Below are 288358 nucleotides of genomic sequence, written 5' to 3'. Positions count from 1 at the left end.
TGAATTCTTTGGTCAGCGTGGTCTGGATGTCTTCCACTCCAGTGTTTGGGTTATCGTTAGAGTATTTAATGTACCAGGTTAGCGCACGATCCTACAAAGAACTAACCACTATTGCCTTCTTCATGTGATCATCTATAACGCCCTCATCTTCCCATACAGCTTTCACAACGAACCAAAACTGGTCCACATTTCCCAAGCCTTTAAACAAAGGCAGCTTCATTGAGTTTTCCATGCTGAACTATGGTTGAGGTGGAGGTGGTCTGGGTGAAGTTGCAGGCAATGGTGGTGAAGTTGGAGGTGGTGTGGGTGGAGGTGGTAGTCGCAGGAATCCTTGTCTTATTAACTGAATAGCACTTCACGGTGAAGCTTGCGTTATTCCCTCTTTGTCACCCAATGGAGGTGAAATAAAGGGGCTATATTCAGGACCCTTTCTTCCTTCGTTCCTGTAAGTCTTTCCGCTTCATCTATCTCTGAACATCAAGGCAGATGCATAACCTATTTTTCACACAATAATGTCCTAATCCAAGTATTCAAAGACATCAAGTACTTACCTCATGAACCTTTGAAAAAGTATCGCTCCTCCTTACTATAGCTAACTGAGGTATCGACTGCGAATTCAGTCACAAATCCTCCTATGATGCGATCGAGCCAATGATTGACAGCATGGGCAATCTTATCCTCAGAGGCTTCCAATCTCTGTACTAACTTCGGAATCTAAATAATAGGACCGTCAAGTCTCCACCTTCCTTGGTTATCCGCTTGCTTCGTGATCCACTCGTATAGCTCAACTGGAAAGGAACATAAAAAGATCTCGTGTATTTTTGTATATAGGTACCAGTCCAACCACTATTCCTTTGTCAGTCATGGATTTTTGTTCTCCTATGCCACAAATTCGTGGATCTTCCTATCCAAATATTCTTTGATATCTTTCTTACTTGGATTCCAATGATACGACATCACACACCTCTTATTCAAATAATGGTCTCGACAACGAAACCATTTTTTGTCTTGGTGGGGCCTGACCCAAGTTCAGTGTTAGTTAGCCAAACAAATCCTTACAGTACTGGCCCTTTTGGCATCAGCCCGCGAAGCGCAGACCAAAGTCTCAGACGAAGCAATATGGGGGGATGCTGGAACTAAGTTTTCACACCCTGAGATGGTTGTGATGTTAGTTTATTCCTTCTATTCCTTCTTTCATGCAAGTCATTGAGTTCTAGGGATCTATCTGTTTAACCCCTTACTCTGCCCTCTAGTACCTCTACGAAGGCGTACGATCGGCCTTCACGCAACCCTAACTTGTGGTTCAGGTACTTTCGCGTTGCTAGGACAATGTGTTGTGCAGATTTCCAAACTAGCTTAAGTATCTTACTTATCTTATTAAACAATCACAGTTAGTGCCATGTAAACAAATATTCTTACTTGCATTCAATTAACCAATGGAATTACATACATTCATGCCTCACATAAGCATTATAAATGAAATTCATACACAATTGACAAGATGCATTAACAGGAAACAAAGACACAAAAATTGTAGAATGCTTCTCTTTATTCATATCTTCAGATGATAACAGACTCTATCCGCCCTGCACACACAGTTGCAGGGGTCCATGCACTCAGCTGCGTACTTCTACCCTAGGCCTCTACGCACTCAGCTACAGAGCCTCTACCTACACTAAGACCCGAAACTTAGACTTCTCTCCTTATTGCTCAAGACTTCTTCTTCTATTTATGACTCATCTGAACTACTTAGAGCTTACTTACTTAGCTCTTTTTATACAATCCCATGGGTCGCAGACCATGGGTAGATCTTTTACAGCCAACTTTACTTTACAAAATAAAGGTGGACAACCCTTTATGACTCATGATACCTTCGCGCTCCACAACCAAAAAATGCGGAGACTTTACAACTTTATTACAAAATTCGACCCAAAACATGGGCTTTTAGCCCCAAAACTATCCTTGGGGGGATCCCGTTCGCAACATAAATGATGAAAACATTTTGAAGTAAATTATCCACCATTGTCATATCTTAAGAATTTAATTTTCAAATCAGTTTCAGTGTTAACCATTTCCTTGTATATATTTAAACATTCAAATGCTTCATACTTTTTCTTTAAAAATCTAACTGTCATCATCCTACTATAATCATCAATCATTAACATAAAACATAATTCACCATTCATTCCTTTAATCTTCATTGGTCCACATAGATCAATATGTATCAATTCCAATGTTTTTGTTGTGGAGTGTTCTTTCATCTTAAATTCAACTTTTGTCTATTTTCCATGCCTGAGGTGTTCAAATATAGTGTTGGTTGGTTTTGAAATAAGGGGAATTTCTCATACAACTTCCTTTTTCTGATTATAACAAGATTTTCAAAGTTGATATGTCCCACCTCTTCATGCCAGAGCCAACTCTCATCTTCTTTCTCTAAGAAACAACCTTTAAAAAACTCATCCAAAGTGTATATATAATTTGGAGTTCTAGTTGTAGGAACCACCAGTTGGATGAATTTTTCTCTTATTATTTCACATTTCTTTGAGTTAAATAACATCGTATGTTGTTGATCACACATTTTACTTACACTCAGCAGACTATGATTCGTATTTTCAACAAGAAGCACATCCTTTGCTAGAACATCCTTGCTTCCAAGCTTGAGAGTGCATGTTCCTATAACATTAGCAGGTATTTCCAAAACATATTGCTCCATACTTTATTTCTTTCAAATATTTAGATTTATTCCTATCTCCTTTCATATGTTTTGATCAACCACTATCAATGTACCAAACATTACTTTTTCTTTGAGCTTTTACGGCAAGAGCTCATCTTTCGTTTTTCTTCTTCCAAACTTGGTTATTTTGATTATGTTGTGATTCTCTTCGTGGAGTAGTAACCCTGTAATATTTGGTCGAATGTCTAAATTGTTGCATTTAAAGCATTCTAGTTCATCTCTTAATTAATCAAACATGTTGTAACTTTTCCTGAAATTATCTTGCGATCTTTTGGGATAACCATTCCTAAAGGATCTTCATAAGTTTCTTCTATTCCAACCACCAGTATATCAATTTATAGCTTTATATACAAACTTTCCACATGAATAACAAAATTCATCAAAGACAGGGTGATAACTCGAAGGAAACCTTCTTTGTGGAACCATTCTCCAAGAGCCTTCTTTCATATCTTGACCTTTTAGTTCTACTGGGAAGCTTGTTTGCTTGATAGATCCTTTAACAATTTTTGCATAGGTTTTCTATCCATTTTCCTTTTTTGTCATAGAGGAGCTTCGACCATTTTCAAATGTTTCTTTTTAGCCTATACTAGTATTATCACTATATGGCCTTTGATTGCTAATAAGATCATACAAGCTTCTTGAGTTGTTTGCAAAATTTTGCAAAATATTTCCCCTTTTTGCTTCCTTTGGTGGAGAAACTATTTCGTCTTCTAGTTCTTCCCTTGTCTCATTTCTTTGTTTTATCTCATCCTAAGTGATTCTTCATTCTTTTGGATTCTTCTAACTGTAGTTTGAGATTCATAATTTCTTCTTCATTCTTTTTGTTGAGGTTCCTAGCGTGCTCTTTTAATTCCTTCAATTCAACTTGTAAAGAATTGGCATTTTTCCTTTTTGATTTGAGCTATTTCATAACTCTAACAACTTTGTTTTGAAATTTTGTTTCAGTCATTTATTCTTCTTCTTCTTATTCTTCATTAGGTGCTTCCTTCTTGTTATGCTTAGTGATAAATAATACTCTTTCTTTCTTTTCTTTGTCTGAAAATTCTTCTTCTTCTTCTTCTTCTTCTTCTTCTTTGCAATTACTAGATCTTGATTTAGATACCTATTTTCCCTTCTTGGTCTTCTTGGATGTTTTGAATGTTATTTATATATTTATATGAACCATATTTCTCGCTAATCCTCACTTCATAAGCTGTAAGTAGCCCATGTAGTCCGTCCATACTCAAGTTTCTTAAATCTTATCTATCTTCTAAGACAAAAACCTTAGGATTAAATCTTATAGGAAGAGTTCTAAGGACCTTTCGAACTATGACCTCGTTAACTATTGGTTCTCCTAATCCTTCCAAGGAATTTGTTACTTAATTTACACATTGAAAGTAAGCCATAATGTTTTCATGTTCTTTCATCCTTAGTTGTTCAAATTGAGCTCTACAAATTTGAAAATTTTCTTCCTTGACCTTTGAGTCTCCTTCATATATGTTTTGAATCTTGTCCCATATTTCCTTAGCAATTTTACATCCTAATACCTCAGCGTAAACATATTGAGTGAGTCCACTTATAATAAGATCCCAGGCATTGGCATCATATACGACATTTTTCTTACTTTGTCACCTGGTGTTGCAGTAAATCCCTATTCAACTATTTCCCAAACATCATATCCTTTTGCAAGTAAATTAACCTTCATCCTCCCTCTCCATAGCTTATAATGATATCCATTAAACAAAGTAACTCTATCCCTGGTGTATTCTATGATCTCCTTCTAGTTATTAAACTGCTAGTGAAGGAACCTTCTCTGATACCAATTGTTGGAAACACTAAGTGGGGGGTGAATCAATATTTATTAACAATCACAATTTAATTAATATTCTTCTGAGAATTAGTTAATCTTCAATAGTATTATAATTATTCAGTAAAGGATTAAACAAGAATGCATAAATATAGAGATAACAGGCACAATATTTTTAGGTGGAAAAACCCTCTCTGGGTCAACAAATACCTAACGTTTTTTAAATAAATTATTTAATCTTAATCCCCAATTGAAAAGAAGGTTACAACTTCTTAGAATTATAGAAAAGAATTATTCTCTAGCTCCCAGTGGAAGGACACCCCAACGTTTTGGTTCTATCAACATTAATAGCTGAAAGGATGCCCTAACACCCTAGCGAGCCACAAATCGCCCTAGCACTACCCTATCACCTTGAAGTTTTCACAAGCCTCATCCTGAAGGTGACTTCATTCACCTTCCTAGCACCATCTTACCACCCTATAAAGACAAAAATTAAATACAAAAGTGTGGACTCTTGTACCAAGGACAATGATCAACATTACAATGATATTTCAATGAGTTTCTTTGACTAACAAATACACTTGGACTTAAACCCTTGTCCCGAAAAAACAAGAACTGTTGTGCCAAATTCAAACCAAACCCCTTAAAAAAAAATTTCCTTCTTCAACTCTAGGAAATTAAACTTATTTTTACAATTATAATGGTGTCCATGGTTTTGACTTCAAATGACAAGAAACTTTAGGACAAACTTTTTGCAATATGCACAAAAGACTGACCTTTAATGCTGATGACGAACCTTATTATTTCTTTGTTTTGATCTTGTCTTGTTGTTACTGCTTCTGCCTTCTACATCTATTTTTCCTTGATCCTTTTACTTTGTCCGTTGAGTGATGCTTCTTAAGATTATATTTCCTAAGTGTTTATTGTATCCTTCGATGTCCTGAGTCAATTTGTACCTACAATGAAGAATAATTCCAAGACAAATCCTAATCACAAAAAGAAAATGAATAGCCCTGAACCTTTGATACTTACCTTCACCTTAGATTCAAAATTTTCAAGTATATAAGAATCTTATGGATATATGTTAGTGAAAAATTATGTAACCTTTGGTGACAGTGTAAAATCTTAAAATCAAATCTACTCAAAAGCTAATAGTAGCTTTTGCAATAATTCTAAGCCTTTTGTTAACTGATTGAGTGCCATTATTTTATCCCTGTAGATAATTAGAATAACAAAATGGTTGTTCGATATTATTTTTTAGAACATAGCCTATTACTACACTCAATAAGAAACCTATGTAAATCTCATTACCCAAAGACAAATCAAAGGAAAATATCTTATGTAACATGTACCTATACTTATGATAAATGCACATTTTAAATGCAAATGAGAATTATCAATAGACTGACCTATAGATGCATCTTCACATGATCACCTCGATTTGCGGCAATAAACCCAAGATAAATCCAAAATAAAAGAATATTTATATCAATCGACACTTACCTTGACTTGTGTTAAAGGCTCAAAACTTCCACAAATCCAAGGTTTTCTGAAGTAAAGGAAATACACAGTTGACCAAGACACAAGATAGCTTTAGACTTGATCGTCCACTTCGATAAGTCTGAAACAAATTGAAATAACTTTCGGTGTGTCTTTCAATCCAATATATATACAACCAACATCCATGCCATTAGCATGCCTACACTTATTTCCTTTTTAATCTCTACATTAATCTTTCCTAGGGCTAAAAATCATAACAAAATCATGCCTGAACTTGTCATAGGATTTTTTAGTTTTCGACCTCATAGCACTTGGAATGAGAAGAGTGTTTAAAAATTACTCCATGAGAATCAGAATCACACTCACTACTTCTTGCAATATGATCCCATCCAAAATTAATCAAACACTGACCCTCAGATATTTTTGTTTTATCCTTCAAGGGACCGAAAAATTTCATAATGTTATTCTAATGATTTTTCATTCTCAAATCTCATATATTGAGTCATGGTTTATCTGTCATTTTATAGAATTTGGTTGATTCGTTAGAGGATTTAGGAGGGGGGTTCAATAGGATGGAGGTGGGGTTTGTTTAGGAGTTTAAATGATGCCTTGTATTCAAAGTAGAGAGATCCATTGGTCTTGAAATAATAATAATAAATTTCCTTTATATGAAATATACTTAAATGCACCACCTAAAATGAGAAATAATGAAAAACATTATCCTAATTTTATGATCTTATTGATATTAGTGAATATCATTTAATAATAATTAATTATTTAATGAATGGTGAACAATGACACCATCTCATGGGGTTTTAGCCCACAATGGGAGCATTCACCTTCAAACATAAATGTATCTTAAAACTGTAAAGAATTATGTGAAATGCCACATACCACTAGAAATATTTTTCTGAGGAGACACAAACTAGTGTGGTTTGCATACAAGAAATCATGAATTTCCATGCCAAATTTTCCATCAAAGATTTGGGTAGCTCCTAGTAATACTTGGGTTGACATCAATGACAACCACGTCTCAACAATAAATATTTTTAGACCTTTGGTTCATCTCTACCCATTTGTTTCGTGACATGGACAAACTGCCTCTTGTGGATCCTAACTCTGGCAATTGTACCGGAGACTAATTCCTGTGGATTTTTCTCTAACAACAATCATGATTCCAATAAACATTCTCTTCACATGTTGTTCTACTTATTGCAACTACTAGCAGGGATCCTTTCCTTGATAATCTAGTCAATAAATATATTTATTTTACCTCTATGGTAAAAGGTAGGTCATCAAACTTGAATTATTTATCAGTGGGGCCACTGTTAGGCCCTTCATTTTTTTGGATAAGAAATTTTAGAAAATTTTGATCAGGTTTTTGGTTGGAAAATAGTTATGCAAGAGATTGATGAAAAAAGGGAAATGAATGGTCGAAACACCTAGATTCCAAGAATGATTGCATAGAAGAGGAAATGGAAATAAAAATGAATTTACATTGGAATTTGAAGAAGCCACAAAAGAAGGATAGGCGCACTGGAGTTTGAAAGAATCAAAGGCGATAAGGACCAAAATAACCAGATTTTGTCAAAGTGGACCAAATCAAGCGAGGGAGATCAAGAGAAGGAAATCTATTCAATCTTAAGAAATATGGACTGAGAGAGAGATCTAAAGCATATATTGAAATGATGTTACTATGATGATTGAAGCAATTCTTGATGTTTTTGATCTCTCTCTGAATTCTATCTTGTAATTGATCCAATGGTGATCCATGCTCTCACTTCTGATGAAGAGCCTTTTATGATGTAATGATCTGGTTGCCAATGAAAGAGGATTTGTAGGAAACACTAGTGTATTTGAATGATGATGGATTGTTCATACCCTTTTAATTTCTTTTGAATTATAACTTAGAATGCTCTCCATTATTTTTGTTATGTTGTGTTTTGTTCTCTTCTAAGTCTATTATGTCTGCAAATGTGAGAACTTATAAGGTGATTACATGAAATGGGTTATTTTTTGTGCTATTCCTTGATGTCATTCTATGATCCCTTATTGTGTTAAGTCTCAACACACCTCAGTTGATACTCCTCTCTTTCCTAATAAGAGAGGTGAAAATGTTGACAAATTGTTAGAATACGAAATACTTTTTTGTTGACACCCTATGTCTGAACCCAGGGTCTACTTCTGTTGAAATTTTAGGTCAACAAATGGTTACGTTGTTGGAAACTTGAGTATTTTGAAGAGATCTATACCATGATATCGAGGATCCTTAGAGGAGATATTCAAGATTGGTTGAATGAGCAGATCGATTAATTTATTTTTTGGCAAGAACAATTACGCCAGAAAAAATAGAGTGGGTAAAGGAGGAGGTTTTGTATGCATAACCTACCTACGACTGATACGAAATATTTTGGTGTAAGGCTTTTTAGGAACTGCATAACTGGTTGCATCAACTGTAAATTAAGGCAGGAGATATAAATCTCCTTAGTTCTCCTCATACTTGGACTACTGTTGATTTAGATGAGTTACATAAGTTAGATATTGAGCTTACTAAAGTGGTTTATTTTCGAGTGCAAGAAACCCTAGAGGGTTATATTATTGAATTTGTTGTAGAATATCACTTTTCTTTCTCCAAAACTGAAGTTGTGTTCAAATATAGGTTTTGGAGGAAGATTGTTGAATGAAATACCTCTCTAGATTAAAGTTTTGATGATGGAAGAAAAATTATTTCCATTTCAAGAGAGGAATTTGAAAACTTAAAACTTTAAGTACTAGGAGTAGGAATTAGGAGAGCAATATTTCTTGGTTACAAAAGATGACTATGTTGTTGTGATGGATGCAGATGAGTTGCAGAGGGCTAAATATTTGAGGGCAAAATGGGGGGTGCAAATAGGTGATGAATGACGAGAGAAGACTTTGTGTGAGATCCAAAGACAACATAGGGAATTACACCAAATAATAGAGGTGTTGAGTAGTCCATGATTGTGGGTAGGAGGACCAAGTAGTTTGGAGTTGTGACAAATAGAGGATAGTGACAGTGTGAATCCTAGCTAAATAGGAGGTGATCAAACTATTTTCATGAGACAGATGGAAGGAAGTAGTAGAGACATCCATGTACCAGAAGGAGTAAAGATGCCAGACAGATCAGGACCTACAATTGGAATAGTGAACCAAAATACCCCTCCTAATGAAGAAATGAATTTTGTAATGAGGAAACTATTTTTTGAGGATGTTGCATCCCCTTTAGGTACTACTTCATTGGCCAACAACATAGGTATATCCTTCCCTAACCTCTTCCTGATGCCTTATCAAGATCTTTCTCATTTTATTTCAACGCTAGCTTAAGTTATAAAATCTCAAAATGTCTATAACACTTATACAAATGATACTTATAGTGGTGGTGATAATATTTCTCAATTAAGTTCTTCTGAGTTCTTACAACCTATTTCAAAAGGGTTTATACTTAGATCACCCAGTTATTCTACAATAGATGTCAGTAACATAGCAAGTTCATTCACTTAATACCCTGAATTTTCAAGACAAGGTAATGAAGATGTTGAATAACATTGGTATTTGAGTGAAGCCATATGGAGGGATTGACAAACTTATTATTCTACTAAAATTATTGAAGTTTTAATTTTAAAATACCCTGAGAGAGAGAGAGCTCTCAGTTGGTTTATTAAATGGTCCATTATGCATCCAAATCCTACTATTGATGAGGTTCAGCGAGAATTTTTTCAAGAGTTTAAACTTCCACAGACAAGTAAACAAGGATTTTCTGAATTGTGGTATATTACAAAACATGAGGGGGAGAATTCATGGGATATGATACAACAATTTAAGGATGTTATTGGTAAGTTTAGTTATCCTATTAATCCCAACCATCAATAGGACTAGTTTATTTAAGCCTTGTTGCCATTGACTCGGACACCTTTAACTTTACAAAAGATTGATAAATTTCAAAATGCACTTGAGCAAGCTACAAATATTGAAGCTATGTCAGGGTATCCTTGTGATAGTAAAGGAAGATATTCCTCTATTGATCTTGCCCTTATTGGACTGCAATGTCAGATTTGTAACTTTATAGAGAAAATAAAAGATATGCATGATGCATGACCTTTATGTCCTCAGGTATGGTGTACTAATTATCATGTTGGGGGACATCTTGCAATAGAATTCCCAAGGCTATGAGGTTTAGGACCATCATCAATGCCTATGGGACTGACTCGATTCCATGCTTTCCCAAATCAAAAATGTATGTCTCTCATTGTGTATTGTGAAATATGTCGTATATATGGACACCCCCTCGTCTTTTTCCTATTTTGCATGAATACTCAAATGTTCTAAATAATGTTTTCTATGAATTTTGAGGGTCGCTAACCCATCATATTGATTAGTGTAGATCTTTGGATGCTCTGGCTAAACAACTTGATTGTTCTGAATTTAGAGTTAATGAAACTCCTCAAGGTTGAGGAGGTGGAGGTACAAGGGGGATAAGAACTAGACGAAGAGGTCCAATCCATTGTTATAACTATGATCAAGTTGGACATGTTTACCATGAATTTCCATTACCCATAAGACCTTAGTGTTATCAGTGTAGAGTAAACATACATGAAATAAAGGATTGTCCTAAATTGATCCCCACATGGGAAGAGCATAATCAGTAGAGATGAGAAAATTTAATTAATGAATGTCCTCAAGGACCTGAACTAACTCAAATGCCAAAAATTAATATAGTTACTGGACGAGGAAAAATAACTGGAGAGACACAGATGTCTCTAAACAACCAACGGTAATTAGACCTGCATCACCTAAAATATATTATGACTCTAACAAGTAGAAGGAATATTATAAATATGTAACATACATTTTTAAATAATTAGTATCCTCCTATAGCCCTCAAGAATAACAACAAGAAAAACTAAGAATAAGATTCTATAATGCAACGGTTTAAACTATTTTTATAGATTATGAGAGATGAGCAACTATCAAGGAAGTTTCATAAGGAACTTAAGATTGTTGTTAAGCATGAGGAGCTCTTAGATAGACCTATCTCTGCAAACTTGCTTGAGAGGCATTGCAAACATGTCCAATGAAATAAGAGGAGAACATGAAGAAAATTATGTGTTGATGTTGAGATTGCAGGATTCCAAATTAAGGACTTTATGCTAGATTTGGGCTCTAATGTTAACATCTAACTATGAAAGACTTGGGAAGCTCTTAGGAAACCAAAGTTGGTGTTCTTGCTAATCCGATTTTGTATGGCCAATAAATTTTGTATTCTTTCAAGTGGATGCCTAGAGGATGTTGAAGTGGATATTGCAAGAGTAAAAACATATGCATATTTTGAAGTGATAGATATTATGGAAGATAAAAACCCATATCCAACACTGTTAGGAATAGATTGGGCATTTGATAATTATGTTTTTATTGATATTAAGTAGGAGTCCATGAATTTTGAGGTAGATGGAGTTAGAGTGATTGAACCATTGGATCCTTACCAAGGTCCCATATTTGCATAACCCGTAGATGACATAGAAGAACCTAATATTTTGGATTATATATATTAAATCATCCTATTAGCTGAAGGAGCATTCAAAGCATAGATGTTGGTTTGGATGTTCTGTGGGATGACTGGGAGTAAGGAGATAATGAGTTACATTCTAGATGGTGTGAAAGTGTTCGTTTTCCCTACTGGATTGGTACTGAGGTACAATATTTTCCTAATTTTAATGATATAAGTTCTATTATTAATTTTATTGATAGAAATGACCCAAAATTTGAAGAAACACAAAATATTCCATTGTTGGATGTTTCTCTTCAAGAAACACCAGCATGGTGGTGGGTACTTCACCATACTCATATTCAAGAGTGGGATTTAGTCAAGTATGCCTTTCTATGTCAATTTGTCACCCTAAAAAATTATACAAATAAAACTATTAAATATGAGGGATACACTAGTCCGTAGATACATATTCAGAATTAAAAAGTTTGTCGACACATCAATTTGTTCATACTCTGGGAACATTCCCACAATCCTGGTATCTAAAGGAGATATGAAAAGACAAGAAATTTCATGGGAACTAATGGTAGGCTAGTTTTCCAATGGTTTTTCCTTTTTGGATGAGGATCAAAAGATTAAAGGAGATTTGAAAGAAATTAAAAAAGTCTTGTTCCCTATAGGGAATCCTATTGAGGACTATACAGACCAAGATATTTTTGAGCATATCTATGAATCAGGGTTTCATGAATTTGTTTCCTATAGAAAGGTGAATCGAGATCCTAATGATGATGATTTAGAAGAATTCATGCACTTGACTTTCAAAGAGTCTGAAGGGGAGCGAAATATAAATGATGATCCTTTTAAAGATTCTTTGCATCTAAAGCCATTGGAGTTGTAGAAACATAATATCGACACTGAGGAGAAACCTAAACTAGCTTCTATTGGTGATTATTGGGATGAGAAGACTACAGAAGAAACTTTTGACTTGGTAAAATAATATGAAGATCTTTTTCCTCCCTCCGTTGTAGAACTCAAGGGGATTAAGGGAGACTTCAGAGAAATGAAAATTTTTCTGAAGTCAGAGGCAAGTCCAGTTAAATAATGACCTTATATATGGAATCCCTATGATGCAGATAAATTCTAAGTGTGGACACAAATAATTCCTCTAGCCCAAGAGAGCGGGTCTAGCCACAAACAAACAATCTATGGAAGATCTCCTTAAGCTAGAATCAAATAAGAGGGCCTACCTCTTAGTACGCTATTCCGCTTGGTGATGATCTTTCTTCCTCGCTCTAGCTATCTTCCAATTCCTTCCTTTGAACACCTGAAACAAGTAAACAACAACAAACAACAAACGTGATAACATACAAATTGCATTCAGCCTACTTAACAAGTCAAGAAACATTAAGCCATAAATATGTGAGATGACATTTCATGTAGGAAATCAATTGATAGTTGCATCTATATTAGTTCAAGAAGAGGTTACAACCAATGTCTTGATGTTGTTGTTCTCCTCCGACATATCCGGGTTCCCACACACTTCTACTAGCATCTCATGGATAGCCTCAACAAAGGTAGTCTCAAGGCTCTTCCCTTTAGTCTTCACACCAAACCAAACTCACAATTCTCCCTTAAACACAAACTATAAAGCTACAAACTATGGGTAGCTTTTTTACTACTCCAAAATCAAAACTTCAACCAGAACTTAATTTGGACTACATGCTAGCTTGTGCTTGGGAAAAAGAGAGGTTTGTATAGCTTGGATGGAGGGGAAATGGTTCCTCTTCTCATGGGAGAAGGCCTTATCTCTCGGATTAGTTTCATACTAATAGGGGAAAGGAGCCCAAATTGACCTCCTCAACTCCATCCAGCCTAACCATTTACCAGACTTCTATTACGAAGCTTGTAGAGCTGGAAGCTTCGGCTCCATATTTAAAAAAAATTCTGAAAGAGGATCGGCGCAACTGAGAAAGGGCTCAGTCGATCCGATCAGCGCTAGGGACAGTTGTAATCCTTTTATATTGGTGTGAGGAGGACATGGGTCATTAGCGTTGGTCTTGTAAACTGGGATAAACAGAAGATTTTTTGGAAATGATGCAAAAGGGAATTGTTCTTCTCATGAAGAGGGACACAATGGGAGTTTCTTCATGATAGGAAAGTATGTTTGGTACACTATAGAGGTCCTCCAGGATCGTAGAGGAGGAGTACAGGGACAGTGACAAAATGCTGTGTAACAATCCCAGAGTAAAGGAGAAAGTAAATAAGGAAATAGATAATATGTTAGAACTTGGTCTCATTTTTCCTGTTGATGAAGCCGAATGGAAGAGTCCCATTGTAATTCAAGATAAGAAGGATTCATATGACATTTGGGTTTGTATGCATTATCAAAGCCTTAATAATGCATGTGTTCATGATATATTCCCTACTCCCTTCAGTGATGAAGTATGTGACAATATTGCTAGAAATGAAGCCTATTCCTTTACAAATGGTTTTTCAGGTTACCACCAAGTGCACATTGCAAAAGAGGATAAGAACAAGACTACTTTTACTACTGAGTGGGTTTCTTTTGCCTATCGTGGCATGTCATTTAGTCACAATAATGCTCCAACTATTTTCTCAGGAATTGTTATTGCAACCTTCCAAGAGTATATTCATAAATTTTTGGAAGTTTATATGGATGAATGGACTATATATACTTTTTTTTTTTAAATATTCCAATCTCTTGCATGTGATGTTTGATTGTTGTCAGCAATTGAAAATCTCCTTAAATTTGAAGAAGTGTAATTTTTTGTTCCCTTTAGTAACTTGGTTGACCACATTGTTTACATGGATGGATTTTGCATAGATCCAACTAATTTTTTAGTAATTATGAATATGACGATGCCAACCAGTGTAAAGTTGTTGTGATTAGCTTTCGATCACACAGGTTATTATCATTGATTTATTCACAACTATGCCTTGATCACTGATCCTTTCGAAAAACTGTTGAAGAAAGAAGAACATTTTGTTTGGATTGTTGAATGTGATAATGAATTTGATACTTTGAAGGAAAAACTTGTCAGTGCTCCGATATTGGTTATCCAGATTGGAACAAGGAATCCCATGTACATATAGATGCTTCTAGAATTGCATGGAGTGTCATTCTAGCTCATCCAGGTGAAGGTAATTTAGATCATCCTATCTATTTTTCCAGCAAAAAACTCTTTACGGCTGAAAACAACTATACAACCCAAGAGAAAGGATCTTCCTATGGTGTATTCCTTGCAAAAATTTAGACATTATCTACTCAGAGGCCCTTTTAAATTCTTCACTGACTATTCTATATTAAAATACTTTGTGAATAAACCTGTCTTGGAAGTAAGAATATGCATGAGGCTTCTGTTATGTCAGGAATTCACATTTGAAGTTATTGTAAAACCTGGGTAGTCTAATGTGGACCCTGGCCATATTTCTCAATTAGAGTTCGGTGAAGTAGGAGGATTAGTGGATGACTAGTTTCCTAATGTAGACTTATTTCAAGTTGAAGCAGTTCCTAATTATCTAAAAGACATCATCATGTTCCTTACCATTGGTAAGTGCCTTGATGATTACACAACAACCTACAAAACATTTATGGTGGTTCGGGCTGTAGATTATTAGCTTATTGTAGGGTAACTATACAAAATGGGGCTAGATCATATTCTACGATGATGTTTTTTAGACCATTAAAAAGAAATTGTTCCATGGGAGTGTCATTCTAGTGTTGCGGGAGGTCATGTTGGGGGGGGGAGGAAACTGCTCAAAAAGTATTACAAGCTACACTTTGGTGGTCTACTATGTTTAAAGATACAAAAGGATATGCTAAAAGGTGTGACATTTGTTAGCGATTTGGTTAGTCGTCCCAATGACATGAGCTTTGTTTGCATCATGTTTGAGCCCTTAAAGCCTTTGAAAAGTGGGCCATTGATTTTTTGGGACATATAAATCCCCCGACACAGAATTATCATGCCTAATATATTATTACTACTTTTAATTATTTAACTTGTTGGGATGAAGTTGTAGTTGTCAAGGAATGTATTGATGATACTGTTGCATGGTTTGTCTTTTAGAATATCATTACTCTCTTTGGGTGTTTTAGGAGTCTTACAACTAATTAGGGATTACATTTCATTTGACACATTGTTGTAAAACTTTATGATTTAGCACCATAAGAGCAATCCATATCATCTGCAAGAAAATGGTATAGTTGAAGATTTTAATAAAATCTTGGAGAAGGGGCTTACTAAGACTTGTTATTGAAATAGGGATGATTGGGATGAACGTGTTCCATATACATTATGGGCCTATTGTACTATTATGAAGTGGTTCCGTAAGTATACTTTGTTCTAGCTTGTTTATGGTCATGAAGTTGGAATACTAACGAGTTTATTGTGCCTAATATATTTATCGTGCAAACTATTAAAATGAAAAATGATAAATCTATTACATAGAGATTATAGGAGTTATGGGAATTGGATGAAGAGATATTTTTGGAAGATTTTCATCAAACTGTTGAAAAGGAAGGAAAAAAGGCTTGGCATGATTAACGCATAAAGAATAAGTAATTTTCTATTTGCAATCAAGTCTTTCTCTATGACAACAAATATTTGAGGCATCTGGGAAAATTACAAATGCATTGGTTGGGGCATTTCCTTGTCGTGGAGATACAAAATCTAGGATTTGTCAAAATCATGCAATTGGATGAAATTCTTCTATTAGGATGGGTGAATGGTGTACACCTAAAGCCCTACTATCATTAATAAATTTTCAGGTAATTGTTGATCTCTGAAATGAGGTCATAGTTAGGTGTAGGATTAAGTCATTCATGTTAGTTGTTAGTTTATCTTTTGTAATAATAAGTGTATTTGAATCAATTTTGTCAGTTTAGTTTAGTCACGACCCACTACAACTTATTTTGGTTTGGGGGGGGGGGGGGGTGGTTGGGTGCGAGCATGTGCCAGGTGTCTTGTTTGTAAAATTCCATAATAATTAACAAGGTATTTTCAAGTTATTATTATAATATTTCCTGTAATACCATCTAAAATATTTTGATTATCCGTTTTCCATCTTTGTCATCATTCCCCATTAATTGGCTATAATTATAATCCACTTTTCGATTTGTTTATGTCATATACCCAAGGTCTACATCCTAGTCATCATTATTATCTATATTTAAATCAATTTTGGTAAGTTACAAGATTTATTAGTTAACAATCTAATCATTCCATGTCATGTCGAGGTTTTATATACAATGTGCATGTCATTCCCAGAGTTCTTCATTGTGAGTGTCTAGTTAGTCGAATTGTTCACCCTATCTCCTGTTTCAAGTCCTTATACCTCTCAACCTCATTCTCGACATTCCATTTATATTGTCTACAATAATTGAGCTTCAACCATGACTCGTCTTTCTAAGCGCTTTGTTTCTCTAGGTCTCTCAAATTCTCGCATTATGGCTATGGAGGACACCCTCGGGAATTATTAGAAAGATTTGTCGGTCAATAATGATTTGGATGATTCTTTATTCTTTCCAGTGTTAAAACCTAAATTTTTTTATGGAACCCTCAACAAATTAGGGTGGCATTGGTTCTTGATGTGTTAAAGCATATTTTCAGCTATTGGATTGGTCTACATTGATGACTCTGCAAAACTTGCGCAGTTTTGGTACCATTGGAGCAACTATGAAGTGTACAAGATTCCTTATCAATCAATTTCATGGGGGGTACTTATGGCTTGATTGGGAATACCCTATACATGTTAGTGATATTTATAGGTTGACAGGATTGTTGGCTAGTGGTGCAGATGTTTCTTTCACTTTACAAAATACTTCTATGTGGGTAAAGAAGAAAGGTGACAATTACTTTACTACCAAATATGGTACTCAGCGAGGTGGTCGAGGTGTTGATGTGCCATTACACTAGAGGCGATTTCACATTAGATGTAATTTTTGTTTCCAGAGCCTGTGATTGTGGTGAACAACTTAATTGGTGTAGCTATCTACTAAATGAGTTATTTAAATCCTGTGAGGATGTTTTCAATTGGGTTATATATTTTATCTATGCCTATTTGGTAATTGCTATCGCCATGATGAAATGGTGTACACCGGAAGGTCGAAATCCAAATCAAATATGAAATGATGAGCCTTTGGAACTTGCTTACATCCCATGGAAGACATTAGGTGATCTCAACAATAAGGAAATTAATGAATAATATTTCACCAATTGGTATACCAAGTTGGTGAACATTATAGAAAATAAACCCACGTACCAAGACTGATTTTGGATAAATATTATCGTTCAATTTGGTTTGGAATCTGACATGGCAATAATTTCATTAGGGCTAAGGTTGTTAGTGTTGAGACTTTCCATATGAAGCCACTACCTTTCTATGTCTTTGAGGATGTGTTTCACAATGAAGTTCTTTCTTGGCTAGGAATCTAGTGCTAGGTCCGGGATGGAAAAAATGTTTATTGATTTGAAGGAATGATGCAAATTTCATATTCTGAGGGGAATCCTTCATCATCTAAGAAGTGTACAATGGACCAGGTGCTCAACCCTGTCCTCAAGAAATTCTAGGAGTCCATTTTCTCTACTCGTACCACTTTACATGTCTCAGTCCAATAGTAAGATTTGCACCATCCTCTTCTAATGTCTATACCTTTTTCCTCCTAATAGTCATTTACTCAGACTTTCTTTATCCCTTTAGCTACCATGGATGCCACTCTTGTAGCCCAACTAACAGTTCCGGATACTATTAGTTTTTCCACCCCTTTTCCATCTATAGCTAAAACTAATCTGCATAATCTCAATTCCCATATTAGACCTCATGGATGAAGAACCTCAAGGTTTTGTCGTTGTAACTCGAATAATTGAATAATTCCATCATTCCCCACCTAGAAATTCTCCCCAATCCCCTGCTTCATCACCACACACAGTGTCCCCCTCTACTACTATATATGACATCCCACACATAGGAAACCCAAATATTGATGAGACTAAAATGGAAGTTGATTCTGTTATTCAAGATATTATCTAGCAAAACCCTGAAGTGCCATATGTGCATACCACTCCTATTACTACCATTTTTGTAGCTTCTCTTGATGAATTTCCTTCAACATATTGTCTAGATATTTCAATAGCTCATATTGTACAGCTTAGTTAAAACCCTGACCGGTGTCACAAAGTTTAGGTACTTGTTGCACAAACCCACAATCTAGTTCCTTTATTACCTAACCATAATATTGACCACATTTGTGCTCAATTTCATAAAGAGTAGAGCTAGGAATGCGATACTTCACCGCCCAGTCATTCTAAGAAGTTTGTGGCTAGTAGTAAACCTTTGCAGGCTCGGTTCCCTTTTCCCAATACTACGACATCTAATAATCTTCAAGCTATTCCTCTTCCTATTTGCTCACCATGTGGAAAATCAACGAAACTCTTTAGCCTCTAAATATGAAAAACAATAGCAAAAAATTCTTGCTATCATAGCTAAGAGAGATCAATTACACAGTGAAAAGGAGAAATCAGAGCACCAAGTAGAAGATATTAGTTTTAAGTTTAAGAAATTATGGCCCACCATTACTATAGTTATTATGAATTCACCATAATATTTTTCTATTTTCCCTCTTTCTGAATGTTGTGACCATATTGAAGTCAACTGTACTGAAGTTATTGTTGTCTATCGAGACTTGCAAAATACTATTGTGACTACTTGTAAGGCATTTAGAAATCCAGAAACCCAATACAATGTTGAGATTGAGTAGAAAATAGTATATGGTTATTACCTTAGAGATTCTCTCCGCCAGCTTATTGATGATGCACAAGTGGTCTTATGGAACATTAAAGATTGGGATGAATTACTTGTGAAGAAAGATAAGCCTTTTTATGAATTGCGCCAACAAATTTAACACTTCTTTAATCATACATTGGTTGTTGTTGACCTTACATAGAAATAGGAATTTTCTTCTAAATTTGATGCATTGGAAAAATAGATTCATTAGTTAGAAGAGGATTCACATGAGACCAGAGCTATGCTGAGAGATCTTTGATCACCTACCCATAATATTTTTGTGGAGTTGTGCCAACTCAATGCTAACACTAATATCCAATGGAAAATTTTACTACATGCACAACTAGAATACCCTACTATCGAGTAGACCACTTAATTTGTAGATAACGTTGGTACTCTTATGGATTCTTGGAAGTTTTCTATGGATCGCTACTATTGTTTTAAAGTTGGAGTTATGAAGATAATTTATGAATTGGATCCTTTGTTTGAAGGTGAACCCATGGCACAAGAAGGGGAAGCGTAGGAAGAAGCACTGCAACGATAAGTAGAAGCAAAAGTGCCAATAGAAGATTAACTCAAGGATGACTCAATAGACTATGGTGGGGGCTTGTTGGGTCCTCCATTTTTGGATACACAATTTTGGAAAATTTTGATAAGGATTTTGGTAAAAAAATTGTTATGCAAGAGATTTTCGTAAAAAGGGAAATGAATGGCTAAAACAACTAGACGTCGAGACATATTGGAAAGAAGTGGTAAGGAAAATAAAAAGGGAGTTACGTTGGAATTTGAAGAAGCTGCAAAAGAAGGATAGGTGCACTGGAGTTTGAAAGAATCATAGGTGATAAGGACCAAAACACACATATTTTGTCAAAGTGGACCAGATTAAGTGAGTGGGATCAAGAAAAGGAAATATATAAAATATTAAGAAAATATGGCATGAGAGAGAGATCTAGAGCATATGTCGAAATGTTATTGTTGTGATGATTGAATAAATTCTTGTTTTTTCTAATCTCTCTTTGAATTCTATCATTTAATTTGATCCAATAGTGATCCACGCTCTCACTTTTGATGAAGATCCTTTTAGTATATGTTGATATGGTTGTTAATGAAAGAGGAGTTGTAGGAAATACTTGTGTGTTTGTATGATGATGGATTGTTTAGCCCCTTAAACAGGAAAAAAATACAAATTAGAATTCTCTTTGTTATTTCTTTAATGTTATGTTTATGTTCTCTTCTGAGTCTGTTATGTCTGCAAATGTGAGAACTTGTAAGGTGACTGCATGTTATGTGTTACTTGTTGTGTTATTCCTTGATGTCATTCTATAATCCCTTATTTTGTTAAGTATCAACGCGCCTAGGGTAAGATCCCTCTTTCCTAATAAGAGAGGTTAAACTGCCATTGAATTAGTTGATCCAGGTGGATATTGGTGGCCACCTCCTTATTCCACCTAAACGTCCATTCAATTTCATATGTTTCCTTGATTATATCAACATTTACTATTTTTAGAATTTTTTCAGGTCCTGAACAATAGGAGCCTTTTTGACCCCCTAAACGACATTTTTTTAGGTTCGTAAGAGGCCCATAACTATAGGCAGGGGTGGCCTATTGCAAATACTATAGTACTTGGATAAATATTTCCAACAAGTATTCTATGCACCAAACAGAGATCATATGACCAAGTTATGACCCCGGGAAGTTGGATGTCTAACTAACCCCAATGGGGCCCACAAACTCTTGGCATTCCTTCTCTTGGGGTTATGGGTTTGGTTGTTTAGGGTTTTCCCTTATTGTTCAATAATAAAAATTCCCTTGGTCCTCATTGTAACACAGTTCAGAGGCATGTAGCTGCCACATCTCTTCTCATAGTTAAGGTTCATTGCCTGATCTAGTTTATTTCCATTCTATATGTAAGCATATTTTAGTTCTTGGATATTAATGAAATGAAGTTTTATTTCTGATATATCTATGCGTTTATGTTTGTATATGTATTCTGTTGAATTCATGTATAAGTACGAATCAGTGATATCAGATCAATCTTCTCTTTATTTGTTTTTCTTTGAATGTCCCCAACGAGGTCAGGGTAAAAGGAGTTAGGGCTCAAAATGGTTGAACATTTGCAATACCAGCCTTGCAAACCATGACAGACTCCCATGGCAGAAGAAAATAAAGATGAGGGAGTAGGGTATCCTTTCAAAATATTTCTTGAAGAATCCCCCAAGTGATAGAGGAACATGATGATGCATAACTTTTCCCAGATCTTTTGGCAGCTACACATAGGTGACACATTTTCATCTAGCAACCACTCTAGAGGCATCACTCACTTTAAGGTAGAATTCATCTTTGACATTCCCATATTTGAAGGCCAGATAGATGTAGATGTCATAGATAGATGGTTAAATCTATTGGAAGGATATTTTTCATTTCATGACTTTTCCAATTAGGAAAATATTACTTTTTCACTTCTCAAAGTCACCCCTCATGTCAAGGATTGGTGGGAAACCTACTGTGAACAAAATGACGATAGGGAACCCTAATTTATTTTAGCCGCACCCACTTGAAATTACTTCCAAGATGCCAAAGGAACAATATTACCCTATCTGGAGCTATGAAGATAATTACATAAAGTGGACCACACTACGAAAGGGAAGGGACCAAGACGTGCTGGAGTTCACACATATTTCTCATACCCTTCACATGAAATTGGGTATCAAGGATTCTGAGAAGTATTTGTTACTCAGTACTATGATTGTCTACACAAGTACATCTAGGACAAGATGGAGTTCCTAAACATCTCCTTGCTTGGTGTTTCCTATCCATATGCTGTCAAGATCAAGCAGAAATTTAAACAGAAGAAGTGAGACTTTGGATTTGTGAATATGAAGCAAGGGAAAGGCACCCCCAAACTGCAAAACAAAGGACAAAGGTAAGGTGAGGTAACCCAAGACAACCCATTGAAGCTGCAAGAAAAGAAGAGCATCATGAAGATAGAGAAGGACACAAGGAAATGGTGTGAGTTCCATAAGAGCCCCACTCACACCTCAAGTGAGAGTCAAGATAAGAAGTCATCTATGGTCAAGATGAAGGCTTCCGAATCAGATGCATTTCTAACTCTAAGTAATAACCTGACAAGGGGAATGAAAAAGGGAAGCATATTATTGACGTGTATCCTAGTGCCACCGTTTCCACCACCATCATCCAGAATATTGAGCCCAAAGATCAAGAGGAGGGGGAGCAACTCTTCCACTCATAGATGTGGGTGAAGGGTTCTCTGTTTTAGTTCTTTTTTGATAGCGAAAGCCAAAATAGCCTCATTTTAGTAGAGTTCATGAAGAATATGGGCCTACCAACCACACCACACCCATAGTCATACACCATTGGGTGGCTTCACCAAGGATAAGATCTTCGTGTTAGCCAATAGTGTCACCTTCCTTGCAACATCACACCCTTCACATATGAGGTATTGTCCATTCTATCCCTTCAGGCTATAAAATTTGAGTTGCCTTCTAAGGCATACTTGAGCCGCAAACCGTAGAACGCCATCTACCAATCATGAAGTATGCATTGCAAATTTGAATTTCACCTGTAACCCAAAACTCAAAACATCGAAATCTCCTATACTATAATGTTCTCATATACAATACCATGTAGAAAATCTTATAGATTCACAAGCTCATGCAATGTACTGAAGCACATGATAAGAATCTACTTCTACTTTCAACTAGAGGAAGCCAATAGATCGATGAAAATAATATGAACAAGAAGAAGATAAATCAATGGCTCATAACACACGACGTATCTAGGGAAAGCCACTACTCAAAACCCCGCTATCTATATTACATATATCAAAAATATGAGTGAAGATACAAATCTTGTTCTCACTAGAACAATTCTACACAAGTATGCTCAACTCTCTTAGCTCACAAGCTAGCTCAAGCCAAATCCTTATACTATTCAACAGCTCTCCAAGCCCCTAATCTCTTGCTTAATTCCTAGGATGAATAATCCATATTTAAAGGGAATTCATGCTTCCAAAACTATGCAATCCAACCATAGGATCAATCTCTAATGAATGCATGATATTTACACTCTAGTAACTAATACCGCTAATAGTACATTGTCCTTGCACTCTAGTCTCACCTGGGTGTTTCTCTAACATGCATGAGTTTCTCACGAGGGAATCTTTAATTAACTAGAGCAGCACTAGTGGATGCATTAGTGCACCAACTAATTGTTAGTCCTATATTAGTTCCAAAAACAATTGAGAACCAATTTAACTTAACTCAATAAACTGAATGATCTAATTTCCAACTCAATTTGAACTCACAATGGACCCCTAAAATTTAGGGAGAACATATACATGACTTCATAAAGACTTCAAACTTGAAATTTCTAAGCTAATTAAGTTAATTAAACTTAATTAACTATTTACAAGTTCTTATGAGAATAGAATTCGATTTTAATTCTCAGTTTAATTCAAGGACAAATTAAACTAGAATTTCTTGTTGTCATTTCTCAACACTCCCTCTCAACAAGAAAGGGATTATCAGCTACCCTAATCCTGTCTCTGTGAAACTCAAACTTACATCTTGAAAATGACTTTTTCAAAATGTCATCATCTTGCTCCTCCATGGGAATGTACTCTAACAACATAATCAACCTCAATACACAATCTTTGAGATGATGATATCAGATATCAATATGCTTGGACCAATCATGAAAAACTAGATTTTCAGAGAGTTTGATACAACTCTGATTATCGCAGTAAATCATAGCTGGATCCATCTGCTAACCAAACAAACAAACCGAGATCTTACTCATCCAAATGGGCTCACATGTTGCCTAACTCGCAGCCATGAACTTTGCCTCTGCCGAACTCAGTGCAACTGATCTTTGTTTCCCGTTGTACCAAGAAACTGTCAATGACCCAATTCTGAAGATCCCTCATGATGTGCTTTTCCAGTCGGATGGACTCCCTAACTAATTTGCATCGGTGAAGCCTTGAAGCTTCAATCCCTCTACCTTTCTATACCATAATCCATATTGAGAAGTGCCCCTGAGGTATCTCAACACATGCTTTTCTACCTTCCAGTACAACTTGATAGACCTAACCATCTCTTGACTAAGTTGGTTAACTGCATAGAACATATTCAATCATGTGTTCACCAAGTACATGAGTGAACCCACAAGTTGCCTGTAAATAGTAGCTTCCATTACTTCCCTTGAGGTAGCATCCTTCTTCCTCCAGCTACCTGCTAGAGGAGTCTCCATGGGTTTTTTGCTCTCCATGCAGAATCTCCTGAGTATCTCATTGGCATGCTGGCTCTGAGACACAAACAGCTCCCCATCTCCCTGTCATATCTCCATGCCAAGAAAGTAATGCGTGAGCCCCATGTCCTTTATCTCAAACTCTCTTGTAAGGTCCTCCTTGTAGGATTTGATCAGTTGATCATCACCTGTTAGTATAAGATCATCAACATAAAGTACAATGATCAACAACTTACCTTCCAACACTATGTGGTATACTTTTGCATATGCTTCACTCTTCATGAAGCCCAACTCGGTGAAGTAGCTATCTCTCCTAGTGTACGAAGCACGGGGTTCTTTCTTCAACCCATAGAGTGCTCTCTTGAGTCGGCACACATGCGACTCATGGTCAAAAGTTTCAAAACCTTCAGGCTGCTCTATGTACACCTCTTCCTCAATAATTCCATTAAGGAAGGTTGTCTTCACATCCATTTGATGTATCTTCCAACCCATCTGTGTTGATAGTGCTAATATAGATCTGATTGATGAGTACCTTACAACAAGAGAAAAGGTCTCATCATAGTGAATCCCCTTTACATGTGAAAAACCACGGGCCATAAATCTAGCCTTATGCTTCTTCACACTACCATTTGCATCTCGCTTTACCTTTTAAAGCCAATGGGAACTCACCACTGATTTGTCCTCGAGCCTTGGGACCACATCCCAAACACTGTTATGAACTATGGAGTCATAGTCCTCCACCATGGCATCAACCCAAAATAGTTGTTGCACATATTCCTTAAAGGAATATGGATCTATCACAACAAATTCGTCCATAAGAACCATGTATCTAGTGTACCTCTCAGGTGACCTCCTCTTCCTGCGCTGAGAAGTGGATCCTCCCACATTGTCCCATGCATCATCCAACACTCTGTTAGCCTCTTTAGTGCACTTTCTTCCCTCTCTGGAATACTTTTCCTAAGTGGATGTCTCCACTCCTGGATCCTCTGCATGTGGCTACTCCACATCAATCTGAGTCTCCTCAACCTTAGGAGCTAAGAGCTCCTCATTTGCATGTAGCTTAATTTCCCTCTCAAGGGAAACTCGCATGGACTTCTCCTCATCGAAACTGACATCCTTGTGAACTACTATCATCTTGGTAGTCAGCAAGTACACCCGATAGTTGTGAGGTGTATCTTTGTACCCCAAAAATATCCCCAACTCTATTGTAGGCTGAAGATTCTTCCATACATTTTTGGTCTCATGGCAATATACCAATGACCCAAAAATCCTGAAGTGACCAACATCTTGCCTCTTACCAAAATAAGCCTCCTTTGTTGTCTTCATCTCAAGTATCCGATGTGGGCTACGGTTCTGAACATAAACCATTGTGTTGCATGCCTCAACCCACAATTGTAGTGGTAGGACCTAATCATGCAACATCCCCCTCCCTGCCCCTACTATGCTTATATTCTTCCTCTCGGACACCCCATTCTATTGAGGGTTATGGGGTGTCATCAACTCCCATTTAATCCCTTCCACTACATAGAAGTTCTTAAACTCATTTGAGACATACTTTCCATCGGTATCACTCCGTAGAGATTTAACCTTCTTTCTCGACTCTTTCTCCACATATTCTTTGAACTCACAAAACTTTGTGAAAGTTTGATCCTTTTTTTGCATGAAAAATATCCAACATTTTCTAGAAAAGTCATCAACAAATATAACATAATACATGTGTTTGGCCATGGAAGTTGTCGAGAATGGTCCACACACATCTGAATGGACTCACTCTAGAATAACCTCTGCTCGAATGTCTCTATCATGAAATAAAGACTTGGTGTCTTTCCCCAAAGTACACCCCTTTCATGTATCAACTTTCTCAAGCATACCTTTGGGAAGAATGGTAGAGATGTGTTGCAATATATTCAAAACCCCATGAAGCAAGTGTCCCAATCGCCTATGCCACAACTTGCCAACGTATTGGATCTACACCCTTTCTACATTTGTGCTCAAATCAACACACTCCTCCACCTCCAGCTTATATAGATTCTTCACCCAAATCCATATCTTCTTTACTTGACCTGTGGCTATGTGTCGAAGGAATGCCTTTCGTTTCGAGAAGATACCATCATAGCCTCTACCCTCAAGCATCGCAATGGATATCAAGTTCTTCTTCAGACCACACACATACATAACATTCTTCAAGGTGAGTGGAACTCAATGCTCCCTCTGACAATTAATCATTCCCAATCTAGTAACATTATTCTTCCCGTCGTCACCCATCTCGATATGCATCTAGAGATCTTTCTCCTCCAGGTCACTGAATAACTTTTTGTTTCCATTCATGTGGAATGAAGCTCCACTATCTAAGTACCATACACCTCCCATCATTGATGATACCATGCATGCAATGAGGGAAAATTCCAATTTTAATTGAGAGGCCAAAGCCTCAGCTGTCGCTCCTCCTAAGGACTTCTTCTTGGACTTCTTGAGTGGACAATTTGTAGCGAAATGGCCCAGCTCATGACAATGAAAGCACTTGACTTTCATCATGTATTTCTTCTTACCTCCATGGTAAGAATCCGACTTTGAATGGGAAGCTTTCCCTTTCCCCTTCTTCATGTTAATCACTAAGGCACATTTCTCTTCTTCATCAGTCTTTAATGAAGAGCCATCCCTGGTGTTCCTCATGATCTCCTCTCTTATGAAATTTGGCCATAGTCGTTCCCAATCTAGTAGCTTCTCCAGACCATTTATAGATTCTTTATAACTATGCCAACTCTTTGGGAGTCCTAGAAGAGAAAGACTCACCATATCATCCTTGACAACCGTGATTCCAACACTTCCAAGTTCATCACGACATTGAGTGAACTTGGTCAAGTAATTTGGAATTGTCTCACCTTTCTCCTTTTTTATTTTACAAAGTTTACCCTTCAGTGCAAGTTTCCTTTGGTCACTGCTATTCTGATATAAGTTATTAAATGCTTTCCACATAGCATATGGAGTTTCCTTTCCATGGAGACTTGAGATAATGTGGTGTCGAACTCCCTCAAGGATTATCTGCCTCGCCTTCGCCACACACTTCTTCCATTTGGCTAAATTATGTGCATATGATGCTGATGGCTTAGGAATTTCTTGATCAATGAATTCTTTCAAGCCATTATCCTCTAGCACAACCTCCATTCTGTCCCTCCAGACTTTAAAAGTCAAACTTCCTTCGAGGGCATACTCAAGCCGCAAACCGTAGAATGCCATCTGCCGATCCTGAAGTATGTATTGCAAATTCAAATTTCACCTGTAACCCAAAACTAAAAACTTCAAAATCTCCTCTAGTATATTGTTCTTAGCTTTGATACCATGTAGAAAATCCTATATATTAATAAGATCATGCAATGTACTAAAGAATAGGATAAGAATCTACTTCTATTTTCAACCAGTGGAAGCCAATAGATTGATGAAAAAAATATGAACAAGAAGAAGATAAATCAATGGCACATAACACAAGATGTATCTGCAGAAAACAACTACTAAAAACCCCACTATATGTATTACATATATCAAAAATATGAGTGAAGATACAAAGCTTTTTCTCACTAGAACAATTCCGCACAAGTATGCTCAACTCTCTCAGCTCACAAGCTAGCTCAAGCCAAATCCTTAGCCTATTCAGCAACTCTCCAAGCCCCTAATCTCTTGCATAATTCCTAAGATGAATAACCCGTATTTAAAGGGAATTCATGCTTCCAAAACTATGAAATCCAAACATAGGATCAATCTCTGATGCATGCATGATATTTACACTCCAATAAATAATACCCCTGATAGTACATTGTCCCTGCACTCTAGTCTCAACTGGGTCTTTCTCTGACATGCATGAGTTTCTCATGAGGGAATCTTCAGTTAACTGGAGTAGCACTAGTGGATGCATTAGTGCACCAACTGACTGTTGGTCTTGTATTAGTTCCAAAAACAAATGAGAACTAATTTAACTAAACTTAACTCAGTAAACTGAGTCATATAATTTCCAAGTCAATTTAAACTCATACTGGACCCCTTAAATTTAGGAATAACATGTACATGAATTTAGAAAGACTTCCAAATCGAAATTCCTAAGCTAATTAAGTTAATAACCTAATTAACTATTTACAAGTTCTTATGAGAATAGAATTCGATTTTATTTCTCAGTTTAATTGAAGGACAAATTAAACTGGAATTTCTTGTTGCAATTTATCAACAGTATTTGGATGACATCTTGATCTTCAGCTAGAGGTTGGAAGAGCACCTCCACCATATTCGACAGGTCCTCCAAACCCTGTGACATCACAAATTGTGTGCCAATATGTATAAATTCACTTTTGGTATGACCCAGGTTCAATATATGTGGTACATCATTGATGAGCGGGGTGTGCATGTGGACCCAACCAAGATATAATTTATTTTGGATTAGCCAGCCCCAACCACTCTAACAAAGCTCCACAACATTCTGTGTGTTGCCAATTTCCACCACAGGTTCGTTTTGGGGTTCTCTCATATCACCTGGCCTTTGAGTCAAGTCACCAAGGGTGGAGTAAAAGAAAATTTCTTTTGGTCAGAATCCCAACAGAAGGCATTTGTTGAGTTGAAGCATAGCCTCTTCTCTGCACCATTACTCACATTACCATACCTAAAACAACCATTTGAGATTGAGACATATGCCTTTGACTCTGTTATTGGTGTATTTCTTACTCAGTAGGGGCATCCAGTGTCATATCACAGTGAGACACTTTCAGACATAGTACAAAATAAAAAAAACCTATGAAAAAGAGATGCATTCCATTGTGCAGCTCTGATGAGAATGGAGCCATTACATTGTAGGGAAGGAAACGGTCATCCACACATACCACCAGCTCCTGCAATTCATACAGACACAAGAAAAGTTGCAGAACGATCGCCATTAGAAATGGTGCACATACTTGATTTAAAATTTAAGTATAATAAGGGAACCACTGATAATGCTGCAGATTTCCTCAGTTGACCATTGGTCATGGCGCTGACCACTATACTCAAATCTCATGGACACAAGATATCAGGGTGGTCACATATTTACAAGAGTGATCCAAAATTTGGCGACACATACTCAATGCTCCTAGAAGGAAAGAATGTTCTTGATTTTCACCTCCAGGGTGCACTATTATGCCACCTCAGACACCTCTGTGTTCCTTCAAGTGATCATGCCAAGATGATTTGGGAAGCAAACTATAGTTGGATCACTAGACATTTCAAAGTAGAGAAAATAGTGGGAATGTTACAGAAGTGTTTTTATTGGTTGAACCTTCGATAAGATGTTGGGAAGTACATCAAATCCTACACTTCCTACACCATTACCAGACTAACCATTAAGAAGAAAAGCATATATACTCCTCTAACTACTCCTAGTCTACCTTTAGAAACCATCTCCATGGATTACATGTTGGGCCTTCCTTCTAATAATCATGGAAATGAGTGAGTTTTTGTGGTCGTCAATACATTCTCTAAGATGGCCATTCTAGCAGCCTGCAAGAAGAGTAGCACAACAGAAGTCACTGCTAGGCTCTTCCTTGAATGAGTGTGGGTACACTTTGGGGTCCCACAATCCATTATCTCAGATCAGGACAATAAGTTCCTGAGCACATTTTCGTTAAGCCTCTGGTCGATGTTGGATACCAAGCTCACTAAGTCCACAACCTTCCACCACCAAACTAATGGCCAAACAAAGGTCGTCAACAGGATGAACGTGCACATTTTGTGCATGTACAACTCAAAGCATCCATGTACATGGGATGAAATCATCCCCTATGTCCAACACAGTTACAGCAAAGCTCTCCACAACTCAACTGGCCACATTCTCTTTCAGGTGGGGTTGGGATTCCAGCCATTATGTCCCATTGATGGCCATACCATTTGCAGCTACTTAGGTATATTTGGCTCATGTCCAGGCTTTAGTTGGCAAGGCTAGAGGCTTGATTGAGAGAATTCATCACATCCACCAATAGGTCCATGCAATATTGGACCGAGTGTTGGGGGGAAAAGTATCTAATGCAGAATGCCTCTATCCCACTCTGAAGGTGATAGTACTTCAGCAACAACTGAATGCAAAGCTATTCAAAGTTTCTTCTTTATGAGATGAGAGAGGGAAGAAAAGGATGATCTACTAACCGTTATCTTGCGCTAATAGTCGATCCAGTCTTCACTCCTTGCTGCTTGCTCCTAGTTCTTTGCCCTTTCACCGGCCCAGCTACACACAGATCCTGTAAAAGCACAAGGAAAGGAAACTACAAGAAGCATACATCCATAATCGATTATAGGATTAGCATAAATCAAATATACAAGAATCTATTCATCATAAAGACACATGCATATAGAAGAATCTCAAATACTTTATTGATAATAGAAGTAAAGTTCTGAGAGAGTTACAACCACAATGGGCCCAATCCAGCAACACCTCCCAGCTGAAAGAAATCTCCTGTTCACCTCCTTCAAGAAAAACACCCAATAGCTCTATACACAAACCAACAACACTTCCTTACTTGCACAAAATTCCAGCCCCCCTTAGACCTCATGAGAGAGCTCTATATATAGGAGATTTGGAGAAAGGATGAGTCAGCTTGAGGCTGGCATAAAGCTGACTAGTGTCCTCTCCCACTTTAGTTAATCTTCAGTTCTTGAGTCCACTTGGAGAATCTTGCTTCCACTTGGAGATCAAGACCCTCTTACTCATCATAGGGCGAATTCCTTGAACCAAGTGTCAGTTTGGAAGCTTCCTGGGCAGTTGACACCTTGCAGAATGACTGTGCCACTTGGCCAATCTCGCCCAGCGCAGGTAGCCTTCATTGATTTTGACCTTCAGCGCAGGTACAAGGAGGAGCAGTTGACATTCAGCGCAGATGCTCAGTGGAGCAGCTGACATGATCCAGAAATAGCCTGTTTTTGAGTGTATTCAGGCGGAGAACTGATTTTTAGTGCTGTGGTTTGCTGACCTTGTTCCTCTAAGGGTAAGAACAACATGTTTAGGGACTTTGGATCCCTCAGATTATTGACATTTCATGCTCCATGTTGTAAGGCACAAAAATGTCTATAACAGTTGCCCCCTAAAGTATGAGGTCATTTATCGGGTGAAATGCTTTATCAGGAGGATCCGAAGTTCATTCAATCGCTGAGAGGTGCCCTGTAATAAAATACAATACAATACATTATTTTTCATTCTGCTTTCATGATCTAGCTGAGGCGGGCATTCCCATGCTCAGCTTTATAAGTTCATTTTGGTACATAGAACAGACGATCGTCTGATGGTAGACTGATAATTCTCTGCTGAAATTATCATCCTTTGAGTAGGATGATCATCTGCTGCAATGATGTACATAACAAATGTCTTTATATTTCCTGAATATATATCGCAGCCCGGATGGATGAAACTAGATCCGGGGTCTTCAATCTCGTTCGATCTTCACTCTAAGTACAAGTCGATCCATGTGAGAATTACGCTGAAGTCGAACATGGAAAGACATCGCTTGATTACCGGTCAATAATGTAAACCGTTAACAAGCGCGAGAGGAATCACCAATAATGACAATGACCCTCAAGGTACTGCAGTACAATTCACGTGGTGTGAATAAAGGACTTGGCGTCGAACACCACGCAAAATCTTCTGGTCGAAGGTCATTGATGTATACCTGTCACCGGAAGTGAGAAACTTGCCATTGAGGCATGCAAGCTTCAAAGTACTGGGGGGGTGTTCCTAGATCAACTTCTTGGATAATGAGCTGAAGTCGACAAGAAGCGATCCGTCAAAGGAGGGCCTTAATGAATCCCACATCAGTGACATGGAACGGAGCTAATGACTTTTTAGTGGAGGTGAAAACAATCTGTGAAATATGATTCAGGGTGGCGATCATGGGTGGATGAAGGATAATGTGTGGTAGTGGATGGGACACGGTTGACTCTTTCTGAACACATCTCTTGAACATATAACGACACTGATGTGATGGATCGGTAGCATTACCCCAAATACGGATGGTTTGGTGAAGACCATGGTGATGAGACCGGTGAATGAAACAACCCAACCCGATGTGATACGGAGGACAAAGTGTCATGTTCAAGAGCGACTTGCTACCATCAAAGCTTTGAGGTTCTCCCAATTTTTCCCCAGTCATTTCTGACCAGTACCTCTTTATTTTTGTCAAGCTTGAGGAGGATAACATATGCTTGTTCTATAACCTGCCCTTCGAGCAAGCCCATCGCTATGTTTTAACGAGCTTAGCGATAGGGAAACTCGTTCTCGTCTAAAGACAAGTTTGTCGCTATTTAATCATTTTAACGGGTCTAACGACAAGGAAAACTCGGTCCTTTTCATTTTTAGAGAGTCTGAAAAGGTACAGAAAGTTAACTCAAAAATTCCTTTTTCGTCATCTAATCCCTTAAGTCCGAAAAAGTATAAAACAATACAGAAGGGATGAATTTTCGATAACTTTAACGTGCCGAATAAAACAAGCGCTCGACCTTTTTGTGCAATAATCCCTCAGGTCCAAAAAGATTAAAATCTAGAAGAGGGATAGCTCTTCCGGTCGTTTAACGAGCTGGAAGGCCAAAACTCGGCAAACTTTTCATATTTTACGAGTCAGATGAAAAGAGCTCAAAGAAGACTCGTCTTTTGAGGAACGAGTGATAAATAGGGATAGCAGCAGATTCCAGGTACAGGTTGGAATTCTCCAATCACGGCAGTGTCACAAGGATGGCTAAGTGAAATCACTCTTCGCAGCTGTTCCTCAAAATGGGTAAACAATCATATGGAGGTGAACGATTGGCCAAATGAAATGGAGGTGGCAGGTGCAAACACGACCAAGGCTTTTATGGATAATAAATTTACGATCACAATGGTTATTTACCGAAATAGGTTCATTTTTTAATGAGCTTGAACTCTAGAGGAAACTCTTTGCTCAAAAGCTTATGTTTATTTTTTAACGAGCATGAACTATGACACTAAAACTGCTCGGATCTCGCTTTTCTATTTTTTAACGAGCATAAATTCCGCGGTAAAACTGCTCGATGTGTTTGTATGCCCCCAGCATAATAATGTAAACGAGGCACATGCCCCCTAGTCTTTAGGGGGGTGTTTCATTTTTTAATGAGGTTGACACCGTAAAGAACTATCCTCTTGACTCTTTATTTCATTTTTTAACGAGGTTGACCTGAGATAGGAACTATCCTCGAAGTTTTAGATCCGTTAGAAATAGAAGGTTTCATATTCCGTTGTGGCCATTTCTGCCGGATTAATTGGAGGCGGTAGGGAAAAAGTACCCTTCAAAGTGGGGTCTCTTAGGAAAATTACTCCGATATTTTGGAGAGAATGATTCCTTCCGTGGATCATTGGAATGCTTCCCGTAATAAATGATGGCACAACTTCTGTCGAACTGCTTGGTTGATCTTTTCCCTTGCCGTTCGACAACTGCGGATTGTCGTAATCTTTGTTCTTTGTCGAAATCAAAGCATCACCCTGTTGCCTGGAGGTCGACAACATCAGCACCTGGCTTGGGGAAGCATTTCCACTATCAACCATATTTTGACCTGGGTTGGGAAACGGATCAGTTAACACAGCTGGATTTTTTGGACTCTTAAAGAATCTTTTTATCTCAGCTTTGTATGGACAGTCTCTTGTCCAGTGATCCTCATCGCATATCTGACACCCAAAAGGTGGTTTCCCTTTCCTAGGAGAGTTTGAAGAAGATTTTTTAGGAGATGAATCTCCTTTTTCCTTCTTCTTCCCTTTGTTTTGTTTCTTCTTGCTTCCTGGTTGATTGGTTTCTTTGCCCTTATCTTCCGATACGGCATTTACTTCTGAAGCAAGAATTTCTTCTTTTGCATTTTGATCGGAATTCTTACGGGCTTTCTTTGACGAAGCCTTTATCGATTTCGCGTTTGCTGTGCCAATCACGCCGTCACCGGCATGAGAGTCACTATTTGATTTAGGAGGGGGAGGAATTGAAAACTGTGGTCCAGGGGCGTCAGGTATTTTGTCATAGAGCGTGTCGGACTGAGTATAAACTAAGTCCAAATATTGTGCACGAGCAATAACTTGCTCCTCTGTTACGACTCCCCCTTGGCCACATCTTCCGTAATAGCCGGAAGTAACGACTTTATAAACCATTCAGCTAATAGCTGATCGGGAACATATGTTTTCACCATCCTACAATGACGACGCCACTCATGTATATGATCAGATATATGGGTAGCAGTCGTCTGTTTGAAGTTGGTTAATATTTCTGTTCCCGTTTCATACCTTATCGGTAATTGAAAGTGGGTTAAGAAAGTCGTGGCTAGGGAACTAAAGTTGTCGAAAGAGGCTCTTGGCAATTCAATATACCATTTAGCTGCTGGACCTGTCAATGTCCTCTGAAAAAGGCGAAGTCTTATCGAATCTTCGTTAAGGGTGTTCGACGAACACCACAGATGAAAAGTCATCACGTGATTCAACGGGTCTTCACCTGGATTTCCATTGAATTTAGGAATGTCAGATGGAAGTTTATGAGGAATCGCTGGCCACCAAGGGGCATAAGCAATCAGATCGTTGGTTAAACGGTGTAAATCAGGTAACTCTAAAGTTGCCACGAATGGTAACTGCTGATTCAGGTTAGGCGAAGCGTAACCAGGGTACGATGGAATCGCTTGAGCAGTAGGTCTTTGCATACCAGCATAATGTAATTGATGTTGGTATGATTGATACGGTTGGTGGACTTGACCACTGTAAAGTGGTTGGTTTTGACCGTTTTGGATATACGGTTGTCCACTATTCGCAAAGATCTACTGTTCAGAACCTTGGTACACTTGCTGGAACTGCGGTTGTTGGTATTGTACAAGCCATGGTTGTGACGCCACGTTCTGTTGTGCCATGCTAACCATTGGACCAAGGTGTGGGGTAATTGTACCCATTTGTACTTGTGTCATCCCACCAGTTGGCGATTGTGGTTGCGACCCATGGTCAAGCGACTGTTGCATTACAACCTGAGGTTGACATGTAACAGGCATCGCTTGAACTTGCAACACGGTTACAATAGCTGGGGTGGTTGGGATGTTTGTCACAGGTACACACTGTTGCATAGAATATACAATCCTTGTTTGTTGAGGTAGCATAGGTACCCAACTACTTGATGCAATTCCAGTATAACTAGAATACTGTTGAGAACTGCCATATGGATATCCTCCCGGAGGAGGTAATGAAAGGGCGTACTGCCCCCCATATGGTAGCAATCCGGAACTCAGAGGGATTGTTAATCTTTGAGGACTAGATGGCCCAAATTGACCTCCATGAGGATCAATCTGTCGAGTTTCAACATAAGAATTACCGGGTATTACTCCGGATGAACAAACTGGAACAGACCATACTGTCGAAATAGTCCCTTGGTGGACTCCTTCTAGCTGTTGGGAGCTAGTTGGGACAGCTGGTATGCCGGCAAACATTGTTGGAGTGACGGCAGGGGCTTCTGCTGTCGCTGTGTCATTTGACACAGTCCTAGATGATGACGGTTGTTCAGACATTTTAAGTCTATCCAATAGATTGCCTAGCGATTCTACAGGGACTTCCACTTGTGGTGTATTAACTTCTGATGAAGGAAACAGAGTGACCCCTACTCCAAAATGAGTTGGAGTACTTGCTTGCGGATCCTATGCAATTTCCTCTATCGCAATCAAACCCGGTGGAAGAGGAAGACCGTCAGGTCCGTAAAATATTTCTGGTGCCGAAGAAGTGGTTGTTTCGACAGCGACAGTTGTTTGGGGAACAAAACTTTCTGGACCGGTTACAGATGGAACTGGTTCAGTTACACAAGTATTTGCCCCCAGACCAGGATCAGTATTACTGTCCTTCTGTGGCTGTTGAACTTCTTCTATAGAGGCAGGGTTTCCAGAAATGTTAGGAGTAACCGGAACCTCGGATGTAGTAGGAACACTTGTTCTAACTTTCAAAGGAGATTTTGAACCGGTTAAACGAGTTCGCTTTGCCCGTACTGTTTTCGATTCCGGGGACAAAGACGATTGACTCGCAAGCCTCCGCAAACGACGGATTTTCAATTGAATTTCTTCCACGATTGCGGATTACTCGATCAACTAAAATATTAAAAGGGGAAATTTGTGTTTCCGAATTGAATGAATTTTATTAGACGCTTTTAGACACAACTTGCTTTTTCACTTTTTAAGAGTCGAGAAAAAGCTAAAGATGACTCTAGTCTCCTTCGATGTATTAACGAGCCCGAAGTGACAAATGCTCGGTTGGACTTTTTCAGTTATAGAGTTTGAAAAAGGCCAAAAGAAACTGCTCTGGAGATCTAGGCAGAGGGTGTGCCAAACCTTTCGCAAAACCACAGAATACGTTTTACGGTACGGGTGGTCGATCTTCGTGAATGTTGTGTTCACTGCATTGCGATCAGTAGGGCGGCCGACACGGTTTCCTATTGGATAAAGGCTTTATTCCTATAGGGGTCTCCCAATATATACGCGACGGTACGTGGGAGCACAAGTCCGTATTAGTGCCACCGACTCTCAGGAGGAATCACCCACCTTCGTCGAGATCGACAGTCACTATGTTTAACGACGCCGGAACACGTCTCTAGCTTAGACCTCTAGATGTTTGCATTATGTTTCAAAGCGTTGTTAGGTTCATTCAATATATTTTAAGTTGATCTTTTTAAAGTTTGCCTTTCAAGGTTCACCACGAGATGTATTGATACAAATTCCTAAATGCAGTCTAAGATGAGAAGCAAGCTTTTCAAATCTTTTCGACTTATGAAAATCTTAACTACTGAGGGAAAAGAGAGATGAAATCCTTTTCACACAGATCAAATAGCACTCGCTAATGCACTTTTTCCCTAAATCAACATACAAACTTAATGCAAAATGCAAAGATGCAAGTATTTCTTTTCTCTTCCTTAATGTTTGATGAAATACAAAAAGAAAGCTGTCGTATAATTTCGAATTCAATTTCAAGCGAAAGCAAACAAGTTTGTCCAAAATCAAAAGACACCTTACGATTCACTTGTTTCGACACTTAGAAATATATAAATTCAAAACATATAACGAAAGCGACAAACTCAATCAGCTATGAACAGCAAATAAACTAACTCTTAAGATCAGAACGACACTTAATCACAGGTCTAGATCTAAGAGGTCAATGCAAGACTGGTTCACTTTTGTTATGGGAAACTGTAAATGACACAAGAAATACAAAAGAACAAATACAGTTTCTTTATACAACTGAGGTGGAATAATGACAAAGGAAGATGGTTTCAGATAGGCCCACTGACTGGCAACAAACAGCAAAAACAATAGTGAAAACAAGGCAAGACACAGCAGGAAACCCCAGTAGCTCAAGCCAAGACTGGTCCAGCGCAGGTTTAACACTGCCTGTTTGACCTTCAGCGCAGGTAGCCCCTTCGGGAACTGTGCTGAAATGCAGACTGCCTTTGTACAGCCTGCAATGAAGAACGAGACTTTCGTCCGTCTTGGTTTCCGGGTCACAGATTGCTCAAAAATTCACAGTTTTTGCTCAAATCAGAAGCTATCAGTCAAGGACACACTAAGGGATGTAAAGGAGGATGAAAAGATATCACTAAGAGCTTATTAGAGTCCTTGTGGATCAGCTCTTCAAATCATAAACTTGCCCAGAAACTGAGCTAGAGTAGCTGCCCTCTACTTTGTGTTTGATGGATTCAAACACAGTTCGATTCGGTACTCCCTTTGTTTATGAAATGAATAGCAAAAAACCACAAACAACCAACAAGATACGATCCCCAGCGGAGTCGCCAATTTGTTGGGGGGAAAAGTATCTAATGCAGAATGCCTCTATCCCACTCTGAAGGTGATAGTACTTCAGCAACAACTGAATGCAAAGCTATTCAAAGTTTCTTCTTTATGAGATGAGAGAGGGAAGAAAAGGATGATCTACTAACCGTTATCTTGCGCTAATAGTCGATCCAGTCTTCACTCCTTGCTGCTTGCTCCTAGTTCTTTGCCCTTTCACCGGCCCAGCTACACACAGATCCTGTAAAAGCACAAGGAAAGGAAACTACAAGAAGCATACATCCATAATCGATTATAGGATTAGCATAAATCAAATATACAAGCATCTATTCATCATAAAGACACATGCATATAGAAGAACCTCAAATACTTTATTGATAATAGAAGTAAAGTTCTGAGAGAGTTACAACCACAATGGGCCCAATCCAGCAACACCTCCCAGCTGAAAGAAATCTCCTCTTCACCTCCTTCAAGCAAAACACCCAATAGCTCTATACACAAACCAACAGCACTTCCTTACTTGCACAAAATTCCAGCCCCCCTTAGACCTCATGAGAGAGCTCTATATATAGGAGATTTGGAGAAAGGATGAGTCAGCTTGAGGCTGGCATAAAGCTGACTAGTGTCCTCTCCCACTTTAGTTAATCTTCAGTTCTTGAGTCCACTTGGAGAATCTTGCTTCCACTTGGAGATCAAGACCCTCTTACTCATCATAGGGCGAATTCCTTGAACCAAGTGTCAGTTTGGAAGCTTCCTGGGCAGTTGACACCTTGCAGAATGACTGTGCCACTTGGCCAATCTCGCCCAGCGCAGGTAGCCTTCATTGATTTTGACCTTCAGCGCAGGTACAAGGAGGAGCAGTTGACATTCAGCGCAGATGCTCAGTGGAGCAGCTGACATGATCCAGAAATAGCCTGTTTTTGAGTGTATTCAGGTGGAGAACTGATTTTTAGTGCTGTGGTTTGCTGACCTTGTTCCTCTAAGGGTAAGAACAACATGTTTAGGGACTTTGGATCCCTCAGATTATTGACATTTCATGCTCCATGTTGTAAGGCACAAAAATGTCTATAACACCGAGATAATGCTAAGTACAAGCAATGTCATGATTAGCATCAGGCACCACATGGGTTCTAGGTGGGAGACAAAGTTTGGTTACATTTGCAAAACAAGTGCCTCGTTGGGCCCCACCAAAAGATTTACCTACTTCGATATGGGTCATACACCATCACCAAGGATTTCAGGGACAATTTATTTAATCTCATCATTCCATCGTTCCTTGGCCTACACCCAATATTCAATGTGGACTAGCTATGACCATATTGTCCCCCATTGTTGGACACATCCGACATTGTTGAGAAAATGACACCAACAGAGCTCAACCCAAGTTGCATCGAATAGGCCAAAATGGATTGGATTATGGACACACAGATCAAGAACACTTACTATAAAAGGATCGAACTATATGGAGTTGTCAAAGTAGGCCAACTCCTTCACTAAGGCAAGTGGTTCACTAGGGACTAGGTTCAACAAAAAATTCATCACCTCATGGAGGATTTGCACACAATGCAGACCATTTCTTCCTAAGGGGGGAGGATTGATCCAAGTGGATATTGGTGGAAACCCGCCTATTTCACCTATACGGACAGTCGGTTTCATCCATTTCCTTGATTATAGCAACATTTACTAGTTTTAGCAGTTTTTCGATTCCTAAACTTCTGGAGTTGTTTTGACCCCCAAAATGACTTTTTTTTTTTAGGTTTGTAGTAGGCCCATAGCCATAAGAAGGGGTGTACTACAAATCCTATGGTACTTAGATACATCTTTCCAACAAGGTATCATAGATGCCAAACAAAGGTCATATGTCCAAGTTACAACCCTGGGAAGTTGGTTGCCCAACTAACCCCAACGGGGCCCACAAACTCTTGGTGTTCCATTTCCTGGGGTTAGGGTTTTGGTTGTTTATGTTTTTCCCTTTTTTTCAATAATAAAAATTCCCTTGAGCCTCATTGTAATGCAATTAAGAGGCATGTAGCTTCCACATCTCTTCTAAGAGACAAGCTACCATCGCCCGAGCTAGTTTATTTCCATTCTATATGTAAGCATATTTTAGTTCTTGGATATTAATGATATGAAATTTTATTTATGTTGCATATCTGTGTTTATGTTTGTATCTATATTATGTTTTATTCTTTTATAAATATGGATCATTGGTATACTACAACAAACTCTTTTGTTGGCAACCTGTGTCTGAACCCAGGATCTTCTTTTGTTGAAATTTTAACTGAACAATCCTGCATCCCCAATAGCCTCTAAAGGAGTAATACTTTCGCTTTCACATTCTATGTTCTGAAAATTTTCAATAGACCACAATATCATACTTCTCGCATTGGAGGAGGGTGGTCAAGATCCATTTGTCATGTTTTTTATGCTCTCTCCCTTTCCATTCGTTCATCTTGGCCAAGTACCTTTCACAAGCATGTACCCAATGATTAGTGCTTTGAATTTATGAAACACCCATTTGCAAATAGCTTGGAATCACCCCTAAATATAATAATTATATAGCACACCACTCCTTATTATCATCCCATAGGGTGTCCATCGCTCAATATAGGAGGAATCTATGGTGATGGGTCTCTTCAAAGTTTCTTCTTAGACCCCAGAAGGGAAAAATGGCATCTTTAAGCTTGAAAGGGGTCCAAAATAAGGCAAAAATTGAAGAGAAAATAATAAAAAAAATCAATGAAAATGAAGGAGAGGGGCTAGAGAAGCACTGGGTGGTATAAAAATGTTGATTCAAGCATTTTATGCATCAATATCTAGATCCAAATTTTGAGGGAGGATTTGGGTTTTTCTCCACTTAACAAGTTTCTCGAAGTGCCAATGTGAAAAATACCCTTTTTTGGGCCGATTATCCTCTATGTTATGCCCTAGAAATGCCATGAAGTTGGTTTTTTAACCTTAGGGTGATTTTTATTACATTATCCCTATACATTTTTTGGATATATATGTCTATTTGATGTGCTTTTGTACTCAATTGACACTTTTTTGAGTTGTGATGGATTAAGTTTTCAAGTTTATTCTTGGAATCTTTGATGTGCTACTATCTTCATGGATATTAGGTGATTTTTTCTTGACCTTCGCAATAGGGCTAGGTTTTCTCTTGCTAGCCACATTACATTATTGACCATTGATTCTATGTGCATTACACACCTTATGGGGTGTGAATTAATCTCTCTTTATTTTAATGTCATGACTTTTTTAGTAGAGCCTTCCTCTTAATGGATGCCCTAGTTTACCACCTCTTTACCATTTTGGTGTCCATGCTACATCTTTTTATAAGCTTAAAATCCATTCTTTACACCCATGATGCCTTTGAAAATGAGCCTCATGTTCTCTTTTCTCTACAATATTCTAGCCATACCATGAGGAGGATTATAGAACACTTTTATTACCTTGAAGTTGTTGATACTTATTTATTTTCTTATTTACACATGATAATATGCTATTGTTTTCCCTTGCTTCACTTACTGCCATTACAATCACATTTCTAGGTTTCTCTTGGTGTTCCCACCCTTCTTGGAGATACCATTGTAATGAGTGGATTTCCTTTGCTAGCCTATTTTCTTAATGTTCCTTAGGTTGGCTCCATAATCTCGAAACAGGTTGCTTCCCTTTATGACACTCATTTATCTACTATGAGCATCCTTTTACTTATTTTTTGGGTTCATTAAAACCTCTTGAAAAAGAAACCTTGTGTCAAGCATACCATCACTCCTTCTTCAAACTCATTAAACTAAAAAAGAATATACCTTATTGAGTATCCTTTTACTTATTTTTTTGGCTCATTAAAAATAAATGGAAAAAGAAACTATCAATTGCACTTGTCTTCTCTTTTGTGTTCTTAAAATATGAAAGAGATACAAAACAAAAAAATAAGAGAGGGGGTGAAAACATCTTTGTATTTTATCATTCAAAACGGAAGTGTTAGTCGTGCGACCATTGAACATGACACTTGTTTATGTCCATGTGTCACATAAGGGTTTTAGATTTCCTAGGAACCAAACCGTGCATATGAGTCATTTTACTCTTTCGAGTGGTTACTCTTCTAGTCATTATGGAGTGTGCTTCAATGCTAGCATCATTGTTTCATGATATCATGTGGTTCTTAATAATTAATGCTTCCAATTTGTTCAAGGGAAGTGTAGACCTTAGTTGGCCATCTATAATTCTTATTGAACTTTTGTGTCATCCATCCCTATGTAAGTTATACTTGGTGAATTCATTTATTCACATCATCTCTTGGTCCATTTCATGTTGATTTATGGGAGATGCATTCAGGCCCTCCTTCAAGGTATCTTCTTTTGTCAACCTCAACTAATTATCCAGGATATAGGTCTAGGAACTAGTAGTACCTTGGAACTTGCAATCATTACTGGTAAGTGGGGTGTTAACGCCAGAAAATCGTACACATGTTTTCACAATCCAGAAGACACTAAAAGGTTTCCAATAGAATGTATAGGTGAATATTTTCCAGCTGAATACATTATGAAGTTTAAAAAATTAAATTTCTCCTAAGGTCCAATGTTTATAGATATAGAAAAATTGATGTCGTGCAGCTATTTCTTCGATAACTGAACTCGTGCATAATATCCTTCAAAATGCATGCGGTCGCAAAAATGGATGGCCTCAATGATTCAAGACCACTCCACACACTTGGGGCCAATTCTCTAACATGAGCTAAGTCCAATACAGTTGGATTCAAATCACCTTGAACATATGAAACCTACAATGGAACCATCTTGTCCTACTCATGTGTCATTATCATGCATGAACCAAAAGGGGGAAGATGGATTCAAAATTCTATATAAATAGGCCATGAGAGAGCCAAAATATGAGACTTTTTTATGCTAGAAAAATTTCTATCAGAGTAAACCACCATTCCATTTTTGAAGCCAAAGAAGGGAAGAGTACTAGTATGTTCTCCATATTGCTTCTAAGCAATCCATCATCCTAGTGAGGAAAGAGGAATCCACCATTGGAGAGTCTTCATACTTCTTTGAGAGACAGGGTAAAATTGCAAAGAGATTGAGGAAAGGAAACCCCCTTGCTGAGGATTTTTTAGCATTATAGCTCAAATAATTCTCTTCAAGTGTATAATATTCTTCTATTGTGTTCAACCTCTACTACTAGAAACCAATAAGGGGATCTTTTTCCATTATTTTTTTGACTTGTTTTCTCCATTGAGAATTGTTTATGTATTTACCTCTTTGTTTAGTTTATGTTTATGTATGCATTGTTTCCACTATTTACAATGTTGTGTTTATTTAATTTTGTCCATTAACAACATCAATTATGACTGTGATCCTTTGCAGCGAGAAATCAACTACTAAGGTGGGTCTTTTGGTACACCATTGCCACAAAAACACTACCACAGGAATGGTGACCATACTGTTTTCTTTTCATTAATATAAACATTGTTTTTGCATGACCTTCTCTCGCCACAACCATCCTACAAGGCGCTTAACACCTCTCTGGAATTTTTACAGACCTTAGGGACTTGTTCTGAGCCCCCAGAAGTGAAATTTTCTTTTTCTTTTCTTGCCCACGTGGTTTTTTTTCTGATAGACATGTGCATGCATTTGTGTGTGGATGAACTCATGCGGTCACCTGAAAGAAAAAAAGGAGCCTTGTATTTCCTATTTTCTCATGTTATTGGTAGCCTTTAGTGAATTTCCTTCACCTCTACATTATGTATTTTCTATTTTGTATGTCTAGGTTCATTGCTAACCTCAATTAGTGGAGAAATTAGTGTAGATTTAATTTTGTATTTGAAATACACACATAGCTTAATTAGGGAGAAAAGTAACTGGCCAAATTCCACATATGTTTTTTAAACTATTTTGCTAAAAGTTTCTACAAATCACACAGATTAATTAGGAAAGAAGTGGCCCATCATCCACAAACCTTACTACTAACCAAATAATTTAGTTCTTTAGTTTTTGGGACTAGGAGCAAATGTTATTAGAGAAAGCAAGTAATATATGCTTCCCTTACATCTCTTAGACAAACCTAGGCTTGCATATGAAAAATTTCTTAAAATCATTTGAATTTCCATCTCCCTTGTTAAACTCCACATAGTTTAATAGGAAAAGAGTAAGTGGCCCATAATCCACAACATATTTCTTTCTCAATGCAAGGAACAATCAACACTTAGTGTAATTATAACGATATTGTAAAGTATCATCGCATATCCGCATCTTATCACACTTCTTATGCTCACTTGATAACACACTAAGCTTCGATATGCTTTGTACTCAAAGGCATTCAGTGTCTAGAGCTTTGGGTACTTAGTTTATTTTGGCTTACTTTCTCACTCCATAAGTGAATTAAGACTCTTTAAGAACAACCATAACTTGAACCAACTAAGTTTCCCCACAAGGGCCACCATGGTCATGTTACACTTTTGAAACATAGTTGTTGACTTTATAGGGAGCTTAAAATCCTTCAATCATCCCACAGAAAGGAATACCCAAGCATGGCAGAGACCCGATTCATAGGTCGTTCGGCATAAGTCCAGTGTGTGCGGTACTCTTTGGGGCTACTTGACCCATCTAGTGATCGGTACTAGTAACTGACTACCAAGAAGCCAAAGAATCGAATGCTCATGTGGGACAAAGGTACTTTAGTGGATAAAATCCACGACATCCTTTCCTTATAAGTGACAGTGTAGGCAACACTTAAGCCTCATTCCCATTACCTTGGTTGATCCTTCGGTTGCTGGAATGCATCACCAATTCTTTCGGGACATTACCCATGACCCATCAGAAGATATCTTCGCAAGGCCCAGTTACTTTGAGAGTGGTAAGGATGATTAGGTATACATAGGATTTTTTATCATATGAAACCAACAAAAAAAAAATTCTTGCTTGCTTCATCACATAGCTTAATTATAAAAGGAAAATAACCATTTATATTTTCTCTTTGTTTTATGTATTTGATCTTATTGCATTGATACTTATCTCCTTCCCTCACCATACAAAAAGTAGCACACACTCTAATCAACACCATAGGGGACCTCGTGACTCCCCGTTGATTTAGACATTTTTTTAACCTCCCTCCATTACCGGGAGGTGTCCCAGGACTCCCACCATTTAGGCATACAAGGTGTCACACAACCACCATTATCGGATATTCCTTTATTGGTGAAACTTTTCTCGGGACCCCTCCCCATCAAATTACACCCTTCAGCACCCTAGAAGGGTCCCCACATTCTACTCCTTTCAGAAGTGCTCACAACACTCCTACGGACATTCCACGAGACACCCATTGAGGTAGTTCTCTTGAAAATTCCCCACAGAGGACACCTTTGCGTATACCTATCCAAAATAATTTCATGATGGTGGGTAACCCTCCGATATTTTTTTTTATTCTTTAAACCTACTAGATTTAAGCAAGCTAACCAATGACCTGATCGCCCATGGACATAATTGGCTAGCTATGCTCACCAAGCTCCCTTCAGAAATTCCAAAGTTCGAAGGGAAATAGGGCAAAGACCCAGTAAACCATGTCATGAATTTTCACCTGTGGTGTTCATCTAATAGTATCACAAATGATACTATTAGATTATGACTATTTCAATGCACCCCGACTAGGCTTGCAACAAAATGGTATTTGACCAACTCTCTACGTCATAGAGAAACTTTAGCTCTCTAGCTACAACTTTCCTCACCTTCTTCCAGCTCCGGATCCACCATGAGTCGGGTATGGAACTCCTTATCCACTTCAAACAAACACCCGCTACCCACATCTTAGATCATATACATGAATGGAAAAAATGCCATAGCCTGTGCAAAACTGAGTTTGAAGATAAAGTCCTCTTGGACTTGTTCTTGTGACCCCTCACATCGTAAATCTCCAAAGTCATGGAAAATTCATCCCCGCATACCAAGAAATAATCCATTAATAAAGTGCAATAGTTGGAGCTTATTTACACCCAAATCGGGTACATTTATCATGTGCTTCCAGACACCCCAGGACTGCAAAATTATAAAGAGATCATAGGCGCATCCAATGTTGTTGATGGATTGATTGGGTCCATAACCAAAAATTAACTTAGCAATAACTACTAATACCCTAGATATTTGTTCAATGGGAAATCATTTGGTTTCACACAAAATGCACCACCATTGCAACATACAATATACTACCTCAATCAACCCATAACTATGAAGAATATGATCAGTAGGGTTAACCAATATCATCCCCCTCAGGGAGGCTCATATACTCCCCCATAGGGAAACCAATACTCCTATAGGAATATGGATGTAATTTCCTCTTCCCAGAATCCATACATTAATCAGGGACAAGGAAACCAATATTTTCCTTCCTCGCATAACAACATAATAACCCACCAATGAAAAATAATGCACGGGTGAATCTAGTGTAACCTTCTATTGCTTAACAAGAACAATCGAAGAAGTAACAGAATCTAGCTAACCCCACGAATGTTGGGAAGAAAAAAACTTAAAATAAGCCAGAGCCAGAACTCGAAAATGGGGGAAGAAACCAAAAGCAACCCCCATGGGCACTGGGAAGGAGCAACCCTAACCGAAATCAAAACCAGGGATCAACCAATAATAACCCACGAAAACAAGGCAAGAACACAAGTCTACAGACTAATCATTCATGTGTTATCTGTGGGGAATATGGCCATTACACCCATCACTATCCTCAACTCCTTGAATTAAAGAGAATACAGGATAGTAGGGGGAAAGGAGGTCAACAAACTGTAGTAATGCAAGACCCCTTTCCACATTAAGGAGTTTCTAACACTCAGCAACAAGCACCCCACTCTCATCCATCTGGAAGGAACTCCCATAACAATTCCAATCATGACATTTTCATTACAGAAGAAGATATCCTCCTCAAAACATGAAATCGGAGTTATGAAGCTCCCCAAACCCAATCTATCCACCTTGACCATAGCAATACTGACAGGGAATTTGACCATTCCTCGACCTTTTGTAGAATCTATGCCTAAAATAATCAAAGGACCATTATGGTGTGTGGGACATAACTCAAAAGTTTCTCATAGCTACAACATAGTCGACAAATTAGCAGAATCAATGTCAGTTATGTCAGCATTAAAGGTTCTACAAACACACCCAACCCAACAGAAAGCCTTACTTTCCATACTAGGCGCGATCGACCCATCTAATTCTCACCTAATGGTGTTCGACCTAGAAAAAGCTACCCCACGACTACCATCAACCGTTTCTTTCCAAATTCCGTTCTCAGTCCAAAACATTAACATTCATCGTTGCATTTTCAATGAAGGGGAATCCACATGTATCATGTCCAAATCTGTCTGGCAGAAATTGGGATCCCCCAAACTCAAGCCTTCTGACATTATGCTCAAAGAGTACGACAAGCACCCTTATGCTCTCATTTGCCTATACTCTAGCATATCAGTTAAGTTGGCTGGAAAAATTGTGTTAATAGGCATCAAAGTACTAGACACCTAGTTGCATTAAAACATCATACTAGGTCGAAGCTACATGTACAAGATCGTAGTAGTCGCCTCATCGGTGTTTAGAACAATGATGTTCCCCCACGATGGAAAAATCATTACTATCAATCAACTCACATACTATGAGAACAAAACCTTACCCACACCTGATGGTGTGTTAATCTTAGTCTTTTATTCTCACAAGTTGATCACTACTTACATTGAGCTCAGCCCTGGCTAGTTTAATCCATCAACTCTCCTAGGAACATTCCCAGGAGACCCTCCTAGTGTGCATGATGACCTCATCAACCACCACCCAAAATGAAGAACCAATTCTGGATGCTAACAATGACGTTGCTACCAATCCAACCTTCTCACCTAATTCCATCACTCATTCTCCCTTCTTATATCCCCCACCTAGTTTTGTCTCGCACTAAGTCGTTGCAACACTCTCGTTTCCCCATATGGCTCTTACAATACCGGTCTGGTATTTTTCCCCACAGGCCAAACTAACAAGCACAGGTGTCACTGCAACTGGGGTTAGTCCTATTCCTCCTCGGGATAATGTGACACGCCAAACAACGCCTACTCAAGTAACGCGCACACCACAAGGAGTGCCTGCACTAAAACCAACTGCTGAAAAAACAAGGGATAAGGAAAAAGCTAAAAAGGCAGAAGCTTCAAACACTCTCTCCTCTAGGGTCTTTCAACCCGACACATTATGTGAAATAGTAGGGCACCCCACCAAAAGGTTCCCCGAGTTAAAAGAGTTCAAATCTCTTCTACATGACCCAAAAGCACCAGTGAACCCTCCTCCCCCTGTTAAAGGAAAGAGCACACCCACACATCTTAAGGTGTTGCGCACTAACCATACATGTGCCATCTGTGTAGAGTACGAGCATTATACTCATCCCTGTCCTAAAATCTCAAGATATCGGGATGCAATAGGTGCACTCACCAATCTAATACCCCATTACTATCAATAGAGGATGGCTCCAAAAACATTTTTATGTCATAAGGGAAGAATATTCCCACTCCTATCCCTCATCTGGTCCATCAACCTCCCACCATGATCGAAGGCAACCTGAATAAAAAACCACCTTACCATCACCCACTTGCACATTATATGATGTACCAGATCATTTGATCAACCAAGGCCCTGAATTAAGGGAATTTAACAGATTATATCCAGTACCCCTTGGCCCTATCTATTGCCTCCTTAGCCTTATATACAAATTTGTGTAGGAAATAATAATGTGTGACATTGTCCCCATCTTCTCAATTTCATTCTTTGTTAGGATTCATGCATTGATTAATCACTGAGAATTCCAATTTAGTCGGATCGGAAACTGAACCATCGAATCATTCATCACCATCTGAGATTTAAGCATCTAGGTCCATTCTATACGTGTTTGAGGAGAAGCGGAAACCAACAACAAAGCAGGGCCCTCGTCATTTCAACTCCCCTCACCATCATTAATCTAGATCAAACAAAAAACAATCTAAATCCACCTGCCAAAGAATATCACCCATCACATGTGCCCTATGTGATAAACCCAACCATTTGGTGAATGAATGCCGCAAAATAAGTAACTTCAATGACATCTTTCGCTTAGTGTTCCAAATTCCACACAAGCATCTCTCTAACCAAGAGAAAATCACACATTGTTATTTCTGCATATTCTCTCAATTCCACCACACAAGGAATTTTCAATATCATCCACATTTTCATGTAGCAAGAGGATCACTAAGGCCAAATCATACCAGGAAGCCACATCATGCCAATAACAAGGCCCATAGATGGATACCACCACATATATTTCATCTCATGACGTCAATGAGGCATCAACATCCCATACTATGAGCAGTATCACTTCCCATACTATCTACTAAGTATACCTAAATGACAAAGAGTGGGGTACCAATCCTTACCTAGCTCTCCTCGCGTGCATCCTTGGTGCTCTGGCTGACTGCAACAGCAAGAATTGCTCCAAAACCTTGCTCTGAGCTCTACAGCTCAGCAGTGCAAATGAAGTGATAGTTGCCCCCTTTAGCCCTATCTATCACCCTTTTTGCCATTGTTTGGAGTCCACTGTAGAAGCCTGGGACATCTGTTGGCAAAATTGGAAGAGACACAAGGAGCAGTACCACACCCTCTTCATCACGGAACTCTCCATTCTAGTAAATACAAAAATCATTTTTGGGCTTGTCACACACTCAAAAATTCATGCCAGGTACTCCTTTAGTTATTTAATTCATAACATTCAATTCGTCACAGATTATATGTATGTTTTAAACAGATGTTTTCACTTGGGACATTGGCCATGTATATTGAAGGTACATCACACATGATCTGCTTCGACCAACACCTCGATAGGCAAATAATAGAGCATGTATCATTCTCCACTTAGCATGATAGGCTTACTCCTAAGCTTTGCATATCCTGACATAATTTCTCAAAAATGAACCATAGGGTCCCTCATCTCGACCATGTTTATCACAATATCACCTTTGAATATGATAAACATCCATGTCGGTTGATAGATCCCCTCCCACTCATGGCTCACCTCATGTTTGTAGACCCCTCATCACTATCAAGAACCATGACCACTTACTCCGTCCGGGGAACCACTCAACTTACATGCCTTGAAGTTCAACCTCATTATGCTACACTCATCGCACATGCACTGCCTTTCCCAGGCCATCCTTGGTACTTTACGATAGATCAAGACAGATGCACCTCTGTGTCCTACATTTTGCCTATCATTCACTCCTATTGCATAGCCCATTTGTGTCACTTCATCTGCCTCACCAACCCAACAAGAAGACCAACCAATGGAGCCCTCACCCTCAGAAAAAATCACCATACCTCCATACATGTCACCATTGTTATGGGGCACCCGTCTCCTTGTATGTACACCCAAATAACCCTCATATTATTTTCGCAAGTGTACAAAGATTGGATTTGGGAAAAGGATTCCCACCCACATTTTTTGTTATTCATGTCTTTTACCCGGCGACAGTTTCTAGTCACCCTTGGTTCGAGCTTGCACATCACCCACAATAATTTACTATATTCACACCAGTTAGAATATACTCACACCCACCCTGGAAATCCTATTGACTCCAGTGCCATCCCTATCAATAAACATTTTTTGACTGCCGCCATATGCACAAAAGCTCTGACCTCGGGTTAGTTCTCCATATCCTCTTATATCATCAGTTCTCACTATCATGATTTATCTGACCCACACTATTACAGTATTTTTACATCTCATATTGATTCCATGACACATCATGTCAGAAGGTTAAATCTCCTTTCCTATCGACTTCGACATTCGTATTCCAGGATAGGGGTAGTACCTTGGATACTTCCCCCTTGAATGGATATCCTCAGGTGGCACAATGGGAAACATTATTGCCCATTGATGTCATTGGTCCCCTAGACATTCAACACCAAAACCAACTTTAATTTCAAGGTGGTTTTGTAATTAGCTATCATTGCAGCTCTTTCATTTATTCGAAGACCCCCACATCACTAAGCACCTCATTCAACAATGCTTACACCATGATACAGGGGAGGTACCTATAGTCAAAGACCCATGCATACTGTAGTGCCTCTTTTAACAATGCCTCACCTCTGTTATGCATGGGGGAACCATATTCAGTCTGTTTGACTAGGAAGCACCCTTGAGGGCGTCAGTAGTTATCATCATCAACCATCAACATGTCAACCACCATAAAATTGACTAGACATGACCATTATTTTTCTAACTGTAATAATTTAAAATTAGTCATCATAAAAAGCATGGGACATTCCCGCCTCGTATAGAGACATTTTTTTTCACTCTTTAGGTTTCCGCCAGAGCATGGTTACCATTTATATTCAGTCAAGGGGTTTATCTACTCATCTCCATAACAATTTATCCTCTCTCTTGAAAAGTTGATCAAACTCTCCGTCAGAACTAGTGAAACGTGGATGGATGTAGGCCAAGTGTAGAATGCAGTGATGCATTCATGATGATCTGAAAAGAATGGTGGCTTAGGAGGATGGTGGAAAGCAAGAAGTTAAAGAACATATATGAGGATTTTCTTCAAATTGTGCAAATGCGGTGGCTCCCGAGCATTAGAAAGTGGTCATGGATACCAATAACATCTTAGGGACTAATAAATAGGGTAATCCATGTGGGTAAAAAGCTATATAGAGCAACATGAACATTTGTTGAGTGTGAGTGTAAGGTGACAATAAACATGGCTAAGATAATGGAACTTATGGTTAATTTTAGAGAAATGATGTCAAGATATGCAAAGTTGCTTAGGGAAACCTATCATGCTTAGTGAAGAAAGGTACCTTAATTTTTTATTCATGCACCAAGGGACTAAATTCATTGTGAAATTTTCCAAATACCTCCAACTTAAAACCCAATACCCCAAGTAAAAAACATCTTCATAAAAAAATATGCATATGATTTTTTTTTAAAGAAGATGCATCCAGAAACACAGAAAGGGCACATTTGGTGAGTACTTTGAATGTGAAACAAGCCCAAAAATGAAAATTTTGACGAATTGAAGAGATTGTATCATAGTGAATATGAGAGTGTCCTAATCCCAATGCCACCGATGGTTTTGTGAAAGGAGATCATGGGCTCCCATACAGGCCTCTAGAATAATTAAAAAAAGGATGCATATAATGGTTGTGGGGCTGACATTTCCAGCTCATTTGTACTTGTTGATGTGGATCTTGGTGTGGAGCCCATTGATCATTCCTGACATTGTGGTCAACCAAAATATTCATTCATCGTGTGAGAAGAGCTAGGTTAGTCATCGCAAGACCCACTTTATCAATTTAGTAGTTCTAGGGTAGGCAGGCCTCACATGGATGTGGCTTATATAATATTTTTTTAGGAAATCCTTCCAAACCCTCATCGGTTACTAACTCATAGTCATGCAAGACTGCATGGTTGAAGGATGAATAGCTGCAATGATATAATGGAAAAAATGATATAGTCACGACCATGCCACAACTGTGTAGGAAATAGGTGTGAGACTCCCATCGAGGGGGGCTCTTAGGATAGGGAAAATTCATGACATGGTTATGGTTGTATGAGACATAAGAGGAAGGTCCCTTGCATCTGTGAATGGTATAGACACGATGCCCACATGACTGTTTGAAAAAAATCATGTAGGTCACCATATTTGTAATGTTTGTTGGTTTGGCCTCATTTTTTATTTTTCTTCTCCTATTGACCTCATGGGGGCCCCACCTAGAGGATGGTATTGTGGTGAGAGCGAGAATAGAAATATCTGAGATGTGATTATTGTCAATTACTAGGGGCAAGAAACTCTAACTAGCTGGGGGTTGCTGAAGTTCCTTCAAAACCCTCTTTTGAGATCACAAGAGGAATTATTGCAGTTCCTTATTAATATATGACAATCAGCTTGATATGTGTTTGAAATATGAGGGATCAACCTCCCATTCATCCCAGATGTGGATGCATACTTTGTCCTTAGGTAAGTCTTTGTTCAAATCCCAAAAATTAGTACAAACCCGTACAATTCCATGTTTTTTCATGAAAAATATAGGTTTGGAAGCCCAAAATGTCTAGGAAATATGATAAATGAAACCCGCTTTATGTAGCTTATCAATTTCGTGTCTAATATAATTTTCCTTGGATTGATGGAGCTATAATTGCTTTTGTCTAATAGGGTAGGAATCAATTCATGTGGCAATGGGATTCTCTAAAATTGTAATGCTAAAGATACGAATTTCTGAATATGGCCATACAAAAATGTTCCTAAACTCCTAGAATAGGGATTTATATGAGGCAACTTCTTCTGGAGAACAAGATCACCCCAACGAATTTCTTCAACAATGATGATTTTGGTTGAGATGTCTACCTTAATAGTGGGTGAGATATTGGACATGAGCCCTTCTTTAAATGCATTAGCTGTCGGAATAGGATTTTCGAACCAATCTACATGACTCATTGCTAAAAAACCTTTGGTTTCTATTGCGCAAATGGTGTTATTTGGTGCATCAGTAGGTGTAAATGATTTTTCCGGGAGAAAGAAAGAGAAATGATGCACGACATCCCATAGACATTCAAGTTTCATCATGGCCTCTAAGATATCCTTGTCAAAATGAAATAGGTTTTCAAATGGTGGTGTAGGTGATGATAGGTCATGAGGAAGTGGTTAGCATATGGAATGTTGGTTTATAAGCAATGAAATGATTCCACCAATGTTGTTGTAGAACTAAGAGATGGTGAAAATGCATAGATAGGATGATTCCATGTGGTCATTGGTTTTGCAACCTTCGAAATAGGTGAAGCGATCTCGACACCACGGAACGATGAGAAAATGACTTTAATTATGGTTCCAATGGAAGAGGAAATGAATCTAATATGATTTTGTGTGTCATAAACACCAAGGGGTAGGAGTATCTCCCTAATGGTTGCCTAAGGTTTAATGGGAGGGGGTTCCCGGGAAGCTGCTGGTGTCCTAGAAGTTAAAGAGTTTTGTTCTCTAGGAGGAAGCTCTACTTGATTTGCATGTGAGGGTATTGTGCTATACTAAGCTTCCTAAATATTTGAATAAGTGGACATGTGGATAAGATGTGAGAAGTTCCAATGAAAATATCACATGGATGTAAAACACCTAATGCAACTTCTAAGGATATGTAGGAGATAGTCAGAGTGGAAACATGTCTCATAGCTCCCAACGATGAGTTGGGAGGAACATCGAAAGGTGGTGTGCTTGTAGTGGGTGCATACCACCTATCCAACCTAGCTTTACCAAAAGTGGGAAGAAGCGACGATGCCCCGACGTCAATTTATCATAAGGTAGCCCATGCTTTTGTAAATCTAGGGAGACTTGAGAAATTTCACGTGTGGTGTACATGTTGTGTGCAAATGTGACAATTGTGGTGATTGTGCCTTGACTTGTTTTGGCGAGAAAATCAAGGGGTCACAATAAAATAATGGAAGAAACTCTTAATCTCTTTCAAAGTTGGACAATGGTTAAGTAAATTTTCCTATTCATCATATAGGGTTCATGAAGAGGTTGGTTTTCGAGGAGTTCGTTTTGTCTTCTTCTTCTTCTTCCTAGTGGAGACTGATATGGGATTGGAGGTATGATGACCGAAAGAACATGGTTGAACTTCTCATGGGGATTCTTCCTCAAAGACATAGTAGATGGTCAAAGGTGTAGCATCGGTTGTCGAAGTAGTAGGAAGTGATGGTGAAATAATACTATCCTATTGAAGGGAAACCAATGCATCCCAATATCTAGGGTGATTAGGGAAATGGAAAGTATAATGACCATGGTTTGTACAAATAGCACATAGGTGGTTGGTACATAATCCCTTATTGTGCAATGAGGTGGCCTTCTCTTCAGGGTAGAGGATGAGGGTGCAGGTGCCTTTGGGGTATGAAGAAGGGCTTTCAACTCTTCCAATGTTGGGAATTGGTCGGTAGGGTGTCTCGATACATCACATAATGTGCATGGGGAGGAGATGCTAGGAGAAGATATAGTTGTGGTGTCATTATTCTTACCTTTCCTTTTATCCTTCTCGATGGCACTTTCCGGTGTTAGCGCATGTGCAACTACTGGAGATAAGTTTTCCTGAGGGGTCTTCAAGGGAATCACTCAAGTAGAAGTGATACCCATGCTTGTGGACAAGGCCTATGGATCCAAATATCATAAGGGTGTCGCAAGAGACATATTTGGAAATGAGAGGGTTGCTATGACTTCGTGCGAGACAAAACTAAGTGGAGGATACAAGAAAGGTGTATGAGTAATCACATAAGGGAGAAATGGAGATTCACTTGTCATGAAATTAGGTGTTTCAAAATTTGGTGGTTTAGGGTTGTGAGGTTAGTTACCATCCGATGTGGTCATCATGCATACAAGGGATACAGAAACTTGTGTGATGACTGGTGGGTCTCCTGGGTATGTACCGAGGAGTGATGACTCTTTGAACATCCCTGGGCCAAATTCGGTCAAGGAAAGGAACAATTCATTTTGGGACCCAACAAAGGGTAACACACCATCAAGGGATGAATATGCCCTTGATTCATAATGTGTTAATCGGTCAATGGCAATGATTTTCTCATTGTGGGGGGAAATCATGGTGAGAAATACTGATGATTCTAGTGCCTTCATGGCACACATGTAACTTCATCCAAACAAGATTTTGTAATCTAGATGTGCATCAACGACCTCAATATTTATGAGAATTGTCTTTTTGGAAAGTTCAACTAGGACATTCTGAAAGAGTCCTAGTGGTGATGATGGATGGTTGTCATATGCCCTCAACATGATGGAGGAAGTAGTAACTTTAGGGGATCCTAGTTTTTTCTAAACTGTCTTTGAAATAATACTAGTGGATGCTTGATCTAAGGATCTTTTGCTTATAGATGCATTAAAAGAATCACATGTAGAAATTGCATCTTAACATGGAAATTTAATGTGCACATGAGAGAAGAAGAAGAAGAAACACATAAGGCATGAAAAGAAGACAACAAAACTTGATAACGGAGTTCATCCAACTTGGACTATGTCTCCGGGCCCTGCTCAATCAATGGGGAGGCCTTCATTCATTAAATGGCATGAAAAAGGAGAATACAATCATCAGTTACATAAAAGGAGTCTTATACCTCCATTCTAGAAAATGGATGAGAAATGGAGAACTCAGATGGAGAAATGGATAGCACCACTGCGTCTGTGGCATCGAGAGGGGCTAAAAACATATAAGGTTTGTCCAATTCAGACAAAATGCACTTTCGCCCCTCCTGCACTGCTTTTGCCTCGAACTGCATGCCAAAAATCCTCTACCCCCTACTTTTTTTATTCATCGAGCTTTTATAACACTCTTTTGTTATAGCTGCATTTTAATTGGGGGTCGGCTTTGTTTATAATAGAAGTTGTTTTATCAAAAGGATCGGCAGGCCGACCGTCCGACCTTTCTATGCAACAAACCCTTTAAAATAGCCCTTTTCCGTTTATACATAAATACACGAAGAAACACTAAAAAACCAAAAACCCCGAACTTCAAATTTTATCAAATCGGGTCCAGCCCTTTGTCACTGTCGGCATATCACGTTGTCAATGGCCCATGTCGTGGGGAACCCCCGATCGCCAATTGCAAATATGCCGATCTACCGATCGCCGATATGATGATCTGCCGACCGCCGATATGTTGATCTGTTGATTGCCAATATGCCGATATGCCGATATGGCGATCCTCGATATGCCAATCCGCTGATCGTCGATATGTCGATATGCCGATCGCCATTATGCTGATCCGCCGATCGCCGATATGTCGAAAAGCCGGTCACCGATATCGCATGTCGCTAATCGGGGGTTCCTTCCACCTGGCCTGAAGTCCACCTTTTGAACTCCTCCGACTGGGATTTCCCTTTAGAAGCCTTTAAGCCCATTTTTAGGAGAAATGCCTCCTTTTTCAAAGGAATGAAGGCAAACTCTTTTCGCGATAATTTCATCATCTGAATTCCATTTTAGCCCACTCAAGTTGCAGTAGATTCAAAATGAAAAGATCTATGCAACTGGACTGTTTCCAGGAGCATCCTTGGACTTTCATTTTCCCTTGTTTCCTGCAAGTCAACCCAGAACTTTGACTGCTTCTATCTCCTTCATTCGGACTTGGATTGGAGTGCCATCCACACCGTTGGAATCAGGGCGATGAGCACTTTGATTTGATGTCAAGATACTTGCCTTTTGTGCCACTTTGAATTTTGAGCTTTTCCCATGCCATTGTGTCTGAAGATCCACCAGGATCAATGCCCCTCGCCAACTATGCATCAATGAATAGTGAAATTTCAAATGGTGACTACTATTGATGGAGGTCATGGTTCCGAATTGTCCAAGTCAAAGGTGATCAATCACGAATCTAAAGGATCAATTGCACCTACTATTGAAAGAAGTTATTTCCATTAAGTTGGATATGTTTGAAGGACATCCAATGCTGACATGGCTAGTGGAGATTGTGCAAAGACATTAACGATACTATAGTTATAAGCCTCCTTTGAATTATGGGATGTGTGATGTAATGGTCTCTTAACCATCTTGGAAATGGGTTCAATGGAAGGTATTTGTATGGTCAAAGGTTAGGTAGTTGTATTAGTGATGGGTATTGTTGAAGTATTAGGTTCTGGAGGGGTTCCATAAGCATGACTATAGGTTTGGAGCAAGACATTTGTTCCATGCATATAAATGTCATGACTATAGTTTTCATTAGAACTGACCCCTTCTTGGTTCTGATATTAGGAAGAACTAGCCTCGTGCTGAGTAGCTACCATTCCTTGGTTGGGATATTGGTTTTGCATTATTGCAGGATGTTGATTTACTCCCCCTTACCCCCTAGCCTCTCTCATACATTTCAACTCCGGGAGTTGAGGGAAATAATGGGTATAATTTCCATATTCTCTATAATTGGCACAAGAGTGGTTAGTCCTGAGATCAATATTATTGTTTTGTTTTTGCGGATTTTTCATACCCTGCTTTTGGTTTTGGTTTCAATTAGGGTGATTTCCCCCAATCAATGCCCTCAATTGTTGTTGTTGTTGTTAGTCTCCCCCTTATCATTGATCTCCTTTCTTTTTATTCTTCCTTTTCTTTTGATTACTATTTGATGGGGTTGTAGTTTTGAGTTGCTCAAACAACTATTGTTTTGAGGGAATGAAGGCTGATAAAAATTAACCCCCGCATTTTTCTAAGGTGGAGGGATATTCCATTGTGGTGCTCGGAAAGGAAAATAAGGATTCAATTGATTAGGGTTTATGTAGGTATGTTGGGAAGTTTACACCCTTTCTAATGCATGTGTTGGGTATTGATTCCCTTGCACAGGAGAGTTTTGATGAGGTGAAACTTGGTTAGGATAATATCCAACATTTGAAGGTGTTGATGTTGCAGATGTTCTGGTGTATGGTTGGAAATGTGGTTGTGTACCATAAATTTTTCCAGGGTACCCGGGGGGGGGATTTCCTGGTTGATTCTAAGTGAGGTTCGCAATCAACCCATCAACAACATTTTATGCTCCTGATTTATCTTGAACAAATTATTGCAAGTGAGGAGCATCGAGGATAAAAGAGTAAAGGTACCCTTATTATGTGTATATAAGCTCAAACTATTGGGATTTGTTAATGGCCTCTTATTTTTATTGCAACATAGTTGTGGCAACACCTTTTGCAATTGTAGGCAAAAGATATTTCAAGACAAAATCCAAACATAGAGGTTAAGTTACATCCACTTTAAAAATACTACAACTCTTTCACCATTCATGATCATGGTTTGAAATATGGGTGGAGGTAGTCTCTCAAAAGTGGGTTAACAATTCTATCCCTATATCATTGCAAACTAGGATCTAAAAGAATGGGAGGAAATAATTTTCTAAGGACTCAAAGGCTTGATGGGAACATACACACCATCACACCACACACTAAATTCACTTAAACTTTGTGTAAAGTGTATCCCCTTTTGGAAACTATTCGCTTAGTTTATTTTGAATTTACATTCTTGGCACACCTTAAGTAAAGAAAAGACTCTTTTAAAATAAAACTTGAATTAAAGTGTTTGATGGTGAACATACAAAGTGTGAATTGCGATGACGTGGGTATGTGGTGATCCCTTACAATTCCCCTAGTTACACTATGTTATGGTGTTCCTTGCAAGAAAAGAAAACATGTGTGGATGATGGGTAGCTTACTTTTCCTAGTTATGTTATGTGAGCATATGGGAAGATGGAAAAGTAGTGCTTTGAGAAACGTTTCAGATCCCCCCACAGGTTTTCCACAAGGGTGCAAGGGATGGAGGGCATACTATTATTCTTACTAAAACCAAATCCTAGTCCCAAGTAAATGAAATTGATTTCACAAAACAAGTAAAAAATATTTGTGGATTAGGGCCACTTACTTCTTTCCTTATTAAGCTATGTGTAATTCTCCAATTCAAAGGGAGATGGTAGGTAGTATTTTAGAACCATTTCGGATCCCCCCATAGGTTCACCATAAGGGTGCAAGGGAGGGAGGGCCTACTCACATTCTTAATCACACTACTCCTAGTCCCAACATATGCAATTTTAAAGTAAAAGATAAGAAAATTAATCTACTTATGATGGTTAGTAAAGAAAAATTAAAGCCTATCTAAATTGTAAAAAATTGTAGGAGTCTAGGAACGTCATTAAAACTTGTTAAATCACAATGAGAATTTTGGTTCTCTATGTGTCTCGTGGGTTATGTTCTACACAGTCACAAGATACGTGCGACTATATTTGCAAAAAGCTGCGAAACCAAGCTGAAAATAAAAATGGAAGGCTTTCCTGCAAAGGTTTACAAAAATAATGTGACCAAAACCAAATGTAATCACAGTGAGCAGAAGCCTGGAAAACAACTAGTTAGATTAAAAAAAAGGAAAGCAATTAGAGTTTTCATTTTATATGGTGAATTTGGTAGCATGAGTCCCAAATCCACCTTCGTTGTAGTTGCTTGCTTCCTGCAAGGAAATATACAAACAATGAATGGTGTTAGTGATCAAACATGGACTAACTATGCATTGAATTAAGTGGAAGCAATGCATCAACAAAGCTAAACTAAAACTAAACTAAAACAAAATGGAGCAAGCTTATAAAGCAAAACAAGCAACAAAGGAGTAGGAAAAGGGTCTTATTTACTGATTGCTAGTGGTGGAAGAGTTACAAATGAATATCTAAGACACTTCAAGACAATTGATTGAGCAATGGTGCTCAATAGCTCTCAACAATTATTTCCTCTTCTCAATCTCTTTTGCAAGCTCTTGCTCTCTCAAAGAAGCAGAAAAAACTATCTCAAATGGTCGAATTCTTCTAGGCTTGGTGTGCTTGATTACTTTGGAGCAAATTTGGCAGCATAACAATGCACAATGTCCTCTTCATGCTCTTTCATTTATAGAAATTTTGTACACTCTTTCCTTCTTTTGTCTCATTAATGAGGTTGTTTGCCTCATAAATGAGATGAGAGCCATCCTCTTGCCATTAAGGCTTCTTAGGGCTCAAGACTTAAATTATCAGCCCATCATGTCAAGAGCTTGAGTGTTTATCAGCCCATCATGTCAAGGGCTTGAGTGTTTATCAGCCCATCATGTCAAGAGCTTGAGTGTTTATCAGCCCATCATGTCAAGAGCTTGAGTGTTTTTCAAGCAAGATTGCAGCCAGAGGTGTTGACTAGGCTTCTAGTGACCCTTGTGGCTATCGAAGAAAGAGTCATGAGGTCGTAATTAAATGTCTTTGGAGCACTTGCGAGGGTTGATTTTTTAAGTTAACTTTAGGAAAACCTTTTGATTTTTGCTTTTCATAATGTTTCTAGCTGAAAATGTATCATCTGTACATGTGGCTTACTGACTCTAAGTGCTTTATGCTATATACAAAAGAATATACCATTTTCTTTTAATAAGAATTAAAAAAAAAAAAACTTTTCCAATATTAATTTAACATTCTAAAAATTATTGAGTTGTTTCTGAAAACTCACTTAGAAAGTTCTATAGTATATTAAATTATATTTATAATAATTCACCTAGGTTCAAATTTTTAAATTGACTTGTGTTTAAAGTGGAGTGGTGATATTTAAAAATTATAGGGATACTGGATCAAACATATATATATTTATATTTAATATTATTTTAAATTAATGTTATAGTCATTACTCATTGCTATTCACAAAAGGCAAACACTGACTCAATTAATTAAAAAGAGATAAATATCCCCTCTTTTCAAATTTCACTAACTCTGAAACTATATTCTATTTCTTTATATCTCAACCATATGTATATAAAGAATTTTAAGCCATACTCCAAAGCAAATTTATAAGTATTTACATCACAATCCATTAAAAAAAAAAAAAATCATAAATCAACGACTAATTCTGATCGAAGCTTCTAGAAATGACCATTGAAAATCAATCACTTTATGGATAACAAGTTTAACCACCATTATAATAAAGATTATTAAATTAAATAAAAAGACAAACCAATGAAAAAGGAAATAAAAACCGCCGTAGAAAGGGACAAACCGATGTGACGGGAAAAGAAAAACCGCCGTAGAATGGAACAAACCGATGTGAAGGGAAGAAAAACCGTCATAGAATAGGTATGAAAAGGTCTGAAGTCAAACCACCAATATTTAATTTGCTCACAGGTGACTTATTAAACTAAATATAAAACTGCAATGTATTATTACATCATTATAAATACAAGGAAAAAAATAATCATGTCGACCTCTTAACATCAAACTATGAGGTGTAATTGTTGTGTTATCGACATGACCAGAATTATCTTAATGTCTATCTGTCCAAAGTTGACTTTTTAAACAAAATACAAAACTGGGTATTTTTTATTAAAGAAAATAAAATTTAATATTATTTATATAATTAAATAAAACCATTTTTCCTAACAAGTACAAAAAAATGAAAAACATGAAAAACGATATCTTATAAACATTGTAACATCAATCCTATACGATAATATTGTTATCCTCTCACCCATATTATTTTAATCAGGGGTGACTCATTAATCTAAATCCAAAATATGATGGTATTGTTTATATAGTTGAACAATATAACATTGTTATCTTGTCACCCATATTATTTTAATCAGTGGTGACTCATTAAGCTAAATATAAAATATGATGGTATTGTTTATATAGTTGAACAATATAATATTTTTATCTTCTCAACCATATTATTTTAATCAGGCGTGACTGTTAAGCTAAATACATAATATGATGGTATTGTTTATATAGTTGAACAATATCAATTTTCCACTGAAAGCACATTAAAAAATGAAGGAGATAATCGATTAAACCTTGTAACCTCAAATATATATAATAATGTTGGTGTCCTATCAAGATTACGGTTGTGTCAAGTATTGGACTTGGATGAGAAGTTACCACCCTCTCATCATTAAGAATTCAAATAAAACAATGGTGTGTGTTCAAGTGGTATCTACATCCAAAAATACCATCTACACCACCAAATTGGTGAAGTATTGAAGCGTGATATGAAATGGACTTAAATATGGATGAATGGATATAAAATTAGAAGTGGAGTTCAAAATTAATTGAGAATCTGATAAAAGCATATGGATTTTAGAAATTAAAAAAAAAAAATTCTAAGAAATAAAAATAAAGTATGAAGTAAAAAGGAAGGAAAATTTGTGAGGAAAAGAGGGATAGAGATGGAAAGCTAATTTTCTGGTTTTCCTTTTACTCAATAAGTTTTATACTATTACTACCTTTTTTTTTAATTTATTTTTGGATGGTTTTCGTTTTTTGGATGGCTTTTATTTATTTATTTTTGGATGACTTTTGCTTTTTGAATGGCCAAGGCAGAGATGGCATTTGATGGGCAAATTGCTTGTTATGGGGCAATTTTCTTGTCAAATACAGGGAAGAAATTTGCAAAATTGTCAAGTTTTTTGTTGAAACTGTGAATATTGGTGGGGAGGTGTGGAAACCGTCAAATTTGACGGGTGTATCTGTTTTGAAATTCCAACCCTGGACCAAGGGAAGAGAATGCCAGATAGCCATGAGTTGCATTGTAATTAGATATTTTCCAAATGAAAATCAAGGAACAATTCAAAGTTGGTTTTCACATTGTATGTTGATATATTGCTTTTATACATAGTTAATTATTGCATATGTTTATTTTAATGATATAAGAATCCATTATGGTTTTAGTTTTTTATATTTTCTTTAGAATTTCATTTTATGTTAGTGTTTGAAAAACACAAACAAATATGAAATGTGCACCGTCCATTATACTTAACGAAGTACACTGGGGAAATGGTTGTTGTACTTGCATAATTGAGCTTCTAATTTTTTCCTTGAATACTAGCAATTCAAGAGAGGAGATGATGCAGGAAAAATTCGACTTTTCCTGGAAATTCACCTTCTCTAGATCACACGAAAAATAACTTCATCATCAAGCTCCTAATTTTTTCTGCAAAAGTATTTCATATATAATGTCTACTTCACTTATAGTGAATTCTAGAGCATGCACAAATTAAAATTCTTCCATTCATACTAAGACAATTCGTGAGCACCACAAATATATGAAACTCTATTTCATTAAATCAAATATGTACATAAACATACACTCAGAAAACTCTCATTTCTCTCCATTCACTCTTTATGGCCTGATTTTATATGCATTCGGTCACTAGTTTTCCCCTCATGCTTACAATGATTAAATACAAAATTATAAGAAAATTAGATTTTAGTAAATCCATAAATCACTTAGTGATTTATTCCCTAAAGCTCTCATGATCTATTCACTAAATCTCTCTTGATTTATTCCATAAATCTCTATTCTATAATAATTAAAAGCAACTAGGAATATTTATGATTAAGGAATTATAATTCCTTTACAATATTGAAACCCTTTCTGTAGTTTTTCTTCAAAAATATTGATGGCTTAGAAGCTCTAATGCTTCTGCATCAGGGGAGATAACTAGTATTTACATGGGTTGTATGCTTCAAATCACCTTCTAAGAGGTTTGTACATTATCATTCCACACTCCCCATGATCATATGGTGTTCATGGGCTAGTGTGAGGCTATACAGAGTCATTAAACCAATTTCCTTCTCTTCCCAGGTTGTATTCAATTCTAGTTAGACATGTGTATGTTCTTGAGTTTCTAGTAAATGGGGAGTGTAATAATTGAGTGAATATTAACTTACATAATTGTTCCATTCCTCTATTTCTTTGTTAGCATATTGTGTAAGACACTCATGGTTCAAAGTACTTGTCATTATTTGCAATTGTTTCATATCCTATAAACTTTTGAAGTCATTCGCGTAGCTATGATAACATGTGCCTCAAGTCATCGATCTAATCCCCTTAACATCACTGTAATCGTCTCACTCCTAACATGTGACATCCTTTATGTGAGAATATATATATATATATATATATATATATATGAACATTGTCAAGTATTAGACTTGAAACGAGAGCTTGATCCTATACATATGGAACCCAGAAGTAAGGGATTTGTCTTGCTTTTTTATTACTAATCATTTTTATTAAGAAAAGTGGTGATATCCCTAATATTTAGCCCAGTACTTCAAAAAGACTCCTAGAAATCAAAAGAGTTTGATGTCAGCTTTTGACATTAAAAATCGTAAAATGAAAATGACCTTTTTGCAACCTACAGTCCAACAGCCTAAAACATCAGCAGATTATAGGAAGAGAGGGTTTGAAGTTTTGGCCAGGGATGTTCAACCTACTGATCAAATTGAATTTCATAAGCAGGCATGTGAAATGATTTACTCGACAATGACTAACAAAGCAATAACTGTGTAGAAACTTCAAAGTTCTTTAGACAACATCACAACACAATTTAAGCTAGAAAAGGCATCCTCACAGGCCAAGGATAACAGAATCAAGTCATTGGAGGAGTTGGTGATTGAGATTGGATATAATCCAAATGACATTAAGGCAGCAAAAAAGCTCATAAAGAAGAAAAATGAAGACATTGTTTTTTGCAGAAACAACTGAAGTTGTCTCCTTCTGAACATCCATAGACCAAGGAGGTCCTAGAGAGCCAAACCCAACAGGATGAAATGATGGATCTCATTCTTCAACTAAATGCTCAATTGAAAGAAATGGAGAATGAATTGGACAATTTAATACAGCTAAAACATGCCAGCATTGAGACAGCTACTGCCACTGCTATCCCTACAGTCACTACAACAGTTCCTTCCACTTTGGAAGCTTCATTAGCCCCAACATCTCCAGTAGCTACAACACTTCCAACTACATCAGCAACAGGTTCAATAACAGCAGCAGCTCATCCAAGTGATGAAGCAAGTAAACTAGTCAAAGCCATGGAGGACATGTCCATTCAGACCACTGAAATAAATAGACTTAAAGAACAGATAAAAAGTCTAGAGGATGAGAAGAAACTGGCTCAAATCATGCATAAAAATGAAGTACAGAAGTCAAACAAGTTGACTAAGAGGATAAAGAACTTAGAAAAGGAATTAACATTGAAGGAGCCACTTGCCCAAGCAAAAGAGAAACTATGGGCCAATATCATTGACTCTGTCAATGATATTTGGCCATCTATACAAGTTATCTTTGAACAAAATGATTTAGTCAAAGAGGCTGGAGAAGCAATTCAAAGGGTTAAGACCGAACTTGTAAATATGCCAGAAGAAGCCCCAAGAATAATCCAATATCTTAACTCAAAGAATAAATATGAATTGCAGGAGCTTGGCATAGCTGACAGAACTGGCACTATATTAGAGGTGAAGAAGGTAATCACCAAAAGGAACTTGATGATGCAGCTTGAGGAAAAGTGCCAAACCATGGAGCTAGCTATAGGTAGGTTCATGGTCAAATTTGATACTTTGAGGCAGAAAGGTTCGCCTAATCCATTGGTAATAAATGACAAGTTAATGCCACATGAAGACTATGACAAGAGAATCAGAGAAGTGGAAAAGGAGCACACCAATACTTCCTCTATGAAAGGGATGCCTACAAGAAAGGTTATTTACCAGACTTTTGAGAACCTATTTTACCTCCAGCATGAGGTAAAACATCTTTTTGTAAACAAACCCACCTTTGAAAAATACACAGAAGTTGATGAATTCTATAGGAAAATGATAAATATTAAATTACCAGATATAGAAACTTGGGGAAAATTAAATGATTTATTGTGAAAATGCAAGGTAAACAGTGGATACATCGCAGTGAAAGAAAAGCAACTGATCAACTAAGTCAAAGAATATTAGATAAAAGAATATCAATCAAAAGGCAAAGTAAAAGAACAGTCAGCGTGGAAGACAAACAATAAAGGAGAAAAAGCAGCAAAAGATATTACAGCAGAGCCAAATAAATAGGGACAAGTTGCAGCAGTTACATATATGTCTCTATCTTCTTGCATGAATATTTTTCTTTTTCCTTAAATAATTCCTAAAATAGTTTGGGATATTTTGTAATAAATTTTTGTATAAATACTTCATAATTCGAAGTATAGAGTGTGGATTGCCAAACATTTCTATAGTTGTATTGATCTGAAACCTAAGGGTTCATTGTACCATTTTTCAAGTTAGCAGACTGGACTGAGTAATAAAGGCATTTCATTACAAGATTCATCTGTTGGGCCACTTCAATGAAGTATTTTCTGTTTGTCAATTTGTTATCTTCTTAAGTGTTTCACATACTTGCGTGTTATCTTAATTGAATGAAATAACTAGAATATTATTACAAAATTTGTTTAAGTACACTCTTTCTTGAACAGTTATTCATTTTAATGTTTTCTTCTGATATCCAGAGTAGGGAATCCTTCATTGCTCCCTAATTTCGATTGACCTCTATCATTTCCCTCATTATCCGGTTTGAATAATCCTTAACTACTCCTTGACCCCGATTGAAAACCACTTCACCATCCAGCCTAAAAAATCTGAATTTACTCAGCTACCTTGCCCTATAAACACTATCTTTAGAACTTGATTCAGTCCTATTTTCTTGACACTTGACCCCATATCCCAATGGTAAAATACATCCCTCTATCCATCTAAGTCAGTGATTCCAACACCAAATCAAAATCAAAACCCAATGAAGCTTAAAACAACTAGCCTAAAATCAATTAACTCAACAAAGTTAAATCATAAAGAGAGAGCCCTCTCTGAGCATTAGGAAGGCTAGATCCTGATCTCAAAAGTAGGTTTGTGGTTACCTCTAATATTTCTTTTGACACAAGATAACAACTCTAGGGAAATTTTTACTATGATAACATAGTGGTGACCATACTGGGGAAAGTCCTCAATTTAATAAACCTTAAAGGAAATCTTAAATCTCATCTCTGCACCTTAAGGTCATTTTAGGGTTGTTAAAAAGTTTCGCTTAAAAAATTAAAATTCTGGCTTCCAAAAGAACACATTATACTAGGGCACATCCAGATCCAAACCCTGCTATAATTGTTGATGATCTTGACAGAATTTTAAGAAAACCAAAAAAGGTAGAAACTCAAGGAAGTAGTAGTTAGTTAATTAAAGCAAATTCACTTCCTAAAGAATTATCAAGTTTAGAGGATATTCAATTTGATTTATCATTTGAGCTTTCTTTGTTTCATACCAAATATGAAAATTCAATTCTTGATACTATAATAGACCCTAATTTTATTCAATTTATTGAATCAAAGAAGGTTCCTATACATCCTGATTTAGATCAACATGTTTTGGATACTTTTGACAAACTAGAAGCTTTAACCTCAACTTTGATAAGGCATATAGACGAAGCCTATCTTCAACAATCAGTTGAATTAGCTTCCCTAACTGTTGTTACCCATAAAATTTCTATAGAGTCTTCAAAAACTGTAAATAGAGCTTCATTTACTACCACCTCACCTAATATCCACCACAGTTCATTCCCCAAAACCATTCATACCTCAACTTCCTCTCCAACCGAACATCTCAAGTTCATCTAGTTCATCTAGTTCATCTACAGTCATTTCAAGTGCTTCTTCAAGCACCACTACTTTACCCCCTAGTCAAACCAAAGCCTTAGCCATGGCAGACAGATATGCACCTTTGGTCTTACCAGCTCAACTACATGCCATGCCCCAAGACTACCAAAGTAAAATCTTTCTGTTTGATGCTACTAGTCAGTATACTGCCCAACAGCATGTGAATAAAATGATCGTTATTTTGAGTTACATGAGATTGATGAGTCTGATGTACAAATGAGATTATTTTCCCAAACACTAGCAGGAGATGTCAAAAAATGGTTTAAAGGTTTACCTGCTAATCATATTGCTGATTTAGTTGCTTTCCATAGATTGTTTATCAATAGATGGGAAAGAAAGAAAAACCCTTTAAAAATATTGTCTGAATATGAAAACATTAGAAGAGCTCCAAATGAATATGTTCAGGACTATTGTACTAGGTTCAACAGTATCTATAATGCAATCCCTGCAAATATCAAACCTCCACCAGAATTGGCACTAATCAAATTTCCTGATGGTTTTGACATTGATATGTCTTACCAATTGAGAGAAAGAAACCCTGAAACATTAGAACAGATGCAAAGTATTGTTGTTAGTGTCATAGCAATTTATTAGCTAAGAGAGCTAGGATGAGAAATGAGAAAAGAGTTACCATTAAAGAGGAACCATCCACTTCATATGGTAAGATAGACAATTTAGCTAAAAGTGTAGAAAGGATAATGGATAGATTAGAAAATATGGAATGAAAATCTCAATGGGAAAATCAATAAGGACTCCCAATTAGAAACCCCAACTTTAGGAAAAATCCTAATACTATAAAAACAAGAGATGTTATACCCGATCAACAAATTAGACAACCTTTCCAGGAAAATTATGCTAAAGGTTCACAAAACCATGAAGAAGAGGAAGACACCCAAATAAACCTATTGGGGATTAAAAACGAAGATGTTGTTTTTCTTACTTAGGAAAACAAGGAACTGCACATGCTACAACAATTACAAATAGAATATGGAGAGTCCTTTGACTACAAACAAGGCTATGAATTTTCTATCTATGAAGTTTACAAATAGTATAGACTGAGAAGCAAAAAGAATACATAAGTTCCCACTAAGAAATCAGTCCAAACCCAAACTAAAAAAATAGTAGAAGCTTTTGTGACCAAAATTCCACAAATTCTCTCTAGAGGAACTCAAGAGACTTCTAGCCCAAAAATTGTATACATAACTTCAGCTGAAACTAAAACTGCAACTGTTGCTCAAACTATTCCAAATAAGAAAATTGAAAACAAAACTGTTGGTACACAAACTGAGTTACCAAGTGCTGATAAAGAAGACAAAAGTACATAGACCAAAATTGCTAAGGAATAACTCATTCAATTAGGCAAAACTTGATTTCCATTCAACATTAAGACTGAGATAGCCAAATTGAAAATATCAGTTCCTTTAACAGAGCTAGTGAAAAATGAATCATACAAAGAAAAAAAACACTAAAACACTAAACATAGGTGAAGGCGAAGATGTTATAAACCTTAATGATGATCAACCTGAGTTATTATTTGGTCGAGAAGTAAATGGCAAACATCAACAAGGGGGTATCCCTCCATTCTACATTAACTTAAAAGTTCATGATAAAATCTTACATAATGCTATGCTAGATTCAGGGGCATCCCATAACCTAATGCCTAAAGAAATCATGGAAAGATTAAACTTAGATATCACCAGACCCTACAAGGACTTGTTTTCCTTTGATTCTAGTCAAGTCAAATGCCTTGGCCTGATTAAATATTTGTTTGTAACTCTAGTCCAGTGCCTAGAGAAGAGTATTGTAATGGACATAGTAGTTGTTGATATCCCACCCAAGTATGGAATGCTATTATCTCGCTCATGGGGAGCAAAATTGTGGGGACCTCTACAATTAGACATGTCATATGCTACCATCTCTGTATTTGGTCAGCAAAGAAAGCTTTACAGAGAAACCTTGATGAAATACATGGTAAGTAGTGTAGAAAAACCATAGAATTACCCTATATACTCCATGCATTCTGATATGGATTCATTTATCTTGTATAATTCAAACAATGGCAAAAAAAAAATCATAGTTGTAGAAGAAAAATACAAAGCACCTGATAGTGAAAACATAACACATGAGTCACTATGGAATTTAGATTTTGATGGCTCTGTAAATAGGTTAGGAGCAAGTGCAGGAGTTTGGATTCATAACATGAAAAATAATCATTATGAAGGTCATGCCTTTAGATTAAACTTTAAATGTACAAACAACATGGTGGAGCATGAAGCTTTAATCTTAGGACTACAAATTGTAAGAAAAATTGGAGCCAAGAGAGTTTCTATCATGGTAAACTCGGAATTGATCATAAAACAAATTAAAGGAGAATATTTTGTGAATAATCCTAGACTTAGCCAATACAGAGAAATTGTTCTAGATCTGATTAAGAAACTTCTTAAAACTGATTTTGCTGTTATTCCTAGGAAACTGAACATGTAAGCTCATAGTTTGGCTACTTTTGCTAGCACTTGCAAATTACCTTTTCAGCCCAACCACTAGTACACTACAGAAGTAAGACACAGACCTGTTATGACCCTAATGGAGTCATAAACAAATTAAGGCTCAAATTAAAATTAAGCCCTTTTATGCAGGACTCCAGGCCAGACATTGAAAAATATGCCAACCAGTAAAAGTGGTTGGAAAATACCTTAATAGATGTGGAAAAGCAAATAGATACTAGTTCCTTTCTGCAGATTCCAACCCTACAGGAACAAATGGGTATTAGTCCCATTCTATAGACTCCATCCATGCAGGACAGAAATGTAAAAAGAACCAGGGAAGAAGGTTCTAGCTCTAAAATGGATACTACAGATGACAGGTTTGAAATCATGTACAGGAAGAAGCCCAAGCTTAATCCTATAAATGAGAAAGAAGAGACCATTGAGACAGTTGAAATCATTGATACTGACACAGTGGTTAAAAAGAATACAACTCCAGTAGTTTCAGAGGAAACTCATCAACCTTCCACCTCAAATACTCAGATTATTGAAAAACAGCTTAGTATTGAAGTCTCTTCATCCAGCAAACCAGTGGATAAAGAGAAAGATATAAAAAATAAGTACAAATAAATCAAGTTCAAGAATGAGGCATTGAAGGTTGAAACATATGCCCAGTACTTCAAACAAACTCCTAGCAATCAAAAGAGGTTGATGTCAGCTTTTGACATTAAAACTAGTAAAATGCAAATGACCTTTTTGCAGCCTACAGTCCAGCAGCCTAAAACATCAGCAGATTATAGGAAGACAGAGTTTGAAGTTTTGGCCAGGGATGTTCACCCTATTGATCAAATTGAATTTCATAAGCAGGCAGGTGAAATGATTTACTCAACAATGACTAACAAAGAAATAACTGTGCAGAAACTTCAAAGTTCTTTAGACAACATCACAACACAGCTTAAGCTAGAAAAGGCATTCTCATAGGCCAAAGATAACAGAATCAAGTCACTAAAGAACTTGGTGATTGAGATTGGATATAATCCAAATGAAATCAAGGCAACAGAAAATCTCATAAAGAAGAAAAAAGAAGACATTGCTGCTTTGAAGAAACAACTAAAGCTGCCTCCTTTTGAACATCTACAAACCAAGGAGGTCCTAGAGAGCCAAACCCAACAAGATGAAATGATGGATTTCATTCTTCAACTAAATGCTCAATTAAAAGAAATGGAGAATGAATTGGATAATTTAATACAGTTGAAACATGTCAACATTGAGACATCTACTGCTATTGCTATCCCTATAGTCACTACAACAGTTCCTTCCACTTTGGTACCTTCATTAGCCCCAACAGCTCCAGTAGCTACAACACTTCCAACTGCATCAACAACTACATCAACAACACGTTCAACAATAGTAGCAACTCATCCAAGTGATGAAGCAAGTAAACTAGTCAAAGCCATGGAGGACATGTCCATTCAGACCACTAAAATAAATATACTTAAAGAACAGATAAAAATTCTAGAGGATGAGAAGAAACTAGCTAAAATCATGCATGAAAATGAAGTACAGAAGTCAAACAGGTTGACTGAGAGGATAAAGAACATAGAAAAGGAATTAACATTAAAAGAGCCACTTGCAAAAGCAAAAGAGAAAATATGGGCCAATATCATTGACTCTGTCAATGATATTTGGCCATCTATACAAGTTATCTTTGAACAAAATGATTTAGTCAAAGAGGCTAGTGAAGCAATTCAAAGGGTTAAGACTGAACTTGGAAATATGCTAGAAGAAGCCTCAAGAATAATCCAATTCCTTAACTCAAAGAATAAATATGAATTGCAAGAGCTTGGCATAGCTGACAAAACTGGCACTATATTAGAGGTGAAGAAGGTAATCACCAAAAGGAACTTGATGATGCAGCTTAAGGACAAATGCCAAACCATGGAGCTAGCTATAGGCATGTTCATGGTCAAATTTGATACTTTCAGGCAGAAAGGTCTGCCTAATCCATTGGTAATAAATGACAGGTTAATGCCACATGAAGACTATGACAAGAGAATCAAAGAAGTGGCAAAGGAGAAAGCCAATAGTTCCTCTATGAAATGGATGCCTACAGGAAAGGTTCTTTACCAGAATTTTGAGAACCTATTTTACCTCCAGCATGAGGTAAAACATCTTTTTGTAAACAAACCCACCTTTGCAAAATACACAGAAGCTGATGAATTCTACAGGAGAATGGTAAATATTAAATTACCAGATACAGAGACTTGGGAAAAATTAAATGATTTACTGTGAAAATGCAAGGTAAACAGTGGATACATAGCAATGAAAGAAAAGCAACAGATCAACTAAGTCAAAGAGTATCAGATGAAAGAGTATCAATCAAAAGGAAAAGTAAAAGAACAGTCAGCGTGGAAGACAAACAACAAAGGAGAAAAAGCAGCAAAAGATCTGACAGCAGAGCCAAATAAATAGGGATAGCTTGCAGTAGTTACATATCTGTCTCTATCTTCTTACATGAAGATTTTTATTTTTCCTTGAATAATTCCTATAACAGTTTGGGATATTTTGTAATAATTTTTTGTATAAATACTTCATAATTCGAAGTAGATAATGTGGATTGCTAAACAGTTCTATAGTTGTATTGATTTGAAACCTAAGGGTTCATTGTACCATTTTTCAAGTCAGCAGACTGGACTGAGTAATAAAGGTATTGCATTATAGGATTCATGTGTTGGGCCACTTCAATGAAGTATTTTCTGTTTGTCAATTTGTTATCTTCCTAAGTGTTTCATATACTTGCGTGTTATCTAAATTGAATGAAATAACTGGAATATTATTACAGAATTTGTTTAAGTACACTCTTTCTTGAATAGTTATTCATTTTAATATTTTCTTCTGATATCCAGAGTAGGGAATCCTTCATTGCTCCCTAATTTCAATTGACCTCTATCATTTCCCTCATTATCCAGTTTGAGGAATCCTTAACTGCTCCTTGACCGCAATTGAAAACCACTTCACCATCCAGCCTAAAAAAATCTTAATTTACTCAGCTACCTTACCCTATTATCACTATCTTTAGAACTTGATTCAGTCCTGTTTTCTTGACACTTGACCCCATAGCCCAATGGTAAAATACATCCCTCTATCCATCTAATTCAGTGATTCCACCACCAAATCAAAATCAAAACCCAATCAAGCTTAAAACAACTAGCCTAAAATCAATTAACTCAACAAAGTTAATTCATAAAGAGAGAGCCCTCTCTGAGCATTAGGAAGGCTAGATCCTAATCTCAAAAGTAGGTTTGTGGTTACTTCTAATATTTCTTTTGACACAAGCTAACAACCCTAGGGAAATTTTTAGAGTAATAACAGGTTGTTCAGACAATAAGGGATAATTGTGGCATCTCTGAAAGTGTTTGGACTTGAACATCATAGGTTGCAGGAGAGAATGGAACTTGGGACCTGTTGAAAGAGTGGTAGAACTCATTTCTCAGCCATAAGTTCACTCTGCATATATTATTGTGCATGCATGGCTTTGTGAGGACATGTTTTGTTTATGTACCTCTGTTTTGTTGGCTATGCTTAATGCTTCCAACTGTGAATTTAGTTATGCTTTATTGCAGTAAATAAATTCTCATATTTGGTTGGGTTTGTTCATTGCTTCAAGTGGTGAATTAGGTTGGACTTAAGAAACTAGGGGGGCAACCTTTCAGGTTGTTGATAAATCAAAATTACCTCTCAATATAGAGCTAACATTCAATTTCTGCACCAATGAAAAGAGGTTTCCGCTTATCAGAGCCGATACCATCTAAATTCCCTTCAGTCGTTTTTTGTGGAATTACCAATAGTTTAGGGCCGGTTTTTCTTGGAAAATTTTCAATATTGTTCACTTGCACAAGTGGGGGATGGCATCCTTTTGTTTGAAGGAATATAAAAAGGAAAAATTTCACTCGGATCAGGTCTACGCTCTCCACCAATGATTTCCATATTGTAATTTACATTCTCAGCACTGACGTTGTATAATCCTTTGGGGGTTTTATTAATATCCTTGTGCTATCTGAATTTCATCTTATCAATTTGATGCCTGTAGCATGACCTCTATTTATGTTCTGTCAAGTTAGTATCAGAGGGATCGCGGTGCATTTTTGCAATCGCAAGGAAACCGTTTGAATTCCCAAGAGAGCCATTGAAATCATGGTCACTAACTCCTTTCACTAGTTGATTTTCTATGGCACACATATCGTCATGTGACCAATCTTCTGTTACCTTGAATTCCATCTCTTCAATGGTAATCTCATCATGCTTCTCAAGGGCACCCGAGATTTGTTTATGTTAAATGCTAATGGGTTTTGATAGGCCTTTCAATGTAGCATTGGTTTAAAACTACTTATTTTCTTGAATAAGGGTTGTTTGTCCAGTCATTTTTCTATGCAAGGAAACATACCTTGTATAACCCAAATATTTCAGGCATGGATCATACAATTCAGACTTGTGAAATACACTACCAAAGATGGCCATGGGTTCTATATATATTGTTCCTTCTGCATGCTTGCAATCTAGCTAGTCTTGGGTAGCATTAAAACTTGTGGGAGAGCTAGAAATGTTTTTAGGCGTCTTAAAGAATGTTATGTTAGAGTGAATACTAGAATATGAAACTGAGATTTTGTCTACACTAAAGTCCATATTGTGATGTGCAATAATGAATTTATTTTCTTTAAGGGGTATAGCAAGATCTCCATTTTCATGTAGGATTTGTTGTTTTTCTGGGAGAATAGGTATCCCATCATTGAGGCCTATACATTGGGATTGCTAGTTGGCTTTAACACATTCAAGGAAAATAGCAAGGCCTATTTCTTGCCTTTCATCCCCTGACACCTATTCCTTACCTTTATGTGGAAAAACAAATGTATCATTATCCTAATGGTCATCATCTGAAAACGTGAAGAAAAAATCCCTTCCATGAGTTGGAAACACAACATTTATCTGAATCATATGGCTTGGAAGTCATTTCCCCGCCAAAACTGAAATTACATGGTGGCTCACAGTTTGGTTGATCTTGTCAATCTTCAAAGGCATTATTAAATTTAAAGGGCTAGGAACATCCTTCAATTGGTGTTTCATATTCTGCTACAGGGCTGCAACCAAGATCCTCACTAGTATGGATCACAAGAGGGGCATATTTGGTTTTATCTTCTATCCCCTGTTCCTCATGCAAACCATTAAAATTTTCCATTTATCTATCAAGAATTGTGTCAGTTATCATGCTCAAAAACTCCCCACATATTGTCATATCTTCAAGAATGATGAATGAAGAAGTTGATGTCTGTGCTTTTTGTAGGTTTGCAATGTTTTCTTTGACAATTGCTTCATCACCAACCTCATTTTTTGCACAAGTTAAGTTTTCTTCATCAGAGGTATCTTCTTCTAAATCTCCCCATTCTTCTTTTGCTATGTCGAGCACTAGTTTTTCACTAGGAAAGATAGAGGGTTGATCCAAGCCTAAAAAATTTTATTGTCATTCTTCGCTTGTACAACAACACACAATAATTTCAATGCCTTGTGTGTTTTAGAAATTTCTAAGACAAGTGCATGCATAGGGTCACTTTCACAATTTTGGAAAAGAGTGTCAAACTCATTTGTTTATTCAACGCAAAGTCCAATTAAAAAAATTTACATCACAATAGTATTTAACCAGCGGATCACACAACTTCCCATATTCTTCAATGCTCTCTTCAAGTTCTTAGTGACTTTCTGCATAAAAAACTTCATGATATCCAGTTATCTTGATCAATGTGAGGTGGAACAAGAAGGGCTTCTTCTTGTGGACCCATTGTCAAGCCCTGACAGGTATCTTCATATCTTTGAAATTTGGGAGCCCAGTGTGGTACATCTGTCCTCGTCATGGTGCTATATATATATATATATATATATATATATATATATATATATATATATATATATATATATATATATATATATATATATATATATATATATATATATATATATATAGACACACACACGCATAACCATGTATATTGCCTAGCCTGTCCCTGTAAACTTACCCAAAAATATTGGTGGAAAATGGTTGTTCCTCTTGGTGGGATGCTGTGATTTGTTTGATTAATGAAAAATACTTTTATTGCCAAAAATGTTGCCTTTTGAACCAATTCTGGGTCCTTACTGGATTCTGTTGAGTGTTAGACATTATGTAATACTCTTCATGGCTGAAACATTGTATGTGAGTTTGGAAACCTTTAGCAAAACAATTTACGAGTTTCAGTCTAAGTTGTGATATTTTTTAATGCATGATCTACTCCAATATAAGTTATTGCCATGGAAATTTTAGACCCAACATCAGCAAAATATTTGGGCTTAAGGTAGTATGGATGTTTCTCCTGGGAAGTGTGTTATCACATGTAGTCTGAAAGAGACTGCTTGGGCCAAGAGGAGCATCTATACTTCCTTGGATTTGGCTCGATTGGGTGTAAGAAAGTTTCAAATTTATGTGCTAAGGATTTTGAGCATTCAAGTGTTGTTACTTTTAGCTATCGTTGGTTTTAATTATGCTATTGGTGCTACAAAAATCTACTATCAAATCTTTCACCAGAATTTTTGTTGCTAGTGTTGAATCTGTTGTTGTTGGTTTATCCGATCATCAGTGATGTCCTTTTGCTTCTATTAACGGATGTTGTTGGCACCTGTAAATGTGATACTCTTGATGAAATTAAGATGAATCTATGCTAGTAAATATTAAAAATGATGAAAGCCATGTGATACTCTTGATTTTCTAATGTACAAAAATGTAGATATTGTGAGGATGAAAAATATTTCTAGATTGATTTCAACTTTTGAAATCTTATCTCACGAGTGTTAATAACATCAAATTATTTTCCTTTTTAGAAAATGGAATCAAAGATGAATCTTTGTCCTGAAAATTGACACTTTTTGTTGGTATAAAAGGGATTGGTTTTTCTTCAAGTGGCAAAATTGTTTATGAAAATTGTTGGAAATTACATGAGTGCTTATATTTTTATCTTGTAACAACGGGAATGATTTATTTATAACGTAATCAAAATTGACCATATGAGAGAGAGAGAGAGGAGAGAGAATCACATGAAAATTTTCATGCATTCCATATTTCAAAGGAAGAGGGATGAAATGTTTCTCCATGGTTTGCTACCTATTTAAATAAGAACTATTATATGGGCTTAGCTTAGTTTCTTTCTTTCAATTTGGATCACAAGGTAGTAACCATTGTACAAGTAACAGTACATGTAGTCTTATGCCACTATAAAATGGTTTTAAACATTATCATTGACAGGAATTTTGGACTGTCCATTGAAGGTGATATTTATTTTTCTTTGCACCACTTGTTACAAGTACAGGAAGCTATGTAAGTAGACACAAACTAGTGCAATTATACAAGTAGCTAAGTAGAAAATTCAATTACACAATTTCAAAGGTAGTCACCCTAGTTTTTATTACCGCCCTCCAATCAGTTGGACAGAACTTGCAACATGCCTTTAGCACCTTTGACTACTTGTTCAACACATGGTTGTGCCTTTATACTTGTTAGTTGATTTTCCAAGTTCTATTTGTTTTGGTAGTAAAAAAAGAAAAGAAAAATCCAGAGGAGACTTTACCCTATTCTTTTAATTGCACGATAAGATTTGGGTAACATGGTAACCATCCCTGGTTAGATAAGGGGGTGTGTTACAGTGTTTCCACACACTCTATAAGACAAAATTTATAGGATATGTAATAGCTTGCAATTAATCTATTTTTTGAACATCTACAGTGTTGCATCAACTTTGGAATTTACAGCTCCATTGCTTCTAGGTTCTGAATTTTAACTTCATACTCTAGCTAGATTTCTCTTTTATTTTGCCTATCATTTTGTGTCTAAAGATTATTTTATAGTATAGCTAGTAATATTTATGCTTGCCTGGTTTAATATTTTTCATTATGTCAATGTCATCATAATTCAGCCCCATCGGAATCCAGAAGATCACCAGAATTTTGAAATTGCTAACAAATATCGTCAGGTCTCCCTACGTTGGGATTCCACAAGCCTTTATATTTTTGTGCTTTTCTTCTCTATTCAGTTTAATCTTAATGCTATATTGTGAAATATGCTATCTGGTTGTCTCCCATTTGCAGTCCCTTTCCCCCAGTTGGACCTTGAAGCATGTCAATCATATAGCAGAAAATTGATATGTATAACTCAACAATGTATACAATTAAGTAGATTTTTGACTTGAAGCATTTAGAAGACATTTCTAATTTAGAGGCTCTTCCTAGTCACATATTCCTCTTCTCCTTCACTTGATTTTTGGGATGGCTCTAGCATCAAATCCTTGGGTGGTGTGCTTCACAATGCAGAGGAAGCACATTTTTATAGCCATGAAAGGTAACATAAAACAAAAATGTATTTATATTAAATTTCATAAACATTTTTTCAAATATATTCCTAACTTTTTTATTTTACTAAGTGTCTAGAAAATTTCAAAATAAACATTTGAAAATTTCCAGGGTGACAAATGTATCTTAACTCTTTTGAGTATGGCACAACCTATTATATGAAGGGAAATATCTTCATTTGTGACATGGGTAGGGCTACTAAACGGATGTTTACCTAGATGTGCTAGCTTACATTTGTGGTATGTAGTTGGGACCTAAATTAGGGTGCAAGCTATCACACACATAACTGAAAATATGTCATATTATGACAGTAGAAATCCTATCAGTTAGAGCAGCAAGTATGGCATCTAAAACGAGCTTAGTGTTCTAACTGTTGGAATTGCTTCTCCGACTTGGTCAATGTATGCATTTGAGATTTTGTAATTTTCCAATAATAATATGTTCCCTAAATGTAAATTGCTTTCTATTAATTACAAATCATTTCTCTAATGTACAAATTGAAAGGAAAGTATGGGGAGAACCACCTTTTGGGAGAGGTCTACATGAGAAAGCAAATAGAAATCTCAGTCTACCATGACTTTTGTTTTCTTTTGAACTTTACTTTGGGCATTGTGTAATGAGAATGCCTAGTGTTCTTGTGCATCTCAAGTATTCCAATGTGTAAAAATCTAAAAACTCAACAGTTGATCCAATGCGACACCATGGGTACAAAATCTGCACAATAGGTTGCCATAGTTTAAGATAGGTCTAGGAAAGTCACTTTTGATTGCACATTAGCATATATAATAGATAATTTCATGCTTCTTGTTGGCCCTTGAATGTATATTGTAACATTGAATGGAATAACTATTTTCTTTTGATATTAGGCTACTGTTTCCAGCCTAGTAACAAGAAAGTAATAGGGAAATAAGTTAAACGGAAATTGTGATGAGACTTGGTCTAATGAACATGTGAACTATATACTAAAATTGTACTTTTTATGTACTTTAGTAGGCTTTTAAATTGATCCTTCACCCACTTCATTGTATTTTATTGTAAGACGCTATCAACTTTGATCACACTCCACACACTTTTGTACCCTAGATATAGTAATGCAAACGAGTGCAAACTATGTATACAGTTCTGGCAATCTGCTTTCAAGCTTGCCTTCTTGTGCTTTTTTTGTGTGAGTATCTCCTTGCATTGTTGATATTGTGCTCCTATCCAAATTATATCTCTAAATATGTTAACTTGATTAGTAAAAAAATTGACTATGGAGTTTAGGCATGGTGTGCCAGATTTCACTGCCCTGTTTCTCTAACATGAAGGTCATCACTTGAGTTTCTCACCTTAAGGATGAGGATAAATGTCATAGCTTCCCAGTTTGTGTTCACTCTCGTTCAAGCAAGACGAGAAATACAATTGTATTTTCAACTTATACTCTTCACATTCATGCAAAAGTGATTTCCCATGACAATGTACCCATCCTTAGCTCGTTAAAGAAAATTCACTTACAGAACACATCAGCATATGTATTTAACAATCGAAGAACATTCTATCCAAGTAAAACACATCACATGGAACACTGAGAATCAGTGCAAATATGCATTTCAATATTTCATTGATGGCAAGTATGCAACACAATCATATTGTTTCTCACATATTCACTATCAAAAGCTTTTCTATAAATACACTGCAATTACATATCAACTACAAATTACATATGTTACATATATTTTTTCAGCTTCTGATTCTTCAGCTTCCCTCTTGATCTCTTCCACTTCATTTTCCTGTTGATCTATTTTTTCTTCCACTCTCTTCAATCTTCACAAACCCTGTGATGCATCCTTTAACCTGCAACACAACCTTATGGGGTGTTTAGTCTTCTGTAACCTGTCAATCTGCAACCTAATCTTGTGGTACAACATGGGGGCCTCCGACTAACTGATCCCTGTTTTCTTTTATGTATGCAGCATGATGGCCTAAAATCTAACGTTGTGGTGTTTCCACATGCTTATAACCCCATCTTGCAGTTCCCATAACTTATTTTAATTGACTGCCCTGATACCTAACCCTTTGGAGCTTGCAGAGGACAGAAACCTAACCTTGCCATTCTCAAGTGTAATCCCACAACTTCCTCACGTCTGGAACAAATCCTTAAGGGGCACAATATACCCACAAGATGCTCAAAGAATGTAGAATTTTTATTGCACACATATCTCTGTGCTACACAATCTTGTTACATCCTGTGTTACTGGAGTGCATATTTTTTCATGTGGTCCAAATGTGCCCAATTTTATCATGTGCATTGGCAGTTTGGCTCTTAAGCAATAAATTGTGTGAAGTTTAGCTAGGGTAATAATTCCAATATGTCCAAAAAATGGAGTTATATATATATATATATATATATGTTATAGATGACAGGGAAGAATTATTATTACTAGTGTTTTTCTTTCTTGAAGCATATTGTGTATGGTCCTCTTTGGTTGAGATACAATGTTTGGAATCCAGGGACAGTTTGACCAGGTTTCACCTGAATATTTCATAATTCAAATGTTGTGTATCTATTAAGATTCCACATGTTATTCTTCAAGAATATGAAATAAAGAATCTGACATTCAGTTATCTTTTAAAGGTCCATTATGAGTATTTTGTTATAAACTTTTCCATAAACATTTAGAGTTTTTGGGCTTTTGCTAATCATTATGAGTATTTACATTGTGGTACAATAGATATTGAATGCATCCAATAATACTCATCTACATTTCTGTATGTAGCTATAAAGTAAAACTGTATCAAATAGAAAATATTGATTATTGCCATTCATCAAAGTCTGCATCCCACTACAACCCAACTCTTAGTCAAAGAAGAAGATATTGTCACTTGCATTCTATTATGTAAGTGACCAGCCAAAATTGCAAAAAGACACATCATCAATCATATAACCACCCTTTTGTGATCTCCTTGGTCATGGTCCACTATATTAAGAGGTCAAACACATGCAATATCCATATGCTGATATGGACCACAAATAGTTTGTATGCATGTTCTCGTTTTAACTTTTGGAGTAGGTAGAGTGTTTTCTGTCACCTACATCTTCCCTTCACCACATTATACAATTGTTGTTTCTTTGGTTTGTGGTAACGTTATCTTTATATGTTCCTGGAATTCTATTTGTTTTCTTGTTGAAGCAAAATAAGAACTGTAATCTATTTGACATTTCTTAAGATTGATATTATTGCTGCTTCAAAGAATTTTACTTGCTATAACATGTTTCATTTACAGGATTTCGTAATCTCAGCCCTGAGGTTGAGGAGGGAATCTGTCAAGTGCTTTCTCATATGTGGCTAGAGTCAGAGGTCATGGCAGGATCAAGCAGCAATGTAGCTTCAACATCAACTGGAACTTCTTCCTCTTCATCAAAAAAGGCAAATAGGTCTCAATTTGAAAAGAAACTTGGGGATTTATTCATGCACTAGATTTTAGCAGACACATCACCAACATATGGAGAAGGTTTTAGATTGGGTAATGCAGTTGTAGTTTAGTATGGTCTACGCCGAACATTGGATCATATTCGTTTGACAGGAAACTTTCCTCTATAAGTTCTGAGGCATGTAAAGATGGTGTAACTTAAAAGGAGATATGAATGGGATGTTAAATTGTCCTTCTCCCAATTTCTTCAAGAAACACTCGCCAAAGCTGGTGGATTGCAAGAAAAAAATCTTTATCAACCTTCTGAAAACAGTCACAATATTCAGTCTCACATTCATTTTGTTGATCAACAACAAAATTCTTGGAAAAGTCAGGATATTGAAAAATTTCCTCCTAATGGTAAAGTATCTTCCCACTGTATGAATTTTTATGGGAGGCAACAATATAATTCATTAGGAGACCAAGGTAAAGTCTGAATCTAACAAAATCTTTCATCTTACATCCAAGGAGCAGAGTTGTTGGAGAAAAAGTGAAGCACAAGGATCTGAACAGAATAATATTTTAGTAAATGCCAACAAAGGGCATGATAAGAATGAAAATGACAATATCACACATTTAGAACTGGAGAAACTAGGTAGTCATGTGAAAAAAGTTGAGGATCAAACATATCATAGAAGAAATGAGGTAGGCAAAGACACAATCGTGTCGTTCTAGCATCAGGATCCAAACATTAATTCAAGCCAAAATGGGCAGATAATATAGCAAGAAGGTTTTCACATGGGTAGATTTACTAGGAATCCTAATGTAGATAATTAGGAGAGAAATGTAGAAAAGTATGAGCAAGCAATAGAAAGAAACTACCAATTGAATTCTAACAATGTTATTTGGGACTCTTGTGCCAAAAATAGACGTGTTGGGAACACTTTGGTCTGTCAGTAGGGCAATAGTTCAATAGCTTTAAATACATTTCCCAATCTGTGACAATTCTCAGAGATATACAAATGATATAAATAGGTCACAATACAGTCAAAATGATTGCACAAGTGTTGGTTAGATAACATGCAAGGGGAATTCTAATCAGAGTGCAAAATCTGGAAGTGATTACACTAAAAAAATTCCTGAAAGGGAAGATGATTTTCAATCTTAAAGTAATATGAACCACTGGGAGCTAAGTAAAAGGACTACTGGTTCAGGTGAAGTTCTCAAAATGATATGCTAAGAATGCCCCCTAGGCACTTGCTCCAGCAGGTAGTAGGAATGGATTCAATGAACCAGTGGCATGCAAAAAGTGTTAAAAAAGACTCATTTTACTTAGGTCCCAGTGATTGAGTATTGGTTCTGGTGAAAGTTCTGGAAATGATATGTTGAGAATGCCCCCTAGGCACATGCTCCAGCAGGTAGTAGGAATGGATTCAATGAACTAGTGGCATGCAGAAAGTGTTAAACAAGACTCATTTCTAAGAGGAATAGTGCAGATGGATTCTCAAGGGAAAAAGGCTCCTGAACAAGCAGACTTTATGTGTTCAAAGGTGGTTAGGACAAGCTCACAAAACAATACTATGAATGCAGGAGAGGTATTAAATTTATTCACTTTATTTGGACTTGAAAGAAATATCTAATCTATGAATATTGTGGATCCTTGTAAGAAGTTCATTTTCTCAGTATTGTGCATCCTTTTATCTCAATTGAAAATACTTTGCGCTTAGATTGATATCATATGCTTGATTTGTTTGCAGCCCTTTTGTAGTAAGTAGTTGTTTCTTTTGCAGGATGTTCTGAATTCAAATTTGCAAACCAATTTAAAAGAACATCTGGGAGGAGGACATCCGAGGGATTTTTCTATAGGTTATTCTTCTGAAAACTCATATGTATTTGAAAGCCCCACAAACATATTTGGTTCAAACAAACCATCATCTTTATTAGGGAAAGGTTTTGGTTCATGTTTTGTTATTAAGTAATTTGTCTATTTGTTGTTCCACCAACTTTTACTAGTTTTCTATATTACAATATACTGAGATGTTCAATTTCTGCATATAAACTTTTTCTGTCTAGCCAAAATGTTCTTGACCTTCTAAGAAAATCAAATAATCCAAATGAAAGTGAAACATTAAATCACACTATATTTAATGAGCAGAATGCATCTGTTGACCCCAACGAATCTGCTTCACCTTATGTTTCAGTTACTCATTTTGGTCATAACCAGTCATCAAGCCCTCTCTCTCCTCAGGGTTTTGGACTTAGACTGGCTCCACCAGCCCAACTATTGCAAAGGATGCAAAATCGATCTTTACAAACAAGTGCATCTATGCAAACTGCAAATGTAATATTGGATAGGTAGATCCATCCATCAAAAGGAGAAAGTTCCCACAAGAGTGTAGCTTTAGAAACTCATCAAGATTCTTTATCAAAAGTAGGTGATGCACTACCACAGCTGAAGGAAAAAGCTTGCAAGTAACCACCTCAACAATTCCATTAAGTGTTCCCTCTAGATCATCACCAACAAGTGTAAAAGAGAATGTTGTAAAGTTGGACAAACCACCATACTTTGCAACCTACAATATTCATCCTTCAACTCAGTTACAATATATTCAACACCCAAATGCCAATGGACAACTTATATCAATTCCTCAATCAATAGTTCCACGTGAGTCACCTAAAGACAGGCCAACATGCAGGGTAACATGATCTCCACTCATCTACTTCAAGGCTCACAGGATGTAGCTATTGCAGGGAAAATAATACCAACTTGCCATTCAGTGATGTTGTCTACAGTTTCTTCTGTAAATTCTGTTATAGAAAGGGAAACTGAGATGTAGGGCTCTCTCACCCCCTCAACTCGACCTTTTAGTCAAATCAATTAACAAAATTATTTACATGTTCAAGATGGGCTTGGCAGAAGCCATCAGTTTATGCCTGTAATCATGTTGTTTGTTTAGGTTTCTCTTTGTGATGGCCCCACCATATCATCCACTCCAATTTTAAGTTGGGGGTTGCTTAAAACTAAAACAATTATCTAACCATCATGATTGCACACACATTTTCCATGCTTTATGGTACAATACCCCATGTGATTATTAAATGAGCTAGAGTGGAGGAACCCTAGAGCTAGAATGTAGCTAGGGTTCTACAAGGGGTGCCAAACTACTGGCCACATCTTTCACTCTTTGTGCCATTATCGGAGAGGCCCATCATTTCTCTTTGAAACTATTTTGTTGATTTGTTGGCTTTTGCAAGGCATTTGACTCTGTCATGACTCATGAGAGAGGCCTTGTTTTAGAGGTGATACGGCGTTGGATTCTATCATGAGACTATATGAGTTAGTGCTTGGTCATTTCTACACTATCCACATCTTCTTAGACTACCTTAGGAGTACTATAGAGGTCAAATAGGAATTCCCTCTCTCACTAACTCTCTTTGGGTTCTATATCGATGAGATGGACTCCTTTCTTAGGAGCACATATAGGATGGTGTTGGTTGTCTTCTACCCAACATCTTGATCTCCTTGCTTTTAGTTTTCAACAACATGATCCTCTTGGCACCTCACTTAAGGGGTTGTAGAGACAAATTTATGCCTTATCCAACTCTTGTAATCTTTTATAGTTGACATTTGAACTTAGTGAGACTAAGGTTATGATATTTAGCATGTCTCAACATGCTCTCTTCGACTACCATTTTTACATTGGAGGGGATGGGATTGATATTACTACAACCTACACATACTTGGGGGTCAGATCTTAGGAGTCTAGCTTAGCTTGAGGCATGATTTCTAACCCCAACTTAATAAGGAATATGGTTTTCTTGGCTAAACAGATAGTTCTCTAGGACATCTCTTTCAAGATGCACCTCTTTGGACATGATCATTAGAGCCATGACCCATTATGGCTTGAAGGTCTGGGGACCTGGCTTGCTTTGGGTTGATTGGGATAGGATAGAGAGATTCTAAATCCTTATATTACGATGCTTCATCTGCTGCAAACATGCAATTCCTCAATCTATCATCTAGGTGGAGTTCAGGGTATTGCTTCAATAGACCCCTCCTTGGTGCAATTGTTATGGGTTCTTCTTAATTGCTTCAGTTAGTGGCCATTTCTATCAATCGACTTGCCCTTTTTCAGGTAATCTTTAGACACTCTAGGTCATCTCCTACTATCTAAATGAGACTTAACCTAGGAGATTAGAGAGGATATCTACAAGATACATCAAAATCAATTGGATTTCCATCCTTGAGGGTGTTAGCTTGAATATTTCATTTTATTATTTTGAGTATTTTATGTAGCTAAGATTCTTCTTTAAAAAAAAAAAAAGCAGTCCATCCTTATCTATTTTTGCATGTAATTGATGGACAGTCTCTTCCTCTTTGAGTTCTATTGGATCTGATTCTATTGATATTCTTACATGTGAGGCTATAGACTATGAATCCATACTCACTTTTGTAAGCATATGGCAGAGAAAATTACGTTCAGCTTCCTGTGCCTGAATTTGTCATTTTTTTTGCAACATAATTCTCCATTACCAAGGCACATACATTGTTGTGGATGTTCTCTTGTGCATTCACTTTCCTTGTCAGTGAAAAAGTTGATATACTGTTACCTGCTATGAATTACTCATGCCTCAAAATCCTTTGAATATCGTAATATATGTGAAGAGGGAAATGCCCAGGATAGTTATTGTTGCCAATGTATTCATACATCCCAACAACAATGCCAATTTTAAATTTCCATGTTGAATTGGTCTCTTAAGGAGCAACCACATGTCTAGGGTGAGACAACAGAGAAAACTCAAGAGTCCAAAATCATAAACAGATTTACCAAAAGCATAAGCCTTATTCCCAAACTTAACCACAACAAACCTAGAATTGGAAAAGCTATATATTTTCCTGTAGCCTGATCTCAATGTCATAGTACTGTTCACAAAAGGCAAGAGAAAAAATGATCCAGCGAATGTTGCGTGAAAGGAAATTCACAAGTTTGGTTGGTTCCTTCTAATGCAAAGAACACTTTTCCTTGAAAAGAAACCCCGAGACACAGACACTACAAACCCTCTGATGAATGCATTTCCTTTAAAATTCAAAGCATGAATACAATCTTTGTGAAGGCCACAATGACTGGTCTTGGGAGAATTTAGCTCTAATTTGACAATCAGAGGCTTCACTTGGGATCTGATGGTTCTTGGGAATCAAAGGTTGAGCCTATGCAATTCCATTTGGTTGAATTCCAAACCCAAGCAATCAATAATGATGATATTCATAATCCCACCTACATAAATTTTCACTAGCGTTGTGAATTGATTAACCCAGTGCCACTTTCAAACCAAAATATATGAACATACGAAGTGGATGAGGGGAATATGATTGCATGTTATGAATTGAAACATGCCTTACCACATTTGGTATAGGGAAGTCATGCAATGTTTGATATATACCTTCGATTTGCACCACTATTTACAAACTCCACCAAAATACCTCCATGCCTTTAATTTATCAATCTCATAGTTTTTCAAATTTCATTGGTGTTCTTCTTTATAATTTTGCAAATACCTCGATATGCATATCTGACATGATGAACTCATGATACCCAACTAATACATGATATTCATGATATCCACTCAGATATCTCCTCTTACTAGCACAAAAAAATTCCTATTCTATTTTCTAAACACTAGAGCAGAGAACACACATCAAGAATTCTACCACCTGATTCTTATCAAATACAAATTTGAGCCTTGAGGAAAATTTGGCTAGAACATGTAACTTCATTCAATCTTCAATGAAGCATAAATGGTCCATAAAAACTAGAAGCATGAGTAGAAACAAATTGTACTTATCAATGCAGAGAAAGCGTATGAGATAATTGTCATGTAGCTGAAGTACATAATACCAAAGACAAGGTTCGTAATCTCCATCTTGGTGAAGAAGTAGAATGTAGCATACATGAATAGGTAAATTGTAGATGAGCCTAAGGTTAGATAAGCTCTCGACCACCAGTGGTAGTCCTCACTACACAACTGAAAGTAGCAAAGGACAATAGTGATCTCTGCACAAGTAATAATAAGGATAACGAGGACAATGAACATAAACCCAAAAATGTAATGAAATTGATGTAGCCAAATAAATGTTTATATGAAGAATAATTCAATGAAAAATGCACCAAAGGGTAATATGCTTCCAATGAGTATTGAGAAAACTAGCTGGATGTACCATGCCTACTTTGGAATCTACCTGGGAATTTTATTTGTCTTAACATGATCTTCAATTACAGGTTTCTTGTAGCCAAAGTAACTACCAACAAAGACCAAAGACACAGATATCACAAACCATAAAAATACCAAAGTATCCATTGTCCCAATTGGTACGACACCAGAGGGCTCTTTACCCTAAATCAGTGCATTGAGGACAAAGAAAATGCCAAAAAACAATGCCAGGGAAGATGAATGCAGTCTTCAACATGTTTGTTTTCCATTCTGTGCCCTTGAACATATTATACAGATGACCAGAAGAGTAACCAACAAACAAACCCATGAACACCCACAAGAGAACCATAGTTGTCATAAGTCCACCACGATGGGATGGTGAAAGAAATCCAAGCATGGAAAATATCATTGTGACAAGTGTCATCTAGTTTCTTCTTGGGCTTCATCCCATGTCTCCAATTGATTGTAATTTGAGATTGTAAGATAATCCTCACTTACCTAAACTTTGCATAAGGTCAGTTCCTGGATTGACATGATCTATTGTTTCCCATTTAAGGTCTTCATCAACCTTTTCATGCCTCACAAAGGTTAGTCATTAATGTCTTACCTAACCCTGTAATCTTTGCCATCAACTTCCTCTTGCAATGGGATTGTAGAGAGTTTCATCCACAAGTTTTCACCTTGTTATGACTGAGATAATAGGTCTATGTTATGTGTGCCCTCATTCTAATGTGTATAAGCCAATCGACTTCTATTTGATCAAATATACTCTAGAATGTGTTGTTTTGATCAATCTCCCAACTACCTTTGTCAAGTGTAATGTTTGACTCAGGTTTGACTTTGAAGGCAGATGCATAAGCTTCTTGAGGCACATTCAAGAATGTTAACATAATTATCCTTTTTGTAACCCTGTTCTATTCCCCTATTTAACATGTGATACATCCATCTATCTCGCAAAGTATTATGAAGGCAGGGGATATGTGAGGGATGTATGTCACATACTCAAGAAAAGGCAACAAACTACCTTTAGTTTTACATGCCAATAGAGAGATGTACAACATTTCTTATGGTTGCAAGTGCTACCATGGTGGTTACATATTGCTCAATACGATGATGTATTCAACTTTGGCATGAGACGGTTTGCTGCAGCACTACTTTATGCATGTGCGTTAGCATAGTGGTCCTATACATTAGTCTATGTTGTGTGTCAATAGTTCCATGTGCTACAATAATACATTATGTGTTGGGTAACACATTAATGGACTACAACAGGTGTCTATGGAAACCATTTTAACACAAAAATTGGTATACCACCATTACCTTGTGTTCCAACAGAACTCTTTTTACTACTAGCGAGTGTTTATGTAGTAGTGAGGACATATATAGACTCTAGTGCTAGAGCAACAATACAATAGAGGATCCAACAATCAATTAAGAGGCTCACAAACTATGCCAGACCGACAATGCTCCAACAGAATGACAATTCTCTCACAAAACTAAGTTACATCACCACAACATAATAAAAAAATATAATATTTATTAAAATGTATGGTGTGTGAACTATTAAGTTTTCATGCGAAATGAGTACCATATTATCATCTTTAAGGCAGGGAGATCATGTAAAGACTATACATGAAGCCTTTTTGAGGCATCAATTCACTTTCTTAATAGTTAATACCTGGTGGCCTAGATTTATACCTCTTGTTCCATATCAATGTCAAGGAGGTTTGTATATTGTTTAACCCAACAATACCTAACCTTATTACAATTTGAAATTCATGAGTTTGTTTCTTTAATTAACAAAATGCCTAAAAAGATACAACATTGCAGTTTGTACCTTACCTAGATAGTTAATGAAACATTCAACAAAATGTGACTTAAAATGGGCATTGGGATCAGGTTTCAGAATCTCCTCCCAACCATTGATAGACTGTTCAAATATACAACTGTCACCCCCTAGTGAAAGAAGTCTATCCCAATGACTAGATCACTAGATACTCTAGGGATTTTAGAGATCTTTTCCCACCTCCACTCTTCTCGCTTAGGATATTTAACTACAAGCTTGCTCAAGAATTCCATTGAAAGCTTTATTGGTATTGCTTATGGTTAAAATATTGTCACTTTTGTCCCTTTACGTGGACAACATAGTTCAACATAAGATACATAAACTTATCAAAGAGTATAACCTGAATGATTAGTTCTGATGGATATATGCACAAAAGAATAGAGTACAAAATGGTGAGTTGTACTACTACGTTTGTGACACAGGGGGTCTTTTCAAGTACATTTGTACTACTATATTTTTCTTACCTATTGCATTTATGGTGAGTTGTACTACTACCTCGCAATGACATTATTTTTTTGAATTATACTTGAATTTCATTCAAGTACATTTGTACTACTATATTTTTCTTACCTATTGCATTTATGGTGAGTTGTACTACTACCTCGCAATGACATTATTTTTTTGAATTATACTTGAATTTCATTAATAATAACCTATATTTATATATTGCTTTTAACACCAAATCAACATCACGGTAAACATATGAATATCCCATTAAATGTGACTTAAAGATGATTCAAAGAATATCGCCTTTAGCCTAAGCACGCGACAGAGTAATTTATGATGTGTGAAATTTTATTAGAGGCGTTGTTTGTTTTTTTGTTTTGGTTAGAAAAGGGTTTTCTCTTGGTTTTATGTGACTTACAATTTATCATATGTAGCATGTTGAGAAATGTGAAAGAATAATGTGTGACATTTATCTTGTAGAAATTGATGCTAAATGAAAGGATACAGAGTTTAGCCAAGCTATAGTCTGCTTTGGTAAAGGCGAAGGAACATCTTAAATAGGTTCCTAAGAATACACCATATACAGAGTTTGAACATAAGTAATATATGGATTTTCCTTTTGAAGATATGTTCGTTTTTCTATCCAAGATATCACAACAAGAAAAATATTGATATTGTAGAAATTGTTTGAGGACCTCATTGAGTTCGATTTTTCTGATGTCCTACTTGATTGATACCTTCTCACAACAAGAAGACTTTAAATATGAATTAATATGTTCCTAAAACAAATCAAATTCAAAGTTTATAGATATAAAAGATAAAAACAAATGTTAATGCCTTCGTTTGATTGTTAATTGACTTTGGTGTGGGCAGGTTACAAGAAATGTGATTGGAAAAAAGATGGGAAGACAATGCAGAGCATGTCTTGGATATGATTCATTTGTTGTTAGAGATCCATCAGGCACTCGCGCCATCGACTTTGGAAATGTTTCTAGTAGGGATTCCTATGGCTTTTAATGTTGTGATTCTTTCACCTTATGGTTATTTTGGGCAAGCACATGTTTTAGGAATGCCAGACAAGACATCGGTGGGTAGGTAAACACTTTTTTTATAATTGCAACGTTCATTCCATGATATCCTCCCTTTATTGTTTGATTGTATTTTGAACGTTTCTTTTGATTTTTTTTTGTCTTTTAACTATGAAATTGAAAATACTTGGTATCATGTCCATTTAAACAACAACCAAACCTTGAAGATGAAATTAGTATTGCACGATATTGTATGAAATCCTTTTAGTTGTTTTGTGTTAAAATATTTTCATGACTATTAGAAAAGTTTATTTTCATGTTCTTATTTGAGCACATGTTTACATATTTTACCAAGTTCATGTGTTAGAGAATGAAACGTTGTTGCAAATAAAATGACAAGGATTAGACATCACACCTCAAATTGTTTGTTTTCACAAGTTATCTACAGCTTGATATTTTTAGCATGTAACTTAGTTGACATGATTGTGCCTAAGCTTTCCTTGAAGGTAGAATACTAAGTTACTAAAGTGTTCTTTTCTATGGTGACATTTTATTTGCTTTGTTTATACAGGTCATCTAGCCACATAGTGGCCATTATCTCCCAATTGAAGCAAACTTGTTCGAGTTTCTTGATTTTATGGGGAAAAATGGCTTTGACATTGATGATGTTGAGGTATACGGCGTATACATCCTTTATAGTCTACTTTAGTTTAAATTCTAATATTCATCGTATTTCATGTCTTACACTATGCATTGTATTTTTTTATTTTTAATTTTCAGAAAGGAAACTCAATATTGATGGTAAGTAGAAATTGAAGAAAGAGGAGAACAAGAACATTGGAGCGACAAATGCGAAAAGAGAGAGATAAGAGAATTGGTCTAGTGATATCCTCAGAGCCAATATCTCACATAAGACACACATATAGATATTGATGGTCGAATCTTCAGAGTTGGTGAATTCACCTGTAAATGCCTTGGCAACACAATAATAATGTTTTGAAGTGATGAAACAATATTTCATGTGTAAATTGTAGTCCAACCAATATTAAGTTGGAAACTCATATTGTAATACTTGACATTTGATATAATATAATTTATGTGGTTGTAATTATTTATAGTTGCACTTGCTATTGTTTAGTATTGTAATTAACATATGTAACTTTGTGTTTTCATATTGGATGAACATGCACATTGTATGACATTTTTTTAATTTAGCCACAAAATCATACTAATTAATTTATGTTGATTAATAATGAACACATAAAATCAATTTAAAACTACTAAATTAGTAGTTAATATTGATTAGTGATGAAGATAAATAAAATGAATATATGACTAAATTAGTCATTTATAAAGATTATTAATGAAAGTAAATGAAATGAATATAAAATACTAAATTAGCCATTTATATAATGAATATGAAACTACCAAAAAACAATAAATGACTACTGCAAATGATAAATTTGTGATTACAAATTACGACTAAATTGTGCATATATATGACTATTAGTAGCTAATTTACAGTATCTTATAACACAACCAAAATTTAGTCATATTTATCTAGTAATTAATTGGTTTCAAACGATGACTAAAATTTGCATATATATGACTATTAGTAGCTAATTTACAGTGTCTTATAACACGACCAACATTTTCGTCATATTTCTTTAGTCATTAATTGGTTTTCTCGGGTGATAATTTAGTAATATATTTTGTTGTATATTTAGTCATTAATTGTGGAAATTAATGACTAAATCAATGACTAAATTAATGACCAAATTTATGACTAAATATATAATAAAATTGAGACAACCAATTAATGACTAAGCTAAAAATGACTAAAAGTTGGTCACGTTATAAGATACTGTAAATTAGCTACTATTGGTCACCGACCGAAAAATAGTCATTTATATGCAAAATTTAGTCCTTTTTTTAGTAACTAATTAGTCATTTTCTACTAGTGTGCATATTTCTTTCCACGTCGAGTGTATGACTAGAGACAGAGCTAATGAATCGCTTCCAATCTGAACAAGAGTTCTCGGGGTGATTCTCTTCATGAAAGGAATAGAAGTTAGGATCTACGCATTGTTCAAGTTGGAACACAGGCTTCTGCGTAGTTTTTGAAGCGAACCAGTTGTTGCTTGTCACTCGATGAACTATTTTCCTGTCTCTGTCTAGGCAGATGGCTACTTGAAAATGTGTCTGTTTTTCGTTGTTTGAGCTCAGACACTTCCGTAGTCAAGTTCTTGACAATGCAAGTGAGGGTCTCAATATCGGTTGCTTCCTTGTCTCTACCCTTGCTCGCCATTTCTTGGGGCTTCCTACTCGCATCCTTGGATCCCTTCGTTGATTCGTCAGTCTTGATGACTACGATTACGCGTAGGTATTTTTCAACAACAATAACCTCTTCACAACTTTCCAAATTTGTTGGTTTCGCAGTTCGCTTAACAAACTGCACAATGTTGGTTGGCAGTGTAGACGTGTAATAGTCAATAGTGATGGAGTCATGAGGTTTAGTATCTGCTGCAAACTTGTTCAAAATATGTGTAAACCTCTGATTGAATTCTTTCACTTTCTCTTTTCCCTCCATCTTAAGGCTTCCCAATTCTTTGAGTAGCATGGTTGGGGTCTTGTCATCAACAAACTTTTTGAGGAACATACATTTGAAAGCACCCCATTTCTGTATCGAGTTTGGTCGAAGGTTGTGATACCATGCAGCTACGTGGTCGTCCAAGGTACATGGGAACAATCTACATGCTACATCAACATAAATTACCTCAAGGGTCTACAGTTTTAGGTAGAAGTTGTCTAAGTCATCTTCTACCTTCACCGTGCTATCAGGGATGAAATTGATGTTCATCCTCCCTGCTCGCTTTGGTAACTTGTGCAGAACAACTGGGAGAGCCAATGGTCCCTCAGTAATTCATTCAAGATTTGGGTCAGCCATCTCTTCTTCTTATTGGTATTCCTCCTCTCTTTCAGAGTCTGATGGTTCCAGCTCTAAGTCTATTGGTTTGTCTTCACCTCCACCTCCTTTGTTTCCTTCCCCTCCGCCGTTGCCTCCTCTGCTACCTTCCCCTCTGCCTCCTATACTGAAATTTGATCCTAAGATCACAAAAGTGTCATGTTTGCCTTGCCGAAAGACTGCAGTTTCCTCTCCATCTTCAATAGCTTCTGTCAGACCTTGAAGTGTGGCAAGGACTGCTTCTTCCACCGATGATACAAAAACTCCTGTGGGAGTGGCTTTTGGCTTCCTTGATGCATATGAAAGATGTTGTATGCCTGGGATCAGTCCAACTGCTTTCATGAACTGGCGAGTGATGGGACGGACAGAGCGAAGTTGATGATATGGAATCTCGTGTTCAATCCTTAGAGGTGAGGAGTAACCAACTGCAGAGTCACATGTACGTGAGAGGGAGTGTGAGTTACTTCCTTGACCAGATGTTTGATGAATGAGTGTGAGGGGATGTTCAACCATATACAATTGGCTTCCCTCCTTCTAGCACTAGAAATGTTGACAGTGTTGGACCCACCAACATTCAGGGGATCACCCCGGTATGAAGTCCCAACTAGACCTCACACCACTTGGTGTGGGAGTCCCATCTAGTATGATGGCCCAATTTCCATTGTCTTAAGGATTTACCTCAACTCTTCCTTGTCGGCACAGGAGAGTGGTCTGATTTTCCTTCGAGAAGTGAGGTTCACGTGCCTGGTGAATGCTAGTGTAATTGTGTCAATGGTTCTTTCACTGTAAAGGGAGAGGATGAGAGTGAGTCCCAATTTGGTTGGGATGAAGTCCCAACTTGGCTAGGAACACACAAAACAACAAGACATGAATAGCTTCAAGAGGAGCAGTCCACACGAATGTGGTAGTCACAACACACAAGGTAAGATAACACGTACAACAGTCAATGGATGAGTTCGAACGAGTGAAACTATTTTTACAACAAGTTTTATGTGAAAGGTATGTCTGATGTCCGGGGAGATAGCCACCACAAGCGAGACAACATTAACGGCATATACAACACATTTCCATTAACATATTATGTATTACAATAAGTGAAATAGTTCAAGTGTTCAACACAGTTTAAAGAAACATGCATTACAAGTGTTCAAGATTGGTCTTACAACAGTTACAATACATGTGTTAAAACGTGTTGGCCTGTTAGCAGGCTTCTAAATTAAGCGAAAGTTCCAAGACACATCGTTACACCATACATCACTAATCTCGAGTTCAAGGCGTTGGAGCCACTACTTACTCCTCAAAGAAAAGATTACAAACTCTCTTAGCTAGGTTGGAGGAGCTGAGGTGAAAAGTCCTTTGCATGTACAAATGAGGGGGTGTTTATAACCAAGGGTGAAACTAACCCTTATGGCTATTCGACTACCCTCATGACTGTTTGACTTCCATGACTTTTCAACTTTACATGACTCTTTGTTAAACAAGTGGGTTTCTTTCCACGTTACAATACATTGATTTGACAACATGGCCCACAATGGAGATGTGGGCAACATGACTCATGAAATGACTTGACATGACAGTGTTGGTACATTCGTGCTGCTGCTAGAGTGCATGTCAAGCTGCAGTGCTACTAGGTGATGGATGTCTTCATGGTGTATCATAGCATTACCTCTACATGGCAAAGTGCGCAGAGCATTCAATGGTCATTGGTTCACTTGATGTTGCTTTGGCAAGTTGTTCCTTGCTTTCATGTTGGAAGGCTTGACAGGATCATTTGTTTGCGAAAGGTGCATGTTCATCCGTTCGTCCGTCCGTCCATGAACACATCTTTGCACGATCATCTGTTCATGAGCACATATCCTTGCATGCATCATTCATCCATCCATTGGTGAAATGGTCCTTCCGCATGTGCTCCCTTCATTCATCCCTTTTGTTGTCGCGCCATGTTTATTAGTGTACCTGTACCTACAATCACTCATGACGAGACGACATCAAATCCAAAAACCTCGTAGTCTACCATGACACATGTCTTTTCGAATGCAGGTGACCAGAAGAGGCAACAAGGTTCTGAAGTGGGATGATGGCTCTAGGCATTGCTGATGAAAATTGTGCAATAGTCACTAATTGATGAAGATGGGAATCCAAGTCAACAGTGACTTCCCACGATGTCTGGCTCGGCTGGAAGGCAAAATTGTGCAAATTTTGGGAGGGATAGTTTGGGTTGCAGGAAGGAAAGGTAGGCAGAATCTGTGCAGTTTCTGGAATGAGCAGGCAGTTTTGGCTGGAAGGCAAAATTTGCGCAATTTTCTAGAGGAACAGGCCAAGCTGCAAGGGGGATCAATAGGCAGAGATTGCGCAGTTTTTGGGAGGAATTGGCCGGGAGCTTGGCATTCAAATCTGTGCAGTTCCCAAAGGGATCTGGGATTTGGCTGCTGGGTCACTGGAAGAAGAAACTGTGCAATTTCCAATGGGAACATGCAGTTAGCTACTGGGAGCTTGGCAGTAGAAACTATGCAATTCCTGGAGGGAAATGGTTGTCTGCTACTAGGAGCTGCTAGCGAGGGAAACTGCACTGAGGCTGACAGGACGACCTGCTAATCATCTATGTGCATTTTTTGAGTTGAGCGGATTGTTGGGCAGTAGAAGGCCTTCTTATGAAAACTGTGCAATTTCCTATATGAGTAGCCAGTCGACTGTCGGGAGGACTGACTGGAAAAATTGCGCAATTTTCTGAGGGAGATAGGGATGGGCACTTGGTGTCTGTCAGACCTATCTACACAATTTCCTCAGTGAGCTGAGTGGGAAAGTTCAGTGGCCTCTACCCAATTTTTGAGGGGAGTCAGTCCCAGGGTGGTGCCGGGTCTGACTGTCCGGGTAGTCAACATGAAAGTTGGTTGAATTGCTTGCAGGTAGTGCAACTTGAAAAGACATTCTTGGTGCTTCTGCATTGTTCTAGGTGACCGTCAATCGAGTCGATGGTGGGGTGATGGTCCGGCTGTCAGAGGGGATTCTGGTTGTCAGAATATCAGCAAAAATGACTAAGTGTGTGAATGATCAAAATATGGATAGGTGATCATGCAAACACACACTCACATGACTCAACGACAAGACGATTGAAACCATCCAGACACACATGTTCAACATGAATTACTGGCAATGCAAGCGACAAGCACGACACTCGTGGTTGATCGTTGATTAACCATGATGACCCTTGTGTGACAGTGAATGTGACTCCATGTGTGAGTGCGATAGATGCTTTCATAGCGAACGCAACAAGTTACACACGAAGCGAAGACTTTGAGCATAACCAAAACATGGTCGCAAGCATGACTTAGACACCAACATGCAGAAACTTGAAGGAAATGAACAAGCAAGGCAGATGAAAAGATTCACACAAGCTCACGGAGTGAACCTGGGGTATGTATCCATCAAGTGAAATTCTCAAGGGAGGCTCCGAAATTGGGTGCAGCACAAAATTTTGGAGGGTGGTTGTAGCCTCTACAACATGATTTATTAGTCTTGTAGCCTTTGTTGGATAAACACTCTGGAGTCGTGGAACAACTTTGGTTGATTTACTAGTCTCATAGTCTTGGTTGGAAAAATGCTCTGAAGCCCTTGGTCGGTTGATTTACTAGTCCTGGAGCCTTGGTTGGACAAACGCTCTGGAGCCCGGTAAAAGTTGTGGGTTGAGTTACTAGTCGTGGAGCATTTGTTGGAAAAATGCTCTAGAGCCCTGGATGGCTTGGATAGAGACCGATTTGATGATGGTTTTGTTCAGTCCAACCATGAGGTGGAATCACTATTTGATAGGTTGAGGTGGATGGCCTCTAGAAGCCCTAGATGCGTTTTGATTGATTTGTTCTATGAGATCCCACATTCATGCTTGGAATATGGAACGGGGGTGAATGGCTGAAGAGAAATTTGGATTAGCCATTCTATGGTCAGGTGGAATGTGGAAGTCCCATCTCGGGTTGGATTTTGCATCATCAATAAGAGGTTATCTCTCCTTGTATTTCTATGAACATTATACTAGATTATATGAGGTTTAAATGGTGGTGAGTTCATTGGTATTTCTGTCCCTATTATTATGGTTATGTATATGTTTTATGACAACATCTAGGTATGGCTCTCATCATGTTTCTCCGTGTATATGAATGAATCATGTATATATGGTCTAATGGATGGAATGGAAGTTAGTGTGTTGAGGCATCAATGCTTCATGGAAAATCTCAGAGAAGTATGAGACCCCTATGCTCAAATATGTTATTTACACCTGTAGTTTACATATTTGTGATATGTTTGATGAAATGCCTGTCATGGCTAGTAGTGGTCTAGTCAAGGTCTTAATCAAGTATTTTCTTTAGTACTGCCATTTCCATGTTATTTTAATATTCTGAAGGTATCATGAAGTTTTGGGTTGTGACCTGGGATCTAGGCCTAAAAAAGTGGCTCAAATCATGGGGATGCTGACATAACACTGGAAAATTGGGTCTCTGGATGTTGGTAGGCAAGCCTGAGAGAGTGACTATGGATTTCTAGACAATGTTATGTCTATCGCATGAGAGCGACTGAGGCTTAAGTTGTCAAAAAGCTCAGTGGGACCTAAGGGCAAGCTGTCTGAAGTGTTGGATTAGTTCCTATGGGTCCTGAAGCTAATGTTGAATGTCTTTATGGTGTGCTTGCATTGGTTCCACTTCTTTAACGTGACTTAGGAGGTCGAATCATATCGTAGTGGCCTCTCGTTTCATGTTTACCCCGGTTGGTTGGTTGCTTGAGTAGATGTGGGAGGAGGGTGTTACAACCGATATCCATCTATATTAGTACTTACCACTTTGAAATAAATGGTCTTCATTATGTTGAGTGCCTCCATAAGATGGGGAAAATTCTCTTGAAATTGTCCCCTGGTGAGCCACTTGCCTTGGTTCGGAAGTTATCCTAATTTAGCAACTTGATATAGATGGAACGTCTATTGGAGAGTGATCTTGGTATATATGTAGATGATTTGATCATTTATATCCCATTCAATGAAATTTGGGTTGAATTTTATTGATGTTAACTTCTATGTGATTTATAATGTGTCCAACAATGGTGGAAAGTGTGGCTAAAGGTAATCCACATTGAACATAGGGTGAAATCCGAGGAAGGAGGGGATACTTAGCTAAAATTAATTGTCACCCACAGCCTTAGTGATGGTGTAAGGTCCTTAGCAGATTTATTGAATCCTTTGATGTGCCCCTACAAGGCATTCCTTCTGCAAATGCAATCAATGCTTGTCTTCCAATTGAAACTTGTGTGGCACTCAATGTTGATCACTGTATTGTTTATACTTAGTATTAGCTTTCTTCAAGATATCATGGACCCACTGGTGGATGTGTTGAATTCATTTATTAAAATTGGTAGCTTTGTTGACTTCAAATTGAACATGTGTATATTTTTCCTATGTAATTGTAAGGTGTAGTGTGACATCAATGAGACCTAATTGCTGAAATACCATGTCCACTTATAAGGGGTTGTGGCTAGTTCAATTATGGTGAGCTCTATCCTAGTTGTTTTAAACATAGGGGAAAATTTACTTCTATTTGAATGGATTCTTGGAGTTATACATGCACAAAATGTGCATGATCATCTTGTTGATGAGCTTTTTTTCCCATCAGTTTAGCGATTGAAGGTAGTTGGTTTAATGAGCTTCATGTATAGGCTCGACAAAAATTCACTTAGGATATTTCTATATTTATATGATATGATGGTTTGCAGGATCCAAAAATATACCCACACGTGTTTGAAGAAGAGACTGGTAGTGGCTTCTACTGTGATACTCTTCCTGTCAGTATTCAACATACCCATCTTAAAAAATATATCAAAAGCCAAAAACATGTAGTCATTACCAAGCTTCATATAAGAAACACTAGACATATAGTCCATCTAAATGGATTACCGGGGCCAAATAGGAGTAGGAAGAGGGGTACGCATGCCTTACATCTTGATAGTTGGTTTGGAAATGGTGCAGGCAGTGCAGAACTTGATATTATTGCAAACATCATATCAAAGTTTTGGCCAATAAAGTTTATTTTGTAGTACTACCACACTCTTCTCTACACCAAAGTTCCCTTCTACCTGATTATAATATTCCTCCTAAATCAACTTTGCATGCTCGTTTGAAGAAACAAAAATGTGTCCCAAGAAGCACACAAATGCATCATGGAGGTGGAATTTTGGAACCTTCTTGCATACCATCAATAAAGGATATGTGGCAATGAATTCCAAGTCAATGTTATATAGTTTTAGCCATCCATAGGTCTCGTTCCCACAAGAGTTGAGAATGGTAAGCAGTTCCACAATTAGGGACCAACTAAGGTAGTTTGTGATGCAGTTTGTGCTACCCTTGTTTTATTTAATTTTAAAATGGAACTATTGTAGGTATGTGAACCATTTCTGATGGCGGTTATTCTAAAACTTCCATTATTTCTATATAAATTGAAGACCCATGTGATCCATGTGGATGATCATCTCCTTCTATACAATATAATGTTTCCATTTTCGTCAAGGCCACACGATGGAATAGATCTCCTTACCATAGGTGGTGTATCTCTAGACAATATTAGAGAGTGTATCATTGTGATAGGGAACTAAATGTCCTTATTGAATAAGGACTACATGAATAGCATAGTTGGAGGCATCTGCCTTAATCTCAAATGGTTCTTACAAGTCTGAGTGGATGAGGATTGGTGCAGAGAGAAGGTGGTTTTTGAGTTCATCAAAAGCCTTATGTTGTGAATAAGGCCAAAAATACTTTTCTTTTTCTCTATCGTTGGTCACTCAACTTAAGGGAAAAGTGATATAAGGGAACTCCAACTCGAATATTTTGTAGAAAATTACAAGGCCCAAGAAGTTGTGAAGCTATATTAGAGTCTTTGCAACTGACCAATCTCGAATGACTCGGATCATGATTGGATCCATATATACACCTTGCTCATCAATAATGTAATCAAGACATTAGACCTTTTCCATGTTGAGGTGTTGAAATTGTAGCAAGAAAAAGGATCAATTTTGACTTGTGCCTTAGTCAAATTGAGTAAATTGAATTTCCACATCAGTAGGACAACTTAGAGGTAGTTAACTTGTGTGACATGGCCTTGTCTACTAGTTTACTCAGTATATTCGAGTTATAGGTGTTACACTAAAAAATGTCACCATGACCACTTACAGTTAGTATGGCTCAAATCAACAGTCATGCTACCCTCTTAGGCAAGTCTTATGCCTCTGCTATCCATCTCAAACTCAAAGAAGAGAGAAAGTCTTGTCAAAAATATGTTTATCTCTGGGGTCGCAGGTTCTCTCTAGCCTTACCTGCGGGGACGCTCACAATGTTCACAAAAGGTGCGTCCTTGGACGCTCTGTATGTTAAGGGACAGGTGCGTCCTTATGTAAAAGGCAAAATGCGCGAGTTTCATCTTAAAAAAGTTACTTGTGGTTACTTCTAGAACTTTCTAGAGGTCGGTTTGATGAATTGGATGCGCCTCCAGTTGGTTCATGTATCTCTATTAAGGAGGAACTTATCCCATCAATAAGGGAGCTATCCCACCCAAAGAGGGGGATTATCCCATTGATGGTGGACCTGAATAACCTCTTTACAGCACTATAAATAAAGACATTGAGCCAGAGGGAGGGGAGGTTGGAGCTATACATTTTCTTTGGGTAAATGCTGCAGGAATTAGGACTCCCATTTAGAACCTTGTGAGGAGATATTGTCTTTGCTTGATTCTACTTGGAAGTGGGTGAGCTTTGTCAAAGTAGAGGAAAACCCTTGATGGACCCTGGGAGGAACTTGCACAACACCAAGGCCAGGTTGTAAGAGTTTCTTTGTTTCGTTATTAATACAAACTGGTTTATTTTTCTCAATAGCTTGTGTTAATGAGTTATTTCATGTGTTCCTTGGTTTGCATGTTGAATATATGTTTTATTATATGAAATGCAAGTGCTTGGTAATTGTTTGATTGTTTGTGGTTGCAGGAATTGACTTGAAGGAGGAGCTCATCCGGATCGCCAAGGACGAACTACAACAACCGCGTTTTGGAATAAGGTAAGCCTAAACACTTGTAGTTTTCATGTTTTAAAAGGTATATTTAGAGAAAGATCACTCCATTTTGTCTTGTTTGTCGCTAGAGAGTTTAGACTCCTAGGGAGGTCAGTTGTGTCCGCACAAACGACTTTTTCCGCCACGACAAATTGGCGACTCCGCTGGGGAATCCATTAATGAGAGAGTCTTTTCCTTTGTGTGAACTTTGCTCTGTGAAAATCACTTTTATTTTCTGGTTTTTGACTGTGAGAATTAGTATTTGGGTGGCTTAGCTTTAGATTTAGTTAGATTTGGTTTTTCTCAACTTTTCCAGAAGGACGCACCCTCTGAGTACTGCACAGTGCGTCTTTGGACGCGCTGTTGCCGTTTGCACAGAGCGGGCCCGCACCTGTTATAACGGGTTGCCTGCGTCTTCCTGTAAAATTTAGGAAAATTCCATTTTTTGCTTTAATTGCTTTTAGATTTTGATTTTTCTTAGTGTTTTCTACCCAGATCCTTTAGTACCCTGTCAAGAATTTTCACCTGAACTTGTTTTGTGAGCTTTGAGTGTTTTAGTGGATTTCAACGAAGTTTAGGCCTAGGGTTTGATTTTTCAATAGGTCTTGTAGTGACTTTGACGGTAGAAAGTTGTCCAGCCTTAGATCTCTCTGGTTAGTCAGCCTTCTTAGAAGTCGGGCCTGTCGTAAAGTCTCCTTGTGTGAGCAGCTTGCCATTTAAGTTGTTTTGGGTCAAATTTCGAATTACTTGTTTATAAAGTGTTGATTTCCATTTTACAAAAGAACAAAAAGATTAGAGTTTTGTTTTGACTAGTTTTTGGTTCTGCAATAAGCTAGTCCTTGATTTGATTGTGATCAAGTAAAACACCTTAGAATAATCATTGTTGGTTTTGGCCTCATTAAGATTGCTTAGAGTAAATTTACCTTTTAGTTTGCTTATGAGTGCATTTTCATAGATTTTAATAGTTGTTAAGATTGATTTTTGGTTATATTAGATTTATTTGCTTTATTAAAAGAAAAATACAAAAACATCTTCTTTAAAAGTCTTGTTTCAAGTAGCTTTTTGTTTTTGAAAGAGAAAAAGAGTTTTTTCGTGCATGTAAAGAGCGGTCATGTTTTTTATGCTTGGAAAAGACAAACGAATTGTTTCTTTGATTGTCTTCAATTAAGAAGTTGCTTTTATAAAGATTGCATTCTCTCAACTTTTTAGTTAAGCAATTCATCGAAAAAGTAAAGTAGTGGGTAAATCATCCTAGGTGCATTTTGTAGTGGTTTCGAGTCGAGTCAACACACCACTGGTTTCACTTCCATCACCTTTTGACTTAAGAAACAACCTTAAAAGTAACGCTTAAATTAAAATCAATTTAGTAATTTTTATTTTTCTAGGGCTCTGAAACACCAACATAGCTTAGGCTAGGGTCTTGGAGTAGGTGAGTACTTAACTCTCCAAGACTACAAAACCAAACAGATAGTTTATCTTGAGTAGATTAAATCCAATTGTTTCAGTTATACTCTGGGAAAGCTCCTCTTAAAGGAGAAGCACGAGCTCGTGTCCGAACCAGTGAGGGGATCATTCCTCCCTCGTTGGGAACGACGCCAGACAGTACGTATTACAAACGGTAAACCTCGGATTAACCATTGTCGAGGAGCCAGGGGTCACTTATCGGTAAACCTTGGATTATTGTCAAGGAGCCGGTAAGGGGATTGAGCTTGTTACTCTGCCCTTGCGTGCTGTCGGAGTTTAGACTGTTCCCCCAGGTGTAATTTTTGTGATTGGTAACTTTAGTGACCATAATCTTTAGGGTTCTACCGAGGTGACGGTGGAGGGAAGGTCCCACTGTACCTGGAGCAGACGTCGGTTATACTCACTTGGATTTTCCGGGGGGTTCACTTCACTTCGAGACGGTTAAAGTGGAGGAACTTGTGCCGGTCTATTCATTAAGCAGGTTGCCGGGGTAACTGTTCCACCCGCCATTTCTGTACTGAATCCTGCGAGGTTGGGCCTAATCACCAACTAGCGCTTTTGGTCCGGAAGACTACTGTTTGTGTGTGGTTTGACGCTCTAGATTATTTAGGCGTGTGCTTCAAATTTGTTTGCTTCTTTAGAAGACTTTAGGTGGTTTGATTTGAAATTTTTACTTTGTTTTCGTGTGTTGTAGTTAAAAATCTTTAATTGTGGCGGAATTACCGAGACAGTCCCGTAGACTTCGGGGCCAGTCTCCTGAAGTTGTTTCTGTGGCCGAATTGTTGAGAAGATCCCGTAGACTTAGGGGATCCCCTCCTCGAGACGACCCGGGTAATTTAGAAGGGTTAAAGGTCCTTGTAACTCCTCCTAGTGACAGTAGAGTAGGTTCACCTGAAGAAGGAGAATCTTCCTTGGTAGTCCATCCAGATTACCAAAGTTTAGAAACAGGTTACAATCCCGAAACTGTTACAGTTTCCGAGCTTGCTGGTAGTTTTTCATCTGCCAGTGAAACAGGCGAAGAACCTGAAATTTCCGAACCTGTTACTCCAACTTCTAGTGTCCCTGATTCACCGAGAATAGAAAGAATTATCACCGAAAATCTACCTTCTGGTTTGATTGCTATAGAAGAACTTGCTCCAGAAGAAGATATAGGTGTCTCTCACCTTGAAGGTCAACTTACTATTGATCTAAGGGAGCGTGAATCCATCTTTTACAGTCCTCCTAGAAGTACTTCTTGGTACCTTGCGTTAACCAATTTTTTAGACAACTCAGTCGGTTTTTCCACACCTCGTACTCCTTTTCCACCTGGAGGTATTCATACTCCTGTAAATATGTCTGGTCAGTCGTCCGTGTTTACACAAAGTCCTGAATCTTTTTTACACGGCGGTCCTTCTGTTCCCACTGGGTATCAGTCACTTTCTGGTACCTTTGCGGGGGCATCTCCTCAACCCATTGATCATGGGTTATTTGCTGGAAACAGTGGTAATATACCATTGGGTGTAGGAGACATTTACATGATGTCAGGTTCAGTTCCCGTTTCCCAACCTCAAGGTGGCCAATTACCGCCTGGGGGGCAACCGCAGTTAACGCCTGGGGGGCAACCTCAAGGTACACAAATCGTGTCTGGGGGGCAACCTCAAAGTCAGTATGTACCTATGGTGCAATACTTGCCTCAAGGTCAACCTCAGCCTCAATATGTACCCCAAGGTCAACCTCAGTATCAATATCAACCTCAAGGATGGCAACCTCAAGGATGGCAACCTCAAGGGTATCAACCCAAAGTTATCAACCTCAAGGGTACCAACCTCAAGGTCAAGGTCAACCCCAGTATCAGTATTTACCTCAAGGTTATCAACCTCAAGGTCAATACTCAAGTCAAGGTTATCAACCGCCTCAAGGTCAGTCATATGTTCCAAGTATGGGAACTGCACCTTACAATTATCAATCCTACCCTCAATCTGGTTATGGATCTCAGTACCCTCAACCTGTTACGGGTCAGTACCCTGGAATGTTAGTGTGGGATCCCTCACAGGGTCAACAGGTGTTGCAGCCAAGTGTACAGATGCTTCCTCAAGCTGGACAACCCGTAGTTTCTGGTCCAACCCAGCAACCGCAACCTGTCCAGCCAAATGTTCAAACTTCTGTAGCTTCGGTAGTTACTCAGCCGTCAATTGCACCTAGTACTCCATCTCAAACGGCTGCTGCAACTATCGCTACATCTACCATACTTACTTCTGGAGTATCGACGACTCCAGTTTCTACTATCCCTGTTACCACACCTCAGATATCTTTACCGTTGTCTGGATCTACGATTCAAACCACGGTCCAGATGCCTGTAGGTCAGCCTGGTATAAGTACGGTTGTGACTACTCAACCTCAATTTGTTCAACCTCCGTACCAGGGACAGTACCAACCTGGGCAAGCTGTCCAACAACCGGTTTACCAGTATCAACCGTATCCTGGGTACACTTATCAACAACCTCAAAAACCCCAGTACGGTCCGGTTAATCCTGGTTTTCCAGGAGGATATAATATCCCAAATGCGACTCCTGTTCCTAGTTATCCTGGATATCCTCCTCCTGGGGCTGGTATTGTGACCCAGAGTTTTAGAGATCCTAACCGGCAGTTACCGTTTATTGCAACTTTGGATTTACCAGACTTGACGCGCCTAACGAACGATCCAATTCAATATCTTCAGTTCTGGCCGCCAATGCCAAATAAGTTGCCCAGTGATATACCCAAGTTCGAAGGTAAGTCTGGAGAGGATCCGTCCAATCATGTGATGACTTACCACCTCTGGTGTGCTTCGAATTCTATCTCAGATGATTCCATCCGCTTACGTCTTTTCCAGCGTACACTCATTGGTCTCGCGGCCAAGTGGTACATTGAGTTACCACGGGCCTCTTTTTACAACTTTAGCCAGTTAGCTACCTCGTTCTTAACTCACTTTTAGTTGCCGGTCAGATACGATAACGGCACGGAGTTATTAACTTCACTAAAACAATCGACGTCCACGTATATTTCTGATCACATTCATGAGTGGAGACGTCGAAGGCGATTAGTGAAAGTTTTTATCCCGGACCAAATCTTAGCTGAATGGTTTGTCAAATCATTATTACCGAAGATTACTGAAGATGTCGCTAAGGCCGGAGTAGTTACTGAGGAGCAAGTCATTGCTCAGGCACAATACCTTGACTTAGTTTACACTCAGTCGGGTACGTTACACGAGAAAATTCCGGATCTTCCAAAGTCGAATCAAATCGCTGCTGCTCCTTCGGGATCTCATGCCGCTGATGGTATGATTGGTATCGTGACTACGAAGAGCAAGAAGAAGTCTTCCAAGGCTTCAACTACTCCAATTATCACTTTGCCTGATTCTCCGACAGGAGAGTCTTCTCCTGAACTCACCGCCGACATTCACGCTGTAGAAACAAGAAGAAAGAAGAAAGGAAAGAAGAAGGCTAAAGCAGACAAGGCTCCAAAGGAGAAAACTGAAAAGTCGGAAACCAATGACGAAAAACGCAAACCTCGATATCCTTGTCTTATTTGTGAAGAGGATCATTTTACGAGAGATTGCCCTCATCGGGCCGAGGTTGTAAAAATAGTCAAAGGTTCTCCCACTCCTGCTGTGTTAAAGAATCCATTTCCAGAGCAGGAGAATAAGATGATAGGTTCTTCTTCGAATGCCAGTGAAGAACCCATTTTGATGATGTCTCATGTGAGGATTGCGACTCGATCGCAAGATTATGGTAGTAAGGCTCCTGTTGATGGCAAGGAAGCAGAATCTTCTCACTCTAACCCATCAACCTCAGCTCCTGGTTCCGATCCACTACAGATCGAAAAACCTAACCCAGACTTAGTGATTAAGCCGCCCGCCAAGGGTGTACTTCGAAGGTCTGCTTTCAATCCACATGCGAGAGCAGCCCAGAATTACAACATTGTTGAGGACTTAGCTGTTTCACCTTCAGCAATGTCGGCACTCGAAGTGCTGCAATCATGCCCAGCACAACGGAAATTGCTTTTGTCGGCTATCGGAGCTGTCGATGTTCAGGACCCGAACCTAATGATCTTTGATCTAGAAAATAGTACACCACGTCTCCCCCATCAAATGGCTTTCCAAATTCCAGTGATAGTCAAAAACAGGCCTATTCATCGGACTGTGATTGATGAGGGAGCTTCTACGTGTATTATGTCGATTCAATGTTGGAGATCGCTTGGTTCTCCTTCGTTGAACCAATCCCCCACCATCCTTAAGGCCTTTGATGGCCGTGGGTTCCGTCCGTTTGGTATTCTACAAGAATTGCCTATAGGGGTTGAAGGTAAAACCGTTAGTCTGGATGTGGAAGTGGTTGATGCCCCTCTAGACTACAACCTTCTTTTGGGTCGAAGTTGGTCATATGCTATGACAGCGGTCGTTTCATCGGTCTTCAGAGTAATTAAGTTTCCACATAACGGTAAGATCGTGACTATTGATCAGCTGACATACTTTTCATCCGACCCAGCCTCTTCAGAGAGTATCCAGCATGTTGGTAAAACGACAATCCCTTATAGGGATGTTGGTGTAGGTTTAGTTAAGGATTCCGGTTTACTGGGAACTTTTCCTCTCCCTCCACTCAACGCAGATCCTTCGTTTGCAACCATTCATATGATTACATCAGAAAACATTATTTATGATGATCCTTGGTTCGTCCCATCTGACTCTGAGATAGACTCACTCGGTGATGTTATGCCTTTGAGTCCATATGAAATTGCTTATGAAGCTCTCATGTCTTTTACTGACTTTCATTCAACCGAAGTCGACCAAATGAATGTGGTCAGTGAAGAGTCACTTTTCACCTCACCCTTAGAACGGATAACGTTTCCCGAAGTCGTGTCATCTGACGAACAACTTCGCGAAATCCTAAGTGTAGACGATCTACCATGGGAAGATCTCCATCACAGATCTTCGTTTTTACCTAAGGATGATGCATTTGAAAATGATTTTTCATCTATCTTTACCGCTGAATATGTCAAAGACGCTCAGGATCCAACGAAACATTCTGATTCAGAGTTGAATTTAGGGAATATTTCTCGTACTATTCCCATTGATATTTCAGTGAAGCCCGGAATCGAGGAAAACATTCATATAGGTGCCGCATGTACTGAAGAAGAAATCCAAACTTACAAGGCCCTATTCCAAGAATTCCGCGACGTGTTTGCCTGGTCTTACGAGGAAATGCCGGGAATTGATCCTGCCATTGTTATTCATGAAATAAAGACCTACCCGGATGCTAAACCCGTCCGGCAACGGTTGCGTCAAATTCACCCTCGAAAAGCGGCTGCGATTAAAGCAGAAGTCGAAAAGCTGTTGAAAGCAGGTTTCATTTATCCGATCCCGTTAACGGATTGGGTATCGAATATTGTTCCGGTCAACAAGAAACAAGGAACAATAAGAATCTGTATCGACTATAGGGATATAAATCGAGCTTGTCCAAAAGACAACTATCCTACGCCTTATATCGATCAAATTATTGATGATTGTGCCGGAAGTGAAATGTTTTCCTTCATGGATGGTTTTTCGGGCTATAATCAAATCAATATTCTACCTGCCGACCAACCAAAAACGGCATTCATTTGTCCATGGGGGACATTTGCTTATTGCAAGTTACCTTTTGGGCTTAAGAATGCCGGGGCCACTTTTCAACGGGCGATGTCTTATGCATTTCATGATATCAAGCACATTGTGCAACCCTATCTCGATGATTTGCCTGCTCATTCTTTACATCGAGCTGATCACCTTGTCCACCTACGAGCAATCTTTATGAGGTGTAGGCATTATCGAATTCGGTTGAATCCCCACAAGTGTGTTTTCTGTATAGAAACAGGTCGATTGCTGGGATTTGTTGTTTCAAAAGCCGGCATTCGCGTCGATCCCTCGAAAGTCGAGGCTATCATCAAATTGCCTCCTCCTTCGAGTTTGCGCCAACTCCAAAGTTTGCAAGGGAAAGCGAACTTTTTACGCCGATTCATCCCAAACTACGCCGAGGTCACTAAAGGTTTTACACGGTTGTTGAAACAGAATGCACAATTCTTTTGGGACGAGATTGCCCAACAATCTTTTGATGCACTTAAACACGCGTTGACCCATGCACCGTTATTGCATCCTCCCAACTACAACCAAGACTACTTCTTATACCTCGCAGCTTCGCATTCCACCATTGGAATGGTGTTAGTTCAAGAAGATGAATTCGGAGCGGAGCATGTGATATATTATCTTAGTAGGACCTTGAATCCAACTGAGCTAAAATATTCGCATGTGGAGAAATTGGCCCTGGCAGCCGTTCAAGCTGTCCAGCGTTTCCGTCACTACATTCTTCTCCGCAAAACTACAGTTATTTCGGATTGCAACCCTATGATTTATATTTTGACAAAACAACTGCTAGGGGGCAAGTACTCTAAATGGATTGTTATCCTGCAAGAGTTCGACTTGGAGTTCGAGAAGTCCAAGTCTAAGAAATCCTTAGTTTTTGCGGAATTGATGTGTGATTTCCCGAGTGCTGACACAGAGACTGTGGCAGAGGAGTCCATTGCGGACGAATCTTTGTTTCTTATCAGTACTGTAGATCCGTGGTATGGGGATATAATCATTTATCTCCAAACCCAAACCTTTCGGCCTGAAGCTTCCAAAGCGGAACGTCGAAAAATTCGGTTTCAATCCCAGCCATACAAAATTATTGGAGATACACTTTATCGCCGGGGGGCAGACTTAGTTTTTCGACGTTGTTTAACTCACGAAGAGGCTGAGAGGGTTTTGAATGATTGTCACTCTGGAGCATGTGGCGGTCATATGTCTGGGTATGCCACAGCTCAGAAGGTGTTGCGCGCTGGTTATTTCTGGCCGTCTATGTTTAAAGATTGTATCATTGCAGTCAGGAAGTGCCACAACTGTCAAGTGTTTGATCGCAAGATGCGCGCTCCACCTGCTCCTCTCCACCCTATAATTGCCGTTGGTCCATTCGCCAAATGGGGTATCGACTTTATTACTTGTAACCCTCACTCGGCCGGGGGGCATGCGTATATCATCCTTGCGGTTGATTATTTTACTAAATGGGCCGAGGCGATGCCTACATTCGACGCAAGCGGCAAAACAGCTGCAGTTTTCGTATTCAATCATATCATAACTAGGTTTGGTGTCCCACAAGCAATCATTACTGACCATGGGAGCCATTTTCGAAATGTCATGATGACTGAGCTTACAAGCCAGCTTGGTTTGCGCCACGATAGCTCTACTCCTTATTATCCGCAAGCCAACGGTTTGGTTGAGTCTATCAACAAAGTTCTAGTTACCATGATCCGACGAACCATTGGTGTTCATCGGTCGAATTGGCACAACATGTTATTTTCAGCGCTATGGGCATACCGAACCTCAGTGAAAAATTCAACAGGGTTCACTCCCTTCCAGCTAGTTTATGGCTTAGAAGCTGTGTTACCCATTGAATGCGAAATCCCATCACTTCAAATGGCTGTCGAATTACTTCCAGCTACTTCCGAAGAGGAGACACGTTTATTGTACTTGGCTAAATTAGATGAGACTCGACGTGACGCTACATTGGCAATCGAGACTCACGCGAAACGAATGAAAGCTCAGTATGATAGAAATGTAACCCCTCGAAGTTTTTCGGAAGGAGACCTAGTACTATTATATGATCAAGCTAACGATAAGCTAGGTGCCGGAAAATTCGTTCCCATGTGGCATGGGCCCTACATTGTAAAGCGAAAGCTAGCAAAAGGGGCTTATGAGCTAGTTGACTTTGATGGGGACTCTTTGGGTAAACCCAGAAATGGACTTTACCTAAAGAGGTATTATGCTTAAATGATGGAATGGAGAAATTTTTAGATAGGTTAGATTTTCTTTCTAGCTAGCAAGTGTGTTAGTTTAGTCAGTGTGCTTAGCTTAGAGAGTGTGGTTTTTCGTCGTTATTCTGGCTTATCTTGGTTTTACTCTTGATATTGCAGATGTCGACGCCTCTCCAAACATATATTGGATTTGCTGATGGTGCTTGTCGTAGTACACGGAACATCTCTTCCGCAGCTTGGGTTATCTATTCGCCCTCTGACGAGTTAGTTTCTATGCATGGGGTAAGCCTCGGTCAAACAACGAACAACATTGCAGAATACAGTGCAGTGATTGAATTATTATCCGAATCTATTTCATTTGGAATTCGACGTTTGACAGTGAGGTTAGATTCTGAACTTGTTGTATTACAGCTTAATAGAGTTTATGCCATTAGGAATCCTGTGTTATTAAGGTTGTTTTTGAGAGTGCGTCTCTTGGAACGTGAATTTGATTACATTGAATATCAACATATTCCAAGGTCTTTGAATACATTAGCAGATGCAATTGCTTCTCGAATGTTGGACAGACATTTACGATAATCATGCAAGTAAATTTAAAAACATTTCATCACATATGTTAAACAAGATAAGCCGGTAATAGTGATATATATAGATAGAAGTGTGTCAAAAAATATATACATCGTCTTCGATCATAGGTTGAAAACACCTTATGATCGGCAAAATGATAGTACAAAAAGTCAAAATGTCACATGTGACTACAAAAGTGACTAGTCAATCACTGGTGGTGCTCTCTGTATGACACCACTGCGCGGGCTACCTTACGCAAAAATCTCCTAAACGGTCCAGGGACCGCGACTACGAAGCGCTGAAGCCGGGTAGGAATGTCATCCATAGTAGTCTCAGGTATATCTGCCGTGAGACGCTCTAGATCATGCTCCAACTCAGCTAGTACTTCTGCAGCCGCGTCCTGTGGGGCCGGTAACGGTGCAGCTGGATGTAGTCTATCAAAAGGCCGGAGGTTGGCTGGACGCTGTGGACCAACATCTGCATTTTGAAAATTTTACTGTTAGTTTTGAGACGATATATATGAAAAATAAAAAATACATAATTAGAAACTTGTGAAAATAAAAGTACCTCTGTCATCCCATTGTTCTCCCGGTGGAAGAACCATGTCCGGATCACCTCTAAAATCCACTCCGGCATACGGAAAGTCCTGTATCGAAAAAACCTGGTCCTCTAACCAGTGAAAATAACTATCTGAGAATCGAACCACTGTCGCACCCTCGTCAGGATGCCGGGCCATCACCGCAACCCATCGTATCAGCTTTGGCTCCCGAGGACCCAAGATATCAACAGTGAGTTGCTGAGGGATCAGCATTGGAACTCTCTCCAAGGCAAAGCTCACGACTAGAGGCCCATATCCAAAAGTCTTTAGTCGTCCGTTCTTTGCCTTGGTCAGTTGGCTCTTCATATGAGCCGACACAGCTTCACACCAGTTGAAAATGGTGCCTTGGTAACAGTCAATTGCCATCCGCATTTGGGATCCGGAAGCAATGTGTAAAGCGGCCGCGCCGCAAATTCTGGTAACCGTGAACGCTATGACTTTGAGTTCCGGCAAAGTGATGTGTTTTATCTCTATGCCTTTTGAATGGTGAGCCCCAGGTGTGCACCACTCGCCGCGGAGACTATCAAGGGATTGGCCACCCGGCCTAGTCCCCGCAAGACTGAGTTGCTCACCTCTGTTCGGCAAGCCAGTGAGAAAGTATACATCCGAGGGCTCTATCTCGAGCTGGTGCCCTCCTATGTAAAAGCATTGTTCTTGAACGTTCCATCGCTCAACCAGCCATTCCAAGAATCTTACCTGGCCCCTCATGCCCGGTATGGTCCAATATTTGTATAATCCGCATGCTCTTAGGGCATCCAGGGAAGGTTGATGATTTATTGCAACTTCATCATCCTCTACATGCTCTCTTTCTCTCCAATCTAACATGGTTAATACCCTGCACATCAAAAATAGCAATTAGAAATTGATTTGGGAATTTTTGGTGGTTTTTTGAGGGAGTTGGGGTTTTGAAATGCGCACTTCTCGGAAGACGCACCCCGGCTTTGTAGCACAGGGCGCCCGGACGCGGCTGGCCTGAAGGCGGGCCGCGTCTTCCGACCATTTTCCCGTATGAGAAAAAGTCGGGGGACGCGGGTCACCCGAAGGGCACCCGCGTCCGCCGAGAGGCGCATTCCAAAACCAAAACCCCCCAAAAAATGAAACTAAGACCTAAAAATTGATTCTAAACGGATAGAAATGCAGAGTAGGATGTGTAAAATACCTGGATAAGACGGCGTTCGATTCCGACGGTCGGATTTTCCGCAGCGACCACGGGAAGTTTCTTGTCAAAAGCTCCTTTTTCAACCTCAACAGTGAAACGGTAAAAATGACATGGTAAAAGGTCTTTTTATAGGTTTTTTGGATGAATTAGTTCATTTTTTACCATGAAAAGATGTTTTTCGATGTATTTTTGCCTATTTTAAACAGGTATGAGTAATGTGTTGCTTTTGTGCAGGACAAAGGGTTTCGAGGGAAATTGTAATTTTTCACAAACAAAAATATCAGAGTCATCTTTTAAGCCCTTTTCTGACTCCTAAAACATGAAAAGATCGCCGAGCGTTTCTTTTACACTCGTTAAAACGGAATTAAAAGACGGTCCCCTTTTAGCTCTTTTCTGACCGCAAAATCAGGAAAAGATTGCGGGTTTTTGTCGTTTCGAACTCGATAAGGAAATAAAACGACGTGTCCTTGATCGCTTTTTACTTTTCAGGTCAACGACACTATTATGAAAGTACTCCTTGGTCGCAAGATCAAGCGGTTCCCCCAGGTATTATTTTATACTTTTTCGGGCTTGAGGGACACAAATATACGAAAAAGTTCAACGTGGAGTCTCCTTTTGTTTTTTCAGACTCTCTAAAAATGAAAAACGCCGAGTTTCTCCTATACTGGGCTCGTTAAACTTTTACAGTAAAGGACCTGTTCAATTACAAACAGGAACGAACCACTCCTTCCTAGGGTTCGAATTTAAACTAGGTTGGACTTGTCCGAAGGATGAGCTTATAATCAAGCATATGTTATCCTCCTCAAGCTTGTTAAAAATAAAGAGGTACTTGCCAGAAATGGTGGGGGAAAAGAGAGAAGAATGAACCTGTTTGTTACCTTTTGTCTCAAAAGAAACTTTATTACCACTCTTGAACACGACACTTTTCATTCACCTGGGTTGGGAAATCTTTTACCTCACAGTTGACCAAACCACTTTGAAAGTCTTTAACCGGGTTCCGGGGATTAACTTTGAGTTATTCGTCACCAAGCCATCTGTCGTGTCGTTATGTGTTCAAGAGGTCTGCAAGCAAAAACTTTCATCTGCAAAATACTTGTCATCCATTTGACCATCCCTGAGTCAGTCCTTACAGCAACATTTCTTCAACTTGAACAATGATTTCGTGTTGCGGGCTTGCCTGCAACGGGTCGCTTTCTATCGACATCGACACATTATCTAGAAAGATGACTTAGGAATCGACAGCACCTTGAAGTCTGCATGCATCAATGGCAGGTTTCTCGCCTTTGACGTCAGTTTACATCATTGACTTTCGATCAAAGGATTCCGTGAAGTGTTCGACATCAAAACATCTATTCACATTTCACGGGTTGTGCTTGGTACTTTGAGAACCATTGACATTACTGGTGGTTTCTCTCACGCTTGTTAACAGTTTGCATCATCGACTGGTAATCAAGTGGTTTCTAACATGTTCGACATCGAATCATTTAATCACATGGCTAGAATCGTACCAATTCGGGAAGTAGAAGTGAAGACCCTGGATCTAGTTTCTACCATCCAGGCTGCGAGGAGTTTTGTATTCATTATCTATGTAGACTAATCATAAACAGATGGCTGCGTCCATACTGTGTCTACAAAAGTCTATAAAAATGATGTACTGCAAGATCATTCCTGTATCAGAATAGTTAGTCCATTAGTTAAAGTTTTGAATCTGAGTATGGGAATGCCTACCTCAGTGATGATATAATCTTATACATGTATTTTGTGTTGAAAATTGCAGGTTCCAACCAGGTCATCCACAAGACAATCCTTGAAATGATAAAGCGCTTCACCCTTCCTAGAATTACAAAACCCTAAATCTATTCCAGGCTTCGCACTTTAGGGGGCAATCTGTTACACTAAAAAATGTCACCATGACCACTTACAGTTAGTATGGCTCAAATCAACAGTCATGCTACCCTCTTAGGCAAGTCTTATGCCTCTGCTATCCATCTCAAACTCAAAGAAGAGAGAAAGTCTTGTCAAAAATATGTTTATCTCTGGGGTCGCAGGTTCTCTCTAGCCTTACCTGCGGGGACGCTCACAATGTTCACAAAAGGTGCGTCCTTGGACGCTCTGTATGTTAAGGGACAGGTGCGTCCTTCTGTAAAAGGAAAAATGCGCGAGTTTCATCTTAAAAAAGTTACTTGTGGTTACTTCTAGAACTTTCTAGAGGTCGGTTTGATGAATTGGATGCGCCTCCAGTTGGTTCATGTATCTCTATTAAGGAGGAACTTATCCCATCAATAAGGGAGCTATCCCACCCAAAGAGGGGGATTATCCCATTGATGGTGGACCTGAATAACCTCTTTACAGCACTATAAATAAAGACATTGAGCCAGAGGGAGGGGAGGTTGGAGCTATACATTTTCTTTGGGTAAATGCTGCAGGAATTAGGACTCCCATTTAGAACCTTGTGAGGAGAGATTGTCTTTGCTTGATTCTACTTGGAAGTGGGTGAGTTTTGTCAAAGTAGAGGAAAACCCTTGATTGACCCTGGGAGGAACTTGCACAACACCAAGGCCAGGTTGTAAGAGTTTCTTTGTTTCGTTATTAATACAAACTGGTTTATTTTTCTCAATAGCTTGTGTTAATGAGTTATTTCATGTGTTCCTTGGTCTGCATGTTGAATATATGTTTTATTATATGAAATGCAAGTGCTTGGTAATTGTTTGATTGTTTGTGGTTGCAGGAATTGACTTGAAGGAGGAGCTCATCCGGATCGCCAAGGACGGACTACAACAACCGCGTTTTGGAATAAGGTAAGCCTAAACACTTGTAGTTTTCATGTTTTAAAAGGTATATTTAGAGAAAGATCACTCCATTTTGTCTTGTTTGTCGCTAGAGAGTTTAGACTCCTAGGGAGGTCAGTTGTGTCCGCACAAACGACTTTTTCCGCCACGACAATAGGCTAGAAGTAGAGTTGTGTGTGTTGTTAGTGTCAGTCTTTGAAGCCTTCCACCAGCGATCAAACATGCTCTTACAAAGTGGTCTTAGGGTGTCAAAGTAAATTTTGTCATTTCAGTGAGTCTTCAAGTAAATTTTGGTCACTAGGTATTAGGTTTAGGATTTGTTTTCACTCCTTCCAAAGTTTTCCAAGTGTCAGTCCATGTCACCATTCAGATGAGTGTATCATCATTCAAAGAAATGTCATCATCATTCCAGGTTCCAATGGGTCAGTTTACACCTTGTTCGTGCTTCAGTTGTGCTTAGGTAAGGCTCATTTCCCTCTCCTAGGGTTTTGAAGGTAATTTTTCTTGGATGGTCAAATCATCAACAAAACTTGTATCCTGATGCTCATACACCTTCCCCTATCCTTAATGTACCTTCTTAAGCACTTCCCATACATGATATCCCTCAAATTCATCATTTTCCCACAAACCCTAGCTTATTGCTACAATTTGATAATTTTCTAGGTTGGGCCCGTGTTTTGCCCTTTTGGACCCCTTCCCCTCACTCAATATTTGAAATTCCAGTTTCCCTGCTTCCTAACATCCCTCCCTACTTCCCAAATTTTTCTCAAGAGTTTAGAAGCCCCTTATCCCCTTCATTTCCCTTCATTTCTACAAATCCCCTGTTCCACACATCGGAATAGGTTTTACTCAAATGATGTTTCTGAGAAATAGAAGATGAATTTGACAAAAGTGAGAGTGGTTTTTTTCCATAATTTACCCAAGAAGAAAAACATCTTTCTGTTTTTAAACAGGTTTCATGGTTTGGGAGAAATGGCGAAAACATCATTTGCCTCAGGAGGGTTGATGCACCTCTAGAGTGACCTTGGTATAATCAATTTTTCTACTAGATGTAATGACCAAATGAATTTCTTGATGAGTCCAATGATACATAGACACAAATATTTTTCAAATGAGCTATCATGAGCTCAATTTGGAGTTGAGGAAGACCTTCAAAAGTTGACTACAACAACACTCTGCATTTGGGTAGCCTCATTCTGCACATTTTGACCAATCTTGGGATATTTGACTTTTGACATGGAAAATGAAATCCAAATTGAAAAATTCAAGATTTTCTAGAAAATATACTTTACAAGAGTTTGAACGAGCTATTACGCACCCAATTTGGACATCAGAAAGGCTGTCAAAAGTGAGTTTGAAGTTGGTGCTACACACCAGAGGCTGGCGCTACGCTTTTCACTGGAAGACTTTTTGGAGAAATGGCTTGTATATTTGGATTCAACATGATGAGAGCATCAAACCCAAAAAATTTCAGCAATTTTGGAGCAAAAATTGGTCACCAAAAGGTCAAAAAACCATCAAAAAGTGACCTCTCTGCCTCTTTTTGGACACACATAAGTAGCTTTGGGAGATTCCACTTTTGAGGCGGCAAATGACCTCCAAATGCAAAGATTCAAGATGTTCCAAAAACTAGACAGGAATAACTTTCCAATGAGCTATTTTGGGCTCTATTTGGCTAATGGGAAGGCCTCCAAAAGTATCTGTGAAGTGGTGCTACGCACCTGGCCAGAGGCGCTACGCATAGAGCTAGTTTGCCCAAAAATCTAGGTTTTGCCTAGTTTTTCTACAAGTTGACTTTTTCTCTCATCATGGATGAATTTATGATTGTAAATGATGCTATGATATGTAAATTTAATTTTAAAATCACCTTAGAGGGTAGATTCATTAGTTTGAGGTGGTTTGGGGGTCAATGAATCAGTTTCCATACTTATAGAGGCAAGTTGTTTCACTGCCTATATTCTTGTTCTTAGTTGGGAAATGGTTGAAACTGCCCCTCTTCTCATGGATTCGACCCTTGAAGGTCAGGATGAGTTGTTTGATGCCTATATTATGTATTTTCTTCCTCATTTGTAAAGGTTGGACTCTTTTGGATGCTTTGAGCTACATTGTACATCTCTACAGTAGTTTGGCAAGGAAATAAACCAAGGTTCACAACTATTTTTATGGGATACTTGTGGTAAAGTGTTTTTTCATATTTTCTTCTTCTGTCATTAGTTGTTTTATGTGTGCCAAAATCTAATTCATTCTTCTAACTAAATGAAATCAAGATAGATAGGAAGAATACATTGGTTACAGTGCGCTGCCTTGGGAATCCATTTAGTTTTGATGTTTTCTACTGTTTGAAGAGGACTCATGATATTTGCATGCCCTCCTTAGCTCCTCATCAGTCTTAGACCTACCATATCACTCAATTTCAAGTGCTAAAACACCTACCTACCTCACCCCATAGAACACCCTGCACTCCTAACTTGATTTCCTGGACCCAAAGCTGCCTGCTCCATTTGATCCAAAATCAAAATCCAAATCAACCAAAAAACCCTAGAGATACTATACCTAGCCTAAAACCATCGAAATCAACCAAAAAACCCTAGAGATACTATACCTAGCCTAAAATCCATATCTGATCCAGTCATCTTGACTGAGATTCACAAGGAGAGAGCCCTCTCCCGACCTGGTAGGGCTAGCTACCAGGTTAAGCATGGATTGTGGTTACCCTGGAATTGCCTCCCTTCAGCCTAAGGTCAATCTAGGCTCTAATACATGTAGTGATTTATAAGACTTAGCAATCCAGTTGAGTTATTGTTAGTTGAACTCAGTAAACTGAGCTCTAGTCATTAGTTGAGTGAGTTGAAGGTTAGTTAAGCAATTAAAACTATTGTTAACTCATTAATCTCTCAGTTAACTAGTCAATTAGCCAAAAATAGACACAATCATGCATGGAATTTGAATTTCCTATTTGATGTGGAGGAAAAGGCATGTTTGTATTTATATTTTTATATTATTGAGTGTACAGTGATTTTGCGTTGAGTAGGTGAATAATTCCTTGGGAATTGCACAAGAAAAAAAGAGGAAAATCCTATCTTTTTGGAGCTAATTTCCTCCAGGATCGTGCAAGGAAATAGGAGGTTAGATGAGGCTTGAATTGGCTAAGTTTTGGCCAAAGCATGTCAAGAATTAGTAGAACAAGATTGGAGTGTAGGGTGTGCTTCAAATTCGAAGCAAGTAATTATAATAGTTTCTCTTTTCATATGAATTAATGCAAAGCAACAGAGGGGTTTTTCCCAATTGGATCCCGCTAGAAATCACTACGTACTTGTGTTTTTTCTTGTTACATGTCTATGCATGTTGTTATAAACTGTGATTTATATTCCACACATTAATAGAGTATAATTTGTGGCTCCTGATTTCAGTTCGATTTCTTGAGTAGTTGTGATTTCTATCAAATTTCTACATGTTATCAGATCCCTAAAATCACATTAGAACCAGTATTTCAAATTTTTTCTTCCAGAATTTTGAATTTTGAATTTTAGTGTAGCATATTTTCTTTAGATCTGGGAGAATGGATTTCAGCAGATTGAGATTGGAGTATGCCCTAGAGGGTTTCTCAAATTTCATAGCCTGGAAGAACCGAATGTAAGTAGTGCTTGATGATAATGGTGTGTTAGAATATGCTAAAACGAACATTGTGAAACCTCTAAAGTTGGATGCACAATGATTAACCCAGTGGAAGAAGGATGTTGATAAAGCCAAGAGGATCATCTTGGAGGGTGTGAGAGACCACATAGTCTCAAAGTTACATTGAAAGGAGACTCCATTTTCTATGTCGAAGACATGTGGAAGACCCTCATTGCGCTATTCGAAAATAACAGTGAAGCCAAAAAACTTGGTTTGATGAACAAATTGAGGATTGAAGACAAAGGGTATGATGTAGTCTTCTGCAATGGGAAGGCCTACCTCAAGAAATTTTCTTCGGGTCAGAACAAGTAGATTGATGTCAGGATCGAGAGCCTCTACAAATTGGAGGAAGATGCATGTGCAGCCTTACAGATCAAGGCAAAGATTCCTCAAAGTAGAGATGTGATGGTTGATCAAGAGCAGGATAGAGCTCACAATATGGCACCTTCTGGTTCAGAGGGAGAAATTTCAACCATACCTCGAGGAGTGAGGTGAGGCGATGTGGAGCCCTAGTCCGAGAGTTGCAAATATTTGGGTAGGGCCCATAAGAGAGAAGTAACAGTTTAAATATACTCTTCTCATGGATCATTACCCTTGCTACATGGGTCCACAATATTTAGTAGTAGAAGGATCAGTGTCACTATATGCAATCAGATCTTAAGCGACAATTTCAATCTAGTTAAAATCAAATGATGAGGAGCACATAGCAATACTGATAATAGTGTAGGAAGCACAATACAGAATCAACAAAAGTGTAGTTTTCCCAATAGACAGTGCAGAGGCTAGTAGCAGTTAGATCTGCATGAGATAGTTGCAACTTAGAGACAGTTGATTTAGTATTTTGGATGCTTCTCAGTTGCAGTTGTTGTAGTAGCAACAATAACAGTGAGACGAGTATTGTTATAGTACATTCATATAGGAGATAGATTGTGGTATGTAAAGCCCTTTTCTTGCTAAGAGGGAGTGTTGAAATTGTAGCAATAAAAAGGCTCAATTTTAACTTGTGCCTTAGTCAAATCGAGTAAATCGAATTTCCACATCAACAAGACAATTTGGAGGTAGCTAACTTGTGTCACATGGCATTATCTATTAGTTTACTCTGTAAATTTGAGTTATATGCTAGAAGTATTGTTGTGCATGTAGTGATTGCTAATATTTAGCAAGATAGTTGAGTTATTGTTATTTGAACTCAGTTAACTGAGCTCTAGTCATTAGTTGAGTTAGTTGAAGGTCAGTTGAGTAGTTAAGATTGTTGTTAACTCCATGATCTCTCAGTTAACTAGTCAATCAACTAAAAATAGACACGGTCATGCATGGAATTCAAATTTCCTATTTGAGGTGAAGAAAAAGACATGTTTGCATTTATATTTGTATATTATTGAGTGTACACTATTTTTTCACTGAAGGTGAATCATACCTTGGGAATTGTGCAAGAAAATAAGAGGAAAATCCTATCTTTTAGGAGTTTGGTTGAGGCTTCAATTGGATAATTGTTGGCTAGAGTAGGTCAGGAAGCAAGAGAATAGGATTGTAGTGTAGGGTTTACTTCATATTCGAAGCAAGTCATTGTAATAGTTTCTCTTTTCATCTGAATTAATGTAAAGCAACAGAGGGGTTTTCCCCAGTTTAGTTCCCCTAAAAATCACTATGTACTTGTGGTTTTTCTTGTTGCATATCTATGCATGTTGTTCTAAATTGTGATTTCCATTGCAAAAAGTAGTGGAGTAGGATTTTTATCTCTTAATTTCAGTTTTATTTCTTTAGCAGTTGCAATTTCTATCAAATTTATACATAAGGGACCATTTTTCCAAGTTATCACAACTTTTGTTGTTGTAGAATGTGAAGGACCTTTTGAATATGTTGCAAGTTCTCTTCCTAACTCTTATTGAAGATGAGGATATCATGTAGATATACAACCATAAAAGATTTTGTGAAAGGCCACAAGATGTCATCCATTAGCCTCATGAAAGTTGTTGGGGTATTTGTAAAACCAAAGTGCATGACCAACCACTCAAAAAGATGCTCCTTAGACTTCAAAGTAGAATTATACAAATCAATCAGTTCTAATGGGACTTTGTGTAGCTAAACTTCAAATAAATCTTACTGACGTACTTGGCCTCATTGAGCTGGTTAAGAAGGTCATTAATTTGGGGAATCAACTACGTATTCCTGACTATGATTTTTTTCAAAGCTTGATAATTAATGCAAAGTATCTAGGTCTTATATTTCTTCTACACGAGTACATTTGAGTTTCTACAAGGTGAGGAACTTGGTCGAATGTTCCCTTTATGTATAAAATCTTGGATCTACCACTTGATTTCCTCATTTTCTAAAAGAGAGCAACAATAGATTGAACCATTGTGTAGAGGTGTATTAAGGGTCATATCAATTGAATGCTTGACGTGATAACGAAAATATACCCCTCGTGGGTGAGGAGAATATGTCTCTATATTCCTCCACGATCTTGTCCACTCACCTATGCTATGTGGAAGAGACCTATGTGCAGGTGATTTATGTGGCCACAATCTTCTCCTTACTTTAAGATTGAATCAAGAAGAAGACAAATTTCCCAGTTTAGGAGATGACCTTACTGCATTACTTAGAAAATATAAAAGAAGTGGTAGTATGTGGAGATAACTTTGGTATCCTATATAGTTTTCTACCTAAAGTAATAATAACACTATTAGGTCTAGACTCATACGCAATATGATGCTTCCACAAGTAGGGTTGGCTTAACAGAACATCAAAAACATCAATGGAGAAACATCACACAATATCTTATCCTTGAAATTCTTCATGTTGTATGGTAGGCAACACTGTTTGTTGACGCGAAGATCTCATCCATGGTAAATACACCTGATGGTGTGTGGGTGTGGGTGTGGTGTTTCCAGTGGACCTAATCTCTTAACAATATCTACTAAGATGACATTATTTTGACACCCACTATCAACAATGAAACAAAGTGGAGCACCATTCACCTACATTTGTGGGAGGAAGAGGCACTCACATTCCTCTAGGCCTTTGGGCTCACTTTTTTAGGCCTTAGTGGTGGAAAAGCTAGCACTGGGTTCTACATCAATGATTTGTTTTCTCTTTTCTAGGTTTGGTTTAGAGTCATAACTTGCATTTGACTATGAATATTTTAGCTTATCCACTAGTGACTAATTTGTGTGGTATTCATTGGTGTTTTGAGTGGGGCTCTATGGAACATACACCACTTTCCCATGTCTTTCTTTATCTTCCCATTACCAATGTTTTTTTGTGGCTTTGATGGGTTGTACTAGGATGGTACAACCTATCTCTATCCTTTATTATGTATTTTAGGGATACACTTTCCCTTCTTCCGTTTTGAAGGATTCATAGATCCAAAGTATTACTTCTTATGTTTAAATTTTTTCTCAATTTTTATAGCATATCAGTATTTTGCACTAAGTGGGGATATGTACAAGAAATCCATTTTTGTCTAGATGTATTTATGAAAACAACCACGATACTTGAGCACTAGATATCGCTCAAAGTATTTCATACCCATCTTGGTGCATAATGTATGAAATATATTTGTGAGCTCTGGCATTACTTGGTCCCTTTCCTATCATAGTGTGGTCCATCTCATGTACGAATCTTTGTAGCTTCCAACAAGGTAATATTGTTCCTTAAAAAAATACCTAAAAGAGTCTGAAGTGGGTGCAACTGAAAATAGTGTGGATTCCTCCATTTCCCTTTCTCATATTAAGTTTCCCACTAGTCCTTCACATGGTGGGTGGACTTAAAGAGTGCAAAGGTAATATTTTCTCTATCATAAAAATTATGGACCAAAAAGTAGCCTTCTAGAAGACTTAACCATTTGTCTAGAGCATATGCAATTAGATGGCCTTTGAATACAGGAATATCAAAATTAACTTGTACCTTGAAGGGGATGGCACCTCCAAAGTGGCCACTTGATGAATATGTGTTTCCTATTGGCGTCCATCGAAGGATTTGGGAAAAATTATCCATCATGTCATTGATTTTTCACTTGAGATCTTCTTTAAGCAACATTTTCATAGGATATCCTACTCCCTTGTCTTTATTTTCTTCAATCATTGGGGGCCTTCATGGTCAATGAGGACGGTCTTGTAAGGGATGAAGTAGTTTGATTCCAACTCCTTATACCTCGACCTCATTGGGGACATCCATAGAAAGACAGAGAAAGATCACACTGCATTGCTACCACTGATCTAAATTGATGAAGGGAATAAAAATAAATACAAATTTATAACCAAAACATAAAGATACAATGAAACTTGATTTCAATTAATAAATGGAAATTTTGAAACTATATACATCCAAAATGGAAGCAAACTAGATCGAATAGTGGTAGCTTATCTCTAAGAAGAGATGTGATGGCTACATACCTTCCTAAATTGTGTTACAATTAGGCTCTACGACCTTTTCTATCATGAAGAAGTAATGAGAAACCCTAAACATCCAAAAACATAACCATATGAGATGAAGCGCTAAAGGATTATGGTCCCCAATGGGGTAAGTTGGTATGTCAACTTCGCAGGGTCATAACTTTGGCATAGAATTCAATGCACACGATATCTCATTGGAAATATCTATCTAAGGAATATGTTTTATAATAGTTGATGTAATTTATATGTTATCGCCAAGTTTTTTCCCCAAAAAAACTCTTCTCAGGGCATCAAAATGGCTCTGGAAGTTTAAGATCTAAAAACTGCCAAAAATAGGAAACAACCAAAAATAGAAAACTACCAAAATAAGAAAAATATGTCGTGAGCTAGTGGAATAGGTGTGTCACCATCAATATCCGCCTAGATAAAATCAAGCTCATTGATTCCCTTAAAATAACATTAATCCTTCTACCTAACTATTATGGGTGGTTTTTCATTTACTCTACATAGAAGCACCTTGAAAGGTAGATCACTACCAAGATATTAGTGGTATAAATAAAGGATATTCTCCTTTGTACACATAGAATTCAATATGAGTTATTTCAACCTATTTAGCTAAGGTATGTTCTCATTGGTAATGTGGTCATAGTGGTCCTACATAACACAAAGAGAGACCTTCTCTAAGTCAACAATCCATTGGTGTTTCCATTTTGAGTTTTGATGCATGTTTTTCAATTACATTTCTCAACAACTAGCCATGTTGGTCTTGCATAGAGTAGAGGGAACCCTTCATTAAGCCTATAATCCCTTGATTCCTCCATTTGGTTCTTTTATGCATAAATTAGACAATTTCCTTAGCAATTCCAATGGGTTGTAACTAAGGCTAAAGACTAAATGCTTACCTCGCTCACAACACTAGGTGCACTAAAATCATGAACAATTCTTTCTTTAGTTCACACAACAACCACCTCTCATCTTTGTGTCTATCTCTCTTCCTCACTCTACTCTTATCTAATCTTCAATTCTCTTATTCTGTCTTCTGTCATCCCCCATGGGTTCTTCTCTCCTCTTCTTGCACATGATTAGTAGCAATCTCTCCTTCCTTTATGGGTCATATTCCTTGATAGATTTTCCTATCAAAGATGTCCTTTGGGGTTAAATCAGAAGCTTCTAATTATATTCAAAAACTATTTTTGTGGCACTCTACCCATACCTTGGATGAGATAGTTGGGGTACATATCCACTACTCCCATAAATGTAGAAATTATTACTTGACCTACCTATTAGATATCTTTCTTGAGAAAGTTAAAAATATTAGAATATTGGTTTAACCAAATAATTCATTGACAAGGTTTAATTCCACAAATCCCCTTTTTCCAGCTTCCCTCTTCTCATGGCTTCTCATGGTATATGTCAAGGCTTCACCATTTCATCAGTTAATATTACTATATATTTACAATTATTTTTGGGACATTCAAACCATTTACATATACTTTCTCATACAAGCATCATTAACATAATTAATTGCAATTACAATATCAATAAAAATTATGTTTTTTTCCATGAATTTTATAGTTTTTTATTCACTTTTTAGGGTACATGCTCATTTTGTAAACAAGAAGTGACTTTGCACACTCCTTTTGTGACAATGAAGAACATGCTGATTTCCAATGAGCTATTTTAGGTAGCTTATGTGAGGTGGAAAATTAAGCTTTCAAGACCAAGGAGAGAAAACCGATGCTATAAAATTATGCACAAATCATTTAGTATTCTTATATTTTTTTGTGAATAGAAAATTTTTATTGTACAAAGAAAATGTTTTCTACAACTTAATATGAGGGAGTTATTTAATTCTTTGAATGCTCAATAAGAGGTTGACACATGGCATCTAAAAAGAGTTATTAATAACAAGAAAATGATTTCAATGTTTTCCATAAATAAAATATTTGAATATCCACATTAAGTAAAGTAATTTTATATGAACTTTATATAGAGAGACAAATATATCTAACACGATTGAAAGTAAAAAATTTCTTATTAATATAAGATTTCTATTTCTTGGCATTACGATGATGTATGATTATTTTATGCTTAATATGAAGTTGACATATGACAATTAAAAAATATTGATAACAAAAAAATATTTCAACATAGGCCATAAATAAAATATTTCTATATATTTTCATAAAACAATTGAATGTAAAAAAATCTTATTGTATTGAAGTACTGATTTTATAACCTCATGTTAGGTTGATGTATAATTTCTTCAATAATTTTTAACATGGATTTCATAGATAATATTTCAATATAACATATTAATAACAAAAATAATATTTCAATGTCCACCAAAAAATATATTGCAATATTCATATTTAAGTAAAATTATTTTATATTAATTTTATATGGAAAGACAAAGAGACATATAAATTAATTGAAAATGAAAATTTTCATCTTTGATCAATAAACACTTTTTACCTAAATAGGTGTGTAATTTTTTCCATAATTAATATGGTGTTGAAAAATAACATCTCACAAATGTAATGGAGTGAGGGTTTTTGTGCAGGTGCGCCTTGGGTTTGAAGTAAAAGTTGTTCATAAGGGGAGGGAGTGGGGCTCCCTCCTATCAGAATGTGGTCATGGACAAAGGTAAGGGATCTAAGGTGGGTTTCAAATTTTCAGCAGAAGGGTATCGGGGAATAGCCAAGGAGTGGCAGGATTAGGTACGCAGGGTGGGATTGGTTAGAGAAGAGAAGAGGACATAAGTATTGGAGGAAATCAAGCAGATCAATAACAACAGTAAAATTCAAAAGGGACCACTGGAAATGGGTCATGTAAGCCCAAAATGATGGAAATTACAACAACATTAATCATAGATCCTGAGACATAGGCTTTTAGGGATGGCATCCAATCATATGAGATTATATGTAATTTTATGGGCCTTTATCCCACAAAAGAAACATTATGTGACTGGATCAAACACTATTGAAAACCATGAGGGGAGATTGAGTTTCACCTAGGGTCAAAGGGGTTATTTATTATGATCTTTGTGAATATGGAGGATACAGGCTAAATCTTTGACATGATCCTCACTTCTTTTCATCAGCGAGTCTGTACATGCGACCGTGGGTGGAAAATTTTACTCTAGAAATGGATACCTCCACTAAAGTTATTGTTTAGGTCAAGTTGTACTCATTACCTCTTTATTATTGGCTACCTTCAACCCTGAAGCTCATAAGGGACAAGCTGGGAAATTTTGTTAAGACATTGGAGGAAATTCTACAGGGAAGATATAAATCGTATGGAAAGATTTGTGTGGAAATGGATGTTTTTAGCGCTTTGCCTAAAGCATTCAAACTAAATTTAGGGACAAAATATGGTTATAATTGTTTGATTATGAGTAGATACCCTTTAGGTGTAGATGTTGTCATGAACATGGCCACATGATTAGAGAGTGTCCTCTAAACAAACCTGATGAGTAGGGGAAAGAACTAGAACGGAAGGATGTTGATGGTTTTGTGAGACCCAATACAAGGGCATGTGCAACCCAAAGATAAAAATAAAGAAATAAAAGAGGGAGAATGGCACAGAGAAATAGGTTTTAAGTCCCATCAAAAGAAAACCCAAACAATCATAGGACTGAAGAAGACAAAAATGAGGAACAAGTAGTAGGTAAAGAGGAGGAAATGTTGCAGCAAACCAAAGATATTGGGAAAATCTTGGACATACTGGATCTATCTAAAGACTTTGAAGGAGATTCTAAGATGACCCCAAGAGATGTAGGTATAGAAGATCTATATCTATATGAAATAGTGGAAAGGGAAGGGATTGACCTTCAAACTATGGTGGAACAAGCCCGAAAACAAGGACTAGAGGCCATCCTAGCATAACAAATGGATAGGATCCAGTATCTTTACTTGATGAGAGAAGAAACTAACATACAAGGCCATAAATTTACACATACAAACATAGGAAAGATTGGAGTAAATTCATTGAGTTCTCATAAGGTATCAACAACATGTCACATTCAATGGAAAATAGGAAGAAAGTATAGCAATGTAGCCCTCCAAGATCTAGGAGCCATGTTGATTAACTCAAGTAAGATGAGAGTGCTAAGTTCACAACCCATTCTTCATAGTTAAACATTGAAGTTTTAACATGGAATGTAAGAGGCTTAAATATTCTCAAGAAAAAAAGATTGCTTAAGAAAAATATTAAAATGGAATAGTCAAATCTTGTTTTTTTGCAAGAAAGAAAGTGCTCCATAGAGAAGATCATGGAGGTAAGTAGAAAATTAGATAAGGGTTTTAAAGTCATATAGGTAGCAGTGCAAGGTTTTTCATATGGTTTGGTGACCTCGTGGAACCCCTAGGTCCTAAATCTATTTGATGTGGAAGCCATGAGATCCTATTTATCATTAGAAATAAACGTTATAGGGATCTCGGGGCTGCCCATATTTACAAATGTTTATGGCCCTCAATAGATATAGGAGAAGCTCAATTTTATTTAAGATCTTAAAGAGCTTAGAAATAGAAAAGGCCATCTCCCCTGGATTCTAGGGGGATATTTTAACATGATAACCTCCCTATTAGAAAAGAAGGGAAAACAAAGGCGCATAGACAGAGACTCAAAATATTTTAAAACATTAATTGATGAAGGTAATCTAATTGATATGGAAACTACCAATGGCTGCTTCATGTGGAGTAATAAGCGCAGATGGAAACATCATGTCATGCCAAGGTTAAACACTTTTTTAATTTCGCAGGATTTTTTGATGAGAGGGTTAGATATGGAAGCCAATATCCTCCCTTGCGAAGGATCAGATCTGTGATATTAATGATTGTGATGTTAGGTACCCATAAAAATAGACCGTTTAGATTTGTGGCATTCTTGATAGAGGATCCCTCTTTTATGGAAAATATCAAGCAGTGGTGGGGAGATCTCATCTCAATCAGGGTATCCAATATGTATATATTGCAGGCCCAATTATGATATATAAAGCCAGAAATAAAGTAATGGAATAAGATATAATTTGGTAACATCTTTCAAGCAAAAAGATAATTGGAATTGAATATGGAATCATTACAAAGGACACTGTTGGAAGAAGGGTATTCAGGAAAGGAAAAGAGAGGACATAGAGCTTATGAAACTTTGGGAGGAAAGGTGTAAACAGGAAAAAATTCTATGGAGACATAAATCTCAAGTGTTATGGCTCAGGGAAGGAGAGAAGAACACTAATTTCTTCCACCGAGAAACAACTGAACATAGAAAATCTAATTGAATCATTAGGAATAAGGATTATAGGGGGAAATTGTATGAAGAAAATTAGGATATTGAACAAGTCCTAGTTTAGCATTTCCAAAAAAAATGTAGAAGAGCCCCAAGTGCATAGGACGAAGGATATCTAGAAGATAGTCAATCACATCCCTAAGTTAATCACAAAAGAGCATAACAAGAATTTAAATAAGCCTCTCTCCATGGAAGAGGTGGCCCATGCAATAAATGAGATGCACAATGGTAAAACCCCAGGTGTTGATGGATTTACTATTGAATTCTTCAAAGCATGATGGGAAATAGTCAAAATCGATGCATATGAGTTGATAGCGGATTCCCAAAATTATTCAACTACCTTGAAGTCTCTAAAATCTACCTTTATCACTCTTATACCGAAGGAATACAAGGAAAGTACTCCAGAGAAGTTTAGGCCAATATCCCTCTGTAATGTGTTGTACAAGATCATATGAAAAGTAGCAGCCAATAGGATGAAAACAATTCTTCCATTTATTATATTAGAAGAACAGTCTAGGTTTTTAGAGGGCAGACAGATCCTGGATAATGTGATATATGCACATGAGATTTCCGACTCTCTAAATAGTCATATAAAGGAAGGGATGATAGTATACTTGGATCCATTGAAGGCTTACAACAAGATCAGTTGGGAGTACATGGAGCTAGCACTTAGGGCGTTTGGTTTTGACAATCAATGGATAAGTTGGATTATGGCGCTGGTTTCATCCCCAGTTTCTCAATTTTGTTAAATGGGGCTATGAAAAACCTTTCTTACCATCTAAGGGAATTATACAAGGGGACCTGTTGTGGGGGAAAATGCCTATTTAGGACGATCCTATCCACCTAAGGTGTGACAGCGCCTTAGCAACAAACGAATACAGCCATCATGATTACTTCCTTTATGAAATATGAAAGAGAGGAGATCGGCAGACTTACCGTTGTCTTCCGGTTGTCCCTCGAACTAGATCCTCTTCTCTTTGTGTGTCCACAGCTACTTGCCTCCTCGCTTGATCAAGAGAACAGCTACTTGAATCCCACGAGATCACAAGAGAACAGCTACCTGTGACAAGAGAATAGCTACTTGCAACAAGAGAAGGACACAATACAAAAGCAAATATACATATTCATAAATGATTCAGGATTAGAAGTAAATCAAATATACCAATGCAATCATACAAAATACACCAGCATATAGGAAAGAATCAAGATAGCTTTATTGAAAGTAACAGGGTTCAGGAAGAGATACAACCCTTAGGGCTCCAACCCAGCATCTCCTTCCCAGCAGAATGGAATTCCTTCTTCAGCTCCTTTCAAAGCATAACACACCCAATATTTCTAGCCACAAACCAACAACAATTCTTTGCAAATACTAAATTCCAGCCTCCCCTGACCTCATGGAGAGAGATCTATATATAGGAGTTTTGGGGAGAGGATGAGTCAGCTTGAGACTGGTCTGAGACTGACTAGTGTCCTCTCCCACTTCAGTTCTTGAGTCCACTTGGAGGTTCTTGCTTCCACTTGGAGATTTGGAACCTCTTACTCATCACCAGTCGAATTCCCTGATCCAAGTGTCATTTTGGAAGCTTCCTGGGCATTGACACCTTGAGGAATGACTCTGCCACTTGTCCAAACTCGCTCAGCGCAGGTAGCCTTCTTTGCAGTTGACATTCAACGCAGGTAGACAGTGGAGCAGTTGACATTCAGCGCAGATGCTCAGTGGAGCAGTTGACATGATCCAGAATTGCTTTGTTTTGAGTGTTTTCAGGTGGAGAACTTTTGTGAATTGCTGTGGTTACTTGGCCTTGTTCCTCTAGGGGTAGGAACAACATGTTTAGGGACTTTGGATCCCTTGATTATTGACATTTCATGCTCAGTGATGCCAGGCACAAAAATGTCTATAACAGTTGCCCCCTAAAGTATGAGGCCGTTTATCGGGTGAAATGCTTTATCCAGGAGGGTCCGAAGTTCATCCATCTGCTGGGAGGAGACTTGTAATAAAATACAATACAATACATTATGATTCATACTACTTTCATGATCTAGCTGAGGCGGGCATTCCCATGCTCAGCTTTATAAATTCATTTTTGTACATAGAAAAGACGATCGTCTGATGGTAGACTGATAATTTTGGTGAAAATTATCATCCTTTGAGTAGGATGATCATCTGCTGCAATGATGTACATGTCAAATGTCTTTATTTTTCCTGAATATATATCGCAGCCTGGATGGATGAAACTAGATCCGGGGTCTTCAAACTCGTTCAATCTTCACTCTAAGTACAAGTCGATCCATGTGAGAATTGTGCTGAAGTCGAACATGGAAAGACATCGCTTGATTACCGGTCAATGATGTAAACCGTTAACAAGCGCGAGAGGAATCACCGATAATGATAATGACCCTCAAGGTACTGCAGTACAATTCACGTGGTGTGAATAAAGGACTTGGCGTCGAACACCACGCAAAATCTTCTGGTCGAAGGTCATTGATGTATACCTGTCGCCGGAAGTGAGAAACTTGCCATTGAGGCATGCAAGCTTCAAAGTACTGAAGGGGTTGTTCCTAGATCAACTCCTTGGATAATGAGTTGATGTCGACAAGGAGCGATCCATCAAAGGAGGGCCTTAATGAATCCCACATCAGTGACATGGAACGGAGCTAATGATTTTAATGGAGGTGAAAACAATCTGTGACATATGATTCAGGGTGGCGGTCATGAATGGATGAAGGATAATGTATGGCAGTGGATGGGACCCGGTTGACTCTTTCTGAACGACTTCTCTTGAACATATGGCGACACTGATTCGATGGATCGGTAGCATTACCCCAAATATGGATGGTATGGCAAGACCATGGTGATGTGACCGGTGAATGAAACAACCCAACCCGATTGTGGTACGGAGGAAAAGTGTCATGTTCAAGAGCGACCTGCTACCATCAAAGTTTTCTTGATCTTTCCCAATTTTTCCCCAGTCATTGCTGACCAGTACCTCTTTATTTTTGTCAAGCTTGAGGAGGATAACATATGCTTGTTCTATAACCTGCCCTTCGGGCAAGCCCATCACTATGTTTTAACAAGCCTAGCGATAGGGAAACTCGTTCTCGTCTAAAGACAAGTTTGTCGCTACTTATCATTTTAACGAGTCTAACGACAAAGATAACTCGGTCCTTTTCATTTTTAGAGAGTTTGAAAAGGCACATAAAGTTAACTCCAAAATTCCTTTTTCATCATCTAATCCCTTAAGCCCGAAAAAGTATAAAACAATACAGAAGGGATGAGTTTTCGATATCTTTAACGAGCCGAACAAAACAAGCGCTCGATCTTTTTGTGCAATAATCCCTCATGTCCAAAAAGATTAAAATCTAGAGGAGGGATAGCTCTTCCGGTCCTTTAACGAGTTGGAAGGCCAAAACTCGGCAATCTTTTCATATTTTACGAGTCAGTTGAAAAGAGATTAAAGAAGACTCGTCTTTTGAGGAACGAGTGATAAACAAGGATAGCAATTGATTCCAGGTACAGGTTGGAATTTTCCAATCACGGCAGTGTCACAAGGATGGCTAGGTGAAATCACTCTTCGCAGCTGTTCCTCAAAATGGGTAAACAATCATATGGAGGTGAACGATCGGCCAAATGACAAGTGGAGGTGGCAGGTGCAAACACGACCCAAGTTTTTATGGCTGATAAATTTACGATCACAGTAGGTTCATTTTTTAGATAAAAATGAGCTTAAACTCTGGAGGAAACATTGCTCACTGCTTATATTTATTTTTTAACGAGCATGAAGACCGCGTTAAAACTGCTCGGATCTTGCGTTTATTTTTTAACGAGCATGAACTTTATGCTAAAACTGCTCGATTACCTAGTCATAAGATAAGAGTGTCTCATGAAAGATTCCATTTTTTATAGAGCTTGCGCCTTACCAAAGCTATGCTCACTCTCCTTTCTTTATGCAAGTTCGGAAACGGCTAATCCTATGAGTTTAAAGGGTTAGACCTACAGGTTTAAAGGGAGGACCTAAAAATTTAAAAAATCAATAGTCGTCCCTTGCTTGCACTCCAAAAGGTTTGCATGCCCCCAAGTATAAAACAGAGTTTCAAGGTTACCTCTACTTACCCTCCGCCAAAACATTTGTTTTAATCGAGAGAGGCTTACCTCTTTCAGGTTACCCAAAGATTGTCCTGTTATTCTTTCAACAAAACACTTCCTCAGCAATGTCTACCGAAATAGACAAGGGTGAATGACCTTTGTCAAACACGTAACTTTGACAAAAGAATCTTATTCTAGAACAACCCCTCTTCCACCCACGGACGGGGTACGGACTAGTCATATTCTCCCGCGGAAACCTACCCTATACCCAAAGTTTCCCTGCCGAAGCAGGCCAGGATGCATGCCCCCTGGGTTCCAGTCATATCCTCCCGGATTACTTGCGCTCATCAGGAGGACGGACCGTGAGTTGAGACACTTCTTGCATGAATAGACCATTTAGGGATGGCACATGACTATTTGCGATGTGTGATCCGGGAAACGAAAGTTGGTCCACGAGCTTGACCATTCTTCCTCCATGCGGAAAACACATTACTCTAAAGAGTGAGGAGACTACAGCTCCCATGCAATATATATAGTCTCGTCCAAGGAGTAGGTTATAATCCAAGGGTCCTTGGACGACCATCACGTTCATTTGAACGGTCTTCCCTTTCAATGTTATTGGCACATTGGGGAGGATCCCTAAAGGTCGACTGGTTCCTTTATCAAAACCTGATAGACTTCTCATCTCAGGTAAAAGCGCTGGCGAACCAAGCGCTTTCCAAGCAATAGAGGAAAGGATACTCACAGATGCCCCCTCATCAATGATAGTGCCAGCCATTACCATTCTGTATATTTGACAAATAATTCTGAATGGTACACTGGCGGGCAACCGGGGTCTGCCTAGTTGGTTCCAATCAAAGGATACAACCAGGTTGCTTGGTGGTGGGACCGAATATACGGCCGGATAGCGCTCTGATGAACTTCCTTCCTGCGACAAAGGAATGGTGGCATTGCCCCCTTGATCATCAGAGTCAGTGCTGATGAAGAGAACCTGGACGGTGTCGTCTGTATTCTCCTCTGTGATGGTGTCATTCGAAGATGGAGCCTCTGAAGGCAAAACCGGGTCAACTGCCGTATCAACCTTTTGACTTTCGTCAGGCATGGATCCAGACGGTTCTTCTTCAATGACAGGTGCTTCGGCTGACCATCTAAGTGGCTCAGCCGGATTCTCAACTAATGAGGGACTTGGCAGGAGTCTTTGATATCCAGGAGGAAGATTCGCTCGTAAAATCGGGCGATCTTCCAAAACTTTTTTGCCTCGTCTAAGAAGGGACAACGGTGGATGGCGTGATCGCCTTCACACAGTCTGCAGGGAAATTTAACTCTCCCATTCTGTCCTGGAGCTTCACTCCCACTAGTTGACGGTGAGCAGTCGACATGACTATCAGAGGTCGATGTTCCCGAATTGTGCAAACGGGGGGACCAGTCTCTTAGTATCCGTGGGATACAGGGACAATCTCTATGGAAATGGTCTCCCCTGCATATGACGCATGGCGATTTAGGCCTTACGAGTGCGGTGTGTGGATTTTTTTTAGATGACACTTGTTTGCCCCCAGTCGCCTTAGGCTCCTTCTTCTTCTTTTCTTTCTTCTTCTTCTCCTTCTTCTCCTTAGGAACCCGATTTTTCGATCGACCAGTTCCGTTAATCGAAGAGGAAGGAGGGGAGGAAGATGAAGTGGAAGGCTGGGAGGCAACTCTTGTCTGATCTAACTGTTGACTCGACTATTCAGGAGTGGTGGTATTCTGAACGACATTGGTCGAAAAGAGCCAAACTGGTAGGCCAATTGTCAGTCCTGGAAGCGACAATGTGGCCATGTGGGGCGCACCAACATCTCCCCAAGAGGAGAAGGGACTAGGATTTCCACCCAAGGGAACTCCTTGGTTGGTGTGCTCCATCTTTTCAACCTAAAGATCAACGCAGGATTAAAGGGTGATTGTTCCGTTTAAAATAAATTGTTAACGACGCTTTTTAGACACAACTTGCTTTTTCAGTTTTAAAGAGTCGAGAAAAAGCTAAAGATGACTCTAGTCTCCTTCGATGTTTTAAGGAGCCCGAAGTGACAAATGCTCGGATGGACTTTTTCTGTTATAGAGTCTGAAAAAGGCCAAAAGAAACTGCTCTGGAGATCTAGGCAGAGGGTGTGCCAAACTTTTCGCAAAACCACAGAATACGTTTTACGGTACGGGTGGTCGATCTTCGTGAATGTTGTGTTCACTGCATTGCGATCAGTAGGGCGGCCGACACGGTTTCCTAAGGATAAAAGATATATGCCTATAGGGGTCTCCCAATATATACGCGACGGTACGTGGGAGCACAAATCCGTACTAGCGCTACCGTCTCTCAGGAGGAATCACCCACCTTCTTAGAGATTGACAGTCACTAGGCTTAACGACGCCGGAACACGTCTCTAGCCTAGACCTCTATGTTGTGCGTTATGTTACAAAGCGTTGTTAGGTTCATTCAGTTTATTTTAGGTTGATCTTTTTAAAGTTTGCCTTTCAAGGTTCACCACGAGATGTATGATACAAATTCCTAAATGCAGTCTAAGATGATAAGCAAGCTTTACAATCTTTCAACTTTGAAAATCCTAGCTACTAAGGGAAAAGAGAGCGACTATCTTTTCTCAAAGAGCAATCAGCACACTCTAATGCACTTTCCCTAAATCCAACATGCAAACTATCAAATGCAAAATGCACAATGCAGGTGTTTGTTTTCACTTTCTTAGTATAAATGCCTACAAAGAAAGCTTTTTGCACAACTTTGAATTTGCTTTTACAATGATCAAAATAAACAAGTTCAGTTTCTTCGAAATCAACAAGGGTAGAAGAGATTACAATCACTTTGCGATTTTCGAAATAAAGACTTGTTTTGATACTTTGAAAGAGACAAATTCAAACCAATAAGAAAAAGTAAAACTATAATCAATCTGAACAAACAACCAATGAACTCTCTTCTAAGATCACTCACAATCAGATCTGAATCAATGGCTACAGAAAGACTACTTTACTCATGCAAAGGAAGACTGTAAATGACGCCACAAACACATAAAAACATTCACAATCTTTTTGTACAAAAATTGGGGCGGAATTCAGGCAAAGAAAAGGGTTATCAGGCTAGCACCTATGCTGGTTAAAGGCTGCAAAAACAGAGATCAAAACAGGGCAAAAAAGGACAAAGAACCCCAGCTGCACAACGCCACACTGGTTCAGCGCAGGTCCAACACTGTCAGTTTGACATTCAGCGCAGGTAGCCCCTTCGGGACCTGCGTTGAAATGCAGACTGCCTTCACAGTGCCTGTGCTGAAGAGAGAAACTCTCGTTTCCCTTGGTTTCTGGGTCACAAAATGCTCAAAACTCAACTGTTTCAGGCCAAATCAGAAACACAAGCAAGGTATAAACAGAGGGATGCTTTGATAGGGTACTAAAGACTATCACAAGGATCAATCAAATCATTTGTGGATCTAGTTTAAATCATAGACAAGTCCAACATACTGGATCAAAGCAGCAACTTTTACTTTGCATCCGGGAAAGATGCAGTTCAAGAGTAGCTGTCAAGTCTATGAAGCAAACAAATGACGGAAACACAAATGAAATGAATAAACAAATCCCTCCCCAGCGGAGTCGCCAATTTGTTGTGGGGAAAAATGCCTATTTAGGACGATCCTATCCACCTAAGGTGTGACAGCGCCTTAGCAACAAACGAATACAGCCATCATGATTACTTCCTTTATGAAATATGAAAGAGAGGAGATCGGCAGACTTACCGTTGTCTTCCGGTTGTCCCTCGAACTAGATCCTCTTCTCTTTGTGTGTCCACAGCTACTTGCCTCCTCGCTTGATCAAGAGAACAGCTACTTGAATCCCACGAGATCACAAGAGAACAGCTACCTGTGACAAGAGAACAACTACTTGCAACAAGAGAAGGACACAATAAAAAAGCAAATATACATATTCATAAATGATTCAGGATTAGAAGTAAATCAAATATACCAATGCAATCATACAAAATACACCAGCATATAGGAAAGAATCAAGATAGCTTTATTGAAAGTAACAGGGTTCAGGAAGAGATACAACCCTTAGGGCTCCAACCCAGCATCTCCTTCCCAGCAGAATGGAATTCCTTCTTCAGCTCCTTTCAAAGCATAGCACACCCAATATTTCTAGCCACAAACCAACAACAATTCTTTGCAAATACTAAATTCCAGCCTCCCCTGACCTCATGGAGAGAGATCTATATATAGGAGCTTTGGGGAGAGGATGAGTTAGCTTGAGACTGGTCTGAGACTGACTAGTGTCCTCTCCCACTTCAGTTCTTGAGTCCACTTGGAGGTTCTTGCTTCCACTTGGAGATTTGGAACCTCTTACTCATCACCAGTCGAATTCCCTGATCCAAGTGTCATTTTGGAAGCTTCCTGGGCATTGACACCTTGAGGAATGACTCTGCCACTTGTCCAAACTCGCTCAGCGCAGGTAGCCTTCTTTGCAGTTGACATTCAACGCAGGTAGACAGTGGAGCAGTTGACATTCAGCGCAGATGCTCAGTGGAGCAGTTGACATGATCCAGAATTGCTTTGTTTTGAGTGTTTTCAGGTGGAGAACTTTTGTGAATTGATGTGGTTACTTGGCCTTGTTCCTCTAGGGGTAGGAACAACATGTTTAGGGACTTTGGATCCCTTGATTATTGACATTTCATGCTCAGTGATGCCAGGCACAAAAATGTCTATAACAGTTGCCCCCTAAAGTATGAGGCCGTTTATCGGGTGAAATGCTTTATCCAGGAGGGTCCGAAGTTCATCCATCTGCTGGGAGGAGACTTGTAATAAAATACAATACAATACATTATGATTCATACTGCTTTCATGATCTAGCTGAGGCGGGCATTCCCATGCTCAGCTTTATAAATTCATTTTTGTACATAGAACAGACGATCGTCTGATGGTAGACTGATAATTTTGGTGAAAATTATCATCCTTTGAGTAGGATGATCATCTGCTGCAATGATGTACATGTCAAATGTCTTTATTTTTCCTGAATATATATCGCAGCCCGGATGGATGAAACTAGATCCGGGGTCTTCAAACTCGTTCAATCTTCACTCTAAGTACAAGTCGATCCATGTGAGAATTGTGCTGAAGTCGAACATGGAAAGACATCGCTTGATTACCGGTCAATGATGTAAACCGTTAACAAGCGCGAGAGGAATCACCGATAATGATAATGACCCTCAAGGTACTGCAGTACAATTCACGTGGTGTGAATAAAGGACTTGGCGTCGAACACCACGCAAAATCTTCTGGTCGAAGGTCATTGATGTATACCTGTCGCCGGAAGTGAGAAACTTGCCATTGAGGCATGCAAGCTTCAAAGTACTGAAGGGGTTGTTCCTAGATCAACTCCTTGGATAATGAGTTGATGTCGACAAGGAGCGATCCATCAAAGGAGGGCCTTAATGAATCCCACATCAGTGACATGGAACGGAGCTAATGATTTTAATGGAGGTGAAAACAATCTGTGACATATGATTCAGGGTGGCGGTCATGAATGGATGAAGGATAATGTATGGCAGTGGATGGGACCCGGTTGACTCTTTCTGAACGACTTCTCTTGAACATATGGCGACACTGATTCGATGGATCGGTAGCATTACCCCAAATATGGATGGTATGGCAAGACCATGGTGATGTGACCGGTGAATGAAACAACCCAACCCGATTGTGATACGGAGGAAAAGTGTCATGTTCAAGAGCGACCTGCTACCATCAAAGTTTTCTTGATCTTTCCCAATTTTTCCCCAGTCATTGCTGACCAGTACCTCTTTATTTTTGTCAAGCTTGAGGAGGATAACATATGCTTGTTCTATAACCTGCCCTTCGGGCAAGCCCATCACTATGTTTTAACAAGCCTAGCGATAGGGAAACTCGTTCTCGTCTAAAGACAAGTTTGTCGCTACTTATCATTTTAACGAGTCTAACGACAAAGATAACTCGGTCCTTTTCATTTTTAGAGAGTTTGAAAAGGTACATAAAGTTAACTCCAAAATTCCTTTTTCGTCATCTAATCCCTTAAGCCCGAAAAAGTATAAAACAATACAGAAGGGATGAGTTTTCGATATCTTTAACGAGCCGAACAAAACAAGCGCTCGATCTTTTTGTGCAATAATCCCTCAGGTCCAAAAAGATTAAAATCTAGAGGAGGGATAGCTCTTCCGGTCCTTTAACGAGTTGGAAGGCCAAAACTCGGCAATCTTTTCATATTTTACGAGTCAGTTGAAAAGAGCTTAAAGAAGACTCGTCTTTTGAGGAACGAGTGATAAACAAGGATAGCAACTGATTCCAGGTACAGGTTGGAATTTTCCAATCACGGCAGTGTCACAAGGATGGCTAGGTGAAATCACTCTTCGCAGCTGTTCCTCAAAATGGGTAAACAATCATATGGAGGTGAACGATCGGCCAAATGACAAGTGGAGGTGGCAGGTGCAAACACGACCCAGGTTTTCATGGCTGATAAATTTACGATCACAGTGGTTATTTACCGGGGTAGGTTCATTTTTTAGATAAAAATGAGCTTAAACTCTGGAGGAAACATTGCTCACTGCTTATATTTATTTTTTAACGAGCATGAAGACCGCGTTAAAACTGCTCGGATCTTGCGTTTATTTTTTAACGAGCATGAACTTTATGCTAAAACTGCTCGATTACCCAGTCATAAGATAATAGTGTCTCATGAAAGATTCCATTTTTTATAGAGCTTGCGCCTTACCAAAGCTATGCTCACTCTCCTTTCTTTATGCAAGTTCGGAAACGGCTAATCCTACGAGTTTAAAGGGTTAGACCTACAGGTTTAAAGGGAGGACCTAAAAATTTAAAAAATAAATAGTCGTCCCTTGCTTGCACTCCAAAAGGTTTGCATGCCCCCAAGTATAAAACAGAGTTTCAAGGTTACCTCTACTTACCCTCCGCCAAAACATTTTTTTTAATCGAGAGAGGCTTACCTCTTTCAGGTTACCCAAAGATTGTCCTGTTATTATTTCAACAAAACACTTCCTCAGCAATGTCTACCGAAATAGACAAGGGTGAATGACCTTTGTCAAACACGTAACTTTGACAAAAGAATCTTACTCTAGAACAACCCCTCTTCCACCCACGGACGGGGTACGGACTAGTCATATTCTCCCGCGGAAACCTACCCTATACCCAAAGTTTCCCTGCCGAAGCAGGCCAGGATGCATGCCCCCTGGGTTCCAGTCATATCCTCCCGGATTACTCGCGCTCATCAGGAGGACGGACCGTGAGTTGAGACACTTCTTGCATGAATAGACCATTTAGGGATGGCACATGACTATTTGCGATGTGTGATCCGGGAAACGAAAGTTGGTCCACGAGCTTGACCATTCTTCCTCCATGCGGAAAACACATTACTCTAAAGAGTGAGGAGACTACAGCTCCCATGCAATATATATAGTCTCGTCCAAGGAGTAGGTTATAATCCAAGGGTCCTTGGACGACCATCAAGTTCATTTGAATGGTCTTCCCTTTCAATGTTATTGGCACATTGGGGAGGATCCCTAAAGGTCGACTGGTTCCTTTATCAAAACCTGATAGACTTCTCATCTCAGGTAAAAGCACTGGCGAACCAAGTTCTTTCCAAGCAATAGAGGAAAGGATACTCACAGATGCCCCCTCATCAATGATAGTGCCAGCCATTACCATTCTGTATATTTGACAAATAATTCTGAATGGTACACTGGCGGGCAACCGGGGTCTGCCTAGTTGGTTCCAATCAAAGGATGCAACCAGGTTGCTTGGTGGTGGGACCGAATATACGGCCGGATAGCGCTCTGATGAACTTCCTTCCTGCGACAAAGGAATGGTGGCATTGCCCCCTTGATCATCAGAGTCAGTGCTGATGAAGAGAACCTGGACGGTGTCGTCTGTATTCTCCTCTGTGATGGTGTCATTCGAAGATGGAGCCTCTGAAGGCAAAACTGGGTCAACTGCCGTATCAACCTTTTGACTTTCGTCAGGCATGGATCCAGACGGTTCTTCTTCAATGACAGGTGCTTCGGCTGACCATCTAAGTGGCTCAGCCGGATTCTCAACTAATGAGGGACTTGGCAGGAGTCTTTGATATCCAGGAGGAAGATTCGCTCGTAAAATCGGGCGATCTTCCAAAACTCTTTTTGCCTCATCTAAGAAGGGACAACGGTGGATGGCGTGATCGCCTTCACACAGTCTGCAGGGAAATTTAACTCTCCCATTCTGTCCTGGAGCTTCACTCCCACTAGTTGACGGTGAGCAGTCGACATGACTATCAGAGGTCGATGCTCCCGAATTGTGCAAACGGGGGGACCAGTCTCTTAGTATCCGTGGGATACAGGGACAATCTCTATGGAAATGGTCTCCCCTGCATATGACGCATGGCGATTTAGGCCTTACGAGTGCGGTGTGTGGATTTTTTTTAGATGACACTTGTTTGCCCCCAGTCGCCTTAGGCTCCTTCTTCTTCTTTTCTTTCTTCTTCTTCTCCTTCTTCTCCTTAGGAACCCGATTTTTCGATCGACCAGTTTCGTTAATCGAAGAGGAAGGAGGGGAGGAAGATGAAGTGGAAGGCTGGGAGGCAACTCTTGTCTGATCTAACTGTTGACTCGACTGTTCAGGAGTGGTGGTATTCTGAACGACATTGGTCGAAAAGAGCCAAACTGGTAGGCCAATTGTCAGTCCTGGAAGCGATAATGTGGCCATGTGGGGCGCACCAACATCTCCCCAAGAGGAGAAGGGACTAGGATTTCCACCCAAGGGAACTCCTTGGTTGGTGTGCTCCATCTTTTCAACCTAAAGATCAACGCAGGATTAAAGGGTGATTGTTCCGTTTAAAATAAATTGTTAACGACGCTTTTTAGACACAACTTGCTTTTTCAGTTTTAAAGAGTCGAGAAAAAGCTAAAGATGACTCTAGTCTCCTTCGATGTTTTAAGGAGCCCGAAGTGACAAATGCTCAGATGGACTTTTTCTGTTATAGAGTCTGAAAAAGGCCAAAAGAAACTGCTCTGGAGATCTAGGCAGAGGGTGTGCCAAACTTTTCGCAAAACCACAGAATACGTTTTACGGTACGGGTGGTTGATCTTCGTGAATGTTGTGTTCACTGCATTGCGATCAGTAGGGTGGCCGACACGGTTTCCTAAGGATAAAAGATATATGCCTATAGGGGTCTCCCAATATATACGCGATGGTACGTGGGAGCACAAATCCGTACTAGCGCTACCGTCTCTCAGGAGGAATCACCCACCTTCTTAGAGATTGACTGTCACTAGGCTTAACGACGCCAGAACACGTCTCTAGCCTAGACCTCTATGTTGTGCGTTATGTTACAAAGCGTTGTTAGGTTCATTCAGTTTATTTTAGGTTGATCTTTTTAAAGTTTGCCTTTCAAGGTTCACCACGAGATGTATGATACAAATTCCTAAATGCAGTCTAAGATGATAAGCAAGCTTTACAATCTTTCAACTTTGAAAATCCTAGCTACTAAGGGAAAAGAGAGCGACTATCTTTTCTCAAAGAGCAATCAGCACACTCTAATGCACTTTCCCTAAATCCAACATGCAAACTATCAAATGCAAAATGCACAATGCAGGTGTTTGTTTTCACTTTCTTAGTATAAATGCCTACAAAGAAAGCTTTTTGCACAACTTTGAATTTGCTTTTACAATGATCAAAATAAACAAGTTCAGTTTCTTCGAAATCAACAAGGGTAGAAGAGATTACAATCACTTTGTGATTTTCGAAATAAAGACTTGTTTTGATACTTTGAAAGAGACAAATTCAAACCAATAAGAAAAAGTAAAACTATAATCAATCTGAACAAACAACCAATGAACTCTCTTCTAAGATCACTCACAATCAGATCTGAATCAAAGGCTACAGAAAGACTACTTTACTCATGCAAAGGAAGACTGTAAATGACGCCACAAACACATAAAAACATTCACAATCTTTTTGTACAAAAATTGGGGCGGAATTCAGGCAAAGAAAAGGGTTATCAGGCTAGCACCTATGCTAGTTAAAGGCTGCAAAAACAGAGATCAAAACAGGGCAAAAAAGGACAAAGAACCCCAGCTGCACAAGGCCACACTGGTTCAGCGTAGGTCCAACACTGTCAGTTTGACATTCAGCGCAGGTAGCCCCTTCGGGACCTGCGTTTAAATGCAGACTGCCTTCACAGTGCCTGTGCTGAAGAGAGAAACTCTCGTTTCCCTTGGTTTCTGGGTCACAAAATGCTCAAAAATCAACTGTTTCAGGCCAAATCAAAAACACAAGCAAGGTATAAACAGATGGATGCTTTGATAGGGTACTAAATACTATCACAAGGATCAATCAAATCATTTGTGGATCTAGTTTAAATCATAGACAAGTCCAACATACTGGATCAAAGCAGCAACTTTTACTTTGCATCCGAGAAAGATGCAGTTCAAGAGTAGCTGTCAAGTCTATGAAGCAAACAAATGACGGAAACACAAATGAAATGAATAAACAAGTCCTTCCCCAGCGGAGTCGCCAATTTTTTGTGGGGAAAAATGCCTATTTAGGACGATCCTATCCACCTAAGGTGTGACAACGCCTTAGCAACAAACGAATACAGCCATCATGATTACTTCCTTTATGAAATATGAAAGAGAGGAGATCGACAGACTTACCGTTGTCTTCCGGTTGTCCCTCGAACTAGATCCTCTTCTCTTTGTGTGTCCACAGCTACTTGCCTCCTCGCTTGATCAAGAGAACAGCTACTTGAATCCCACGAGATCACAAGAGAACAACTACCTGTGACAAGAGAACAACTACTTGCAACAAGAGAAGGACACAATACAAAAGCAAATATACATATTCATAAATGATTCAGGATTAGAAGTAAATCAAATATACCAATGCAATCATACAAAATACACCAGCATATAGGAAAGAATCAAGATAGCTTTATTGAAAGTAACAGGGTTCAGGAAGAGATACAACCCTTAGGGCTCCAACCCAGCATCTCCTTCCCAGCAGAATGGAATTCCTTCTTCAGCTCCTTTCAAAGCATAACACACCCAATATTTCTAGCCACAAACCAACAACAATTCTTTGCAAATACTAAATTCCAGCCTCCCCTGACCTCATGGAGAGAGATCTATATATAGGAGCTTTGGGGAGAGGATGAGTCAGCTTGAGACTGGTCTGAGACTGACTAGTGTCCTCTCCCACTTCAGTTCTTGAGTCCACTTGGAGGTTCTTGCTTCCACTTGGAGATTTGGAACCTCTTACTCATCACCAGTCGAATTCCCTGATCCAAGTGTCATTTTGGAAGCTTCCTGGGCATTGACACCTTGAGGAATGACTCTGCCACTTGTCCAAACTCGCTCAGCGCAGGTAGCCTTCTTTGCAGTTGACATTCAACGCAGGTAGACAGTGGAGCAGTTGACATTCAGCGCAGATGCTCAGTGGAGCAGTTGACATGATCCAGAATTGCTTTGTTTTGAGTGTTTTCAGGTGGAGAACTTTTGTGAATTGCTGTGGTTACTTGGCCTTGTTCCTCTAGGGGTAGGAACAACATGTTTAGGGACTTTGGATCCCTTGATTATTGACATTTCATGCTCAGTGATGCCAGGCACAAAAATGTCTATAACAGGACCCCATGTCACCATTCATGTTTTTTATAATGATGGAAGGCCTCGTGCTAGCAATCTCTGTTGTGAACAAAGAGGGGGACATACGAGACCTCCAATTACATGAAGGAGGTCAGGCTACAATGCATCAAGAATTTTTTGGCGATACCATATTGTATGGTATTCCCACAGTAAAGGAAGCCCACTCTTTTAAACTCATCTTGGACACGTTTTCTTCAACCTCTGATATGGAGATAAACCATTCCATGTCCATGATGTTTTTCTTTAGTACTCATATTTCTATAAACAAAATTTGACTACAATCTTAGGCTTTTGTTGTGGTGTTTTTGGAGCACAAGGGTACCAAAAAGAACCCCCTTAGCAATGGATTGTTACTTGCAAAGGATCATAGTCAAAATTGGTGATGTTAGTGGACATACTTAAATAAACACAATATTGTAAATAGTGGAAACAATGCATACATAAACATAAACTTAAACAAAGAGGTGCGTAAATAAAACAATGCTCAAATGGAGCAAACACATCAATAATATATGGAAAAATATCCCTTTATTGATTGTTGATGGTAGAGGTTGAATAAAATTAGAATCATAGACACTTGAAGAGAATTCTTTGAGCTAGGGAGCTCAAAAATCCTCAGCAAGGGGGTTTCTTTTCCTCAATCTCTTTGCAAGTTTCTGCTCTCTCTTCAAGGAAGTGTGAAGACTTTCAAAAGGGTGGATTCCTCTTCACTCACTAAGATGTTGGGTTTCTTAGAAGCAATTTGGCCAACATGCTAGTGCTCTTCACTTCCTTGGTTTCTGTTATCACTCTAAAATTTCCCTAGGGTTGTTATCTTGTGTCAAAGAAATATTAGAGGTGACCATAAACCTACTTTTGAGATCAGGATCTAGCCTTCCTAATCCTCAGAGAGGGCTCTCTCTTTATGATTTAACTTTGTTGAGTTACTTGATTTTATGCTAATTATTTAAGCTTGACTGGGTTTTGATTTTTATTTGGTGGTGGAATCACCAACTTAGATGGATAGAGGGATGTCCTTTACCATTGGGCTATGGGTTCAAGTGTCAAGAAAATAGGACTGAATCAAGTTCAAAAATAGTGTTCATAGGGCAAGGTAGCTGAGTAAATTTAGATCTTTTAGGCTGGATGGTGAAGTGGTTTTCAATTGGGGTCAAGAAGCAATTAAGGATTCCTCAAACCGGATAATGAGGGAAATGATAGAGATCAATCGAAACTAGGGAGAAATGAAGAATTCCCTACTTTGGATATCAGAAGAAAACATTAAAATGAATAACTATTCAAGACATAGTGTACTTAAACAAACTTTGTAATAATATTCCAGTTATTTCATTCAATTTAGATAGCATGCAAGTATGTGAAACATTTAAGAGGATAACAATTTGACAAACACAAAATACTTCATTGAAGTGGCCCAACACATGAATCTTGTAATGCAATGCCTTTATTACTCAATCTAGTCTGCTAACTTGAAAAATGGTACAATGAACCCTTAGGTTTCAGATTAATAAAACTATAGAAATGTTTAGCAATCCCCCTGTATACTTCGAATTATGAAGTATTTATACAAAAATAGTTACAAAATATCCTAAACTGTTTTTTAGGATTTATTCAAGGAAAAAGAAATATCTTCATGCAAGAAGATAGAGACAACTATGTAACTACTACAAGTTGTCCCTGTTTACTTGGCTCTATTGTCTTATGCTTTGATATTTTGTTGTTTTTTCTCCTTTGTTGTTGCTCTACGCTGGCTATTCTTTTACTTTTCCTTTTGACTGATACTCTTTCATCTGATACTCTTTGACTTAGCTGATCTGTTGCTTTTCTTTCACTACTCTGTATCCACTGTTTACCTTGCATTTTCACAGTAAATCATTTAATTTTTCCCAAGTCTCTGTATCTGGTAATTTAATATTTACCATTCTTCTGTAGACTTCATCAACTTCTGTGTATTTTGCAAAGGTGGGCTTGTTTACAAAAAGATGTTTTACCTCATGCTATAGGTAAAAGAGGTTCTCAAAAGTCTGGTAAAGAACCTTTCCTGTAGGCATCCCTTTCATAGAGGAATTATTGGCTTGCTCCTTTGCCACTTCTCTAATTCTCTTGTCATAGTCTTCATGTGGCATTAACCTGTCATTTATTACCAATGGATTAGGCAGACCTTTCTGCCTCAAAGTATCAAATTTGACCATAAACCTGCCTATAGCTAGCTCCATGGTTTGGCATTTGTCCTCAAGATATGTCATCAAGTTCCTCTTGGTGATTACCTTCTTCACCTCTAGTATAGTGCCAGTTCTGTCAACTATGCCAAGTTCTTGCAATTCATATTTATTCTTTGAGTTAAGGAATTGGATTATTCTTGAAGCTTCTTCTGGCATATTTCCAAGTTCGGCCTTAACCCTTTGAATTTCTTCACCGACCTCTTTGACTAAATCATTTTGTTCAACCAGTTTAGATGCTTCATCACTAGGATGAACTATTGTTGTTGTTGAACCCGTTGTTGATGTAGTTGTTGTTGCAGCTAGAAGTGTTGTAGCTAGTGGAGCTATTGGGGCCAATGAAGCTGCCAAAGTTGAAGGAACTGCTGTAGTAACTGTAGGAATAGCAATGGCAGTGGTTGTCTCAAGACTGGCTTGTTTCAGCTGTATTAACTCGTCCAATTCCTTCTCCATTTATTTTAATTGAGCATTTAGCTAGAGAATGAGGTCCATCATCTCATCTTTCTAGGTTTGGCTTTCTAGGACCTCCTTGGTCTGTGGATGTTCAGAAGAGGGTAACTTCAGTTGCTTCTTTAAAGCAACAATATCCTCATTTTTCTTCTTTATTAGTTTTTCTGCAGCCTTGATATCATTTGGATTATATCCAATTTCAATTACCAAGTCTTCTAATGACTTGATTCTGTTATCTTTTGCCTGTGATGATGCTTTCTCTAGCTTAAACTGTGTTGTGATGTTGTCTAGAGAGTTTTGAAGCTTTTGAACACTCATGGCCTTGTTGGTCATTGTTGAGTATATCATTTCACCTACCTACTTATGGAATTCAATTTGATCAATAGGGTGAACATCCCTGGCCAAAACTTCAAACTCTGTCTTCCTATAGTCTGCTAACGATCTAGGCTGTTGGGATGTAGGTTGCAAAAAGGTCATTTGCATTTTACCAGTTTTAATGTCAAAGGCTGACATTAATCTATTTTGATTGCCAGGTGTCTGTTTGAAGTACTGGGCATATGTTTGAGCCTTCAATGCCTCATTCCTCAACTTGATTTCTTTGTACTTATCTTTTATATATTTATCTTTATCCACTCATTTGTTGGATGAAGAGACTTCAATACTAAGCAGTTTTTCAATAATTTGAGTATTTGAGGTGGAAGGTTGATGAGTTTCCTCTAAAACTGCTAGAGCTTTACACTTTTCAACCATTGCGTCAGTATCAATGATTTCAACTGTCTCAATGGTGTCTTCTCGCTCATTTACAGGATTAAGCTTGGGCTTCTTCCTGTACATGATTTCAAACCTGTCATCTGTAGTATCCATTTCAAAGCTAGAACCTTATTCCCTAGTTCTTTTTACATTTCTATCCTGCATGGTTGGAGTCTGTAGAATGGGACTAATACCCATTTGTTCCTGTAGGGTTTGAATCTACAGAAATGAACTAGTATCTATTTGCTTTTCCACGTCTAATAAGGTATTTTCCACATCTATTAAGGTATTTTCCAACCACTCTGACTAGTTGGCATATCTTTCAATGTCTGGCCTGGACTCATGCATAAAAGGGCTTAATTTGAACTTGAGTCTTAACTTGTTTATGACTCCATTAGGGTCATACTGCCACATAAAACTACTGCTAAACTTCATTTGATGTAAAATTTTATCTACTTCTTGTCCAGCTTCCCTATTATTACAAACAAAAGGGCCCAGTTGGTTTGATTTTGAACTGTGTTTTCTTCCTAGCTGATAGAAAATTGACCTCATCTGAGTTTATGATTTGCCTGAAATACTCTAATGCAAATATCCTCATGGGTAGGTATTTGGGCATCTTGTAAGGAGTGATATGGCATCCATATATCCTAATTTGTAGTCCTAGTATAGATACTAGTCTCCTACTCTACTGTTCTTAAACAACTGCAAAACTCTTTTTATCTCATCATTGATTTTGGGTTGATTCTACTGGTTAGCATGATTAAAACTGGATGAAAAAAGTAATCAATGAACTCTTTATAATTGAAAATAGTGGAATATTTTTGGATTAAGGGCATCTAAAAGATGACAGATCTTGGATGGCTCTTAGTGTCCAACTTTTGGATGCTAACTGGAAACTGGTCTGACTAGAAATACAAGAACATTTGGAACAATATTGAAGAGTATTTGAATACTCTTTCATTTGGTAGTCTGATCAATTGATCATGGATTCTATCTACCAAGAACTAGGCAAAATTGAAAATTGCAGTTGGAGGCTTTCCTGGGAAAAAAATAGAGAGGAAATCTAGTACAGGTTCATCTACAAACTCATCAGTAGTATACCCTAGGATACAAGACAACATGGTTACAATTTGTCTGGCTTTTTCAAAGAAAATGGTGGCAGAGTATGGAGGACTATCTGTAGGAGTATGAGACTCTTCTAGGATGAAAGTCTAAAAGATTTGAACCCTCTTGGGAAGGTCCAGCTTGATGTAAAGTTCAAGTAAGGCTTCAATGGAAAATGGGGTCTCATTTGGGCTTGGCTGGATCTGCAACATTTGATTTATGGACTCAGTAGTGATTGTAAATAAAATTTGTTGGTTAGGAGAGACTATGGCTCTTTGACTTGGGATATAGCAAGCTTGGCAGAAGTGGATGATTTTTGGGAACAAGTATACCTGTGGGAACAAGTATTTGGGAAAATTTGATTCCCATAGATGAATGTCATCATTCTGGTTCAGGAATTTATCTTTACTCTAGCAATGGAGTTTTAATAGGTGGCTAGAGGTAGATGTGTCTTTAATTTGGAAATCTCTACCTCCCAATGGGAGGTGGTCAATGTCTAGGTGAGGGGTTTACGGGGGTTTTTCACTCAGAATGCTTTGGGAAGCCATAATTTAGTTTATTCTATTGAATTATACTTTATGTGGCTTAGGAGTAAGCTTTAGTGCTCTGGAACAGTAGGAAGGGCGAATATAATCTGCGCAAAAAGGGCATTTGGATGCACAGTGAGTTTATTCTAGTTTGGCAGGGTCTTTCAATTAATTTAATTAACCTTTCATTAATTACTATGTATAGCTTTAAACAGAGGGTCGTTCTGGTTCTTTCAAGAATACCTGGAAAACAGAGATTTGGTGTGGAATTAGGGTTGTATGGTAGCAACAGAGGTTTCTGAAGCTTGAATTGTCTGTGTGCTACTTCAATTTGGAATCTGCAGGGTCTTCAGGTTGTAAATGGGTTGAAAATGGTTGAACAGGGTTTTCGGGCATTGGAATTGGTTGACAGAGGCGTTTGCAACGAAAAATCAGTGAAAAGAGTGAAAAGGGGGCTTTTTCAGCTTTTAACTAACAATGGTTAAATTTTGGCACGGGATTAACGAATGAACAGTGAGTGGTTTGCTTTTATGCAAGGAGGCGATTTTATGCCATATCGCACCGCTTTTGGGTGGAGGGTGGTATTTTTCGAGAGCACGCGATACAACGTGGTGCTGCCACATAGCGAAACAATGATCGGCCAAAACCACGAATCTCGCGTGCTTTTGGGATTTTAAGTGTCAGACAATGGGAGCGCACAATATGGATATGGGCCGTCAAATCTGGAGGTGGGAGGAATGAGGGCTATCACATGGCGGAGTTGCGAGGGTGGAGTTGGGGAGTGGGGTCGGGTTTAATTACAATGAAAAGATGGGTTAATAGGGTATCGGGGAATTATAAAAATGGGGGGTTAAATATATACAACGGGACTATGGGTTAGAAAATAACATAGCGGTTAAGTTTAAAGGGTATCAGGGAGGGTATTTTGTGGGGCCCAACACATTTAACCTTTTAAACTTAGGATAAATGGGTTTTAGTGGGTTTTTAAGGGAAAAAGGGAAATTAATAGGGGGGGTATTATTTGTGATGGGAATGGGTTTCACACTAGGGAAAGGGGTTTTGGGAAGGGGAAATGGAATGAAATAAGGGGGAAAGTGGAATGAAGGGGAGGGGATATTTTTACAAGGGAAAATACCTCTTTTGAAAATGAAAAATAATGAAGGGAAATTAATAAAGGGGTTTAGTGAAATGAGGGGAAATTAGTGAATAAGCTTTAGTGAATTGACCTTTTCCTTTAATAATTCCTCCTACATATGAAACATAGGATCAAGTATGATAAAGGTGGATTTGAGCTAGCAACCTTCTGCATTTCCAAAACTTCTTCTACCTACTCTTTATTTACCCTAGCATTTTCTCTTCATTCATTGGGTGCATTTGAGCTTGCTGACCCTTCATTTCTTTTTCTTTGATAAACAAACTATCTAATTCTAGCCTTATAACTTCCAATGGCTCAGATTAAACTAATTAGATCATTATTATTCTCTACCTAACTACTGATCTACCAAGATTAAACAGTTTGGCTAGATCTTTATTCTCTATCTATTAACATGAAATTTAAAGCATGAATGAATCAAGTTTAAACTACTTTGACCATCATGGATTTTTGGCATTTTTGAAAAGCTACACACAATATTATTTTGCAAAGTAAAGTAAAAAGGAGTGGCATTTGAATTTGACCACTTTCAAAATCTATTTTGATCTCTTTTGGGGGGTTCATATCTTATACTTTTTTCATCTTTTTCTTTCTTTTAGTCCTTTGATTATTCTTTTAGGACTTACCCTCTTTACATTTTTTATTTTTAATATGGGAAAACATTTTACAGAATGAAAAAGTATGTACAATATTACAAGACTGACCATAGGCAATTCAAAATTTTGAATCCTATTATTATAGGACCCTAACAGTTTCAACAATGGAATGGTGGTTTTCTCAAACAATAATTTGGCCAACATAACAATGTCTCTTGTTTTGGCTCTCCCATGGCATGTTTATATAGAGGTTTTTCAATCTCTCTTCCCTCTCTTCGTACATGTATGATAAAGACACATCAGTAGGAAATGAGGATTCCATTGAGGGTTGCACTTCTCTAAGGCGACTTGAATTCGGCTATACTAGGTCAATCTCATGTCCAAAAATCAGCTCCAAGTGTGTAGAGTGGTCCCGGACTACTGAGTCATCATTTTCTGCAACCACACAACTTTTGGAGGTTATGTTGCACACGCACGTTTATCAAAGAAATATATGTGCGACCTTAATTAATTTCCCTTATAAACTTTTAACCTTAGGAGAACTTTTTATTTTGAGATCTTCATAATGTATTTGGTTGGAAAATGTCCACTTGTGCATTCTATAGGACACTTTTAATGTCTTCTGGATTGTACTAACAGATGTACAATTTTTCAGTGTTAATAGTTTCCCTCAAATGTATGAGGTTAGGAGAAAACATATAGCCAAAATACATCATGTTTTCATTTCCTTTGGAGATTCTGATTAACTTTTCGAGAGAGAGGATAGCTTGTTGCAGAGATGAGTAGAGAAAAAACCCTTGACTGGGTATGAATGATACCCATGCTCTGGTGAAAAAAATACAATATTGGTGTGTCTATATGAGGCATGCATGTCCTATGCTTGTTATTATGGCTAATCAAAACTAATTACAATCGGACAAAAACTGATTTGTGTCCAATCAACGTGGTGGTTTTTTATGTGTTGATAACTAACGATGAAAATTGTTGATGCCCTCAGGGGCACTTTCTAGTCAAATAGGTGAACTATTGTTCTCCTATGCATATCTTGGTGAAGATCTTTCTTGATCAGTGTTGTGGTATGCATGGGTATTTGGCGGCAGGTACCTCCCCCATATCATAATATAAGAATTGCTGAATGAGGTTCTTAGTGATGTGAGGGTCCTCAAATAAGTGAATGAATTGCAACAATAACTAAGTACGACACCAGCTTGACATGAATGATTGAGTTGATGTTGAATGTCAAGGGGACCAATGAAATCGTTGGGAAGTAATGGTTCACAATGTTCCACCTGAGGATATCCCTATTAAGGGAGGGAGTATCTAAGGTACCACCTCTTTCATGGAATATGTTTGTTGAAGTCGAGAGGAAAGGGGTGTCATCCACCCGACATAGTGAGTTGGGAAATCAATGTGAGATATGAACAGATTGTAATAACTTGGGTCAGATAGTCATGATAGCGAGGGCTATCGATATTGGAGGATACAAATAGCTATTCTGAGGTCAGAGCTTGATATGCTTAAATGACAGCGGTAAAAAACATTTTTTTGATGATGTTGGAGTCGTCAGGATTTCCAGGATGGGTGTAAGTGATTTTTGATAGACGTGAAAAAATGGGGGTGATTTGATGATGAGATGTGACCAAAGGTGATTAGAGATTACAGGCAGGTGAAGGCCATGAATTGTAAAAATCAAATGTGGATGGGAGATTTTTTTTTTTTTTTTTTTACACTTACCAAAAGAATAGGGGTTGGTTTGGATGTATAACCACAGAGATGGGTGCCCCATGATGATAGTCACCTATGTGGAGGTGTAATGTATCTTCTAAGGGTGGGGGCTCTGTTGGTTGGTCTCTGGGTTGGGTGGATGAGGTGAGTGAAGTGGTACAAATGTGTTATGTGATGTGGATGAATGATAGGCCAAATGTAGGATGCGGAGGTGCATCCGTTAGTATTATGAGAGGTCCCAGGAAATTGGGTGAATACGTAATTTATGTGGTATAATGAGGCTAAAATTCAGATATGCATGTGAGATGGTTCATGGGCTAGAGTGAGTGGTCATGGCTCCTTTGTGTGAAAAAGGATCTACAATGATGAAGGAAGCCATGGGGGGGGGTTGTTTCTATCAACCGTCGTGAATGATTATGATGTACAAGTGTGAGATGGTGATAAACATGGTCGAGATGATGGAACTTATGGTGCATTTCAGATAAATGATGTCAGGATATGAAAAACTTTCTAGGGGGAAGCCTATCATATTGAATTGAGAATGATACCTACTCTCTTTTTGCTTGTCGAGTTGTTAGTTAAAGCTAACCATGTGTGATGTTCCTGCAATGGATACAACCAAAACCCGAAGTGAAAGGATCATTCAAGATATACATATACAATGAATGTTATGGACTTAGAGAGTTGGAGAAGAACCTGACATGTGCGACAGGTCGAAAAAATGATTTTTGTATTTACCGGAATGGAGGGTTCGTGATGAAGATGTCGTGGGACTGATCTTCGCATCTCTTTTGGTTTTGTTAATGGAGATCCCATGCTTCTGTAATGTACCCCAAGAGATGGCAAAAAGGACAATAGATAGGGCCAAGGGGCCCAAATATCAATCACTTGCATGGTAAGCTGTGGAGGTCAAAGGGATTTCCTAGAGTGTTTCTTGCCTTTGCGGCCAGCCTGTGCACTCGGGATTCACGCGAAGAGAGAAAGGCAAGAGCTTGAGCCCTAGCCTTTGTGATTTTGAGTCTTTTAGGTTAGTTAGGTTGTACAGGGATCCCCTGTACATCCTTTTTAAGGTCAACCTAGGTGACGAAGCGAGCGACTCTCCTTAAGCCACACGGTCTTCGCGCAAAACTTCAGTTTTGCATGAAGACCCCACGTGAAAGGAATATTTAGATGTTTGTTGCACACGTATAAGTTTTGGGTTTACACAAAAAACCCTTCTAGGGCTTGTCACACATTTCCCAAGAATTTTTGCATCATGTGTGTGCATGTATCAAACTATGCATTGTTCTGGAGGACAAACGTGTGCACCATGTGCCTATTTAGGAGACAGGTGTGCGGTGGGGGGAGAAATTGTTTGTTGCCCCCTTTTTTATTTTTTGAGGACCTAAGGGGTTCTCTTTTCTTACTTTTGGCATCCTGGGAGGTATGATGATTTGGAGAGAGACAGTGACTGGGTGCTTCTCCAGACTGCTAGGTCGTAGGATGTTGGCGTGAGGCATCAGCTAGAACTGTGCGGGTTACTAAAGTTTCTTCAGAAGCCATTGATGAGGTCACAAAACAAGTTCCTTCGATATTTGGTTAGTTACTGTGATGCGAATCGTCAAATGATGATTATCCATCATACAAACCTCTTGATATCGATGCAGATCGATATCTATTTTGTCACTGGTTTGATGCCATGAGGGGAGGTGCTTCCCTATCCACTTCTAGGAGGGGATGCTGGTATGAGGGTTTGATTTGATGGGAATTGCGGCCCCGACCCTATTTCAGATGGTTGCATGAGGATCATAGTAGTGTTGTATCTAGTCGAGCGACCAACACTAGCTATGATCATTAGATTGGTGGGGTCAGTGTCTCCCAACTGGTGCTCAGGGCCGCATATATTAGTTCTGCAACGGCTACAGGCAGGGGAATTATTTGACTAGGTATGACTGTTGCATTAGGGGATGATGTCTCAGCTTACCCAGGTTCAGTGTTTGATGCTGAGGAGTTTTTGTTACGAGAGTGTGCTTTACAACATGCTCTATGAGTGGGTGGTTATGCTCAGCCTTGTTCTTGCAATACTAGTGGGGCCTCGTTGGTAGGGGTGATTTTAGGGGCGAATGTTCGCCCTTTGGCGAAATTAAGGGGTTTTAAATTTTTAGTGGGCGATTATTTTGTATCATAGTACATTTTTACAAATCACCTCAAATAGCCCACCTTCTTTTAAGGGAGAGGGTAAAAAAGGTAAATTTAGCCCTTGAAATTAAGAGTTACAACCTTCCATTCGCCCATTTTCAAGAATAGGTTTTATTTAAGTGAATCCTATGGTCCAAAGACCCAAATACCATATTTATAAAAGAGGTATGGTAAATTAATAAAAATACAAATAAATGAGAAATATGGTAAATAAATAAAACATTTTTTATATTTACTACATAAGTCACCTTATATACATGCAAGGGTGTAAAAAAATAAAAATATAAGTAAAGTGGAGGTATGGTAAATAAATAAAACGTCTTTTTATACTTACTCAAAAGGTATGATAAATAAATAAAAATATAAATAAACTAGATGCATGGTAAATAAATAAAACCTCTTTTTATATTTAGTCCATAACCCTCGTTGCTCAAGAAAGAGGTTTTATTTAAGTGAATCCTATGGGCCAAATACCATATTTGTAAAAGAGGTATGGTAAATTAATAAAAATATAAATAAACGAGAGGTATGGTAAACAAATAAAACATTTTTTTATATTTACTCCATAAGTCACCTTATATTTACGAACACTCAAAAAATGCTTTATATTTAGGTGAAACCTATGGGCAAAATACTATGGGACAAATACCATGGACTAGATTGTTATTAATACCATGCAAAAAAACATCATTAGCCCTAATATTAGTATTAATAAAAATAAAAATGGCACATGGTATTGACCCATGGTATTCACCAAAATGGCACATGGTATTGACCCATGGTATTCACCTGGAATGTAGCCTATTTAAATGGGGGAATTAAACCAACATAGATCCATTTTTACTCTGGATCTACTAACCCTATCAAATATCGTGATATGCAAACTAGCATAGAGTGAAAAAATAGTTGATCCGATCAAGAGTAAAAATGGATGTTGTAATTTAATGTATGTTAAACATTTTAGTTTGGTTAAAATAAAAATCAACTATTAATTTTATTAATTTTTATAAATTACTAATAGTAATTTTGAAGCTCCAGGTTTATGATAACCCATGGTATTGACCCATGGTAATACCATGCTATTCATGTGAGCATAGACTATTTAAAGGGGAAATTCTATCATCTTAGATCCATCTTAATTCTGGGTCTACCAAGTGCTGAGAAGGATAAATAGATTTCATCCCCCTAAGAGTGGTAGATGTGGAGTTAAGATGGATATAGGTTGGTTTTTATGATAATGAAGATATTAAATAGACTTACAAAATTATATTGTAAAAACATCTTAAGGTGAATGGTTAAAGCATAGACATTGGACAAGTATATTTGTATACTTCTGTTTTAAACTGAAACAAATCCAGAGCTAAAAGGAATGGATTGATTGCACTAGTCATCCTTCTATAACTTTCCAACATATGCTGGAGTAAACAGATTGTAATTTGGGTAATTTTTCTAATTGCAAACAGGAACATACTTGTGTATTGGCAGGGTGGTTACGAGTTCCCTAGAAGTGATGAATTTGAATTTTTCTTGGTTTTATATATAGTATTAGGTTTTTTCTCATGCTTTCTGTGAATGGCACGGGTGAATTTTATCCTACACCTACTAGGTTATCGATATGTAATTTTGGTAATTTTGATTTCAAAAGATATTTTAAAGAAATGCAATGATTTCATTTGTGTATTCAATAAACACAAGATCTTATAATTGAGTAAAATATTCGCCATGCCTGGTGAGAGATTCACCAAAAAATTATATATACATATCATATTATTGATAAAATCGCCTTCCATTTTTCCTATATACCATGGATATTCACCCATTTATTATACATGTAAGTTTAGGGGGGGTTCTTAAAATTTTCCCTGCTCGTTGGGAGCCTCACATGTGCCATTGGGGATGGGAGATGTCACGGGAGGGCGGAGGAGAGTTGGGTCATTACTAGGATGACATGGTACAACGTTGGTTTGAATCCAACCCCTAGCTAATTTTAGACTACCTGTACCCCTGAGTTGACTTCCAGGGAGATCCAGAGATGGGGCTTCCGCTAGGTGCTTCCTGGGGACCAGGAGGTATATGTTTGTTATTTCTACATTTGTATACATATGTGTTTTTTCATGAATTTATGATTTACGATGATATTGGCACTATGCTTTGTTTACTTGCAGATTTAGGGAAGCGAGGACGTCCACTAGCCTATCTGGTTGGCCATGATCCGAAACACATGGGCGTTGTGGGGGATGTGCCTATTCCTCAGAGACCATAGGTACCGAGGCCACTGCTTGCTCCTCAAGGTGGCTTAGAGCGACCGGTGCAATAGTGTCAGCATGATATTAGCGAGCCCTCTAGAGAGGGGGATATGGATACAAAGGGACTTGTTGCACAAGCTGATGAGGCTAAGGTGTGACAAGATGTTGCTAAGGCAGAGTTATAGTGGTACCATAACTCCTAGCGACAAGTGGAGTCCTTGATCAGAGGTGTTCCCTTTGAGGGATGGGTTCACCTTCTAGAGTTTCTAGTTGAGACGACGATGTCCCAGGAGTGGGAGCATTGACCGACTTTGTGCCATATTTCTATGGCAGTGGCTATAGCAGGTCCGATCTTGGCTCCTGATGCAGAGACTGGGCCATTAGGGCCCTAGGGAGATTGGCTATGTATTTTTTTTTTTTGATCAAGACGATGTATCTACCAGGGCATGAAACTAGATGCGCCCTATATTTTTTGTTGACTTACTCTTCCTAGTCGTGGGCCAGTGATTTTTTTTACTCATATATATATATTTGATGTATATACGAGGCTATTTTTGGAAGATCTCATGATGTGATACATGCGTCCATACTTCTTGGTGTATCTCTGCATTTATATTTCTATATGTATGTTGTGTTTATGTTTTTATATAACTTTATGGTTATATATATGTGATGCATTTCAGTCTAGGATTCGATTAGTGATGCGATCAACTATATGATTTTAATCTCTGGGTGTATGTGTAAATGTGATTTGATCAAAGTTTCTAGCTAACCTTTTTGCATGTAGATACTTCCAAAAAATACATGGATCACGAACTTGGAATGTCCTATTTAACTACAATACTACGAACTGGGAATCAATGAATACATGCAGTTGATGAATACCTAGGTGGTGGGCATCGGCCAAGAGGCCTATGATGGCATCATATTCTTCTTGATTGTTGGTGGTTGACCCGATACAAATTACATTGAAGAGACGAGGTGTTTGGTCAGGGGAGTATATGGCTCATGTTGTAGCAACGAGATTTAGCTACCATTAAGGCACGCCATCAGCGAACTCGTGGTGATAAGCTGGTGGAAGATGCATCTACTAACATGAGATGAGAGAGCAAATTTTAGAATACATCCATGATGAGGTGATCATCATAAACAATAAGTCATTTTACATACATGTTTTCTCTAACATTTTATGGATGAAATTGTTTGAGGTAGAGACAATTGACGAGATTTTTTAGGCAAGTCCCATCAAGCTCTGATAGTATGTATACCCCCTTGTGGAGGAAATGCTTGATTATGTATGGGCCCTTCCAAAGGGTTTCAAACTTTCCAGGTCCTATTGTTTCCTCGGAATCATCATAGCGGAGGACTAACTCTCCCTCAGTGAATGTCCAAGGAGTGATGTTGTGGTTGAACAAGGTCTTCACCCTCTTCTTGTGGGCTTTGTAGTTCTAAAGGGATTCTCACCGATGTTCGTCGATGAGGTCTAGCTAGGCTAATCTTTGTTCCAAAAGTTTGGTTTCTTCTAGAAGCTCGATGGCTAAGTGTAGCATGGGGATCTCACACTCAATAGGAAGTACTGCTTCTATACCATATACGAGTTGGAAGGGTGTGAATCATGTGGATGCTTTTATGGTGGTGCGGTATGCCCACAGGGCTAAGAACACCATGTGGTGCCATTTAGTTTTGTGAGTGTTCACCATATGTTGTAACATGGTTTTGAGGACCTTGTTGATAACTTCTACTTTCTCATTGGATTGGGGGTAGTATGGAGATGCAAACTCGTGAGAGAAACCAAGGTGTTGGGACAATTCTTGAAAGATTTCATTTTCGAAATGTTTACCATGGTCTGACACCAATTCTTTGGGAACATCAAACCACGTTATGACGTGGTTAAATAAAATCTGTGAAGTGGTTTCAATGGTGTTATTATATGTGGGCATTGATTCTTCCCATTTTGTAAAATAGTCCACAACTACTAGAATTTACTTTTGGTTGTCAGATGATGGGGGGTTATAAGTCATAAAGTCGATACCCCATTTGCAGAAGGGGTCGGCCATTATAACTAGATGTAAGGGGGTAGGTGGTGCGTGTGCCTTACAAGTGTATTTTTGGCATCGCTCACATCTTTTGACTGCTTGTATACAATCGTGTAAGAGGGTGGGCAAAAAAATAACCAACATGGAGGATCTTTTGGGCGGTGGCCATTCCAAATAAATGGGCACTCTATTCCCCTCTATGAAATTAATTTAAGGTTTTCTTAGCTTGTTGATGATCGAGACATCGACGTAGGATGGTGTCAATGACTCACCGATAAAGGAAATCTCCTAATAGGAGGTAACAGGGGGCTTGTTGGCGTATGCGTCTCCAATCGTCACGTGTAAGATGAGGTTTGAACTTTTGAGTTTGTCAAAAGAGAAAGATATCGACGTACCAGGGGTCATCCATAGACACCAAAAATAGAGGTTTGTCAGGTAGAGCCTCGTTAATCGGAGATCCCTAATTATCTTTTGGAGATCCGTGATAAATTTAGCGAATATGAGCACTATTTTTCTCTTGGGGGTGGTAAAATGAAGATCAAACTCTTGTAGAATAACCACCCATCGGGCATATTTGTGGTTCATCATATGATGAGTGAGCATGTATCGTATGGGGTTGATGGCTGCTACCACCATAGTGGTTCTAAGGATGATGTAATGTCGAAGTTTTTGTACAGCATGTATGAGGGCTAGGGTTGTTTTTTCTTTGAGCTCATACTTTAATGCAGGTTTGGATAGATTCTTGCTCACGTAACAAAGTACATGCTCCTTGTTGTCTACTCCACCTTGGACTAATACCCCAGCTATGGCTATGTCTGAGGCTCACAATTATAGGGTATAATCTTTGTTGTGGTTAGGGGGCTAATTAAAGGTGCTTGGGATAAGGTATCTTTCAAAGCGTCAAATGATTTTTGAGCTTGATCATCCCATTGGAAAGGGATGTCTTGACGAAGGAGGTGCAGGAAACCTTGCACGCAAGTGGTGTAATTTGGTACAAAGAGGCATAAGAAGTTGGCCTTACCCTGTAATATTTGTAACTATTTTAAATTTTTTGGTGGAGGTACATCTTTGATGGCCTAGACTTTTAGGGGGTCTACTCTAATCCCTTGTTGGGAAACAATGAATCCTAGAAGTCTTCTAGCATTGACACAAAATACACACTTGAGGGGGTTCAAGTGTAGGTTATATTGGCGACATCTTTGGAACACTAGGTGGAGGTCTTCTAAATGGTTGGCACGGTTCTTGGACCGTACTGTGAGATCATCCAAATATGTGAGGATGAGGTGAGCTAGATCATGGAAGATGTAGTTCATGGCTCGCTGGAAAGTGGCGCCGATATTTTTAAGACCAAAGGGCATGACTTGGTATGCGAATGTCCCCCAAGGGGTGGTGAATGTTGTTTTGTACTGATTTGTATGACGAATCTAAATTTGGTTGTACCTAGAGAACCCATCCATAAATGATAAGGCCTCATGATTGGTGCAAGCATCAATGACTTGATCAATGAATGGTGTTGGGTAATTATATTTAGGGCATGCTTTGTTTAGATCCCTAAAATCAGTAAAAACGCGAATGGTACCTTGTTTTTTCGTGATGAGTATAAGGTTGGAAACCCAAGTTGTGTAAGCAAATGGGTAGATAAATCCATCTTTGTGAAGTTTATCAATTTCTTGCTTAATTTTTTTTGCCTTAAAGGGATGAAATTGACATTTTTTTCAGACAGGATGGGTGTTCGACCCTACGTCAATATGATGTTCCACTATGGTGGGCCTAAAGCCCAACATCTCTGAGTAGTCCCATGCAAAAATATCTCTATATTCTTCGAATATGGATGTGTATGCGACTATTTCTTTGGGAGAGCGTATTTCCCCCAGGGATATTTCCTCGGTTTTTCCAGGATTGTTTCAAATATTCACCTTAATGGTAGTTGAAATATTGGACATGTTCCCTTCCTCAAATGCATCAAGTGCTGAAATGGGGTTTTTGAACTAATATACTTTTCCTGGGAGGAGAAAGTATTTTTTTTCAATAACGCAGATGCCATGGGTACTCTTACTGCTATGGGAAAATATTTTTTCAAGTAGAAAAAATGAATGATGGTGCATGGAATCCCAAGGAAAGTAGGTTTCTGTCATGGCTTCGAGAATATCTTCATCTGAGTGGAAAATATTATCCAAGGTTTACTGGGAGTGGGCCAAGTCTTGAGATGTAGACTTGGTTGTGCTAGTGGAAAAGCACGAATATGACTCATCGGTTGAAGTTGTAGAACCTAGAGAGGTTGACAAGGTGCATATTGGATGGTTTTGCATCGTCAGAGTTGGTACCACCATTGAGGTGGAATTTGCAGTCTCGACACCAAAAAATGATGAGCAAACTGCATGAATCATGGTTCCTACGGACGAGGAAATAAATCATATATGATGTTGTGTGTCATCAGCATTGGGTGGTAGCAGAATCTCAATTATAGATGGTTGCAAATGTTTTGGAAGAAACTCTTGCTCTCTCATTAGTGTACAAGGGGCAAGAGAAGCTTCTTCCATGGGATGTTGGTGTTGACTCCTAAGATGTTAAAATGTGTATAACATAGGGTATGCTTCATTGCTATGAGTAGTATTAGTACATATTCCGCATACTGGTCTCATGGTACTGAGTGTTGATGCCTAGTTACCACATGGATGGTCTAATCTGTTTTGGTGGTGTTGAAGGGGGATAATAAAATCAGGGTCCTACCCTGTTGTTGGGGGCTTCTTTTCTTCAAACACACATAGAACCAACATTGATGCTTCATTCTTAGGTGGCGCTGAATGACTTAATGGTTTGATCTCTACTCTAGGAAAATCTGAATTCTTTGCGATAAATCACCGTAGGAATCCTAACATTGGATGGAATCGAGAAATATGGGGAGAGCATCGCACGTGATGGTTTCTGGCACAAATTTGGCAAGTCTGATGCCTGTATCTTGATCTTGTTGGTTGGGTGACATGGGGAACTAGATACAATCAGTTAAATGCCCATAACTCAGGGCATTGGTTGATTAAATGTTTTGATGTGTCACACAGATCACAAGTAGGTGATGGTGAGGTATGTGTCTAATTTGATCGCCACGGACCATGGGTAGAGGCTGATGGACCCATCAAAGGAGAGGAGTAGGAAGCTTCTTCGCTTATGACGTAAAAAATATTTTTGGAACCATCCTCTGTGGAGAGTAATGGGGAATTGGATTGGGAGAACACTACTAATGCATCTCTATATCGAGGAACTTCAGGGAAATCATGGGTATAATGCTCATACTCTGTGCAGATGGAACATGCGTGATTGGTGCATAATTCTTTAATATGTGTGGGTGTGTTCTTCTTCTCGATAGAGGTTGGAGGGTTTACAGGCTCTTTTGGGGCATGTATCAGAGCTTTGAGCTCTTTTAATTTGGGGCACTTATTGGTGGGGTGCCCTATGGTTTCACACAAAGCACAAGGTTGAGGGATCCTAGAGGAGGGAGCGTTTGGGGCTTCCACCTTTTTACCTTTTTTATTATCCATTGGTTTTGGTTTAGCTGGTGTTGGTACCGACACTACTTGTGGTGTAGGTGGTACCTAGGTATGCGATGTATGGGGTGCCTTATTGTCCTCAGGAGGAATAGGGACTACCCTTGTTGCAGTGTAACCTATGCTAGCTGGCGTGGCCTTGGGGGCCAAATACCAGACTAGTATTGTGAGGGCTATGTTAGGCAATGTGAGTGTTGCGATGACTTGGTGTGAGAAAAAACCCGGTGGTGGATATAAGAAGGGTGTATTGGTGATAAATTTGGAAAGGAATTTGGGTTGGTAATAATGTTGTTATCTAAAACCGGTTCTTGCTTCTAGGTGGTGGTTTAAGACAAGGTATTGAATTCTTCAGTTGCACGAGGTGGGGTGTTTGGAATTGATTCCAGGATTTAGGAAGTGTTTGATGAAGTCATCATGCACACCAGTGCTCTGGTATTTGGGACAAGCTCTTGTCTTACTGGAGGGTCTCCTGGGAATGTTCCTAGGAGGGTTAATGGCTTAAACTGGCTCGGGCTGAGCTCAGTGTAAGTAGTGACCACCTCTTGGGAGGACGATACTAAGGGAAAAATTCCATCTGGTGTGGGTGAATTTTCCTTCTCATAGTATGTGAGTTGATCAATGGTAATGAACTTCCCATCGTGGGGGAACATAATTGTTCTGAACATTGATGAGGCGACTACAATCATTTCATACATATAGCTTTGGCCTAGAAGGATGTTGTTATCCAATTGGGCATCGAGTACTTCAATGTATATTAACACATTTTTTCCAGCCAACTTAACTGGCACGCTAGGGTATAAGCCGACAATGGATGAAGGGTGTCCGTCGTATGCTCTGATCATTATGTCGGAAAGCTTAAGTTCAGGGGATCCTAATTTTTTCCAAACGGATTTGGACATGATTCATGTGGAATACCCTTCATCGACAATGCAATGATATATGTTGATATTCTTGATTGAGACAGGGATTTGGAAAGCGACGATTGATAGTAGTCGTGGAGTAGCTTTGTCCAAGTCAAAGACCATGAGGCGGGAATTAGATGGGTCAATTGCGCCTAAAGTAGAAAGTAGGGATTTCCATTGGGTTGGGCACATCTGCAGGACTTCAAGCACTGACATAGCTGATGGTGATTGAGCTAAGTCATTGACTATGCTGTAACTATGGGAAACTTTTGAATTGTTCCTTGCATGCCGTAAGGGTCCTTTGACCATTTTAGGCATGGCATCTATAGAAGGTCGCGTGATGGTCAATGATCCAGTAGGTATGGCCATAGACGAGGTGGACAGATTAGGCTTTGGGGGAGTCTCATAAGTTTGATTCCTTGTTTGTAAGAGGATGTCATCTCCCATCATGTAGATATCATGGTTAGGAGAATTATTGAGGTTCCCTCTAGATGGGTGAGTTTGGGGATTTTGTTGTTGTGTGTTAAAAATTCCTTGATGGGGGAAGGGGTCTTACATGACTGTAGTTTGTTGGATGCCTTACCCCCTACTTTCTTGTATCATTTTCAACTTAGGAAGTTGAGGATAGCGATGGGCATAATGGTCGTGCTCCCCGTAGATAGCGCATGCATGTTTAGTTCGGAGACTAGTGTTCTTGCCCTGTTTCTACGAGTTATTTTTGGTCGTACCCTGGTTTTGGTTCCGGTTGGGGTTATCCCTTCCCAGAGCCCTTTGGGGTTGCTACTGATTGTTGCCTCCCCACTCAGGTTCTCCCCTTGGATTATTTTTAGGTTTCTTCCTAGCACCATTAGAAGGACCAACTGAGTTTGGTTGTTCTTCTAATTGTTGCGATGAAGTGAGAGAAGGTTGCACTAGATTCACCCGTGCATTACTTTTCATTAGCTAGATATTATATTGTGGTGCTGGGAAAGTAGAATATTGGTTCTCTTGTCCATGGTTAACATACTGATTCGAGGGAGAAGACGTCTTATTCATATTCCAAGAGGAGTATTTATTTCCTGGAGGTGGATACGAGCCTCCTTGTGGGGGCTGGTATTGGTTAACCCTATTGACTATATTGTGCATAGGTGCGAGTTGACCATTATACTACCATGTATTTTAGAATGGTGGTGTATCATCATATGATGGTCCATTAACTAGATACACAGGGTGTTGATAAATATTGATGTCTTTGGGATAGGGCCCCAATTAGTCTGTCAGCAGTATTGGATGCACCTGTGATTTCTCGATAAGATTGCAGGCGTGGGGCATATGGGAGCATGTGATAAATGGACCCAGATTGGTTATAGATAAGCTCCATTTGTTTGGATTTACTAATAGCTTCTTCCTCAATTTGCGGGAATGTTTTAGCCATGTCTTTAGAGATTTAAGAGGTGAGGAATCTCAAGAAAAATTCCAAGTTGACTTTAGCTTCAAAGTCAGTTTTGCATAGGCTACGATGTTTCTACCATTCATGGATATGATCCAAGATGTGCATAGCTTGTGTTTGTTTGAAGTTGGTTAGGAGTTCCAAATCCAAATCATGGTGGACTGGGACTTGGAAGAAAGTAAGGAAAGAAGTAGTTCATGAGCTAAAGGTCCATGAGATGTAGAGGGTTGGTCTATATACCACTTCGCGACAGTCCCTATTAGGGTGCGCTGAAATAGTCATAATCTAATAGTATCTTCTGTGATACTATTAGATGAACATCATAGGTGGAACGTCATGACACGGTTCCCTAGGTCTTCGCCCTACTTTCCCTCAAACTTTGGAATATCTGAAGGGAGATTTGTGGGCATAGCTAGCCAATTTTGGCCATGTGTGATCAGGTCATTCGTTAGCTTACTTAAATATTAGGAGATTTAACGACGCTAAGAATGGGATTTGTGCATTATCTCCCATCATAAAATGATTCTGGACAGTTATATGCAATGTATTTCTATGTGGGAATGTCTCAGGAGAACTACCCTGATGGGTATCTCGGGGACTGTTCGGAGGAGAGGTGTGTGTGCTCCCAAAGGGGGTAGCACGTGGGGAAATTTCTAGAGTGGTGAAAGGTGTACTTTGTCGAGGAGGAGTTCTAAGAAAATATGCACGAATAAAGGAAGATCCGATAATGGTGGCAAAGTGTCGTCCTCGATGCCTAAATGGTGTGAGTCCTGGCACACCTCTCGGTAATGGAGGGAGTTCTAGAAAATGTATAGATCGATAGGGAGCCTTGGGGTCCCCTGCTGTCTCGATTTAGAGTGTGTGATACTGAGGGAAGGAGATAAATATAAATGCAATAGGATCACATACATAAAACAAAGAGAAAATATAAACGGTTTATTTTCCTTTAGTAATTAAACTATGTGATCAATCAAACAAAAAAGGGATTTATGTTTGTTGTGTATGATAAAAAATCCAATGTAGACCTAGTCATCCTATCCACTCTCAAAGTAACCAGGCCTTACTTAGGTATCCTCTAATGGGTCATGGGGAAACGTCCCGAAGGAATTGGTGACGCCTTCCAACAACTGAAGAATCAACCAAGGTAATGGTAATGAGGCTCAAGTGTTGCCTGCACCATCACCTATAGGGAAAGGATGCCCTAGATTTGGTCACTAAGTACCTTCGTCTCATGTGAGCGTTCAAGCCTTTAGCATCTTGGTTTTCAGTTACCAATACCAAGCAATAGATGGGTCAAGTATCCCCAAATAGTACGCATGCACTATACCTAAGCCAAACCCCCTCTGGATCGGGTCTCTCCCATGCTCGGGTTTTCTTTTCTGTGGGATGATTGAAGGATTTTAAGCTCCCTAAAAATTCAACAACTATGTTTCAATGGTGTAACATGACCATGGCGGCTTATGGGATGCCTACCCCCAATGGTCCTAACCTGAGCTATAAAGTTTTTGGTGGCCCCTGTGGAGAAATTTAATTTATTCAAGTTATGGTTGATTTTAAAGAGGTGTAATTCACTTATGGAGTGACTTTGTAAGCCAAAACAGGCTAAGTAACCAAATACCCAAAAGTTGGATGATCCTTGAGTACAAAGAGTATGAAGGCTTAGTGTGTGATGCATGTGACTATAGAAAGTGTGATAAGATGTGGATATGCGAAGATCCTTTTTAGCATCCTACTAATTGCATTAAGTGTTGGTTGTTCCTTGCATGGAGAAAATAAATATATTTGTGGATTATGGGCCACTTACATTTTTCCTATTGAAATATGTGGAGTTTAATGAGGGAGATGGAAATTCAAATGTTTTCGAGAAGGTTTTCATATGAAATCCTAGGTTCGTCTAAGATAGGCAAGCAAAGAAGAGATTACTTAATTTCTCTAGTAACATTTTCTCCTAGTCCCAAAAAATTCTTTGGTTAGTAGAAAGATTCGTGGATAATGGGACACTTACTTGCTTCACTAATTAAGCTATGTGATTTGTAGGATTTTCAGCAAAATATTTTTAAACCATATGTGGATTTTGGCTACTTACTTTCCTCCCTAATTAAGATATGTGGGTATTTGTTGAAAATACAAAAAAAACTAATTTCTTGATGAATTAGGGCTCATTCAAGCAATCAAGGCTACTAAATAGAAAATTCAGAATGCAAAGGTGAACAAAATTCACCAAAGGCTACCAATCACTTGAGAAAACTGAAAAATACAAGGCTTTTCTTTTCTTTTTGTCTATCGCGCGGGTTTTACAGAAACAGATGTGCAGTCCATGATTTTTTTGCAGAATCGGACGCGCGCTCTGCATCTGTCAGAGAAAAAATCACGCAGGCAAGAAATATTTCAAAATTTTTCACTTCCACAGGCTTAGAATAGATCCTAGGGGACTGTAAAATATCCAGGGAGGTCAAGAGCACCTTTAAGGATGGTTGTGCGAAGAGGAGGTCTTGCAAATAATCTCTAAATTAACGAAAAGAGATCAATATTGTCTCCATTCCTGTTGTGGTGTTTTTGGAGCACAAGTGTACCAAAAAACACCTCCTTAGTAGTGGATTGTTACCTGCAAAGGATCATAATCAAAATTGGTGTTGTTCGTGGATAGAATTAAATAAACACAACATTTTAAATAGTGGAAACAATACATACATAAACATAAACTTAAATAAAGAGGTTCATAAACAAAACAATGCTCAAATGGAGCAAACACATCAACAAAATATGGAAAAATCTCCCTTTATTGATTGTTGGTGGTAGAGGTTGAATACAACTAGAATATTAGCCACTTGAAGAGGATTTTTTGAGCTAGGGAGCTCAAAAATCCTCAACAAGGGGGTTTGTTTTCCTCAATATCTTTTCAAGTTTCTCCTATCTCTCAAAGAAGTGTGAAGACTTTCCAAATGGTCGATTTCTCTTCACTCACTGTTTCTAGGAAAACTAGTGTCTATTTGATCTGCTAGTCCCACTAAGTTGGGTATCTATCTTACAAAAAAACAATTCAAAGTAACTTGTGTTTTCCTTTATGTATGATAGATAAGAGAGAAGTAGAGAGCACCCACCTTAATCTTTCGCTTGGCTCCTTTCTTGTTTCCTCTCTCCTTTGATAGAGCTTGCCACTCCTTTCTCACTTGTCCCGCTTTAAAGAACACCTGTAGAGACAAAGCAACAAAACACCATCAAAGCATAGAGATCTATAATACCATAAACAATGTAGAATCAGAAATACATTAACCATACAATTTCATTCACAAATACGAGATTCACAAGTACACAAGTATATGGAGGAAAACTCAAATAACTTTATTGATAGTAGAAGTAGAAGAGAGGATTACAACCCAGCTATCTGATCCAGCATCATCCTCCTAGCATGAAAGCCCTCTTCACCTAATGAAAAGTAAGATCGCCCAACAATACAATGTCTCAAAGAGAAACCAACAACACTTCCTTACAAATTACAAAATTCCAGCCTTTTGGATCTATGAGATGAGGGATCCATTTATAGATATTTGCAGAGGGGTGAGTCAGCTTCTAGGATTTTGATTAGTGTCATTTCACTGATAGTTATTGGTTCCACTTGGAGATTTCATGATCTCTTACTCATCCCTGGGCGAATTCAGAGAGGCAAGTGTCATATGAGAAGTTTCTAGAAGATTCTCTGGGTTTCCACTTAGCAAACTGTCTCTGCCATTTGTCTACTCTCACCCATCACACCCTACAGAAGGCTCTTTTAGTATGCATCACACCTGGCCAGTGTAACAGCTAGTATGCATCACACCCTTAGCATTGAGCAGTCTGTATGGTGTAGTTTTGACCAATTATGAGTGGTTTTTCAAGGGAGAACTTCTGGGAAATGATGTAATCAGTTGACCTTGATCTTTTAGGGTGTGAAACAACACTTTTATGGGTTTAAGAGCCCTTGGTTTATCAACATATGTGATTGGGGTTGCAGTGCCAAAATATGTGTATAACAGTTGCCCCCTAAAGCATGAGGTTGTAAATCTTCTGATGTCAGGTGAAATGCTTTAACATGAGGATCCAAGGTTTTTCGAACTGGTAGGTGACCTGTATAAAATACAATACAATACATTATCTTCATATTATTTTCATGATCTAGATGAGGTGGGCATTCCCATGTTTAGCTTTATAAATTCATTTTCATGTACATAGGACAGACAACCGTCTGTGTTGTAGACTAGTGATTCTTGTAGAGCCATCATCCCTTATCTTGGATGATCATCTATGCAGCTATGGTGTACATTTGATGTATTTAATTTCCTGAATATATCGTAGCCCGGATGGATGAAACTAGATTCGGGGTCTTCAAACTCGTTCAATCTTCACCCGATGTACAAGTCGATCCATGTGAAAAGATGTTCTGAAGTCGAACATGGAAAGACATCGCCTGATTACCAACCAATGATGTAAGCTGTTAACAGGCGTGAGAGGAATCACCGATAATGATAATGACCCTCAAGGTACTACAGTACAATTCACATGGTGTGAATATAGGATCTGATGTCGAACACCACGCAAAATCTTTCAGTCGAAGGCCATTGATGTAAACCTGTCGCCGAAAGTGAGAAACTTGCCATTGAGGCATGCAAGCTTCAAAGTACTGAAAGGGTTGTTCCTAAGTTAACTTCTTGGATAATGAGCTGATGTTGACAAGAAGTGACCCGTCGTAGGAGGGCCTTAATGAATCCCACATCTACGACACGAAACGAAGCAAATGATTTTCTAGAGGTGAAAACGATCTGATGATACAAGGTTCAGGAATGGCGGTCATGAAAAATGGAGAGTGAAGGTATTGCAGTGGATGAGGCGTTAGCTGGGTTGGTGAATTCTCTGAATGACTTCTCTTGAACATATTGGCGACACTGAGATGGATCGGTAGCGTTAACCCCATGGATGGTATGAAGGACCAATGGTGATGGTGAATGGAATAACCCAACCCGACTCAATCATGGTGATGGAGTGAAAGTGTCATGTTCAAGAGCGACCTGCTACCAATGAAGTTCTTCAAGTTTTCTTCCCTTTTTCCCCAGTCATTGCTGACCAATACCTTTTTATTTTTGTCAAGCTTGAGGAGGATAACATATGCTTGTTCTATAATTTTCCCTTCAGGCAAACCTGTCGCTATGTTTTAGCGAGCCTAGTGACAGTGAAACTCACTCTTGTCCAGATGGACAAGTTTGTCGCTATTGTTTTAACAAGTTTAATGACAAAGATAACTCAGTCCTTTTCATGTTTAGAGAGTTTGAAAAGAGACGGAAAGGAAACTCTAGTAGTCCTTTTTCGTGGCATAATCCCTTAAGTCCGAAAAAGTATAAAATAATACGAAAGGGATGACTTTTTGAAAGGGATGACAAGCACTCGATCTTTTTGTGTAATGATCCCTCCGGTCCAAAAATATTAAAATGTAAAGGAGGGATGGCACTTCCCTTTACTTTAACGAGCTGGAAAGGCCAGTAGCTCGGCAATCTTTTCATATTTTATGAGTCTAAAAAGAGCTTAAAAGAGACTCACTTTTGAGGAATGAGTGATGTATCCAGGTAGCAACTGGTTCCAGGTAAGTTTGGAACTTTCTCAAACATGGCAGTGTAACAAGGGTGGCTAATAGAATCACGCATCGCAGCTGTTCCTCAAAAGGGTAAACAATCAAGTGGAGGCGTATAATCGACTAAAAGAGTGGAGGTGACGGAAAGAACATGACCAAGGCTCAAAAGGCTGATAGAAATGCAATCACAAAGGTTATTTACCGAGGGTGGATTCATTTTTTAATGAACTTGAATCTTTAGAAACTATGCTCAGTGGCAGGTTTATTTTTTAATGAGCTTGAACCCTGCGGTAACATTGCTCATGCCAGTCATCTTTAAAGATGTCTCTTATTAGTAGGTTCATTTTTTAGTGAGCTTGCCCCATGTGAAACTTTGCTCAGTTGCCTTTTCATGCAAGTTAGAAACGACCAACTACAGAACTAACTACACTAAGATTTAACGAACTATTGAGGCCAAGTAGGATAGTTTAGATAAAACATTTCCTTTGCTTTGCCGGGGTCGCCAACAAAATTGAATGGTGTGAGCTTCCATTCACCTAACCTAAGTAGTTGAACTAAAAGTTAGGCTAAAATACTACGAGGTTAGAGTTACGCTGGTCGCTTTTCACTTGCGTAAAAAAGGTTTGCATGCCCCCAGGTGTTGAGAAAACGAGAATTTCTAGTTCCCTTATGGAAGTTCCTGCATTTAAGCAGGATCATTTCATCTATGGAGTAGACAAAACACTTCCTCGGCTCTGTCCATCGAAATAGACAAAGTTGAATGGTGTGAGCTTCCAATCACATAATGTTCGAGTTTCAGACTGATACTCAAATCCTACAAGGAAATGGTGTTTCAGATCAATAATATATCCTACGAGGAAATCTATTTTTTCAGCTGGGTTTGCCTGCCGAAGCAGACCAGGGTGCATGCCCCCTAAGCTTCATTACATTCACCGAATCACTCGCAGTAATTAGGTGGATGAACTAGAGGTTGAAGGGACATTCCTTGAACAAAGAGACCATTTAGGGATGGTGTTTGACTCGTAGCCGTGTTTGAACTAGGAAACGAAAGTTGGTCGACAAGCTGCACCATTCTGCCTTCATACAGGAAACACATCACCCGAAAGAGTGAGGAAACAATAGCTCTCATGCTGTAAACGTAGTCATGCCCAAGGAGTATATTGTAATCTAGTGACCCTTGGACTACCATCACATTCAAGTGAATGGTTTCCCTTCCCAAAGTTATAGGCAAATTTGGAAGGATCCCTAACAGTCGACTGGTTCCTTTGTTGAAGCCTGACAAATTTCAATTCTTAGGCAAAATCAATGGTGAACCAAGTGCTTTCCAAGAAGTTGAGGAAAGGATACTCACAGAAGCCCCTTCATCTATGATAGTGCCAGACATGATCATTCTGTAAACTTGTACTATGATTCGGAATGGTACATTAGATGGAAGGCGAGGTCTCGCTAGTAGATTCCAATCAAAGGAAATGACTAGATTGCTTGGAGGGGGGACCGAATAAACAGCTGGATGAATCTCTTGAAATGGGGAACTTTCCTCCTGTGGTAAAGGAATGGGTAGATTTCCCCCATGTTCATCAGACTCTGTGTTAACAAAAAGAGTTTAAACGGTGTCGTTCTCATTCTCTTTGGATACTATATCATCTGAAGGTGGACCTTCTGAAGGTAAGACTGGGTCGACTGCCATCTCGACCTGTTGACTTTGGTTTGATATGGACTCAGAGGGTTTATCTTCAATGATAGGCGTTTCGACCGACAAAAGAGGCATGTCAATCGGATTTTCAACTAGCGATGGACTTGGCAAGAGTTTCTTATATCCAGGTGGAAGTCGCTGCGGTGAAGCAGGACAGTTATCCAAGACACTTTTAGCTTCGTCCAGAAAAGGACAACGGTGGAGGGCATGATCGCCTTCACACAACCTACAAGGAAATCTAGATCTTCCTTTTTGTCCATTGACTTCACTTCCACTAGTCGATGGTGAGTTCTCAACATGATCGATAGAGGTTGATGACACCGAATGGTGCAAGCGGGGAGACCAGTCTCTCAAGATCCGCGGGATGCAAGGAAAATCTCGATGAAAGTGGTTTCCTTTGCAAATTATGCATGGAGATTTGGGTTTGGAAGGTGTGGTGTGCGGATTTTTGCCGGACGATGCATGGTTGCCCCCTTGCTTGACTGGCTTCTTCTTCTTCTTCTCCTTCCCTTTCTTCTTCTTCTCAGTTACTTGGTTTTTAGTATCACTAGTTTCACCAAGCGAAGAGGAAGAAGGAGAGGGAGAAACAAACGAAGTAGAAGGTGAGGGAGCAACTCTAGTATCATCTGGTTGCTGATTCGATTGCTGAGGAATTATGGTGTTTTGAACGACAAAGGTTGAGAATAGCCATACTGGCAGGCCAATTGTGATTCCTGGAAGGGACAATGTAGCCATGTATGGAGCACCAATATCTCCCCAAGAAGAGAAAGGACTAGGATTCCCCCCAAGGGGAAATCCTTGATTGGTGGATTCCATTACCTCAACCTAAGATCAACAAGGGAACAAGGATGTTATTTCGAATTAAATAAATTTATGATGCTTGGACACAACTTGCGTTTTCAATTTTTAAGAGTCGAGAAAAAGCTAGAGGTGACTCTAGTCACCTTCGATTTTTAATGAGCCTGAAGTGACAAGTGCTTAGATGGACCTTTTCTTTTAAGGAGTCGAAAAGGAACGAAAGTGACTACTCCAGAAATCTAGACAGAGGGATTACCAAACCAATTGCAAAACAACAATATACACCTTGGTGGTAAATTAAAGAGAAATTACCAAGGATTTTACATACGACAGTCAATCTTCCCGAATGTTGTGTTCAGTGCATTGCGATCGATAGGGTGGCAGACACAGCTTCCTAAGGATAAATGAATCAGCCTATTTTGGTCTCCCAATATATACTGGACAGTACGTGGAGCACAAATCCGTACTGACACTTGTCGTATCAAAGAGGAGGAATCACCCAACCTTCGATGAAAACGATAGTTACCAGGCTTTACGACATCGGAATACGTCTCTAGCCTAGACTTCTAGATGTTGTGCGTTAGGTTCCAAAGCATTTTTATGTTCATTGAGGTTTATTTTAGAGTTGATCTTTTTTAAGAAGTTTTCCTTTCAAGGTTCACCACGTGATGTAGATGTAAAATTCCTAAATATTCAATCTAAAATGATAAACAGTCGTCTATTTTCTTTTAGCAATGAAAATCCTAGATACTAAGGAAAGAAAAGTACGATTCTTTCAATAGAGAGCAGAGAGCACACACTAAATGCACTTTTCCTAAATCATTTTCCGCATGCAGTCTAAATGCAAATGCACATGCATGTATTTGTTTTTTCGTTTCCTTAATGTGAGAATGCCAAAAAGAAAACTAAGTACAGATCTAAACTATTTTCTTCAAAGTGACACTTCAACAATTTCTTTTCAAAACAAAAGGAATACTAAGATGACACTTTCAATTTTGAACGGAAAACTACTTTCGACACTTCAAATACTGACAAGTCAAATCAAATACAATGGAAAAAGTACAATCGACTATCTAGAAGAGGAAGACTTTACGACACTCTTCTTTTCAACTCATAATGACAGTTGCGACACTTTTGAATCAAAAGACGATAGTTCGATTAAGCTACTATTTGCAAAGGAGGACTATAAATGATGAAAAATACATTAAAAACATTCACAATTCCTGATCAATGGAGGCTAAATAATGTAAAGGAAGAAGCCTTCAACAATTATATATTGATCATAAGCAGCAAAACAATTGAATAGAGCTGAAAACAATGAAGAAAAAACCAAATTCCAGAGAAGAAAATAGTCTCATTTAGTCATCGCACCTGTCCTTAAGGGAAACAGGGATGCATCTCACTTGCAACACACGGGAGGTGCAATGCATCCAGGCTACCAGTTAGAGATAGTGCAATGGACCAGGGAATGAAACTGAGCTTGGTTTTTGCTCAAAATTTGCAGCTAAGTTCAGTGATTTAGGCTGAGCTATGATGGAAAATAACAACAAAGTATAGGGGTATGATCTTATCAAGTTATTGAGCTACCACCAGGGCACGTAAGATGTTTTCAAGTCAGATGTTCAGTTCATAAACCAACCAGGAGATTGAATGAAGTAGCATTGATATACTTTGTAGTTGCATAGCAAAAGCAGCTTGAAGGCTAGCTGGCTTAACTTTAGGCTCCGTCTGTAGTTTATAAAGAAAACATCAGTAACAAACAAACAAACTATTCACTCCCCAGCGGAGTCGCCATTTTGTTTCCGGGAAAACTAGTTTCTATTTGATCTGCTAGTCCCACTAAGACATGTAGCTATCTTAGAAACAAACAATTCAAAGTAACTTGTGTTTTCCTTTATGTATGATAGATAAGAGAGAAGCAGCAAGCACCAACCTTAATCTTTTGCTTGGCTCCTTGCTTGTTTCCTCTCTCCTTTGATAGAGCTTGCCACTCCTTTCTCACTTGTCCCGCTTTAAAGAACACCTGTAGAGACAAAGCAACAAAACACCATCAAAGCATAGATATCTATAATACCATAAACAATGTAGAATCAAAAGTACATTAACCATACAATTGCATTCACAAATGCGAGATTCACAAGTACACAAGTATATGGAGGAAAACTCAAATAACTTTATTGACAGTAGAAGTAGAATAGAGGATTACAACCCAGCTGTTTGATCCAGCATCATCCTCCTAGCATGAAAGCCCTCTTCACCTCATGAAAAGCAAGATCACCCAACAATACAATGTATCAAAGAGAAACCAATAGCACTTCCTTACAAATTACAAAATTCCAGCCTTTTGGATCTCTGAGATGAGGGGTCCATTTATACATATTTGCAGAGGGGTGAGTCAGCTTCTAGGTTTTTGATTAGTGTCATTTCACTAATAGTTCTTGGTTCCACTTGGAGATTTCATGATCTCTTACTCATCCCTGGGTGAATTCAGAGAAGCAAGTGTCATATGAGAAGTTTCTAGAAGATTCTCTCGGTTTCCACTTAGCAAACTGTCTCTACCATTTGTCTACTCTCGCCCATCGCACCCTACAGAAGGCTATTTTAGTATGCATCACACCGGGCCAGTGTAACAGCTAGTATGCATCGCAGCCTTAGCATTGAGCAGTCCATATGGTCTAGTTTTGACCAGTTCTGAGTGGTTTTTCAGGGAGAACTTCTGGGAAATTATGTAATCAGTTGAACTTTATCTTTTAGGGTGTGAAACAACACTTTTAAGGGTTTAAGAGCCCTTGGTTCATTGACATATGTGATTGGGGTTGCAGTGCCCAAATATGTCTATAACACTCACTACGATGTTGGGTTGCTTAGAAGCAATTTGGCCAACATACTAGTGCTCTTCACTTCCTTGGCTTCAACAATGGAATGCTGGTTTTCTCAAACAACAATTTGGCCAGCATAACAATCTCTTTTGTTTTAGCTATCCCATGGCCTGTTTATATAGAGTTTTTTTAATCCATCTTACCTCTCTTAGTACATGTAGGACAAGGGGATTCCATTAAGGGTTGCACTTCCCCAAGGCGACTCGAATTCGACTATACTATGCCAATCTCATGTTAGAAAATCAGCTCCAAGTGTGTAGAGTGGTCCTGGACTGCTAAGTCATCCTTTTCTGCAACTCTGCAGCTTTTGGAGGTTATGCCACGCGTGTGCATTTATCAAAGAAATATAAACATGACCTTAATTAATTTCCTTTATAAACTTTGTACCTTAGGAGAACTTTTGATTTTTAAATCTTCATAATGTATTCGGCTGGAAAAATTTCCACTTGTGCATTTTGCTGGACACTTTTAATGTCTTATGGATTGTACTAACAGGTGTACTATTTTTCGCTGTTAACAACTTCCAAAGAAGATCTCTCCCATCCAAATATATTTGGGTCTCTCTAACATTTTAGGATTGGAAGAAATCTAACTGGGAAAAGGTCATTTGATGCTAGATGATAGCCTAAAGAGATGGACCATCAGGGATCTAAACCTGGCCGGTCATCTTGTACTGACCAAGGATGTGCTACAATCAATTCTATGTTACATGTTATCTATCTTCCTAGATCCTAAAGGTTTGTTGCAAAAGATCAAAGAAATATAAAGGAACTTTCTTTAGTGCGGAGTAGAGGAGAAAAGAAAATGGGCGCTAGTGGCCTAGAATAAAATTTGAAAATGGAAAGATGTAGGGAGCCTCAGTCTTCAGGATCCATAGATAATTAATAAAACGAGTGGAGAAAAAATATGGTGGAGGTGGTTAAAAGGGGGGTCGACGCCATGGGAAAATATTTGGAAAGAAAAGTATGCACCTAACTATAGCACAAAGGAGCTTGTCCATATATCGGGTTCAATTTAGGGGTTGACAATCTGGCACTTGGCCTGGAATAATAGAGAAACAATATAACAAAATTGTTTTTGGGAGATTAGAAATGGAAGGGGATAATGCATGACAAGAAAACCTAAGTTAAATAGGGAGGAATGGTGCTCCATCCAATTAATTATGGAGGATCAAGGGTACAAATAAGTTCACCAGTTCTGGGAATAGGTACTAGAAAATAACAAGTAGAAGATGAAAATTAACCATTTTTCAGCATCCAGGCCAGAATGACCAAGCAATTTAGAGTTTAGCAGAGGAACTGAGTAAGAGAAAAATATTATTCAATGAGAACCAGGACCAATGAAGATGGGGGAAAAAAGAGGGGATTTCAATCTTGCAGAAGAAAAAGTATATCTCAGTGAGGGACATACTGATATATATGACCCATCTTGGAGGAAATTATGGATGTCCACACTTTGGCCAAAAATCAAATTTTATTTTGGTTGGCCTTGCACAAAAAGGTTCTAACTTGGGAAAAGCTGCTTAAGAGAGGATATATTAGAGCCTCATGGTTTTGTTTTTGTGAGAATGCAGAGAAGAATTTAAATCATTTATTGGAAACCTGCAACTATACAAAGGTATTATGGGTTTGGATGACTGTCATCTTGATACAAATAGAACAAATCAAGGATAACATTCAGGAAATGGTAAGGAAATTGCGATTTCATTATACAAAAAATGAGGTGGTGAACCTCACATCGAACCTGGTATCGGGCTTCATCCTTTGGGTAGTATTGAAGGAGCGAAATAGAATAATATTTCGTGATAAGAAGATCCTTGTAGTCAACCTGGTGGAAGAAATAAGGTGTCACATAAAGGAAATAATATTTAGCTTGTACAAACCACTAGGAAGGACAAATGATCGGGAGAGTGACGATAGGCACACACGAAGTAGCAGCAACATTGTCGGTAGATTAGAGATACCGAAAATGGAGAGGGAAAATACAAAAAGGTCAATAAGGCAAGGAATGTAAGTGATATCAACTTTAAACTGGGGTTTGGAAACAAACATTTTCGACCTAAGTCAGAGTGAAAATAGGTGGGGGAATAGTGAGCTTGTGATAGTTATAGTTACGAAGGAAAGCAAGGTCTCAGAGAGTGTAACGGGAAAGTTTAGAGGTGCACGGGGTAGGCTGAGAGGTAGACCCAGAGTGGATACATAAGGTGTTGGTTCCAGAAAACACTCGCACATGGAGACAACAACGAGGATAAAAGCTGAGAATTACCATGCCACAATGCCACAAAAATGCAAATAGATTATTGAAGTTTGGGAAAATGAGGTGCGAAGGCAGCGAAGGGTGTCCCGAAAAACATAACTGAGGAAGAGGTGGGCTAGATTATTGATAGCGATGAATCTAGGACTCTAGCAAATATGTATCATAAAACCTTAGAGACTGCATGACACATCGAAACTTTGGTGGGAAAGCTGCAAGTGGAGGAAAGGGCTAGAAGGAAGTTGGAGGATGATATGTAGCTAAAGGCTATAAACTAACGTCTTAGTGGAATTGAAGCAATCTTGAAGGGTTTGATGAACATAGAAAAATTGCAGGATGAACGTATCGAGGATATGAATATCATGTTTTCAGTTTATCTCAAGTACATTCATAACTTTGATATTACGTTGGGGGACGTTAAAGGGGACCTTGACTACCTAAGGAAATACAAAACTCGTGAGGTCAACGATGCAAGAGTTCAACCAACGGCTACTCTAGAGGCTCTAGTGGAAGTTACTAACGTTGGTCGAGTGGTGTCTTGAACACCTGTGAAATGAGGTCTGAACATGGGGAAACCCTCTTTCAGTCGATCATGGTAGCAACTAGGTTTATAGTCAATATAATTTTAGGCTTAATTTGTTAGTATAGTGGGTTTTCTATTAAGTCCAAGTCTGTAGAATGTAGTTGGAAATACTTTCAAATAGGAAAACCTGTTAAAAGTAGTGTTTGGAAAGGTTAGATTTTTTAGTTATTTAAGAGGTATTAGAGACATAAAAATATTATGATTTTGCTCAACAAAAATGTGATATCTTTTTATAGCTAGTCTACTTTCAACTGCCATTTTTATCCTCTATATTTATTTAGTAATATAATTTCTCTATACTAACATACAAAAAAACAACTTACAAAATATTCATAAACTAAAATAAATTTATTCACAAATTGTATTATAAATCATACATCATACATCTACTTTTTAAAATATCTAAAAACTACTCTATTATCATTATAAAAAATTAAAAGACTATATATCATGACAAAGATAAATAAATTTATATAATATAGTTGATAAATATTTACCAAAAATATAAAAATAAATATGAGATTAATTTATTGAAACGTTAGAACTTCGGCAGCACCTAACGAGCCATATATAATTCAATGAAGATGCACGGGACATAACCCGTTACGAATTGCGAAATCGAGGCAATAGCCAGCTAATCTTATTGATATATGGCTCGTTAGGCACTGCCTAGAACTTCTGCACAATAAATATGGAAAGCTAACAACGTGAGTAGTGTCTACTTTCTTCTCAAAAATGAAAAAGGACATAAGCATGAGATTGAAAGGCATGAATGTCAAGGAAGACAATGTTATCGTAAATGTTACTCCTTTATCATTACAAATAATTTATTATATATCTTATTATAATATATATAGTATATATAATATATCTATAATATATATGCATTAATTTATCATTATGATATATATGTTTTGATTGATTTATTGTATATATAACTGTAAATATCTTTAAATTTATATTTGTCATATATTATTATTGGTCAATTTATTATATACTTTTTATAAATATTAATCTATTATTATGATATGTGTTTTGATTAATTTATTGTATATATAAATGTAAATGTATTTATAACTTTATATTTATTATGTGTTATTATTGATTAATTTTTTAAGGTGTATTTTTTTTAAGTTTTGTGCTGAGAGGCTCTCTACAGCCCAGTGTATGAGGAAGATGTTGTCACGTAATGTTACATTAAAAAATTAATTAACAGATTAAAAAAGATTGATTAGCTAGTATATGAGGGAGATGTTGTCACTTAACGTTACTTTAAAAAATTAATTAACAAATTAAAAAGAGATCGATTAACTTATTCATCGAATAACAAATAAAATTAGGTAAAGGAAGACCAGGTAAATTTCATTGCGTTTAGGTTTTCTGTTGTGTGATATGAGGGAGATGTTTTCATGTAATGTTACATTAAAAAATATTAAAAAATATGTAACGTTACATTAAAAAATATTAAAACTAGCATTTGCACCATGTTGCAAAGGAAACCCCATAAGGCATAAATTGAGGAACAATCTTGACATGTAAATGGTCATTTAAAATAAGAATTAATAAAGAAAATTGCATGCAAAAGTGGAAGATAAAGATAAATTATTTACATTATCTGAAGTTTATAGATAGTATAATTTAAAATAAGAATTAATAAATTGTAACAAATTCTATTTATAGATTAAGAATCTTCATAATAACATGATAATAAATATTTTGATGATCATTATAACTTGATGCTTATAGGTATTTACGAGTCATACTAATTTATAGTTTCAAATTAGCCATTTAATTTATATGACAATGCTAGTTTATAATTCAAAATAAAACCAAATTTTGATGTCGTGAATTTATATGTCAAAATTAATATAAAATAATAATCAAGAAATAATGTGGGAAGTATATACAAAGTAAAGGATGAGATTTATTTCCAAAGTATTTTTATTTTTTTCTTTTAATTAAATATTTTTTATATAAATAAGTGAGTTATGGTTTTTTTTGGGCTTCTGGTATTGATAAGTCATCGTATTGGCCTATAGTATTGTAACAAAGCCTATTTATAGATTAAGAATTTCCATGATAAAGTGAGAATAAATGTTTTGATGATCATTGTAACTTGATGTGGGAAGTATATACAAAGTAAAGGATGAGATTTATTTCCAAAGTATTTTTTTCTTTTCTTTTAATTAAATATTTTTTATATAAATAAGTGAGTTATGGTTTCTTTTTGGCTTCTAGTATTGATAAGTCGTATTGGCCTATAGTTTCTAATTAGCCATTTAATTTAGATTACAATGCTCATTTATAATTCAAAATAAAACCAACTAAATTTTGATGTATATATTAAAACTAATATAAAATAATAATCAAAAAATAATATTAGCTAACATAATTTATTTTAAGACTGTTAAAACATTATATGTTCATATTGTTCGCCCCAAAAAAATTGAACAGGAAATCTAGGCTACCAAACTCTTCGGTCACCAATCAAAATCCCTTACCTGACCTCCTCACATAAGCAATTTTAGTTCCAATAAACTCATACATTATAAAATTTACTCCACATTAAAATTTTATTTCACTTTATTGGACATGCCTCTACATAATGTCGACAAACATCGTCAACTAGAGTGCAAAACGTGCAAAACTCAGAGATAGCAACGGATTTACCGATGTTCTCAATCATTTTAATAATGATCTAGATTTACCGATGTTCTCAATCATTTTAAGAATGATCCAAAACAAGGCTACCAAACTCCTCGATCACCAATCAAAATGCCTTACCTGACCTCTTCACATAAGCAAATTTAGTTCAAATAAACTCATACATTATAAAATTTACTCCACATTTTGCTTCAACTAAAATTAATAATGATCCAAAACAAGGCTACCAAACTCCTTAGTCACCAATCAAAATGCCTTACCTGACCTCCTCACATAAGCAATTTTAGTTCAAATAAACTCATACATTATAAAATTTACTCCACATTTTGCTTCAACTAAAATTTTATTTCACTTTATTGGACATGCGTCTACATAATGTCAGTGAACATTGTCAACTAAAGTGCAAAACGTGCAAAACTCAAAGACAACAATGGATTTACCAATCATTTTAATAATGATCCAAAACATATTTATTCTTCTAATTTTACAATATTATTATTAATAGCAATTATTTGAGATCCAAAATTTTTTCTCTTACAAAAAAACAAAAAAAAAACTTCCACTTCTTTTACCTGCTTTAAATACACTGTTCCAAGATTATCATCTCCATATTCTTATACAATAAGAACTTCAAACCAATATTCACTGGACCCTGGTTAACCTGGAAAGCAATATTCATCCCTTTTGCCTAAAAAAGTGTTTAATGACAAAACCAAAAGTTGTAATTGTTGATGCAAAACCCTTTATCTGTGCTATCTGCTTAATAGGCAGTGCACCCAGGTCAATAGAACAAGGGATTAATTGGGATTTTACTATGCCGAACAACTACTGAACCTCTTTGGTGTGCATGAAAAACAAACTCATTTCATCTACTTTCACGAATGTAGTAATAAGAAATGCCAAAACCTCAGGATTTTATTAAGGACAGTTTGTCAGACAAGATTTGATGATTGAATATTTATTAAGTTAGTAAGAAAATCATTGAATGAGTGAACACAATTTGTAGGACATGTATTAAGTTCCTTTGATGATCATGAACTTGAACTATTTGCATGGCTACCCTATAGCAACAACTAAGCCATCAAAACAACTTGAATATAACATCCTAAGAGTTACAAAGTTTGAAAAAATAAGAGCAAATATTAAAGATTGTGAACTAAATGAGTTGAGCAGTGACAACAATTGTGAATTCATGATGTAAAGTTAAACGAATGCCATTTATGCTTAGATAATGAAGGATATATATAAAAATGGTGAGATGATGCACACATGGATTGTCAAGGGTTGCACAGGGAAGACATGAAATGGCAAACCAACACAAGAGGAGCTCACAGGTGCGGATCACCAGGAGCTCCTACAAGAAAAACACCATGCCAACTTCACATTAATCTCCAATAATAAATAGATACAATTTGTTAGGGACAACAAATCATATCCCTGAATAATATGAACTGAATGACTAATAAAAGTAGAATGCAAAACTACGTAACAACAATAACCTATTCTCCATTAATTCTAACACTCCCCCTTAATGGAGAAAGGGTTCTTAAACACACCTAATATTTCCCTAAACAACTCAAACTTCAGTCTTCCCAGATGCTTAGTAAATATATCAACCATATTATCACAAGAATTACAATATTCAACACATATCTCTTTGGACTGCACCTTTTCCCTAACAAAATGAAATTGAATGTCTATGTGCTTAGTGTTTTTATGAAACACAGGATTGTAAGCCAGTTTGATGTAACTTTGATTATCGCAATTGATGACCGTAGCTTCTGTCTATTCTTCTCCTACATCTTGGAGAAGTCTGCACAACCAAACTACCTCACATGTGGTTGCACACATAGCTTGATCTTCTTCTTCTGCTGTGGATAAGGTTACAATATGTTGCTTCTTGTTGCACCAAGAGATGACCCCAGACCCAATGTTGAAGGCATAACCTGTAATTGATCTTCTATCATCTAAATTTCCCACCCAATTAGAGTCTATATAACTTGTCAAGCTAACATCAAATGAGTCAGAATACAAAATACCAAAGTCTGAAGTTCCTTGCAGATACCTCAGTACTCCTTTCACTGCAAGCCAATGGTTCTCATGAGGTTGAGTCATGAACTGACTCAAAACACTCACTGCATAAGCTAGATCTGGTCTCATTGTAGTTAAATAGATAAGACTACCAACCAAATGTCTTTATAATGTTTCATCTGCATATTTCGAACCATCATTCACCTAAAGTTTGTTGTTCTGCGTTAAAGGCACAAATGCAGCCTTGCACTCATCCATTTTGAATTTAGTCAAAAAATTCTTAGCATACTTACCCTGGGACAAGAAAGTTTGGCTTGAGTCTCTCCAAATTTCTAGACCCAAACAGTAATGCATTTCTCCAAGGTCCTTCATCTCAAATTTATGTGATAACTGCTGCTTGATTTCTTCAATGAGATTCTGCACTCCCTGTCATGATCAGATCATCCACATATAAAGAAATCAACACTATATGCCCCTCATCATTAAACACAGTATACAAATTAGGATCATTTTGCTCCGTTTATAACCATGCATGAGGAAAAATGAATCAATTTTGTTGTACTAGGATCTAGGAGCCTGCTTTAAACCATATAAAGCTTTCTTTAATCTACATACTAAATGCTCTTCTCCCTTCTTAACAAACCCCTCAGGCTGCACTAAATATACTTCTTCTTTTAAATCACCATTTAAGAAAGCAGATTTAACATCTAATTGATGTATTTTCCAATGATGCTTAGTGGCTAAATCAATAATCAATCTAATAGTATTTAATTTTGCAACAAGGGCAAATGTTTCCTCAAAATCAATACCTTCTTTCTGGGAATACCCCTTTGCAACCAACCTTGCTTTATACTTATCAATAGACCCATCTACTTTAAATTTCAACTTAAATAACCGTCTGCAACCTATGGGTTGTTTATCATGAGGAAGCTTTACAAGATCCCAAGTATTATTCCTAATAATAGATTCATACTCCTCCTTCATTGCTTCCTTCCATTCAGAACTCTTACTAGCTTCATAAAAAATAAAAGGTTCTGCAATGTTTAACATACCAGTCATGAGCACACAATCCCTATATCGAGTTGGTAACTGTTTCGGCCTGCTAGATCTCCTGAGTGATGGGGTGTAAACTATTCTTCTCTGTTCTTCTCTTTGCGGACTGAACTCAATTTCCTCTTCTTTATCCTGGTGCTGATGTTGCTTTTGTTGTTGATTGATTCCTGTTTCAACATCCTCATCTGAAAGTAATAGTACATGCCATTCTTCATTACCTTGAACAGGATTTTCATCATCAACATGTTCATGGAATACTACGTCTCTACTAAAAAACACCTTGTGAGTAGAAGGATCAAACAATTTATAAGCCTTATACTCATTGCAGTATCTAATGAAGGTACATTTAATGGCCTTTGAATCTACCTTCTTCTTGTTTTCTTTGGGAACATGCGCAAAAGCTTTACAACCAAATACTCTAAGGTGATTTACTGCAGGCTTGAAGCCAAACAACGCTTCAACAGGAGTTTAATCAAGACTTTTAGTGGGACTCCTATTCTTCAAATGTATTGCAGTATTGGTAGCTTCTGCCCAAAAGCCATTAGTTAGATTCTTACCTTTCAACATACTGCGAGCACACTCCACCAGTGTTCTATTTTTCCTCTCAGCTACTCCATTCTGCTGAGGAGTGTAAGGTGTTGTAAATTGTTGTTGTATCCCATGCTCTTTACATTATTTGTTGAAATCCCCTTTCTTGAATTCTCTGCCTTGATCTGATCGAAGAATCCTAATGAACTTTCCTGTCTGCTTCTCAATCATGTTCCTAAACTGCTTGAAATACTCAAAGGCATGACTCTTCTATCTAAGAAAATACACCCTTGTGAATCTTGTACAATCATCAACAAAGATTAGAAAATAGTAGGCCCCACCTAACAATCTTGTCTGCATAGGGCCACATAAATCAGTGTGTACAAGTTCGAGTGTATTCCTCTGTTTCCTATCTTTAATAGCAAGACATTCATCTCTATGTTGTTTATCAAATGCACATGCTTCACAATCAATATGCAACTTTTTCAAAACAAGAAGACCATCTACCATACCTTTGTTCTACAACAGAAGAAGGTCACTAAAATTGATGTGGCCAAGTCGTTGATGCCACAAATTTTCAGCAGACTTATCTGATGACATCAATGCTTGTTGTGGTGTACTCTTCACATCCAGTTTGTAGAGTCCTCCTATATGAATACCGGTAGCAATAGGCTTCATCTGGTCCAACAAGTCTTTAATAATACAATGAGATTTGAATAATTCTACCTTGAGATCCTGATCTATAGTCTTTGATACAGAAATCAGGTTCTTCTTAATACCAGAAACATACCACACATCAGATAGATTCCTGATCTTTCCATCAGGTAGAGTGATAAAAACATCTCCATGTCCCTTGATCTCATGCCCTCTATTATCTCCAAGGTATACTTTTACTCCAGTGTTGGATTCTCTAAAATTTCTGAACCATTGCTTTTTACCTGTCATATGTGAGGAGGCTCCAGAATCTACGAACCAAATATCTGATTCATCCTCATCAGTGGCTAGTGCAGTCTCAACCATAAATAATCTGACATCCTGGTTCTAATTTGCATCAGCCAGATGACCTTCATGTCTTCTCTTCTTATACCTCTCCCCATCTGCTCTTTTCTTGTGGAAAGTTTAGCAATATGGCTTATCTTACCACAATAAAAGCATTTAGGAGTAGAGTCATGTTTATGCTAGATCATACCTTGTGGTGTCCTTTTTCGTGATACGCTTCCCTTCCTGTAATCAGCCACTCCTTCCCCTTGGGCTTGAACTTTGTCATCAATGTAAGATCTGGATTTTGAGGTTTGAGAGACAACCTCCTTTCCTCTTCTTGTAGTAAGATCCCGGTAAGTTCTTCAAAGCCTAGAGGCTTTTCTCTTGCATTCAATCCTGTTATAAACATCTGATAGTCATCCGTCATGCCATTCATAGTAATTATCACCAGATCATCATTCGCCACAGTTTGACCGATATCAGTTAGTTTATCTTTAAACTCCTTTATCCGGGATATGAATGAAGAAACATACTCATTCTCCTCCATCTTGATGGAGAGAATATTCTTCCTGAGGTACAAAGTTCGACTAGTGTTCTTGATCTCGTACATCTCTTTGAGAATCGTCCATATGTCATTCGCTGTCTTGCAATCCCGAATGTGAGGGATGATGCAATCTTTGATTGATAACTTGAGAAGAACCTTTGCCTTCATCTCCCTTTCTCCCAGTCTTGAATTCTTGTATTCAATCCACCAGTTGCAGTAGTTGGTTTGACCTCATCACCGGTGGAAATGCCATAGGCATTTTATCCCTCAAGCAAAGTCTAGAGCTTAAACTTCCAATTAGTGTAATTGGAACCATCAAGCTTATTACTCTCATTGAGATAAGCTTCAGTAATTTGATTATTCATCTTGAATGAATAAAATCTTCAATAATTTAAACAAACAACCTCAGATCTTAAAAAAAAATTCCCTGATCACTCTGAATTTCCTTCAAAAAATACCCTCCTTATATCACATAATAATTTCTTCAATTCAATTTGAAGAAACTCCAGATTTTCTTTTTTTTTTTAATTAAGGAAGGGGCCACCTCAACATATATTAGAAAAAAAAGAAAATTCTTCACACTTTTGGGTATTCAGATCTTCCACACCACGCAAACAAATGGATCTCCTTCAGCAATTGTCGTAGGAACACTCTCGATCGTGGTGCTATGCTAACTGCCGCTTGTGGATCATCAACCTCTTCACAGATCACCTTCAGACTACGACCTCTCCAAGCTAGAAGCAGAATCGCGCAGCCTCCACACACAACAAAAAATAGACGACCTCTCCCTGCGACTCTACTTATCGATCAGGCCTCCTTCTTGACGCAGGTGCAGTCTCCCGCATAGGTTTGAATCCTCAGGCTCCTGCGACCATAATGACAATTTCTCATAGCCAGCAAGCAAAGAACAACATAGCTACCAGGTAGCCCTCACGCTACAACACCAACCTCTCTGGTTCTTTTTTCTCTGTGTGCAGCCAGAATCAATCCCTCCGAGTTTCGATGCTTGTCACAGCCACCGAACTCCTCTCAGCCAGCACAATTTCTCTTTGCAAACGGTAAAACACCAACCCAAATCAAACACGGTGTTTGCTCCCAGCACGCAGCCTTTGAATGCCTCCATGCAGCCTTTTGCACAGTCGACACTTTTATCCACAGGGAAGTCATGAAGCTCTTCGCAACTGTACACGTTGGAGTCGCGACGCTCCACCCAAAGCTCGCGCTGAGTTTCCAAAATGAAAACGCATGAAGTGTTACTGTGCGCTCGTCACACTTTTCCACCCAAATCTCGCGACGACTCTGCTACAGTCGCGCCCTCACTCAGCTTACAGGATTAACAGTCTTGTAGCTCTGATACCATGTCAAGAGTTGCACAGGGAAGACATGAAATGACAAACCAACACAAGAGGAGCTCATAGGCGCGGATCACCAGGGGCTCCTACAAGAAAAACGCCACGCCAGTGTCACATTAATATACAATAATAAATAGATACAATTTGTTAGGGACAACAAATCATATCCCTGAATAGGATCTGAATGACTAAGAAAAGTAGAATGCACAACTACGTAACAACAATAACTTATTCTCCATTAATTTTAACATGGATTGTGTGTATGAAGATTCTCTTTCTGTTCTTGAAACAAATTGTTCTACTTAATGGATGAAAGGGGGATGAAAGACATTGACTCTTTCGAGAGGGGAATGTTGGGAGACAAAGGATTCACTAGCTATAATAGTTGATTGAGGGCTCGAGGGTGGCCAATTATAGAAATATTCAAATTTTGCAATGACTTTGAAATCTACAAAAAAAATATCTATGCTTTAAAAGTAAGTCTTCTCTTTTCATGTGTTTGTAAATTATATGCTAATATATTGAATATTTCAGTGTTTATCATTAATAACATTGATTGATATAAATAGTATATATGTTTTGACTATGGGTCATTACATATTATATTCTAGCAAATTTATTTATTTAAAAAATTGCACGGAGGCTTCTCCTACAATCCCTGAGAAGTCATTTGGGTTGAAAGGAAAGGGAATTGATTCTAAAGAGAAAAATAGCTAAAAAGAGGATGGCATGATCTTGAATCTAATTATTAAAATTTACCATGATTAACTTAAACATTTACAATTCCAATTTATAATTTAATTATTTTAACTTATTTTTTAAAGTTTTAAAATTTTATTAGTTATAAAATACTTTTAAAAAACCAAATCAAATTCTATATCCGCTTCCCACCCTAATATAAAACATTTCATACATAATACACAGTTTCTTCCAAAACAATTTATGAAACTTATATGAAATTTAATTTCTATCGGATATCAATTTAAAATCTCATTAAAATCCAACCAAAAAAATATGTTAAACATAAAAATCACATGTAAAATAAATAACTTAAAAATGTTTCTACTTAAACTTTACACAAATGAAGAAAAAACGGAACACAAAGTATATTTAATTAAATTAATTCAGATAAATAAACATTTACAATTGAATTTTTTTCCAAAAATTAACCACAAGATATTTAATTCCAACACCACACTCAAACAAAATTACAAAATTATTGTTCATTTTTATTTGCATCACCAAAATGAAAGACCATAATTAAATACAAAATATTCACTAACAATCAACATTAAATGCAAAATGATGCAATATTCCCAACAACTATTAAATGGCCTATGTAAATCCCATTTTCCATAGCAGGTTTTCAAAATTGCAATAGGTAATATAGACGAAAAGTAAAAGAAAATGACAAGAGCTTACCTGATTTGCACCTTCTTGGCCCTGAACATACACATACCTTGCCTTTCAAATCCCGGGTATAATGCACAATTTTTGGGCAGCGATGAGGAGGTCAAGCGTTCAAGTCTCACCCGCACTCTCTTCCTGTTATTTCTCCACTTCAACCTGACCTGTCAATGCACCCCATCGTCCACCCAAATCTTCAAGGGGAGGTGCGGAAGATTCCTATAACTCTCATGATTGACAATCATGCTCACTAGTTGCAATCCTTCACTTCTTATGGCCCTTACACCCACCCTCCCTAGGCAGTACGGATCCTCATCCCTCAAATCCCACAACATAAAATCCTCCCAGAAATTACACAGTAACCTTTAGTTTTCAGAGGCAACATAAGTCATGCATAGTAACCTCTCTCCTCAAAGAGCCTCCCGCAACATATCTCCTCAAAGAGCCTCCCGCAACATAAATCCTCCCAGAAATTACACAGTAACCTTCCGTTTTCAGACCTTTAATTTTCAGAGGCAACATAAATCATGCATAGTAACCTCTCTCCTCAAAGAGCCTCCAGCAACATAAATCCTCCCAGAAATTACACAGTAACCTTTCGTTTTCAGAGGCATCGACCCTGTCTTTGGCACTGATTTATAGATTCTATACCAATACTATCTTTTTATCTGATTTTCACATAGACTATCATCGAACTGAAAAATTAATAAGCCAGTCAGTGGAGCGACAAGAGTTAGTTATGAGATAAGTCAGTGATTGAGTTGGCAAGAGTCAATTATGAAGAGTCATGAGATCAACAACAGAAAACTTTTTAATGGTCTAACACTAAATCTAATGGTGCATAGCCAAGACAACAGGGACCATAGGAAAGTTCATTTCAAATGGAAATGCCTTACGGCTTAAAAATATATATGTGTCAGCGAATATTAACAAACTCAATTTTGAAAACGATATATATACAATTTAAAAAGAGATATTAGTTTATTCATCGAATAACAAAGAAAATTTGGTAAAGGAAACGGAGGATTCAATTGGGCATATCCTGTTGTAATAATAACTAGGTAAATTCCATGGCGTTTAGGTTTTCTGTTGTGTGATTTCTGTAATAAAATAATCAATTAAATTTATATTTTGTTGCGTTTAGGCTTTCTGTTCTAGGAAGGTAAACTCAGTATAATAAAATTAGTAGGAGTGAGGGAAATTATTTAGGTAAAATTTAATAATATTACATTTTAATTAGTATTTCTCCCCAACCTTGGTCACTATTTATTAGGTGGGGGTAGTTATAAATATTGGTTAACATATAATATTGTAACATTATATTTTATGTAATAAATATATTTGTAACAATTAATATATATGTGGTCCATCTACAAATTTAATTAATAAGTAGATAAAAACTTAATATTTACGATCTGACAAGATTTTTAATGATGAATATTTACCATGGATATTATTAACTTCTAAGTAGGTTTTTTTTACAATACCATGGGCCAATAACCACAAGAGAAAGATATAAAGGGAGAGGAGGGGAGAAAATTATAATACCACTGGCTACTACCATGGGCCATCTAAACTTTTGATTACTATGTTATGGATCTAGGCTTTTAATTGTTACAATACCATGGCTTATCAATACCACATGCCCAAAAACAATAACATTTTTTATAACATTTTTTAATTAAATGTAAGAGAAACAAATGTTATAATTACTTTTGAGGTATATGTAAACCCTCCATCCTCACGACTACTAATTCATAGAGATTAAATAGATGTTTTAATAAATTAAAAAATGAGAATACTTCTATATATACATACGTGAAATTGATATAATATAAATAATATTATAAAGAACTGGGATAGATGCATCTTAATCAAGGATCCAACCCATGTGAGAAAGCAAAGTGATTAACAATGGTAGAGGAAAGATAGTGCATGATTCTTTTAATTTTATTATTATTGTATTTTTTTTAAAATGATTGATCCAAAATATAGGTTTAATATTTTACAACCAATTATGTTTTTTTAATTAATTTAGATACTTTCTTAAATACAATACAATGGGATCATATTTAAGAAAGAGAGTCATGTGGAACTGGGAATATAGTGTGGGAGAGAGACATAGAGGTGAGAGACATAGTGAGAAAGAGAAAGGAAGAGAGAGAGAGGAGGGGGAGAGAGGGAGGGGGAGAGATGGATTTGGAGGGGGAAAGAGAGGGAGTGACAAGGGAGAGATGAAGATGGAATGAGGGAGAGAGGAGACGAGGGAAGGGAGAGAAAATGAGAGGATAAAGATAAGGAAAGAAGGGGAAGAGAGAGACAGGGAAAGATAGATATGGAGGGGGGAGAGAGGGGGAGAGAGAGAAGGAGAGAGGGAGTGAGATAGTGATAGAGATGGAGGGTGGAGAGAGAGTGTTTGTATGATGGGGGAAGAAAGAAGAGAGAGGGGGAGAGAGAGATGGAGTTGGAAGGGGAAGAAATACATAGAGAGAGAAAGGTGGAGAGGGAGTGGAAAGGGAGAGATGGAGATTCAGTGAGGTGGAGAGAGAGAGAGAGAGAGAGAGAGAGAGAGATAGATATGGAGAGAGAGTGTGTATGATTTTGGGGTGAGAAGGAGAGACAAGGGGAGATAGAGATATAGATGGGGTAGGGGAGGAAGTAGAAGAGAGAGGAAAAGAGAGGGAGGGAGGAAGAGGGTATATGTATGTATGTATGTATGTATATATATATATATATATATAGAGAGAGAGAGAGAGAGAGAGAGAGAGTTGGAAGGGGAAGAAATACATAGTGAGAGAAAGGTGGAGAGGGAGTGGAAAGGGAGAGATGGAGAGTCAGTGAGGTGGAGAGAGAGAGAGAGATAGATATGGAGAGAGAGTGTGTATTTTTTTGGGGTGAGAAGGAGAGACAAGGGGAGATAGAGATATATATGGGGTGGGGGAGGAAGTAGAAGAGAGAGGAAAAGAGAGGGAGGGAGGAAGAGGGATATATATATATATATATATATATATATATATATATATATGTATGTATGTATGTATGTATGTATGTATGTATGTATGTATGTAGAGAGAGAGAGAGAGAGAGAGACATATGTTTAGGGGGTTAATAAGGAGAGATGTAGGGACGTATAAATATAGATTGAAGGGGGAGAGAGGAAATAAGATAAAGATAGAGAAAGTTAGGGAGAGGCAGATAGAGTGAGACGGGGGAGAGAGAGAGGAGAAGTGAGAGAAGGATAGGGGGAGGGAGATAGACACAGAATCAAAGGTGGAGAGAGAGGGAAGAAGAAAGAGTCTCACAGAAACAAATACATACATAGAAGTTAGATCTAGAAAGTCATGAATATTTTAGATTTTCACTAAAATAGATGTATTGATTTCAATGTAGTTGTTGATTTCTAATCCTATTTGATCACATGCACTATATGCATTGATTTCAGTGTAGATGTTGATTTATAATTCTATTTAATACCTTACACTAGATGCATTGATTTTAGTGTCGATGTTGATTTCTACTTCTATTTGATTGCTTGCACAAGATGCATTGGTTTCAATGTAGATATTGATTTCTAATCCTATTTGATCGCTTGCACTAGATGCACTGATTTCAGTGTAGATGTCAATTTCTAATTATATTTAATACCTTACACTAGATGCATTGATTTCAACGTAGATGTTGATTTCTACTCATATTTGATTCATTGCATTAGATGCATTGGTTTTAGTTTAGATATTGATTTATAATCCTATTTGATTGCTTGCACAAGATGCATTGATTTTAGTATAGATGTTGATTTCTAATCCTATCTGATTGTTTGCACTAGATGCATTTCTTTTTGTGTAGATGTTGATTTCTGATTTGATGCAACAAGATGCATGATGTACATTAATTTCAAAGTAATTAGATTAATAGTGTGCATTGATTTTAGTGTAAGCACATCTCTACCTCCTCCATGTATATCTCTATCGCCCATTGTCTCTCTTCTCTATCTCTCTATCTCAGCCCCTAAACATACACCCTCTCTCTCCATATCTATCTATCTCTCTCTCCCTCCTTCCTTTTCCCCTCCCTCTCTATCTCTTCCCCTTCTCTCTCTCTCTAACATTTCTCTCTCCATATCTATATCTCTTCCTCCCTCCCTATCTTTGCCTCTCTCTTCTTCCCTCTCCCCTCCTCATTTATTTCTCTATCTCCCCTTGTCTCTTCTTATCACCCCCCAAAACATACACACACTCTCTCAGTGTAAGCACATAAAAATTATTCAACCATAAATAAAATACTTGAATTTTCATCCTAAATAAAATGTTTTCTTACCCCAAATGTTTTCTTTTTGAAACTATAAACTATTTATAATTGGGTACATTCTTATTATTCCTATTTTCCATTATTCAACATTGTTAATTACTTTGCATTCAAACGCAGTAATAGAAAATATCTACCATTGAAAATTATTTGGGGTTTAACACTCCATAAGTGACAATGATTGAATTTGGAGAAAACTACTATTAATATTGGAGAGCAATAGAGACAAGCTATGTTGTTTACTACAATAGCTCAAGTTAAATATTTGAATGGTCTATGATTCCAACTACTCTTTTCATATGATCGATATGAGAAATGGAAAAAAATAGTTTCAGATTGATTGCAATGAAGGTTGTTTATAATTGAATATATTCTTAGTATTCACATTTTCTATGTATCAAAATTGTTACATTGACACTTTCATCATTCAAGTTACTAACAATCTCTCTCATCTCAACAAATTGATGTAACTAAGCAAATTTTAAATTAAATTGACCAAATTAATCTTATACATATTTCACATATTTAAAATGATCAAAACAATTAGATGTTCAACAAATTTTGTATGACCACACACGACTAAAACCAACCTAGATCCATCTTAGCACCAAATCTGTCAAGCACTGAGGGGGATCAAATCTCTCAAGGTGCAAACCTTTCCTCAAGTTTTGCACTCAAAGAATAGGTTTTCACCTCGAGAGATTTAATCTCGTTAAATATTTGAATGGTCTATGATTCCAACGACTCTTTTCATATGATCGATATGAGAAAATAGAAAAAAATAGTTCCAGATTGATTGCAATGAAGGTTGTTTGTAATTGACTATATTCTTAGTAATCACATTTTCTATGTATCAAAATTGTTATATTGACACTTTCATCATTCAAGTTACCAACAGTCTCTCTCATCTCAACAAACTGATGTAACTAAGCAAATTTTAAATTAAATTGACCAAATTAATCTTATACATATTTAGCATATTTAAAATGATCAAAACAATTAGATGTTCAACAAATTTTGTATGACCGCACACCACTGAAACCAACCTAGATCCATCTTAACACCGGATCTATCAAGCGCGAAGAGGGATCAAATCTCTCGAGGTGCAAACCTTTCCTCAAATTTTGCACTCAAAAAATAGGTTTTCACCTTGAAAGATTTGATCCCTCTCAATGTTTAATAGATCTGACATTAAGATAAATCTACACTGGTTGTAATAATTTTACAAACTTCAAAACTTTCAACAATAAACCATTTTGCTAAATTTTTTAAATATATTTTTAATTTTAATATCATAAAATTTACTTATCCATAATTGTTATAAATTATAAATTTATATAACTACTATAATTATTTTTAAGATATTATAATAAAGCTAATGGACTAAAGAAAAAGAGACCATAAAAGTATTCTCAAAGGACAATTTAAGATTATAATGTTTCACAATAAAAGGGAAAATAAGTCAAACTTAGGGCTGTGTCTCACAATTTCAAATGATAGCACGTACACCCAATGATATGCCAGGAAAAGCTATACTAATGCAAAAGAAAAGACAAACTGCCCTGGAGTGTGAATGGAAGAGTAGGTCACTTATTAACCAAAATGATATTTATCCATAACTCTTATTAAACAAAATGATATAAATACAAATTTTAAGAGTATTATTTATGTAAATTTGTGACAGCAAATGAATATGATATCATTTTCATCTCATCAACATGAAAGCTTTGTTTAGGGTTGAAATTTTGTGTGATGGTTTAAAATGATACTTTATTTTGACATGGTCAGCATGATTATCATTAAATAAAATAAAATAATGATTATAATTGTATGCATAGGGTATTGCTCACTTTGCAATATAGTATAATAAAGCAATGGGACAAAGTACGATGGAAACATGTAATTAAAACTAGGTTAATAATTACATTGTCTATTTTAGGAAATGAAGTATTATTTGTTGAATTATAATGTTCTATATTTCAAGGGAGAGAAACATTATTGAGCGAAATCTTAATGGTGTTGTGCGATAGTATTTTATGGTCCTTTGATTGAGATCGGTTAATATTATATTTATTATAAAAAATATAGAATTATTTTGATGGATGGCTGTGAGCGAATCTTAATAGTGTTGAGCCATAGTAGTTTATGGTCCTTTGATTGAGATGGGTTAATATTATATTTATTATCAAAAATATAGAATTATTTTGATGGATGGTTGTAAATATGTTTAATATTAGAAATAATGGTGAATCTGATGTTTTTATAATTGGTAGAAAAAAAATTAGAATAAAAATGATGGTAAGTTATGAAGTGAATGTGTAAAAGAAAGAGATGGTGAGATTTAGGATATGATATATATTTAATGTGGAGGTATAAGTGATGAGACAAAATAACAAATGGATATGAAAATGGAATATTTACCTCAATGCATGTCCCATAAATAGCAACAATTATTAAAGAATTTTGTTATGGAGAAGTTCCGTAAGTGTATATGGGGAAAAGAGTTGGGTAGACAGAAGAAGTAGTATGTTCAGGAATACCCCATTTGTGATCTCTAAAAAAAAGAGTACACTAGAGCCAACATTCCGTTTAGAGCAAAGATTCTTATTGCTTAATTAAGAACTAACTCACATAAAATTCGGTGTGAAATGGGATGATGGAAGAGACCTAAAGAAGCTTGGGAAGAACGAATGTGTACATTTTTCACTTCTGGGGCACTAGAATCAAAAAAGCATTTCATTTTGGAATTTGATGCTTTCAGAGACATCGAGGACAATTATGGTATTGTGTTAGCCTCAATTCCCTGACATTTTCTTTTCACTGAGGGGACTATTAGAAGGCTGGGTCAACTCATCATCAATTTGAGTGATAAAATGATTGAATTGGAAAAGGAATTCCTGACATTGTCTTTTCACTAAGGGGACTATTAGAAGGTTGGGTCAACTCATCATCAATTTGAGTAAGAAAATGATTGAATTGGAAAAGGAAAAAAACAGGGAGGTTGGTAGTCCCATTCATTCATTTAAGATTATATATTTAGAAAATTTAAGCTTTTTATTTAAAGATGATATTTTTTTTTCCAATTTACAACTGAGTTTCGCTGCCTCTTTCTATCCTCAAACCTCCCTATGAGGTTTGAACTTGAGACTTAGTAGGAACTAAACTCCACTCAAACCAACTAGTCTACACCTCATCAATAGTAACCTAACCTAGTTACTCCTAATACAATGTATAATACATGAGATTAATCGGAAAATAAATAACATATCCAATAAATAAAGAATTTAAAATACTTTTTTGTTTGTTTGTCAAGTTGTTTGTGTCCTCGAGAGATGACTAAGAGCTTAACATTTGGCTTGAGAAATCGTGACCCAAGGGGATCTAGGTTGTCAAAATCACCTGACCATTACACCCGGCAGGGGTTGCACCAACCCTTAACATGATTTTAGTTTTGCCCACAAAATTTCAAATCAATAACCATCACAAAGTGACTTAACAATACACCCCATCACCATCTATTCTACACCTTGTAAACAAATTTAAAATACTTTAAAAATAAATAAAATTTAATAAAAATCCTTCCAATTCAAATAATAAAAAAATTATACATCTAAAATAATAATATTTTTATAACTATCTTATATTTAAACAAAATATTTTATTAAAATATTATATTTCATATATATATATATATATAATATGCAATTTAATAATAATTATATTATTCACCCCCACACATATATATATAAAATAAAAATACCACATCGCATTGAGTCTCATTGGCATGAACGAAGGTATTCAAATAGAAGTAAGACCCACTACCAAATCAAACATTTATCATAATAAACATTTGGAAGATATTTCTTTTCAAACTTTAACAAAATCTCTAAAGTTAATAAGACACAGAAACCCAAAATACTTTTAAGATAAATAAAATTTAAAAATAATTTTTCTAATTCAAAACGTATATTATATATATATATATATATATATATAATAATAATTTATCTTTTACTATATATTAATTAAATAATAAATATAATATCATTAAAATAAAATAACATAATAGAGTGTCCTATTGGCATAATGAAAGGTGTCTCGATAAAAATAAGAGAGACCACCAAATCAACCATTCATCTATTAATAATGAATATTCGAAGGTAATTATATTCAAAATATTTGAATAAGCTTTAAGTCACACGTTAATTTTTGGCTTAAAAGGCTCTTCAAACTAGTTCCAATGTATAGCACCCTCCAACTACTTCAAAAAAATATGTAAAATATTAAACCTTAGTTATTTTTAAACATGTAAAGAGATTAGTGATGACATGTTCTAATTCATATTAGAAGCTTCACACTTATGCATCATTTGATTCAAATACCTTAGCTAGTAAGGTCATTTATAAAGTTTGTGTAGAATGGGGATCATTTATTAGTATTTTGATGTCAACCATTTGATAAGAGATATAAATAATTGTTGCGTTATTATTTTATGTTTTAAATAATTATTAATTAAAATATATTAGTATATTAATAATAAAATTTGTTATAATTTTATTGGTCACTCCAATTTAGTGAAAAGAAATTTAGTTCAACTTATTTTAGGTGTGGGTGAAATGTATATTTTTCATTTTTTGTTTATATAGATTTTCCAAAAAATAGTAAATATTATAGGGTTGGAATTATATATTTGAGTTGTTTTTTTTTTTTTTTAATTTTTTAATTTTTTAATTATGAACTTACAATTATCTCATAATTAAGAAGAAAGTTCATAATGAGTTGGGAAAAGCTCATAATTGAGCATGAAATATATGCATGATTTGTAATTGTTTAGTTTACATGTGATGAAGTTTATCTATGACTTGGATACACCCAATTCACATGCCATCAAGTCTAACTTCTCGTGACCCTAAGTGTGTAGATACATCCTCTCAGATTTACGAAAAGTCTATATAACTAGATCTTCTTAGGCATGGAAGGGAGGATAAAATATTGAGAGTACCTTGTCATGTTGCATAAATACTACTAGACTAGGCCTTCTCTTGCTTCATGAATGAGCTCAATTTGTGAGTCAATCAAGGGAAGACAAGGAGGAAGGGAACAAAGGTGAATTCTCTACACTTGAAAGTATATTTGTTTATGGCACTGTTGTTATACATGAAATGACAATTTGGTTTCCCTCTCTACATTACTTGTGTCTATGAGATCATATGGTATCTATTATGATTAGATATTTTGTGCAATCTATCTTTCCTTCTAAAAAAGGAAAACACATTGTCATTGTTCATTTTTGCATGTGTTCAAGTGTTGGGATCAAGGATTTGTATCAAATCTCTAAAGTGGACTAAGGTCTCTAGTTGCTGCAATTGGTTTGTTATCTTCATCAACATGCATGGAATATAATGTATGTTATCACTCTTATCTTTCAATTATATGAAAGGAAAAGGTTGCAATCAATCTAAGACGCTGAATTATTCATCTTGTCCACTATTTGGTAGATCATGAGGAGAGATATGTGGGGCAATAGTCCCTTTTCCCTAAGCATAATTTAGGAAAATAAAACCAACGACTTGATTGGGGATAAATACCTACTCTTTGTGTTCTCCTTCTTTTTGTATATCCCTTTCTTTTGTTTGTTCTTAAGTGGTTGTTTTTCAATTGTGATCTCCTCTATGACTATTTTAGCCCAAATTCATAGCCTGTGACTCAGATTTGAGTCACACTCTTCTTAAAAACTTGAACTAAGGATCCAATTACTCCTTGTCAGTGCATTACATAACAACTTTCTAGCCACATCTCTCCATGATCTCATCCTGGGGGTGACTAGTACACAACCTACCTTCTTTGTGGGGGAAATAGATCCCATAAGGTGCACAAAAAAAAGGGTCATAGAGTGCAAGAAGCACTCATTTTTCATGAAATATTTTCTAGGTTTCTTTCTTTTGAACCCAAGGGAGTCTATTATTTGTAAAGATACCCTTAGGAACTTCCTTTTTGATGGAATTTTTCATGATTATTTTCATGCTATAAAGAGGAAAAAGGAAAATTTACACTTTGTGATGTCGAATGTTGGAGGCATTTTTGAGAAATTTTTGATTTGATTTTTTGTTTTTTTGTTTGAGCTTGTATCTTTTATACTTGACTATGGAAGGGTTAAATATATTTGAGATCTAATCCACAACCCTTTTTCTTAAGAGATTTTTTTAAGCCATATATAATTTCCATGTTAACTCTTATCACCAAAAAATGATCACCTAGCCATTTCTAACTAGGTGGATTGAAATACACCATGTAGGATTAATTTTACCATAGTAAAATAACTTTCACCATGAGATATAATTTAGTAAACCATTTTTATTAAATTATTTCTGATTAAATTTATAAAAACCCCATGAGAATAATTGAATAAATCATTATTTATTTAATTTTCTCTGGGAATAATTATTAAATCATTATTTGATAATTTTTATTTTTTTTAACACGATCGGTTACTTATGTATTATAAAAACTTCAAGGAACAAGTCCTGTTACATAAGATAGAGGGAGCAGAGAGGGGAGGATCCAAAATGGGTACGCAGACCCTTGATCCTTGTTGGTGGACTTGTGAAATGCAGTTTGAAAAAGATAACGGCTATATTGCCGTACAAACAGGCCTACTAGAAAACAAAATTTACAAGACATAGATCAAGTTACAGCTGCTGGTTGACAGAATCATCGGGCTGAGGCTCCTTTTTTGCGCTGGCCCTTGTCGAGGCCTCTGCTTGCATGCTCTGAGTTATTGATTTGATGTGAGCAATGGCTTCTTCCATATGGTTGCATTTTTCCTTGAGACCTTCGATCTCCGCTTTCTGTTTCTCCAGCTTTTTTCTTTTTGATTTACTATCAGCTTGGAATTCCTCCTTGAGGTCGTTGAAGTGCTTTACGAATCTTGCTATCATGAAACAGTGAGCTTTGCATAAGGTGCAGCTACTGTTGGTGATTACTCGCTCCAGGGGGTTCTCAGCTGGATCACGGTCTGCTGGATTCTCGGCCATTTCAGAACCTCTCTTGGGGGGAGCTTGAAGGAGATGATACAGAGGGGAGAAACAGGGGGAGCAGAAGGAAGAGGGGGGAAGGGGAAAAGATGAAGGGGAGAACTGGCAGTGAGCGCAGGTCTGAGAGGGATCGAAAGCAGCGAGGAGGGAAATGAAAAGAGGAGTGTAGAGCAGAGGGGCGGATGAAACCGGAAGGCAGGAGAACGCTGTAGGAAGAGGGCGCTGGTTCAAGCAAACAGTGCTCTGGTTAGCAGGAAAACATAACAAAACCTTAAGAACACAATATTTACCACTGTAATCGGTTGAAGGCAGCCTCCTGTCAAAGCTGAACGTAATGCGACATCTGGTACTGAGGAGCTCCAGAAACTTTCTGAAATGAGTCGATCCTTTGCGCTTTTGAAATTGAGGAGCTGTAGCTCTGAGCTGAGCGAAGAATGAGGATCTCTGAAGCATATAAAGCAGGTTGAGAGGCTGATCGACCAAGTCTGTCGTGTGATACGCAAGGATTTGGCTGGTCTTGAGATCAGGCCTTGGATTTTTTATGCAGTCGGTGAAGATTTTGATGAGACATACGCCTAACTTCTGCTTGGAGATGTCACGGGGATTCTGAGATATCTTGGACCCGTACCTGTTCATTTTGGCAGCAGAGATTTCTTTTGCATCATTCAAGGTGAGGAGGGGGTCGGTGTCAGAGAGGGTGAAGGCTGCGGGCGGCTTGACAAGCTTAGGATAGAGAGCAGGAAGAATAGTATGATTACTGAGGTGACCGATATTCAGAGAGTTTGCAGAATGGTGGATCAAGCTACGGGATTGGCTTATCATAGGTGGTATCGTTTTCTCTGACTTGTCCAATGGGTCTGTTGGTTTCCCTGGTGGCGAATGAGTCAGCTTCTGTATTATTGTCCCTCAGGACGTGCTTGAAGGTGGTGTCCCCTGAATGACTGATGTTGTCCATGATCCTTAGTTTTATATTGCTGAGAGCCGCTTTTTTGAACTCTCCCCCTATAGCCATAGCTGCAATTACAATTGCCGAGTCTCCCAGGATGATTGGGTTCTGAATTCTCATCTGTTTCAGAATGGTTGTGCCTAAGAGGAGGCTGTAAGCCTCGGCCATGTTGTTTGAAATTTGACCCAAGCCCCATTCATATGTTATAAGAGTTTTGCCATGCTGATCCTTTATAATTCCCCCTGCCCCAGCTTTCCCCAGATTATTTTTGGAGGCTCCATCAAACTGAAGAGTGGTTCGTTTTTGTGCTAGAATCCATTGACTTATATCCTCCTTGGTACCTCTAAGTTTCCAGTTGTTCCTTCTCTTGTCTGCTTTGAAGTGGGATTGCTTGTTCTTGTCGTAACTAAGACAGAATTTGTTGAACCAGTCATTCTCATCTTTGTGCCAGCTGGATCGATCTGGTTGAGAGACGGAGTTGGCGCTTATTGTATCAGAGACAAGAGCCATAGTTTTTGCCAAGGTGCGTGCTGGGTTTGGCTTCTGGTTGTTGAAGATACAATTGTTCCTGGTGAGCCAGATTTTCCAGCTGAGCGTTGAGGGGATGCATTTCCACAAGCGAATGATAGGGGCCTTGTTTTTCTTAGGATAAGGGTAGCATTTCTCCCAATTTTTGTGTAAAGAGGGAAGCTGGTCGAAGGTCTCTCCTATTTTCAAAGGACTGATGAGCTGATTCCAACAGCTTTGGGCATAAGGACAATCGAAGAAGAGGTGTTGGCTGCTTTCCTCCTCAGCACGGCATAGGCAGCAGATTGAGGGGCCAAGTATACCTCTTTTTTTAAGATTCTCGGTTGTGAGAATCTTGCCTTTGAGAAGGGCGCAGTTAAAAAACTTGATCTTTGGCAAGCACTCTGATTTACACACTGCGGTACAGAGGTTCCATTTACTTGTTGTTGGATTTGCCTGAAGAAGTTTTTACCCCTCTTTAACTGTGAAGTTTCTTCCGCTAGGGTCCCATATGTAACTGTCATCAGCCACTTTGTTTGTGGGGGCAGATCCCGAGAGAGAGGTCTTAAGGTTTGTCCATTGATCCCTGAGATCATTTGGAAGAGGGAGGTCCTTCCAATCAAGCCAACTATTATGATCCCATAGGGAAATGTCATATAGAGAGATCAAATTTTTTGCTTCCATCCAAGTTTGCAGGGGTCTGAAGTTCTGGAGTAGGTTTCTTGGCTTTACTCCCATGATTCTGTCTAACCAAATATTTATTTCCTTACCATTGCCAGGCACTTTTGAAATGTGGTTTCTGAATTGAGGGAGGACTTTTTTGATGAGTTTCCATACAGGAGTGCATGGTCTTTCAACAATTGGTTCAGAGAGGACATTAGAATTCAACCCGTTGAGATACTTTCTTTTCATAACCTCCACCCACCAGGAGCCTTTTCCTATAAGCATTCTCCAGATCAGTTTGAATCCCATAGCTTTATTGGAGAGACTTGGGATTTTGATGGCTAGGCCCCCTTTTTCAAAGGGAAGAATAACTTGGTCCCATCTGACTAGGCTGAATTTTTTTGATTCTTGCTTCCCTCCCTGCCAGAGGAAGCTTCTCATAATTAGTTCCATATGCTTGTGGGTGCTGGAGGGAGCCAAGGTTACTGCATATTGATAAATGGGAAGGGTGGAAAGAATAGCCTTGATGAGGGTAGTTCTGCCAGCCAAATTTAGCCAAGACAGCCCCCAGCTTTGAAGAAGTCCTCTCATTTTTTCTATGTGCTTTACCCAAATTTCGGACTTGACTATTTCTTTTGCTAAGGGCAGACCCAAATATGAGAAGTAGCTCCAATTTCTTTGCACTGGGATGTCCAGAATCGAGGAGATTCTTTGCATGATTTGAAAAGGGACATTCCAGGTGTATATCTTACATTTTTTATTGTTTAGCTTTCCCCCTGAGGCTGCCAGGAATGAGTCCAGAGTTTTCTTGAATCTTTTTGCCATCAAACTTGAGGCTCCCCCGATTAGAAGGGTGTCATCCGCAAAGAGCGAATGATTGATTTCTTTAATCCCTCTCTCTATACTGATCCCTGTGATCTCCTTTTGCTTGCGAAGTTTTTCCAAATGGATGCTCAAGGTTTCCGCCATTATGATGTATAAGAATGGAGAGAGGGGGCAACCTTGCCTCAGTCCCCTAGAGCTTCTGAAGTAGCTGCTAGGTCGGCCATTGATCAGGGGGGCGGTCCAGGGGTTAGAGATGCACTCCATGATGATGCTTATGAATTTGTTGGAGATCCCGAATTTTCTGAGGACGTCTGTCAGGAAGTGATGGTCAACCCTGTCAAAGGCATTTTCCATGTCTAATTTGATGATCATGCCTCTTTCTTTCCTGTTGATGCTACTGTGAATTGCTTCTTGTATCAAAATGACGTTGTCCGTGATTTGTCTATGAGGGACAAATCCGCCTTGGTTCTCTGAAATGAGATAGGGGAGGAGCTTTTTAAGCCTGTTGGCTAGGATTTTAGTGACTATCTTGTAAGAGACATTGCATAGAGAAATAGGTCTAAAACGGTCGAAGGAGAGGGGATTAAGGTCCTTGGGGATGAGGGCAAGGTGTGAGGATTTAGTATTTTCCCCCATCTTGTATTTTTTGAAAACATTTTTTACCATCCTGACATAGTCTTTTTTTATTGTGTCCCAATGATTTCTGTAGAAGGCGACAGTGAAACCGTCGGGTCCCGGGGCCTTGTCCGGCTGCATGCTGAAGGCCGCCAACCTGATCTCCTCCTCTGATACATCCTGGTCCAATTCTCTGTTTTGCAGATCAGAAATTTTACTCTCGACTGGTCTAAGGAAATCCGTGTTGTCCGAAGTCTGAGGGACTGCTGATAATAGAGATTGAAAATGTCTGTGCGCTGCCTCTTTGATTCCCTCTTGATCGCTGATCTCTTTCCCCTCTGCCACAATTTTGTCGATTTGGTTTCCGGCACGTCTGAGCTTTATGTTGTTGTGGAAGAAGGAGGTGTTTTTATCTCCAGCTCTAAGCCAGAGACACCTTGATTTCTGTCGTTGTTCTTCTTCCTCCACTCTATTTTGCCTGTAAAGTTCCCTGTACATTTCATTTTCTTGGGTTTGGTCTTCCTTTGTGTATTGGATGTTCTCTTTTTCCTGGTTCCACTGATCCAACTGCTTATGAAGATCTGCTCTTTTTTTATTTTCCATTGCTGCGTTTGCTCTTGCCCACTGTTTTATGGCTGTTCTTAGAGACTTTAATTTTGTTTCCCAAATGTAGTGGGGCGAACCAATGACTTCCTTAGCCCACTGATCTTTGATAAGTTTGCGGAAGTCATCTTTAGAGTCCCAGGATTTGTTGTATTTGAAGGGGAGAGGCCCAAATTTCTTCCCTTGTCCAGAATCATGACCACAGGCTTATGGTCTGAGGCAGAGGCATGGATAATTTTGTTTTTGATTGAGGAAAAGCCTGCGACAATTCTTTCATGTACAAGGATTCTATCTAGTCTCTCTTTAATGTTGTGGATGCCAGCTCTTTTGTTGCTCCAAGTAAATTTCCCGTTATAAGGAGGAATATCAATAAGGTTGTGAGTTTGGATTATTGCTTCCAGAGAATCTCTTGAAGGGTCCGCGAGGAAGTTCCCGCCTAGTTTTTCCTCAATGTTCCTTATTAGATTCAGATCTCCACCCAAGAAAATGTTCCTATCTTGAGCGGACTGCAAATTTGAAGTTATTGAATCCCAGCAAAGAGCTTTATCCCTGTAGTGGTTCGGGGCGTAGATGTTGTAGATAGTGTAATCTTCTTTTGAGACTTTGTTTTTAAGGTCTGTTCTTACCCACCAATTGCAAGAATTTTGATTGGTGAGGTCCCATTTGTTCTTGTTCCATAGAGTTCCTATACCTCCTGAGGCACCTGCTGCACCTATTGCTATACCTGTAAAACTTTTGTATCTTTTGATATGATTTTGGAAGTCTTGTTCAGATATTTTGGTCTCCTGGATGAGGAGGAGGTCTGGCTGCTCTTGATTGATTATATCCCAGACTGCATTTGCTTTTAGGGAGGAGCCCATCCCCCTGCAATTCCAAGAGACCAAAATCATCATTTACCAATTTTTGAGTGAGTCCTGCTCCTCTCCTTTGTCTTTTCCCCACTTCCTTTTTGTTTGTCTAGGTATGTGTCCATTGGTTGCTGAGTTCCAGTGGCCATTTCTTTCGCTGCTGTTTCATCTCTAATTTCTTTGTTCGACTTCCTGCTTGCTTTTCTCGGAGGATCAGAGGAGAGGCTAGCTTCTTTCAATTTGTTTCTGGTAAGGATTCGCTCAATGGTTGGGGGGGGAGAGGACGGGGGCGGCGAGGGGGAGGGGATGACTGCGAGGGCAGTGTCTCGTGGGGATGTAGGGGGGGATATGGGATCTTCGACTGACAGGGATTTAAAAGGGTTAGAGGATGAGGGGAAGGGAGGGGCTGAACTGGAAGGGGGAGGAGGAGGAGCAATAGGGGTTTCTGGAAGAGGCTTGGTGCTAGGGCCTTGTGAGGGGGTAGATTTTTTCTTTTTTACTTGCTCCCAAGAGCCTTCGGAGGTTTCAACATTTCCATTAGACTCATTTATTTTTAACTTGCTACATCTATTTGCGAAATGTCCATATTCGTGACATACCTTGCATTTGAAGGGTAGCTGCTCGTAGTCTAGCTGTTGGATGTGTGTCCATTGATCTACTTTGATCTTGATGGCTTCCGGCAGGCCTTTCCCGAGATCAACTTCAACGCAAATCCTTGCACAAGTGTGCATATTCTCCTTTGGCTCAGATCTATCAATGTATTTGCCGACTGCGTTCCCAATAGCCTTTACTGATTCATCTCCCCAGCAGTGGAGCAGCAGATGGGGTAGACAGACCCAAACCGGGATAGCATTTGGGATGTCCATTTCCGGATCGAAGCCGGGAGACCATCTGTTCAAATAGAGGCCTCTTGAATCCATGAAATAGGGGCCATTTCTAAAGATAAGGTTCCTGTCCTCTTTTGATTCGAACAGAAAGGTGTAGAAGCCCCTTCCACAGAATCTGATAGCTATTTTTCCTTGTATTATCGCATTCCAGTTGCATTCCACCCATTTTTGGACTGCTCTGGGCGAAGGCCAGAGGCCAGTGAACTGGCCTACGAGGCCTCTCTCAGCTAAAGCGATTGCTGCCTTCCTCGGGAGGGTAGGAGGAAGAGATACTTCAGGGATTTCATCAAGTTTCTTGACGAACTTTGACGCAGATGGGCGGATTCTTGTTGAGGCATTCTCAGGGATAAGAGATGCGAACAGTTTCTCATAGTCTTCCAGGTCTGGGGACGATGGATCAGTCCCAGCCATTGAAGCGAAGGAGAGCCAGAACGCAGACGAGCCAGGAAGAGAACGAAAGCTGAAGGGATGGGCCCCAGAGCTGGGGCCGGGCAGGAGGCCCGAGGAAAACCGGAAGGCGGAGGGAAGCCCAGGGGGGGCGCAGAGAAGACAAACCCAGCAGCGGAGCTGCCAGGCAGGGCCTGGAGGGCGCAGAACCAGTCTAGGCGGTCGCGCGGGAGCTCCAAATTCGAACCAAGTCATTATTTGATAATTATTCCTTATCATATTTGACTAAATCACCTAGGAATAATTAAATAAATCACTATTTATTTATTATTCCTTAATTTTATTATTGGATTTTTTTTTAAATCACAATTTAATAATTATTTCAATTTCACATCATTCTTAATCGTAGTGAAATAATTAATAAATCATTTTATTTGTTAATTATTTTTAAATAAAGATATTTGACCATTTTGAATATATTTTCCCTCTCCAAAAAATAATATAAAGTATTCCTAACGGTTAGATCTTGATTTGGTCAATATTATTTTGTTATTTTCCATTTTTGAGATCAACCCAATACTTTGTTATAAATACGAGAGTTTTCCATTCATTCTTCATCGTGATTATTATCATTGTGACCACTATCGTCTTCTTGCATTTGAGCTCCCACTTGAGTTCTACACATTGTTTTGTGTTTTTCACATATTGAGAGAGAGAACGGATCACTAAAGTATCAAGGATATCGAAGGACCCGTCCCACGGAGGGGGATTTGCATACCTTTTTATAGATCTCCTTCACTAGGTGTTATCAATAAAAAATATGATTCATGTAAAAGTATTTACATATTGGGTTATTACATTAGATTTCTATTGTTGTTTTCTATTTTGGATCGCATAAATTTTTTGATTGCAGGTTTTTCTCGTTCTATTAGTGGAGGTTTGAAGCATAAGCAACCACAAATTGTTGTTAGGGTCACTTGTCACCAGTGACTTAAGTGAAGTGTTTTTGGTACACCTTCTAAGAAATTTCACACTAACAAATAGCGACTCCACTGGGCCTTTAGCTACATTTGTCATCAACAAATGGTGACACCGCTGGTGTAGTAATTCAGTTCCTGGGTGACTGAAATTTAGTAAATTTCATGGTTTCTTTGCAGCTATTTATAGCCTCTCAATTTCTATTTATAGTTTTCTTTCCTTTTTCAGTCAAATTTTCAGATTCTTGTGGTTTTTTGGTTCTTTCTACATGTCACAGGTACTAGCTGAGTAGGAGACGAAAAAATTTGTGTGAGATCTATCGACTGAGAGTCCTGAGAGAAAAATACATTTTTCAACCCCAGAGCAAGACTCGACCAGCCCTGTGGGAAAAAGGTAACTATAGTGTCCAATCTTAGGAAAACACCCTATAGGATTGGCTGTGGGACCCAGTTGGTTCTCTACCATACCTTTCTTTGGACAACTCTAATTGTGGGGATGAGATTTTGTAAAGTAAGAAGTTCTCTGGAAGGCCATCTGAAATAGTAGATTTAAGATTGTTTGAGGATTTAGACCACCTATAGGCTAGAGGTCTTTTTCTTTGATATGATGTGTTTGCTTGTATTAGAGTAGCATCATTAATATAGTTAGTTTGCACTTGGCACCACTGTAATAGGTGTTTTCTTATTGTTTGTTGCTCTTTTTCTCCTATCATCACCCTTTAGTCCTTAGAGTCATCATTTTATTTACATAATTGTGCCCCCTAGGTTTTTGTCGTGAATAATTTGAGGCCTTCACCCTTAGTTTTTGTTAAGACATATTACTCATCCCCGTCGATTTAGAGTTCATCCTCCCAATCCTCCACTGAGTCCTCATTTTGACTCTAGTTCTAATGATTCTTCTAATTCTTCATTTGATTCCACGTCTTCTCACCCTAGTATAGTCACCATGTTAGGCATCAACATGGGTGTGGGAAACCAAGGTGGTAACCCCATGAGCAGAACCTCCACCTGTATGGTCACTCCTACTTAACTGCTTCCTTTTATGGCTGGTTTAAGCCCCCCTGATTTCAGCCAACTCATCAACAACCCTCTTCTCCATGACCCAAATTAGCCATCTATGCCTACCAAGATTCCTTTTGACATCCCCAAGTTCAAAAGTAATCCTAGAGAATATCCCACAAATCATGTTCGCTCATTCCATATGTGGTATTCATCCAACTCTATCACTGAAGACTCCATCTATCTTCACCTTTTCCATCACACTCTTACTGGAGTTACTGCTAAGTGGTATGTTGATCAACCCAGGGCCACTCATTCCACTTTCGCAACTCTTTCCAAAGCATTTCTAGCCTATTTCTAGTTACCTTTCCCTTATGACACTGGTACTGAACTATTGACTTCTTTCCGTCAAAATTCTACCACTCGCCTATATGACCATGTTCAGGAATGACATAGAAGGAGGAGCATATGTAAAGCTCCTACATTAGAAGACCGCATCTATATGGATTGGTTCCTTAGATCACTTTGGCCCCCATTGCTAAATATGTTGCTTCTCACTTCCACCGATCTGAGGAAGATGCGCTCCACGTAACTTTGAAATTTGATGTGATCACACCCAATTAGGATATGTTTATACTGTTATTCCTAATCTGCCCCGGCTTGGTGCTGCTAATGATCCAGGGGAATCTCATGTGGTTGATGGTATCGTTGGATCCATTTCACACCCTTAAATTCAACCATATTCTTCGCCTTTGATGAGTTATGGTCAACCCCAAGGGGGGACTAGTTCCTCTTACAACTACCCCCCCCCCCCAATCTTTCACATGGAAACTCTTATTCAGGTTCCAACATGTCATATGCATATCCCCATCTGCATCAACAAATGCCAGTGCCATTTGTTGCTCCACCTGTATATCCTAATGTTGGCCCATATCCTTATTATCTGTATGCACAGCCTAGCACTCCAGCCCCACCAGCACTAGCGCCCCAACCCCCCATGCCTCCTTCACCTCTTCCATAGTAGCAACCTTCCCCACAAGGTTAAGTGTATGCTCAGAAAAGTGAAACCAATCCCCCCAACTCTAAGAAAAAGAATAAGGGGAAAATTAACTAGAACTAGAAATCTCAAGGTAATCAGGGTAACTAGGGTCCACCACCTAAAGCACCTGAGGGAAACCAGCCTAATCCCACAACCCAAAAACAGGGTGGAAAACCCAAGCAAAACAAGGTTCTTCGTATGAACAAACCTTGTGCCGGTTGCAGCATATATGGAAATTATATTGATGAATGTCCCCTTTTACCTCAGATGCGTTAAGCATGGGAAGCTTAAGCAACTAATTCTAGAGGACAACAACCCATAGATCCTCCTCCACCTCCTACTTCATCTTCACCGGCTGTGCTTACCAATACTTTTCCTCACCAAGGATATCTCATTGCTCAACCTACACAAGGTCATGCAGCCCCCCCACCCCCACCATATGGTCACAATGATTATCAGTTCTTATGATGAATTCCAATGAAGTCAACACTAAACAAGTCAACCTTTAGACTCGGCCGCGCCAATATAATAAGCCACTTTTTAAGTCAACGATTGAGTCCCAACCCCAAGTTTCCACTGAGCCTCTATCGTAAGCAAATGGTACCTTACAGATCCCTCCACCTAAGGTAGAGATTATCTCCAAGATCCCCAAAGGTCCATTACATCGAAATGTTTCTTTTGCTAAATTCGCCCATACCTATAACATAGTAGATGACCTGGCACAATCTCTTGCTACCATATCAACGATGGAATTCCTCTAGACATGCCCATCCCAACGGAAGTCTCTACTCTCTGCTTTGGGTGCTATCGATCCTTCTGACAATCATATGATTTTCTTTATCATTGACAAATCGGAACATCCTCCCCTTCCTTCATCCGTTGCAATTCAAATACCATTCTCCATAAGAAATGTCACTGTTCAGCGACGTATCATAGATGAAGGCGCCTCCACCTGTGTGATGGAAGGTAGTGTTTAGAAGCAACTTGGTTCACCTGACCTATCTACTTCCACCATCACTCTCTGTGCTTATGACGTTCATCCCTTTCAGCCCCTTGGCTAATATAGCAACTATCATATCACTGTTGTCGGCGATATTGTCTCAATTGAAATCAAGTTCATTGATGCCCCATTAGATTATAACACCCTCTTGGATCATAGTTACACGTATGCTATGTTAGCTATCACATCTGCAGTTCTCCGTAAGAAATGATTTCCTCATAATGGAAAGAACATCACTATTGATCACTAGATGTACTATGATCCTAAGTCTCAGACTTCACCTCAGTACACTATATCATCGATGACTAGCAATAAGATTGTCAGGTCCCTCATCAATGTCTCTCATGGAGTCTACAAAGATTCCACCTTTCTTGGTGCTTATTATGGTCCACCACCTAGTCCTTCTGAGCCTATCTCATCCAATGTTTGCATGCTTCAAGTGTCACGGGCTGCTCACAAGTAGTCTAGCACATCTTCACACCAGCCATCACCTCCACAACATTCTTTTTCAACTCAACCTAGCCTTCAGGTATTACTTCTCAAGGTCCTCTTCCTTTTGTTGGTAGTTGTCCTAGTCCTTTTCAACCTAGAACCATTCCACCAGGTTTGAACCATCTCAGAGTAGTTCCCCCAAGTCATTAACCTTTTGGTTAGATATCATTCTTATTTATGCCCCCTGGAGTTTATTCTACACCCATCATTGCTACATTGAGTTTACCTAACATTACCTTGGGGATTCCATTATGGTACATTGATCCTCCTACAAACACTCCCACTGATCAAATCAAACCTCACACATCTTTGACCCCTGTTCAACCTGTTATTACTACCCGTTCCTTTTCTTCAGTTGCTCAACAACCTCAACAAGAACCTACTCCTATTGTAAAAGCTTCTGGTGAGGGGGGGAATGTAGGTTCTAACCTTGTACAAAAATTACCTGCATACACGTTCTAAAAACATATAATAAACAATGGAGAGAGCATAGAACATAAAACAGATATACAAATATATTTTCCCCTAGATCCCAAAACGAGTACTAGATTGATTTTTCATTATGTTCCTTTCAATATTACAATGCATATATATACATGCACGTGGGGTAGTCGTGGAAAGAATATAACACTACCCAACATTCTCCCACTTGTTGTTTTCGTTCCAAAGGGGGCCAAAGGAGAGCTTAGTCATTGATCTAGCCTTGCAATGCCCATTGTTTCTCTACACCAAGAGAACTTGTCAATGCTCATAGACATTGTCAATGCATCTGCAGTATTCTTCAAAGTGTCCACCTTTACCAACAACACCTTTTTGTCTTCAACCATATCCCTCACAAAGTGATACTGAACATCAATGTGCTTTGTCTAAGTAGGGTTCTTTGCCAAGAAAATTTCACTTTGGCTGTCACAGTCTATCCTTATAGCTCGATGTACTAACCCCATAATTAAACACAATCTCTGCAACCAAACTGCTTCCTTGCTTGCATGGGTGGTTGCCATGTATTCTTCCTCTGTAGTTGAAAGTGCCACTACAGACTGTATCTTACTCATCCAACTGACTGCACCTCCAAATAGGTTAAACAAATGCCCAATTGTAGATTTTCTTTGATCTAGATCTCCATCCCAATCTGCATCAACAAATCCATGGATTTCCAAAACTTTGTCCAATCCTGGTCTTCCTTCATAGCACAAACCGTAATCACTAGTGTCATGTGAATACCTAAAAACCCGCTTCACTGTTGTCCAATGCTCCTTCCTTGGTTTTAACATAAACCTCCTCAATACTCCCATTGCATGTGCAATTTATGGTCTAGTGTAGACCATTGCATACATCAGGCTATCGACTGCACTTGCATATGGAACATGGGACATATCCATTTCCTCTTCTTGTGTCTTGGGATACTGTTTAACATATAACTTCACACCTACAGGAATAAACCTTCACCAGTTTACTATCCTGCATATTAAAGCTCTGCAGTATTGTCACAACATACTTCCTGTGGTTTAACCAGAGCTTCCTCTATGCCCGATATCTTTTAATTTCCATGCCCAAAATATAGTTTGTAGCACCAAGATCTTTCATGTCGAATTTGCAGCACAATTGGATCTTCAAATCCTGGATAATTTCTTTGTCATTTCCAACCAACAGCATATCATCCACATACAAGACCAGATAAATAACACAGTGACCAATTAATTTAAAATACACACAGTGATATACTTTTCTTCTCGTGAAGCCAAGTCCCCATATAAATGTAACAATTTTTAATACCACATCCTTGATGACTATTTTAACCCATACAAATACTTCTTCAACTTGCATACCAATTCTTTCTTACCCTTCACTGCAAATCCTTCAGGTTGCTTCATGTAGATCTCCTCTTTCAGATCCTCGTGAAGAAATGTTTTCACATCCATCTTCTCTACCTCAAAATAAAAAGCAGAAACAACAAATAAAAGTAATCTAATAGAAGCTACCTTGATAACATGAGAAAAAATATCACCAAAATAAATTCCCGACACTTGGGAATAACCTTTTTCTACCAACCGAGCTTTGTATTTCTCCAACTTTCCTTCTGCATTCATCTTCTTCTTGAACACCCATTTTCTACCAATGGGTTTCCTTCCAGTTGGCAACTCCACCAGATCCCAAGCCTCATTTTTGTGCAAATATGCCATTTCATCAACCATGGCCTCTTTCCAGAGTTTTCCATCCTATGAATCTATTGCTTCTCTCACCATTCTAGGATCATCATCAGTAATAGATACAGAAAAATTTGAATAGAAAGCAAATGGACTATACCTTTTTGGCTGCCTTATTTCTCAAACCGATCTTCTCACAGCTGGAATTTGTGGCTCTTCATCTTCTGATTCCTCTTCTGTTGTAGAGTCTGATTCTTCCTCCTTTAGCTCAAACGCTATCTTCTCATGTTCCTTTGGTAGGACTTCATGTTTAATAACATATTTCACCTCTCTAAACACCACATCTCGGTTGTACACAATCTTCTTTGTTTCTGGGTTCCAAAGCTTATAACCTTTTAAACCATCATTATACCAAATAAAGATGCATTTTTCAGATTCACTATCCAACTTTTTGATTTTCACCTTTGGAACATGTACATATTCATCACATCTAAATACCCTCAGATGTGAAAGAGAAGGTTTCTTACTAGTCCATACCTCTTGTGGAGTCTTATCCTCCAATGTTGATGAAGGTGATATGTTGACCAGGCAACACGTAGTCTCCACCGCCTCTGCCCAGAATTCTTGTCCTAACCCGTCACCATTGAGAATACTTCTTGCCCTTTACAGCAATGTCTTGTTCATTCTTTTTGCAACTCCATTTTTCTTAGGTGTGTATGGAACGGTCTTCTATCATGCTATACCACACTTCTTATAGAACTCTTTAGCTTCCTTCTTGCAAAACTCTCCACCGTTATCTGTCCTCAGCACCTTTATCTTCTTCTCTGTCTGGTTTTCCACTAGAGCCTTAAATTCTTTAAACCTGTCAAAGACTTTAAATTTCTTCCTGAGGAAATATATCCATGTATTCCTTGAGAAGTCATCTATAAATGATACATAGTACACAGAATTTCCCAGTGATGGAACCGACATAGGTCCAAACACATCAATGTGTACAAGCTCTAATATCTGTTTCACCCTCTTACCGCCAGAGGGGAAACTCACCTGATTCTGCTTCCCATATACACAATTTTAATACAGATCAAAATCCAAAGAGTTATTAGACATACCTTCTACCATACCATTACCATGAAGTATTTGAAGGCCCTTCTCTCCAATATGTCCAAGCCTTTGATGCCATAGCATGGTATTTTCCCCAAAGACCACTAGATTTTCTGCTCCACTTTTAGGAACCACAGAACTGTTGCACCCATCAATAATAGTGCTACCTTGAAGCTTGTACATAGTTCCAATCCGAACTCCCAACATCAATACCAGTGCTCCCTGAACCATCTTGCAGGCATCTTTCTCGAACATTATTTTTACACCTACATAATCCAACTTGCTTACAGAAACAAGATTTCTGGCCAATGCAGGAATATGTAGAACACTCGGAAGTGTTCTAATCCTTCCACCTTGCAACTTGAACTTGAATTTTCCGCAACCAATGATTCTATCCTTCCCACCATCCCCTAAAAAGACATCACCACCATCATATTTCTCATACTCGTAGAACCACTTTCTATGGGGAGTGAAGTGAAAGGATGCACCTCAGTCAATCAAACATGCCTCATGATCTACATGTGTACTTGAAGAAGAAGCCAAGTACACATCCCCACCTTCATCTGAGTTGGTTTTTGCCTCTACAAAAGGAGCATCGTCAGATCCCTTTCCTTTCTTAGGATCTTTAGATTTACAGTCCCTTTTGAAGTGCCTTCCTTTCCACATTTCCAGAAAACCTTTATAGGTTTTCCTAGAGATTTAGATCTCCCTCTAGATTTAGATCTCCCACTCGAGGATTATTTATTTATTTATTTATTTATTTATTATTTTATTTTATTTTTATTTATTTTTATTTTTATTTTTATATTTATTTTTATTATATATATATATATATATATATATATATATATATATATATATATATATACAAACAATCAAACTATTCGCTCCCCAGTGGAGTCGCCATTTTGTTTCCGGGAAAACTAGTGTCGATTTGAACTGCTAGTCCCACTAAGATGGGTAGCTATCTTAGAAACAAACAATCAAAGCAATTCGATATTTCTTTTAAGTGTAATAGATAAGAGGGAAGAAAAGAGGACCAACCTGGATCTTTCGCTTGGATCTTTTCTTGATTTCTCTTTCCCTTGATAGAATTTGCCACTCCTCTCCTACTTGTCCCGCTTTAAAGAGTACATGTACAGTCAAAGTAACAGAAAACCATTAAAGCATCTCTATCTAAAACATCATAAACAATGCAGAATCAGAAACACATTGACCATATAATTGCATTCATAAACAATAAGATTCACAAACACACAATTATATGGAGGAAAACTCAAAGAAATTTATTAATAGTAGAAGAGAGGATTACAACCCAACTATCTGATCCAACATCATCTTCCGAGCATAGAAGCCCTCTTCATCTCATGAAAAGCAAGATCACCCAATAATACAATGTCTCTTCTCACAGATAAACCAACATCACTTCCTTACAAATTACAAAATTCCAGCCTGTAGATCTCTCAGATGAGGGATCCATTTATAGATGTCTTGCAAGGGTGTGAGTTAGCTCTGGGTTTTTGATTAGTGCCATTCCATTGATAGTTCTTGGTTCTACTTGGAGATTTCATTGATCTCTTACTCATCCCTGAGTGAATTCAGAGAGGCAAGTGTCCTGGGAGAAGTTTCTGGAAGATTCCATGAGCTTCCACTTAGCAAACTGTCTCTTCCATTTGTCTATTCTTGCTCATCACACCCTACAGAAGGCCATTTCAGTATGCATCACACTTGGCTAGTGTGGCAGCCAGTATGCATCACACCTTGACCATGGAGCAGTCAGTATGGTCCATTTTTGGCTAGTTCTGAGTGGTTTTTCAGGTGGAACTTCTGGGAAATGATGTAATCAGTTGACCATGATACTTTATGGTATGTAACAACACTTTTAGGGACTAAAGATCCCTTGGTTTATGGAAATATGAGTTTGGGGTTGCAGTGCCCAAATATGTCTATAACAACCACTAAGTTCTAGAAGAATAAGCCCAAAGATCCAGAGGAGGGGGGGCGTCTTTTCCACTCACAAATGTGGGTGAAGGGTTCACCACTGCAATTCATTGTCGACAGTGGGAGCCAAAAGAACCTCATTTTAGTAGATGTCGTGAAGCGGCTGGGACTAATGACCATACCACACCCGCAACCGTACAACATCGGGTGGCTTCACTAAGGATGATATCTCTCAGTCCGCCAACAGTGCCACCTTTCATACAGCATCAAGCCCTTCATAAATGAGGTATTGTGTGATCTTGCACCTCTTAATGTTTGTGATGTATTATTAGGCCAACCATACTCATGGAAGCGACATGTTGTTTATGAGTCAAGGCCTTGCACTGTTATTATTTCTTTGTGTAATACATTATACAGGATACCGGAGGTGGCCCCACCTACCACCATTTCCTTGATCTCTGCTAAGAAAGGAAGTAAGATCATCTCCCAGACTAGGAAATTTATTTTTTTTCTAGTTCACTCTCAAATTAAGGGGAAGATCGTAGCCACATCCATGAGCCCCAGGAAGGGTTCCTCCCCGCAATAGAAGTAGGTGGGTACGAGCATGAAAGGATACAGGGAAATATTCTCCTCACTGACAGGGGTACCGTTACACTGTCAGGTCAAGTATTTGTTCGATCTGACTCCCAGAGCACCTCTACCGAACGGGCCAATATATTGTCGCACCATTATGGAAAATGGCATGTACAAGCAGTGACATGATCAACATCAGGTGTCACACAATTTTCAGTTGGGTGACAAAGTTTGGTTACATTTGTAGAAATAATGCCTTACTAGAGCCCATCGGAAGCTCAAACCAGTCCAATATTGTCCTTACACCATTAGCAAAGATGTGGGAAATAATGATTTGGAGCACAACATTCCCCCATTCCTTGGCTTGCACTGAGTGTTCAATGTGGACCACCCTCGACCATGCTTCCCATCATTATTGGACACATCAAAGATTGCAGAACAGCTCAACAGGGACCAAGTTCAGCAGAAGTTTCCCCATCTCATGGAGGCACTCAATGCAATGGGGACCATTGCTTCCTAAGGGGGGAGCAATGATCTAGGTGGATATTGGTGGCCACCTGCCAATTCCACTTGGACCCCCACCATTGTTTCTTTCAGTTTTTTAGTTTCCTTAATTGTAGCACAGTTTACTATTTTTAGCAGTTTTTCAGCTCCTAAACGTTTGGAGACATTTTGAGGCACTAAACGACATTTTTTTTGAAATCTACCGCAAATGATTTAAAAAACAAAATCATCTTTTTTCGTTGTAGTCCTCAGAGATGTCTTTCCAACGGGGTATCATGCACGTCAAATGGAGATAATATGACCAAGTCACGGCCTCGAGAAGTTGGTTGTCCAACTAACCCCAATGGGACCCATAAACTTTGGGTGCTACATCTCCTTGGGTTAGGCTTTTGGTTGTTTATGGTTTTCTCTTATTGATCAATAATAAAAGGGCCCTTGAGCCTCATTGTAATGTAGTTCAGAGGCATGTAGCCACCACATATCTTCTCATAGATAAGCTACCATCGCTGAGCTAGTCTCATTTCCATACTGTTTGTAAGCATATTTCATTATTTGATATTAATCATACGAAGTGTTATTTCTACTGCATATTTGTATTTATGGTTATATCTGTAATTTGTTGCATTCATGTTTAAATTCATATCATCCAGTACGTTTTTGTTACTCTTTGTGAGAGTGAAATTTGTGGCACTTGATCTCGCAATTTTGATATATCATGTTGCATTTCTTCCTCTTCTCCAAGTGCCATAGAAAAGATTTCGGGTTGCTTAATAGGTTTTTCCATTTTTTTCAGGCATTTTAAAATCAAATAATGATATCTATGCTTCACTATGCCCTTTGAATCACTTCAAATTGATTTTTCAAACAAAATTTATGCAAAATTAAAAAAATACGCACCTTTTTATTGCTTTTTAGGAGTTATATATTACAGTTGTTGTATCTTTGTAATTACGAATCTACAAGATCTAAAATCTCATCCTGTGGAATCCCTCTAAGTCATATTTCAAAGCCAATAAGTAACACCAGTATTGGATTCTTCAAGAAAGCGTTATTCCCAGTCACCTACGATGGCCTGATTATAGACTGGTTCAGTAGAGCCAACTTGTATGAAGTGTCATGTGTCACTGTTTCGACCTTTAACCCTCAAAATGATACACAAAAATCTAAATTTCATCCTATTTCTACCACTTTTTACGAAATTCAAATTCTATGCTCAGAGATACATTTATGACGATTTTCCTTAGGTCACTTGTTTGAGATGGAATTCTGGAGCCTACAAAAACCCTAACTTCCTAGGATCATATCTCCGAAAATATAGCGAGGCAAGATCTAAAATTCGTACATGAAGTTTACCAAGATTTTGGCTCCACGTGGTTGCAATTTTGACTTCTGAAGCTTTGTGGAAAAAGAATTATAGTGAAATGTTCCATGATGACCTTATTGAAGCAACGAACCCCTAGAATCCAAAGCTTTGATACCAAATTATATGCAACCAAATCACAAATAGATAGATCAATGAATTAAAAATTATCCTCTTCGAGGGGGAAACCTCCTTTACATTACATAAATGAACAATTCTTGGATGATACAATTAAAAAGGTCTCCTTTATATATATAGGATCTAAGGGGTCACAATATAATCACAGCATACATAACAATAATAATGTAAGAGCACAACAATAACAATAGTGGGCTTCTATGGGACACAATAATAACAATATGGGGAATATATGGGCACACAAATAACAATAACTCTCTCTGAGCTCCATTAACTTTCCTCTTTCCCAAACCAATTCCAAATACCCTCAAAACATAAAAGGTAAGAACAAGAAACAAACAAGAATAAAACCATGGAAAACCAATTATAGCAATAAGACACCACAACAAAGTGGCATGATCATGCACCATACATAAGAAAAACTAAAAATCAAGTGCAAAGAAATCACAAAGCACAATAATAGAAATAAATACCATTTCTCAATCCAGTGGGTTCCTAATACTTCCCAGGGAAAGCTCAAAACAAGACTCTTTCGATATTTGATGATAGTCTTTTTTGCCATGCAATCCCTGCATCATACTACCATAAACACATAACTATTAGTGTATAAACAAGTATGATAGTATGCAAGTTATCTTACCTTGTTGTTCCAAGCATGTTTCTTTGTAACTAAACACATCCATGCCATCTCTCAAGGGACTCCAATTCCCTTGACTGATCCAACTATAACTAGAAACCAACTGTTATACTTGTCAAATACATGTTCATTAATCTAGCACATATCCACATAATATTAGACAAAATCAAGGTTAAGAAGTCTTCTTGTATTCAAATGACTCATTCATTCGGAATTGTGGTTTCTAAACATAGCCAACGGATTTCTCACCCAATTCCTTTCTTTTAACTTTTACTTTGTTGTAACTAAGTCTTATTATGTTTTATCACATCACCCAAGAGTTAGTTATATAAACAAATTAATTGTTACCTTGTCATGCTAATACTAATTGTGTTTCCCTACAACTTCTCACACATGTCAGTCACATGTTCCAAGGATCAAAACATCATTTCTATTAATTTGAAATCATCCTTTACCAAGACTAATAGCCATGTCATAATCTACAATCAACTCATAATCACTAGTCATAATACTACAACTAGAACCCACTTACAGTCAAGTACATATAAGTTGTCTCAACAAATATTGAGTTAGTACAACCATCTCAAAACAAGGTCATTACTTATAGACACATATATCATGCACTTAATCAAATAATCAAATAACTTGTAAACATAACAAGTTAGATAAACCAAATAAACGACATAATCAAACTCATACCTCAATGTATCTCAGGTGAGGCTATCACATCTACACAAGTCAGTCCAAATTATTATGAGAAAATATCACAATATATCAACTCATACCTAAACATCATAACCATCTCCATCTGCATAGGCCAATCTGTATTAACATGATACATATAACATCAAGATCTTAACTGCAATGGCTATAATCTTCATGTATATGACCACAATGCATATAAAAACAAGTTACTAACATTCATGAATATCTGATGCATGTGCGTATAACTACATTGATCAACTAGAATCTATCCTACATGTTACAAAAGAAACATTAGAATGACAGGCAGGTACATAACCATAATTCGTATGACAACCATTAACATAAATACCTGCATTCCCAACATCCAAACCTGTGTGACGAATTTCTCGACCCCGAGGTCCAGAGTTGCAATATCACTATGATAATCTACTTATCCTTCTATATCTCAACTAGCAATCAACATCATAACATACCAATAACATCATGATGTCACAAACCACAACAATGAATATCACTATACATGTATAAAAATCATATAAAAAACTAGCATGCATGCATGACAAATTCCTCCCATATAGTCCAAGCATTGAACCATGCTCTGATACCACCCTATAACCACGCGTCCCACATTTACCCACTTTCACCAGCTTGTGAGGGTAAACATGAGAGGAGGATATACTATGGCATGAATCAAACTCCAAAGTAAAGTTAATGAAGTGGAATCAACAAATCGAAACTTTATTGGCCTTCCTTAGGAGCTACAAGACCCCCAACAGCTAAACCACCCCTCCACATGCCCAAACCCTGAGTTAGATTTCTTTTTCATTGACCTAGAATCCCATATGAAAGAGTAACACTATATCCATGCAACTTTAGGCCTCTAGTTTCATGCATAAGCCTACAAGGTAGCAACTGCAGTTCAAATTTCTCAGTTTTGTGCCTATGACCCCAGAATCAATGCAACCTTTTTATGGTTTGCCTCCCGACCACTGCCTAAAACATAATGAGAATTTCTATAATGAAAAATAGCATTAATACAAATAAATCACTACAAAACTTGACCAAGGACTTGACCTAACCTAACCTAACCATGATAGTCATTTCATAAAAAATATTGAGAACATGAAATCTACAGTTCATGAATGCATATTTCAACATAGGGGTCTGACACTTATCTGAGAATCATCAAGAAGGTATAATTCCCTCTCATAATAGTTGCAATAACATGTATTATGTCATGCATTCAATAACCATTCATTTACCAATCAAAACACGATAAGAGCCATAACTATAGTATGTCATAAAACCATGCTTATAACCAGCATATAACCAAAATAATAACAATGATAGAAAAATCGTCAAAGCCACATAATAAAATATATAAATACTCATGAAATACAAGAGGAAAATATCTCTTATTAACATATGAAAAAGCCAACTAAGTCAGGGACATCCACATACCACCGGACAATAGATTGGGCTGAACCAAATCTTTCTTTTATCTAATCACCCCCATGCCATATTCCAAGCATGAATGAGGGACTCACAAAAAAACAGCCTATAATCACCCCTCCCACATTTTCCCACTTTAACCAATCTGTCAGGGTAAACATGAGTTGAGGGATACTATTACATGACTCAACCTCCTAAGTATAGTTAAGGATGTGGGATCGAGAAATTGAAATTTTACTGACCTTCCTTAGTAGCTACAGGACCCCCAAGAGCTAAACCACCTCTCCAAATGCCCAAACCCTAAGTCAGATTTCTTTTTCACTGACCTGGACTCCCATCCGTAGGCATAACACTGCATCCATGCAAATTTAGTCCTCCAATCACATGCATAGGCGTACAGGGTAATGACTCTGGTCCCAATTTCTCAATTTTGATTTTGCGACCCGAGAATTAGTGCCACCTTTTTAGGGCTTCTCTCCAAACCACTTCCCAAAAATTAATGATACTTTCTAGAATAACAAATAACATTAAGACAAAGCCATTACTATAAAAATTTATCAAGGACATTACCTAACCCGTCCTAACCATGAAATTCATTTCATCAAACACGTTGAGAACATGCAACCTACAGGTCATGAATGCATTTATGAACATAGGGTTCTGATACTTATCTGATAATAATAAGGAAGATATAATTCTCTCTCATAACAACTATAATAACATATATTTGGTCATGCATTCAATAACCATTCATTTATTAATAAAAATAAGATAAGAGCCATAATTAGAAATTTTCATAAAACCATGCTTATAACCAACATATAACTAAAATAATAACAACGATAGAATAGCTATCAAAGCCACATAATTACAGGTATAAATAATCAAGAAATACAAGAGGAAAATAGCTCTTATTAACGTATGAAAAATCCAACCAAGTTAGGGACTTCCATGTACCACTCGGCTATAGATTGGGCTGAACCAAATATTTCTTTCAGTCAATCACGCCCATGGCATATTCCAAGCATGAATGTGAGACTCACAACGAAACAACTAGGTCTTCCTCACGCTTTACCGTAATCCTGCCAAAATCATTCAAGGGACTCCTAGGCCTGAAAGAAGCACCTACACAACCAGGATTTACCATAATCCTGCCATTACCAGTCAAGGGATCCCTAGGAACAAACAATAAACATACACTACTAGGATTTGCTGCAATCCTACCAAAATTGGCTAAGGGATCACTAGGCCCTCAAAAATCTTGGATTCCTCCATATTTCTTCACCAATACCTTGAGAAATTTTGCCATCTCTACCCTCAAGCCTTACCGCAATCCCACCAAAACCAATCAAGGTTTTCCTAGGCCCTTGGGAATTTTCCTAAGACCACCTCACCTAGTTCCAAAAACATCCTGTAATCCAAATCTCAACCAAATGAAAGAATCCCATCACACCATGACTATTTAGAAATGGAAAGGCGAGGTTGAAACCATTGTCACACCTAAAAAATCCATGTTAATGACAATAAGAGAACCAAATACGTACATGCATGTACCATGCATCCATAAACCAACTAGGAAATCACACATGCAACCTGTTCCCTGCAAGTATTCCCACTGAATTTTCTTGATCCAAATTTTCCTTGCTTGTCCTTTTCTTTCATTTTATTTATTGTCCTTTCTTTGCCTTCCTTTCTCCATTGCCAGAGTGCTCTAAGAATTCTCTAAGTGTGCAAGAGTATGAGAGAATAGAGAGAGCTCCATGGTAAAACTAACAAAAGTTTCACACACTGACAAAAGCCATGAACTGATCCTCAGAAGCCATTTTATCATTGAGGACTATATTTTCTTGAATTTCCTCCTCATATGCAACCTATGACCCTTCACCTTCATTTCCTCCTATTTTCCTTATTTTCATAATTCAAATGCCAATTAATACCTCTTTCCTTTTCAAAGCCTTTGCTAATGCCTTTGCCAATTTCCTTAGCCATAATAAACCAAAGACCACCCACAAGGATTTTTTTCCCAACATTCAGCTTGGAATATGTGTCCTATACGTGTCCTATGACCTTGGTCTTGGTTTTCATTTATTAACTTTATTACATGAATTTTTAACCTAGGGTTGTTACAATTACTCATAATTTATTTAGTTTGCAACCACAAAGCTAAGTTCTACACCCCAAATTATTGAATTAATAGGGAAAGCATTGATGGATTTTGCAAAAGCACTAATTCAACAACCAAAATTAAAACATTATACACAAATTCAATTATTCATTCAAACATTTGATTATGTGCTCATCTAGATTTTATCACATAACAAAATATAGCGATGTGTACACAACAATAGAAGCACAAACTCACTATTTCATTAGACTCTGTACATGATTTCTATAGACATGTAAATCCTTCTTCCTTTTATTTGCCCTAATGTTAACTATATCTAGGTAATCCAATGGCCTTGAAGTCATACTCCTCTATGCTTATAGGCTTACAACATATAAGTTAAGGATTTGATACCTTAAATAGTTCAGATCATAAAACCTTTCTATTGACTAATCCCTAGTATCCCTCATATCCATGAATCTTGTTGACGATGTATATTCATTTACAAACTTGGCACTATCAATCAAAACAACCCTATTTTATGCAGTTCTTGTAGAATTCATAAAAAACAAAGGAAATTTAATTAATTTGAATTTAAGGAAACCACTCCCTTTGTAAATCCTAAGACCTTTTAGAAGTCGAATGAAAATTTCAACATGGGAAAGATGATCCTACATAAAATTTCATTTGGGTCCTACTTTTGTCTCTTTTTGTACACCCTATCTTGCTACCTTTTATAATAACATATTCCATTTTGACCCTTTTTGACACCTCAAAAGCTACCTTATCCTTGTTAAATGGTTTTAGTTAATGAATAGAGGTAAATTCATAAATTAGGCCTATTTTCATATGTCTTTGGTTAGTCTTGATAGATGTTAAGTGAGTTAATATTCTTTTGACTAAAATTTGTTGTAACATTACTAGGATTCTTAAGCATGAGGACATGAACTTGATGGCATTGACAAATTACACTGGAGGATCAACATTTAAGTTCGTGTTGCACCTGCCAGCTGTTTGGTACTTATTTCTACACTTGATTCAACACCATGTTCTAGAATTCAGTACCATTCAACTAAACAATGATTCCCAGAAACCAATGTTATTTTTCCATATTTATTTTGACAGAAGGGGCAACGAATCCCTCCCAATAATAGTACCATGACAAGATCTATATGGATATGTTAAACTGTATGGGTGATCTCTGAAGATATGACTTGCCTTAATTAAGTCCAGATAAAATTTTGTACTAATTTTCTTATTCATGCGGTTAATCTATCTTTAGTACATGATCTACTTAAAGGGAGGGATTTGCAGTGCTACGGGGGTTGGAAAGAAAGGAGAAGAGAACAATGACTTTGAACATTTTCAAAAAATCTATTTTATTTCAACTTGGAACTACTTCATATATGTATTGTTCAAGGACTGTTAATATAGTAACCACAACTTTTATTTCATGAGTTAATGTGTTATTAATTTATAATTTTATTGTTGTAGTTTAACTTGTCTAAGGTCATGGTGAGGGCCCACCATTAATCTCAGTCAAGTTTGTAATCAATTCTAGTTAGAGTAGGAATATATGTATATTAGTATAGAATACTTATAGTATGGTTGATAATATTTTGAGTGTGATTGCAGTTAATTGAATTCTTTAGTTTTCAGAAATTTCGGATTTTTAGTTACTCATATTTATATTTCAAGATAATTTTCATTCATATTTGTAGTTTGAAATTGAAGAATTGAATTTTTAGTTTGGATATTCAAGCATTTTAAATGAACATTCCTTAGATTTGAAGCATTTCGACTTATAAACTTTAAGATATGAAATGGAGGGTTTGAACTATTTATGAATTAAAATTTCTATCTTTCAATTTGAACAAGGGACTCTGTAATAAAAAACTTTCAAAGTGGATGTTTATTGTTAGACAACAAATTAGACTGTGAATTCCTTCATTCTTACATTAGTTTTCTTTTGGTTAATTTTCAAATAAGAAACAATAGATGTGTGGTTAGTATTATATCTTTTTCTTTTGTTTGAATGATTTCTTGTTTTTGAATTACATAGAGTTTCTAGCCATATGAATTATTGTTGAATAAAAATTTGTTGTCACGGGTTCGGGTTGAATGAAGAGTTGTTTGATTGAAAACCCAGGGTTGGAATTCTGAGCAAATGAGTTCTTTTGAGTTAAGCTATTGTTAGAGTTATATGATTGGGATTAGGATTAATATAGGATATATTATTGTTAGATTTTCTTTGAATAGGATATACAACGTGGATTGATCTAAGAAATTGTATTAGATTTGAACAAGTTAGCATTCTAGTACTATAAACATTGCATATTGTTAGAGTAATTCAGTCTTTGATTTATGATATTTAGTACTTGTGGTAGCGGCTGCAACACCCTCCAAAATTTTGGCCTGCATCCAAATTTAAGAGCCTTCCTTGGTTTTTCCCCCTGATGGTTGCAAACACTCGAGCTCATTCCATGAGCTCTTGTCGAGTCTTTAAACCCTTTTTTCTTGATCGACCACCGATCATATTTTGGCATGTTGATTGCTATGTCATGTTTGTGAGTTTGTTCTGGCTATTTTGAAGGTTTTTCTTTGTGTGTATGAGTTGTTTTCGCTCTGTGAACATTGGTCGTACTCACACACAAAGTTACATGCATTGACGTGCAAGTGTCATCACAGTCATTTGAAGATCTATCTCATGTGTCGCATTTGTCGCTCGTAACCTTCATGTTGGTCTCATTGAGTGCATGTTGTCTTTTTGGTTTGAGGTGTTTTTTCGTTGAGTCATCCTAAGAGTGTGATCACAATGTCATGTATGCACAAGTTCACTTGTCTCACACTTAGTCATTTTTCCTGAAAATCTATCGACTAGACAACCCTCCTTCAACCGGACCCCGTTTGAGATACACTACGCATTCTTATCTCTCAGTGACCTTGCTGTTTGGCCCAGAACTAAGCAGAGCTTGAGGTTGTCCTCTGGGGTATCTCGTACTACACAATCCTAGAAGTGAGCCATTTGACTGTTTCCCAGAACTGCTCAAAATCTATCCCCAAGTCCAATCCACTCTGTGCTTCCTGCAAGATCACTCATCAAGCCTCCCTCTGGTCAACCAAGAAACCTGAATTGCACCATGACTTAGGGTTGCACTACTCCCCAAAACTGTGCAGAAGTTTCCCAACTCCCTACCCTGCACTGTCTACAGAAACTGCGCAATCATGTGAGTTAGGCCTCTGCTGCCTATCATTGCACTGTTCCAAGGAATTGCGTAGAATTGGATAGTAGGCCCCCTTGTTGGCTTGTCCTACTCTCCCTCAGAAAATTGGGCATTTTCTATTGGAAACCTCCCTGCTATCCCACATTTCACTCATATTTCCTGTCCAACACTGCCTCTCAGAAATGCGCAGTTATAACCAGCAACTCCTCGTAGCTCGATCCAACCCTACCTTAAGAAAGTATGCAAAAATGCCTGCCAGTGCCTCTTGCTTCTTGCCCTGTCTTCCTTGGAGAAACTGCGCAAATCACTAGATGGACCCCCGGATGACCTGCCCAATCTTCATCTTGTAAACTACGCAATTTTTCCTCCTAGCTAGGTTTTACCTTGTAGTTGTCACTGTTGTCCCAGATTGTGAAAATATTCCTCCCAGTGACATCTGCACAGTTTTTCCCAATAGTGCTCTAGAGCCTCATATCCTAGCTTGATCTGTGCTCTGCACAGTTTCAGTGCCTTGTCCCTCTCCCAGTCACCTGCACCAAAACAGAAAAGAATGCATAATGTTAAACTAGGAGAGTTTTGGATTTGATGTCATCTCATCATGAGTGATTGTAGGAACAAGTACATTCATGAAACATGGCACAACAACGAATGAGATAAATAAGGAGTGCATGCTAGAAGAATTTCTCACAGTTGAATGAACGTACGAAGCACATCGAGTAGCAAGCGAAAGGGAAATGTACATGAGCACCATCAAGAAAGACCAAGACCATCGAAGACCCCACACACTTTGCCATGCGGAGGTGAAGACATGCTACACTGAGAGAACACCCATCACTTAGCAGCGTAACAAATCAACACAAATACCACAGTCAGCTAGTTCATGCTAGTAGTGTCATGTCGAGTTGTGTCATCAGTTGCCTTGAACACATCACTACAATGGGCCATACTTTTTGTAATAAAATGTAATGTAATGTAAAAGTCCAAGAGACACATATGAAGTTGAAGAGTCACATCAGTTGAAAATTCATAGGAATTCAAACAGTGATGAGGGAATTTGAAGAGTCATAAGGGTCAGTTAATCCCCTTGGCTCTATATACCCCCTCATTGTATGAGCAAAGGAATTTTCACCTTGGACCCTCCCACATAGCCTTGAGAGTCTGTAGGCTATTCTTTGAGGAGCGAGGAGTGGCTCAAATGTCCCATTACTAGGGCTAGTGATGTATGGTGTACATATATGTCTAGGGAAATTTTCTTAATTCAGAATCCTGTCTCAGGCCATCATGTCTTCATTCATGTTCTGTATCCATTTGTATGACTATTCTTTAAACTTTTGTAATGCATGTTTGCTTAACCTCTGCTAAGATAGATGAACTACTTCGGTTATTTTAGTACTTACATTGTTGAAGATGTGTTGTATTGTTTATCATTATTGTCTCGTTCATGTGGACTACTCCACTAGACACTAGATAGACCATCCATGTGTTTTCTTGGTTTTAATGACTGTCACCCCTGTGTGGACTAATCCACTAGATGGCGTACATTTTTTCCTTTGAACTTTGGTTTTCACGAATGTCGCATCTATTGTGGACTATTTTGCTGGATGCTAGATAGACCCTTGTTGTTTCACATGTGTCTCTCCTTGGGTAGTACTACTGCCTCTCATCTAGAGGCTCACTTTTAATCCCTCCCTTACAGTAAGAGAACCTAGACACAAAGTTAAATTATGCACTCACCAGGCATACTCACCTTGCTTTCTTGAAGTTACAAGAATAACACTCTCATGTGCTGAAAATCAAGAGCTAAGGAAAATCTCTAAAATAATGGAAATTGGGCCATCACATTGGATGGGACTCCTACACCAAATGATGTGAGGTCTATTTGGGAATTCATCCTAGGGAGATCCCCTAAATGTTGGCTGGTCCAACATTGTCAACAATACTCTTGAGTGGAAATTAATAGGCTTATTCATACCTGCAAGTTTGATAAGAGTAGTGAAGGATAGTTGAACTTGGAGTTAAGACAAATACTTGAGTTTGATTATTTGGTACTTCATTTAATACAATGTTGATTTTAGGATTAAATACAATGTGGATTGGATAGTTGGATATGTACCTAAAACTATGATATTTTGCATCTCCAAGACTACGAACCTTGATTGACATTTAAGTGAAGGGAAATTAATATAAACATATGAAACCCCTAACATTTTTGGCATCATTGTTGGGGAGTTGCAAATGGTCCAGGTAACCTTTTTCTTTTAACAGTTTGGTATATTTATGTTTGTGACAGTAAAATTGCAGGGAAATTAGACTACAAAGAGAGTACGGTAAGACATGAGTGAAGAGCCATGCATCCATTATGGTTTGTTTGTTCCAAAGTTTGGTTGTCCCTAATCAATTTCCTTAGTTCTTTTTCTTATGCCTAGAACTAGAGGCAGACCTATAGATAGTAAAGGAATATTTATTCAGAGTGAGAAATTTCCTTCAGATTTTTTTGGTCCTACAAAGACACCCCCCCCAATTAACCCTGCTAATTGTTGCGCAGGCATCGTGGAGAGAGGAGAAAGTTCTACTATATTAATGCCCACAAATAAGGAACCATTGCATATAGAAGAGATAGTATAGTTTGAAGGAACATTACAACAAGAACAACCTGTATTGGAATTAGCTGTGGAAATAGAAAAAGTACCAGTACCTTAGGAGGTGGAAATTTCACGAGTCTATAGGGGATCACGTTGGAGAGTCTTAGGACCTATGCACAGAAAACCTAATTCAACTAAATCTTCTTCTAGTTGGGATACTGCACTTGATTCTACTGCTTTCAAGTACTTTGGAGAAATGGATGGCATAGAAGGTGAAGAGAATAGAACCAATGATATAATTAATGGTAATGGTGGTAGAAGAGATGGACCTAGGGGTGGACTTGATGAAATTGAACATGAGGAAGAAACAAAGATAATGTTTGGATTTCCAATCTTATATGTCATAAGGAATATTACTATGAAGAACATACCTTTGGTATCCCTTCCATTTTTCCATGGTATGTCTTCAAAAGAGCCTGATTATTTTTTGTTTGAGTTTGATATTCTTTATAGAAGCTATAATTATCATGATGATGCACACAAATGAAAAATATTTCCTGCTACTCTAAAAGATTAAGCCCTTGGGTGGTTTATGATCCTGGTGGAAAACACCATCTATTCATGGGATGAGATGAAATATGTTTTTCTCAAAAAATACCAAGATTACTATAAAAGCAGAGACATCAATAATTTTTTTAGGATGTAATGAATGGAAGAATAAAGTCTAGAAGAGTATCTTGGAGTTTCCTCTATAATTTTCACAAGTATTGAATAGGAAATTTAGATGAGATAACCATTAGGATTGTCTTCTTAAAAGGGCTAAGGGAAGATTGTATTGAAACCTTAAAACTCTTAAGCTTAAGAGACATTTACAAGAAACCTTTTGTTGAGATAGTTGAACTTTTTCGAACCTATTATAGAAGACAAGCTAAAGTAGGTAGAAGATTTCGTGATACTTGGAGAGACTCTTTATCTAGAATTGCTAAACTTGTGCAGGGAGGAGTTACTCATAAACAGCTAGGGAATGTTTTGGAAAACTTTAAGACAAACATTCTCAACACTGTTAGTGACCTATTGCATACCCTTAAAAGTAAAATGATGCAAATGGAGGGAATCATACTTGGCCATCATGTTTCACAAATGGGCATAAAGGTTGACACTACAAAGATCGAGGTAATTTCACAAATCCCAGTTCCAACTTCACAAAAATAGGTAAGAAGCTTTCTAGGGCACATAGGGTATTACAGAAGATTCATTGAAAATTTTACTAAACTCACTGCTCTTATGTTCAAATTATTGGCTAAATATGATGATTTTTCATGGGATATTGACTGTTAAAATTGTTTTCAGGTACTAAAGGATAAGCTTTCAATTGCACCAGTATTGAAGGGACCTAACTAGTCCCTCCCTTTTCATATTTGCATTTATGCATCAGACACATCCCTTGAAAATGTGTCGGGTCAGAGGGAGAATCAAATTCCATATGTTATTTAATTTGTTATAAAAAATATCTCACCTGCAGAATTGAATTACACTGTCACTTAAAACCAATTGTTGGTAGTAGTCCATGCCATTAACAAGTTTAGGCATAATATTACTCATTATAAAACGTTTTTCCATACTAATCATTAAACTATTATATTTCTTATGAATAAACCTATTACAAATGGTAGAATCACAAGATGGCTACTTTTTCTTTAGGAATTTAACATTACTGTGATTGACAGACCTGGACGAGACAATTTAGTTGCTAATTTTTTTTCTAGGATGAACATTTCACAAGATGTTTCCCCAATTCAAGATGATTTTCCTGGTGAGAATCTATTTTCCATTTCCACTCATAATCCTTCATTTGTTGATGTGACTAATTATGCGGTGTCAGGAAAGCTACCACAAAACTTATCTCCAAGGAAAAACATAAGATTGTTCAGTTGAGTGCTAATTATTCATGGATAGAAGGAGATTTGTACCACACTGAACCAGATATAATTATGAGGAGATGTGTGTGGGAGGATGAGATGTATGATGTCTTGAAAGCTTGCCATAGTGAACCATGTGGTTTTCATTTTACGGATAAAAGGACAACTTACAAAGTGATATATGCGGGTTATTACTGGACCACCCTTTTTAAAGATGCTAAGAATTTTGTTACCAACTGTGATGATTTCCAGAGGATGAAAAAGACCATTTCAAGTGATGATATGCATCTTCAAACCCAGGTATGAATTGAATCCTTTGAAAAGTGGGCATTAGATTTCGTAGGGCCTATTTCTCCTATGTCTAGGAAGAAGAGGTATATCCTAATCTATACTGATTATGTTGCAAAATAGGTAGAAGCCAAAGCTTTATATTTTGCTAGTGAAAATTATGTTGTGGATTTTCTCTTTGAAGACATATTTACTCATTTGGAGTACCTAGGTAGATTGTCACTGATTAGGGCACACAATTTACTTCCAAGCTAGTAAAAGCCACATTTGAGGAAATTTTAGCCTAAAGGTGCCCATGTAATTTTCACATAATTTCTATGCCATAATATGTAAACCAATCAAAATCATTTAAATTTGAAAATTGGTACATGTAAATATTTTGGAGGGAAAATAAGAAAAACTACTTTTACAAATTGTATTTTTGGCTTATCTCCTTACAGGTTTACTCAAATTTCAAGTGGAGATACTCACTGGATGCTGAATTAAATTCCGCATCCAATAGGTACCCATCATGCATACTTTTGAAAAGACCCACATTGATAAAAAATGAAGATATATTCAAAAATAGTGTTGAACATCCTCTTTTAATATATCTTTAATTTTTATCAATGTGGGTCTTCTGAAAAGTATGCATGATGGGTACGCGTTGGATGCAAAATTTAATTCTGCATCCAACTAGTGTCTACACTTGAAATTTGAGTAAACTTATAATGAGGTAAGCCAAAAATATAATTAAAAAGTAGTTTTCTTCTTTTCTCTTATTTTATTATTTTAACTATTATTTTATTATTTTTCCTTAGAAAGCCACTTTTAGGCTGGCATTTCCTCTAATGTCACTGAACAGGACGAAATTAAACACTAAACTTCTACACCATACAATCCTCAGACTAATGGTTAGGTAGAATCTACCAATAACGTATTGGAGTATATTCTTACTAAAATATTTCAGTTGCATCATGGAGACTAGGCTGAAAGGTTACCAGAAGCACTGTGGACCTATAGAATAACATGGAGGAATGTCACTAGGTATACTCCCTATGAGATGGTGTATGGGGAGTAGGTGATGCTACCCATTGAATTTCAAGTGAAAACCTTTTGAACTATCATTCAATTAGGCATGGATATGAATGAAGCTCAGAAAGAGAGAGTTTTTTCATTGAAAGAACTTGATGAGATTAGGTAGGATGCTCTCCAGAAGACTATGTTGGTATAGGATTAGAGGGCTCATTGGCATGACTAGTACATAAAAAATAAAAATTTCCAACCAGGAGACTAGGCATTATTGTATGATAGTAAGTTCAAACACTTCAAAAGGAAATTTTCAACTAGATGGCTAGGACCTTATGAAGTCGAGGAATTTTTTAACAATGAATCAATCAAAATCAAGACCATTGATGATGATAAGACTCCCTTTGTGGTAAATGGACATAGGTTGAAGGTTTATCACCACCCACTTTCCAAAAAATATTTTTTACAAATCGTCCTACAATACTCAGAGATGGAGTTGATTAATAAGGAGAACCAACTTCTTCTAGTTCTTCAAACTAAACTTTTATTATCGGTATATATGTGTGTGTGTGTGTGTGAACGTAGTATAAATAACAATGGGATTAATTTTGCTTTCCTTCATAGGCCCACATAGAATAAAGATGAAATCTATCAAGTGTAAGTTTATTCCTTTATCCAGACTTGATGGTTTATTTATGTAAAAGGACACCCTTGAGTGTAATTTGAGTATTTTCAGGCTCTCTAAAATAGAATGATTTGAGCATACACTAACCCAGGCTCATTAAAAATAATGGGATGGTAGTGGTTAGGGATCTGCCAAGTATAGAGTTATTCTTTTCTGGGCTTGGAAGCATACTTATGGAAAGGAAGCCCACTGGAGTCTACTTTTAGTATCTTTGTACTCTCTAAAGATGAAGAATCCAAGCAAATACTGACCCAAGCTTGTTTAAATTTGATGGGATATTGTGTTGTAGAGGCTACAACCACCCTCCAAAATTTTGGCTTGCATGAAAATTTCGGAGCCTACCTTGGATCCTATGATCGATCGTTCCTTGGTCACTTATTAGTAAGATGATGATCTCAAGTCCCCTCCTTGACCTTAATATTTGTTCACGTTCTCATCTTTGTGTAGTATGTGTCATCTTTGGGCATAGGGATTATTGTTTGACATGCCAAGGGAATGTTGTTATTCTTTAAGAGAAATCTTGCGCGTATGACTTGTTCTCATTACATAGACATGTTTCACACTCACTTCATGCACTCTTGTCACAAAGGTTGTTGCATCAAGTAGACTGTGTTTTATATGTTCTGGATGGTCTATGTGGTATCAATAAGTGTTCGTGTCTGATCATAGTCAAGTTCTATCACTGCGTACATCATTGTCACTGATCTCACACTAAACTGTTTCCCGAGCATCCTAGTCTCATCGAGCTTTCTGGAACTGCACACTTTGCTTCTACAACTCTCAGGCTTTTTCCCTTTCTTGCTGGAACTACAAAATGCGCAGAGACCCTAGCCTCCTTTGGCATCCAAAACTATGAGGTGGTTTCCTCAAGTGTCCTTTCCTAGTTGGAACCCATTGTCATCAGAAACTGTGCATTATTGTCCCTTAGTTGTTCGGTCTGACCTGCACTTCGAAACTACGCAAAGGTGTCCTCCCAGGACCCATCCTACAGTAGTATCATTCATCTCAAAACTATGCAGTATTGTCTCTCAGCTGTCTAGGCTACATTACACTCAGAAATTGCTCAGAGAAGGCAACCAATCTTGCTCTAGAAAACTGTGTAGAGCAGGGCAACAACCTTGCTCCTAGAAATTGCGTAGAGCAGGAAACCCAACTTTTCTCTTGAAAACTGCACAGATCATCCCGAAAGTAGTCACTATCCATTGAAACTATGCTTATATATCTGTCTATGACTACACGAAAAGGTGACATTCTACATCACTCTAAAAGAGTTGAGGAGAAGATCCAAGAAACCAAGTTATGATAAAATATCGGACCTCATGGAAACTTCGTCAAATGCATATCATCTCGAGGGTAACTATGGTAAGTAAAGTACATATTTTGAGGTACATGTCTTAGTGTAGCTTGAAGGACTTCTTGTCATTTTCATATCATTATATCTTCAATAACATGCATGTTTTCTAGCACTGAAAGTCACTCCATGTGTTTCCCCTACGTGTCTTGCTTCATTTTCGCTTTTTGAAGGTTTGTCTTTGTGTGTTTGGGTTGTATTAGCTATGTGAACACTCATTGCAATCATACACAAAGATGTAAGCATTGTCACGCAAGTGTCGTCATGGTCGTTTGAAAGTCTGTCCCAAGTGTCGCACTTATTTCTTTCACCATTAGACAGTCCCGCAGAGGGTCATGATTTTCCATGTGTCTTATTAGTTTGAGGTGTCTTATCATCGATTTATGCTAAGTGTGTGATCACAATGTCATGTATGCACGAGTTGACTTGCTCTCACACTTAGTCATTCTTCCTGAATATCTGTTGGTGGGACAACCCTCCTTCAACCGGACCTCGATTGAGCTACTCTACATAGTCTCAGCTCTCAGTAATCCTGCACTACTACCCATAAATACTCAGATCTTGAGGCTATCCTCTGGGTAGCCTGCACTGTACAATTCTGAAAATGAACCAATTGACGGTCTCCCAGAACAACGCAGAAATTGTCCCAAAATCCAATCCAATCTGCACTTCCCGCAAGATCACCCATCAAGCCTCCCTCTGGTTAGCCAAAAAAAATGAACTGAGTTGTGATCCATGGTTGCACTGATCCCCAAAACTATGAAGAATGTGTCCAGTTGCTTTCCTTGCACTACCTGTCGAAAATGTGCAGAACTTTGGGACAAGTCTATTTTGCCTGTCATTGCACTGTCTTGATAAATTGTGCAGATCCAACAGGCATGCCCCCTCTTGGCCTCCTCTTCTCTCTCTCTAGAAATTGTGCATTTTTGACTGGAACTTGCCCTGCCACCTGTCTCGGACAGTCTCCCAGAATTGTGTAGTTTTGACAATCAACTACCCATAGCCTCATCCTGTCCTCCTCTGGAGAACTGTGCATATTTTCCTATGAGTGCCTCCTCTTCCAGCCCTACCTCCCTCGAAGAAACTACGCAGATTCCTAGCTAGACCTCCAAATGACCTGCCTAGTCCTCATCTTGAATACTATGAAGAATTTCCAGCAGTCCCCCTGACACCTTGCCATGTCTTCCTCCCAAGAACTGTGTAGTTCTACCTCCCAGTTGGGTTCTCTCCCACAAATTTCACTGTTTCTCTATATTGCGCAAATCTGCCCCCCAGTGATATCTGCGCAGTTTTTCCTGATAGTGCCCCGAAGCCTTTCATCCTGGCCTGAAATGTGCTCTGCGCAATTCAGAGCCTTGTCCTCTCTCCCAGTCACCTGCACTCAAAATCGAAAGACAATGCATCATGGTAGATTGGGATATTTTGGATTTGATGTCGTCTTGTCATGAGAAACTGCAGGAACAAGTATATTGATAGAACATGGCACGATGATGAACGAGATGGAGAAGGAGTGCATGCTAAAATACTTTCTCGTAGTTGAACACACACATGAAGCACATCAAGAAGCAAGTGGAAGAAACACATGCAGGGAACCACCATGTAAAGACCGAGACGATTGAAGACCCCACAACACCAAGCTATGCAAAGATGATGACAAAGTATATTCAAGGACACATCCATCACTTAACAACACAATAGACTGACATGGACACCACATTCAACCAGTACATGTCAATAGTTTCATGCTAAGTTGTGTTATGAGTTGTCTCGACCACCTCACTACTATGAGTCATAACTATTGTAATTAGATGTAATGTAAAGTGAAATTCCAAGAGTCATTATTGGAATGTAAACAATCATATGTAATGTAAAGAGTTATATGTAGCGAAGTTGAAGAGTCATGAGGGTAGTCTAAGAGTCACAAAGGGGAATGTCAAGGGCCACTGCACCCTTTGCTATATATAGAACCTCATAACTCATAGAAAGGGCTTTTGGGAGCCAAGCTTTTGCTAAGCGTTTCTTAGAGAGGGCTTGGAGAGTTTTGTGATAAGCCTTGGCTTCTCCATAGTGCAGAGTGAGTATGTCTCTTTAGAGAAGCAGACGGTGTTGACTGTAACATTCCAATATTGGGGCTAGTGGTTGTCATGGTTGTATTTATGGATGGAACTTTCACTTTATATAATATAACAAAGCCAACATGTTTCATTCATGTTTGGTTATTTTAGTTCGACTATTCTAGTTACTTTAACAATGTATGTAGTTTTAACTTACACATTTATGTATGGACTATTCTGTATGTGATTGTATGAATCTTATTGAGGCATGTTGTTGATTCAACTCATCACTTTGGATTTTCGACTATTCTGCTTTCCAGTTTGTGATGTTATTCATATGTGTGTTCCTTTTAGGCTGCATACTATTACAGGCTTCTAAGGGACACACCTCTTTTCCCCCTTCATGTGTCAGAACCTCCCCATGCATCTCTCCTGACTCACTGCAAGGTCACACTTACTTCCGACAAGGATATCTTTCTTACCTTTGCGCTATCGTAGTCAAGGCATAGCTTTACTACCCACTGCTAGGACTCTTACTCCAAACAATTTGAGGTCTAGTTGGGACTTCTTATCAGGGAGATCCCCTGACATGTTGGTGGGTCCAGGACTATCATCATTTCTGGCGCTTGAAGGAGGGCTAGATGATAAGCTGAGTCCTCAAAGTTTGTTTTAAATATTCACACATCTGTCATGATTTATGTTACACTCTGTCCTCCAAGATGTATGTCTTATGGAAATCACTTTGAAATGTCAAAGGTGTTCTAGAATATCTTGTCACAAAACACATATGAAGGTGAAGGTGGAATGGCTTGGCGTAGACACAGTCTTGTCTTTGGCCGTATCTATGACAACCTCAAAACCCATGAGGATTACATGATAAGCATGCTATTTGCATTCATGCTTCGAGGGCACCCATTGCAATGGCTTGTCACATTGACTGATAAATCTATTCACTCTTTTGGTCACTTTGTTAGAGAGTCAATCGATGTTTTATACAATTTTGAGCATCAAGAACTTAATAAAGAAATTTTGAAATTATGGAAAGCACCTGATGAATCCGTTGAGAAATTTCACGTACGCTTTCTTAATATTGCATTTCGATTTCCTAAAGATGAAATTGATTGGGAATTTCTGAGTGGAAGATTTGAGTATCTTCTTCACATATCTGAAAATCCGCAAATATTAGAATCATTTGAACCCCTCCTAGCATACCTCGATGTTAGAGCTTCCAAATCCAAGATGGAAAAGGTCGCTATCACAAGTGGTTGTCTGTCCTAATCTCATCAAACAACTCTAGCCCTACAATGCAAGATGGGAGAAGGTGTGCACCCATCTGTTGAACCGTCACATCCTCCCATCCCACCTACTCTTGATTTTTGTGTAGATTTGGATTGCAAGATTGTTGGTTGTCACATGGACTTGTTTCCTCAACCTTCGTCCCCGCGTTCTTTTGATCCTGTAGATTGTACTGTGTTGTGTTCTCCCATTCTGGACTCCACACTTGTTGTTCATGAGGATCAAGTTGTTGACATAGTTGGTGTTATGCAGCTAGCCTGCGCTGTCATTCATGATGAGTGTGGGTGGGAATCAAAAGAAGAACCCACGATGAAGGATGACCTCCTCCTATTTGCACCTCATCTGCTCTATCCTAACATCCCTTGTGATTTTTCCACTTTTGATTTTTCCTGTGAAAAATTATCACCATATGTTTCTACTTGCAATCATTCACAGGAAACACGAGATGTCAGTTTGTTATTACATTATGGAGAGGACACATCTTTCTCTAAAAATCCATTCAATCTTTTATCTGTCATTTCTGGAAATGCAGAGGATGAACATTCTTATTTCTTATCAAACCCTCTCCATGATTCGTCAGATCATGAAGATGCCAAAAAAAAATCTCGAAATTTTTTATCGTGGTTGTCATGATCTCTACACCCCTTTATTTGATCATGATGCTGATTCACTTGTTGTTAATCTTTCCAATCCACTGGTCTCTGAAGATCTATCTGCTGATGAAGTGGAAACCCCTCAAGTTGTCGAGGCACTTCAGCCTGTGCTGATGGTTATGTCAGGCCCTTACTATCCTAAGGTCAGATCCACTCCTGATAAAAAAAATTGTTGAAACACCCGAGGCTCCTCATCGCTCTCCTGTGTGCATTGAAGATCAATCTAGTTCACAGATTTCAAATCCTCCACCGAAATAATGTGATCCCATCAGTCACGCATTGGAGGAATCTTACACAGTGAGCACTCTTGCGAAGCACAAGTTGTCTTTCTTTCTCATGTTTGCTCCTTTTTCCTGGTCCAAAGAGTGTGCATGTTTATCGGCTACTCGTAGCGTGTTGCATAACAATGATAGGTCCACAAAATTCTTATATTGTGCTTTTACTCTTTTTTTTTTGTGAATGCTTTTAACCTCAGAGAGTGTCGGACTTCACTGATTTATCTTCTTGTTTGCTAGTTTTCATGCTTATCTGTCTTGTGAACCATGCCTTCATCAACATGGGCCAACCAATGCAGCATTGGCTGCATTAGAAATACCAGTTTACGTGAGTAGGCCCATGCATTGTTTAGTTTGGTAGTAGGAGTATTGTATGCTTTATTATTTTTCTTTGTTTGCATGTTTGTTTTTTTTCTTACTTGGTTTGGTTTGCTTTATTGCTTTCTTTGCTCACATGTTTTTCTTTTGCTTTACTTCTCTTTTCTTTCTACTGTAGTGGTTACAACACTCTCCAAAATTTTGGCTCGCATGCAAATTTCAGACCCAACCTTCGATCCTGCGATCGATCATCCTTGGTTATCTGTTGGTAAGATGATGATTTCAAGATCTCCTCCTTGATCTTAATAGTTTTCTGTGTTCTCACCTTTACGCAACATGTGTCATCTTTGGGCATAGGGGTTGTTGTTTTTCGTGCAAAGGGAATGTCATTTTATTTCAAGGGAATTGCGTGCGTATGAGTGGTTGTTATCACATAGACATGTTTTAAATTCACTTCACGCACTCTTGTCACGAAGGTTGCTGCATCAAGAAAAGTATGACTTATGCATTCTCTATGGTCTATGTTGTGTCACTAAGTGTCCATGTGCAATCACAGTCAAGTCCTATCAATGTTTACATATGTTTCATTGATCTCACACTTAGCCTTTTTCCCGAGAAACCTACCCTCATCTAACTTCCCGGAACTGTGTGCTTTGCTTCTGTAACCAGCAAGCTTCCTCCCTTTCCTGTTGAAACCCCACAATGCGTAGAGACCGCAAAATCCCTTGCCTACGGAAACCCCATAGCTCGTAGAGACCCTAACCAGCACTGCTCTCCAAAATGCATAGAGCAGTCAGGCAGCCAACACTACTATCGAGAAATGCAAAGAGAAGTCACGCATCTAGCACTTATCTCCAGAAGTTTGCAGAGTAGTTTGACTGTATTTCACTCATAAATTAGATAAATATGTCTACCCATGACCCCCATTCTGTAGTAGTGTCCTGTGCCTCAAAAATCCGCAACATTTTCCAAGTTGCCTAGTCTGTCTTGCTTGTAGAAACTGGGTAGAAGGGCCTCCCAGGGCCTCATTCTGGCAGCAATCACTGTCCGTTGAAATTGCATAGATCTACCTCTCAGTGACTACAGGAAAAGGTGACATGCTAAGATCACTCCCAAGGATTTGAGGAGAAGGACCAAGAGATAAAGTAATGGAAGAGATCAACACTTCATGCAAACTCTGTCAGATGTGTGATCATCTTGAGGGTAAGTATGGTAAGTAAAGGAAAACTTTCAAAGTACACCTATTAGTTGAGTTTGCAGGACTTATTTTCGTTGTCATATCATCCTATCCTGAGTAACATGCATGTGTGTAAACACAAAAAAGTCATTCCATGTGTTTCCTCTACATGTATTGCTTTCTTTTCACTTGTTTAACCAACTGTCATCTTTGGCATGTTGATTGCTATGTCTTGCTTGCGACCTTGTTCTGGTGATGTTGAAGATTTGTGTTTGAGTTTTGTTTGCTATGTAAACATCTATCTGACTCACACATGACGTTGTAAGAACTGTCGCGAAAGTGTCTTCACGGTCGTCCGAAGGTCTATCCGAAGTGTTGCACTTGTCACTTTCACCATTAGACAGTCCTACAGTCAGTCACACTAAGCCTATGTTGTTTTGTTGGTTTGAGGTGTCTTGTCATCGAGTCATGTTGAGCGTGTTTTTGCAAGGTCATGTATCCACAAGCTCACGCACTCACACACAACCATTTTTCTAAAATTCTGAATTTCACCAAGAACAACACAGAAGTTTCTCAACCAGCCATCTCAATCTGCATTTCCCACTAGTCAATCAGAGAGTTTGACTAGGTAGCGACCACGGTCTTCACTCCTCAAAACAATTGTGTAGAAAATGCCAACAGGCCTACCCCCATTGCCTACGCAGACATGAAGGATAGGCCCCCACTGTCTTTCAATGCACTGCACTCAAAATTTGTGTAGTTTTGCCAGCCAATCACCCTGTGAGCTAGTTTGCTCCTCCTCCTAAAAATTGTGTATTTTTCTTTGGTTGTCCTCCAGCTACCTGACACACTAATCAACCCAAAAACTGCACAAAGATGTTTTGTTGGATAGCCTCCTAGTTCTACACAGTTCGGCCAGCAAGCTACCATAGCTCGTTGCCAGCCTCCCTTGAGAATTTTGCACAGTTTTCACTGCCAGTGTCCTCCCTGGAAAATTTGTGTAGTTTTGCCCTCCAACCGAGCCAGATCCTGCAAATGGCCACTGCTATTCTGGACTTCTCATCCAAACGTCCCAGTGACCTCTGTGTAATTTTCCTTGACAATGCCCCAGAGCCAGCATCCCAACCTGAAATGTGCTCTACACAATTTCAGAGCCTTGTCCTCTCTCCCGGTCACCTGCTCCCGAAAATGAAAGATGATGCATCATGGTAGACTATGAAATTTATGGATTTGATGTCGTCTCATCATGAGTGACTGTAGGTATAGGTACATGGATGAGACACGACGTGATGACGAACGGGATGAATAAGTGGCACATGCTAGAAGACTTGCTCGTGGTTGGATGAACATACAAAGCTAAACAAGTAGCAAGCGAAGGAGACACATGCACATGCATGCAACATCAAGTGAACAGCAAAACCATCGAAGACTTCACACACCTTTCCATGTGGAGGTGAAGCTATGATACACCAAGAGCACACTCATCACTTAGCAACACTACAACTCGACATGGACACCACCATTAGCATGAATGTATCGACACTGTCGTGTTGAGTCATGTCATGAGTCATCTCGTCCACATCACTACTGTGGGACAAATTGTTGTAATCAATGTAATGTAACATGGAATTCTAAGAGACCCACATGTAAAGTTGAAGGGTCATGTAAGTCAAATAGTCATGAGGGAAGTTGAATAGTCACAAGGGTCAGTTTCACCCTTGGCTATATGTACCCATCATTTGTACATGCAAAAGACTTTTTCACCTTGGCTCCTCCCACATAGCTTTGAGAGTCTGTTTTCTTTTCTCTGAGGAGAGAGCAGTGGCTTGAAAGCTCTGTTATCGGGGTTAGTGATGTAATGGTGTACGGATGTGTCTTGGAACTTTCACTTAATTCATAAGCTTGTTAATAGGTGATCACGTTTTCACACATGTAATGTATTCGTTTGTAAGACTATTATTTGGACACTTGTGATGCATGTTGCTTTAACATGCATTAAGACAGTTGATCTATTTCAGTTGTTTTAGTACATATGCCATTGGAAATGTGTTGTATCAGTTGCTAACATTGTCTCTCCCGTGTGGTCTATTTCGCTGGACACTCAACAGACTCATTTTCATAAACTTGTTATAATGACCATCGCACTCTTGTGGACTATTCAGCTGGGTGTTGTACATGATATCTGATCACCTTGTGTTTATGACTACTACATCCGTGTGGACTACTCCACCGGAAGTTTCACATGTCCTTTTGTGTTGTGTGTCTCTAACAGAGTTGGGACTATTCCCTCTCAACTTGAGACTGACTTCCACCCTCTCCCTCTGGATTGAAATAAATTTGACACAAGTGACACTAAGCACTCACCAACCACATGTACCTCATTGTTCGAAGACAAAGAAAACCACTCTCTTATGTTGACAAGCAAGAGCTAAGGAAAATATTTAAGATAATGGAAATCGGGCCATCATACTAGATGGGACTCCTACACCAAACAGTGTGAAGTCTAGTTGGGACTTCATATCGGGGAGATCCCCTCAATGTTGGTGGGTCCAACACCATCAACATTTCTGGTGCTAGAAGGAGGACTAGATGACAAGTTGAGTCCCCACATCCTATTTTGAATCTTTGCACATCTATCATGGATATCATTGTAGTTAACCCTCCGCGATGTATATCCAATGCACATTCCTTTGAAATCACGAAGGAATTTTTTTATCACTTTTCGGAACTCATGTATGATGGTGAAGGTGAAGTGTGTAGAAATTCCCACCTGTAGATCACCTGATAATGCAATATACTAAAGCAAAATACTTGATCTACTTCTACAACCAATTTAGCGGAAGCTTAATCTAATATGAGCAACATCAATTTGAACACATATAACTGATAAGAAGGAATCAATCACACATAACACAAGAGAAATATCCAGGGGAAAGCACTAGCCTAAAACCCCATCTCTGTATTATCATACAAGTGGAAATATAACCAATATTACAAAAAGAATCAGCTCAAAAGCTATCCTGCTCTCTCTGCAATACCTCTGCTACTCATAGACAGTTAAAGGCCTCTATCCAACCTCTAGTTTTCCCTCCAAACCTCTTATTTCTTTGTGCAATTTTGATTGGGGTCTAGTGCAGCCACTTGCATGAAATTGGCCTCTTCACATACTCACTAACCTCTGATCCAATTACGCAGTGCTGAAGGAGATAAATCATCATCATGGATGAGCTTCCTTTATAGGAAAAATATTCATCCAAATGATAGTACATTGTCCCTTCTTTGATCTCAACTGGGTCTCTGTCTGAACTGACATGCATGAGTTATCCATGAGTGAATACTTAGTTATCTAAAATACAGTAGTTACATGCATGCAAGCATTAACTAACTGAACTCTCATCAATTTAACAAACTGTTAAATTAATCTAACTGGACTTGACTCAGTTAACTGAGCCAACTAATTACAACTCAATATTACAACTTATCCTTACAACTCAATATTAATTCAAGATGAATTAATTAATTAATTTACAAACTGTTGTTAATATCAAATTCAAATTTTACATCCTATTTTAGTCCAGGGACTGACTAAAATTAGGAATCCATCCTGAACTGCTAAAAATAGAATGCTATTTCTAGCACTTCCATTTTTCATTCCCTGTTTCCCAATCCAGCACTGGTACCCAAACTACTATTTTTAGCAGTGCTATTTTTAGCACTTCTATCTTTATCATTTCTTGTTGCCATTTTAAACACTCCCTCTCAACAAGAAAGGCTTCCTCTCAAACTCGATCCTGTACCTTTGGAATGTTTTGCATGCAATACTTCTACCAAGTGTGGTTGCTCCAGCAACTCTCGGAACAAAAAAAAACTCCCAATTGACCTCTCTGTTGGGCTAAAAACATACTCTGATGCTGAAGCTCTACCTGCTGCTGACAAGTGCTCCCTCTCTGACCTTTGCGCTACTGCAACATCTCCATGCATCTATCACCGTTGCACACCTCTCTGTGCCATCCTGCACTGGTGCAACAAAATTGTGCCTCTCGCATTGCTGCAACCTACTAGCTCTGCACTGTCTTGGGATTCCTACACTGCAGCTCTCTTTGCTGCTCCATCCGGATTTGTCTCTACCCACTCAGCCAGGTCTGCTACTCCTCATCGGGGCTCCTGTAGCAAAGTCGAATCAAAGAGGTTGGGTACCTCAAGGATCCTACCCCCATCTCCTTGGGACAATCACTCCACATCCCCCTACCTGGTACCTGGAGGTATGGCTGCATGTGATCCCTCTGCTCACCTGGCTTGAAGTTTCCCCCTACTGGAGGTCTCTGCATGAGTAGACATCTCTACTCAATCTCCTCTCATCTTCTCTAGTTGTGGTTGCTCCACAACCTCTTGAAGCTACTTCACCAATGGTGGCTCCTCCACAATCATCTGAGACTTCTTCTGGCACTGCATGTTGAGAGGTAATGTAATCTCCCTCTCAACCACCACGTATCTAACCTTTGCCTTGCTCGTCAAGGCTTTGCATGCATCTTGCACCTCAAGTGCATACAGGTTCTTGGCTAGCACACCAATCCGTTTCCACTTTCCCGAGGTCACGAAATTCCCTGGAAAAAGAGTTGATTTTAAATCAGTGATATCTCCCTCATCCGAACTCCGATTCAACCGATTTTTTTTTTTTGAATTTGGGTCTTTTTTCGCAAGGAATCCAAATTTTCTATTTGTTTCTGAAAACTTTGTACAAATTTTTTTATATCTACTTTGCAAACTCTTGGCCCAAAACTCAAAACTTTGAAATCTCCTCTCAGTATACTATTCTCTGATTTGATCACCTTTTCTCTGATACCATGTAGAACTCTTTCTACAAAACCTCGCTCTGATGCCATGTAGAAATTCCCACCTGTAGATCGCCTGATAATGTAATATACTAAAGCAAAATACTTGATCTACTTTTACAACCAATTTAGCAGAAGCTGAATCGAACATGAGAAACATCAATTTGAACACATATAACTGATAAGAAGGAATCAATCACACATAACACAAAAGAAATATCCAGGGGAAAGCACCAGCCTAAAACCCCATCTTTGTATTATCATACAAGTGGAAATATAACCAGTATTACAAAAAGAATCAGCTCAAAAGCTATCCTGCTCTCTCTGCAATACCTTTGCTGCTCATAGACAGTTTGATACAGGTGGATATTGGTGGCCACCTGCCAAATTCACTTGGACCCCCACCATTGTTTCTTTTAGCTTTTCAGTTTCCTTAATTGTAGCCCAATTTAGTATTTTTAGTAGTTTTTCGGGTCCCAAACTTCCGGAGCCGTTTTGAGGCCCTAAACGACGTTTTTTGAGAAAATTGGGAGCAACATGGGTCCACAAATTGATGTTGCTCTTCCCAAAGTTGTTATTCTTGGATATATCTTTCTAACAAGATATTGTGCATGTCAAACAGAGATTGTATGCCAAAGTTATGACCCCAGGAAGTTGATGTACCAATTTACCCAAATAGGGCCCATAGTTTGGCATTTCATCTTCTACGGTTAGGTTTTGGAATGTTAAGGGTTTTCCTTTGTTTCTCAACAATAAATAGGCCTTTGAGCCTCATTGTAACATAGTTCAAAGGCATGTAGCTGCCACATATCTTCTCAGAGATAAGCTACCATCGCCCTAGCTGGTTTATTTCCAATTCTGTTTGTAAGCATATTTCAGTATTTTACATTAATGAAATGAAGTATTATATTTGTTGCATCTCTGTGTTTATGGTTATCTTTGTAATTTGTTGCATTCTTGTTTAAATATGGATCACTGGTATCAGAGTGGTCTGCTTTTTCTTTGTTTTTCTTTGCATGTCCCCAACGAGGTCGGGATATAAGAAGTTAGGGCTTGAACTAGTCGAACCTTCGCAAGACCAGCCTCGCAAATCCCGATGGCCTCCCATGGCAGATGAAAAGAAAGACGAGGGGGTAGGAGATCCTATCAAAATCTTGCTCGAAGAAGCCCTCAAGTGACAAAGGAACGCGATGATGGACAACTTCACCCAAATCCTTCAGCAACTACCCAGGGGTGACACATCAGCTTCCAACAGCTACTCTGGAAACGCCACACCATTTAAGGTACAAGTTAATTTTGAAATCCCCATATTTGAGGGTGAGATAGATGCAGATGCTGTTGATACATGGTTAAATCTGATAGAGGGTTATTTTTTTGTTCATGATTTTTCCAGTCGAGAAAAGATTATTTTCACTCTTCTCAAAGCAGCCCTCCATGTCAAGGACTGGTGGGAAACCTACTGCGAGCAGAAGGATGAAAGTATAGGCTCACTGTTTTCAGCCACACCCACTTGGGATTCATTTTGAGAGGCCATCAAGGGGCAGTACTACCCTGTTGGAAGCTATGAGGATCAATACATAAAGTGGACCACACTGCGGCAGGGAAGGGACCAAGACGTGCCAGAGTTTACCAATATTTTTCATACCCTTCGCACAAAGTTGGGTATCAAGGATTCAGAGCAGCATTTGATATTCAAATACCACAGCTGCCTGCAGAAGTACATCCAGGAAGAAATAGAATTCTTGAACATCCCCTTGCTCGACATAGCATACCGATATGCCATCAAGGTTGAGCAAAAGTTTAAACAGAAGAAGCGAGACTTTGGATCTACAAATTCGAAGCAAGGGAAAGGTAGCACCGCCTACTGCCATCTCTTTGATTACTGCAAAACAATGTAGTAAGCTCATTTCCAAAACCAGGAAATTTGTTTTTCTGATGATACGCCCTCAAGGAATGAAGAAGATGGTGGCCACGACCTCCAGACAGGGCTGCTCTGCACGAAAACTACAAATGGACAAGGTCGTGGAGGAGTACAAGGATATCTTCACCTCCCCCATAGGGGTTCCTCTACACTGTCAGGTCAAGCACTCCATCGATCTGACCCCAGGTGCACTGCTGTCCAATGGACCAATCTATCGACACTATGTTCTAGAGAATGATGAAATCAAGAGGCAGATTCAAGAGCTGCTACAGAAAGGTCACATCTGTCCAAGTTCATCGCCCTGTGGGAGCCCAATCATGTTGGTACAGAAGAAAGATGGGACTTGGAGACTCTGTATTGACTATCGGGCACTGAACAAGATCACTGTCCATAATAGGTACCCGATCCCACGGATTGATGACCTCTTGGACCAAATGAAGGGGGAAAAATATTTCAGCAAGATCGATTTGAAGTCAAGATATCACCAGGTACCAATCGAACCCTCTGATGTGTGGAAGACTGCCTTCAAAGCCAAGGAGGGACTTTTCGAATGGTTGGTTATGCCTTTCGGATTGACGAATGCTCCTGGAACCTTCATGAGGCTAATGGATGACATCTTGTGGCCATTCACCAACTCATTTGTAGTGGTATACTTGGATTACATCCTGATCTTCAGCTAGAGTTGGGAAGAAAACCTCCACCACATCTGACAGGTTCTCCAAACACTGCGGCAACACAAGTTATGTGCCAATTTGGAGAAATGCACTTTTGGCATGACCTAGGTTCAGTATCTGGGATACATTATTAATGAACAGGGGGTACATGTGGATCCATCCAAGATCCAAGTCTTTCGAGATTGGCCATCTCTAACCACTTTGACAGAGCTTCACAACTTTCTAGGTCTTGCCAACTTCTATCACAGGTTCGTGTTGGGATTTTCTCATATCACTTGGCTCTTGACTCAAGACACTAAGGGAGGAGTGAAAGAAAAATTATTTTCTTCTAAATCTCAATAGAAGGCATTCACAGAGTTGAAAGATCGCCTTTGCACGGCACCAGTGCTCGTATTACCAGACTTGCAACAACCATTTGAGGTTGAGACATATGCCTCTGACTATGCTATTGGGGCAGTCCTCACTCAACACGGGCATCCAGTGGCATATCATAGTGAGACACTTTCAAACACAGTCCGAAAGTATCCCACTTATGACAAAGATATGTATTCGATTATGCAGGCCTACCGACAATGGAAGCATTACATTTTGGGGAAGGAAATGGTCATCCACACAGACCACCGACCCCTACAGTTCATACAGACCGAAGGGAAATTGCAGAATGATCGCCATCAGAAGTGGTCCACATACCTACAACAATTCCATTTGAATATCAAGTATAAGAAGGGTAGCACCAATAATGTTGCAGATTGCCTCAGTCGACCACCAATCATGGAGTTAACCACTGTGTTCAACTCTTGTGGGCACAAGACTTTTGATTGGCCACTTCTCTACAAAAGCAACCCAAAATTCAGCCACACATACTAGACACTCTTGGAGGGTCAGCATGTTCCAGATTTTCACCTCCAGGATGCCCTGTTATGCCACCTGGGTCACCTTTGTGTTCCTTGAAGCGAGCATGCCAAGATGATTTGTGAAGGACACTAGAGTTGGGTTACTGGAGATTTCGGGGTCGAGAAAACGATGGCAGTACTGTACAAGTATTTCTATTGGCTAAATCTTTGAAAGGATATCGGGAAGTACATCAGAATATGCACTACCTTCGCCATTTCCAAACCGACCATCAAGAAGCAAGGCCTCTATACCTCGCTGTCTACCCTGAGTTGACCTTGGGAATCCATCTCCATGGATTACATGTTAGGTATTCCTTCCACTAAGCATGGAAACGATTGTGTTTTTGTGGTTGTCGACAGGTTCTCGAAGATGGGCATTATGTCTGCCTGCAAGAAGAATACCACAGTAGAAGCCACTGCTAAACTCTTCTTTGAACGAATGTGCGTACACTTTGGGATCCCACAGTCTATCATCTCAGATCGGAAAATAGGTTCCTTAGTACATTTTGTTCTAGTCTCTGGTCGATGCTCGACACTAAACTCACTAAGTCCACAACCTTCCATCCTCAAACTGATGGCTAGATAGAGGTTGTCAACAAGATGATTGTACACATTCTGCGCATGTACAACTCAAATCATCCACGCACATGTGACGAGAGCCTCCCCTATGTTCAGCACAGCTACAATCGGGCTCTCCACAACTCGACTAGCCACATCCCTTTTTTGGTGGGCTTGGGATTCCAACCACTGTGTCCCATTGATGTGGCCATGCCATTTGCAGTGACTCACGCAGATTCGACTCATGTCTAGTCCGAAACAGATAAGGCAAACAAATTCATTGAGCACATCTAACATATTCGCCATTAGGTCCATGACATTCTAGAGAAATCAAATTCCAAGTACAAGCAGTGACATGATCAACATCGGGTGCCACACAAGTTTCAGGTGGGCGAAAAATTCTGGTTGCATTTGCAAAAGGAACGCCTTATTGGAGCCTATCGGAAACTCAAACCACTCCGATATGGTCCTTACACCATTACCAAGGCTGTGGGAGACAATGCATTTGAGCTCAGAATTCCCCCACTCCTTGTCCTACACCCAGTGTTCAATGTGGATCGCCTTCGGCTATACTTTCCACCATTACTAGACACATCCGACATTGAAGAACAACTCACACCCATAGAGTTAAATCCAGATTGGATGGAACAAGCTGTAGCTAATCAGATCATGGACACACAGATCAAGCACACTCACCAGCAGAATATCCAATTGTATCGAGTTGTCAAAGTAGGTCAACTCCTTCACCAGGGCAAGTGGCTCACCAAGGACCAAGTTCAACAGAAGTTTCCTCATCTCATGGAGGAACTCAATGCAAAGGGGACCATTGCTTCCTAAGGGGGAAGGAATGATCCAGGTGGATATTGGTGGCCACCTACCAAATCCACTTGGACCCCACCATTGTTTCTTTCAGCTTTTCAGTTTCCTTAATTGTAGCACAATTTACTATTTTTAGGAGTTTTTCGGGTCCTGAACTTCCGGAGCCGTTTTGAGGCCCTAAACGACGTTTTTTGAGAAAATTGGGAGCAACATGGGTCCATGGATCGATGTTGCTCTTTCCAAAGTTTTATTTCTCGAATATATATTTCTAACGAGATACTGTGCATGTCAAACATAGATCGTATGCCAAAGTTACAACCCAGGGAAGTTGATGTACCAATTTACCCAAATGGGGCCCACAGTTTGGCGTTTCATCTTCTAGGGTTAGGTTTTGGAATGTTAAGGGTTTTCCATTGTTTCTCAACAATAAATAGGCCTTCAAGCCTCATTGTAACACAGTTCAGAGGCATGTAGCCGCCACATCTCTTCTCAAAGATAAGCTACCATCGCCCTAGCTGGTTTATTTCCAATTATGTTTGTAAGCATATTTTAGTATTTTATATTAATGAAATGAAGTATTATTTCCGCTGCATCTCTGTGTTTATGTTTATCTCTGTAATTTGTTTTGTTCCTGTTTAAATCCGAATCACAGTTAAAGGCCTCTATCCAACCTCTAGTCTGCCCTCCAAACCTCCTATTTCTTTGCACAATTTTGATTGGGGTCTAGTGTAGCCACTTGTGTGAATTGGCCTCTTCACACACTCACTAAAATCTGATCCAACTATGCAGTCCTAAAGGAGATAAATCCTCATCATGGATGAGCTTCCTTTATAGGAAAAATATTCATCCAACTGATAGTACACTGTCCCTTCTTTGATCTCAACTGGGTCTCTGTCTGAACTGACATTTATGAGTTATCCATGAGTGAATACTCAGTTATCTGAAATACATTAGTTACATGCATGCAAGCATTAACTAATTGAACTCTCATAAATTTAACAAACTATTAAATTAATCTAAGTGGACTTGACTCAGTTGACTGAGCCAACTAATTACAACTCATCCTTATCTCTTTAACTGATGGATAAATTCCTCAATTAATAGATAAACTGTTGCATGTCCTCACATAGACTTCAAGTTTGTTTTTCCTTAACTAATTAACTCAAGATGAATTAATTAATTAATTACAACTGTTGTTAATATCAAATTCGAATTTTACTTCCTATTTTAGTCCAAGGACTAATTAAAATTAGGAATCCATCCTGAACTGCTAAAAATAGAATGTTATTTCTAGCACTTCCATTTTTCATTCCCTATTGCCCAATCCAGCACTGGTACCCAAACTGCTATTTTTAGTAGTGCTGTTTTTATCACTTCTATCTTTAGCATTTCTTATTGCCATTTTCAACAATCCCTCTCAACAAGAAAGGCTTCCTCTCGAACCTGATCCTATACCTTTGGAATGTTTTTCATGCAACACTTCTACCAAGTGTGGTTGCTCCAAAAATTCTCGAAACAAAAAAACTCCCAACTGACCTCTCTGTTGGGCTAGAAACATACTCAGATGCTGAAGCTCTACCTACTGCTGACAAGTGCTCCCTCTTTGACCTTTGCACTACTGCAACATCTCCATGCATCTCTCACCGTTGCACACCTCTTTGTGCCATCCTGCACTGGTGCAACACACTTGTGCCTCTCGCATTGCTGCAGCCTACTAGCCCAACGTTGTCTTAGGATTCTTGCACTGTAGCTCTCTCTGCCACTCCATCCGCATCTGTCTCTACCCACTCAGCCAGTCCCGCTACTCCTCATCGGGGCTCCTGTAGCAAAGTCGAATCAAAGAGGTTGGGTACCTCAAGGATCCTGCCCCCATCTCCTTGGGACGATCACTCCACATCGCCCCACCTCCTACCTGGAGGTGTGGCTGCATGTGATCCCTCTACCCACCTGGCTCGAAGTTTCCCCCTACTGGAGGTCTCTGCATGAGTAGATGTCTCTACTCGATCTCCTCTCAGCTTCTCTAGTTGTGGCTACTCCACAACTTCCTGAAGTTGCTTCACCAATCGTGGCTCCTCAACAATCGTCTGAGACTTCTTCTGGCACTGCATGTTGAGAGGTAATGTACTCTCCCTCTCAACCACCAAGTATCTAACCTTTTCTCCTCAAGGCTTTACATGCATCTTGTACCTCAAGTGCATACAGGTTCTTGGCCATCACACCAATCTGTTTCCACTTTCCCGCCATCACGAAATTTTCTGGAAAAAGAGATGATTTTAAACCAACGATATCTCCCTCATCCGAACTCCAATTTAGCTGATTTTTTTTTTTGAATTTGGGTCTTTTTCTGCAAGGAATCCAAATATGCTATTTGTTTATGAAAATTTTGTACAGAAATTTTCAGATCTGCTCTAAAAACTCTTGGCGAAAAACTCAAAACTTTGAAATCTCCTCTCAATATATTGTTCTTCGCTTTGATCACCTTTGCTTTGATACCCTATAGAACTCTTTCTACAAAACCTCGCTCTGATACCATGTAGAAATTCCCACCTATAGATCACCTGATAATGCAATATACCAAAGAAAAATACTTGATCTTCTTCTACAACCAATTTAACAGAAGCTTAATCGAACATTAGCAACATCAATTTGAACACATATAACTGATAAGAAGGAATCAATCACACATAACACAGACGGAATATCCGGGGGAAAGCACCAGCCTAAAACCCCATCTTTGTATTATCATACAAGTGGAAATATAACTAGTATTACAAAAGGAATCAGCTCAAAAGCTATCCCGCTCTCTCTGCAATACCTCTGCTGCTCATAGATAGTGAAATGTCTCTATCCAACCTCTGGTCTTCCCTCCAAGCCTCCTATTTCTTTGCACAATTTTGATTGGGGTCTAGTGCAGCCACTTGTGTGAATTGGCCTCTTCACACACTCAATAACCTCTAATCCAACTACGCAGTCTTGAAGGAGATAAATCCTCATCATGGATGAGCTTCATTTATAGGAAAAATATTCATCCAACTGATAGTACGTTGTCCCTTCTTTGATCTAAACTGGGTCTTTGTCTGAACTGACATGCATGAGTTATCCATGAGTAAATACTCAGTTATATGAAATACAATAGTTACATGCATGCAAGCATTAACTAACTGAACTCTCATTAATTTAACAAACTTTTAAATTAATCTAACTAGACTTGACTCAGTTAACTGAGCCAACTAATTACAAGTCAATATTACAGCTCATCCTTATCTTTTTAACTGATAGATAAATTCCTCAATTAATAGATAAATTGTTGCATCTTCTCACATAGACTTCAAGTTTGTTTTTCCTTAACTAATTAACTCAAGATGAATCAGTTAATTAATTTACAAATTGCTGTTAATATCAAATTCGAATTTTACTTCCTATTTTAGTCCAGGTACTGACTAAAATTAGGAATCCATCCTAAACTGCTAAAAATAGAATGCTATTTTTAGCACTTCCATTTTTCATTCCCTGTTGCCCAATCTAGCACTGGTACCCAAACTACTATTTTTAGCAGTGCTATGTTTAGCACTTCTATCTTTAGCATTTCTTGTTTCCATTTTCAACAAAGTGGGTTGGCCCGAGCACTTAGATGACTTCCTCGCATTCTTGGGGAATGAGGAAGATTTTGATGAAGTAGAGGTCAGCATGTTGCTTGCATACACACTTCAAAAATCCTTGGGACGATGACGTCGCAACCTACATACCAATTGCGTGCACTCATTTAAGCACTTCAGTGATCTAATCGAATTTGTTTTCCATCATTTTGATCCTAAATCTCTTGACAAGAAAATGATAAAACAATGGAAGGCCCCACATGAATCGCCTATGGATTTTTGGCAATGCTTCCGTTTACTTATGTTTGAAGCTCTTAAAAGTCAAATGAAATTCCAATATCTTATGGATAGATTTGAATATTGCCTTATCAAATCACTTTGTCCCAAAATGAAGATAAAGTTCGAACCTCATTCAACATACTTCGATGATGGAGCTGTGCAATCACAAGCAGACACAGTCGTTGTTACAAGTGACTGTCCGCCTTCCCCTCATCAAAAACTCCACCCCCACAAAGTGATGTGGGAGAACGCGCACACATTTCTGTGCAACTGTCACATCCTCCCACCCTCATTTCTCTTAATTTCTACTGAGATTTGGGTGGGAAGCCCATAGGTTGTCACATGCATTTGTTACCTAAACCTCCATCTTCTTGTTTTTCTCATCCTCTAGATTGCACTGTCTTTTGTTCTTCCGTTCTAGACTCCACACATGTTGTGAACGAGGATCGAACTATCAATGGATTTGTTTTTGTGTAGCCAACCTGTGCTATAATTCATGATGAGTTTGTGCGGGAATTTAAACACGAACCTGTGGTAAAGGATGACCTCCTTCTGTCTGTGCCTCCTCTGTTTTTCCTGACATCTCTGGTGATTATGCTATCTCTGATTTTCCTTGTGTGAATTCATCCATAGATGCATCTACTCCCAATCATCCGCAAAACACACCCAATGTCAGTCCATCATTTGATAGCATGGAGGACAAATCTTTCATTGAGAATCCACTTGAATTTTCATCTAATTTTTCTGGAAATGCAAAGGGTGAACATTCTCGCTTCTCATCTACCCCTTTATATGATTCACCAAATCATGAGGATGCCGAAAAACATCCTGAATTTTCTCATCTTGGTTTTCGTAATCTCTGTTCTTCTTCATTTGATCATGATGTTGATTCACTCACTGTTAATCTATCTAAGCCACTGGTCTCTGATGATCTATCTATTGGTGAAGTGTAAACCCTGTAACTATCAAGGAACTTTAGCCTGAGCTAATGGTTATGCTAGGCCCTTGCTATCCTTAGGTTAGTTCCACTTTCAATCAGAAAATTTGTGAAACACCCAAGGCTCCTCATCACTCATCTGTATGCACTGAAGATCAATCCAACAAATAGATTTCACTTCCTCCACCAGAATAACATGAACCCATCACTTATACACTGGAGGAATCATTCATGACAAGCACACTTCCAACGCATAAGTTGTCTCTTTTTCTCATTTTTTATTGTTTGTCACAGTCAAGAGAGTGCATATGTTATCATCTATATGCAGTGTGTGACAACACCATGGTAAGTGTCTTGTTCTTTCACTCTTTTCTTTTCTGTGGATGCATTCAAACTTAGAGTTTGTTGGTCTTCATTGTTAGACCTTTCTTGTTTGCTGGTTTTCTTTACTATGCTTCTCGCGAACCATTCCTTCACCAACATGGGATAGCTAATGCGCCAATGGGTGCATTGGAAATATCACTTCACATGAGTTAGGCCCATGCACTGTTTTGCTTCTTGCTTTGCTTTGCTTTCTGGTTTGCATGTTTGTTTGCTTGCTTACTTGGTTTGGTTTGATTGCTTGCTTGCTTTGCCTACTTGTTTTTCTTTCACTTTACTTCTAATTTTTTCTTTTTTATTTCTTTGCTTGCTTATACCCATATGTTAGTCTCTCGTGAGACCATGTTTGGCTTTCGAGACAAGCTAGGAAAATCTAAGAAAAATTGTACAAATATCAATATCTGGTTATCTATTGTCCTCTCTCTTTATGAAGAGCTTGTTGTCTTTAGTCGATGATGCCTTGATGGAAAATATGTTGTTTTCAGAGTGAGTCTTGGTTAAAACACAATGCTTGCACTATTAACTAGTACCACCTCCTCTAATCGGTCCTTTTGTGTTAACCCTTCTTAGCTCAGTCAAGTAGAGTAAGGTGAGGTGGAAAACCTTAACAATTATGTCAAAGGTATATATAACATATTTCTATGAAGGAACAACCTATCCTGCTCTCAATAAGTCAGGATCCATCTTTCGCCTCTTAAATAAATAAGTGCCTATGCACAATTCTTTGAAAAAAAAATGAAAAATGAATAAGGAAAAAGAAGAGAAAGGCTTCTTGCGAAGAGAGGTCATACAAGTAACTCCGCTGGGGTACTGACTAGGCTCGCTAGTAGCGGAGTGATGCTTGTGTTCTTGCGTGACTTAACAAGAGTATTGTCCAGGCCTGCTGGTAGTAGAGCAACACCAAAGATGAAACTTAACTCTGGCAGTTATATTACTTGTGCATCAATATACCCCTCATACCCAATCGAAACAACTAGGTTGACTTGGCTTGGAATGTGTGTTGATTGATTAAGAGCATGGTAGGTGCTACATCTTTCAATCAAGCTAGTGTGGAAACCACGATGATTAAAGAATCGAACAATAATTCTAGAAGGGTTAGAATCACTTTTCATGAAACAAGGTCCATTCAAAGAGCTAGAGTTCTACCAGTGTGTCACCAAGTGTTGTAGCAGATAAAACACTCTCCAAAATTTTGGCTTGCATGCAAATTTTGGAGCCTACCTTCGATCTTGCGATTGATCATCCTTGGTAACCTATTGGTAAGGTGGTGATTTCAAGCTCTCCTCCTTGATCTTAAGAGTTGTACGCATTCTCATTTTTACATAACATGTGTCATCTTTGGACATAGGGGTTGATGTTTTTCATGAAAAGGGAATTTTGTTTTGCTTCAAGGGAATTGTGCGCATATGAGTGGTTGTTATCACATAGACATGTTTCACACTCACTTCACGCACTCTTGTCACAAAGGTTGTTTCATCAACAAAAGTATGCCTTATGAATTCTAGATGGTCTACGTTGTGTCACTAAGTGTCCGTGTGTGATCACTTTCAAGTCCTATCAATGCTTACATATGTTTCACTGATTTCACACTTAACCTTTTTCCTGAGCAACCTAGCCTCATCCAGCTTCTCGAAATTGTGGGCTTTGCTTCTGAAACCATCAAGCTTCCTCCCTTACTTGTTGAAACCCTATAGTGCACAGAGACCCCAACCTCCCTTACCTGTTGAAACCCCATAGCCCGCAGATACCTTAGCCAACACTGCTCTCCAAAATGCGTAGAGCAGTCAGGCAACTAGCACTACTCTCCAGAAATGTGTAGAGCAGTCAGGCAACCAAAACTGCTCTCCAAATATGTGTAGGGTAGTCTGACTGCATTGCACTTAGAAATTGTGTTGAGGTGTCCTCCTAGGACCCCCATCCCGCATCAGTGTATTGTGCCTCAAAACTGTGCAATGTTTTCCAAGTTTCCTTGTCTATCTTCCATGTAGAAACTATGTAGACAGGTCTCCCAGGGCCTCATTCTCACATAAAGTCACTATCCGTTGAAATTGCACAGAGCTACCTCTCAGTGACTACAAGAAAAGGTGACATGTTGAGATCACTCCCAAGGATTTGAGGAGAAGGACCAAGAGACCAAGTAATGAAATAGATTAGGACTACATGCAAACTTCGTTGGATGCATGATCATGTTGAGGGTAAGTATGGTAAGTAAAGAACACCTTTCGAAGCACACCCCTTAGTTGAGTTTGCAAGAACACTTGTCATTGTCATATCATCATGTCCTTAGTAACATGCATGTGTGAAAACACAAAAAACTAATATTACATGTATCCTTTACATGTCCTGCTTTATTTTCACTTGTTTGACCAACTGTCATCTTCAGCATGTTGCTTGTTATGTCATTCTTGTGTCCTTATTCTTGTGATGTTGAAGGTTTGTGTTTTAGTTGTGTTCATTGTGTAAATATCTATCACACTCACACATGACGTTCTAAGCATGGTCATGCAATTGTCGTCACAGTCATCTGAAGGTCTATCTGAAGTGTCACACTTGTCGCTTTCACCATTAGATAGTCCAGTAGTCAGTCATACTGAGCCTATCTTGTCTTGTTGGTTTGAGGGGTCTTGTTGTCGAGTCATGTTGAGTGTGTGATCGCAAGGTCATGTATCCACAAGTTGACGTGCTCACACACTTTGCCATTTTTCTGAAAGTCTTTCGACCAGATCACCTTCATCATTGAACCTCCACTGAGCTGCACTACGTAGTCTCAACCCTCAGTGATCATGTACTGTTGCCAAGAATTACATAGAGCTTGAGGCTACTTGCTAGGTAGTATGCATTGTGCAATCCTATAATCAACCTGACTGACTATCACCAAGAAAAGCATAGAATTTACTCAACAATCCATCTCAATGTAGGCTGCCCGCAAGCAAACCTATCAAGCTTCCCGCTGGTCAATCAGAGAGTTTGATCGAGCAGTAACCCTGGGTTTCACTCCTCCAAAAAATTACGTAGAAGATGCTAGCATGCTCGCCTCCAATGACTAAAGAAATTGTGCATACATGAAGGACATGCACCCGCTGCCTATCACTACATTGTCCTCAAAATTTAAGCATTTCTCTCATCCAGTCACCCTATTAGCCGACCTACTGCTTCTACTGAAAACTGTGCAGTTTTAGTGGGCTATCCTCTGGTTGCCCGATAGCCCACTTAGCCCAAAAATTGCGCAGATATTTCCTATAGGCTAGCCTCCCAGTTCTGCGTAGTTTTGGCCAACAAGCTCCTGCAACCCATGGCCAACCTCCTTGGAGAATCTGTGTAGTTTTCATTGCCAATGTCCTCCCAGCTGCCTACACTACTACCCTGGAAAATTTGCATAGTTGTGCCCTCCAAGCGAGCTAGATCTGTAGATGGTCAGTGTTGTTTCGAGCTTCTCATCTTAGCCTTCGAGTGAACTTTGTACAATTTTCCTTGACAGTGCCCTGGAGCCAGCATCCTGACCTAAAATGTGCTTTGCAGTTTCAGAGCCTTGTCCTTTCTCCTTGTCACCTGCTCCTAAAAACAAAAGATGATGCATCATGATAGACTAGGATATTTATGGATTTGATGCCATCTCGTCACGAGTGACTGAAGATACAGGTACATGGATGAGACATGGTGCGACAATGAATAGGATAAACAAGGAGTGCATGCTAGAAGACTTTCTTGTGGTTGGATGAACATACGAAGTAGACCAAGTAGCAAGCTAAGGAGACACATGTGCATGCATGCAACATCAAGCGAACACCAAAACCATCGAAGAATTCACACACCTTGCCATGCAGAGGTGAAGCTATGATACACCATGAGAACACTCTTCACTCAACAACACTACAACTCGACATGGACACCACCATCAACATGAATGTACTAGCATTGTCGTGCCGAGTCATGTCATGATTCATCTCAGCCACATCACTACTGTGGTCCATACTGTTGTAATCAATGTAATGTAATGTGGAATTCTAAGAGACCTACATGTAAAGTTTAAGAGTCATGTAAAGTTGAAGGGCCATGTAAGTCAAACACTAGTCATGAGTGAAGTTGAACAGTCACAAGGGTCAATTTTTCCCTTGGCTATATATACCCCTCATTTGTACATGCAAAAGAATTTTTCACCTTGGCTCCTCCCACATAGCCATGAGAGTCTGTAGTCTTTTCTTTGAGGAGAGAGTAGTGGCTCCAATGCCCCTCTATCAAGGTTAGTGGTATAATGGCATACGGATGAGTCTTGGAACTTTCACTTAAGTTAGAATCTTGTTAATAGGCCAGTACGTTTTCACACATGTATTGTATTCGTTTGTAAGACTATTCTTTGGATGATTGTGATGCATGTAAGACAGTTGAACTATTTCAGTTTTTTTAGTACATATGCTATTGGAAATGTGTTGTATCAGTTGTTAATGTTGTCTCGCTCGTGTGGACTGTTGGCCCTTAGTTTTGGTCTATTTTTGCTTGAGGAAACTTACTTAATCCTTATATTTTCCATTATATCCATCCCATTTTGATGTATTTCATGCATATTCAGGTATTTAATTTTAATTTTGCAAGTTCTAAAGTTTTTATGAAAATTTGATTTCAAGTGCAAATTTTGACAGAATCAGAAATCCCCGTAATAGCTATGTGGATGACATATTTGCATGACACTTGGGCTTGAGCTGGATGCATGGATGGAAAGCTTAGGAATTAGGATTGAACTAATTCCACTTGGTTTGGTCAAAACAAGCTTTATTAGGCCCAGTCAAGGCTGGTCAAACATGACTAGTCACCCAGAAAATCCCTAGGAAATAGGGAAGTTTTGTGATTTCATGGGATTGTCCATATTTCTTGGGATGGATTGAATGGATTCAATTTATATAGATGGATATGAATAGATATGATTGTTAGAGATATTTTAGATCAGTTTGTTTCATAAACTTCTATTTAAGCCAAGGCTTTGAAGGCTTATGATATGTAATTTTTATATAACTTTATGCCGAGACATTTGGATTTTGGAGATTAATTTGAAGAACCTATTCTACTTTCATTTTGATGTTCATTGATGTGGATGAGTTCTTGAAGTTTAAACATTTTATAGCAACCTCATGTTTTCAAGGCAAGGGTGGAGGGCCCCTACTCCAAGCTAAGTACACTTCATTGTTAGATTAGCTTAATTTTCGTGAACCGGTTACTTTAGAATTTGTTTATTTGCTTTATTTCAGATTTTCTTATGAATTAATGTGTGATTATTTATATTATTGGTGAATCTTAGTTTGTTTATGACTTTAATAAGAAGGGACAACAAAGTGTTCAAGTTGAATTCTCCTTCTATTGAGTTAATAAATCAAAACCAGAATTCATCTTTGTTACATGCAAGCAGTTTTTATGTACTTTTAGTTTTTTTAATAACATAATGATGAATGAATTGTGATGAAAAATGCCCAAAGATATCTTAAGTTAAGATTTTATTTCATTGTTTATTTATGCATCTTAAGCTATTGTTAATTCATGATTTCTTATTTCTATTCATTAAGTGATAATTGAGAGAGAAGGACACAAATGGATCTCTTAGGTTAAGAGCAACTTCATCTTTCATACATTGCAAAAGTGAGTTAGAAATTGTTAATATAGGCTTATATTTGTAATATGCACTTCTTTAGTTCTTTAAAATTATCTTCTAATCTTGGCTATACCTGATATCCATACATTGTGGACTTGCCTCCAAGTTTTACAAATCTGGATTGACAATGAATACTTGTGTTAATTTGTGTTAATAAATTAGCTCAACATGGAATATTCCATCGAACACTCGACAGACTCATTTTCATAAACTTGTTATAACGACCGTCTTACTTGTGTGGACTATTTTGTTAAGTGTTGTACATGATATCTGCTCACCTTGTGTTTGTGACTGTCGCATCCGTGTGGACTACTTTGCTGGAAGCTGCTCATGTCCTTTTGTGGTGTGCGTCTCTAATAGAGTTGGGACTATACCATCTCAACCTGAGACTCACTTCCACCCTCTCCCTCTGCAACGAAATAAATTTGACACAAGTGACACTAAGCACTCACTAGGAACACAAACCTCATTGTTCGAAGACAAAGAAAACCACTCTCATGTGTTGACAAGCAAGAGCTAAGGAAAATCGTTAAGATAATGGAATCTGGGCCATCATATCAGATGGGACTCCTACACCAAACTATGTGAAGTCTAATTGAGACTTCATACCATGGAGATCCCCTGAATTTTGGCAAGTCCAACACCATCAACACTTTCTTGTTTGTTTGCTTATTTGTACTCATATCTTTTGTATCATATGAAACCTTTTTTGGCTCTCAAGACAAACATGGAAAATATAAGAGGACTTGTACAACTAACAACACTTGATTATCTATTGTCATCTCTCTTTATGAAGATCTTGTTGTTTTATGTCGATGTTACCTTGATGGAAAATATGTTATGTTCAGAGTGAGTCTTGCACTATTAACTAGTACCACCTACTCTAATCGATTTTTTTTTGGTTAACCCTTGTCATCTTAGTCAAGTAGAGTGAGGTGAGAGGGAAACCATAACAAGTATGTCAGAGGTATATATAACATACTTCTCTGAAGGACAACCTCTTCTTCTCTCAATAAGTCAGTATCCCTCCTGCACCTCTAAAATAAATAAGTGCCTATGCACAGTTATTTGAAAAAATGAAAAAGTGAAAAAGTGAAAAAATGAAAAAAGTGAAAAATTGAAAAATAAATAAGGCAAAATAAGAGAAAGGCTTCTTGCATAGAGAGGTGATGAAAGTAACTCTGCTGGGGTACTAACTAGGCTTGTTGGAAGTGGAGTGATGCTTGTGTTCCTGCATGACTCTGTCAGGGTATTGTCTAGACCTGCTCGTAGTGGAGCAACACCAGAGATGAAACTAAGACTCTCACATTTATAATACTTAAGCATCAATATACCCCTCATCCCCAATCAAAACAAATTAGTTGACTTGGCTTAGAATGTGTGCTGATCGATCAAGAGAATGGTAGGGACTACATCTTTCACATAAGATAGTGAGGAATCCATGACGATCAAAGAATCGAACAATACTTCTGGAAGAATTAGACTTGCCTTTCACGAGACAAGTTCCATACATAGAACTAGAGTTCCACCAGTGTGTCACCAATGTTGTAGTGGCTACAACCTCCCTCCAAAATTTTGTCTCTCATGAAAATTTTGAAGCCTACCTTGGATCCCGCGATCGATCGTTCCTTGGTCACTTATTTGTAAGTTGATGATCTCAAGCCCCCTCCTTGATCTTATAATTTGTTCACATTCTCATCTTTATGTAGAGTGTGTCATATTTGGACATAGGGATTATTGTTTGACATGCGAAGGGAATTCTTTTATTCGTTAAGGGGAAATCTTGTGTGTATGGGTTGTTCTCATTACGTAGACATGTTTCAAACTCACTACACGCACTCTTGTCATGAAGGTTGTTGCATCAAGAAGCATGTTTTTTATATGTTTTGGATGGCCTATGCTATATCACTCAATGTTTGTGTGTGATCATCGTCAAGTTCTATCACTGTGTGCATCAATGTCATCGATCTCACACACAGTCGATTTCCGAGCAGCCTAGCCTCATCCAACTTTTTGAAATTGCACACCTTGCTTCTGCAACCCTCAGGATTTTCCCTTGCTTGCTGGAACTACACAATGCACAGAGACCCTAGCCTCCCTTGGAATCCAAAACTACATAGTGGTTTCCTCCAGTGTCCTTTCCTAGCCGAAACCCATTGTCATAAAAAAATGTGCAGTATTGTCCCTTAGCTACTACTACATAGTAATTTGTCACCGAATTTAATGATCCCGGATACTGTCAGTCCATATTACTGACATTTGTGCTGTGTCATGTTGCCAACTATGTATCATTACCTTCCTAGCAATATCAGGAAGAGTGTCTCATTTCATTATCCATGAAGAAGTCCCTTTTTACCTAAGTTTCTGGGTCGGTGTGAGTCAAAAGTTATCCTCCTCATGAAGATTGATAAGTTAACACTATCCCTAGCGAAGTCTTCGCTCTGTCCCTCTGTTGCATCCGCGATGAGCCAGATTTGGAAAGTTTTTCAACAACTCGTCGAAACTTCTAGATGAAATTGCTTCATGGGCAGTCCTAAGGCTAGTTGTTGGATCAGTTGACCTCGCCTTTCTACTCTGGGGTAGTTGTTCCACCTTTTGTGCAACCTCTCTAAGAGATAAGCTCCTCCTTCCTTCTCTTATGGGACCTCTCCCTCCTATAAATATCTCCTCCATGAATAACATCAGCTAGCTTGGATGTAATGGAATGATAGCTAGATGTAATTTGATAGTTTCAAGTTTATAAGAGAGGAGTAGAGGTAGAGCGTGTTATTGGAGTGTGGAAGTAGCCTCATTTGTGTTGTGATTTAAGAGATGCTTGAGCAGAGTTGGCTTGAGAGCTTTCTAGTATCAACCCTTTTGGACAGAAGAGAGAGTCATAAGTTCCCTTGGGAGACGATTCATAAGTAAATGCTTACGGAGACATACCAACAGGACCCTTCAAGGAGGCTTTCAATGTCAAGACCCGGTTGTAAGTTTACTTTGATTTATATTAATACAAATCAACAACTTGTTTCCTATATCATGCGTTAAATTATATGTCGATAGCTTGAGGTTCCTTGACTCTTCAAGTAGATTTTTTGGTTGTTTTCTATTTGCGTTTGTGGTGTTTCTCTACATGTTGTTCTCAGGTATGAACGACTATAAGAACAAAGAGTTGGAGCAACACGACGAGGAATTCATCGAAAATCAGATTGTAGGTTTTTCATAATACCAAATTTCTAAAGAAGTTTTCTTTGATATTGTTTGTGCAGTGACTAGGCCCACTCTAGGGCGAGAGGGGTTGCCTCTGTTTGTAGAGGGAACTTACCAATGTCACAAGTTGGCGATCATACTGGGGACTTGTCTTTTGTCTTTTATGTTGATTGGTTTTGTTGGTTTATTGCCTTCCTTACTATTTGGGTAGCATACTTCATTCTGGAAGTTTCTGAGTGATAGATCTGGCCCTGCTCTAGTCAAACTTTCATTTTTTGCTTGTGATTCTGGTTCGTCGCTATTTATTTCCTAACAGTCATGAAGTAGTCATGTCTGCATTGATTGCTGGGTTTCAACTTTTACTATACAGCATGGATAAATTGTCTAACAGTTGTGCCAAGGCCTGAAATCGGCTCGGTGTAGCTAAATGATGTACTTTCATGATGACGTCACAAAGTGCTTAGTTAGGGAAGTGCGACGATTTGATGTCGACGCATGTTGCTAGTGTTTTACCTACGGCGGTTCCTGTGAGTTTCAAATTCTGAGGTTTGTTTGGTTGATTGGCCAGTGTGTTTGGTCCTCAGAGCTTGTTTTACTTCTCTTTGTTTTGTCAAAAGTGTTGGTTGTTAAGATTTTTGATTTCGGTTTTCAAGTCTTTTCAAATCCTCTCTCTTGAACCGTGTGACGTAAATGCCCTAGGGTTTCTCTATTGCTTGGTTTCCTTGGGTCACTCCTTCATTGAGATATTTAGACTCTGCTTGGTAGAATCTCTCTCGTATTTTGAGGCTTCTTCTATTTTGTTGTTTGTCATTTTCTTGATTAATGTATGTGTTTGGTCATCGAACTTGTCTCATTCATTCAGTCTCCTTCTTTTGCTTGGCATAAATCGCTTTGCTTCCCAATCAATGAGATAGTTTTCCAGTTTTGTGAAAAAGGATTATTTCTTTAGTTTTGAGTCTTTGATTCATTTGTGCATGTAGTTGCTTATCATTTATTCAAGAAAATAAAAAAATGCATTCATCTTGTATTAAGGTTTGAAAAATGATTTTTTGCATTAGTAGATTCTTGCGATTAAGATATTGAAAAGCAAAAAGTGTGTTTCTCATTCTTTCTTGGATTTCATGCAAGTTGTGTAGATGATAGAAGTGTTCCTTTTTCGTTGATTGGTTTGCTTTTTTGCTATTCAACTGTTATGCATGAACCTATTACTCTTCCTCAACTAGTTATTCATCCAACGAAAATGGTCTTTTTGCTCATCTAGTTGCATTCTAGGAGTGTTAAAGATACATTTGATAGGGCCTTGAAATCAAGACTTAATTCAAGATTAACTGTTAAAATCTATTGAATAAACTTAAAAACGCATTGGAACCTAACACTCACATATCTAGAGGTCTAGGCTAGAGACGTGTTTCGGCATTGTTAAATCTAGTTCCTGTTGTTCTCACTAAGGTTGGTGATTCCTCCTTTTGTGATGCAATAGATGCTAGTATGGATTTGTGCTCCCCTTACCATCGTGTATATATTGGGAGACTCCACTAGGTTATCATCCTATTATCCATAGGAAGCCGAGTCTACCACCTTACAATTCGTAACACACCAAACACAACATTTGGGAAGATTGAATACCGTACGGGAAGTCCTTGGTCATTTCTCTTTCATTTTATTACCAAAGTGTATATGAAGTTTTACGATTTGTTTGGTAAACCTCTTGCCTAGAATTCCAGAGCAGTCACTTTCGTTACTTTTCGACTCTTTAAAAGTAAAAGGATCATCTGAGCACTTGTCCTTTCAGGTTCATTAAACTTCGAAGGTGACCAGAGTCATCTTTAGCCCTTTTTCTCGACCCTTTAAACATGAAAAGGCAATGTTTCGTTCTAGCATCATAAAATTTATTTGTCCGTGATAACATTTTACCTATTAATCTTGGCTGCATTGTGATCACATCTTGACAGATTTTTTGCAACCCTATTGATTATATCTTTTCTCCCAAACTTTTGAGCTAGGCCATCCTGACGGACTCACCGAATCTATCATCCCTGCCAAGTGACGAGAGCCACTTTCTCTTGTCTCTTATGAGGTATCATCTGTTATTGGTACTCTTCCCATTGTCCCAAGTGTTCAGCCTCTTGATTCTCGAGCTCTAGGTGAGGATCCTTTTGATTGGACTCCTCCCAATGTTTGGGACTTTTTAGACGCGGATCTCCCATCTACTCCTCTTGGTGCTTCGATTCCGATGGCCACTTCTGACATGGATGAGTCAAGTCCTATTAGCAATCAAGAAAGCCTTGGGTCAACCGGGGAACATTAGCTTCCCCTGGAAGGTTTTCCTTTTCACACTGCCCCAAATGTGTTGTTGCCACTTCGCTATCATGCTTTGGCTGACATACTTGGTTCTACTTCTCTGCATCAGAGCTCTATGTGGTCTCGTACTACTGTTCTATCTTCTAGACTTTTTCTGTCTACTCAGTCAGCCCTAGCTTCCATACCTCAGATGCAGGTTACGTCCGTCAGGTCCATTCCATCAATGCCCACTGTGTGTATGGCCTCCACTGCTCCTTCTATTAGTGCGGTTACTGCATCTTCAGTAATTACTAATGTTACTGGGATAGCGTTCGGACTTGCTAGCGGCGTCCTTCACCTTTGTTTTTTGGAGTCAGTCAACCTACAGGTAGTGTACTAATCCCTTCGAGCTCCATTCCAGTGGGATTGTCATATGAGCAATACATGTATGCTCTCCAAAATCTGACCCATAATCCTTTGGGTTCTCAACCGTTGTCCATTCTGCATAACCCTCCGCATTAGTATGATCACCGTGGAGCTCATATATATTACACTGGGTTGCTTCCTTCGGGGATCCCAGTTGAGAATTACGTTCCACTTTCAGTTGCCTGGAATCATACTACCTATCATGGCCCGCAAGGACAACCTTTACAAGGGAAACCTTCAGAACTACAAGGACAACCCTTTCAGGGACAACCTTTGGCCTCCACAGGTTCCTATTTTGTTTATTTAGGGCAACCTTCTGGTCAGCCAGGTTAGCCTCAATTCTAGCCAGGCCAACCTCTTGCCCGACAAGGTCAACCTTCTGGGCAGCCAGGTCAGCCAGGTTAGCCTCAATTCTAGCCAGGCCAACCTCTGGCCCGACAAGGTCAACCTTCTGGGCAGCCAGGTCAGCCTCAGTTTCAGCAAGGCCAACTTGTTGCCCAGCAAGGTCAACCCTCTGGTCAAGTGGGACAACCTTAGTTTTAGCAAGGTCAACCTATCACCTAGCAAGCTCAATCTTCTGGACAAACAGGTCAACCTCACTTCCAAAAAGGCTAACCTTCTGGCTAATTGGGTCAGCCCCAGTTCCAACAATGACATTAGTCCGGTCAAATCAATCCACTTCTCAGTCAACCAGGCATTCAGACGCTAGTTGGTTCCCAAGCCCCACCTAGTTTCCAGACTCAGGCTGGACTCCAAGCTCAACCTGGTCCCCAAACTCAAGTTGGATTTCAAGCCTAACTTGTTTATGAAATGCAGCCTAGGCCTTAGGCATAGTTTGGACCTCAGCCGCAATACGGTCTCCAAGTACCTCAGCAACCCCAAGGGTAGCTTCAGGGTGCTTCGTATCAAAATTATTAGCAACCATAGGTTAATCCTTATCAGAATTTTCAACAGCCATATGCTGCCCCTGTTGGTCAAGATGGTAACCAATGGTTTGCTAGTGGTCAAAATCCGGGTCAATAACTAGGTTATGGCATTTACCCACCCAACTATAACTCTTATGGACAAAATCCTTATGGACAACATCCACGGGGGTAACAAGGCTCTGGTTGGAACCCTAATGCTAGCCCTTATGAGAGGCCTATGATGTCCTTTAACCCTCAATTACCTTTTCTTGCAACTTTGGAACTGCTTGATGTTTCCAAGCTGACGAATGAACCTATCCTTCATAATCCATATTGGCCACTAGTTCCGACCAAGATTCCAGGTGATTGTCCTAAATTCGACGGTAAATCTAGAGAGGATCCCCAAGCGCATGTTATGACTTATCACCTTTGGTGCACACCTAACTCATGGCTTTGATGATTCTATCCGCCTCCATCTTTTTTAAAGGACTCTTAGTAGTTCCGCTGTGAAATCGTATATTGAGCTTACTTATGGAACTTTACAACACTTCAATTCACTTGCGATGGGATTTCTTACCCATTTTTAGTTACCGATTCGTTATGAAATGGGAACACATCTCCTTACTTCTTTGAAACAGGACACAGCTACTCACAACTCCGATCATATTCATGAATGGAGGAGGCAACACTGTTTAATTAAGTTATGGATTTCTGATCAACGTCTGATTGATTGGTTTACTACCTCTTTTTTCGGTCCGATAGCCCGAGATATTGCTATGGGGGCATGTGTTACTGAAGAGCAAGCTATTAGGCATGCTCAGATCTTGGTTTGGTTTATTCCAAATCTAGCACACTTTATGATGTCTTGCCTGATGCTCCGTGACCTGGAACTTCTAAAGCTTCATCGATGCCTTCCATCGACGATGTTATTGGTTCCATTGCTCAATCTTCCCAAAAGTCTTCCATGACTCCTGCGAATCAAAAACCTACAGCTCCTAGTGAAAATGCTTCTCAATCCACATCTAATACTAGTTAAACCTCCGAATTCAATGCCATCAATCCACCACAGCAGAGAAAAAATCGAAAGGTAAGAAGAAGGGGAATGGTAAAAATAAGGTTGATCCACCGAAGTATGATCCTCATAAGCCTCCTGCTGATGATGGTTCTAAACGCAAACCTAAGTATCCTTGTCTTATATGTGACGAGGATCACTACACTAAAGACTGTCCTAGATGGTCTGAAGTTAGTCATTTGCTTAAGGGGACTTCAGGAACTCTTGTTGCACTTAAAGAGCCTTTTCCCTCCTAGCAAACTCAAATGGTGGTCGATCAACCTTAGTCCTCTTCCAATTTTGGCTCCCAAGTTTTCATGGTGGGACTATCCCTATCCATGTGAGTACTCGATTGAAAGAATATCCTCAGTCTTTTGGCAAGGAACCTGAAGTACCTTCTAACATTCCTTCGTCCAGTTTTGGCCCTCTTCATATTGAGTAGCCCAGCACCGAGTCTGTCATAAGACCTCCTACTAAGGGGGTTCTCCGGAAATCTTCCTATAACCCCAATTCTCGTGCCGTGTGGCACTATAGTATTGTTAAAGACTTAGCCCAAGCTCCTTCGGCTATGTCTGCCTTAGAAGTTCTCCAGAGTTGTCCCCCCCAATGGAAGTCTCTGCTATCCGTCATTAGTGGCATTGATCTGGCCGATTCGGAGTTAATTACATTCAATCTTGGAAACCACGTGCTGAGATTGCCTCATTAAATCGCTTTTCTCATTCAAGTCATCATTAACTTGAAGAATATTCAACGTATTGTTATTGATGAGGGCACCTCCACTTGCATCATGTCTGTTGCTTGTTGGAAGGCCATCGGCTCCCCATCTTTGAGTCAATCTCCTAATACCTTGGAAGCCTTTGATGGAAGAGATTCTCATCCATTTGGTATTCTCCCGCACTTGCCTATCACCTTGGAAGGGAAGATAGTCGACATCGAAGTCAAAGTTGTTGACGCTAATCTGACTTACAACCTTTTGTTGGGGCGAAGCTAGATATATGCTATGTATGTTGTGGCTTCGTCATTATTTCGTGTACTCTATTTTCCTCATCAAGGGAAAATCGTCACGGTCGATCAGTTGTCTTTCTTCACTTCCTCTTCCTCAGATGGCAATGTTCCATTTGTGGAGCATACCAGTATTCCCTATGAGGGTGTGGGTGATGGAATCTTTAAAGATCCTGCCCTTTTGGTGTTTTTTCACTCCCACCTCTTAATGTCACCTCTGTTAATATGATTTATGTCAATCCTAATCCTTGGGTGATTCCCCCCATCGATCAGGTAGATTCATGGGGTGAGGCTATGTCATTGAGCCCTACCGAGCTCAACTATGTTGAAATCATTTCAGCTTCAGTTTCATCTTCCGATTCTGCTCCTTTGAGAAGATCTCTCGACATGTATGTGTAATCCCCTTGTCTTGGAGATATTGTTTCTCTAGATTTGTTGCAAGAGACATTTCCTTCCGTTGAGGCAATTCTTGAGACTATGCCTTTTGAGGATCCTCCTTGGCTCGATCATCACCATCGTTCGTTGTTTATCCCAAGCCATGGGGCCATGACTGCCTGTCTAGGTAAGTTTGCTTCTTGTATTCCTTCTTAGCTGCTTTAGACACCTATTCTAACTCATGAGGGTTTTTTTGAGGGAAATATGGGGAATATTACACAAACTATGCCCATCGACATCTCTGTTAAACCAAGGATTGTTGAAAATATTCACGTTGGAGTTACATGTTCTCCTGAGGAGATCCAGCTTTACATCGACCTTTTCTGCGAGTTTCGTGATGCGTTTGGATGGTCATATGAAGAAATGCCCAGTATTGATCCAAGTTTTGTGGTACACAAGATACCTACGTACCCTGGTGCAAAGCCAGTTCGACAATGTCTATGCCCCGTGCACCCGTGAAAAGCCGTGGACATCAAAGGAAAAGTTGAGAAACTTCTCAAGGAAGGGTTTATTTATCCTATCCCATTGACAGACTGGGTATCTAATATTGTCCCTGTGACCAAGAAGTAGGGCACTATTAGGGTTTGTGTTGATTATTGTGACATCAATCGCACATGTCCAAAAGATAACTATTCTACTCCCTTTATTGACCAGCTTATCGACGATTGTGCTGCAAGTGAGATATTCTCTTTTATGAATGGATTTTTTGGCTACAACCAGATCAATACTTCGCCTGCCGATCAGCACAAAACTGCCTTCATCTGTCCGTGGGGTACTTTTGCTTACAAAAAGCTCCCTTTCAGCCTGAAAATTGCCGGTGCAACTATCCAGCGAGCAATGTCCTATTCTTTTCATGACATCCAACACATTGTTCAACCATATCTAGATGATCTTTCGGCTCATTCAGCTAAATGCACTGACCATCCAAACCACCTCCACTAGATTTTCCTTCGCTGTAGACATTATCGTATTCATCTCAATATGCATAAGTGTGTCTTCTACATCGAATCCGATAGACTTCTTGGGTTTGTCATTTCTAAAGAAGGCATTTGTCTCGATCTCCTCAAGGTCGAAGCTATTCTGAATCTCCCGCCTCCTGCTTCTTTGCATCAATTGCAGAGTTTGCAAGGGAAGGCCAATTTTCTACGTCGTTTGATCCCTAACTATGTTGAGATTGCTAAAGGTTACACGCGCCTCCTTAAGCATGACACCACATTTATTTGGGATGACATTGCCCAAAGGTCATTTGAGAAACTCAAGACACTTCTTGTTTCTACTCCTTTGTTGCGTCCACCTGACTATCATCGTGATCATTCACTTTATCTAGTTTTCGATGATAGTGCTATTGGTATGGTTTTGGTTCAAGATGACGACAATGGTTACGAGCACGTTATCTATTATCTTAGACATAACCCTCTCGACACGGAGACTTGTTATTCTTATGTCGAGAAGCTCACCTTGGCAGTTGTTCAAGTTGTCCAATGCTTTCATCATTATATTTTGTTGCGCACGATGACCGTATTTCAGATTGCAACCCGATGACATACATTTTGTCACGTCAATTGTTGAGGGGCAAGTACCCAAAATGGATTGTTATCCTTCAATAGTTTGATTTGGAATCTACCACTACCAAGTATAAGAAGTCACTAGTCTTCGCTGAGTTGATTTGCTCGTTACCATCTACTTCTGCTACCTCTCGAATAGAGGACCGCATTCGGGACGACACACTTTTCTTGATCAGTACCCTTGATCCTTGGTACGGTGACATTATTGTCTACCTCCAAACATCTTCATTCTGTCCTAATTTGTCTAAGGATGATCGGCGACGCATTCCTCACCATTCTTAGCCTTATCGTGTTGTTGGAGACACTTTATACCGTCTCGGCGTTGATTCAGTTCTCTGTCATTCTATGAATTTCGAGGAAGCTGAAAGAGTCTTGAATGACTACCACTCTGGTGCCTGTGGTGGTCATATGTCTGGTTATGCTACTGCCCAAAAAATCCTTCGTGCTGGTTACTTTTAGCCCTCCATTTTCAAGGATTTCATTCTAGCTTTCCGTTCCTGTCACGCGTGTCAAATTTACTAGTAGAAGATGCGTGCGCCACCTTCCCTTTTGCATCCTGTCATTATCCTAGGCCCTTTTACTAAATGGGGCATTGATTTTATGACCTGTAACCCTCGCTCAACCAGGGGTATATCATCATTTCCGTCGATTATTTTACGAAATGGTCCGAGGCAATGCCTACATTGTCTAACGATGGTAAGATAGCTGCGCAATTCCTATTCAATCATGTGATTACCTGGTTCAGAGTCCCTCATGCTATAGTCATTGATCATGGTTCAGATTTCCTTGGTTATATGATGACTGAGTTGAAAACCCAGTTAGGCTTGTGTCACGATAGTTCAATGCCTTATTACCCTTAGGCCAATGGCCAAGTCGAAGATGTAAACAAAGTATTGGTTACCATGCTTCAGCGTACCATTGGAATGCACAAGTCCAACTGGCATTTGATGTCATTTTCCACCCGATGGGCCTACCATACCTCAGTTAAGGATGCGACCGGATTCACACCATTTCAACTTGTTTATGGTCTATAATATACCCTCCCGATTTAATTCGAAATCCCTTCTCTCAAATTAGCTGTCAAATTGCTCCCGGTGGAAGAATGCCTTCTTTATGTAGAATGGCTTGATGAGACTCATCGAATTGCTTATGTAGTTATTGAAGCACAAAAGAAGAGAGTCAAAACTCACTTTGATCAGACATTCAACCCACGTTCCTTCACGGAGGGAGATTTAGTCCTGATGTATGATCAAGCTAATGATAAGCTGGGGGCAAGAAAATTCGAACCCATGTGGCATGGGCCCTATATCATCAAACGTGTGTTGCAAAAATGGGCTTATGAGCTAATTGATTACGAAGGTAACCCTTTAGATAAGCCCTAGAATGGGCTTTATCTTAAGAAATACTATGCATGTGTCTTTCCTGCATCACTGTGTACATAAGTGTGTTTTTCATTTTGTACATGTTTGGATTGGTGTGTAAGCGTTTGCCACTTATTGTGTCCTTTTTGCTTCTTATGTAGATATCTATCACACCTTATATCAGTTTCATTGTTGGTGCCTATCACAGTACCCAGAATATTTCCTCTGTGGCATGGGCTATCTATGATCCTCACAGTGAGTTGGTGGATCTTCAAGGTGTTTGTATAGGGTGTACCACAAACAATGTCACTGCATATAGCACCGTCATCGAATTATTGGCTGAGGCTATTGTCTTCAATATTCGTGCATTGATTGTGAATCTAGACTACCAGGAAAACAAAAAACATAGGCATGTATCTATCTATCTATATATATATATATATATATATATATATATATATATATATATATATATATATATATATATAGATATATTAGTGTTGCACATCATAGTGCTAAGAAAATATGTGTTTGGTTACATCAAAAGACATCATATCTTTCAAAAATGACAGAAATTAAACCTAGGAGTCTAATCTGCATGGTGCTCTCTGTAGCACACGACTACTCAAACCACACATCTGATGAGTTGATGGATCCTGCCCGACACCCCTACTATGTGTCACTTGTACTATCAAGGGACATCCTCAAATCTCGCATAGTCAGGGATTCCCTCCGCCAATCCCTCTAGATCTCGAGCAATCTCATCCTCCACATCTCTAGCAGGAGGAGGAATCTCAAACTCCCGCTCACCTCTCGAGCAATCGGGGACAAGCCTACAGGCCTTTCTGGCCCATCATCTACCAGATTGAAACATATTGATTAGAACATATATAAAAAATGATAAAAAACTATAAAATCATTAAAATCAAAATTTTTTACCTCTGTGGTCCCAGTGTTCCCCAGGGGGAAGTACCAATGCTGGATCACCTTTGAAATCCAACCCAGTGTATGCCCAGTCCTTGATAATGACAAGCTGGTGGTCCAACCACTAGAAAAATTTGGGTTTCCAAGACATATGCTGACCCCCACCTCCTCTGGGCATCAGTAGCACCCATCGAGTCATCCCCGGCTCCTACAGAGTCGATCATGTTACAAGTGCTTCCTATCTCTGAAAGATAGGAGCGCTCAAGGATAAATGATACCATGATGGACCCATACCCGAACTATTTTACATCCCCTCGGTGGCACTTTGTTAATTGCTGCTTCATGTTATCAGCCATGGCCTTGGCCTAGTTGAAGACAGTGGCATCCATGCAGTCAGCGACCAGCCACAGTTGGGTTTTGGTGGCCTCATGAGGGGCCTGTGAGCCAGCCGCTCTAGTAATGGTCGAGAGAAGGACACGGAGAGACAAGTTTCCAACAATAGCAATCTTGAGCTTTCCACCCTTGTCTGACTTCTCTGCCTCTAGACACATCTTTCCCATCATCATGTCCATAGTTTCTCCAGTGATCCGAGTCCCGTTCATGCGGGACCTTACCCCCCGTGAGACAAACCTGTCAAGAAATAGATATTTGCTTCCTAAATCTCCAGCTCTTGCCCTCGGATAATGAACTTAGCCTCATTCAGATTCCATGCTCCAATCAGATATTGGAGTTTGGTTGTGCCCTTAGATGAGGCACCATAAAGGATTTTAGTAGACCACAATTCCAGAGCATGTCCAGACAATCTTGGTCTCCCATGGCCAGTTCATCATTGCTGGTATGCTCTCGTTCTTTCCACTCAATCATCATTTTTTTCTTCCTGCACATACACAACAAGGATTGTAAATACTTTGTTTGCATTTCAAATCCCAAGAAATGGCTTTAATTTTGAGAATTGAAAAGAATCGGCACTTGGCATGGCTGTTTTGCAAACAGGTGCACTAACTCGAAATCACCCGTTGAGAAAAATCGGTATCTTCACGACTTTTTCGTGTACAGTTGCGAAGACCCCGTTTTCTCCCCGTGGAAGATTTTGGGTCGTCGTGGTCCCGAGATGGCGACTCGCGATGACTACCGCGCATATTCCGACCCTAAAAATCTTCCTTAAGGGTGACTCAAAACATCAAAAATGACAAATTATTTATGAAAAAGTGCAGGAAAACGATTAGAACCTACCTAGACCGGATGAATTTACTGGCAGGCTGCTGATCTTTCTCCCATCAACCGTTGAAATTTCGAATGCATGAGGGTAAAATTTTAGCTCTGAGGTAAATGGTAAAATGTAATTTGTTTTTACCAAATGACTCTTTTATAAGCCTTTTTTGTCAAAATTAGGGTTGTTAAATTATGGTTTTGACTATTTCGCATATTTTTATATCGAAGATGGATCTTACGCTTGTTTTTGTGCAGCAACAGCTTTCGCGAACCTCGGTGACTTTTGTGCGAGTTGTATTTTATACTTTTTCGGACTTGGTAAAAACCTGAAAAAGTCCCTCTTGGAGTTGTCTTTAAGCTCTTTTCTGACTCTCGAAACATGAAAAGATCGCCAAGCTCTTATCGCTTTTAACTTGTTAAAGGCTGCGAAGCGTCATCTACCCATTATATGTTTACCCCTTTTTCGTGCTGGGATAGATTATTTACGAAAAAGGTATACGATGATCTTCCATGGTCAATAGGTTCCCTTGGATATTATTTTCTACCTTTTTCAGATTCAAGGGACAAATTTACAAAAAGGGACCTTTCGAGTTTTCTTTTCCATGTCATTTTCAAACTCTCTAAACATGAAAAAGACTTCGAGTTTCACCTATTTCGGACTCGTTAAACCCTAACGACATTGGAATTGTCACCATGACAAGATCGAGATTCTCCTTCCTAGGGCTCGTTAAGATTCACTAGGTTGGATTCGCCCGAAGGATGAAATTACATTACAAGCATATGTTATCCCCTTTAATCTTGTGTTTAAAAAATAATTAGGCTACTCGCCAGAAATGGTGGGGGAGAGTTTGGAAACATTTTGTTGATCGTATTATGGTAGCTTGTTGCTCTTGGACATTGACACTCTTCTGCTTCATGTCGGGTTGGGATATCCTCATTTTATCATTGGCCTTCCGAGTTTTGGGTTATTCATCTTGCTACATTCCATTTGATCCCTACTGCATCGTCATGACCTTTAATCCCTTGGTACCAAAATGCTACCAAATTCCAGAGTTGTGTTGCCGATATGTCCAAGAGCGTAATCCTTCTGTAGTTTGTAGCCTTACACACCTTCCTTAGATTCTTTGTCTCATTCATCATCATCTTGTTCCTTCATCTCGCGTTGATGATGTGGGAAACATTATGGTCCTCCTTCGACCGGTCACTTCCTATCGACTTCAGCTCATTATTCAGGAAGTTTACCTAGAGACTCTTTTCTGGTACCTTGGAGCTTGCATGCCTCAGTGGCAGGTTCTTCGCACTTGACGACAGGCTTGCATCATTGGTCTTCAATTAGGTGATTTCACAAGTGTTCGACTCCAGATCATTTTTTTTCACACTTTGTGAATTGTACTAGCAGTACCTTGAGAACCATTGACATTACTGGTGGTCTCTATCGTGCTTGTTAACAGTTCACATCATTGACCGGTAATCAAGTGATTTGCTAGTGTGCTCAACTTCAACACATGTATTCACATATTAGAAATTGTATGATGGAAAAGTCAGGATTCAAGACCCTGGGCTCAGATTACACAAGTCCAAGTTGCGTGGAATGATTTATACATGACTCTTTTGATTGGATCGCTGCATCCATACCATAGACCATTTATGTTTATCTTCTCGATGGCTATGCCCATGTCTCATGCATATGTATTTCCTTTTGTTATGTACTCATGTATCAAAGATATCAGTTGTACTTGCGTCTATAGGTTCTCCGTGAGGATGTTCTATTTCGGTTATGGATTCATAAAGCATTTCACCCCTCCCACTCTCTCAGCCTTCATACTTTAGGGGGCATCTGTTACACAGTAATTTGTCAATGACATTACTGATCCCAGATACTGTCAGTCCATATTAATGAAATCTATTCTGTTTCATGTTACCAACTATGTATCATTACCTTCCTTGCAATCTCAAGGAGAGTGTCTCATTTCATTATCCCTGAAGAAGACCCTTTTTACCTAAGTTTCTAGGTTGGCGCGAGTCATAAGTTATCCTCCTCATGAATATTGACAAGTTAATAATAGCCCTAGCGAAGTCTTCGCTCTGTCCCTGTGTTGCACCTGCGATGAGCCAGATGTGGCAAGTTTTTCAACAACTCGTTGAAACTTCTAGATGAAATTGCACCATGGGCAGTCCTAAGGCTGGTTGTTGGGTCAGTTGAGCTCCCCCTTTCTCCTCTTGGGTAGTTGTTCCATCTTTTGTGCAACCTCTCTAAGAGATAAGCTCCTCCTTCCTTTTCTTATGGGACCTCTCCCTCCTATAAATATCTCCTCCATGAATAACATCAGCGAGATTGGATGTAATGGAATGATAGCTAGATTTAATTTGATAGTTTCAAGTTTCTAAGAGAGGAGTAGAGGTAGAGAGTGTTATTGGAGTGTGGAAGTAGCCTCATTTGTGTTGTGATTTAAGAGATGCTTGAGTAGAGTTGGCTTGAGAGCTTTCTAGTATCAACCCTTTTGGATAGAAGAGAGAGTCATATGTTCCCTTGGGAGACGGTTCACAAGTAAATGCTTACGGAGACATACTGATAGGACCCTTCAATGAGGCTTGCGATGTCAAGGCCCAGTTGTAAGTTTACTTTGATTTACATTAACACAAATTAATAGCTTGTTTCCTATATCGTGCGTTAAATTATATGTCGATAGCTTGAGGTTCCTTGACTCTTCAAGTAGATTGTTTGGTTCTTTTCTATTTGCGTTTGTGGTGTTTCTCTACATGTTGTTCTCAAGTATGAATGACTAGAAGAACAAAGAGCTGGAGCAACACGATGAGGACTTCATAGAATGTCGGATTGAAGGTAGGTTCTCCATAATACTAACTTTCTAAGGAAGCTTGCTTTGATATTGTCTGTGCAGTGAGTAGACCCACCGTAGGGCTAGAGGGGTTGCCTCTATCCGCAGAGGGAACTTACCTGTGTCACAGCTCCTCAGTCTTTCCTACACTTAGAAACTGCATAGAGGTGTCCTCCTAGGACCCCATCACGTAGCAGTGTCTTGCATCTCAAAACTGCATAGTATTGTCTCTTAGTTTCCCAAGCTGCATTGCACTTAGAGATTGTGCAGAGAAGGTAGCAAACCTTGCTCTAGAAAACTACATAGAGCGGGAAGCTAGCCTTGCTCTGGAAAACTACACAGATGAGGCCAGTAGCCTTACTCCAAGAAATTGTAGAGAGTAGGCAGCCCAACCTTGCACTAGAAAATTGCGTTGTTGGGATAGGGTTCGTAGGGTCATTTTTGGGGTTAGTTAACCCAATTTTTGTATAAGTTTTTGTAAAATATGTAAAGTCTCTATGAAATGTGGATGTGGAGCACATAGGTAGATAGGAGTCAAAGGGGTCTTAGCCCCTTGTTTGGGTTGGTTTTAAGATTTTCCCACGGTCCACGGACCATGGTATTGTATGGAAGAATGTTATATATTTGAGTCCTAACGAGTCTGGAAGAGGTAACCAAGTAAGCTAAGTCAAGATAGAGACGGGTTTGGGTGAGTGCTAAGGCATGAAGGCTTTGCTTCATGTACTTAGGCAAAAGGGGAAGGCTCCTACAACTGAGTGCGTAGGAGGCCTTGGAAAGTACGCAGGTGAGTGCGCGGACCCTTGCAGCTGAGTGTGCAGGGTGAAAGAGTCTGCAATCTGAACATTGAAGTTCAATAAAGATTGATTTTGAAGAATTACTTTGCAATCTGAGCATTTCTGTTGATTCTGCTTATGTTATGTTTTGTCGCTCATAATGTGTTTTCCATGGAATAGTGAATAAATGTTGCATGAAACTGTTGAATCTATCTTATTTATGCATGTTCTAAATACTTATCTGTGTTCGCGAAGTTAAAGATTATTTCTGTTATGATTTCCGATAAGTTGGATAGATCTGTGTGAAAGCAGATATAAGGTTATCTATTGATGCGTGATAGTGGATAACCTGGCTATTTAAGGTCCACAAGGACTGTTGCTATACCTTCGCGAAGGTCTAGAAGCCATTTTCATAGAGTGTAGTAGCGAGCCAAAGGAAACTACTGACCTGTGCAAAGGAAGATCTGAGCTATAGGAGCTTGAGAACCACTTATCACATGTCCCTAGATGTAGAAACCTGGTTCTAGCACCCCCCAACACTGCTTCGAGTGAGACTGCAACATGCATTATGTAGGGTTTTGTCAAAAGGGCCATCAATTAGGGTTTTGTTTGTTGGCATGAACAACTCTGAAACTGGGTTAGGCCTCATTAAGCCAACATGCACTGATCATCCCGACAACAGTCATTGTCCACTAAAACTGTGATGATATATCTCTCAATGACTACAGGAAAAGGTGACATGCTACATAACTCTCAAGGAGTTGAGGAGAAGGACCAAGAAACCAAGTTATGATATCATCTTGAGGATAAGTATTATAAGTAAAGTACATATTTTGAAGTACATCTCTTAGTGTAGCTTGAAGGACTACTTGTAATTTTCATATCATTATGTCTTCAATAAGATGCATGTTTGCAAGCACTGAAAGTCATTCCATGTCTTTCCCCTACGTTTCTTACTTCACTTTCACTTGTTGAAACAACTGTTATCTCTGGCATGTTGATTGATATTTCATGCTTGCGATCTGGTTCTAGTGTTTTCAAAGTTTTGACTTTGTGTGTTTGGGTTGTCTTAGCTATGTGAACACCCGTCACACTCACACATAAATTTGTAAGAAGTGTCACACAAGTGTCATCACAGTTGTTCGAAATTATATCCCAAGTGTCACACTTTTCACTTTCCCCATTAAATAGTCCTACAGAGGGTCATGCTCTACCATGTTTGTCTTGTTCATTTGAGGTGTCTTGTCATCGAGTTATTCTAAGTGTGTGATCACAATGTCATGTATGCAGGAGTTCACTTGCTCTCACACTTAATCATTCTTCCTGAATATTTGTCGACAAGACAACCCTCCTTCAATTGGACCTCGACTGAGCTGCAATACACAGTCGTAGCTCCTAGTGACCCTGCACTGCTACCCAGAACTACGCAGAGCTTGAGGCTATCCTCTAGGTAGCCTGCATTGCACAATTCTAGAAATGTGCTAGTTGGCTGTCTCCCAAAATAATGTAGAAGTTGTCCCAGAATCCAATCCAGTCTGTGCTTTCCCGCAACATCATCCATCAAACCTCCCTCTAGTCAGTTGGGAAACATTAAATGAGTTGTGACCCAGGGCTACACTAATCCCCAAAAATGCACAGAACTTGTCTAGTTGTCTTCCTCGCACTACCTACCAAAATTGCACAAAACTGTGGGATATGTCTCTATTGCATGTCACTACACTGTCCCGATAAATTACGCAAATCTAACAGGTAGCCCCGCTACTGGCCTTCTCTTCTCTCCCTCCAGAAATTGCGTAGTTTTGACTAGAACTTGCCCTACTGCCCCACTCTACACTTAGCCCAAAAATCGTGCAGTCATGTCTGGGAGGGCCTGCTACCTATCCTGGACTATCTCCCAGAATTGTGCTATTTTGATTAGCACCTCCCCGCAACCTGATCCTGTCCTCCTCATGAAAAAAACGTAGATTTTACTACCAATACCTCTTCCTACCAACCCTGTCTCCACCAAAGAAACTCCACAAATTCCCAACTGGACCCCCAAATGACCTGCCCAGTCCTCATCCTGAAAAATGCGCAGAATTTTCCACCAGTCTCCCGGACACCCTACCATGTCTTCCTACCAGGAACTGTGCAATTTTACCTCCCAGTTGGGTTCTCTCCTACAATTGTCACTCTTTTCTCAGATTGTGCAAATCTGCCCCCTAGTGACATCTACACAGTTTTTGTCGATAGTGCCTTGAAGCCTCTCATCCTGGCTTGAAATGTGTAATGTGAAGTTTCAGAGCCTTGTTCTCTCTCCCATTCACCTACACTCGGAACTGAAAGAAAATCCATCATGGTAGAATAGGAGATTTCATATTTGATGTCATCTTGTCATGAGTGATTGCAGGAATAGGTACATCGATAGAACATGGCACGACATCAAATGTGGTGGAGAAGGAGTGCATGCTAAAATACTTGCATGTAGTTGATTGTACACATGAAGCACATCAAGCAGCAAGCGGAAGAAACACATGCATGAACCCACCTTGCAAAGACTGAGATCATTGAAGACCCCGCAGCAACAAGCTATGCAAAGATGAAGAAAAAATACACTCAAGGGCACATCCATCACTAAATAGCACAACAACCTTAAATGGACACCACAGTCAGCTAGTACATGTCAATAGTGTCATGTCAAGTTGTGTTATGAGTTGTCTCAACCACCTCACTACTATGAGCCATAACTGTTGTAATAAGATGTAATGTAAAGTGAAATTCCAAGTGTCATTAGTGGAATGAAATAAAACATATGTAATGTAAAAAGTTATATGTAATGAAGTTGAAGAGTCATGAGGGTAGTCCAAGAGTCACAAAGGGGAATGTCAAGGGTCACCCAACCCTTTACTATATATAGAACCTCATAACTCATAGAAAGGGATTTTGGGAGCCAAGAGTTTTCTAGGCATCACTTAGAGAGGGCTTGGAGAGTATTGCGAAGATCCTTGGCTTCTCCACAGTGCAAAGCGAGTATGTCTCTTTGGAGGAGAAGGCGGTGTTGACTGTAACATTCCACTATTAGGGCCAGTGGTTGTCATGCTTGTATGTATGGATGGAGATTTCAATTTATATAATATAATGGAGCCAGCGCATTTCATGCATGTGTTGTTATTGTAGTTCGACTATTATAGTTACTTTAACAATGTATGTAGTTTTAACTTACGCATTTATGTAGGGACTATTTTGTATGTGATTGTATGAATCTTATTGAGGCGTGTTGTTGGTTTAACTCATCACTTTGTATTGTCGTCTATTCTTCTTTCTAGTTTTTGATCTCATTCAGCTCGTGTGTTATTTTTAGGCTACATACTATTATAGGATTCTAAGGGACACAACTCTTTCCCCCTCCGTGTGTCAGAACCTCCCCAAGCATCTCTCCTGACTTGCTGCAAGGTCACACACTTGCTTCCGACAAAGATATCTTGTTTACCTCTACGCACTATTGCAGTTAAGGCATAGCTTTACTACCCACTCTTGGGACTCCTACTCCAAATGGTCTGAGGTCTAGTTGGGACTTCATACCAGGGAGATCCTTTGACATGTTGGCGGGTCCAGCACCATCAACATAGTGGTAGTTAGTGATATACCAAGTAGAGAATTGTTATTTTCTAGGCATGGTAGAATACTTATAGAAAGGAAACTTGTGAAGTCTTCTTTGGCCCGTTTCAGACTCATTAAAATTGAAATGTCACTAGGCAGTAACTATTTGAGGTCTATCCCAAAATCCATGGAATAGTGGTTCCATCATTTGGTTTGAAGCAGAAACCTTAATGACAGTCAGATTTAAATTTAGATATTCTTCCTATAGTTGATTTTCTAGACTAGTTCCAAGCCAATTTGAAAGCAATTTTAAAAAATTGTGCTCCATAGTTGTCGTTCCAACACAATTTCAATGGTTCAGTACTTTTATTACTACTAGACTTCATCTACAGTACCTAGACAATTAGAGTATTTTAGTACTTAATTTAGTACTTAAACATTGTTTAGAAGTTTTTTATTACTAAACTAATTCAGTAACCTACCTAGGTTCCACATACCATGATCAAGACACTATCAGTTTATTCAACACTAGTTTAACAACATCAAATTCAGAAGCATCAAATTTGGAACATAAAAAATCAATCATTAAAAAGAAGTGGTCTGCCTACATCAAATTCAATAATTGAAAAATATTAACATTAATTTTTGATAATGGCAAGAGTATTTTATCACTCATTGTTTTTAATCTCTAGCCATCATTACATAGTCAAAGCAAAGGTATGAATGTACTTTCATTTATTTTGATTAATGCAAAGAATGTGAGTCATAGAGTTTGATTAGTGGTCTTGTCCTCCATTCATTTTAAATATATGTTATTTCGACTTAATGAGTTGTTTTCCTCATGCCATTTAAATGTGCCATCATGATTAATCTAAATTTTCCTATCTAAAAATGAGTTACGATTATTAGCCTCGTATCATTATACATGCTTTGGTACTTCTACTCATCATTGTAAATTGACTTGATTCTCATCATAATTCAAAAACATTGTCACCCTTTCCTAATCAACCATTAGTTTTCCAAAACTAAGGAGCACACAATCTTCCCTCTTCGTAGAGGAAGCAAAAGGCTACACCCACCGGAGTGGTAGTCTCGTCTATTGAAAAAGTAATCCTCGCCACTGTTGAATAGTTGGTAGAAGTTGTTGAGAATGAAGAGGAATCTCCTATTTTCTTAGAAGGAGAAGAAGTTAACAACGTATTTTTGGGATTAAGGTCTGGCGGAGGCATTAGAGTGGAGGGCAGTGGAGGAGGTGGAGGCAAAGATGAAGCAACATATTCGGAGGTTGGACCATCTGATTCAGAAGAAGAGGAGGAGTACGAAGAAGAGGACAATATGGTTGATCAAAATATGGAATGGATATCATAGGGTCCGTTGGCACTCCAGGGTTCCTTGCACAGGATGCCAATACACTCATAGAAGTTATTAATGAAGTATGACCCTATCAGAGTGGTGAAGGCAGAAGACCATCTAGATATGTTCTACCTACATCTTTAGTCACTTGAGGTACATTATGACGATGTTTCATGTAGACTGTTTCCATGTACCTTGGATGGTAGAGAAAATTTTTGGTACCACAACCTTCCTGTAAACTCCATTCACTACTGGGGGATGTAAAGAGAATTTTCCTTGAGAAATTTGATGAGGAAAAAACCCCCGCCATGTTGTTAAAGGCGTTGGGTAGTCTCAAGATAGAGAAGAAAGAAAAAGTGAAAGATTTTAACCATAGGTTTAATCGTATCCTTAACAAGTTCCCTGTAGAGACAAAACCTCATGACTCCATCACAATCAAATACTACACATTTGCACTGCTGACCAACATTGTGCAGTTCTTCAAGCGAGCTATGAAACCAACACTTTCTGAAAATTACCAAGAAGAAATTGATGTGGAGAAATACCTCCGTGCGATTTGAGTCATTGTAGATGATGAACCAACTAAGGACTCCAAATACATGAGTAGGAGGTCTCATACTCCTATGAGTAAGGTAAAGGAAAAGGAAACAAGTGAAATTGAGACCCTTACTTATCTCCTAAAGTCCTTGAAAACCGAAGTAGCAAAACTCAAGAAACGAACATCCGAGATAGTAGTGAGCAACATAGCTCCTAGATTGGTGCAGAGGAAGAATGTGACATCAGGTAACAACAATGTTCACCCAACTAACTCTACGCAATGCTTCAATGTTGTGTTCCAAGTGGACCAATTTTCAAAGGGTAACTTCTGCTCAATCCACGAAGAATGGCATTCAAAGAAGTCTTGTCCATAATTGAACCGAATTATGGGCACTATGGCTTCAAGGATGAATGATCGTTTTAATGCAAATGAACACGTTCAGGTGGAAGATGAAGATGAAGAAAATGATGATGCATCTGATGAATCTCTGAGATCTGGGCATGTGCTTAACATGTATCAATGTCTTAATGTTTCCCAGAAGAAAACAAGCATTAAGAAGGAGCCCCCAAAACAGAATAGTCGATACAACTTGAGATACAGAAAGAAAAAGTCGAGGGGCTCATGCTGATATTGAGATACCGAAAGAAAAATTCAAATAATTTCACAAAACATTTGATCCACTGGCATCCTCAACATAGAAAAGACAAAATGAGTTCAGGAAGACAACTGCAACAAAACATACGTACATGAGCAACAAACTC

The 288358-nt window shown here is 38.5% G+C and overlaps 1 protein-coding gene across 1 annotated transcript; it reads right to left on the bottom strand.

The window, feature by feature from the left end:
- Positions 1 to 204161: 204161 nt before the first annotated feature.
- On the bottom strand, positions 204162 to 204815 carry LOC149144382 (uncharacterized). Its single transcript, XM_089452139.1, has one exon. The coding sequence runs from the start codon at positions 204813 to 204815 to the stop codon at positions 204162 to 204164; it is 654 nt and encodes a 217-aa protein (XP_089308265.1).
- Positions 204816 to 288358: the final 83543 nt, after the last annotated feature.

The sequence above is a fragment of the Pinus tabuliformis genome, chromosome X (genome assembly GCF_031772625.1).
Source record: "Pinus tabuliformis cultivar Carrire ecotype Pingquan chromosome X, CPIR1, whole genome shotgun sequence".
Taxonomy (NCBI): domain Eukaryota; kingdom Viridiplantae; phylum Streptophyta; class Pinopsida; order Pinales; family Pinaceae; genus Pinus; species Pinus tabuliformis.
Note: the sequence above shows the minus strand (reverse complement) of the source record. Positions and strands in the feature narration are given on the sequence as shown.

Bases quoted from the DNA above. Each gene is read 5' to 3' on its own strand.
- LOC149144382 (XM_089452139.1), bottom strand. From the start codon at position 204,815: ATGGCTCTTGTCTCTGATACAATAAGCGCCAACTCCGTCTCTCAACCA.